This window comes from Struthio camelus, chromosome 17, assembly GCF_040807025.1.
Source record: "Struthio camelus isolate bStrCam1 chromosome 17, bStrCam1.hap1, whole genome shotgun sequence".
Lineage (NCBI taxonomy): Eukaryota > Metazoa > Chordata > Aves > Struthioniformes > Struthionidae > Struthio > Struthio camelus.
In genome coordinates this window covers 5,074,615-5,343,253 of record NC_090958.1, presented here as the reverse complement: position 1 = coordinate 5,343,253, position 268,639 = coordinate 5,074,615, and the positions used below count along the sequence as shown (strand labels likewise).

The window sequence follows — 268,639 nt, the reverse complement described above, 5'->3', positions numbered from 1 at the left end:
CCCACAGGCGCACGGCGCTGGGAAGGGGGCGGCAGCCCCATGGAGCAACAAGGAGCTGCTGGGGACCCGCACGCGGGTCCTTTCCCGCGGGCAGAGCCGGGGCGCTGGCCCCCCCGGGAGGCCGAGCAAGGGCTTTTATGTCACGAGTGGGAGGATGCTGGGGGATCAGCCACAAAACCATCTGAAAAAGCTCCAAAACCTCGATGAGAGCGAGCGCTGCCAGGAATAAATCTCTGTCCCTTACTCCAGACCTCGCACGATTTGGTACCTCTACCCTATTGCGCACCGTCATCCTTTTCCAGGTCCAGGCCTTTTCCCTGATCCAGTTTCTCCCCAGACTGGTGCAGCTCCATAGTTTTTAGGCATCTTCCTACCTGCCCCGGGTTTCCTAGACGCCGTCCCTGAGCAACGGCATGAGAACGGCCCCGAGCCCGCGCGTCCCGGATTCGCCCAGCGGCGCGCCAGAATTTCCTGGTTTGCTCCCAATTCCTCCCTTGCGGCAGCCAGCATCCCCCGGCCGAGACAGCCCAGCTCGCGGAAAGCTTCCCTCCTCCGGGACCCTTCCCAAATTAGTCTTTCTAACCTAATTAGTTCCCAAATTAGGCTTTTTAACCTTTTTAACCTGGGGTTAAAGGTCTCTGGCTTCGAAAGCAGGACGAATACCAGTAGGGCTGCGGTGTGGGACGGCCACGAGCTCGGAGCCGGCGTCGCCCCCGCGGGAATAACCACCGGCTCGACGGTCCGAAGGGAAAGGGGCGTCCCGTCGCTCCCAAACCCAGCCGGGCGCCCCGGCCGGAGGCGGCGGGACGGAGCCCGGCTCGGCCGCTTCGCCAGCGAAAAAAGCAACGCTATTGCCGACGCTTCAGGGGGACTTTTTCCAAGGAAGAGCAGCAGCTTAATTAAAGCTTCCAAATCAACGCAGCGAAGTCATGAGACAACAGCAGAGCCCCTCCTGGAGGGCGGCCAAGCTCTAACTCGCTTCTGGTAATTTGGGGGGGGGGGGTCATCCGGGGGGAACCGGCCTGTGCTAATCCGCCCATTAAACTGTATCTCACATGTCTTCAGGAACTGGCAGGTTCTCAAGGGCTCGGACAAAGGGCGGCGCAAGGCGACGGCCCCCCCGCCGATGACACCGAAACGCGGATGGAGAAGCAACCGGGGCACAACGGAAAGCGCAGCAAAGCTTTTAAAAGCCGCCGCGCCTGCAGAAGGGGCCGTAGCGATCTCGGCGATCCCTGCCGACGCGCGGCCGCTGAGCTTTCGGCACCGCTTCCTTCCGGTCACGGCCCGACAAGCAACTAAATGAGAATCCAGCTCGGGGGAGGCTGCGAAGCGCCCGCGACGGGGGAGCAGGCAGCTTGCAAAACACCCGCTCGGGCTCTGGTTTGGTTTTTTTGGCTTGCAAGGTTTTGCAAGTAGCCCTTCATGACCACGCTCAGCGCCCCTTTAGGTGCCCAGCCAGCCTTGCACGCAAGCAAGGACAAACCCAGTTTGTCGGGGGGCCCCCAAAACCCCACAGCAAGTCCGCTCTGCCGCCAGCAAACCCATCGCAGCCCCGGTGTTGCCCGGGAGAGCTGGAAAACTCTGCCACCTCCGGCATCGAAACCCGAGCCTGCAAATCCCCAGGGCTGGGACTTTCAGGCCGGGAGACAGGGCAGGACCGATGCCTTAGAGCGGTCGTGAGCTCCCAAAGCCCTTTCCTAAATCGCCGCTTTTCAGCCTTGCCCCCTTTGCAAGCCACCAACTTGTTGCTCCCCCCGGGCTGGCGCGGCTGCCCCAAAAAGCCAGCGCGGCTCCCGGGAAGCGATGCCGCGGCGAACGCCCACCGCCGGGCACGTGATTTTACGCAGCCGTTCACCGAGCACGCGGCGGCCGCTTTCAGAGCGCAACAGCCGGCGCCAGGCGCTGCATGCAAACTCCTTTAGGTGTCAGCCCCTATCGAGCGGCTCGTCCCTGCCTGCAGCGTGAAACCCGTCAAGCGCTCATCATCGGCTCCAAAAAAAACCCACATACACGTAGATACGGTTTCAATAGACGGTGAAAAACCACTGACAGACACCCGAGAGAAAAGGCACGTCATCCCTTTCAGCCCCATCAAAGCCCGCCGGCGGCGGCAGGAGTTTACGCTTTGACGGGTGTTTTCCGTGCAAACCTCGACGGGGCGTCGGGAGCGCGGGAGGGCTCCCGCAGACCCCGCCGCGGCCCCGCGCCGGCCACCGCGCGCCTTCAGCTCCGAGGCGCCGACCGGCCGCGCGGCAAACCTCGCAGGGCACAAGGCGCCGCGCAGAGCTTCCCATCCAAAAATGGATGAATCCCTCCGGGGAACCGGGTATTTGTCACGCAGCCTCCCAGTACCACCCGCCAAACCCCCGTTCCCACCCTGCAGAGGGGAAACTGAGCCTTCCTCCAACCGCAGCGGGCCGAGCGGCGGCCCCGCGGCCGTCCCCGCGCCACGCTGCCCGCCGACCCCCCGAAGGGCGCGGGAACCCCCGCCGCCGCCTTCGCTCCTGCGTCGCCGCCGCTTGGCTGCAGCCCGGAAGCAGGCTCAAGCCTCCCCGTGAAATAAAAGATGGGAAGAGGGTAATGAAATCTACCCAGTCGGCTGGCACTTGTTGTCGCTTGTGAATGCTGTTGTTATTATTAATAATTAAAAAAAAAAAAAATTAAAAGAGGCGATTTAGCAGAAACGGGAGGTTGGCCTCTGCAGCCAACTGACTCAGGTTACGTTTTGTTCACCGCGTTGCTCGTCTCTAACGCTCTCCAATGTCAATGCAAGAATTTCTTTTAAAGGAAGGGAAAAGCGGGGGGGAAAAAAATCCCGCGTCGGCATTTCAGTTTGCTTTCTGCAAAGGATTAAAGATTGCTGCCGCCCGGCCTTAAGTGCACAGCCTCCATCAGGATTCAGCCCGGAAGATTTATGGCCTTTTGACTGGCTTAATTGCACAATACTCTGTATTAAATCAGACTACGGCAAAGCTAAAGCGCTTCCTCTGCGCCTCGGCAGCGCTTTGCCCGCCGGTGCCGGCCACCGAAGCACCGCGCCGGGCGCAAGGAGGGGTGGCACCATCAGCACCACTAAGGGGTTTTTTTTTTTTAGGATGGGACAGCATTTGGGCCGTCCGGAGTAAGCAGGATTCACGTGCAGTAAGAAATAGGGGGAAAACCCTACAGATTCGCTCCTGCGGTTTTTTTCGCTGACTTCCCGGGGGCAGCAACAGGCAACCGGACGGCCCCTCGAGAGGCTGCAGCGTCCCGGGGCCAGGGGAGATCAAACAGCTCGCAGGCACCAGCTCCCTTTCAGCATCGCGAGGGCTCCCGGCAAACGCACAGGGAAACCCAGTAGATTAGTTCAACCTGCTGGAGCTGGTTGCATGGAAGGCATTTCTTTGTTATAAGCCCAGAGTTGAGAAAGCTCTATGCAATATTAGCTTGATATTTTAAAAAAAAAAAAAAGGAGAGAGTATCTACCAGGATAAATCTACATTTATCCTCCTCATTACTGTAAGAGGCAACAAAAACCTCTTTGCCTGGCCAGAGAGAAAGCAGGTTTTTCATATCAAAGCCTTGACAGTTAAATATTTATGCAAGTGCCTGTCCCCACTTCCCCAGGACGGCTGGATTTTAAGGTGCAAAACCTTACTGATCTATTATTCTCTTTTTGTAGCACAAAGCCTAACTTTTTATTACGGCTGCAAATTAGAAAGCTCAGAAATTCTTTGAAGGAAACTCGCACCAAATCAAAAGTTTTCCTCCCAGAAACTCGGGCTGCGCGCGGAGACGGCCCCGCAGCGGGGGCGGCAGAAGCGGCTGCCGGGGGGCGGCGCAGGCTGCTTTGGTGGCTCGGCGGCGCGATGGAAGGAGCACGGAGAGCTAATTGCCAGGATCCTGAAGTCGGTCCTGGTTTTCATCAAGTCCGTCTGTTTTCCTTGTTACGTTTCTTTGAGGCATATGAACGCACCACGGCAGATAAGCACCGCTTTGTGCTGTACGGCCACCAGCTCCGGTCAAACGAACGGTGCAGAAACGATGCTAAGGTCGATGCTCCTCTTGCTGGAGCCACTTTCCCACCAGTTTAGCTGCGGGGCATTTTGCATTTGCACTGAGAGGAGCAGGTTTCCCCATCACTAAACACAACCCCAACCTACCAGGGCAGCTCCAGAAAGACTTCCCCCCCACCACCATCAGAGGGATGGGATGAAGATCATATAGCTCTCTCCCTTGGTATAAGATCCCACTGCCACGCTTGCAACACTCAACCAAGAAAAGCACGCATCCAAAGCGGGCAAACGCTTGCCTGCAGCAGCCCAAACGCACCGTGGATTAACACGAGCAGAGTAACGTGCTCCTTGGCCCGGGCACCCAGACGCACTTCTGGGCTCGCTGGGAGGCAAGCCATAGAAAAACTACAGCACCTGAGGGAAGCGCTCAGGCTTCATTTGGCTAATCAGAGCATCTCAGAAGACCATCAGATCTGGACCTTCCCGTTCCCGGTCCTCCCTCAGGGACGCAGTCCGCTACCTGACGGCGCGAGGGCAACGAGAGCCCTCTGCTACCTGCCGCCACGGCGGCGTTAATTCTTATCTAAATTCATAATCACGCTCCCGGCTTTTGAAGTGGTGAGCGGATGCACAACTTCTCATTAAAGGACACAGGGAAAAGTTTCTCTTCCAAGCATGTTAGAGCTCCTGCTCCTCCTGATGCAATACCACAGCAGTAATTAACATTAATGACACACCGAAGGAGAACCGCGTCCCCGAACAGTGGGATAATTGCAGCAGAGAGCCAGTTTGTTACGGAGGTTACACATCACTGTCAAGACGCTGTGTGCAAACTGTACTTTGATAAAGCTGGAGACAATCCAGAACTGGTGCAAGACTCCACCGTCCTGACTCACCACCAAAGGCACAAAGATCGATCAGAAAGGTTATCTGAAAACAGAGATGGATGCTGCTCATTTTGTTTGCCCAGGTCCCACCTTTTAATGCTCTCCCTGTTGCAGAAGCACCGAGCAGGTCTCTGCGTTAGCAGACAGCATACAGGACAAATAATACAACGCTTAAAATACTGCATATGGGTTATTTGCACATTTTAATAGTGTCCTGCTGCATACACCTGCTCTGCAAACATCAATCTATTGCTGATCCACAATGCCAGGAGACCACCTGCATTTCCAAAACCGAGTACGTTCAAAGAGACAGCAGACACTAGAGTTAACTTGTCAATCTAACCCACGCAGAATAAGAAATAATTGATCTATTACATAGAATGGTTGATTGGAATTGATAATGGGGAAAACTTTGTTCTTATAAAGGTTGCAGAGCATTAGAATAAATGGCCTATCACTGAATAACATTTAAGAGCAGCTCAGATGATAATTCTGAGGGACAGGCTAACCACAGACTGCTCAGCATGGAGGGGACAGTGGGGACCACCTCCAGTCCTATGTTTCTGCAAGTCGGATTCATTCATTCCTTCACCTCTTTGCCCATCACTTGGGGCATCCCACAGGGATGCATTTCATCCCATCCTTTCCGCTAGTTGCGTCCCATCTGGTCAGATGGGATGGACTCAGGCACCAGTTACAGGTAGGTCTCCTGCTGCCACGCTATATATGACCAGTGCTGCCTCCCCAAGATGGTCCCGCTGCCTAGCGCTCAACCCAAGCACAGCTGTGATGCTGTTGAACAGGGAAATGCCTTCAGAAAAGGTTGCTCACAGCACAGCTTTCTTTGGCTGAAAATACTCAAACCCCACATGAGTGATCTGACCCTTGAGTGAGGGCTCCTTGGAGACTTTAGGAATGAGCAGCACCTGACACCAGTGACTGCTGCCACCACTGGCCATCAGCTAGAAGAGCCCATCCTTTCTGATCGACCAGTTCTTCACTGCTCAGAGGGACCTTGTTTACAACAGATTGAGGGCTTTGGAAATCCTAAGTGCAATCAAAGGCTGCGGCCAAACAATACTAGAAATGCCCTCTTCTAAGTGATTTCTCTGTTATGCGGTACGGAGAAAACAGACACCCATAACAGAGGGCATCTCAGCTTTCTTAGGGCTGGAGAGTACTTGCACGCTACAGAAATGAACTCAGGGCAACAACGGATTTAAAGTTGGAAAGAACACAAGGAAAAAGGAAAACTAAAAAGGGATACGTGCTCTATCACCCGTTCAGATGTATATCTTCATCCGTGCAGGATCTCCTTATCCTTGTTTTGAAAAAAAAAATGGCATCAAGAAACAACCTGAACGTCAACAAGCCTAAGGGCAAGGAAGGTGATCATTGCAAGGCTTTGGATAAGCATCTTTCCCATCAGAATACCTAACCCTATCCAAATTCACATCTTGAATGCAATTGCAGAGATATAGGGCAGGGCGATCTCCTTGAAAACATTGCATAATCCACGAGGAGTGTGCATGAATGGTTCACAATTAACACGAGAAAATACGTAAAGCTGCTGCAATGGGCCAGAGAGAGAGACAGCTCCACAGCCAAGGTCCGGTTCTGTCCGATCTCACGCTCCCCTGGGAAGGAAACTGGTGCACTTACACCAGTGGACAGGTCACCTCGGCCATCCCAACCCCTTCTGCAGCGTGACGTGCTCATGTCTCCACCGTGCACGGCAGCACAGTGAGCTTGGCAGGGGGACAGTAACCCATGAGCAAAGCTGCCTTGCACTAGAGCAGCTCCCCCCAGCACAAACCCAACCGCAGAGACACCCCTAACACATCATATCCACAGCAGCTGCTTTGCCTTAGCTCTATCAAGAGAGCTCAGCCTCTCCTCCCATGCTCAGCTGTGTTAGATCATGCTGTTTTAATTTAGCATTGATACGACATGATCCTCCTGCAGTGGTTGCTTGCTGGAGGCTATCTGAAGGCCATGGAGTTCATTAATTTGGCTAGCTACTAGTTTGGGGGGAAAGGCACCACAACTGGGAAGTGTTGAGGCTTTGGGCTCACCTCCTCTTTGCGTGGGAGCTGGCGTGTTGAGGAGCGTGGCACCCATTGGACCAGCTGCCCCACCACAGCTCTGGACACCGAAACAAGGAGATCTCCTCTAGTCAGCTATTTTGCATGTACCCTTTCAAGGGTTAATGTATGCACTCTTAAGCTTGCTTTTAACTGGCTTGACTTTTGCTCCCCAGGTAATGTATTTTTAAGACCTTCCATTCAGAGTTTGTTATTTTGACTTCTTGCTGATGAATAATCATTAACTATCCATGAAAGATTTAAATGGCCCATGGAATTCATGAGGTATTAAATGGGCATTATATTATCAGCCACTCTAAATGTTTTGTTTCCGTTTCAAGACCATTCATGAGATGTTTATGGGTTGTGGATTTATGGAAGCCAGGGGATCTTTTTAGGAGTAATGTTCCATACCCCAGAGTTACGGTCAACAGCTGGAGGCTCCGTGCAGGAAAATCTGAGGCTGTAAGCTCCAAAAATTTAACCCCTGCTGCAGAAGATTTAGGTGTATGGCAACACAAACACAGGTGTAAGGGAACAGTGAATTACACTGTAGAAATAATCTCCTAAAGACAGAATGCAAAAAAACTCGCGCTATCATCAAGAGTAAAGCAGTACGTGGTGGCCTTCTCCTGAGAGGACACAATTGCTGCTGCTGCTCTCCCAAAAATACTGTGTTGTTTTACCTCTGTCCCTGAACTGAGTTAGCAAACCTGCTACTGCAGACCCGTAACACCGGGACAGCTTCCCTCCCTGAGCAGCAAGATATAAGGAATATCCATCTCCTAGCTCAAGGAGAGAGGTCCGAGGCCAGGTCCTTCTCTTTGCTCTCTACCTGCTCTTGCCGACTGCTACAGGCAACTCCTTGGAAATGTTTCTACCCGCCGAAGCTGGACTGATGATGCACTTTGATAAGGAGAAAAGAGATGCCTTCCGAAAACCAACTCCTAGCCGAAGCATGGACTTCTGAGCAAGGAGATAAAGCTCCTACCACCGGGGATGACTTGGGTGGCTTTAGTCAGAGCTGGATTCAGCTGCAGTCATTAAGTATCCACTCCAAGATGATCCTCCAATTCTTCTCTACAGTCAGGGGCCTCTCCGGCTCCCCTGAGCACAGTTCATCCCCTCCCGAGATAAAGCGACGAGATAAATTACCCTGAGACATACCAGTCTCATTCTTGGGACTGAGGCCCACCCCAGGGTTTGAGGCCCCACCAGAGGGCAGACCACAAAGGGGTAGAATGGAGGTAAAGTTACATTAATAAGTAAATTTAACCTTAATTCAACTGAATGCATTTTGCTTTGGGTTTGTTCATGGGCAAATTTTCATTAGGATGCGCATTCCCAGTGCAGGCACGTTCAGCACGGGTGCAAGGTGCGCTTGCAGGGGGCGGCTGCCAAGATGAGGACCTCCAAGCCCTCCCGCTGCATGGGAGGCGTTGCCACCGCTCTGAGCGATCCCAGGGCACATGCGCCAACAAGGGCCCCGTTTCCCCAGCAGCACCCTCAGCCCTGCAGGTCCTCCCCAGGGAATCTCCTAACACATCTGCTCAGTTACAGCTTAACAAACCCATTTCAGGAATTCATTTGGATCTCTTGAGTCCTCCCTGTCTGCAGAAAGCACTCTCTGGCTATGCAACAATTTTCCACCTCAACAAGGGAGCGAACAGGAAGGCTCACCTGCACAGCAGATTGCTTTACACCAGGATCACACGCTGATGCAACTCCCGCTCGCAGACGTCTACCCAGGAAGAAGGGCAGCTTTGCTGAGCTTAAATTGCTTCCAAAGCAACTCTGAGCTAGAAAAAGCCATTCCTACTCCAGACTACAGATGGGATTTGATGACCAGGACAGAGGCATCTCAGGCCATTGGAGATGCCCCGCGTGGTGGTGGGCTGGGCACCTCCTGCACCCCACCTCCAGCCCTGTGGAGGTCCTTGCGTGCCCCATAGCACCCAAATGGCACGAGTCACAACTTCCACCTCTGCTCACGCAGGAAATTATATCGCCAACATTATGCCAGCTTAACTCAACACCTAACCCTCTGCCTGGGAAACTCGCCTGTACAGGGAGACCTTTGTGCTCCTCGTCTCTCAGGTCTTGCCTGTTCAGGCCATCAGCTCGCCAGGGTAAGCGTAGCACCTCTTTCTATGTCAGGACATCATACTGCTAATAGAAAACCATGATCAGAAGCAATCCAAGAGCCTATGGGCTATGGGCATGGCTAAAACCAGAAGGGGGTAATAGGAGTAGGCCTCAAGTCATTTTTCAGGGATAAACACGGTTTCAACTGTCTTGATGTTTTAGGTTAGGAGTAAAACTCCCTCCTGTAAGGAGCTCCCTTGTGAAGCAGAGTACAGCGCAGAAATTGGACGTTGCAGAAGTGCTGAAATTAAAAAGAAAACCTAGAATACACGTGCATTACATGGACACAACCATAAAATAAGGACTAGCTGATACAGCAGCCCAGCTGGAGAGCAAGAGAATGGCCCTGCATTCACTACAGCACCCTGGCAAACTCAGTAAAACTACTCTTAAGACTCACCCCAGAAGTTGTACTAAAACGGCCATGTGACATGCTACGCTTAAAGTAACGGCAGCAGGAGCTGGGCTACAACGAATTTAGAAGCCGCGTTTTCTCCGAGCCAGGCAAAGCACCAGCCACCGAATCCAGGCTGGGCCAGCGCTACAACTGCAGCCTGCTGCTGCTCGAGAGCAGAGGGGAAAAAGAGAGAAGAAAAAGCTGCCTCTTTAATGCACTAATTACTTTCCTGAAACTCTAATGGGATTAGAAGGCAGGATTTAGTGGCTGCCTCCTGAAAATCATTAAGTGCCATTACAGTAAATTAACCTGCACAGTTTTGCGCGCAGCTTTGGGGAGCCCGGGTCCTTCCGAGTCCCTGTCTCTCTGCATCAACGCGATGAACCCCCAGTAGGACGCTAGCGCAACAGAGTGCTACTAATATTTGTTGTCTCTTTCCTCTATTAATTTTGTTTAATAAACTCCCTGGGCTGCGGGGATTTGCCTCAAGCCAGTGACTGCCAAAGCAGGCTGGTGGCATGCTAATTGTAAATTAAAGTTGCATGATCCAAGGTGGCACAGCACCAACGGGAAGCAGAAACCAGAGCAGCAAGGCAAAGGGATTAAGGCCTTTCTGCTGCTAAGACAAGAAAAGGAAAGGTGGATGGAGGAAGCGGTGCCGTCCTGGCCTCCTGGCACATCCACGAAATCAAGTTCATGATGAACTTGCTGGAAAAGTCATTTACGACTTCAAGGATGATTCACAAGGTGCAAGAAAACACGCTCTTCGCCTACTCGTTTCTCTTGGCTTGTGCAAAAAAAGTCAAGCCACCCTGCTCCTCCAACCGGCTCATGGTCTGGACCGGGACGGCTGGGAATCAGGGACTGAAGGCTTTCCTGGAGTGTGGTCCAGACACAAGCTCAAGCCTCGCTCCAGCCTCACACCCTCCAGGGCAGAGTGATGCAAGGATGACAGGGCCGGGGAATCGACGGACCTGGGGTAACCAAAGGCAGCAGCTGGGTGGACACAGGCCACTCTGCTCCCACATTTGCCAATGGTGATGTATAATATCCTAACAGGCAACGTTATCTAGGGCTAGACCTTGCATCAGATCCCGAAATCCAAATAAAACCACTACAGAACGCAAAGCATCCTCTAAAGCTTTGCTCCTGAAACGCTTACTGGAGACAAACCAAAGTAAACGCAATTTTAGGGGCCTGAACACCAAGAGGGAAGGTCCACCTTGCACCAGAGGCAGAGCCAAGCTGCAATCAAACCGTTCCCAAAAGTTAAGAGCTCTTACAGGCAAAATCTATCATTCCTCCATCTAGGGGAGAAAGATGATTACCCTCGTTTTCTTGCCGTAACTGCTGCCGCCCGGCTGCGGGGACGCAGCGAGGGCACAAAGGTGAAACAAGTAACACGGCGTGGAGGCAGCGCCGCCGCAGACCCAGAATAAACCTGTCGCCTCTGATTACCTCTAATCTCCCCGTGCCAGAGCAAGGGCAAACACGGAGCTGGCAGGCAGCAGCGCCATTTAACGGGCTTGCAAAGGCAGAAACGGCAAGGACGGGCTCGAACAGCGTCGGCCCACGAGCAGAGGGAAGGGCGAGCTCGCCGGAGCCCAGAGCGCGCTGCAAACCGCCGTCGCCGCAGGGGCCGAAACGCTTCCCCTTGGCACGGCTCGATGGGAAGAGGTGGCACGTCTGGACCTGGCGCCCGGGCAGCGCTGCCGCGGGCCCCTGCGCTGGGCTCTCCTCCGAGCGCCGGAGGGCTCCCGGCCGGGGGCTTCGGGGGCCGGGCCGGGCACAGACGGAGAGGGAGCTGCGGATGCGGGTCCAGCCTGCTCCGGGCCGCTGCCGACAGGACCCCTGGGCCCGGCGCGCAGCTGCCTCGGCGCCCAAGAAGGGCTGGTTTAACCCTTCCCGGCCGCGCGCCGGCGGGGCTGAGCCGCGGCGGGCGGCAGCCTTGCGCTGCGCAGCAGCAGCCTCTGCCGGCGCGGCAGCCGCAGAGCCGGCCCGGCCGAAGCGACGGCGCACAGGTGCCCGTCCTCCCCGCGGGCCCCTGCGTCTCTGCCAAGGGCGCTGGCGCAGCAGCCCCCTCCTGAGCCTGCTGCTGGGTTCGACCGCCCTCGTGCAGGGCGGCCCGGCTGGGGTAGCCTGCGCGGGCCCAGGCGTCCGGGGCTGCGCCCCTCCGTGGTGTGCGGGCACCTTGCACTAATTACCGTTTTGGTTTAATCGCTCCCTGTCCCTGAAGCGTTTCCAGCATAACAAGTTAGCAGGGAAAGAGGCCAAAGAGCCTTCTGCACATAACGTCAGGGAAGGGAGACGTGTTCGGGGAGGTCTTTAGGAAGGGGCACGCAAAGCACGCGGGGCTCGGCGTTTCGGCTGAAAAACGGTTCTTCCCATCTTCCGCACGCTCACGCCAACCGCCAGCCCTCCTGGCAGGGCTGCGCACCTCCTTCCCCGCACCGCAGCCGCAAAACGAGCCGCCCGCAGCGTCCCGGCGCCCCGGGCGCCGAGACCCTGCGGGACGCGGCGGCTTCGCACAGCTGCGATCCCAGGCTCGCTCCGGCCCACAACTTCAGCCCCCAGTCCTGCCCCTCAGGGCAGAGCCCCCCTAGGCTCGCCCCCGGGTGCCGTAACCGGCCCCGCAGACCACACCACTGACGCTTTGTGCGTTGTTCAGGCTGCAAAGGGGCTGGAGGGCACACAGCAGGCCCAAGGTCCTCCAACAGGGACCTTCTCAAAGGGGCTGGAGGGCACACAGCAGGCCCAAGGTCCTCCAACAGGGACCTTCTCAAAGGGGCTGGAGGGCGCACAGCAGGCCCAAGGTCCTCCAACAGGGACCTTCTGAACATCCTCCACCCAGGGACCTCCGTGCTCCTGCGAGCTTGCAAGGAGCTAGCGTCAGCTGGGGAAACCGAGGCAAGGAGAAAGCAATGGAGTAGCACGCAGAGCAGCCGAGGATGCGGTCCCAGCATCCTCAGTGTTTTAGGAGCCGAGGCACTTTTGCAAAAGATCTCCCTGCCCCGCGGGGGGCACCCACTTACTTGGGGGTGTGCGCCTCGTCCACGCGGTGGCCCAGCTGGAACTCGTGCGACTTGCTGCGGTGCAGCGCCGTGAAGCCGGGCAGGAGGTGGATGAGCTTGCGAGACGACGGGGGTGGCGTGCCCGGCGGCTTCAGCTTGTTCCGCCGTCTCACCGGCGGCGTGCCCGGCGGCGTCATGGTGGTGACGATGTTGGGCGTCCGCGGCGGGGTGTGAAGCGCGTGCCGCTGCCGCGGGGACGGCGGCAGGGAGCGGTGGCCCGACTCCACCGGCGGGCACAGCCCCGGGTGGCCCTCCACGGTGAGCCGGTCCACGTGGGTGTAGATGGGGCCATGGGCTGAGCCCGCGTGGCAGTAGTGCTGCACGCACTTGGCCGGCACCTTGGGGCTCGGCGCGAGGTGCGTCCTGAGCCACGGCACGGGCTCGGGCTGGCCCGCGGGGTTGTTCTCCTTCCCCGTTTCCGGTGTTGGCCACTGGATGGTCCAGTCCTGCTTGGAGAGGCTGCCTCCTGCAACGAGACACACGGACACGGCCATGCAGCGAGGTGCGAGGTCTCGGCCACCACGGCGCCCACCAGCTCCTCAGTGCTCCAAACGCAGCAGCGTGAGGCAGCCTGCGGCCAGGACTGCTCTACTCTCGCCCCAGCACCATGCTGAGCTTAAGGCAGGGCTCCGAGTAGAAGATGTCCAGCCGGCATACTGACCCAGCCAGGCTGCGACCAGCACCGCGCAATGGCTCAGGACCCTTTCAGCCTCTGAAGGCCCTGCATGCCTGCAGGCACAAAGCAAGTCACTCCAACAACCCAACCACCTAGGTGAGACCTATCACCTCTGACTCAACCATACAGGTGAGACCTACCTCCAGCACCCAACCCCCCCAGGTGAGACTCGTCACCTCCAACCCAGCCACTCAGGTGAGACCTGTCACCTCCAACCCAACCACCTAGGTGAGACCTGTCACCTCCAACCCAACCATACAGGTGAGACCCGTCACCTCCGACCCAACCATACAGGTGAGACCCACCACCTCCAACCCAGCCCCCTGCCCCAGTCTTGCCTTTCCCCCCCTTCCACAGGTTGCAGAAAAAGGTGGAAAACAAAGGACAAGAGCAGCCACGCTTAATTATTAGTCCCCACCAGCGTGGAGATGAGTAAAGGCCTGTCTGTGCTGACTTCAGAGCACCGAAGTGATGGAGAGGACTCAAGATCTCGTCACCTACTTCTTTTGATCACCGCTTCTCATAAAACCTGCATAAAAATGTAATCTCTTTATTTTAAAAAGACTCCTTCCCCCCAGCCCTGCTTGATAATTAATTGCCTGTCCTGTTATCTATTCACCCTTTTCAAGGGAAACGTTTTACCTCAAGCTCTTGAGAGGAAACAAATTATATATATAAGGCAGCTTCGGAAATGAAAGGTTTCAGACTTGATTGAAAAAGCTCCGGGTTGGGGAAAGGGGGGAGAGGAGTTTTCTTGAATTGTCCTCCTAAAGCAGAAGGAAATAAAGTCCCACCCGAGGGGCAGGCGGCCCTGGGAAAGGGCCGAGGGGCGAGCGCGGAGCTCGGCGGGGGCGGCCCGGGGGGGTCCGCAGGCGTACGGAGCTTGGCGGGCGCCTCCTCGAGCGGCTGGGACAAGCGGCGAGCAAAGCAGGGCAACGTCTCGGGGAAGAGCGGTGCGGGTAAGGGCGCCGGAACGGCTTGGATCAAGGATGCTATAGAGAAACAGATTGCTGTCTAATTTGACTTAAATAAAGAAAAAAAAAACCCCATGAGCGCCCTCGCTTTGCAAACAGGGAGAGGAGAAGGGCTCGGGGGGCGAGCCGGGGTGGCCCGCCGCGCCGCGACATAAATAAACCCTCCTGCAGGCTCTCGCCCCCCTCCATTCACCAACGCACGCCCAGGGATTTGCACGAATCGGCATGCATGGTATGCAAAGTAGCGTGCCCCCTCATTGGCTGGCCCGCGCGCATAGATTTGCATAACTTAAAACCGCCGGGATGCTGCGGGCCGCAGGCCAGCGCTCGCCCGCGGCTGCTCCTTCCCGCCGGCGGGAATTACTGCCGGCTAGCGGAGCCGGCGAGCCGAAGCCGGCCGGGGCGCCGCGAGGCCCCGCGGCCGCGGTCCCCCCTCCTCTCCGTTTACACACGCGTTCAGCCGCTGCTTATTTTGAGGGCTGGCTGTGTCGTAACACGACTGATGCACTCGCGAGCAAAAATAACCGGCGATTCGGCCGGCGGGTGCGTCAGGGCTAAAAATACCGCGGAGAAGCTCGGGAAGCGCGTTTCCAACCCCGTCGCTTATCCGCGGGCGCTGCGGGTAGCGGGCCCTCGAGGAGACGTGGTCGAACGCGTTTTCAAGCAAAAATAACACCCGTCGCCAAGCCCTAATCTCTGCGACACGCTCCGTTTCGCCAGCAGGCTGCCTCGAGCGGAGCCCGGGAAAGCGGGCCACGACGAAAGCAGCCTCCCGTTGCCCCGGCTTCCCGGCTGCTCCCTTCTCCCGGCGCCGCGGCCGGAGCGACGCTCCCGGGGCGGCCCCTCGCACCCACCGCGGCCTCAGGCAGGCGGCGGCAGCTCTGCCAGCCTGAAGGGGCCGACGGAGCCCAAAAGCGCTTCAGAGCGGGGGAAAAAAAAAAAAACCCCAAAGTTTTTAGGAACTGGCTGGCCGAGGAAGCGAGGCAACGCTGTTTGACGCAACAGGCGGTACAAGGCGGAGGCAGGCTTTTAGGCGACTCAAGGCGAGCAGGAGAGGGAGGCGAGCCGCGCGAGAGGGCTGCATCCGGGAGATGCCCCGACGGGGAAGAGTTCAAGGCGGGGGGACGTAACGCCGTTGCCCTCCCTCCAGCCCAACTCGCACGTGGTCCGCGGCAAGCTCGCGGAGACGCGCGCGCCTTGGAGGACAGCGACTGCTCGCACCCTTAACACGCCAGATGCAAAAACTGGGGGGGGGGGGAAATAGCACCGCGGAGAGACGGCAAAACGCCACCAGCAAAGCTGCGCTCGTCCCCTTCCAGGGGGCACCTGCCCGGGCCCGGGCAAACCTCCTCCCGCTCCCACCCAGCGGAGAGGGGCTCGTCGCTGCGGGAAAAAGGCTCCATCGAGATGGATAAACGTGACCAGCCCTGCGCACGCTCGTCGCATCCTGCAGCATCTTATTCCGGCCCAACTGGCTGCCCTGGCCCTTCTGGGGTCTCCTTTTAGGGCTGGCCATTAATAAAACCTCAAAGCCCTTCTAGGGAGGGAGAGGGCTAAAGGAAGGAAAAAATAAAGAGAGCACCAGCCGACCGCAAGGAATGACAGAAGGGAAGAGGGAGGGTATTTGCAAGGACAAAAATTTAAGGCATAGCTATTTTAAAGTTGCCGGAAGAGCCTGGGGTTTGGTTCACCAGGCACAAGCAGCGGCTCTCGGGTAGGCGGGATCCCCCCCGGCACGGAGACGCCGCGCGGCTCCGGCGATGCCCCGGGGGTTTGCAGACAGCAACCTCTGCTCCAAGCAGCTCAGACACGACTCCACCGCCAGCGCGCTGCCCCTTCGGTTGCAACGTTTCGCCCCTCAGGTAGCTACGGGCAGCGAGCGCCCTCCGGAGCCGGAGCCTGCAAAGCCCAAGGAGCAGCTTTCAAGCCTGCCCCCGACCAGGGCACTCTGTGCCACTGCTTCATTTTATTTTATTTTTATTTTTTACATCTGCTCTTTTTTTTTTTTTTTTTCCTGCCTTTTGAAGCCCTCGCGAAGGCGCAGCTTTCCCGCCGGCGAGCGAGGGGTTTCGGCGGCGCGGGAACCGGCGCCCTCCCGCCGGCCCGCGGCCTCCTCTCGCCCTGCCTGACCCCGGCGCCAGCTCGAAGCCGCCGCAGCCCTCCGGAGACCGGCAGGCACTCATAAATATGCAGCGACGGATCGGGGTTTTTTTTCTTTCCCCCTCCCCTCGGACAGTTAATAACCTCCGTGCATAACCCGCTAGTCACACGCCATCAACTCCTCCATCCACACTGGCACTACGCGCCTCTTGCTTAATATTAAATTAAACCTGTTTGGAGTTCAAAAGCGATGCCTTGCCTGCTAATGAAATACTGCTTCCAAGTATAAGGTTTCACAGCTGCCGCGGTGGAAAATTCAATACAGACTTGTTAACACAATAAAGCAGGGTTTTAATATAGGGTTTGCGCTACGTTTGATAAAGTAACGTGCTTTTGGTTTGGGAGCTTTCCAGGGTAAGCCCAGCGTCTGCTGTCTCACGAGTATTAGACCTCAAGGACGTAGCCTGCATCTCCCCCTGTCCGCCGGACTAAGATAAGTCACTATTTTTAAAAGAAAAACAAGAAAGGAAGAAAGAGGGGGGAAAAAAAGGAAGAAAGAAAAGGCATCACCATCCCAAACGTTGCTCCTCTGGGAACAGGGACAGGCAAACGGCGAGGTGCCCGCGCTCCCGCGAAGGACCTCTCGCCCTCCGGCGGGTCCGACACGTGCCGCGGTCCCGGCCCGACGCCCCAAAGTCGGGCTTGTTCCCCGTCATCACACCCCGGTAAAATTCATTGTACTTTCAGCAAAAACCCAGCAACCTGCTTTCTCCCTCCCTCCTCCGCCAGCCCCCATTCCCACGGAGAACCGGCCTGGGAAATTAGATGTCTCTAATTAATGACTCAATACATAGAGATTGATGGGAAAGGTTAATACTGTACCTCATTCCAGCTTTATTCATACTAACCTTGGCTTCCAGAAATCAGGCACTATCGCACTTGTGAATAAATTGCATGATGTTTTAAAGAGGCAGCAACCTGTTCATTAACCGTGTTAAAACAGACCAGGAGCATCTCCGTTTTAAAAAAAAAAAAAAGAAAAAAGACAAAAACCACATACAATACTGTATCTCCTGCCCTGAGGTACATCTGAATTTCTTTCCAGGAGGGGTATCTCCTTGGAGCAAACCCGCTGCACCTTTTCCTGCCGGAGACCTGCCACGGGGAAGGCAAGACCTGGCCCCTGGAAAGCGGGTGGTGGGAAAAGCCGGGAGGACTAAAGGACCGGGCGCTTTCCCGCGCGCGCCGAGGAGCCCTGCCATGGCATGTCTTCTCCAGCGCTGCAGGAGCCCTGAAGCCCCCCTGCACCGAAGAGGGCGTCTGCCGAAGGGGGGCTACGCCCCACAGGTCAGCACGACCAGCCATGTCAAGGTAAGAGACGACAGCCCATGTTTAAGACTTCCCAGCTGGTGGCCCGTCCCCGGGTCGCAGGCGGTTTCTTAGGGCCAGCGCATCAGCGGCCGCTGGACCATGCCCGGTCCGGGGGCTGCGCCGGGAAGCACCCGCTTGCAGCGCCAGCACCAAGGACGAGCTCGAAAAGAAGCAAGATGGACGCGTTTGCCCCGAAAGGGATCGGCGCGGGCAGGAGACTTCCCTGGGACCTCTCGGAAATCGAGGGAAACACCCTAGATTTCCAGTCCTAACGGCGCTCTGGGCCCCCCCAACGCTGCCCAGCTCCGAAGCCAGGTCGCCCCGGGTAGACGCGTCCCCCACGCACAAAACGCTGGGCTGCTGCGTCCTAGCGGGCCGCCCCGCGGACGGGCTGCGACCAGAGCAACGGCAACCCGGCCAGCCGGCAGCCTCCGAAGACGCCCCCCGCGCAGCTCCGCCGAGCGCCGACCTCCGCGTCCGCCCGCGCTCCCGCTGGACCGGCGGCGGGGCGCCCGGGGGGGGCCGCGCCGCCCGGCTCCCCGGCCGCCTGCACCCAAGCGGGGCGCGCGGGAAGCGGGGAGGCCCCCGCCGCGTCCCTCCGTAGCCGGCCACCCCGAGGAGGGACGGGGGCAGCCTCCGCCGACTGCCCTGCCGCCCAGCCGGTCCGCCGCTGCCTTCCCGAAACGTGGGCACGCTCTGCCTCCGGCGCCTCCGCCGGCCCCATCGCGGGGTCCCGCCGGCAGGGAGCGGGACGCGGGATGCCCGGGCGCTGGCGACGGCCGTAAAGCGGCGTTTGTTTGCAAGGGGCTTTACAAGTCGGAGGCGTCTGAAGAAGGAGCGGGCCGCGGCGGGCGCTTGCTCCAACAGCGGCGAGCGTTAGCCAAAACGCCAAAAGGGAAAGAGGGCAGGAAGCCAGGCGGGAGCCGGATTTAGGGAGCTAAACAGAAGGCGGAGGCTGGCGCTCGGCCGGGCCGCAGCCTTTCCCGCCGGCCCCGGGCACCGACGCCAGCGAGCGGTGGCGGGGGCCCTCCGCCGCCGTCCAGAAACGCTGCGCGGCCCCCGGCCGGCGAGCCCCGAGCAGCGGGGAGGAGGGCCGGGCGCCCGCCGGCAACGCCGCAGCCGCCTGGCCGCTCCCCTAAAGGTGCCTCTGGGCAGCAGGAAAAAAAAAATCCATATTTTATATATATATATATATATATACACACATATATATATATATATATATAAAAAAATCACATCCTTGCTGCAAGCCGCATCCCCTCCGCTCGCCAAAGCTCAGCCTGCGGCGGGTCCCCGCCGCCGCCGCCGCCGCGCGGAGCTCTGCTGCCACCGCCCGGGGGCCGCCGACCGAGGCGCGCGCCTGCCGCGCCGCCGGCCCGGGGCGACGCGGGTGCGAGCCGGGTCGCCGGGACGCAGTGGGGCGTTTTCCTCCGGCGTCCGCGCCGGACCCCTGGGCGGGCTCGCAGCGTCTCAGCCGGCCGCGGGCAATACTGCGAACGGGGAGAGGCCGCAGGGCGCCGGCCTCTCCGCAGAGCACTCGCAAACTCGCCGCGCCGCCGGCTCGCCGCGGTCGTACCGCTGCCCCGCGACAGCGCGAGGTCCCCCGGGGAAACGCCGCTTCTCTGCCCAGCGGCATGAGCCGCTTTTGCCTCCAACCTGGCAGGGAGCCGCAGCAGCGGCGGCTCCCGAAACCGCCTTTCCCGGGGCTTTTATTCGCCCCGGGCCCTTTCTCGGCCTCCGAGCGCCGCAGCCGGGCCGCTGCCGGCGGCGGGGGCCGCTCTGCCCTCGTGCCCGGAGCTCGGGCGAGCGGGGCCGCACCTGACTTGTGCACGCTGCGCAGGCAGGACAGGGAGGCGTTCAGCCGGGCGCACTCCTCGCTGTTGGCCCCGAACTTCTCCACCGTCTCGCGGACCTGGTCGTCGGTCATGTCGAGCAGCTCCTCCAGGCTCAGCTGCCCCGGGCTGATCTCCTAAGGCAGGGCCGATAGGAGAGGCGTGAGAAAAGGGGGGGCAGAGGGGGGATAATCGGCCAAAATCCCCGCGGCGGAGCGTCGGCCCAGACTCAGTCTGACAAGCCGCAGCGCCCCGCTGCCGCCCTCCGCTGCGTCACGCCTGCCGAAGCGATCCCGTCCCCTGCCCCGGTCCCCCCCCCCCCCCCCCCGCGCCATCACCGTCCCCTCGAGCCTGCCTCAGCGGTCCCAAACCCAAGCGCGCGGCTCAAAACAGGCCCTCCGGCGCCAAAAACCAGCCCCCTCCCCGGCCCCAGCCTGCTCTCGCTCTGGAGGCTCCCGCGGGCGCTCTCGGCCGGCGGCGACAACGCCCCGGCTCGACGCCCGCCCGGAACGGGGCCCGCCGGCGCCTTACCTCCATCACCTCCTTGCGCACGTCGACGATGCGGAACCAGTGCCGGAGCTGGGGGAAGCCCTCCAGCTTGGCGTTGCGCTCCTGCAACGCCACCTTCCTCTTGCACGACAGCTGCCGGCTGAAGTACTTCACCAGCTTGCTCTGCAAGAGAAGGCGAAAGCCCCGCGGGAGCGGCGGGCAGGGGGGCGTGCAGCCCCCCCCCCCCCCCCAATGCCGGCCGCCTTCGCTAAAGCGGTTCCCACCGTTTTTGGCAGCCCAGGACCCCTCCGGCGCCTGCCCGGCTTTCCCGAGCCGTCGTTTCCCCGCTGCGGCACCCTCTCTCCCCGCCAAGCGCCGGCCCGCCGGGGCTCGCCCAGGGGACGGGCTCACGGCCGGGACCCCCGCCGGCGGCAGGCGGCCCGGGAGAGGAGCCAGCGGGCTCACGCGGCCTTCTCGCCCGCGTGTCCCGGGGCACGGTCTCCCCTCTAACACATCCAAGACCGGGGTGCGGAGACCCCCCCCCCCAACCCGCCCCGCTCAGCGCAGCGGCCGCCTCGCTCAGGACCCAGGCTGCGAACGGGACGTTTGCTCCCCGCTCCCTTCCCCCGGGGAAGGAGCCCCCCCGGGCGGGAGCAGCCCGATGCGGACCCCTTCCCGGGGCGGGAGGCTCTCGCCCCCGCCGAGCCCCCCGGCCAGGGCCCGCCGCCGCGCGAGGGGCCTCGTCCCCGCTGCCGGCCGCGGAGATTCCCGCCGCCGCGAGCGCTAGATGGTGCTCCGCCACCGGCGGCCCTGCAGCCCCCAGCACAGACGAGCCGACAGCAAAAACACGCGACGGCCCCAAAAATAGAGGGAGCCCCATGCCCAGACCCCCCCCCCCGCCGCCATCCCCGCAGCGGCTCGGCGCTTCCAGGGCGAGAAACCCCGGCGGCAGCTCCCGCGGCGGCAGCGGGCCCCGGGGCGCCCAGCACCTCGGGGCTCAGCACCCCGGCACCGCTCCTCGCTGCTCCCGGCCGGCCCGCATCTCTACGGGCTCTTTTTCTTTTCCTTTCTTTTTTTTTTTTTCCTTTTTTTTCTTTTTTTTCAAGCAAACCGCTTCCCTGGGGTTTGGGGCTCAGGCGCCACCAGAGAGCCCCGAGCAGAGGCGCCAGCAGCGCGGTTTTGCCAGGCCGGGCAGCCGGGTGAGTCCAGCCGCGGCGGCGCTGCCCCGGCCGCCGCGGCACCGAGGGTCTCCCCCCGCTCCTACACGCGCCCCGCCGCCCCCGCGGCGTTCGCAACCCGCTCTCACCGAGCGGCCGCTCGGCTCCCCTCGCCGGCGAGGGAGGCTTTGCGGGGGCCCCCGGCGCGCCCCCCAACGCGGCCGGCGGGGACGGAGGCAGACCGCGGCCGCAGCCTTCGTCGCACGCGCTCTGAGCGCCAGCCGGTCCCAGGAGCCCCCCACCACCCCAGCTGAGCCCCCCACCAGCCTTTAGCTCCTGCTTATTTATAGGTAAATCACCGGGGCAGCCGGGTGAAAGCAGAATTAGCACCCAAACCCCTCCAGCTGCGGCTGGCGGGGGCCAAGGGAGATGAGCCCGGAGCACGCGGCCGGACGCCTGGGCCCCGCATCCCTCCCGCGAGCCAGAGGAGACTCGCTGCGTAGACGCTTCGCGGCCTTCGCGCTTATCCCGAGAACCGCGTCAACCCTTCAGGACGCGAGCCGCCCGCCTTCCCCGGCCGGGCTCCGCGCGGCCGCGGCGGCCGAGCTCGCCGAGGTGGCGCTTTCGGAGCGCTCTGCCCGCCAGGGCGCCTCCGAGGCGGCTCTGGGCTGCCGCGCCGACCCTGGCTCCCCGCGCCGTGTATTTCGAGGGCCGCTAAGCGCTCCCCGGGGGTCTCTCCAGCCGGCTCCAGACCTCACGGCCCGGCTCCAACTCGCTGCCGCTCTTGCACCCGGGCCGAGCGGCGACGCTGCAGGGACGCCGGCAGGCGGGACCAGGGGCGTTGTCGCCGGACCGCTCGCCGCCGTGGGTCAGAGCGGCTCTGCAGATGCTCCGTCCCGGCCGTTTGCTCCCGTCCTTCAGGAGACAGATCGGCCCAAGTCCGGCTTCCCCCGCGTCGCTGCCCGGCAGGACGGCGGCAGGCCGGGCTGCGGCCCCGGCGGCCGCCTCGCCGCCGCTCGGCACGGCCGCCAGCAGGACCGCGGAGCCTCCTTTCCCCGCGGCCGCGCAGCGAAGCGGGCCCCGGTCCCTGCCCAGAAGCCCCCCGGGGAGGAGCTTCGGCACGGCACGGCGTTAGCGGCTCCCTGCGCGGCCGCAGCACGTGAGACGCGGCGACTTGCGTGGACCCGAAGACGGTTTTAAAAAAAAAAAAAAAGGGAAGAAGAATCGAGGCACTGCTATTAATCCCCCAAAATCGGGCTTTTGCACATCAGGATTAAGCAAAAAAAGGCAACGTTGGATGGCTCCCCGCCGCGGCCGGGCTGAGACCCGATGTCACGACGCGGCCCCGGCACTGCCTGGGGGAGCGCGCAGCGGCCGCCGGGGGGTCCCGCCAGCCAGGCGGCTCGTGCCGCCCGCCGCGAAGGCTGCTGCCTCCTCCGCCTCGCCGGCCGCCCCGCGCGACCTCGGAGCCCCCCGCCGCCCGCCCCGGTGCTGCTGCAGCCAGGCGGGACGCGAAGAACCGCGGGGCCGGGCGGCAGCAGTGGCGGCTGGCTCCGGTGGGACCCCAGGTCACCACCGTCACCGTGGAGTCGGGCCGGCTCTACGCCGTTGGGCCCGGCACCAGAAAAATGCCCCTAGATACCTGCTTTTTGGCCTCGTCGCTGCAAACCGCCTTAGGAAAACGCGCTCAGCAGGAAAAGCCGAGCAGCCACGTGGCGCTGGAAGTCCGGTCGGCCGGCCCCATCCCGCGAGCCTCGCGCCAGCCGGGAGCGACACACGGCGAACGCGAGCCGTGGTGGCGGGTGCAGCCGGGGACGGGGCCGCGGCGCGGTCCGGCACCCCGGGGACCGCTCTGCGCTGCCCGGCGCCCAACGACCCGGAGCAGCATCTCACCCGCGCCGCCGGCCGCCCCCCTGCTCTGAGCGTCCCCGTTGAAGGGCGCACCCGCGTACTCGTGCAGCCGTCACCGCGCGCGGCGTGAACTTCCTGCTGCAGAGCCGCGACGGTCCAGGTGCTGCCTGGAGCCGGCCTGTTCCCCCCTGCCTTCCTCGTCCCCGCGGGCACTTGGGCGCGGGTGGAGGCAGCAGCAGCAACCAGCAGCTCCGCGGCACCTCCGAGCCCCCCTTCGCTCTCCTGGAGTCTCCCAGTTACCCCAAAATTGCTGTCGAGCCACTCGCCCCCCGGGCTGAGCTCGCAGCCCCCTTGCCCTGCTTCGTCCCCGTCGTCCCCGCCGTCCCCGAGACTTGGCGTGGGACAGACCGCGGAGCACGGGGCGCCGCACCACGCTCCTGCCCCGGGTTTCTCCGCCTGCTCCGTCCGATGCCTCCCGTTTACCCCTGGCGTTAGGCAGGAGAGGGGCAAAAACACGTGAGAGCCCCGCTGCCCGGCTCGCAGAGGCAGCGACGGGAGCAGGATCGGTGCACAGCAACCGGCGGCCCCGGCTGCCCTGCTTGCGCCCCTGCAAGCCGAGGATGGGCTGCAGGCGCCAGCATGGACCAGTCCGACAGCGGCCCAGGGTGCAAAACTGCCCCACGGAGGGGAGGTTGCAGGAGCCCAGCCACCGGCGCGGTCCCGATTCCCGCAGCCCGGCATCCCCGTGCCCGGCCAGGCCTGCTGCCTCCCCCCCCCCCCATTTAATGCCAAATCCCTCTTGCGGGGGTCTCAGCACGCTCCAGGGCAAACGCCTGCACACTGGGACATGACAGCCCAGTCCAGCCGCCCCTTCTGGCACCCAGCGCTGACACTTGGCAGCTTTTACTTATGCACGTTTCAGCCAGCTATAAAACTCTACCGATATAGGAAATAAATGGGATTCCCGCGCACCAGGCCCCAGCGAGGGGCTGGCCGGGTCTGCGCCCCACGTGCTGCCAGGCCGGAGGGCTTCAGGCCTCAGAAACCCTCTTAAAATCCCCATGCCCACCTCCCCGGCATTAAAAGGAGCCGCCGCCGCAGAGGCATGCGTGATTTTTCCCGGCCGCGGCTCCTGCCCGCAGCCCTCGGCGGCTCCCGGCAGCAGCCCCGCAGCCCTCGCCCCCCGAGCAGCCGGCAGCCCCGAGGCCCAGCTGGAGGCCGCGGCTCGGCGAAGCCTCCCCTTCCCGCAGGGGCTCTGCCCAGCGCCGCGGCAGGCTGCGAGGGTCGGGAGAGGCGCTGCACCATGAGGATGCCGGCCTGCCCTCAGCCAGGGGCCAGAGCCTGGCCAAGGGGATGGAGCCTGGTGGAAGGGATGCAGCACGGGTGGCGGGAGGCAGCCCGGCCCGGGGGATGCAGCTCAGCGGAAGGGAAGCAGCCTGGCCGAGGGGATGCAGCCCGGCCCAGGGGATGCTCCTGGCTGAGGGGGTGCAGCCCGGCCCAGGGGATGCTCCTGGCCAAGGGGATGCTCCTGGCTGAGGGGGTGCAGCCCGGCCCAGGGGATGCTCCCGGCTGAGGGGGTGCAGCCCGGCCCAGGGGATGCTCCCGGCTGAGGGGGTGCAGCCCGGCCCAGGGGATGCTCCCGGCTGAGGGGGTGCAGCCCGGCCCAGGGGATGCTCCCGGCTGAGGGGGTGCAGCCCGGCCCAGGGGATGCTCCCGGCTGAGGGGGTGCAGCCCGGCCCAGGGGATGCTCCCGGCTGAGGGGGTGCAGCCCGGCCCAGGGGATGCTCCCGGCTGAGGGGATGCCGCCTGGCCCAGGGGATGCTTCTGGCCCAGGGGTTGCAGCCCGGCCCAGGGGATGCTCCTGGCTGAGGGAAGCTCCTGGCTGAGGGGATGCTCCTGGCTGAGGGGATGCTCCTGGCCCAGGGGATGCAGCCTGGCCCAGGGGATGCTCCTGGCTGAGGGGACGCAGCCCGGCCCAGGGGATGCTCCCGGCTGAGGGGATGCTCCTGGCCGAGGGGATGCAGCCTACTGGAGAGGTTGGAGCCTGGCTGCAGGGATGCAGCCCAGCTGTGGGGATGCTCCCGGCCAAGCGGATGCAGCCTGCCAGAGAAGCTGGAGCCTGATCACGGGGATGCTCCAGGCCGAGGGGCACGCAGCCCGGCCACGGGGATGCAGCTCGGAGGAAGGGAAGGAGTTGGGCCGAGGGGCTGCAGCCTGGCCGAGAGGATGCTGCCGGCCGAGGGGATGCTGCCGGCCGAGGGGCTGCAGCCTGGCCGAGGGGATGCTGCCAGCCGAGGGGATTCAGCCTGGCCGAGGGGATGCTGCCGGCCGAGGGGATGCTGCCGGCCGAGGGGAAGCAGCCTGGCCCAGGGGATGCTGCCGGCCGAGGGGATTCAGCCTGGCCGAGGGGATGCTGCCGGCTGAGGGGATGCAGCCGGCCGAGGGGATTCAGCCTGGCCGAGGGGCTGCAGCCGGCCGAGGGGCTGCAGCCGGCCGAGGGGATGCTGCCGGCCGGGGGGATGCTGCCGGCCGAGGGGCTGCAGCCTGGCCGAGGGGATGCTGCCGGCCGGGGGGATGCTGCCGGCCGAGGGGCTGCAGCCTGGCCGAGGGGATGCTGCCGGCCGAGGGGATGCTGCCGGCCGAGGGGCTGCAGCCGGCCGAGGGGATGCTGCCGGCCGAGGGGATGCTGCCGGCCGAGGGGATGCTGCCGGCCGAGGGGCTGCAGCCTGGCCGAGGGGATGCTGCCGGCCGAGGGGATGCTGCCGGCCGAGGGGCTGCAGCCTGCCAGCAAGGCTGGAGGCCGGCCGCGGGGATGCTCCCGGTCCTCCTGGCAGACAGCAACATTCAGCGTGTGCCAGACCCAGCTCGGGGGCCACCTGCAGAGCGCGCAGGCTCACTGGGGCGCACTGCAGCGCCGCGAGGGAGCCGGCCGGGGAGCCCCGGCGGGCCCGGGGCTGCGGGCCCCTACCTCCAGGGTGCGGATCTCCTTCTGCGTGAGGTCGTTGGAGGCGGCGCACTTGGTGCGGAGCCCCTCCAGGTTGGAGATGCTGATGTCGATCATGTTCTGGACGAGCTCGCACTGCTGCAGGGCTTTCTGCAAACTCAGCTGCTGCTCCTCGCTTTTCGTCATGTTTTCCTCATCCATCGCTCGCCGCGGCCGCGCCGCCCCCCCCCCACCCCCCCCGCGGCCGCCGCCGCCGCCCGGATGCGGGCTGCGCGCCCCCGCGCCGCCTCAGCCCCGCGCCGCCGCCGCCGCCGCCGCCGCCGCCCGCAGCATCCCCGCGGGGCGCGGCGCGGCGCGGCGCGGCGCGGCCCGGCCCGGCCCGGCCCGGCGCGCTGCCCACCGAGCCGTCAGCGCGGCGCCGCGGCCGCCTCCCCCCGGGCGCGGCGGGGCGGGGGCGGGGGCGGCGCGCTCAGGCACCGCCGGGGCCGCGCTCGCTGCGCGCCCCCCCCCTCGCTGCGCGCCCCCCCCCCCCCCGCGCTCCGCGCACCGGCATCCCGGTCCCACCCCCCTCCCCGCGCACCGGCATCCCCCGCCCCCGCCGCCTCCTCCCCTCCGTTGCGCACCGGCGGCCGCGGGGGTGCCCGGCCGGGGGAGGGGGATGGTGAGCATCGCTGCGAGGCTGCAGTGGCTGAGGGGCACCGGTGGCTCGGGGGGGGGCTGCAGTGGGGCCCTGCTGCAACGGGGGGGGGGGGATGCTGCAACGAGGGGACCCTGCTGCAAAGGGGGGCCTGCTGCAACTGGAGACTGTGCTGCAACAGGGGGGCCTGCTGCAACAGGGGGGCCTGCTGCAACGGGGGGCTGCTGCAATGGGGGGCTGCTGCAATGGGGGACCCTGCTGCAACGGGGGACCCTGCTGCAACGGGGAGGCCTGCTGTAACGGGGGCCCTGCTGCAACTGGAGACTGTGCTGCAATGGGAGCCCTGCTGCAATGGGGTCCTGCTGCAACGAGGGGTCTGCTACAACTGAGGGCCCTGCTGTAAGGGGAGACTGTGCTGCAACAGGGGATGCTGCTACAAATGGGGGCCCTGCTACAACTGGGGGCCCTGCTGCAAGGGGGGACCATGGTGCAACGGGAGGCTGTGCTGCAACGAGGGACCATGCTGCAACAGGGGCCCTGCTGCAGCCCCCAGGGCAGAGGCAGCCAGGCCAGGCTGCGTGCATGTCGCTGCAGGGCAAGGGAAGGGGGGACAGCTAGGGGGGCACAGGGAAGATGCACCCCCAAAGGCCTAAGGAGGCTGCAGTGGGGCTGCAGGAGGGAGCCCTTTGCAGAGGGAACCGGCCGGGCTGCATGCACGTCACTGCAGGGCACACGCTCGGCCCCCTTGGAAGGCGCCGTTGCCCCCCGCTGCCCTCCCGCCCCACAAAGCCTCCTGGGGTGTTTTGGGGGACCTGCGGCCTGCGTTTGCCAGTGGGCAAGGCCGCTGTACCCCAAGCACGGTACCGGGGCCCGGGAGAGCTCGAGCCGCATTTAACTTCCCGCCACTCTCCCAGGGCAAAGCCACGCGGAGAGGCCGCACGCCGCGCCGGGCCCCACGTCCCCGTCTTTGGGAGCTCGCTCTCCCCGCGCCCCTTCACACCGGTTTGTTTTGCGTGCCTGTCCCGCACCTTGCCTCCCTCCCGGTTTGCTCCTGGGGAAGCCGATGCTGCTAAGGGACAGGCCAAATCCTGCTGCGCTTTCCCGACACCAAGGGTTGCACCGAGCGGCACGAGCAGGGGAGACGGAAAAGCTGCAACGGGGACAGGGATGCCAAGGAGAGACCCTGCTGTGGCAACAGGATTTGGCCTGCAACCGAGCAAAAAAGCAACAACAACAAAAAAGCCAAATAAAAATAAAGATGCCAAACGTCGTCTTCAAGGCTTGCTGCAGCGTGCCTCCCCCACGCTCACTCCCCCTCCTCTCCCGCGAGCTCCTGCCTCAGAGCCGCCGCTCCGGCTGCCGCGAGCGGCCCGGAAAGCCCACGGCCGCGGTTTGGGGAGCGAGCGGCGGAGGACACCGGAGCCGACGTCCCCGCCGCCGTGCAGAGAGCCATGTGCCTTAAAAGTGCCTTCTGCAGCAGCCCCCGCCGGTGCGGCTCTCCTACTGCACACGCAGAAGCGCACAGCGCAATCGCCTGTGCGTAAATGGGCAGCACACCCCAGGACTGCCTCTGCGCCAAATACACGCAGAAGGGGCGAAGGGCGAGAGCCACCCTCGTCCAGGCGCGGGAGAGGAGCGCCGGGGACAAAACGTGCTCGCGGGGGCAGCCGGGCTGGCGGCGCGCCCCGGCCACGCGGCTCCTCGCGCTCGCAGCCTTCCCCGAGGCGACAGCTTTGCCCTGCGCTGGCTGCCCCTTTGCAGGACGCTGTGCGGGCGCTGCCCAGGGGATACGGCCCAGAAGGTTTGCAACGTGCTGCTCATCGCTTTCTTTAAGCAGGAGTTTTAATTTACAGGCTTGGCCCATCGCCCCAGCGTCGCGGACCGTCTCCATCCCTCCCTCCCGCTCGCAAGCCGTTCACTTGCGCTCAAGGATCCTCTTCCAAGTGCATGTGTGCAGGTTTGTGGGGGGGAATTAAAGGGGTTTTAAAGAAATTACTGGGATTTTAGCTTCCCAGCCAGGCGTGTGCTGTCCTGCCTGGAGGGCACATCCCACTGGAAGCACCAACACCTGGTCAATTCGGTCACAACTGGTCATTTTTGGCGCTGCACTACAGGATCAATGTTTTCGGCAATGGCTCAAAGGGAAGAGCGTAAATCCCCACTCGGGCACTCGACCTCCGGGAGCACTTTGTCCCTCCCGGCTCCTTGCGAGCCGCGCACCCGAAGACAGCACGGCACAGCCGGAAGAGAAAGACAAGCCCCTGCAGAAAGCGCAATGCACTTAAAGCAACGCAATTGCACCCAAATGCACCTAAGCGGGACGGGCTAAGCTCCAGGCCACGTCCATGGAAATCAAGTGAAAGGAGCCTCCCGCGCGGCCAAACCGAGCTCTTCGGCCCTTTGCCGACGCGGGGTGGATGGTTACGTGCGGGATTCAGCCCGGCCTGGCCGTGAGCCCGGTCTGGATGGAGGCAGACCTGGCTCACGCAGGGACAGAGCGCCCCGAGTCGTCCTGCCCGTCGCGGGTGAGCACGATTTCGCTGGGTACAGCTCCAGATCTGGCTCGGATTGCTTAGGAATACAGCAGCATAAGCTGCCACCAGTCCTTCGCAAGGAGATGCTGCTGCATCTCTCCAGCCCGCAGCGCTATTATTCCTGTTAGCGGAGGCGTCACGTCCTTTCGCGGGTTTTAAGCGAAGAATAAACGCGCACCTGCTCCAACCAGAGCGATTTCTTGGGGAGAGGTGCAGACCTTTCCTTGAGCGCCTAGAGCAGATCACAGCTGCCTTCCCGGCCGGGCAAACGGCAGTGCAAAAGTCACGGGAATATGCTTGAAATCGCTGGCCACGTTGCCCGCTGCGCCCCTGCCCGGCCCCCGAGCAGAGCGCCCGGGGCCGCGCGGCGCCCCAGGAAGAAGGACATTTCCGTTCGCGCCCGCGATCGCCCGGAGACGCTCGTCTAGAGCGTTTACCTCGTTGCCAAAGCGTTTGGATCGGACTGGGACTGACTAGCGAGCCGCTTGGAAACCGCTGGGCAGAAACCTCCCTCGGCCACAGAGCTCGTCTCGGGAAAGAAATCCTGCTTTGCTGTCGTGAGGTTGAGCATCCCGTTGCAGCCGGGCTGCGCTCTCGATGTCGGTCGTAATTTCACACGTATCTGCATGGGCGCAGGTGCGTGCGTGTGTGCGTGTGTGTATATATGTATATGTGTATGTGTATCCCATACCTGTGTGCGTTGTAGCTGTGTTTTAGCAGGGGTGGATGGCTGGGATCGCCCCCTCGCAGCTCACGGGGCAGCACTGCATCCCCCAGGGCAAAGGACCGGGCCGGGTTTCTTTTTGGGTGCAAACTAGCCCAGTCCCCGGGCCTGCGATAGCCCCAAACCGACTCACCGCGGGGGGAAGCCGACCTCCCGCTCGGCTGCTCTTTAGCCCCGGGATAACGAGGAACGGCCCTCCGGAAAGGCCGGCAGAGAACGGCGTCCTGTCGACTGCTGCGGCAGGCACTTTTTGAAGGCCGTAACAGGCAGATATTTAAATATCGCCTGCGTTTGAAATGCAATGCAATTTCTGTCATTAGCTGGAGCACAGGGAAATAGGAGAGAGAGAAAAAAAAAAAAAGACACACTGGAAATTTTCTCTCCTGCTGGCTTCTGTGGTTAATCAAGTCTTTCAATAACCAAAACGGAGATAACAGGGCAAGGCACTCTTTGTACTCAGCGCGTTTGCAACAACAGATTATTTTTTGCCTAAAACATCTAAGCCACCAGCACAGTCATTTCTACGGTCGTCGCTCCCGGGCGGCTTACGCGGGAGGCAAGGACGGGACGGTCCCGCGCTGCCCACGGCCGCGAGGAGGCACGAGGCAGCGCGCCGGGAGCCCCAGCCCAGCATCTGGCCGCTAGCGAGGAGGCGATCCCCCCGGCCTGTCCGCGGCGCAAAGACAGCCGAGATAACCCCCCCCCCCAAAAAAAAAAAACAACGCAAGCAAAACGGGTGCTGGGCGCTGAAAAACGACCCCGAGAAGCAGCCGCGGGGCAAGACGTGCCGAGGCTTAGGGCGCGCGCCGACCCTGCCGCTCTCCAACCGCCGAGCAAGCTCAGCGGGCCGCTCCGCGCCGAGGCCTCGCCGGGGCGGGCGCACAAGGATTCGGGACAGCCCCCATCGCCTGCAGCCCCCCCCCGCTCGTCAAGAGCAGCCTGCAAAGCGGCCACGGTCCCCCCAAGCCCCCTGCGACATCGCTTCGCTGGCTGACCGAGGATGGACGGACAGATGGCCGGCCGGCCGGATAGCATCGCCGGCGCGGTGCGGCGCGGCTCGGCTCGCCCGTCGCCGCTGCGCCCGCCGCTCGCCGCCTGCGAGAACAGGCCGCGAGCGCCACGAGAAAACACCCTCGTTTCACTATTGTACGGGCAGTCTCGGGCGGCTTGAATTATTCATTTCCTTCGTTATCAGCGTCTGGCTTTCGTAACGGGGCTGGACGCGCGCGGCGTTACTCAGCAACGTCAGCTGCTTCGTTTCTTCGGCAGACGTCGTCCACGGCGCGACGGGCTCCCATAGAGCGCGCGCCGCCGGCGCCGCTCTCCCTGCGGCCCCCGTCCCGGGCGCCCGTGCCATCCGCCGCCCACCCTCGAAACCTGGGGGCCCTTCCGTTTGTTTCGAGGGCCGGACGAGCGAGGAGGCTGCTGCTCCGCTCCGCCGGCCCCGGCTGATTCCCCGCCGCCAAAGAGCCTCCCCGCGGTTTCCCGCGGGATGTACCGCCACCGGTTCCCCGGGATTCCCCCGTCCTCTTGCCCAGGGACGCGCCTGACACCGGGGGGCCGCGGACAAGCGTCCGGCGGGGCCGGAAACTCGTGTCGCTGTTTGCAAAGTACGATGTGAACTGCTGGCCCCCTCGCAAGAGGCACGCTAGGCAAGAAAGCCACCGTTAGACACCGGTTGACAATTCAGCCCGTCACAACAACGCACAGTAGTTGGGGGGGGGGGGGGACATCAATTTTAACAACATTAAGCAGCAAAAAAAAAATCTTCACGCCAGCCTAGACAGCGGTCAACAAATAGCTGAAAGCGCCCATGAGAAATCCGGCCACGGATCTGAGCGCGCACGTACATCCGCTCTGGCATTCAAGATTTATTAATAACGGCGGGAGCGGAGGGGAGGAACTCCTGGAAAATTTGGTTTTGAAGAAGAAGAAGCCGCCCCAGGCAAAGCCAGAAGCGAGGAGGGGAGAAGAGCGGCTCCAGAATTGCTAAATACATGCAAAGTTCAAAAGCGTCACGTGCGCCAGGTCCCCCTGCGAGCCGGTGCCTAGGTGCGTGGCGAAAGGTCCCCGCGGCTCTTCGCCCTGCTGTCCGAAGGGCCATCTGGCCCGGCCGTCACGTGCCCAGAGGAACAGATGAGGCTTGCTGAGCTCAGCTTCGAGCTGTTGCTTTTCCTTATGTGGCTGCAAAAAATAAATAAAAAAAAAAAAAGCAGCTCACACGGTGTGTGTTATCTTGCCTTCGCTCCGTCCCAGCTCGGCCACGCTGCGCGTGGGCACCTAGTGCCCCCAGCCCAAACGAGCCGCAGCGCCAAGCCGTTTTTCTCTGGATTATTTAGCATTCAGGTGTTTCGAGTGGATTGGAAAACTGGATTTCTTAATAGCTGTCAACAGCCAACCTGAGAGGAACACTCAGGGATGTAGGGGCCACGTGCCCCCGGGCTCGCGCAGGGGACCACGTCTTCTAACCCCTCTCAAAGCCGGGCATCATCTTCCCCCGTCCCTCTCCCAGGAGCAGCCAGGATCTCACTGCTTCCTCTTCATCCCTCTTCATCCTCTCTGTGCCAGCGTGGCTAACGTTCACAGGTGGCAGCTAGGCTGCGGTCTACATGGTGAGCACCTACTGCAGATCTCTTCTTTAGAAAACCAGTCAGCAGAGGAAGATGCTGGGTTATCGTCACGATCCGTCCCCGGAAGCCCCCATGGATCCTATTCCCCGCTTCCTTCTGCGCCTGTTGTTTTTCTTTAACCATTGATTCTAAATATTCGCATCTAAAAGGATCTATGGGCCTGCGGTTTCATTTGCGTTTTGTTAAGGACCGGAGCAAATTCTGCTTTCTCCAGGTGCGAGGCACCGCTCCGCAGACACCGGACGCGTCGGTCCAGCGCTGGTACCCGCTCGCATGCCCAGGCGCCGGTTCTGCCCCGGTCTGGCAGAAGGGCTCCGCCGCCTCCCCGCTCCGCTCTTCCGCCTCGCCCGGGGCTGTTTCCCTTTGCGCGGCCCGATTCCTCGCCCCGTGCAGGTGCCCGGGGCTACATCCCTCAGGGAGGACTGTGGCAGAGCAGCCATTCATCCCGGGCTCGCATGGTGTTCATCTTCCGCCTCAAGCTCGTTCTCAGTGAGGAACAGCCGCAAGTATTCCGCTCAAGGTTTTCCTGCTATTTTTGTGGCTGAAGGATGATGTTACGTGTTTTCATGCTGTTGGCCCAGCGTGACATTTGGCAGTTCCTGCTCAGCTCTCCCAAAGCCCTCCGAGAGCTGATCCAGCCCCGGCAGCCGCTCCGCTCCAGCTCCCAGCTCTCCCGGTTTCCCTCTGGTGGGTTTGGGGGTTCGGGAGCGCTTCATGTTTTTTCTTCCCTTGCTGGCAAGAGGATCTCCATAGTATTTTTGGCCTTTCGATTTACTTCACATCTCTACATCCCTGCTTCGGCGGCGGATCGCTCTCCGTTATCCCTCGGCGCTGGTGCTATGCGAGCCAGAGTCTTTCACTGCAGTCCTGTCTGATTCTCCAGCCATCTCCTCTAACCTGAACCAACGCCTGAGCATCCTGCCACCCATTAGCTTCGACTATTTTTCCCGTGAAGCGACTTCTCTAAGGAGGTCCTAGATGTTTGCCAAAGGCACTTCTAAAACAGCAAGGACCCCCTCCTCGTTTGGAGACGACTCCGGTGAGAAAACGCAGCTATTCCTCCAGGAATAGCTGGGAGCCACGCAACCCCACGCAGAAACAGCCCCGTTACTCAGCCGAGGAGTTTGGCAGCACGAGAAGCAGAAGATGGGCCTGGTTTTTCAAGTTGAAAATCAACCAGAAAACGAGACCTCCGAATCTTCAGGCTGCTGCCGCGCACCAGAAAGCAGCGGGTACGGCCACGCACGCTCTCGTCTCGCAGCCGCCTCTTGAGCCCGCCGCTCGCGCCGTGCAACGCGTCGGGCGCCGTCTCCGAAGCGCTGCCCCAGGCTCCCGCCCTGCAGCTCTCGGGCAACCGCGCCGCTCGCTAGCTCTCCCCTCGGCCCGCAGCCCCGCAGGCGTCGGGCGAAGCCCCTCAGTGCGCGCCCAAAAGTGCTCCCAAGAGCACGGGCACGCCTCGGCTTTGGCGGCCACCAGCACCCTGCTCTCCCCGACGGCCCGGGCGCCGCTTCGCCTTGGCATCGGCCAGCGCCGGGCTTTCCCCGAAAGGCTTCGCTCTCGCCAAAAGCGCGGGCGCCGCTTTGCTTTGAGCATCGCTGGTGCCCGGCCGGGGCTCGGCGGCGGCAGAGCAGCGGGGCGGGCTGGACGGGGCGGGCTGGACGGGGCGGGCTCGGCGGCGGTGGCGGGGCGGGCTGGACGGGGTGGGCTCGGCGGCGGCGGCGGTGGAGCGGCGGGGCGGGGCGGGCTCGGCGGCCGGGCGGGCTGGATGGGGCGGGCTGGACGGGGCGGGCTCGGCGGCGGCGGCGGGGCGGGCTGGACGGGGCGGGCTGGACGGGGCGGGCTCGGCGGCGGCGGCGGAGCGGCGGGGCGGGGCGGGCTCGGCGGCCGGGCGGGCTGGACGGGGCGGGCTGGACGGGGCGGGCTCGGCGGCGGCGGCGGAGCGGCGGGGCGGGGCGGGCTCGGCGGCCGGGCGGGCTGGACGGGGCGGCGCAGCGCTGCGGCTCCCGCCCCCGCCGGCGGCCCGGCCCCGCCGCCCCGCGCGCTCTCGCGAGGCCGCCGAGGCGCCTCCCCCGACGGCAGCATGGAGCGGGCGGGCGGCGGCGGCCGCGCCAGGAACCTGCCCTGGTAGGATCGGCTCGGACCGGGCCGGGGCGGCCCCGCGGCGCCCCTCACCTCGGGTCGGGTCGGGTCGGGGGCCGCCCCTCACCCCCGGCTCTGTGTTTAGGGTGGAGAAGTACCGCCCGCAGGCGCTGGCCGAGCTGGTGTCCCACCGAGACATCCTGAGCACCAGTAAGTAGCGGGCCCCGGGCCTCATCCTGCGCCTCCGCAGGGAGCCGGCGAGCGGGGCCGCGGCTGGCGTCCAGGCGTGCTGTGCCCGCTCCTCAGCCCGGCGCCCGCTCCCCCCCGCCGCCCTCCTGCCCCCTCCCCAGTCCAGAGGTTCGTCAGCGAGGACCGCCTGCCGCACCTGCTCCTGTACGGGCCTCCCGGGACCGGCAAGACCTCCGCCATCCTCGCCTGCGCCAGGCAGCTCTACAAGGAGCGCGAATTCAACTCCATGGTTTTAGAGGCAAGTCGGACGGACCCTCCGGCTTCGTCGCCTGCCGCCCGGTCCGAGGAACGGGCTGCGGGGCGAGGGCTGGGGCGGGCAGGGCTGTGCCTGCGGTTGGGCGGTCACCTGCTGTTTCTCGCGCCGGGCACCGAGACTGGCATGGAAATTGCTCCCGCCAAATGCCCGGAATGGGATTTTCCAAGGGGATCTTCCTCTCCCGTGCTGGGCCAAGGCGCTCCCAGCCTGGGCTGGGAGGGAGAGCATTGATGGGCGCCCCAGCTCAGGCGGGAACGGCAGCTGCCGCAGGGAGGGAGGAGAGCCACGGCCGCCACTGCTCTTCCCACCTTCTGTCCCTCTCTAGCTGAATGCCTCGGATGACAGAGGGATCGATATAGTCCGAGGGCCCATCCTGAGCTTCGCCAGCACCAGGACCATCTTTAAGTAAGTGGCAGGGCTGTATTTCCCTTCCTTTTCCCCCTCTGTCCGCAGCCCGGCCGGGCGCTGGGCTCAGGGGAGGTGGTTTTGCCAAGGAAGGAGGTGGCTTCTGGGGTGGGCTTTGTGGCCGAGCAGCCTGCGAAGGAGCTGGGAGTGCCCAGCACGCCACGAGGATGAGGGCGATAAGGCTGCTGGTCAGGAGGGCTCTGATGGTGCTGCTGAGATGCTCGGACGGGCGGAGGGAGCCTCAGCCTTAAACAGCATGTTCCCGGTGGGGCCGGGCTGGGGATAGGTGTCTCTCAGCTCCTTTCTCCAGCATCCAGCTTGACTCGACCCCAGCAGCTTCTAAAAGGCAGGCGAGACCGAAGCCACCTCCTTTCTCTCTCTTTTAGGAAAGGCTTCAAGCTGGTGATCCTGGATGAAGCAGATGCCATGACACAGGATGCCCAGAATGCCCTAAGGCGAGGTGAGGGGCCTGGGGGGCTCGGTCGGGACAGTGGTGTGACCCCACGCTGTTGGCACCCCTCGAGCCTTTTCCAGCCAGGAAAAGGACACGGCTGGCAGCCCCCTCCCACAAGGCACGTGCTCTAGGGCCTCCGTCGTGGATGGCTACGGACCTCGGCAGATGCAGCACCTCTCCTACCTTCTCCTTGCAGTGATCGAGAAGTTCACCGAGAACACCCGGTTTTGCCTCATCTGCAACTACCTCTCCAAGATCATCCCTGCCCTGCAGTCCCGCTGCACGCGCTTCCGGTTCGGGCCCCTCACCCCGGAGCTCATGGTGCCCCGGCTGCAGCACGTCATCGAGGAGGAGAGGTGAGCGAAGGGCACAGGGACGGCGCGGGATGCCGGGGTGGGGGCTCCGCAGTGGTCCCCCTTCCCTCCCGCTCCCCCTGCCTGGGAGGGAACAGCAGCTTCGTTGCTTTTTCCAGGGTTATTTCAAGCAAGTTCTTCCAGCTCTTCCATCAGCAGCGTTGGCTCCCAAGGGCAGGGCTCTGCCCAGCTAATGAAGGCTCTCCGGGGCCGGTCCTGCCCGTGTTTCACCCAGGCCGTGCCAGGAGCCCCGCAGGTGCAAGGAGATCAGCCTGGCCCCGCAGCAGGGGGGCTGCTAACCATCCTTAGGGACAGAGGGGCCAGGGTGGGCCCAGCTGTCCTCTGCTTTACAAGCCAGAGGGGCGGGCAGGCAGAGATTAGGCAGATACACATGTTCTGAGCAAAATTAACCCAATGGCTAGTTATTAATTTTTGCTTTAGGACAAAAAAAAAAAAACCTTCAGTGTCGCAGTGATCTTGTATTTAACTGTCTCCTCAGACTTCAGCTGCATTTGAAATCCAGTGCTGCTGGGCAATTTGTTGTAACGGTGCAAAAAGTACTTAACACTGCAAAAAGTTGCAGTGTTGCTGTTGGCCTTTCTGAAGCCGAATATCCACTTCTTGCCCTCACCTGCCCAGCTGTTTGCGTGAAATAGCCACCGAGGCGGCTGCAAACTTACAAACCAGCTTCACAGCCAACAGCACCAGCCACTGCCCGCGCTGGTGCTGGGCTCTGAGCTCCCGGCCTCGTCCCTGGGCTCCGCGGGAGCGTTACGGAGACCGGGGCCGTGCCACAAAGCTGCCATGGTGGCGTGCTGGGTGTCACCTTGGGCTAGTATCTGGAGAGCCGGCCGTCCTTCGGCTCTCTCTCGCCCTGTGCGGCAGCCCCAGTTCTCCTGGTCTTCCAGGGTGGATGTGACGGAAGATGGGATGAAAGCTTTGGTGACCCTCTCGAGCGGCGATATGCGCAGAGCCCTGAATATCTTACAGGTACGGCCCGTGGCTGCACCTCACGCTGTCCGCAGCAGACACGAGCGTTAGTTGCCTCGCGTAACCCAGGAGCCAGTTGTCCCTGCTGCCTGGAGGGAGTCGCAGAGGAAGGGCTGGCCCCCAGGGAGCCCCTTCCCTCTGCAGCCCTCCTCACCCTTCCTCTTCCCCAGAGCACCGCCATGGCCTTCGGGAGGGTGACGGAGGAGAACGTTTACACCTGCACCGGCCACCCCCTCAAGTCTGACATTGCCAACATCCTTGACTGGATGCTGAACCAGGACTTTTCCGCTGCCTATCGGAGTATCCTTTTCTCTCAGCCTTGCACAGCCCACAGCCGACCAGGGTTGCCTTGAAGCCCGAGCGAGGGCGGTGGAGATGCTTGCTCAAAACAGAGTTCCTGCTAATTCCCCTCCATCCTTGAGTGTAATCCCCGTTGTTGTAAACCCTCCTCTTTTCCAGGGCTTCCCGTCCCGTTACGTCCTGCCCTGGCTGGGGCAGGGCTGGGCCGCGCGTGCCGTGCTGCTCGCTGGGGAGGGTCTCGCTCCCCACCCGCGCTCTCCTGGGGGTGGCTCGCGTCCTGCAGGTCACAGGGAAAGCGCTGCAAGGAAACCCCTTCACTCACTGCCGTCTCAGAAATCACGGAGCTGAAGACGCTGAAGGGCTTGGCCCTGCACGACATCCTCACCGAGATTCACCTGTTTGTGCACCGAGGTGTGAAGCCCGCGCGCTCGGCCCCTCTGCCGGGGGACAGGCATCCCTGCAGCCTGCGCTCGCTCACGCTCGTCTCCTTCTCTCCGCAGTCGATTTCCCACCTTCGGTCCGTATCCAGCTGCTGACCAAAATGGCAGACATCGAGTAAGCGTCCACTCGACCCCCCCGCGGCGCTCCTCGGCCGACGCTGCCGCTCAGGAGGGCTGCCAGCGCTCCCAGCCCGCGGGCTTACCGCTAACGCGCCGTGCCTGGTCTTCACGGCAGGCAGGGGCTGTCGGGAGCCTCCCCTGCACGCCGGCCGCTGCTTCGTGCCCCCGCTGGCGCCTGCCCAGTGCTGCTCTGAGTTTGTCCTGTCCCAGCCAGAGCTGTCACTCCATCAGGACGCTGCTGTAAGTGCTTAAACCTGCCCTTTCCTCCTGCTCCAGGTACCGGCTGGCTGCGGGGACAAGCGAAAAGATTCAGCTGAGCTCCCTCATTGCGGCTTTCCAAGTCACCAGAGACCTGATTGTGGCCGAAGCCTGAGTCCTGCTGGGGTGGGCGCCATCTGCCCCCAGCGGAGGGGTGAAGCGTCCTTGTCTGCAATCCGGGGCGGAAGAGAAGCTCGAGGGGACCATCAGCCCCCCGTGCCCTGACCTGCCTCGATGCTCGGGGCAAACTGCCGGAGCAGAGAACGTAGCTTCTTGTTTCCTTTTTTTGCCAGCCGCCTGCCCGCAGCTGGGGGGGGGGCGAGATGGGCCGCGGTGCTGATCAGCTTCACCGGGAAATGCAGACACCTCTAAAGCCGAGCAGGTTGCATTCGTCTTTTTTCTGCCATACAGGGAACAAGGGCTGAAGGGAGGCAGCTGAGGCTCCCCCCGGGCCCGTCCGTAACGAATAACGCGTCCCATTGCCAAGGCACCGGCGTCCTTCGGCCGGTGGCAAGAGCACGCTCCACGCGCCAACCCGCTGACCCTGCAGAGCTCAGCGGAGCTTCACTGAGCCGTTGGGTGCTGCGGCCGGGCTCGGAGGCGGCTGCCGCCGCCCTCCTCCTCCTCGGCGGCGGCGGCGAGTTAGCCTTACAGCCGCAAAGGGCAAAGTCCAGCCGCCGTCACCTGTATGCAAAACTGCTGGTGCCCCAGCCTGCCGCGTAGCGAGCCGAGCACAGACGCGGCTGGCGCCATCCGCCGCTGCTGCCGCCGCTGAGCAGCGCAGCCACACGCGGCAAGGCGAGCGGGGACAAAGGGGTCTCGCTGTTACGTAGTGACAACGAGGCCCCTTGTCTTTGCAGTTTCCCCTCTTCAGTGGGACGGGCCCCAAGAGGTTCCCGCAGAGGGGCAGCACAGGACAGCGATGGCAAGCTCTGCTGCTGAGGGCCCCCCCCCCCCTTTTTTTCTTTGCCTCGTCCCTCGCGGGACAGCCACGGCACGCGGGAACACGCCTGCAGGTCAGCTCTTCCCCTCTTGCTGCTGTTGAGCTTTTGTCCAGCTGCTTAAACACGTTTGGGCTCTGCAGTAACGTTTCCCTCAGCAGCTCTTGGGTTCAGCTTTCCGCAGGGGACGGCATCCCAGGGAGCTGGTTATAGCAGAGGGCCTCCCCATCAGTCGCGGTCGGCCAGGGCTTCGCGCGGGGCCTCTAGCGCGCAGAGGGACCGCGAGCGCGCGCGGTCACTTGGGACGCCAGCTGAGCTGGACCGGGACGGGTGCGCCGGGCCGTGTCACGCGCAACGCGGCAGGGTGCGAGGCGACCGCGCTGCGGGAGACCCGCTCGAGCGCGCCGCGTCCTGCCTCCCTCTGCCAGGGCCGCGCGCGAGGACCGATGCTCCCCAGCACCCGCCGCGGAGCGTTGGACCGCTCCGTTAGCCATCGCTCAGCACCCGCGCCGCCCCAGGCAGGGACACGCGGCAGGTCACGCCGCGCACCTATCCCAGCGGGGAGAGCCGGCCAGCCCCGGAGCTAAAAAACCGAGGGGGATGCCCTACCGCCTGCGAGGAGCCAGCGTCCTCCCGGCGGGACGAGGCAGAGGAGGCTTCGTGCTTCAGCACAACAGCCTCCGCGATTTGCTAGGGCCGGTTATTTAAAGCGAGCCACTTCTGTTACCAAAACAGCCCCTTGCAGGTGGCCCTGGGCGCGCTGGAGCCTCCCCTGCCGCATATCCCCATCGCCTGCAAGCGGCGCCCGGAGCGCCTTTATGAGCGAAGAGGAAGGAAGTGAGGAACGGTCTTTTATTGTCATCGCTGTCCTCTACTCCGCAGAGACCTGGCTCAGGTTTGTCCAGCTCCCACCCAGACCTTGGGAACGGCAGAGCCGGCACCCCTCCGGGACCGAAGGTACGAGCTGGGTCCCCGCGAGGGTCCGTTTTGGTGGGGGCAGTTGTAGCCCCGTATTCCTACTAACAACAAATGCTCTGCTCAAACTGCGCCTGCTAATCTTCAACCCGCCACATTGCCCTGGAAGCAAAAGCACCAGACCCAAAACTTGCAGGCAGTGGGGGGAGACCTGTGTCCCCTGGGGGGCCACCAGAGCTGTCCCCGGGCTGTAGGCTGCCCCTCGCCCTCTGCATGCATTCTTGTTGGGTTCTAGTAGTAGTACAGCAAAAATAACCTCCGCGTTCACAGACATAGCCCCAAAACCAGGGGAATAACACTCCTGGTGCTGTGGCTCACAGATCTGCCAGACGTCATCGCTGCAGTGCCTCCTCTGATCCAGGCCCAGCTCTCCCAAGAGACAGAGGCCTCTCGCCTCCGCGTCCCTGGTTTCCACGCTGCCTTAAAAGGTCCTGTAGGTGAGGAACTCCTTGAGCTTCCTGGGAATGGGGAGCGCCAGGACCTGGTATGTCGTTAGGAAAGTGCGCAGAGCTTTGCGACACAAGTGCTTTAGTGATGAGAGGACCCTGGGAGCGGTCCAGAACTGGACGTGGCCATCTCTGGTCCTGCGACGAGAGACCAGAGCAGGCCGTGAGCTTGCCAGTCCCCGAGCAGACGCCCGCCCCAGCATAGCGCAAAGAGCAAGCTACAATTGCCCCAAATATCCTGAGCCTGCAGCAACCACGCACACCCGCTCCCCAACCTGGAAAACCAGCTGCAGCCAGCCTGCGCTCCCCAGGCTCGTTTCAGAGGGAAGCCCTTTCTCGGTCGCGCGCAGCGGACCCAGAGTTCGCTGGGCAGAGCCAGAGCGGCAGCAGGAGAGAGCAGCCACGTGTTTCTCTGCTCCTTCCCCCCTGCCAGGCGCCGTTCGACATGCCCCCTGCTCCCTCCAGCAGACATACGCACCCCGTGGCAATGAAGCCGCCGTGTGGAAAGTACATGCAACACAAGCCGTTGGTCATAGGAGCAAACGCAACTGGAGATCTCAGCTCCAAAGCCCAGATCCTCAGGAGCCTAAAGAGGAAGGAAGGGGACACGACGCTAGGCCTGAACCCGCAGGGTGCCTCAAGCTAGAACAACGCCCTCGGGTTCGCCTGAACGCATACAGCTCTGGAGCAGGCTTTTACCCGTTTGTTAAGCCTCACAGAGGTCTCGCGACACCATAGCAAGGCATGCCATGTGCCCAGCAACACCCCGAGAGCCCTTGCTACTGCCTGCCACAGTCGAGCCGCAGCGCCCCACGCAGCCTGTCCTTTCCCCCGTGCCATCAGGGCTCTCAACGCGTTGGTGGGGAGGTGGCATGCACGGTCTGCTCCCCCCCGGCACGCCCGGAGGTGCTTTCTGGTGCGTCCTCTCGGGACCCCCTCCCAAGACCCCAAAGGGGGCTGGCTACCTTACCTGTCGTCCGCCACCGTGGCCAGGTACAAGCCCTCGGGGGAGAAGCACACCGACCGCAGGGAGCTGGTGTGGACGTCGCTGCTGTAGTCCAGCGCCGAGTGCAAGGGGACGTGGCTGAGGAGAGGACAAGCTCACCGAGTCAGCCCCAGGCCGCCGCAGGCCCCACGCGCTGGGGCTGGCGCGGGAGCCGGCGAGTCGCCCTCGGGACAGGGGAGAGGCGCAGGCCTTGCCCAGCGAGGCGGGAAGGCCGCTCTCGGCCGCAGCAAACCGCCGGCCACAGCACAGGCGGGTCCCCCGCAGCCCCCCAGCTCCGTACCGCAGCGTCCTCAGCTGCTCCCCCGTGTAGGGGTCCCACATGATGACGCAGGCATCGTAGGAAGCGGTGACAAGGAGCGCCGAGTCCGGCGAGAAGTCGCACGACACCACACTGCTCTGGTGCCCCTCCAGCCTCCGGATGAGCGCGTACGACCGCATGCTCCACAGCAGCGCCTGCGGGGCACGGCGCGACGGCTGAGCTAAGCTCCGCGCAGACAGCAGCACCGGGGCCCTGCTCCTGCCAGCTCTGGTCCGAGCTGCCAGCTCAGTCGCGCGGACCTGGGACAGCCCGACAGAGAAGACTAAGCCACGGTGGCTGCTTGAAGCAGCTCCGTGAAAAAGAAAAGACCTGGGTACCTCTCCAAGCGTCTCCTCCATGCTGCTGCTGAGCGGGAAACGGCTCCTCCCAGCACCCCTGTGCCCAGCCCAATCTCCTCCCCCAGGACGTGGGCAGAGCCCACCGGAGGCACGGTGGGGTGGATGGTGGGGCACTGGCCAGCCCCAGGAGCTAAGGAGCGAGAGTGGCTCTCGCCTTCTCCTCCAACCGCTGCCCCCTGCAAGAGCCCACCTGCTCTCGCCCCCCTCACCCCACAGAAAAGAGGCCTCCGGGCCCGAGCGCCATTTGTGTCCCTGGGGTGCAAGCTGGGGTCTGGCTGGGACGGAGGGTAGCCGTGGGGACGGGAGGGCCAGGCGAGCAAGCGTGGGACACGGGAGGACCGAAGGGAGCGCTGCATTCGGTGGGACGTGGGACCGGCTCCCATCCTCCGGGACTCACCGACTTCTCGCCGGCAGCGGAGCAGAGCATGCTGCAGTCCGGGGAGATGGAGCAGCAATAGACCCACTGCACGTGGCCCACCAGCACCTGTACCTGCCGCCCTGGGGACAGCAGACACGCGAGTCACCAGAGGGGAGCGCGAGAGACAGAGCTGGGCCCGGCCCCTGCCTGCCCTCCCCACCCCTTTGGCAAGGGGAAAGGTGTGTTGGGCTGCGTATTTCCCTGGGTGAGGATCCCAAACCCTCTCGCTTCTTTGCGGCCCCCTCCTGCATCTCGGGTCCCGTTTGGCAGAGGGTGGTTCTGCTCTGGGTTGCGGGACTCGCCCCGAAGATCCTCCCGCGCCGTCTCCACCCCTCTCAGCAGAGCCCAGCATCAAACGCTGGTGACCCGACACCGGGGGATACCAACTGGCTCCTACCATCTCTGCTCAGGTCCCAGACACGCAAGGTCTTGTCCCGCGAGGCAGAAACCAGGATGAGGCTTCCATTGGGAGCAAAGCTCAAGTCTCTGACAACGTCCTGGTGCCCCAAGAGGCTGAAGAGCAGGTGTCCTGCAGAGAGGGGCCACGCTCAGGACCGTCTCGCCACGGGGAGCGAGGCAGCGCCCCTCACGCGTGGGTTGTCCCCCTTGGGACAGGGCAGTGACCCCCACTCACCGCTGGGAAATATTCTGGGGAAGGGAAGGGTGGAGAAAGGATTTCCTTCCAAAAGGGAGCAAGGGCAGATACCACCGGGACAGAGGGACGGTCCGAACTCATCACGGGCTGCAGGTCCCAACGCTGCTCACCTGTCTGCACCTCCCAGACTTTGATCTGCCCATCGTTGAGCCCCGTGGCCAGGATCAGACAGGCCAGCCCCACGGCGCAGGTGCCATCCAGGTCCCCGGAGTCAGCTGCAGGCCAGGAGCTGAAGGCCAGGCCCCACACGATCTGGCCACACTCCAGCGTCTTCTCCTTGGCCCCCCCTCGGCTCCTCGCCTCCGCTTTGCTGCCATGGCTCTTGCGGTCCAAGGTTTTGCAGCTACCGCGAGAAGGGAGGATTGCGCACTGGGCCGTGGGCAGCCGAGGCCGTCCCCCGCGCTCCTCCTGCCCCATCAGGAGGCAACGCTCTGGTGGAAGGAGCTTGCAAGCCTTGCCGCCCAGGGAAAAGCCTGGCAGCTTGACCCAGGAGTCAGCCCGCGGCTTAGCGCGTCCGCCCCCGCCGCCCCGCTACTTACAGCTCGGCCTCCTCCAGGGGCCAGGGGATCAGCTTGACGATGCAGTGACCTTGCGACCAGGCAAACCAGGTGCCGTCGGGCGAGAAGGCCACGCTCCACGTCTCGCAGCTCGACTTCCAGTCGTACTGCCGCGGCCGGCCCGGCTTGAGCTCCGCCAGCAGGACAGGCTCCTCTGGGCAGCGGGACAGCGCAGTTACTGCCGAGCCGGGCACAGCCTCGCCTACAAAAGCCCCGTTCCTGCAGGGCGCCTGATCCTGCCGCTCGGGCCCTCCCCACACCGCCGGCGCTGCCTGCCCTGCAGCTCCGGGCCCGGGGCCCCGCGCGGGCTCGGACGTGCCGCCGGCGGGGAGACCCCGGCGCCCCCCGGCCCCGGCCAGGCCGCGCTCCCGGCCCCGAGCCGGCTGCCGGCCGCTGCCCCCGGCCGCACGGTTTATTCCCTAGCGCCGCTCCGGCCGGCCGAGCGCCGGGCCCGCAGCGCGCCCGCGGGCCGCCCCGCCGCACCTGCGCTCCCCTTCATGGCTCCGCGCCGCTCCGCTCCGCGCCGCCGCCGCCGTCGGGGCCCGGCCGCGGGCTCCGCCCGGCCGCTGGGCTGGTCGCGGGCGCCCCGGGCCGGCGGCCGCGCAGGCCGCTGCCGCTGCCCGGCCCCGGGGCCGCCCCGCCGCCGCCGCCGCCGCCTCTCCCGCCTGCGCGGCGCCGCCTCCGCGCGGGGCGGGCCGGGGGGGAGCCGCCGCCGCCGCCTCCTCCTCCTCCTCCTCCTTCTCCTCCTCCTCCGCCGCCGCCGCCGCTCAGCCCAAGGGTGGCGGCGGGCGAGAGCCGCCCCGGGAGCGGAGCAGGTCGGACGGCGAACGGGGACCTGCCAAGGCCGCGGCCCGGCTGGCGCCCGGCGGCCCCTCGCGGGGGGCGGCTCGGCCCTGGCCTGCGCCCGGCGCGGTGACACCCACCCGGCAGGGACCGACCCGGGGACCCGCGCGGTGACACCCGCCCCGGCAGGGACCGACCCGGGGACCCGTGCGGTGACACCCGCCCCGGCAGGGACCGACCCGGGGACCCGCGCGGTGACACCCGCCCCGGCAGGGACCGACCCCGGGGACCCGCGCGGTGACACCCACCCGGCAGGGACACCCCGGGGAGCCAGCACCCGCGCGGTGACACCCACCCGGCAGGGACACCCCGGGGAGCCAGCACCCGCGCGGTGACACCCACCCGGCAGGGACACCCCGGGGAGCCAGCACCCGCGCGGTGACACCCGCCCCAGCAACACCCAGCAGCTGCCGTGAGTCACTGCCGGAGGCACCTGCAAACCTCTCGGCTGCCCGCCCCCGCATCCCCCCGCGTCCGCCCGCACCCCTGCGGCTGTCCGCGCAGATCCCCCGCACACCGTTACTAGACGCAGGGCATCGCAGCCCCCGGCGGATTTAAGCCAAGACGGAGACAGGGGCGCGGGCCGGAGGGGTGGGACGCTGGCGGCAGAGCAGCGCGCCCCCCGGCCGGCAGCCTCCGTAAGGGGCTCTCGGCCGAGCCCAGCTCCTGTCCCGCGGGGCAGGGCCGAGGCGATCTTACTCACAGGAGCAAAACCTAGTCCTGGAAAGCCGCCCCCAAACATCCCCCCCCGCCCCGGAGCGAAGGCCAGCGCAGGGACGGGTTTCCCGCGGGGGGCCCAGGCGCGCCCCCCCCGCAGCCCGGCCGGCAGCGAGGAGCGTGGGAAGCCGGGCAGCATCGGCGCTGCCAAGGCGACGGGCAGCATCGCGCCGCTGCCATGGGCACCCGCGGGTCCCCCGCCGCTGCTCTGCCTCTGGGGGCACAAGGCCCCCGTGGTCGCCGGCTGCCCTGGCCCGCGGAGGGGCGCCCAGTGCCATAGCCGGGTGCCCCGGCCCAGGCATGGCCGTGCAAGGCGGGTGCTGCCTCCCCAGATGGTGCCTCCAGCCGGGGGACTGAACCTGCTCCTGTCACGCCGTGCCACGCCACGCCACGCACCCGGAAATGCTCTCCGGGGCCAAACCCAGCGAGAACAGGCTCACGCTCGGCTGGGCGGTTTGTGTCAGCAAAACGGTTTTGCTCCCCCGAGAGCGGAGGGAGCTCTGCGAGGGGCTGGACCCCCCCCCCCCATCCTGCCCCAGGGTTTTCCGGAGGGTTTTGCACTGTGCTGCCCAGGCGGTTTCCAGCCCGCCGCGTGGGTGCACAAAGATGCACGTGGTGTCCCGGGACAGCGGTGACAGAGACACTTTGGGGAGGTGTCTACTGTGTCCCCCTGCTCGGAGGGACGCTGTCACCCAGGTAATGCTGGTGGGGGCAGCTGCCTTGCCAAGCCCTGAGGCTGGGGGTGCCGCAGCGGATGCCCTGCTCCGGCCTCACCTGCTCCGCTGCCCCGGCGAGGGCAGCTCTGCCAGCCCGCGCTTCCCGAGCCCTGCTCGTCCGGGCCACCTCCGCTCCCGCCAGCCTCCCTCGGCACCTACCCTCGGGACCGGCTCTGCCCCCGAGGCTGGTGGGGACCACCCACCAGGCACCCAAAAGTGCCCCCTGACTCCAAGCAGCTCCGTTCACAGGCCCTCGTCCCCCCAGTTTCACTGGGGACCCCACATGGCACGGTGGCGAGAGCCCCCGAGCTGAGGCTGTTCCCACGCTCCCAGGGACCCCACTCCGTGTTGTGCTGGGGGGGGGCTCAGCCTGGCTGCGGGGCGAGGATCCAGCACTGCTCTTGGTGCCGAGACCTTAGGGACATGGGGCGACCGCCTGCACCCCCCCGGGGCCGGTACCGGGGCAGCCAGGCGCTGCTGGGGTCCCGGGCGGACCCCCTGCCTGCCCCAGCTCCGCACCCCCTCGGGATCTGCACCCACAGCGGGATGCTCCGGGGCGGCAGGCACCGGCCGAGCAGCGGGGTGGACCTGTCCCCCCGCAGCCACCCCCGGGGGCCGGGAGCGAAGCCCTCCCTGCGGTGCCCTGGGGACAGGGCACAGATCCCCCCAACGGGGAGCAGGAGGGCAGGGGGGCTCCGCGGCGAGCTGGCGGCAGGCGGGCAGGCAGTGCTGCCAGCTCCGCGGTGGGCGCCGAGCCAGCCCGCCGCCCAGGGGCCCGCGCGCTCCCGCTCGCCCGGCTCTCGCGCCCGCTGCCGCCCAGGTGGGAAGCGGAGGAGCGAGAAAAACAGGCGCGAAGAGGACAAAAGCGGCAGCAGACGGCAAAGCTGCGGGGCGGAGGGTCACGCGCAGCCCCCCCCCATGGCCTCCTAGGCGCCCGCCGCCGAGTTTGCCCGCAGCCGGCATGGCGAAGACCACCTCCCTGCACTGCCGAGTGGTGGAGGGGAAGGACCTGCCAGCCAAGGACGTGTGAGTGGGGCTGGGGTCTCCCTCTAGCCCCCCCGTTCCCCTGCTATGGGTTGTGGCGGCGGTGGGAGCCCTGGGTGCTCGGCTGCCTGCTTGCACCCGGGCTGGCGGTGCCTGGGTGTCCCCATCCCGGGGCTCGGGAGGCGGCTGGGTCGGGGTCTGCCACTGCCCAGGCTGGGGGGGGGTCTGCCAGCACCCCTGACCCCCCCCGGGGGGGGATCCTGGGGGGCACCTCTCCCCCAGGGCACGGCCCCCTCCCTGTCCCCGGTGGCTTTGCACCGGGTGGGGGGGGGGTTCGTCCGTACCTGCTGGGCATCGGCGCCCCGCGCGCGCCCTCGCCGCTCCCGGGGGGGCCGCGGGGCCCCATCCGGCTTGGCCGGCTGCTCTGCTTCCTCCTACCCGGCGACACGGTTCAGCGGCGCTGGCAGCGCCGGATGTGCCAGCCTGGCGCCGCGGGGCCACGCCGGGGCCGGGCAGCGCGTCCCGCCGCGGTGCGGCCGCCCGGCCGCTCCCTGCCTCAGTTTCCCCGCCTGGAGCAGCGGCGGCACGGCCCCGGAGGCGGCCGAAGGCAGGGCCGGCACCGACCGGCGGGCTCCGGGCACCCTCGCGGGGCGGCTCCGCGCACGGCGCTCTCGTTAGGGCTCTCGTTAGGGCGCGGGGCGCGCGAAGGGAGCCGTGAAGCACGGCGGGGCATTGCGGGGCTTTGTTGGCACGTGCGAGCAGCTCGCGGCCGGGCCGTTTCGGTTTGTTACCGCTGGGACCCGTCACCTGCCAAGGGGATGCGAGATTTAATTTGTTAATAAAGCCGTTAGCGCGTATGCAAATCGCCCTGCCGCGTGGCAAACACAGCTCTGAGCCTGCCCTCTTGGCCCGGCCCGGAAGGCAGCGTCGGCGGGGACGTTCCCGTCCGCCCCGTGTCCGCCCCGTGGGACGGGTGCCCCGGCGCCCGCCGGCGCCCGCCCGTCCTGTGCCGGCGGGAGGAACGGGTGCGCGGCCGCCCCGGGGGCTGGCTGCGGGCGGGGGCAAGAGCCCCCATCCGGCCCTCGGCCTCTGCGTCCCGCACAAATAGCCCCGCTTCCCCTCGTCCGACGGCTTCGCCCCGGGGGTTAAGCGCAGGGAAGGGCCCTGGGCCAGGCGCGAAGCCTCCCTCGTGTCACGGTGACACCGGTGACACCGCCGGAGCCGTGGTACCCTGACACCGCAAAGGGGGTTGCTACAGAAACTCGGGCTCGGCTGTGCCGCTGGCCAGGCACGGGTACGCGCGGGGAACGGGGCCGGAGCCGGGCTGGGGACGCGGGGGGACACGTGGCGGTGGCTCGGCCGAGGGAGCCCGACCCGCCGTCCCCCTCGGTGAGACGGGCTGCGGTGCAGCTCAAAGCGCACCGGGTAGAGGCCGGGTGCGGCCGGGTCGGCCCCCGCTGCGGCCAGCTGAGACCGTGCAGCTCGGTTCGCCTCCCGCGGGAGAGCCCAGAGCCGCTTCGCCTCCGGAGCTCCCGCGGGGCGGGCTGACCCTGCCCGTCTGCTTCCCGCGGCCAGGTCTGGCTCCAGCGATCCCTACTGCGTGCTCAAGGTGGACAACGAGGTGGTGGCCAGGTACGCGGGGCCGGGAGCGGCCGGGCTCGGCGGCGGGGGGACGCAGCAGCCCCTGGAGCTGCACCCGTGGCCTCAGTTTCCCCAGGCACAGCCGGCCCGTTCATGCCCGCTCCGGGGCGCTGGGTCCGGCTGGGCGCTGGGTCCCCGCCGGCTCCTCCGCGCGGGCTCCTCGCCGCCAGGCACCCCAAACCTTGGCGTCCTGTGGTTCTCCTTAAATACTGCGCCGGGCGACGTGCCCGCGGAGCAAAGTTACCCGCCGTGCACCCGGGGCGGCAGCGTGCGGGCAGCGGCATCCCGGAGCTGGGCACGCCGCCGGCGCCGCCCCGGGCGGGCGCAGCAGCACCCACGGGCGGCGCTGGCCCTGCGCCACGGGCACGGCCCCCCGCGCCGCCCCAGCCTCTCCCCGTCGGGAGGTAAACACACAGGGTTGGGACGGGGGGGGACGACACCCAGCACGGTGCCGGCACCCTGCCCCTCACCACCCCAATGCGCCCGGCACCCTGGCTGGAAGCCGGCAGGGGGGCACCCGGCACGTGGCGGCGGCGGCATCGGCTGCACCCGCTTCGCACCGACCTCGGCGGCTCGCGCCCGCTGCCGGCAGGACGGCCACGGTGTGGAAGAGCCTGAACCCGTTCTGGGGCGAGGAGTACACGCTGCGCCTGCCCCCAGGCTTCCAGCGCCTCGCCGTCTACGTGCTCGACGAGGACACCATCGGGTAAGGGGGCGGCCGGGAGCGGATGGCCGGGCACCGCTCTGCCAGGGCCTGTGCCCGCTGCTGGGCTGCGCCGGCGCCGATCGGTCCCCCCCGGCGGGCGATGCTGGCCATCCGCCTCCCGGGGCGCAGGCCGGGCCTGGCCGCCCCCTGGGGTCGCCGTGCCCGGGGTGGACGCCGCCGTGGCGGGCGCGGGTGGCTCAGTGCCCCATCGCCTCCCTGCCCTGGCAGGCACGACGACGTGATCGGCAAAATCTCGCTCAGCCGGGAGCAGATCTCGTCCGAGCCGCGGGGTGAGTGGGGCGGCAGCGCCTGGGGTGGGGGGGCTTCGCCCATTCCCATGCCGTCGGGTGCCCACCGGGTGCCGGTCACGTGCTGTCGCCCTTGGCAGGCATCGACAGCTGGCTCAGCCTGGCGCCCGTCGACCCGGACGAGGAGGTGCAGGGCGAGATCCGCGTGGAGCTGCGGGTGCCGGAGCAGGGTGGCCCCAGGGTGCTGCAGTGCCGCCTCGTCGAGGCCAGGTAGCGGGCGAGCTTGCCCGGGTGCTGGAGGGTGGGTTCCCGCCGGGGCCGCAAGCGCGGGCGGCGGGAGGAGAGGAGGTGGCAGGGACGGCAGCGTGGCCAGGCTCACCCTCCCCTCGCCCTGCTCGGGAAAAGCAGCTCTGCTTCGAAGCACATGTCACGACGCCGTGGGGTCTCAGCTGTGGCGCGACAACTGCTCCGCTGTCTCAGTGCCAGCTCAGGGGTCAGGGCCCCGGGGCGGAAGAAGGTGGCAGCTCAGGGACAGGGGACAAGGGGCAGAGCCGGGTGCCCGCGGGGCTGCGGGGCTGGCAGCGGGCAGGGGTGCGCGTGTGCTGGCGTGTGTGTGCGCGTGTGCCCTGTGCGCGTGTGCCCTGTGCGCACGCCCGCCAGCCGCCAGGACCGTGGGAGAGGAGCAGGCGGCAGAGGCAGCATCCCGCTGCCATGGCAACCGCAGCGGGTACCAAGGCAACGGGATGGCCTTGGGGACGCGAGGGAGGGGGGCACCGGCTACCCTGCCAGGCCTCGGGGACGGCGAGGGGGGGGTGGGGGCAGGACTGCCGGGCAACGGGGACCTGTTTTGGCCAGAGGACCCTCTGCCTGGCAGGGGGCGGAATGGGGAGGGAGGGCATCAGGGCTGGGGCGTAGGACATGGGACATGGGGCTCGGTCCCAGCCCCTGGGGCCTGGCACCCCCAGACCATCGGCAGCACCCATGGTACTTCTGTGTGCCTAGACGGTGCCGGGCACCTCTGAGCCGCGGGCACGGTGCGGGCTGGCGAGGTACCCTGGCACGGGGTGCCAGCCAGCCTCAGGCCGTCACGGACAGCAGCGTCCCCGACGCTGACCCCCCACCTCCCTGCACAGGGACCTGGCCCCGCGGGACCCCTCGGGCACCTCGGACCCCTTTGCCCGGGTGTCATGCTGCGGGCGCACCTTGGAGACTGCCGTGAGTCGGGGTGCCGTGGGCGCAGCGCCCCCTGGGGCTGTGCCACCCTGGGCCGGGAGCCCGGGCGGTGAGGGGGGGCCCGCGGGTGCCTTGTCCCTCGCCAGCCACCACCTCTGTCCCCCCACTAGGTCATTAAGAAAACTCGTTTCCCGCACTGGGACGAGGTGCTGGAGTTCGAGCTGCCGGACGGGGAGCTGGGGGAGGCCGTGCTGAGCGTGGAGGTGTGGGACTGGGACATCGTGGGCAAGAACGACTTCCTGGGACGGGTGAGGACCCCGCAGGCCACCGGGCACGGCATGGGCATCGGGGACGGTGCGGGATGCCCGGGGGTCCCGCTGAGCCTGCCGTGCGCAGGCCTGTGCATGCACATCCCTGTGCGTGCGCATCTCTGCGCACATCCCACATGTGTATCCCCACGTGCGCGTCCCCGTGCGTGTGCCTGTGTCCATCCTCGTGGTCCCCAAGGTGCCCAGGGTGCCCAGGGGTGCCCCGCTGAGCCGGCTGGGATTGGCAGGGCCGGGCAGCACCGCGGCCGGACCGCTGCGGTCCTCCCGGGTACGTCCCCCGCGGAGGGGTGCCCGCCGGCCTGGGTGCCCCGGGGTGCCCAGTGGGGTCGAGCCGCTGGCACGCCGGGTCCCCGCTGATGTCCCGGCCGTCCGGCGCCACAGGTCGAGTTCCCCCTGGATGCCATCTGCAAGGCCCCCGCCGAGGGCTGGTTCCCGCTCCTGCCCTTCCCCAGCGCCGCGGAGGACGCCGGGTGAGCCGGGCAGCGCGGTCCCGGGAACGCCGGGTGCAAGCAGCTCCGCGGGCGGCCAAGGGAGCGGGGCTGGGGGGCTCTGCTGTCACTGGTCCCGGCGAGGAAGGGGGCGGGGGAATGGGGGTGGGGGGCCTGGAGGTGTGGGGGACACCGACGGGGCGCAGGGTCCAGCTGAGGCTCCTCTTCTCCCGCTCTCTTTGCAGGGGCCGGCTGGGGTCTCTGCGGCTCAAGGTGCAGCTGGTGGAGGACAGGGTCCTGCCTGCCACCTACTACCAGCCCCTCATCGAGCTCCTCGTGGAGCCCATCCTCCAGCCTGGCGAGGTGGGTGCCAGCCCTGCTGGGAGTGGGTGCCATGGGGGACCCTATGTCCGGGTGTCCCCTGTGGCTTACAGCAGCTCTGAGCCCCTCTCGCCATGCCCACCCAGCCTGAAGATGTCACACCACTGGCCATCCTGGAGGAGATCAGCTCAGTGGAGAGCCGGCAGGACGTGGCCACCAAGCTGGTGAAGATCTTCCTGGCGCAGGGGCTGGCCGTGCCCTTTCTGGACTACCTCATTGTCCGTGAGCTGGCCAGGACCAGTAAGTGCCAGTGCCAAGGGCATCGCTGATGCGAGATTGGCCGAGGGCATCACTGAGGGCATGGGGTGGTGGCATAGCCGTGAGGGACCTGTGTGCTGCATGGCCTCTGCTCTCTTCCAGCGGACCCCAACACCCTCTTCCGCTCCAACTCTTTGGCTTCCAAGTCCATGGAGCAGTTCATGAAGGTGAGCATGAGAGGGGCATGCAGCCCTGTCAGCAGGGAGGGACTGGGAAGGCGCAGCTAGGTGCCACTTCCATCACCACCATGGCTCTGTCCCCACCATCTCAGGCAGGGGGAGATCTTCCCCCCCTAAATGCCCAAGTGCTGCTGGCCCTGCTGCACCGCCAGGCACAAACTGGTGCCATCAGGTTGGAGAAAGGCTGGTGGCATCTCCAGGGGCCCTGGAGAGCCTTTCCCATCTCCCCGAGGCACGCAGCACTGGTCCTCCCCACACACCCCTTGGGCTGCCCCTCGCAGGTGGTGGGGATGCCCTATCTCCACGAGGTCCTGAAGCCCATCGTGAACCGCATCTTCGAGGAGAAGAAGTACGTGGAGCTGGACCCCTGTAAGATGGAGCTGAGCCATAGCAGGTGGGAGTGGGGTGCTGTGGGGATGTGGACAGCCAGCAAGCAGCTGGCTTTGAGGGCTCAGGGCCTCCTCGGTGGCTTTGGGCACCAGTTCCCGGGCACTGGGGCTGTTAAGCACTCGCGTCCCCATAGGAGGATCTCATTCAAGGGGTCCCTGTCGGAGGCCCAGGTGCGGGAGAGCAGCCTGGAGCTCCTGAAGGGCTACCTGGGGGACATAATCGAGGCCATCGCGGGCTCCGTGGACAAGTGTCCCCTCGTCATGCGAGTGGCCTTCAAGCAGGTCCGCTGGCGGGTGGAAGAGCGCTTCCCCTCGGCGGAGCACAAGGTGGATGCGGGGCTGAGGGCTGGCAAACCCGGGGCGCTCAGGGTGTCCCCAAGCCTCCAAAGGCCCCAGCCCGTGCAGGGCTGTCACCGCGGGCAGGGCTCTGAGCTCCTCTCCCCTCCCAGGAGGTGAGCTACATCTCCATCAGCGGGTTTCTCTTCCTCCGCTTCTTCGCCCCCGCCATCCTCACCCCGAAGCTCTTCAACCTCCGCGAGCAGCACGCCGACCCACGCACCAGCCGCACGCTGCTCCTGCTGGCCAAGGCATGGGGACCAGGGAGGGACGGGGACCCCAAGGAGGGACAGGAACCCCAAGGAGGGAAGGAGATGCCAGAAAGGGACAGATCCCCAGGGAGGGATGGTGACCCCACGGATGGATGGGGACCCCGGGGAGGGGAGGAAACCCCTGGGAAGAAAGGGGATGCCAGAAGGGGTTAGGGATGCTGGAAAGTGATGGGGACACTCAGGGGGATGGGGACGCCAAGGAGGGACAGGGACCCTGGGGAGGGGAGGAAACCCCTAGGAGGAGAGGGGATGCCAGAAGGGGTTAGGGATGCTGGAAAGTGATGGGGACACTCAGGGGGATGGGGACGCCAAGGAGGGACAGGGACCCCGGGGAGGGGAGGAAACCCCTAGGAGGAGAGGGGATGCCAGAAAGGGATAGGGATGCTGGAAAGTGATGGGGACACTCAGGGGGATGGGGACACCAAGGAGGGACAGGGACCCCGGAGAGGGATGGGGATGACAGGGAGGGAAAGGGTCCCTGGGGAGGGATGGGGACCCCGAGGAGGTCCCAACCCCGGTCCCCTTGCCCCACCAGGCCGTGCAGAGCATCGGCAACCTGGGGCTGCAGCTGGGGCAGGGCAAGGAGCAGTGGATGGCCCCGCTGCACTCCTTCCTCCTGCCCCGCGTCGCCCGCGTCAAGGCCTTCCTGGACAGCCTCGCGGCGGTGCAGAGCGACGGCGGTGAGCGGGCGGGGGGCACGGCCCGGCGGGCGGGCGAGCGGGCGGGCGGCGGGCGGTGGACGCGGGCTGATGCCGCTGCCTCCCTGCCCCTGCAGCGGGCGAGGGGCCGCTGCCGCCTGCCGCCCCCGTCAAGGAGGGCTACCTGCACACGCGCGACGCCCCGGGGCTCCCGCTGCTGCCCCGCTTCGCCTTCAAGAAGCGGTACTTCTGGCTCAGCGCCGAGGCCCTCTCCTACTCCAAGTCGCCCGAGTGGCAGGTAGGCACGGCCCCGGCGGCCGGGTGCTGCCCGGCCCGGGGCCCCCAGCGAGGCGCAGGGATCTGGCACCCGCAGGCGTGCTGCTCCATCCCGGTGCGGCGGATCCGGGCGGCGGAGCGCGTGGACGAGAGCGCCTTCCAGCACCCGCACACCATGCAGGTCGTGGCGCAGGACGGCGCCGGGCAGCTCCGCACCACCTACATCCAGTGCAAGGTGGGCGCCGCGGCTGCCGGCGGCTCCCGGGGACCCCCGGGCCCTGGCATTTGGGGGGGGGGAGACGAGCCTGGCCCCAAGTCCAGGCATCCCCAGGGGCTGGCTGTACTGGGGGCACTGGGGGTGCCCTGCCCTGGCTGCACTGGGGTCAGTGAGGGTATCTGGACCCTGCCTGTACTGGGAACACTGGGGTAGCCAGCCCTGGCTGCACTGGGGTCAGTAGGAGTATCTAGGCCATTGCTCTACTGGCAACACTGGGGTATCTGGCCTTGGTTGTACTGGGGGTCCCTGGGCTGCCTTGTCCTGGTTGTACTGGGGTCACTGGGCTGCTGAGCCCTGGCTGTACTGGGAAGACTGGGAGTGCCCAGCCTTAGCTGTACTGGGGTCAGTGAGGGTATCTGGGCCCTGGCTGTACTGGGAACACTGGGAGTGCCCAGCCTTAGCTGTACTGCGGTCACTGGGCTACACATGCTCGGCTGTACTGGGAATACTGGGGTACCCAGACTCGGCTGTACTGGGAACACTGGGATGCCAGGCCCAGCTCTACCAGGACCGCTGGGGTAGCCAGCCGTGGCTGCATTGGGGTCACTGGGGCACCCAGACTCGGCCGTACTGGGAACACTGGGATGCCCCGGCCGGGCCGTACTGGGACCGCTGGGGTAGGCAGCCCAGGCCGGGGCCTTCGCCCACCCTCCTCTCCCTCGGCGCGGCAGAGCGGCCACGAGCTGCAGCAGTGGCTGGGGGCCATCCGGGCCGCCAGCGCCGCCAACGAGCACCCGCTGCCCACCTGCCACCCCGGCGCCTTCCGCGGCGCCCGCTGGACCTGCTGCCTGCAGCCCGCGCGCTCCGGTACGGCGAGGGCCGGGGGGGGCCGGGGGGGCGGCGGGGGCCGGGGGACAGGAGGGGCGGCGGGGCAGCCCGGCGGCCCCCCGACGCCGCGTCCCTCCAGCGCCCGGGTGCAGCCGGACGCACTCGGCCGCGCCGCTGGGCGACTGGAGCGACCCGCTGGACCCGGCGGCGGCAGCGCAGCGGCTCTTCGGGCACCTGCGGCGGGCGGCGGCGCCCCCAGGTAGGGGCAGCCCACGCCGGAGCACGCACACGCGTGGGCGCGCGCCCGGAGCCGGGCGGGGCCGGGCCCGTGGCCTGCAGCGGGGGCCGCCAGAGGCGCACGCGCACACCCGCACCCACCCGGCTGCAGACACGGACACGCGCGGACGCGCACGGCCGGCCGCGTGGCGGGGCCCGGGGAGGGGGGGGGAGGGCAGGTGGGGAGCCGGGCGGGGGCGGGGCGCCGTGGGCCTGGGGCGACAAGGGGCGCGGGGCGGGGCGGGGGGCAGCGGGAACGGCGGGGGCGGGGGCGAGGGGGGCCGGCACGGGGGCGGCGGGGCTGTGGGCGGGGGCAGGGGGCGGGGCAGGAGTGGGGGCGGGGTGTGACGGGGCGGGGGCAGGGGGGCGAGGCGCGGCAGGGGGCGTGGTGTGGCAAGGGCAAGGGGCGGGGCCCTGCAGGGGCAGGGGGCGGGGCAGGAGCTGGGGGCGTGGTTTAGCAGGGGCAGGGGGCGGGGCATGGCGGGGGCATGGCGGGGGCAGAGGGCGTGGTTTAGCAGGGGCAGGGGGAGTGGCATGGCGGGGGCGGGGCGCGGCAGGGGGCGTGTCCAACCCGCCCCCCTGAGCCCCGGCCCGCGGTGCCGCAGCGGCGGGGCCCGGCGCGGGGCCGCCGAGGCCGGGGCGGGCCGGGCGCCTGCAGGCCGTCGTCCGGGAGCTGGAGCTCGCCCACGAGGCCTTCGCCGCCCGCGAGGCCGCCGAGGCGCCGCCCCCGCCGCGCTAGCCCCGCCCCCGCCGCCGGTCGCGCCCACATAAACCCGCTGGAGCCGAGCCCGCCTGGTGGAGCGGCTGCGGGGCCGCGGCCGTTGGGGGCCCCGGCCCCGGCCCCGGCCCCGGCCCCGGCCCCGGCCCCGGCCCCGGCCCCGGCCCCGGCCCCGGCCCCGGCCCCGGCCCCGGCCCCGGCCCCGGCCCCGGCCCCGGCCCCGGCCCCGGCCCCGGCCCCGGCCGGACGTGTCCGAGCCGTTCGGGATTCCCGGCGGGGCCCGTGTGTGGCCCCAGCACGCCCGTCCAGACTACAACTCCCAGCGTGCCTAGCGCCGCCAGCGCCGCGCGAGGCCGGGCGGTACCCGCAATGCATGCTGGGCGTTGTAGTCCCGCACTCGCTCCAACCCACCCACCTCCCCCCCCCTTCGCTTGATGGGGCCCCTCTGCCTTCAGGGACCCCCTCCCCGGGGTGCCCTTGGCTGGCGGACGGCAACGAGCCCCGCACACGCGTGTGGCAATCCACGCACAGCCCCGTCCCGCAGCCCCTTCGCGGGCACCACCTCCGCCCGGCCGGTGGCGTTGCAGGAGGGACCGGGCGCTGAGCTGGCGCTGGGCTGCTATTCTGCTCTCTAGACATACAGATATATATATATATATATATATATAATATACTGTACAGAGCGTCCATGGGGGAGCTACGGGCGGGCGGCACAGGTGGGCGCGCTGCTGCTCACACACATGGAGACGCAGGGGAAGGTCCCGTCCCGGAGCCCACGTTGGCATCGCTCGGGTGGCAGGAGAAGGGGGTCGGGAGGCGCATGGGCTGCGCGGGGTGGCCCGGGGCCGAGCCCCCCCGGCACGGCTGCGGCGCGGGCGGCGAAGCGGCGCGGGAGGCCGGCGGCGGTGGAGGGGGGGACACCCGCCTCCGTCAGTCCTTCAGGTTGGCCTCGGAGACGCCCTGGGCCAGCAGCTCGGCCAGGACGTTGTCCAGGTAGTTGGGGTCGGGGTAGCCGTGGCCGGTGAGGTTGGAGCCGAACTCCGTCTTGTGGTGGATCTCGTTCCACACCACCGTGTCCGACTCGCCCGTCGTGTTGGAGGTGCCGACGGTGAAGACGAGCCGCCGGTCCCAGGCCACGATCAGCAGCTTCAGCACCTGCGGCGGGGGGCACGGCCGTCGCGCGCCCGCCGGCCCTGCAGCACCCGGCGCCTCGGCGGTGCCGGGGGGGCTCCGGTCCGCCCGCTCCCCTGGGCGCCTCCTCGGCGGCTGCCCCCCGCCCCGCTGCCCGGCCCTGGCTCTGCCGGCCGCCTTTCCCACCCGTCCCGCTCACCTTCCTGCCCTTCTCGTTGTCGGGCAGGTAGCAGTGCCGCGGGAAACCTCGCGCCGTGAACTTCCTCCCGGGGTTGGGGTGCTCGGGGCCCTGGGCGGCAGGGCGAGGGTGAGCAGGGCGCGCCGACGCCACCCGAGACGTCGGCGGCCCCGCCGCGCGGCACCTCACCTGGATCCCCGTGGGGATGTCGTAGACGATCCGGATGGTTTTGGAGTCGGGGTAGCCCGGCAGGGAGTGCGGGATGAGGTGAAACTCCATCTTCCCCGGGGGCTGCGTGCCCGTCTTCTCCCCGTAGATGGCCTTACAGGTGGGGCACTGCAAGCTGCCATCCTGCGGGGGCACAGCACCCCGGGCGGGCGTCAGGACCCCCGCCCGCTGCCCCCTGCACCACCTCCGTGTCCCCCCCGCCGGGGGCGATGCCCCGCCAGGGACCCCCACCCGCTGCCCCAGCACCCGCCCACGCATCCCCCCCACCGGGGGCGATGCCCGGCTGGGACCCCCACCCACTGCCCCAGCACCCACTCCCACGTCCCCCCCGCCGGGGGCGAGGCCCCTCCAGGGACCCCCACCCGCTGCCCCCTGCACCCACCCCCATGTCCCCCCCGCCGGGGATGATGCCCGGCCGGGACCCCCACCCACTGCCCCAGCACCCACTCCCACGCCCCCCCCGCCGGGGGCGATGCCCCTCCAGGGACCCCCACCCACTGCCCCAGCACCCACTCCCACGTCCCCCCCACCAGGGGCGATGCCCCTCCAGGGACCCCCACCCGCTGCCCCTGCACCCACCCCCGCGTCCCCCTCTCCGGGGGCAACGCCCCTCCAGGGACCCCCACCCACTGCCCCAGCACCCACTCCCACATCCCCCCTGCCAGGGGCGATGCCCCTCCAGAGACCCCCACCCACTGCCCCTGCACCCACTCCCACGTCCCCCCCGCCGGGGATGATGCCCGGCCAGGACCCCCACCCACTGCCACAGCACCCACTCCCACGCCCCCCCCGCCGGGGGCGATGCCCCTCCAGGGACCCCCACCCGCTGCCCCCTGCACCCACTCCCACGTCCCCCCCGCCGGGGGCGATGCCCGGCCGGGACCCCCACCCGCTGCCCCAGCACCCACTCCCACGTCCCCCCCGCCGGGGATGATGCCCGGCCGGGACCCCCACCCGCTGCCCCAGCACCCACTCCCACGTCCCCCCCACCAGGGGTGATGCACCATGCAGGGACCCCCACCCACTGCCCCAGCACCCCCTCCCATGTCCCACCCGACCAGGGGCGATGCCCAGCCGGGACCCCCACCCACTGCCCCAGCACCCACTCCCACATCCCCCCCGCCGGCGGCGATGCCCGGGCCGCCGGGTGCCCTCCGCCCACGGGGGCTGCGGCTGCGCAGGGGCCAGCCGGGCCCGGCGGGTGCCCGGGCGGCGCGGGGCTCACCTTGTTGCCGTTGCTGTACATGGCCACGAGGCAGAGCAGGTGGTACATGTGCCCGCAGCTGCCCAGCCTGCCCACCAGCTCCGCCTTGACGCCCCTGGGGCTCAGGGCGCCCTCGTAGCCCGAGGCGGCGACCAGCCGCTCCATGCAGATGGTGCAGTCCTGGCGGGCGCAGCCAGCGGCGTCAGCCCCCGGCTGCCCCGCGCCCCAGCCTTTGCCCACCGCCGCGTTTAGCAACGCCCGGGGTGTCACCCGGGGGTGCCCGGCGCGCGGTGCTGGGTGCTCACCTCGTCCGGGGGGTTCTTCACCTTCTGGATGTACCGACGCACCACGTCCTCCGGGTTCTTGCCTGTCCGGGGGGGGGGGGGGGGGAAAGGCCGGTCGGATCCTGCCCGCGCTGCCCGCTTGGGGGGGGGGGTAGGTCTGTCCCATGTCCCGCTCCCGTCCCTCCACCCCGGGATGGGGACAATGATGCGGGGAGGGGGACACCGGGGAAGCAGCCCTGGGGGCAGCTCTCCATCACACCCGTCCCCCAAAGGTGTCCTGGTGCCATTCACCCCAGGCCGTGACCCCCAGCCCCCTCGGCACGTCCCGCGGGGTCCCGCACCCTCGGGCGGCAGCAGCAGCGCCCGTGCCTCAGTTTCCCCTCTGGCAGGGCCAAGACCTCGGCGGCTCCTTACTCTTTTTGAGGTGCTTCTTCTTGGTCTTCCTGCAGACGCCGTTGACGCCGGGCACGGGCTTGATGTCGCTCTTGCTGACGGGCGGCGGGTGCAGGATGGGCTTGGGGGCGCGGGTCAGGCAGACGGGCAGCCCCGCCGCGCACATCAGGATGCCCGTCATCCCTGCGCCGGCGGGAGACGCGCTGTCTGGCCGCTCAGCCGGCCCTGCCTCCGGCCCCCCGCCCGCGGCCCGCGCCCCTGCCCCTGCTGCCCACCCCGCTCCCGGCTCCCGGCTCCCGGCACCCGGCACCCAGCACGCGGCACCCTTACCTGCCAGGGCGGGATGCACGGGGCCCGTGCCGTTGAGGTTCTTCACCGGGAGGGCAGGCACCCTGCGCGGGGACAGGAGGGGACAGCAGGCTCAGCCGGGGCTGGCTCCGGCCCCCGCCGCGCGTGGCACGGCCCCGGGGCACGGCCCCGCGGGTGCTGCGCCCCCCCCGCCGCGCGTTGCCCGGGACCACCGCGTCCCTTCTCCGGGGGTTGTCACCCAGTGGGACGTGTCCGTCCCCGTGTGACCCTCCTGGAAGGGATGCTCCACCTCACGCGTCCCCCACGGAGGCACCTTCCCGGCTCAGCCGTGGCCTTGGCCAACAGCCGTGGCACCCCCGGGTGCCCTGACGGGACCCCCCACCCTTCGAGCATCCTCCTTAGCCCACCTGCAGCCGGTTGGACACCCCAGCTCGCCGCCCCAAGGGCACCTCAGCCCCAGGGGGGCAGTGGGGCACCGTCTCCGGGCTGGACGCCGCGATGGAGCGGTAGCTGTGGCCTGGCTGCAGCAGCCTCAGTGGCACCGGTGGCCTTGGGGACAGGCCCTGCTGCCAGGGCGTTCGCGGTGCCGGGAGGCCGGAGGAGGCCTGCGCTCCTCGCCCCTCTGTGCGCGACGGCAGCGCCCGAGACGGCCTGGAAGGGCGAGCGCATCCGGGTGTGCGACTGTGTGCACCCAGACTGCGCGCATCTGGGTGTGCGTGGCCGCGCGTGCGGCTGTGTGTGCATGGTGTGCATGCAGCGGGGTGTGTGTGCATCCGCGTGTGTGACCGCGTGCATGCATCTGTGTGTGTGTGGCCACGCACGCAATGGTTTGTGTGCATCCGAGTGTGCGACTGTGTGTGTGCATCTGTGTGTGTGTCTGGCTGCGTGTGCATGGCCTACACGTAGCAGTGTGTGTGCATCTGGGTGTGCGACCGTGTGTGTATGTCCATATGTGTGTGCGTGGCTGTGTGTGCATGGTCTGCATGCAGCGGGGTGTGTGCATCCGCGTGTGTGACCGTGCGCATGCCTCTGTGCGTGTGTGCGGCTGTGTGTGCATGGCCTGCATGCAGCGGGGTGTGTGCATCCGCGTGTGTGACCGTGTGCATGCCTGTGTGTGTGTGCGGCTGTGTGTGCATGGCCTGCATGCAGCGGGGTGTGTGCATCCGCGTGTGTGACCGTGCGCATGCCTGTGTGTGTGTGCGGCTGTGTGTGCATGGTCTGCATGCAGCGGGGTGTGTGCATCCGCGTGTGTGACCGTGTGCATGCCTGTGTGTGTGCGTGGCTGTGTGTGCATGGCCTGCATGCAGCGGGGTGTGTGCATCCGCGTGTGTGACCGTGCGCATGCCTGTGTGTGTGTGCGGCTGTGTGTGCATGGCCTGCATGCAGCGGGGTGTGTGCATCCGCGTGTGTGACCGTGCGCACGCCTCTGTGTGTGTGCGGCTGTGTGTGCATGGCCTGCATGCAGCGGGGTGTGTGCATCCGCGTGTGTGACCGTGCGCATGCCTGTGTGTGTGTGCGGCTGTGTGTGCATGGCCTGCATGCAGCGGGGTGTGTGCATCCGCGTGTGTGACCGTGGGCATGCCTGTGTGTGTGTGCGGCTGTGTGTGCATGGCCTGCATGCAGCGGGGTGTGTGCATCCGCGTGTGTGACCGTGCGCATGCCTGTGTGTGTGTGCGGCTGTGTGTGCATGGCCTGCATGCAGCGGGGTGTGTGCATCCGCGTGTGTGACCGTGCGCATGCCTGTGTGTGTGTGCGGCTGTGTGTGCATGGCCTGCATGCAGCAGGGTGTGTGCATCCGCGTGTGTGACCGTGTGCATGCCTGTGTGTGTGTGCGGCTGTGTGTGCATGGCCTGCATGCAGCGGGGTGTGTGCATCCGCGTGTGTGACCGTGCGCATGCCTGTGTGTGTGTGCGGCTGTGTGTGCATGGTCTGCATGCAGCGGGGTGTGTGCATCCGCGTGTGTGACCGTGTGCATGCCTGTGTGTGTGCGTGGCTGTGTGTGCATGGCCTGCATGCAGCGGGGTGTGTGCATCCGCGTGTGTGACCGTGCGCATGCCTGTGTGTGTGTGCGGCTGTGTGTGCATGGCCTGCATGCAGCGGGGTGTGTGCATCCGCGTGTGTGACCGTGCGCACGCCTCTGTGTGTGTGCGGCTGTGTGTGCATGGCCTGCATGCAGCGGGGTGTGTGCATCCGCGTGTGTGACCGTGCGCATGCCTGTGTGTGTGTGCGGCTGTGTGTGCATGGCCTGCATGCAGCGGGGTGTGTGCATCCGCGTGTGTGACCGTGGGCATGCCTGTGTGTGTGTGCGGCTGTGTGTGCATGGCCTGCATGCAGCGGGGTGTGTGCATCCGCGTGTGTGACCGTGCGCATGCCTGTGTGTGTGTGCGGCTGTGTGTGCATGGCCTGCATGCAGCGGGGTGTGTGCATCCGCGTGTGTGACCGTGCGCATGCCTGTGTGTGTGTGCGGCTGTGTGTGCATGGCCTGCATGCAGCGGGGTGTGTGCATCCGCGTGTGTGACCGTGCGCATGCCTGTGTGTGTGTGCGGCTGTGTGTGCATGGCCTGCATGCAGCAGGGTGTGTGCATCCGCGTGTGTGACCGTGCGCATGCCTGTGTGTGTGTGCGGCTGTGTGTGCATGGCCTGCATGCAGCGGGGTGTGTGCATCCGCGTGTGTGACCGTGCGCATGCCTGTGTGTGTGTGCGGCTGTGTGTGCATGGCCTGCATGCAGCGGGGTGTGTGCATCCGCGTGTGTGACCGTGCGCATGCCTGTGTGTGTGTGCGGCTGTGTGTGCATGGCCTGCATGCAGCAGGGTGTGTGCATCCGCGTGTGTGACCGTGCGCACGCCTCTGTGTGTGTGCGGCTGTGTGTGCATGGCCTGCATGCAGCGGGGTGTGTGCATCCGCGTGTGTGACCGTGCGCATGCCTGTGTGTGTGTGCGGCTGTGTGTGCATGGCCTGCATGCAGCGGGGTGTGTGCATCCGCGTGTGTGACCGTGCGCATGCCTGTGTGTGTGCGGCCACACACGCAGCGGCGTGTGTACATCCGGGTGTGCGACGGCGTGTGCACACCTGCATGCACGTGGCTTCATGCGCGTGGCTGTGTCTGTGCCGGCGAGGGCGGCCGGGCGCGGGGCTCTGGCTGTGCAGGCTGCCTGTGTGTGCGGGCCTGCGGCTGTGCGCACAGGCGAACCTGCAGCGGGCTGCACGGGAGCGCCTGTGCGCTGCTGCCTGCATGGGCCGCGGCCGGCGCCCGCGTTCAGTCTCCGCTCTGCCCTCCCCAGGCCCCCGGCACGGGGGCGGCCACGGCCACCCGGCTCCGCACCGACTCGAGGCAGCGGGCGCAGGGCCGGCGGCCGCCCAGCGCGCGCTGCCCGAGCCTTGGGCGAGGGGACGCGGTGGGGACAGCGTGCGGAGGAGGCGCCCGGGCGCCCGCTTCCTCCCTGCCGCCCCGCGGAGCCTCTCGCAGGCGGGCGACCGCCGTGACGAGTTTGTCAGGGCTCAGCCCCAGCTAAGCCGGTTTGGGGGGGGGGGTTCCCGCTCCCCAAGCCGGCGGGGTGGCCGTGCCCCCTCCTACCTGGCCATGCGGGCCGGCGCGGCGACGGGCGCCTCGGCGGCGCCCGGAAGCGAAAGCAGCGCGTCACCGCGGGAAGGAAACGGGCGCTTTCCCGCACGCGGCCCCGAAAGCGGCGGCGCCGCGCTCGCGCGCTGCCCGCTCCGCGCCGCTCCGCGCCGCCCCGGCTCACCCGGCGGGCACGGCGGCGCGGCGGCCCGGCCGGTTGAGGTTGTTGAGGGCGGGCAGCGGGGCGCCGGGCGCGCTCTGGCTCCGGGAGAAGGCGCCGGCGGGCGGGCGACCCGCCTCGGCCCTGGCGGCGCCGACCGCCGGGCCGGCCCGCCGCGCGCCCGCCGCCGGGCCGGCGGGCGGCTTGCGGCGCTGCGAGGCCAGGATGGCGTTGGAGGCCGCCCGGGTGCTGTTGACCAGCAGGCACTGCTGGCAGGAGCAGGGCTGGCCCGTGCTGGCGCCCACGGGCCACGACTGCGACTTGGGGATGGAGCCGGCGGTGAGCGGGTAGGCCAGGTCCATGCGGCGGCGCAGGCGGCGCCTGCGCTGCGTCTGCCGGTTCGTCTGCGCCATGCTGCTGAAGGAGATCAGGTAGCCGAAGCCCAGCGAGGACAGGTCGAGCCAGGGGTGCTGCTTCTCGTAGGCGTTCTGGATGGTGATGCAGATGTCCATGTCGTAGGGCGTCCACGAGCTGCCGTCCGTCTCCCACTCCCACACGATGCCCTTGCCCGGCGCCGAGGACGGGTCGTAGAAGCTCCTGCGCACGGGGCGCGCGGTGCCTGCGGAGGGCGGCGGGCTGAGCGGCCGCCCCGCCGCCCGCACCTCCGCTCTGCCTCCCTCCCCGCGACGCCCGCGCCCGGCTGCCGCCCGCCGCCGCAGCACGAGCAGGGCCGAAGGCCATCGCCCCGGGGGATGCTGGCACCCGGCCACGGTCCCCGCGTCCCCCCGCCGCCCCCGAGCCCGGCTCCGGCGCCGCTCGGCATCACGCTGCGAAGCCGTGCGAGCCCCGCACGCCGCCCTGCCCCGAGCGCCCTTTCCGCCCGCTTTGCTCCAGGCTCGCCGCGCGCGCTCCCCGGCCGGCCGGCGAAGCCTTTCCCGGCCGGCAGGTGGTTCCCGCCAGCCGGTGCGCGGATGGAGCGGCGCTGGGACGTCCGGGCCGCGGCTCGGCGTCGCGGGACCGAGCCGTTGTCCTCGGCTTGGCGGCCCCGCTCCCGAGCAGCCCCGCTGCCACCGCGGGGGCCTCTCAGGGCTCCCCACGCACAGCCGGAGCAAAGACGTCGTCCTGCCTCACCGCTGCTCGGACCGAACCCGTCGCCGGGGGGGACACGGCCCCGCGCAGGGCCGGCCCGCCCGGGCTCCCGCCGTGCCGTCTGGCGTGCCTCAAACAGCCTGCTGTGTGGTTTTTTTTCCCCCCTCCCTCCCTCTCCAGCACCGTTTACCCAGCCCTATTAACGATTTTAATAACGGTCATTAATCATCTGCCGTTGCAGGCAGCAGAGCCCGGCCCCAGCGCCGGCTCGTGCTGAGGCAGCTCTGCTCGCTGCCCCGCGGGAGACTCGGCTCGAACCCGGCGACGGGAACTCACGAAAAACTGCCCGCTCACATCCAAATCCCACATCCCGCTCACATCCCTATCCTGAGCCCTGCCTTCTGCTCGGGTCCTGCATCCCGTTGTCCACTCGCGTCCTGCATCCCGCTTGCATCTGCACCCTGCATCCCATTGCCCGCTTGCACCTGCGTCCCGCATCCTGCTCTCCACTCACATCCCCGTCCCACATCCTGCTGTCCACTGACATCCCCTCCCACATCTCACTGCCCACTCGCATCCCCCTCCCGCATCCTGCTCGCATCCGCATCCCCGTCCCGCATCTCGTTGTCCACTCGCATTCCCATCCCGCATCCTGCTGTCCACTCGCATCCCCCTCCCGCATCTCGCTGTCCACTCGCATCCCCCTCCCGCATCTCGCTGTCCACTCGCATCCCCCTCCCGCATCTCGCTGTCCACTCGCATCCCCCTCCCGCATCTCGCTGTCCACTCGCATCCCCATCCCGCATCTCGCTGTCCACTCGCATCCCCCTCCCGCATCCTGCTGTCCACTCGCATCCCCCTCCCGCATCCTGCTGTCCACTCGCATCCCCCTCCCGCATCCTGCTGTCCACTCGCATCCCCCTCCCGCATCTCGCTGTCCACTCGCATCCCCCTCCAGCATCCTGCTGTCCACTCGCATCCCCCTCCCGCATCCTGCTGTCCACTCCCATCCCCCTCCTGCATCCTGCTGTCCACTCGCATCCCCCTCCCGCATCCTGCTGTCCACTCGCATCCCCCTCCCGCATCCTGCTGTCCACTCGCATCCCCCTCCTGCATCCTGCTGTCCACTCGCATCCCCCTCCCGCATCTCGCTGTCCACTCGCATCCCCCTCCCGCATCCTGCTGTCCACTCCCATCCCCCTCCTGCATCCTGCTGTCCACTCGCATCCCCCTCCCGCATCCTGCTGTCCACTCCCATCCCCCTCCTGCATCCTGCTGTCCACTCGCATCCCCCTCCCGCATCCTGCTGTCCACTCGCATCCCCCTCCCGCATCTCGCTGTCCACTCGCATCCCCCTCCTGCATCCTGCTGTCCACTCCCATCCCCCTCCTGCATCCTGCTGTCCACTCGCATCCCCCTCCCGCATCCTGCTGTCCACTCGCATCCCCCTCCCGCATCCTGCTGTCCACTCGCATCCCCCTCCCGCATCTCGCTGTCCACTCCCATCCCCCTCCTGCATCCTGCTGTCCACTCCCATCCCCCTCCCGCATCTCGCTGTCCACTCCCATCCCCCTCCTGCATTCTGCTGTCCACTCGCATCCCCCTCCTGCATCCTGCTGTCCACTCACATCCCCCTCCCGCATCCTGCTGTCCACTCCCATCCCCCTCCTGCATCCTGCTGTCCACTCCCATCCCCCTCCCGCATCCTGCTGTCCACTCCCATCCCCCTCCTGCATCCTGCTGTCCACTCACATCCCCCTCCCGCATCCTGCTGTCCACTCGCATCCCCCTCCCGCATCCTGCTGTCCACTCGCATCCCCCTCCCGCATCCTGCTGTCCACTCGCATCCCCCTCCTGCATCCTGCTGTCCACTCGCATCCCCCTCCTGCATCCTGCTGTCCACTCGCATCCCCCTCCCGCATCCTGCTGTCCACTCGCATCCCCCTCCTGCATCCTGCTGTCCACTCGCATCCCCCTCCCGCATCCTGCTGTCCACTCCCATCCCCCTCCCGCATCCTGCTGTCCACTCGCATCCCCCTCCTGCATCCTGCTGTCCACTCGCATCCCCCTCCCGCATCCTGCTGTCCACTCGCATCCCCCTCCTGCATCCTGCTGTCCACTCGCATCCCCCTCCCGCATCCTGCTGTCCACTCGCATCCCCCTCCCGCATCCTGCTGTCCACTCCCATCCCCCTCCTGCATCCTGCTGTCCACTCGCATCCCCCTCCTGCATCCTGCTGTCCACTCCCATCCCCCTCCTGCATCCTGCTGTCCACTCCCATCCCCCTCCTGCATCCTGCTGTCCACTCGCATCCCCCTCCCGCATCCTGCTGTCCACTCGCATCCCCCTCCTGCATCTCGCTGTCCACTCGCATCCCCCTCCTGCATCCTGCTGTCCACTCGCATCCCCCTCCCACATCCTGCTGTCCACTCGCATCCCCCTCCTGCATCCTGCTGTCCACTCGCATCCCCCTCCTGCATCTCGCTGTCCACTCCACATCCCCGTCCCGCATCCTGCTGTCCACTCGCATCCCCCTCCTGCATCTCGCTGTCCACTCGCATCCCCCTCCCGCATCCTGCTGTCCACTCCCATCCCCCTCCCGCATCCTGCTGTCCACTCGCATCCCCCTCCTGCATCTCGCTGTCCACTCCACATCCCCGTCCCGCATCCTGCTCGCGTCCGCATCCCGCTGCCCGCTAGCCGCTCACACCTGCCTCCTGCATCCCGCATCCCGCATCCCGCGTCACGCACCCCACTTGCATCTGCGTCCCGCTCCCAGCTCGCTTCCGCACCCGGCATCCCGCTCGCATCCATGACCCGGGCGCATCCCCTGCCCCATCCAGCCTGGGGAGCCGGAGCAGACGGAGCCGAGGGGAGGAAGCGGCAGCGTGGGCACGCGCAGCCCTTGCACCCGCCGGCACTGCGGGGCCCCAGCCCCTGCCTCATCCCCCTGGAGCCGGAGGCCGCCCGGAGCCGCAGCAGCACCCGCACCGGCGCCGCCGGGGCCGTGGGGAGCGGAGCCGCGTTCCCGCAGCTGGGAACGGGGTCACCTCGTTTCGCGCTGTCGCTTTTTGCCTTGCTTTTCGCTCTCCGGAGGTACGGAGCGGGCCGAGCCCCCCCGGCGCCCAGCCCCGGCCCTCGCATCACCCCGGCCTCCCCTGGGGCAAGAACAGGCCCTTTCAGCACCCTCAACACACGACCCCGGGCACCAAGGGAGCCCCGAGGGACCCTGGGGCGAGCGTCCCCCGTCGCGGCCTCCGAAAGCGTCAGCGCAGCCTCGGCCAGGGCCAGCGCGCCCGGCTAAATCCGAGGCCGGAGACGGCGGACGGAGGCGGCGGCGGAGCAGGCAGAGGCGACGATGCTGAAGACGAGCCAGCGGGAGGGAGGGAGGGAGCGACGGGGACCTCGCGCCCCGCTGGTCCCCAGGCGAGCAGGACGAGCTGGCAGCCAGCGGGCACGTCCCCCGGGCGCCGCCGGATCAAAGACCCCCGGGGGCAGCCGCTGCGCTCCGGCGGCCGGGCAGGGACCTCCACGCACCCACGCTGGCCGCGGGGAGCCGGGGCCGAGCCAGAGGTGCCGGCAGCCGGGCTGGCGGCCATCCCCGGGGCGTCCCGGCAAGCCCTGAGTCAGCTCGGCCTTGGGTGCCCGGCGGGCACGGGTGCCGAGCCGGGGCCGGCCGGAGGCGAAGGGCACCGCGGACCCCGGGGCAGAGCGACGGAAGGGACGACGGACACCCAGGTCGACGCCGGGACGCTCGGGCTGACGGACGCACGGACGGAGGGGAGACGCGCTGGGACGGACGGACGCACCGGAGGGACAGAGGAGCACAACGCGCCCGGGGACGGAGGGGACGGCCGGCGCCGGCCCCTTACCCGTGTCCTGCCGGAACTGGTGCATGGCCTGCAGGTCGATGACGTAGGGGGCCAGCTGCACGTCGGCCTGGCCCAGCAGCACGCTGCCCCGCGCGTCCTCCTTCAGCGCGTTCTCGATGTGGTGGCACACGGCGGCCGAGTAGGGCCTCCAGCGCCCGTGCTCGTTCAGCCACTCCCAGACCACGACGCGCGCCACGTTTTGGGGCGGGAAGCCCAGGCCGGCGGAGGCCAGCAGGGCCCCCGAGCCCTGCCGGGCCATGGCGGGGCGACGGCGGCTCAGCACCGCGCCATCCGGCCCGCCCGCGCCGCGCGTCCTTCTTCGTCCGCCGGAGGCGAAATACCCTGGGTTGGGTTTTTTTTTTAGGGTTTCCCCCTCCTCGCTCCCTTTCGCTGCTGCAGGGAAATCACTGCGGGGCTCTGCGCTGGCCGGAGCGGCCAGACGGACGCCGGCGGCTCCCGAGCCGCCCGTCGCCGCTCCCGCGGGGCCGCCGCTCGGGGCCGGCGCGATCCATCACCCGGCGGCGAGCGCCCGCCGCTTCCTCTGCCGCCGCCAGCGCGGGGCTCAGGGCGCCGGGCCCCGCGGCGGCATCCAGCTCCGGGTGATGCTGCGGAGAGACGGTCCCCGCGTCCCCCAGCCGGGCTGGCACAGGCTGGCGGGGCACCGCCGGTGTCCCCAACGCCGGCGTCCCCGAGGCTGGCGCGCCTGCGGGGGGGGGTCCCCCTCCTCCTCGGGCTCCTCGCGTCCCGCCGCTCAGCCTATGTCATCGGTCGCTCCGGGGCTGTCCCCGGAGCGGGACACGTCACGGGGCAGCAAGGGCTGGCAGGGAGGGGGGAGGTAACGTCACCTGCAAAACAGGGGCACAGCGCTGGTCGGCCACCTCGGAGACGGCCCCGCGCCCCCTGCCCTCGCCGGCTGGGCACCGCCGTCCCCCCCGGCAGGGTCAGACGGCAGAGCCGGGGCGGGGGGACCGGGGACGCGCCGCGGCTGCGCTTCTGCTCGGGGGCTGCGGGGGCCCGGGCAGCCCCGTCCCCAGCCGGCGCCGCGCCGCCCGGCGAGCCGCTCCAGCCGCCGCTGATTGATGATCTGCACTGCAGGCATCGGGCTGGGGGTGAGCCCGGGCCGCCCGCTCCCCCTGCCCGCGGCGCCGGCCGAGCCCCCGGAGCCCGCTCGGGAGCGGGGGGCAGCCGGGAGGGCCTGGGCCGCACCACCGCCCTGCCCAAACACGCAGGCAGGCGCAGAGCCGCACGCGGCCACGCCGACGCGCCCCGACACCCGCGCGCACCCGCGGGCGCCCCGCGGACGCCCCCCCCCAGCACGCCGACCCGCAACACGGGGCGACACGCGCCGCCCGCTGCGCCCGCCCGCGCGCACCCCCTCCCAGCACCCGCTGGGACCCCCAGCCCCGCGGGGACCCTCGCCCCCAAAACCTGGTGCAGCGGGGCCCGGGGTGCCAGCGGGGACAACAGCGGGGTGCCCCGGTGCCAGCCCCCCCCCCCACCACCATCACCACCACCATCACCACCCGGGGCCCGGCTGCTCGGGGTGGGGGGGATGGAGAGGCCGGACCCAGCCCCCCCGGTGCCCCCCCGCTGCACGATATCCCCGGTGCACGGTGCCCCCCCCCCGGTGCACGGTGCCCCCCCCGATGCGCACCCCGCGCCCCCCTCCCCCGCCAGTGCCCGGCGCGCCCCGCCGCCGCCGGTGCCCGGTGCCCCCCCCCCGCCGCGGCCGCCGCCCCCGCCCGCGCCGCTACCTGCGGCGGCCGCAGCCGCAGCGGGACCCGCAGCCGCCCCGGGAGCAGCGGCAGCAGCGGCGGCAGCGGCGGCGGCGGCAGCGCAGGGCCAGGGCGGCGGCGGCGGCGCTCCGCCACCGCCAGGCAGCCACGGGCACCGGCAGCGGCGGCGGCGCGCACGGCCGGGCGCGGGCACCCGCCGCGGGAGCGCGCGCCGGCCCGCGGGGTTCACGCGCGTGCAGGCACACGCGCCAGGCGCGCGGTGCCCCGGGGCCCCCCACGCCCCCCGCCGGCTCGCCCGTGGGCCCTGTCCGTGGAGGGGGCAGGTGTGGGAGCGACACGGGGCGGATTTGGGGACTGGGGGGGGGGGCTGCTGCTGTGGTTGTGCCTGCGGGAGGGGGACAGATTTGGGGACAGATTGAGGGGTTTAGGCTCCGGCCGTGCCTGCGCAGGGGCACGTTTGGGGACACACGTGAGGCCGGAGGGTCTGCTGCACCCCGGCTCCCGGCCCGTCTCCCGCCCCGACGCCGCCGGCCGCCGGGGCCACCACCACCTCCCCAGGCACGGCGACGGGGGGCCTCTCGGCTGCGCCCGGCCGGGTGGCCGTGGGCTGGGCAGGGACAGGCCACCCTGACCTCGCAGTGCCACCTGGTGGCCTCGGCCACACCGCGTGGCGCCCCGGCCTGGCACCCGACGCAGGGTGCCGGGGAGAGGGATGCCTCCCCCGGCTGGGAGGAACAGCACGGCCAGCACAGCACACACGTAACGAGCTGAGGGGTCTCAGCCTGCCTCCCCAGACCCCTGGCAGGGCAGAGGCGGGGGAGCCCCTGTCCGCCCCGGGCAAACCCCGGTGGCAGAGCTGGGCCTGGGGCGGTGGCAGGGATGGAGCCGGCCTGGGACGCGTGTCCCCCCGCTCCCCTTCTGCAGGAGCGCGTGGGACACCACCCCGGGGAGACCACCCCCCTGCCACGGCGAGGGCTGCGCAGCCCCTGCGTTAGCCGCCCGAGAGCCCGCACCGGGCAGGGCCCAACCAGCAGGTCTGCAGCCCCGGCCTGCGTTCGGGAGCTCGCTTTGCCTGACACCCGCGGGGTGCTTCGTGGGACCTGTGGCTGCCACCGCCCTGCTCGGGTGCTGCGGGGCCGTGTCCCGTGGGTGAGCCACGCCTGGCTCTCAGGGACGGCCCGGGGTCCCCGCCGCCGTGGAGCGCGACCACCCCACGCTGCGGAGCCCTGATGGCGCTCGTGGCTGTGGTGCAGGTTTGGGGGACCGCGACGGGGACCTCCCCGTGGTTTTGTGGCTTCCGAGTTTGTCCAGAGCGCCGGGACCCAACCCGACCCCACCGCCCCATGTCGCGGGCGGGAGGTGCCCCTGGGGCACGGCTGTGCCTTGCCGTGCCCCAGTAGCAGGGCTCGAGGCGCACATGGAGGACACATGGGCTCATCCACCCCTCCATGTCCCGTGCGGGCCCCTGCATTTTTTTCGGTAAGAACAAGGACAGGGTTGTCCAGCCCAGCGCAGGTGACGGGGCTGAAGGACGTGATGGTGAGGAACCAGCACCCTCTGACTCCCACCCGCAGCTCGCTGGCTGCAAAACGGGGCCTGAGCCCTCCAGTCAGCTCCGCGTTCGGGGCACCGGGAAAATCCGCCTTCTGCCGGCAGGGGCCTGAGGGCACCGATGGCCACCGGTGGCCCTGAGCAGCCCCACCTGGCACCCCTGGTCACCCGGCCCCCGGCTCATCCCACCCTGGGGAGCAGCTGGTCCTCGCTGCCCCCTGATGTGGAGAGCTGGGGCTGGGACATGGAGCTGGGTTGGGGACACAGCATGGGGACATGGAGCTGGGGCTGGGACATGGAGCTGGGTTGGGGACACAGCATAGGGACATGGAGCTGGGTTGGGGACACAGCATGGGGACATGGAGCTGGGGCTGGGACATGGAGCTGGGTTGGGGACACAGCATAGGGACATGGAGCTGGGGTGGGACATGGAGCTGGGTTGGGGACACAGCATAGGGACATGGAGCTGGGGTGGGACATGGCATGGGGACATGGAGCCAGGGCAGGGACATGGAGCTGGGTTGGGGACACAGCATGGGACATGGAGCTGGGTTGGGGACACAGCATGAGAACATGCAGCCAGGATAGGAACACGGAGTTGGGTTGGGGTCATGGCATGGGGGCATAGAGTTGGGAGAGGGACATGGAGCCAGGACAGGGACATGGAGCCAGGGGTGGGATATGGAGCCAGGACAGGGACATGGAGCTGGATTCAGGACATGGCATGGGGACACAGAGCCAAGGCAGGGACACAGAGTTGGGACAGGGACATGGCATGGGGACATGGACTTGGGACAGGGACATGGAGATGGAACAAAGCCACGGTGTGGTGACATGGAGCCAGAGCAGGGACACGGAGCCAGGACGGGGAGCTGGGACAGGGCACAGCACGGGGCCGGGGAGCCGGGACGGGGACATGGAGCTGGAACAAGGCCACAGCGTGGGGACACGGAGCTGGACTCAAACCACTGCTGCGGAGCTCTGGAGGGGTCCAAGCCCCCGAGCCGGGGGTGGGCGCTGGGGTGGGGGGACACAGGACCAGGACGGCGTCCCTGGGCCGTGCGTGGGGCACAGCCCTGCGCAGCCCGAGGCAGGAGGGGACCGTGACCCCCCTCGGCCTTGTTTAGTCTGAGGAGGAGCTCGGGTGACCTTCAGCTCCTCCAAAGGCTGCCGCGAGCCGGCGGCGGATAAACACCGCTTCCCGGCCGCTCCGGCAAGGCCGTGCCGCCCCGGCCGGAGCCAGCCCGCCCCGCGGGGGGACGAGGAGCCGGCGGCTCCGGGGGCCGGCTCCATCCGCCCCTGTCCTCCGCCGCCGCGTCCAGCGGGTGTTTGGGGGATGCACTCCCGCTCTCACCACGGGGCGACCCCGGGGGATGCTGGTGGCCCCCGGGGACCGGCAGAGCTCGGCCCAGGGGGGGGTTGGCAGAGGTGCCCGAGCCGCCGAGGAACGCCAGCCCTGCCGCCAGGCCGCTCCGTGCCTCGGTTTCCCTCTAGGGACAGGGAAGCCACCTCGCTTTGGACCAAGGTGTCCCCGAGAGCTGGCGATGCCAGGGCACAGGGGAGATGGGGGCACGTGTCCCCCACCCTGCGGTGGCCCCGGCAGGCTTGGCTTTGCTGCCTGCTCTGGGGCCCCCCGGGTGGGTGGCAGGGCTGTCACCATCACACCGGTGTCACCACTTCCCGGGCCGTGCCTGGCAGGGGGAGCCCGTCCCGGGGACCTCTCCCACCCTGGGGAGGGCACCTCCTCCCGTGCGGGGGGCCGGCCGGCGCTCTGCCCTTCCCCGCGGGGCGCCGGGGGGCAGGAAGGAGGCGGCGGTGAGGAGCCCGGCACGTCCCGGCGCCTTGGCCCCGGGCCCGGGCAGCCTTGGCAGCGCTCGGCTCCCTGGCACACGGCCGGGCCCCGCCGTCGCCGGCCGCCGCCTGGCCCGGCGCCAGGCCGCCGCGGGCGCGCGGGGGAGCCCCCGGGGCCGGCCACGGGCCCGCGCACCCGCGCCGGGGCACGCGGGCACCTCCGGGCGCCTTTGTCTCTCGGATCGCGTTTCCTCCGCGGCCGGCTGCGCGGGCAGAGCCGAGGGGACGGGGAGCCAGCCGGCGCGGTGACACCCTGGCCGTGCTGTCGGCGGAGGGGACGCCGGGTGGCACCCCCCCAACCGCCCCGCGGAGAGCCGCCGGTGCGGTCCTGCGCCGCGCTCCCGCTGCGCCGCGCTTGTTCCCGGATGCCCGGGCGGCCTCCGCTCCTGCTGGCAGGGGCCGAAGCGCTCGGCTGTGGCCGCGCTCCCTCCGGCGGGCTCCGCGGCCGGGCCGCACAGCTCGGCCCGCCGCGAAAGCGAGCGCCACGAAACAGGGAGAAAAGAGGCTCTTTGAAGAGGGCCTCGGAGGCAGAGCGAGGAGGGGGCCGCGCCGCCGTGCCCCCCGAGGTGCCACGTGCCGGGCCCGCGGCCGAGGCTGGCACGGCGGCGCGAGGCCGGGCACGGGCGCTGGCGGTCCCCGGCCACCCTGGGAACAGCGTCCCCATTCTCCCGGCCCCCGCGGGCGCAGGGGCGGCTGGCACCCGCTCGGCCCCGGGCCCGGCGCCAGGCCCCCTCCCCGCGGCAGCACAGTGCTGGGATTGTGGGGACGCGGGGATGGGGGTCGGAGCGGCAGGGCACGGCCGTCCCTGCACCCATGGAGGGGCCCTGCGTCACCCCCCTCCCCAGGCTGCGCCATGGCAGCCCGGGGCAGCACCCGTGGGTGCCCTGCGCGCCCAGGCTGAGCCACCCCCCCGGCACGTGTCACCAAACTCCCAAAGGGACAGACCCACGGGGACATGATGGGGATGGGGCATCATGACGGGGATGGCACAGAGCTTGGGACACCCGCAGCCCTGCACAGTCGCCCCCGCCACACTGACACCCCTGTACAGACCTCCCTGCACACGCACGCACCCCACAGCAACCCCCACCCCACCCCACAGCAACACCCGCCCGCCGCCCGCCCAGCCCGGCACGCGCAGACCGCACGTGTCCACCCCACCCCAACGCGCGTGCACCCCGTGCCCAGCAACCACGCGCACAGCCGTCTCACACACGCACAGCCCCCTGCACGCACCCCCCCACCCGCGCAGACCCCCCGCACAGCCGCAGACCCGTGCTGATGCCCCCTTCCCGCGCCGCTCCGGAGACCACACACATCCCCATGCACACGCGCTCGCCTCCTTAACCCCCCAAGCACAGAGACCACACACACACACACACACACACACACACACACACACACACACGCGCACAAACACCCGGATGCAAACACGCAGCCGGATGCACAGCTGGACAGACACAAACAGGCAGCTATATACAAACACAGGCCAATGTACACACACGCTCCCACCTGTATACAAACACACAGCCGGGGACACCCGAACCCCCGCACAGCCCTGCACCGCCGCCGGCGATGCTCACTGCTGCACGCGGGCGGACCCCGCGCGCACCTGGACGCGCACAGGCACACGCACGCACACACACACACACACACACAGGCGGACACAGGGTCACACACACCCCCCCATGGTGGGGGACACACTCATGCTGGCCCTAATTCTGCCCCAGATCTGCCCCTTCCGCTCCGGATTAGCCACCCACCCCCACCCCGGGGCCCCCGACCAGATTCCCCCACACCCCACATCTCCCCCGGACTGCGCCCCCACTGGGTCCCCCCTCAGACCAGTTCCCCCCCCGACCAGTCCCCCCGCACCGGCCCCCCCGGGGCTCCCCTCGCACCGGATCCCTCTCGGTGCCCCCCGCACCGGCCCCTCGCCGGGTTCCCCCTCGCACCGGATCCCTCTCGGTGCCCCCCGCACCGGCCCCCCCCCGGGGCTCCCCTCGCACCGGATCCCTCTCGGGGCCCCCCGCACCGGCCCCCCCCCCGGGGCTCCCCTCGCACCGGATCCCTCTCGGGGCCCCCCGCACCGGCCCCCCCCCGGGGCGCCCCTCGCACCGGATCCCTCTCGGTGCCCCCCGCACCGGCCCCCCCCCCGGGGCTCCCCTTGCACCGGATCCCTCTCGGTGCCCCCCGCACCGGCCCCCCCCCCGGGGCTCCCCTCGCACCGGATCCCTCTCGGTGCCCCCCGCACCGGCCCCCCCCCCGGGGCTCCCCTTGCACCGGATCCCTCTCGGTGCCCCCCGCACCGGCCCCCCCCCCGGGGCTCCCCTCGCACCGGATCCCTCTCGGTGCCCCCCGCACCGGCCCCCCCCGGGGCGCCCCTCGCACCGGATCCCTCTCGGTGCCCCCCGCACCGGCCCCCCCCGGGGCTCCCCTCGCACCGGATCCCTCTCGGTGCCCCCCGCACCGGCCCCCCCCCCGGGGCTCCCCTCGCACCGGATCCCTCTCGGTGCCCCCCGCACCGGCCCCCCCCCCGGGGCTCCCCTCGCACCGGATCCCTCTCGGTGCCCCCCGCACCGGCCCCCCCCGGGGCGCCCCTCGCACCGGATCCCTCTCGGTGCCCCCCGCACCGGCCCCCCCCGGGGCTCCCCTCGCACCGGATCCCTCTCGGTGCCCCCCGCACCGGCCCCCCCCCCCGGGGCTCCCCTCGCACCGGATCCCTCTCGGGGCCCCCCGCACCGGCCCCCCCCGGGGCTCCCCTCGCACCGGATCCCTCTCGGTGCCCCCCGCACCGGCCCCCCCCGGGGCTCCCCTCGCACCGGATCCCTCTCGGTGCCCCCCGCACCGGCCCCCCCCGGGGCTCCCCTCGCACCGGATCCCTCTTGGTGCCCCCCGCACCGGCCCCCCCCGGGGCTCCCCTCGCACCGGATCCCTCTCGGGGCCCCCCGCACCGGCCCCCCCCGGGGCTCCCCTCGCACCGGATCCCTCTCGGTGCCCCCCGCACCGGCCCCCCCCCGGGTTCCCCCTCGTACCGGATCCCTCTCGGGGCCCCCCGCACCGGCCCCCCCCCCGGGGCTCCCCTCGCACCGGATCTCCCCGGGGGCTCTCCTCGGGTCGGATCCCCCCGGATCCCCCCTCGGTGCCCCCGGCCCAGCCCCTCCGGCCCACATCCCCCCGAGCCGGGCCCCCCCGGTGCCCCCGCAGCAGCAGCCCCGCGGCCCCGCCCGCCGCCAGCGGGACCCCCGGGCCGGTGGGGCGGAAGGCGGGGGGGGGGGCGGAGGATCCCCTCCTCCTTCCTCCTCCTCCTCCTCCGCCGCCGCCGCCGCTGCCGCCCCGCTCGGCGCGGCGGTGCCCGGGCAGCGCGGCGCAGCGAGCCGGGCCGAGCCGGGCCGGGCCGAGCCGAGCCGAGCCGAGCCGGGCCGAGTCGAGCCGGGCCGAGCCGGGCCGGGCCGAGCCGGGCCGAGCCGAGCCGGTCCGAGCCGAGCCGAGCCGAGCCGAGCCGAGCCGGTCCGAGCCGAGCCGAGCCGAGCCGAGCCGAGCCGAGCCGGGCCGAGCCGGGCCGAGCCGGGCCGAGCCGAGCCGGGCCGAGCCGGTCCGAGCCGAGCCGGGCCGAGCCGGGCCGAGCCGGGCCGGGCCGAGCCGGGCCGAGCCGAGCCGGTCCGAGCCGAGCCGAGCCGAGCCGAGCCGAGCCGGTCCGAGCCGAGCCGAGCCGAGCCGAGCCGAGCCGAGCCGAGCCGTGCGGGCATGGCGGGCGGCGCCGGGGGCGCCTGGCCCCGCCGGCTGCTGGCGCTGGGGCTCTGCTGCCTGCTGCCGCCGCCCGGCTCCGGCACCTGGAGGCCGGCCGCGCCGCAGCCCGCCGCCCGCAGGTACGCACCGGCCCCGGGCTACGGCACGGAGCACCGGGGGACAGCGGGGACAGCGGGCGTGGGGCCGGAGCGGGGCACCGGGTACCGGGCACGGCGGGGCTGCTTGGCTCGGGGCCGCTGGAGCCAGCGGGGCTCTGCGGCTGCCGGGGCTGGCGCGGCTGGGGGGCTGCTGGGACTTACTGGGGCCAGTGGGACTTGCTGGGGCTAGCAAGGCTGCTGGGGTTATCAGGACTACTAGGGCGAGCAGGGCGCCTGGACTTACGGGGGCCAGCGGGGCCACTGGGGCTAGCGGGGGGTCCCGTCACTTGCCAGGGCTGTTGGGGCTACCTGGGCTTACTGGGTCTACTGGGGCTCCTCGCGGCTCCAGCTGGGCTGCGGGAGTAGCAGCCCCATCCCCAAGATGCTGCCCATGCCCAGGAAGCGGAGCAGCGGGGGGAGCCCTGTGTCCCCAGTGCCCGCGGCCCCTTGTCCCTGCGGTCCCCATCCCAGCGGAGCAGCAGGCGGGGTGGTGAGGGGGATTGTTTACAGGAAATCTTTGGCTCGGGCCATGTCTCCGGCACCGGATTGCCGGGACCTCCCGGTTCCGCTCGGGTCGGCGAGGCGACGGGCAGAAGCTGCCTCATTTCCCCTTCCCTTCCCGGCCAAACCCAGGAAGCCCCCAGCACCTTGGCACCACCCTGGTCTGCCCCCCACCGGGGCACCCCCAGCCCACAGCTCAGCCCCCCCATGGCGCCCGCCACCCCGCCGGTGGCATCCGGGATGCCCGCAAGTCCCCTCCTCGGCCCGCTTGCCGCCCCAACGCATCGCTGGGGTCCCACGTGCTCAAGCAGGGGGCACGAAGCCAAGAGGATGCTTTGGGGGCGGAGTGTTGGATTCGGAGCAAATCCAGGCCCTGAGTCCCAGGTGCAGAGCCCAGGCACGCTCGGTGCACAAGTGTTGGCCCGGGACAGGGGCGGGGTGGGTCAGGCCGGGCCATGCGAGCGCTTGCACGCCTGGCCCGGCCGCGTTCCCCGGGAGGGCATTTCCGCAGCGCGGGAGCGCGCCCCTTGCTCTGCGCCAGTGCCAAGCCCGTGTCGAGATGGGGAGATTAAACGGGCCAGGGCCCGTTCGGCGGGCCCGGAGGCACCCGGCGCTGGCACGGCTGCACCCTGCCCTCTCCCGAGGCTGCGCGGCTGCATCCCAGCTGCCCCCCGGGGCACCGTCCCTGGCCCGTGCCGTCCCCGCGCAGCGCCAGCATCATCTGGGAGCTGGAGATGTGTTGACCCACCGGGAGGGGACGCTGCCAAAGCTGGCACCGGGGTTGGGCTCCCGGGGCCGGGGCTGCAGTCCGGGGGGGGGGGCGCTTTGCCATGGCTGGTGGGAATCGGCAGCACCCTGCCCCCCGCTGGTCCCCCCCCCCCGCGGGGCTCTGCTCGGCATCACGGGGGCAATGGGGGAGATGGGGTTTGCCCTCGGTTTCCCCACGGGCGGCTCCGGCAGGCAGGCGGCGTGCGCAGGGCGCAGGGCGCGCGGTGCCAGTCGTGGGCGCTGCTGGGCGCGTTGCTTTCACGTGGCCCCCAAAGCTCCGCGGTGCCACCTGGCAGAGGGGGACAGCAGGGCGCCTTCGGCTCCGCTCCCCGCGGCCGCCCCGGGGACGCAGCCTGCCTGCCTGCGGCCCCCCCCTTCTCGGCCGCCTTCCCCTATGCCCACCCCGCCGCTGCCGGGCTGCCACCCCCTCTGCCCCCCCTAGGGCCGCGGGGGCTCAGCGCCCGCCCAGCACCGCCAGCCGCCTGCTTTCCTCCCCCTGCCCGGGGGTGCGGGGCTCGCCGCCCAGCCGGCCCCAAAAGCCTCGTGCCTCCGCTGCCGGCACGGCCCAGACGATGTCCCCCCCGCCGCGGCCTGGCACCTTGGTGAGAGGCTTTGCAGCACTGCCGAGATCCCTGCCTGCCAGGAGGCCCCAAAATCTCCTGCTTTTGACCCAAACTGTGTAGCCTCTGAGTTCAGAGCCACTGCGTGCCCATAGGGAGAGCATCCCCCCTGCCTGCATCCCACCCTGGGGGGCACCCCGTGGGGCAGGGGACCCCGGGGCAGGCAGGTGGGGGCGGCTGGGCAGGCAGAGGCCTCCGGGGACGTGCCAGCCTCTGCCCGGCCCTGGGAGGAGCTGGGGGCACAGATTTTACTGCCGGGGGGGGGGGACTTTCCACCGCGGGCACAGCCAGGCACGGGGCAAGGCAGCTCCCAGCCTCGGGGATGGGTGAAACGAGTCCTGCGTGGCACGGGGACACCCGCAGCTTTGTGGCTCTCATCACCCCCGGGGATGGGTGGGGGGCAGCCGCAGCAGGCAGGGAGGCCCCCCAAGAAAGGAGTCTTTGTGCAGGGTGGGCCGGGGGTGCGGGGTGCCGGGGCGGGGGGGCACGGGCCCCGCTCCAGCCGGGCCGGCGAGTGGGCGCCAGCCCCGAGGTGCCCAGGAATGTGGCAGGAATGTGGGGCCCCGGCTCCCCCCTTGCCCGCGCAGCACCATGGGGTGTGGGAGACCCCCCCTCCGCCCTCACCACCCCCGGGGGCAGATCTGCCTCCGAGAGCTCGGAGCGGGCATCTCCCGCGGGTCTCAGCTGGGCAGGAAGGGTCCGATCCTGCCCCAGGCCCCTCAGGTGCCAGCAAGCCCGTGCAGGAGACACGTCGGGGCAGGTGGACACTTGAGGGGAGAGCCGTGGTGGTGGGACCCCCGGGGTGCCCAGTGGGGGTAGCTGTCCCTGGCACCCGTGGACCCTCTCCAAGGGCTGAGGGTGCCCCCGCTTCCTCCTCCAGCAAGTGGTGCTCCTACACGGTGACGCGGACGGTGTCGTGCCACGTGCAGAACGGCACCTTCCTCCAGCGGGTGTTTCAGAGCTGCCGGTGGCCCCTGGCCTGCAGCGGCGGCAGGTGAGAGCACCAGGCATCGGGCGTGCGCGTCCTGCCGGGACCCCCGGGAAGGGCCCGCCGGGGCGCGAGGAGCTCCAGCCCCTCTGATGCCCCGCGGGTGCCAGGGAGTTGGGCAGCGGGTAGTGCCAGCGGGACACGTGTGACAGCGGGTGCCCCACTCTGTGCCAGCAGCTACCACACCATCGTCCGGCCCATGTACCGCGTGGCCTACAAGACGCTCACGGCGCTGGAGTGGAAGTGCTGCCCCGGCCACACCGGCGCCAACTGCGAGGAAGGTAGGACCCGGCGGGGCCACGGGAAGGGTGCTGCATCCGGCGCGGGCAGCGCTGCCTCCTGGTGCCCTCTGCGGCTGGGCTGGGGGTGGCCTCGTCTGGTAACCTCCGAAGTGCATGTCTCCCCTGGCCACCAGCATCACCAGGCAGCACAGGACAGGGACACCTGCGGGTGCTGGGGGCTGTGCATTCATGGATGCATGGATGGACCCCTGTGTGGACAGATGGATGGAGGAATGATGCTCGTGGATGTGTATGCAGGACATGGCAGGGGCACCAGTGGGTGCGAGGGACATGCACCCATGGATGGACAGATGGACTCATGGGTGGATGGATGAATGATGCTCATGGGGGTGCATGCAGGACATGGCAGGGGTACCTGCAGATGCTGGGGGACGTGCACCCATGGATGGGTGGATGGATGGATGATGCGCATAGGTGTGCATGCAGCGCAGGACGAGGACACCTGTGGGTGCTGGGAGCTGGGCATCCATGGATGGATGGACCCACGTCTGGATGGATGGATGGATGATGCTCATGGATATGCATGCAGCATGTGGCAGGGGCACCAGCGGGTGCTGGGGGCTGTGCACCCGTGGACGGGTGGGGGCACAAACAGACGGAAGGACCTGCACGCAGACAGATGGCTGGATGATGTTCCTGGGTGTGCATGGATGGGTAGATGAGCAGGTGGCTGGATGAAAGGACGGATGGACAGACATGGACGGCTGTGCCTGTGGACAGATGACCACGTGGGTGGGTAGATGGGTGGATGTTCCCGTGCAAGTGGATAGGTGGGCGAGCGAAAGGGTAGAGGGAGGGCCGTTGCTGCGCGCGGATGGATGGACGTGTGAGTGCGGATGAACGGCTGTGCCCGCGCGTGCAGAGGCAGCTGGCACGGTGCCCCGGCCAGGGCGCAGCTGGCTGCGCCATGGGTGGGGGGAGCCCGGGCCCGAACGGAGGGACATTCCCAGCAGATGGTCCTGCCGTGCGGGGACACATCCGGAGACTGCGGGGACAGCAGGGGGGTGCAGAGGGGTGGGGGCACCCTGGGACTTGGTCACTTTGAGGTGGCAGCTGGCATATGTCCCAGAGGCCCCAGAGCTGGCTGGGTTGCAGCAGCGTGGGGGAGGCTCTTCCTCCTCCTCCTCCTCCTCCTCCTCCTCCTCCTCCTCCTTTGTGTGTGCTTTCCCTCTCTCCTCCTCCTCCTCCCCTCGCTGTGTGCTGGCGCTGCGCCCCACATCTGGGCCTGCTTAGGGCCACGCTGGCTGTCCCCTCCAGCGGCGGTGGTGGCAGTGCCTGGGTGTGGTGGCCAAGCGGGGGACGCGGTGCCAGCAGTCTCTGTGCCCAACACCCCTTTCTTGCCATTCTGGGCACCCCTGTGGGTACGGGGCGCCAGGACCCCATGGCGGGTGGTGGCAGTGCCCCCCGCGACCATGTCCCTGTCACGTACCCCCACCTCTAACTTGAGCTGGGAGGTCTCACTGGGTGGTGGGTTGGGGGGATGTGGCTTAGGGCCATGGACGGTTTGGGGGATCTGGCTAGCAGTCATGGGTGGGTTTGGGGGATCTGGCCCAAGGTCATGGCGGGGGTTGGGGCGGATCTGGCTCATGGTCTTAGGTAACTTTGGGGGGGATCTGGCTCACAGACATGGGTGGTCTGGGGAGGGATTTAGCTCAGGGTCATTGGTAGGTTTGGGGGGGATCTGGCTCATGGCCATGGGCAGGTTTGGGGGGGATCCAGCTCAGGGTTTTGGGTAAGTTTGCAGGGATCTGGCTCATGGTCATGGGTAGGTTTGGGGGGTTCTGGCTTGGGATCTTGGTTAGGTTTAGGGGGATCTGGCTCAGGGTCATGGATAGTTTGGGGGAGGATCTGGCTCATGGCCATGTGTTGGTCTGTGGGGGTCTGGCTCGGGGTCATGGACGGTTTGGGGGGCATCTGGCTCATGGCCATGGGTTGGTCTGTGGGGGTCTGGCTTGGGGTCATGGACGGTTTGGGGGGGATCTGGCTCATGGCCATGGGTTGGTCTGTGGGGGTCTGGCTCGGGGTCATGGCTGATTTGGGGGGGATCTGGCTCATGGCCATGGGTTGGTCTGTGGGGGTCTGGCTCGGGGTCATGGACGGTTTGGGGGGGATCTGGCTCATGGCCATGGGTTGGTCTGTGGGGGTCTGGCTTGGGGTCATGGACGGTTTGGGGGGGATCTGGCTCATGGCCATGGGTTGGTCTGTGGGGGTCTGGCTCGGGGTCATGGCTGGTTTGGGGGGGATCTGGCTCATGGCCATGGGTTGGTTTGTGGGGGTCTGGCTTGGGGTCATGGCTGGTTTGGGGGGGATCTGGCTCATGGCCATGGGTTGGTCTGTGGGGGTCTGGCTCGGGGTCATGGACGGTTTGGGGGGCATCTGGCTCATGGCCATGGGTTGGTCTGTGGGGGTCTGGCTTGGGGTCATGGACGGTTTGGGGGGGATCTGGCTCATGGCCATGGGTTGGTCTGTGGGGGTCTGGCTCGGGGTCATGGACGGTTTGGGGGGCATCTGGCTCATGGCCATGGGTTGGTCTGTGGGGGTCTGGCTTGGGGTCATGGCTGGTTTGGGGGGGATCTGGCTCATGGCCATGGGTTGGTCTGTGGGGGTCTGGCTCGGGGTCATGGACGGTTTGGGGGGGATCTGGCTCAGGGCCACGAGTGGGTTTCAGGCTGTGAGGCCCACTTGTAGCCAAGATGGGGCAGAAGCAGTGGAAGGACCCGCTGCAAATCCCCCGACCCCTTTAGGGGTGGCGGGCGGCAGATTTTCCCTGCACCCCGTGGCCCTGCCGGGCGTCTCCGTGTGGGTGGCTCTGCCCCGGGGGTGGGCGCGAGCCAGCCCCCGCCGCTGGCTCACCCCCCACCCCGGCAGACTCTCACGCCTACCTCGCGCTGCGGGACGCCGCGCCGCCCAGCACAGCCCCGCGCCGGACCCCGCTGCGCCCCACGGCCTTCTCAGGTGGGTGCCCGCCGCCCTCCGCTCGGGCCGCCCGTCCGTCCGTCCGTCCGTCCGTCGCGGCATCTCGCGAGCTCGGCGGCACCGGGGGGCACCCCGGGCTGCCGCGGGGCCGCGGCCGACGAGGGGCGGCTGCCCCGGGGCTGGGCGCTCGGCGGCCCCACCGCCCCGCTTCTCCGCTCCGCTCCGCAGGGTGCTTGAACTGCAGCCGCCTCGGGGAGCTGACGGCCCGTCTGTCCGCCCTCGAGGCCCAGGTGAGCGCGCCGGGCGCCCCGCGGGCTGCCGCCCCTCCAGGGGGTCCGGCGAGGGCGCAGCCTCGGCGTCCCCCAACGCCCCCCTCCCTCTCGTTGCCAGGTGGCCCGGCTTTCGGTGGCCGAAGGCCGGCGGGCCGCGGCCGCCCAGGGCCGCCCCGGCAGCGGCCAGCTCTGGGGGCGGCCGGCCGCCCGCGGCAGCCCCGGCCAGGAAGGTAAGCGAGGGCGGCGGGGCAGCGCCCGGCCTTCCCGGGGACGGCCGGGTGGGCCGGAGCCGGCCCCGCCGCCGGCCGGGGCGCCCGCCCCACGCTTCGCGCTCCTCCGCAGGGCGAGCCGGCCCGCGCGGGCCCCCCGGCCCCGACGGAGACGCGGCAGGCCGGGACCCGGCGGGGCCGCCAGGTGAGATGTCCCTTCCCGCCACCGGGCACCCGCCGACCTTCGCGCTCCTCTTCCTCCCTGCAGGGCCCCCGGGTCCCCCCGGAGCGCCTGGCCGTGACGGAGCCAGAGGTCCCCCCGGAGAGAAGGGGGCTCCCGGCCCCCCCGGCCCCCCCGGACCCCCTGCCCCCATGGGGCCGGCCATAGCCCGGATGCCCGACCCAAGTAAGGAGGGGTCCCCTCCGCGGGGGTGACGCCGGGGACAGGACTGGGGGTTGGGGCTGTGTCACCCCCCCCCGCCATGGAAAGGCCCCCGGCTGGGCCGGCTCCCGGGGTGCTGGTAGCGCCGGGGTGGGGGAACCGGGACGGGGTGTCCGCGGCGCCCCAGGGACGGGGCGGCGGGGGCTTTTCGCGCGCCCCGGCAGAGGCTGCGCCGGCGCTGCGGATTCTCCGCTGTCTAATACAAGGGTTGTGCCCTCACTTTGCCCCTCTGCTGCGGCTCCGCGAGGGTTTATTCCCCTCCTGTTGTCATGAGGCCCATGGGGACTGCCAGCCCGCGGTCTCCTCTGCCGAACGTGGCTCAGGAGGAGCCAGCAGGAGGGAGGCGACGGCACGCTGGCGGGTGCCCAGGCCGTTCCCTAATCCTTGCCCAAGCGTCCGGCACGTCCCTTCGGCCGGGGAGAAAGGGGTGGGAGCGCAACCCAGGCTCGGGGCGGCTTGGCCGCATCCTGGGTGGTCGGCGAAGGCGCCCGGCTTGGCCGGGGGCGTCCCTGGCCGCCACGGGGCTCGGCCCCTGCCCGCCGACGCGGCCCGACGCTCTCCCGCAGGGGACCCGCTGCTCTCCAACACCTTCACCGAAGCGGCGGGGGGAATCGTGGGCCCTGCCGGACCCCCCGGGCCTGTGGGCCCCATGGGTGAGTTTCTTCCCTACCGGACCTCTGGCTGGCGAGGGGGCGAAAGCCCTGGGGAAGGGGCACGCTAGGCTGCATCCCGGCCTCATCCTGCCCCGCACAGCGCCGGCATCGCCCGCCAGCGGCCCGAGCTGAGCTGCGCCCCGTCTCCTTGCAGGTCCCGCCGGCCCCCCCGGCCCCATCGGGCTGCCCGGCCCCCCGGGACCCCACGTAAGTGCTGGGAGCGGTGGGGCAGAGCCGAGCCCCGGGGCGCTGGGGGGGCCGTGCCCAGCACCCCGGGGCTCTGCGCCACCCCGGCGCGCGTCCCCGCGGCTGAGGCTGCGCCTATGTCGTCGCGCAGGGTAAAGCCGGAGCGCCCGGAGCCGCCGGCCCCCGCGGGGAGAAGGGAGACAGGGTGAGTCGCGTGGCAGCGCGAAGCTGGGCTGCGGGTGCCCGGCTCCCCCTGCCCGCGTCCTGGCCCCCGCAGGCACGCCAGGCGCCCTGCAAGCTGTGCGCGATGAGTTTGGGAGGGCTCGGCCCGCGGGGTGAGACGAGCAGGGCGGAGGGTGGCACCCTGCGCTGTGCCCTGGGCACGGCACGCGAGGTGACTGCGGGCAGCGGGACCCTGGGTGGCCGCTACCCCCCCCCTCGCCCTGCTCCCGTGCCCCGCGGGCCCGTTTCCCCTCTCCGCGGGTGGCACCAGGAGCTGATTGCATGGTCCTGGGGGTGGGGGGGGTCCCGGACCGCCACCTCCACCCCGCTGCGAGCCCCGTGGGCCCCCATCGGCCCCACCGAGCGCCGCGGCACGGCCGCTCACGGGCTTCCTCCTCCTTCCGCACCAGGGCCCCCAAGGATACCCGGGCAGCCGCGGCCAGGACGGGGCGCAGGTACGTTGCTGGGCTGAGCCCCGGGCTGGAGCCCCCAGCCGGGGGCTGCCGGGGGGGCCCGTGCCCGTCCCCTTCGCCCCCCTCCTCTGCCAGTCCTTCTCCTTTCTGTGTTTCAGGGCGAGCCGGGCCCCAGGGGCGAGCCGGGCGAGAAGGGCACTTGGGTAAGTGCCGGCAGCGGGGTGGCATCCGCCCCAGCCTGCCGACGGCCCCGGGGACCGGCTCGGGGGCCGATGCCTGCTGACGCCGGGTGCCAGGGGGCCTCCAGCGGGGTGCCACCGCGCGCACCCGGGATGCAGGATGCGGCAGGGATCCCCCCGGCCCCTTTCCCAGGGGACAGAGGGACCTGCCACCGGCCGTGTCCTTCCTTACTAACCATGGGCACGCTCGCCGCGCCGGCTGTGCCCGCCGGCCCTGCATGCAGCCACCGAGCGCGTGCCATCGGCCCCTGAGCCCCTGGCGCGTGGGGGTGTCGGGGCACCGCATGCTGTCCTGCGCCCGCCCCGGCCGGGGACGGCACGGCTCCTCCGTGGGCAACATCCCCTCCGCATGGGCATGTGCTGCCTGCACCCATCTCGGGATCCTGACGATGGCATGGGGGTCCCCAGCTGTGTCCAGCACCCGCGTCTTGTCCCTGGTACCCCAACGATGGCATGGGCATCCCAGCCGTGTCCGGCACCCGTGTCTCTTCCCTGGGACACCAACGATGGGCCTGGTACCCGCCTGTCACCCCGGGACCCTGATGATGGCATGGGGGTCCTGCTGTGCCCAGCACCTGCGTCTCATCCCTGGGACCCGAACAGGGGCATGGGAGTCCCCAGCTGTTCCCAGCACGTGTCTCACCCCTGGGACCGTGACAATGGCATGGGGGTCCCTGCTGTACCCAGCACCTGTGTCTTGTCTCCAGGACCCCGATGGTGGCATGGGGGTCCCCACTGTGCCTGGTACCCACGTCGCATCCCCGGGACCCTGATGGTGGCATGGGGGTCCCCGCTGTGCCTGGTACCCACGTCGCATCCCCGGGACCCCGATGGTGGCATGGGGGTCCCCGCTGTGCCTGGTACCCATGTCACATCCCCGGGACCCCGATGGTGGCATGGGGGTCCCCGCTGTGCCTGGTACCCATGTCACATCCCCGGGACCCCGATGGTGGCATGGGGGTCCCCGCTGTGCCTGGTACCCCTGTTGCATCCCCGGGACCCCGATGGTGGCATGGGGGTCCCTGCAGTGCCTGGTACCCACGTCGCATTCCTGGGACCCTGATGGCACGGCCGGTCGCAGCTGCCCCCACCAGGGTGTCTGTGCCCACAGGCAGGATGGAGGTGGCACTGCCAGCCTGGCCCTGCCTGGCACCCGCTGTCCCCTCCAGCTGCGTGCGGGACCATGGGGTGCGGAGCCGGGCTGGCCCCGGGGGAGGGACCCCCAGGACAGGTGCTGGGGGAACAGGATTGGGCTCAGAGCCCTTGGGGCAGGGGACGAGGTGCCTCCGGCCGCGCTGTCCCCAGGGGCACCCCGGCATCGTGCTGCGGTGAGTCGGGGGGGCCGGCTCCGAACAAGCCCCCCTGCGGCATGGGTGCAGGGTCCGGCCGCGTGCCCGGGGAGGGCTCAGCGGCCGGGTGGGCTCGAAGCCACGGCGGGGGGTGGGGGGGCCTTGCACTGCAGGGGCAGGACCCCCATGCCCCGAAGCACCCATGGGTGGCTGCTCCGCACCCCCTCAACGGCCCCTTCTGTCTCTTCCTCCGCAGGGGGAGGGTTTACACCAGCTCCGCGAGGCGCTGAAGATTTTAGCGGAGAGGGTTTTAATCTTGGAAACAATGATTGGGCTCTACGGTGAGTAGGGGCAGCAGAGGAGCGAGCCCGCACCGGGGTCCCCGCTGCCGGCTGCTCCCGGGCGGGCAGTCGCCGCCGTCCCCCTGCCCCGTCCCCGGCAGCAGGTCGCAGGTGGAGCGCGCCAGGCCCTGATGACATCGCATCGGCGCGCTGATGTCACGGGGCTGCGGGGAGGCGTCCCTCAGCCCTGTGCTCCCCTCCCCTTCTCCGTGGGGGGGAACCGGCACAACGGAGCGTCTCCCCCCTCCGCAGCATATGACATCATCACACGTGTGACATCATCACACGTGTTAGGACATCACATCACGGCACTGGGACCCGCTCGTAGGGCGAGGATACCTTCTGGTGGCAGAGGGCCTCCGGGCACCCCGGGGTCCCTCCCCTGCACCGCCGGGTGCAGAGATGCCCGTGACAGTCTCCGTGTTGGGGACAAGCTGGTAGCACCAGGGCAGGTTGGGGACACGTCCCCCCCGCGTGTCTGGCACTGCACAGGGGTCAGCGTATGATGGGGCAGGAGAGCGGGGGGAGCCCCAGCGCCCACTGGGGCTGCAAGGTGCTGGGCACCCATTGAGCTCCCGTGTCCCCACGAGCCCAGGCGGGGACGGCCACGTCCTGTGCCCGCTGCCCTGGGTTGGGGCACCACCAAGGAGCCACCGCCGGGGACATCGGGGCAGCTTCAGCTGCCCCAGGGTCAGAGCAAGGGAGCCCCTGGCACCCCTGGGATCAGGGGAGCCCCCTGCACCCCCCTGGGACCACGGGAGCACCTAGCACTCCTGGCACCAGGGGACCCGCAGCACCTGCTGGCACCAGGGGATTCCTGGCACCCCCCTGCCTGGGAGCACCCCGGCGAGCCCCCGGCACCCTCCCAGCACCCACCTGGGAGACCTGGCACCCCCCGACCCACGCACCAGCACCCCTCTCAGCCCCTGAGGGCTGCTGCTGCTGTGCCCGCTGCCGGCCCGGCTGCGCCCGTGCTGTGCCGCCCGCGCCCGCTGCTGCGCCTGCGGGGCGAACGCGCTCTCTGCTCTGCTCTCTCACTCTCCACCAGGCCAGTAGCTTCCAAACCCTCCTGCGGCAGCAGGCCCGGCTGGAGATCCTGGCTAGAAGGGTCACCTTGCTGGAAGCCATCATCTGGCCAGGTAACAGCGCCGCTTTCCGTCTCCCCTCCTCGCATGAGCTGGGCTCGCCGCGTCCCCCTGGGAGCTTGGGCTGCCTGGCGCAAGGGAGGCCGGAGCCCCTCGGACCACGTCCCTGGAGCTCACCGGGAGTAAGGGAGCCTCCAGAGCCCCTCTCGGAGCAAGTGAGACCATGGAGACCTTCAATCCAAGAGGCCAAGTGAGACCCTGGAGCTTCCCAAGGACTAAGGGAGGCCCTGGAGCTCCTCTCAAAACAAGGGTGACCCTGGAGACCTCCTGGATCAAGGGAGACCTTGGAGCTCCCCAAGGACTAAAGGAGGCCCTGGAGCTCCTCTTGAACGAAGGAAGACCAGGGGGACCCTCTCAGATCAAGGGAGACCTTGGAGCCCCTTGGACCAAGGGAGCCCTTGGAGAATCTCTTGAACCAAGTGAGACCATGGAGACCTCTTGGATCGAGGGAGACCCTGGAGCTCCCCGAGGACCAAGGGAACCTCTGGAGCCCCTCTCAAACCAAAGGGGACCAGGGGGACCCTCTTGGATTGAAGGAGACCCCAGAGACTCCCCTGGGACCAGGGGAGCCCCCGGTGCCCGGCCCCGCTCGGTGCCAGGGTGCCAGCTGTGTGCTGGCGGGTGCCCCCCTCTGCCTTTCTCTTCTCTCCGCCTCCACTTTCCAGCTCTGCTTTTTTGCGGGGAGGGGGCTCTTTTCTTTCCGCATGCCAGGCGGGGGGTGCCAGCCGGGTGCCAGGCAGGGGTGCCAGGCAGGGGTGCCAGCTGGGCATGGCAGCTACCATGAGCCGGGTCCCAAAACGACTCTCCTTGTCCCCCCCGCCACCCACCTGCTGGGCCGGTCACCCCGGAGCGAAGCCCACCGCGGGCGCGGGGCTCTGGTGCCAGGCGGGCTGGTGGCCGTCCCGTGTCCCTGTGAGCGGGGCTGTGCCTGGCCTGGGGGCAGCTCACCCGCCGGGGGGCCGGGGACATCGCCGGCGGGGGCACCGCGGGGCGCCTGGCACGCGCCCGCAGCGCCGTGGGGGACAAAGCCAGCCCCGGCGTCGTGTGCCCCCTGCCCTGCTCCGTGCGTGGGGACTCGCTCGTCCCCAGCGCGGTGCCAGGCTGACACGGAGGGCGGCCGGGCTCCTGGTGCTCAGCACCCGCGAGGCGATGAGGAGAAACCCCGGCGAGCTCGGCGGCCCCCATCCAGCCCCCTGGACCACGGGCCTGGCCCGCGGTGGCAGGCGATGGGCCGGGGGGGGACCAGAGACCCGGGGCGATGGGCACAGGGGGACCAGAGACCCGGGGCGATGGGCACAGCTGCCCTGGCATCCCATCTCACCCCAGCACGGCCCAAAAACCTCACGATGGGGAGGGGGTCCAGCCGACCCCCTGGCCCGGCCGTCGTGGCTGCGCGGCCGGTGGCGGGGGGGGGCGGGGGGGTGCGACAGAGCCCGTTCCCGGGGTGCCAGGGGGTCCCGCGGGGGGTCAGGGCTTGCACCTGCGCCGGACCGCCGCCTCACGCCTCTCTCCTCTCTCCTCCGCAGAACCGGAGCCTGGCTCGGGCAGCGGCCCCGGGGGTCCTGCGGCGCCCGGCTCCCCCCGCCACAAGCGCAGCCGCCCGCCCACCTACCGCATCGTGGCCCGCGAGCCCCCCGCTGGCGCCCAGTGACGGCCCCCAGCGACGGCCCCCAGCGACGGCGGGCCCGTACCGGCAGGGAGGCGTCGGGCTCCGGCGGGCGCCCTGCAGCCCGCCCCGTCTCGTCCTGCGCCCCGCCGCCCGGCAGGGCGTTTTGGTGCTAGCCGGCGGGACGCTGCCGCCCCGCGGTCCCCCTCCCCGGCCCGTGTCCCCGTGCCCCCCGCTGCCCCCCCGCGCGCTTCAGCCCAGCCGCTTTGGGAACGACCCGCGTCGCCAGGTCATTAAACGCCTCCCTGAAGCCCGTGTCCGGCGCAGTCCGTGCGCGTGTCCCCCCCCGGGGGCCGGCCCCCCCCCGGGAAGAGCTGAACACCGGGCACCCCCCGGCTGAGAGCCCCCGGTACCAGCCTCAAAACCCCCCCGGTACCGGCCTCAAAACCCCCCCGGTACCGGCCTCACAGACCCCCCTGGTACCGGCCTCGCCGCCCCCCGGGTACCAGCCTCACAGTCCCCCCCGGTACCGGCCTCACTGCCCCCCCCAGTACCGGCCTCGCCGCCCCCCCTGGTACCAGCCTCACAGACCCCCCTGGTACCGGCCTCGCCACCCCCCCCCGTACCGGCCTCGCAGCCCCCCCGGTACCGGCCTCACAGACCCCCCCCAGTACCGGCCTCACTGCCCCCCCCCCAGTACCGGCCTCGCCGCCCCCCCCCGGTACCAGCCTCACAGACCCCCCTGGTACCGGCCTCGCTGCCCCCCCAGTACCTGCCGGTGCAGCCACATGGCCACAGCCGCCGGGGGCAGGGGGTGGCCGCGGCCCCCATCGGGGCGCCCGCCCCGGTACCGGCACCCCGGGGTGCCCCCGGCTCCCGCCACACTCGTGGGGGAGGCAATGGGTGGGGGTTGCGTGCCCCAGGGGCAGGCGGGGGGGAAGGGGGGTCGGGGGGCCCCACGGGGGGGCATCCTGCCCACGCGTGGCCCCAGGCCTAGCCTGAGCCGGGCCCCCTTCCCCACTGCGTGACGTTGTGCCTGATCTGTGGCCTCAAAGGATGACGTCACGCCGTGCGACAGGTGACCTCACGCGCAATGCCACGCGGCAGCTGCTCCGCCTGTGGCAGCTGCGCCGTGACATCCCCCCGCCACCCCCCAACACCGCGCGTGACGCCGCGCGATGACGCCACGCCGCGGCCTCGCTTGCTGGCGCCCGCTACGTGACGTCAGGCGGTGGTGACGCCTGGCCGCCGCGTGACGTCAGGCGGCGGCGCCGGCAGCGCCGCGGCCCCGCGCTGCGCCCCGCGGCCGAGGCGCCTCTTGCGCGACGCTCCCCAGCCGCGGCGGGCCGAACCACTGCTCCGGCCGGGAGGGGGGGCGCGCGGGGCAGCGCGAGGACAGCGGCGTCCCCAGCGGCGCCCGCCGGCCCGGAGGCCGGTACCGGCTTTCGGCCACACCGAGACAGAGCCCGGATCCCGGCGGCGGGGCAGCTGCCCCTCGCCGCGGCGGCCGCCGGGCCGCTCCCCCCCTCCCCGCGCGGGCGCCTTGGTGCGGCCCGCGGTGGGAGGGGCGGCGCCTGCGCGGCGCGGGGCGGCGGCGGCTGCAGCAGCCGGACGTTGGGAGCGCCGAGGAGGAAGGCGAGAAAATGGCGTCGACGGGTGAGCGGAACCGGGCCGGGCCGCGGGGCCTCCCCCTTCCCCCGCCCCGCCGCGAGCCCGAGCCGCGCCGTTCCCGGGCCGCCGCCGCCTCCGCGCCGGGGCGGCCCCGCCGGGCAGCGGCGCGTGTCCGGGCCCGCCGGCTCCCGCCGCCGCTTCGGTGCCGTTGAGGCGCGTTTGAGCGCTCGGCGCGCCGGGGACACAATGGCGGCGCCGGCGCGGTCCCGCCCGGCGGAGCTGGGGGCCGCCGCGGCCTGAGCCGCGCGCTCGGGCCCGGGGGTCGCGGCGGGCGGGGCGAGCCCGGCCTTGAGTTCAACCCCGCGGCCGAGGCCTGGCCGGGCTCGCCCCGCGCCGCCGGCCCCTTCGGTTCGGTTCGGTTGGCCGCGGCCGGGCCGAGCTTCCCCCCAGCAGCCCGTGGCGCGCAGGGGTCCTCGCTGCTGTCAGTGGTGACTCATCAGAAAGCCGTAACTCTCCGGGGCTTCGCTCTGATGGGAATACTTTGATTTTTTTTTTTTGGTCAGTTTATTTTAAAAAAAAAAAAAAAGCTTATGATAGCGTATTGCTAGAGCTTCCACCCTAGAAAAAGCGCAGTAAGATGCTTTGGCTCACGCCCTTCCAAAAAATCGCTCTCTTTATTGAAGGTTTCCCCCATGCCTTCGTTTTTTTGGGTTTTTTTTTCCCTAAGGGCTATTCAAGGCTGTTTGTTGGTGCCACTGTGATTCCTTTGAAGGAAATCAGTGAAGCGTTGTGGAGGAAAACATAACTTTCACGTGAGGGCCGCAAATGGGTGTAAATAGGTCAGCATTCAGACTTATCAACGGTGGCGGCATCATGTTTAATGTAGAGTTAAAGCCCGATGCAGAAGATTGGATCGTCCCACAGGAGAAAATGTCATATACCAAGGAGTGTAAAGGAGAATGACTAATATCGCTTTGGAGAGCAGGGGAAAAAAGTTACTAAAGAAACATGTGCCGTAGCATTGTCAAAATGGGGTTTAAAAATACAGCTGTCTTTCCGCTTAATAAATGGAAATGTTCATTTGTGGGAGCTACTATTTTAAGGCTGCGCTATTGTGCTCCTGAGCCTCGTGAAATATAAGTATGAGGATTAATTTCCCATTGGAAATAAGGGCTCGGAGATATTTTTAAAAAATTAACCATAATATTTTTTTTGAACGCTTTGCACCAATCTGTGTTCTAGCAAATTGGAAGAGAAGAAGACAAATTGCAAATTAAACTTACTCACCTGGATTTAAATCTAGCTAAGGGAGGAATGGAGTATCTCGGTATGCCTGCGTGAAGGCTGTAAAAGGGGATATGAGTGTGCGAAGGAGGCTTTGACTGGCGACTGTGTGCATAGCTGAAGATCCAAGCCCGGGGTGGTGGTAGGTTGCCGGTGGTCAGTGGGCCAGGGGTGAAGGCTGGGGAGATGGGTGCCCGGCAGTCAGCCCTGCTGGAGGGGATGAAGCTGGAGCTATAGATGTGAACAGCCTGAAGGATGACAGCAGCCCAGAGTGGAGCAGGAAATGGGAATTCAATGAGAGCTAGGGAGGTTTTGACGGATGGGGGAGCGAAGAGGAGGTGAGGTTGGGAAAAGAGGGGGGAGTGAGGACGTTGTACAGCAAGATGCAGGAAAGAATGGAGGAGCGCTGAGAGATAGGAGGAGGCAGTGAGAGATGGAAGAAGCTCAACTGGATGAGGGGGAATTGGTGATGGTATTTAATGCTCCACATTTTGCGGAGCTGGTAGTCACGCGTAGACTGAAAAAAGAGGCAAGGCCCTGAGTTTAGCAAGCTGGACTTTTAAAATCTTAAACCTGACAACATATAAGGAAAGCGGGAGTAGTGCTGAAACAGTCTAACAACGTATGTGGCGCATTTCAGGATTTTGGAAGCCTTTGAGTAGCAGCTGAGCATCTTTTTATTGTGTTTTGACCAGTGTGCAGTGGTTTACATCTGTCAAAAACTACTACCAAAGTTATGGCATCTCCTTTCTTAATACGTTTCCATCAACACATGCCCTAGAGCCTGAGCTCCAGCCTCAATAGAGAGAAGTGAAAGGGAGGAAAAGCCGTATGTTCACGCAGAAGGGTTAGGAAGAAGAGTGGAAAGCTGTATTATGGACGAGTCTGTGGCCTCAAGAAACGGGAACCTTTGGTGCATGAAGGTGTATGACAGCAGAAAACTATTCAAAATGTTTTCTCGTGCTTTGTCAACTTCAGTTGCAAACAGCTGGAGTCATAATGGGATTAAGGCACTCTCTATAATCTGAGGATAACTGATGTCTGTAGAGTCTTCAGCCAGATTCCTTAAATTCATGCGCTTCAGGTTTTTACCAAAGATTAGCTTACCCTAAGTACTATGGCAGCAGAAACACCTAAACCTCTTTCTGTTTGGCTCTGTATAAGAAAAGGTATAATAGCATTTTGTTTCTGTCTGCTTCCAGTTCAGTCAAGTGCAGTGGCCCAAGTGGCAAATTGGAAGTCGGAACTCTTTCCTGATCTCCCTACTCTGCTGATGGGCCTCTTCTGATTCTGGAAGAGTTTGAATTTGTCTGGGAAGGTTTGGGCTAAGCGATGAACTCGTCGCTACCGTTTGCTCTAGACGTTTGGGAGGAAACTGAAATGCTTTGCAATATGAGGGAAAGCGTACATTTAGGAGCTGTAATCATTTCAAATATAGCCTTGTAATTGCCATGCTGGATGCATTTTCCATCCCTTGCAGCTAACTGGTTAAGTGTAGATTTTTTTGCTTGCGTTTTCTGAATTTCAGTTTTCCTCTGAATCAGGCTGTTGCCATAGATCAGGGCTTTGGGGAAGGAATTATTGCCAGCTGCCTGTCTTGAACTTTGATATGGGGAGAGTGTTAGAACTTTCCAGCAATTTGTTTTTGTCCTTGAAAGTTAAATAGAAAGAGAGAAGTATTGTAGTTTCCACGGATCCAAAGAGCTTGCAACCTGGCCTTTTGAAACGGAGAGTTTTGTAAGTGTCAGCCCCAGTGTTTCTTTTGTTCCAAAACAAAACAGTCTACTGCCAGTCGGGTTGGGTGTTATCCAAGGTAGTAGTTAAGTTAAAGTAGGGTCATTTGAGATCAAAGTTGCTGCTGCAAATAGCAGTAACAATGCAGGGAAGAGAGGTTTTGTTGCCTTCAAAAAGACTGCAAAAGTGCATTTACCTTAGGTCTTTTGAAACTATGATTTCCAGTGGTTTATAGCAGTTCTTTCTCCTTTCAAGCTGCCAGAGGAAATTCCAGCTGCTGTGCTCTTGCACTGTTAATTTTGTTAACTATCTTTGTCAACCTTTCTTTTTTGTTTTTCCTTGTAGATTATAGTACCTATAGCCAAGCTGCAGCCCAGCAGGGGTAAGTAGCATTATAGTCTTATCCTCTGTGTTCTAAAATGGTATAATATAAATATGTAATAGTTGTGGTTTAGTCTTAACTCAAATATATGTGCAAGTCCTGTGATTTTCCTTTAAATTTTAGATTTTGTGTTGCCTTGGCATTTCAGAAATCATTTGGATACTTGAAAATTCTCTTATGTGATGCATATATTACAGAAGTCAGGAATATGGGGCTGAATTATAAATGTATTTAAATTCATTTTACAGCTACAGCGCGTATGCACCTCAGCCAGCTCAAGGATATGCACAGACCACCCAGGTAAAACACGGAACAGTTTTGTAATTGCTACGGAATCACGTGTCTTCCAGTAAACTACGTAGGGCTCTGCCAGCCATGAAAAACATTGAACTTCAATGTCAAAATCCATCATTAAGAAGTTGTCTTGTAGCTTCCCACGCGATCTGAACTGCTTTCTTAAAGTGAAAGCAACCTAAAAATCAAGGAGTTTCAGCAATCCCCTTTTTTCTTAGTATCTCCTAGCCTAAGATTGTAACTGAGAGAATCCTAAAAACCTTATGCTTGGTGTACATTGGACACCAACCTGCTGGTGGGTATTTTACTCAGCAGTGTAGGAGAGAAACCTTAAAAAAAAAAAAAAAAAAAAAGGTGGGGGGAAAATGCCATTTGTGAAGTAGCAGCAGTTGGACAAAGTAGGAGGAGAGAATAGATTTTTCATTGAGGTATTATTGCTAAACTATTAATGTTTTCAGTTGACTAGATGGCAAAATGACGATGATCTTTAAGAGATTAAGCAAATGAAGTTTTTTTTTAATCCTTAGGGTCCGAGTTGTTAAAAACACATTTGTATACACATTCCAAGTGTGTCTTTTGAAGGTAAACTTTTCTCCTTAAAAAGTAGTGTTGGTTAATTTTCCCCAGCATCACTGGAGAGCTTCTTTTTCAAGGGGAAGAACCTGCCTTCCAAGAGTACGTCTGCGTTACGGAAACAGAAATGACTGCGTTATGGTATTGCAGCGTTACTGAGCAGCTTTAAAGTGGTTAATGCTAGTAGTGGTGATAGCTTAGCTGTAGTGCTGTGGAGCTGAGCGTGGTCTGACTTCACCGTGCCTGGTCAGACTGCCTATGCCACGCTGCATGCTGCTGGTACCTGAGCTAGCTAGTCTGAAGCAGGTGAGGTTGTGTAAATACATGAGCTTTTGCTCCTGCTGCAGCGTAAGAATGTCCTTTGTAAAATACCACTGTTACAGGAGGAGCATAGGTTCAGTCTTGGTGTTTGGGTCGTCTGAAATGATGACCACAATAACTTCTATTTTGAATAAATATATTGAGACAGAACAATTCCAAGAACTACTTCTGAATGTAGAGGTTACAGCAGAAAAGTAAGTGAAAACTGTCTGGCAACCGTAGAAAAACAGACATTGTCAACATCCTTTTAGTGTGAGACTAACACAGCTCACACTCAGCTGTAGGCAAATAGCCATGGGAGGTTTGCAGCGTTTCCTGCCTCTTGATGTGGTGAACTTTGACAGCTGGGGAGAAATTCGAGTCTGGTCAAAGCTTTTCTGCTCTTGGTTAAGATCTGTGATTTGAGTTCAGTGAGACTGGCTAAGATATAGGCTTAGACCCAAAAAGGGATATAAGTTCCTAGCTCTCACTGAAATCAGTAAATAGCCTTGAGAATCTAGACATTAAGACTTGTCCTCATGCTGCTTCTTAAGCTGTAACTAGAGTTTTTTCTTAAACCAAACTGTTGACCACGTAGATGCATTTGAAGTTGGCTGGTGCCTGAAGTTTGAGCCAGCTGGCCTGTGGCACAGGGCTGAGGGTAGTTAGCTCTTAAGCTGGTGAAACTGCCGCACCAGCAGCTCAGTACTAATCCAGTCACCCTGGGCTGCTGCTCAAACTACTGTGGCTGAAGAGTTGCCTTGCAGCGCTGTCTCTGGGACTGAGCAAGACGAGGTACAGAAGCAGTTCTTTAGTGATTGTCTATACTTGGAAGTGAACTTCAGGTAAGGTGTGAATTGAGAGCTGCTCTCTTGCCGAATGCTTCCCTGCAAAGACACTGAAATAGAAGTAGCCCTAGCTGGAACAGTTTTGGGAATGGTAAACCCTAGCGTGCTTATGCTAATCCTAGCCTCAGGTGTCGAAATAGTCTCCTCTTTCTAAGACTGTTGAAAAGTGGGCATAAAGAATATTCCTAATTGAAAGCTTAGGTAGGTTCCTCTTAGATAACGCTGAAGCAATTTCGTGTTGAAGTGGGGAGTTTATTTTACTTGCTGCAGTTCTGCCCTCATAGCAGAGCCACTGCCGGTGTTGGAGATTACTCAGGGAAGTATCTGATGTTCCTGTGTGCCTAGGTCATTACAAGCCAGATGTTTTCATGTATTGCTTTGCGTAGAGCAGAGGTGTTTTGTGCAAATTTAAGACGCTATCCCTCCAGTCATGGCACTGAAAAAATGCATTTGTAACTTCGTTACAGATCTGAATTGAAATTTGCAGTAGCACCCAAACTTTCACAGTAGCCTTGGCCTGATTCAGATTGCTTTTCAATACTTCAGGTAACACAGATCCCCCAGTCTGTGTACATCACCAGAACAGTGTGTGTATATCTGTGCAATGCATGTAAGTCACTCCTGTTCATGAATTAAATTCATATTGTCTTTGGAGCAGACTTATGGGCAACAGAGTTATGGAACTTACGGGCAGCCCACTGACGTCAGCTACACACAGCCTCAAACGACTGCAACGTATGGGCAGACCGCGTATGCAACTTCTTACGGGCAGCCTCCAACCGGTAAGAGCTGCTACACCTGCCAGACTGTGTTTATATTGGGGAAAGAGTTGAGCTGAAGACTTTAGCTTATCTGTGTTGGGGAACTCTGGCCTAAACTGTACTGGATTACTCTGGGCCGTTTTGATGTGGAAAGGATTTACTCCCTTGAGGGAAGGGCAGTTTAAAAAGATGCTAAGATGTGGGTGGGCTGAGTGCCAGGAGTAAACAAACGTACCCATTTAATTTTTCAGGGAACCTTTGGGGTGCTGGTTTATGCTGTGGAAGTAAGCATGGCTACAGAATGTGCTTGACTTAAAAAGAGTAAAGCAAACACGCTGCACAGCAGCGCTCCTTGGGAATGTGTACTCTGGCTGCTTTTGAATCTGTGCAGGCAACCTTTTTCCTGAACGCTTCAGTTACCTGAAAATCAAACCAGTGAAAGCGACTGTATGCCTGTTCTGATAGTGTACCCTCTACTTTTTATCTTGTGCTTCCCACAATAGAAGGGACCAGTACAGGTTTGACTATCCTGCTCACTCTTGCATGGAAAATGCTGTCTCATCCTGTCTAAACTTGTGATGTTAACCCTTTAGGTGTCATTTGTTCTTAGCACTAAAAACATACAACATCACAATGCGCGCACACACACAGTCGTAGTAGGAATTTGCTAGGACGTAATGCCGTTTGCAAGTTCCACACCTCTAAAGTGAGCATCTTTGAAAAGCTCCTCTGAGTGGCGTTCTCTATGGATAAAGCTTCCTAAGCGATAACGACAGCCATACCAAGAGGTTTCAGGTGAATGCAATCCCATTGTCGTATCATTTCCTAAAGGGTAAACAGCATGATTGGTCATGTCCAGATGTTCTGACCACCACCTTTGCATGTTCCATGTTATGTCTTTGGGTCTTTGGGTTTCTAGTGCAGACGCATACCTCACATGTTCATAAGTGCTGTGTAAACTATTCCAACGTGTGCTCTTTAAACTGGAGTTTTATACGTGAAAATGTCTCAATGTTGAAAAGAAACTAGTGAGACATCATTCAATTCTGATATATTTGGGCTTGACTATTCAGGAGTCTTTAAAAAGAATACACATTTTCCTCCAAGCAATGCTCTGAATGCCATTTTCTGCAGAGACATCCTTTATTATGAAAGACATAAATGTCTACTACAGCAGGAGCTTTCTTAAATATTTCCCAAAGATGTGAATACCAGCACAGACAGTCAGTGTGCCTATGGGGTATCTAGCCACAGAAAGCATTGGAGAATGCTTCACAAGGAAAATGCAGAGGGAAAAAATTACCCTATAGGATATCCAGTTACACAGCACTTTAATATTAAACATCTTTATGGATGAGGGAAGCTTCTGCCTGGTAGGTAGCTCGTGTCCTCCAGAATGAAAACCAAGGAGCCTTTAGCCAGTGTCACCGTGGACTGTCTACAGGTGTTTTTTTTTTTTTTTTCTTTCTCTTTAACAGTATGTAGGCGGAACATATAGACCAGTAGTAGAACAGATTTGTAGACTTCCAAAATTTCTTTCTTAAAAATGTTTGAGTCCTTTAGCCCTTACTGACTCTGGTCCTGCAAGGCTCACAGGAAGTTACAGCGGTTATGTTTTCGCTTGTCCCTCCGGTTCTAGGGTGTACTTGCTGGAGGGATAATAAATTAGGCATCTTGCCTGTACAGCTTCATTTTTAGGCAAAAAGCGTCACTTTTTTTCATCAAAAAAGAAAACTTAGAAGTGGTCAAACAGAAGATCATATCAGGCCTGCAAATATTATTTGCCTCAGACCATGTAGCGTTTGTTTGTGGCAGAACGATTTATGTTATCCTCAAGGCAGAGAGCCAGGTGGTATTTATCCCTCCTGTACCTGCCTCTCCCTGAAGAGTCAGAGCTGTGCAAATGAAACAGTGCTAAAAGCCTGTCTTTCTATCACTCTAGCTCTTCCAAGTACTCATTTTGGCTTTTCAGACTAAACAAAGCCCGTGGTGTTGCCTGGGGCATACATCTCTGCCCAAAGAGACTTAGAATTTTACACTGAATTTCAATTTATTTTTCCTAGGGATTGACTTTTTGTAGCAGAGGAACGTCTGGAATTGCTTAAAAGCAGAGTGCCTTTTTGTCTTAACAGTCCTATTTTTTTGCAAGATGCGGCATTTTTGTCAGGGAAATCCAAATCCTAGGCAGATACACCCTTCCCAGACTCTGCAAGAATGGCAGAGCCGGTTCCTCCGCATCACCTCGTTGCTTCAGATGAGGGCTGTTTTAACCTGCCTGGGACCTCTTTCAGTCTGAAGCGGTCCGCCATCTCAGACTTGCGCTGACTTTCCTCTTGGGCTGCCTTAGGTGAGAGTTAACGCAGAGGTTACAGTTCTTCCCTCCCGTGGCTGTAGGAAAAGATGTCTTGGAGTCATCTTGTTGCTTTGATGTGATGGAGAGGGGGTTTAGGGTCCTGAGCCTGTAGGCTTGTTTGCAACTCCTCAGACAGAAAGTGGATTAGAGGATTAATCAGCGCCATCAAATCTGTGGTCATGGTTTGCTCTTTAATCACTGCAGCGTCTAAGCATGAATTACGAGAGTAAATAAGAGTTACGTCTGTTACGATTATTGGATTTCTAAAAATGTCATTTGGGGGCCAGTACATAATTTCAAATATCCAAGTATGAATCCACTTTAAATAGCTAAGTGGGAATTATTTTCTACAAGTAACCAGCCCCCACTTCTCTTTTTACCTGTGCAGTTTAGGATTTTATATATATATGTTTTGAATTTTTTATATATTCAGAATTTGAAATGAACATAGCTATAGATGTTTAGGCTACTGCAATAATCTGTTATATGGAAACAGAGCAGAGGGAGGGTGGCTTCTTTCTCCTTCCCTGGATTCTCACTGGTAGAAAATCTGCGTGCCAAACAGGTGTCAGCTTTCTTTGGGCACGTAGACCCCGTGGGTAGCTTTGAATACTGCTTGCATCAGAGAGACTCCTCCAGAAACTGCTGCTAGCTGACATGAAGGCTGCTTATTTCAGAATAAATCTCTTTGAATCCAGTATTATTTTTAGTCGAGGTTCTCTGAGGACCAAATTCTGCAAGCTTCCCCTCCGTGTGAAGAATTCGTAGACTTGGATAAAGGTTTTGCTTGCAGGCTCGGATACTTTGAGAGGAAAGTGAGCCAGGTAACTTCTTAAAGCAGGTTATCAAAGTTCTTCTGTTACTTTTTTCTTACAGTATCTGTTCTGCAGTTTCTCTGTATGTCTTACTAAATGGTGGAGGGAGGACAGAGAAGGGATATAATGTTAATGTCCCCCTCAGAAATACAGCTCTTGAGGATTGTCTGTGTATCTAAACTAAGTTGTTGAAATGAGAATTTAGACCAGGGGGATTTTAAATCACTGCCCTTTCTGCTTGTACGGAAACCTCCTGTTAGGCGTGTTTTCGCATGAGAAATGCTCCAGCTAGAGCTGAAGCATTCAAATTCAGGATAGTCTTGTTTCCCCTTTTATTCTGATGACTGTGCAGAGCTAGATCTTAGCAAACCTGCTCACTCATTTGATTTGAGGGGGGAATGTCGCCACTCGCTGTCCCAAAAGGGTCAGACTTGGGAAGACCTCTTTGTGCCTCCTACCTGTGACAAGACTCGCCCAGGGTGAGATTGGGACTCAGGGGCTCTGGTTTCTGTGACTCTTACTTTAGAGCTAACCTTATTGCAAACCGTAGACATTTTTAGTAAGTGTTCAGGCTTCAGCCAGTTAAAATAAAGATTCCCTTAACTTTTGGCATTGCTTAATCTCGGTGGAAATGCCATGGGTGGCTCACGTTAAGCATTTGGGCTGTTTACGTTTGTCTGAGGTTCAAAAAATCAGGCTCGTTTTATCCTCTTCAGCATCGTTTCATTCACCCTTTTCAGTAACTCTCGCAAAAAGGACTTTGCTTTTCAGAGATCCTCTCAGCAAAAAGGAATGACTGAATGACTTTGAGAAGTGATTTGCTGCTGGTCCACGCAGTTATTTCCTGGTGGGAGACGAGTTTACTCTCTTGCTTTAGTGTTTCCAGGCTGGCAGAAGTGTGATGGGGAAGTTAGCCTACTGGCATTCATTGGGAGAGCGGTTTGGTAGGCTAAGTGTAGAAGAAACGAGGCTTGTGGGAGCAGGCAATACCTTTTAGGCCAGCTGATGGCGGTTGAAAAAAAAAAAAACAAAAAAAAAACCAGACAAACTACTGTCCGCTTGGTCCTTCATCAGGACCCTGAGAGTAACTGGAAAACTCAAGAATAACGCTCAGGATAGAAAACAAGCTTGTTTTTCATTAACTTCTGTGCTATGTGGACTTCCTCTTCTCGCTTCTGTTCCTCTTTACTTGCTAGCTCAAGCAGTTAGGAAGGGGCCTGATTTTGTAGCCGGTTACCTGCAAAGCGCAGCAAGTTGGGAAAGTGCTTTGTGAGGGCATGGTTGAAGAAGGGGAAGGAGCTGCGGGTTCATAAGCCTTATTCTGCTGGAAGTACAGTTCTCTTTGCAAATTGGGGAATTGAAATAAAAAGCTACAGCACAATTTGTCTGAAATGCTATATAATTAGAAGGAAGCATACATCGCAAATGTCTTATGTTTAATAAAAATAACAAGTGAAGGAGAAGCTGTTACCTTAATTGATGCAGTTAAGGACACATCAGTAAGACCAGTCAGATGCTCTTTGGCAATCAAAGTTTTGTATTTTTAGTAAGCCAGCTTCTGCTAACAAAATTTTTAATTGGTAAGGTTTTTCATGCAAGTCTTTTGTTTTGTAATTTGAAAACCTGCTTGCAAGGTCCTTAACTGGAGGAGGGGGAAAAAAAACATGTTAATACCTGATTTTCATCTTTATGTCAAGCCAAACGGGTTAGCTAAATTATCTCGTGGCAGCTGTTGGAAAGACTAGTGTAAATGGAGGTCGTTTGGGATCTCAGATATCTCGGACAATTGTTTAGAAACTTATTTATGTGAACTCTAAGCTTTTACCTAAAGCAAGCTGTGAAATTCTAAGTGAGACAGAGGTATATAAAACATCAGGAGCTACCGTGTATTTCTTTTTTGAGCTCTTTTAAGTTAGAGCAAAAGCAACGCGGTTTTCTTTTGTTTCTAGAATTACTGATCCAAAGCAATACTTTATAAATGGCTCCAGAAGACCTGTTAAGTCAGGCTTGTGCCATTTTGCGCTTTCATTTTTCAAAAACGCTGAAAGGATAGGATTGAACTTTTTTCAGTCAATTGCATTTATTTTACCTTAAAGCTGACAGGAGCTTTGTCTCTTCTTCTGGTTTTCAGAAGACTCTGCATGCCTTGGCTTGTCCTGTGTGCACTTTAGTACATTAGCTGTGAGTTTCAGTAGCTGTAAACAAGCAGTCTGTGGATGCTGATTAAAAGGTGGCTTTCCGTAAGATCCTGGAACGTGTTTTTTGGCTCCCCTGGGCTCAGCTGGCGATGACAGCGTTAGGGATGTAGGCTGAGGTTTCCCTTTGCAGGGGTTATCTGAGGAAGACAGAAGGGGTAGCACGGATTAGTGTGTCATTTTGAGGTCACCTGTAGTATTCCTGAAATGGTAAAATTTGTGCTGTTTCTGAGGTCTCGATAAACCATGAACAGAAGTAAAATAGTCTGAAACGTTGGAGGGAGGTTGGCGAGCTAATCTGATGTGGCTGTCGTTTGTTCTAGGTTATACTACCCCGACTGCCCCCCCTGCATATAGTCAGCCCGTGCAGGGGTATGGCACAGCCGCCTACGATACTAACACCGCTACGGTTACCACCACCCAGGCTTCTTATGCAGCACCGTCCGCTTATGGCACCCAGCCAGCCTACCCAGCCTACGGGCAGCAGCCAGCCACATCTGCACCTGCAAGGTAACATCTGTTTTGTGTCTTCCTCCTAAGGCCGTGTTTGCTCTGCTGTTGGAGAGAGCCCTTTGGGTGAGCCCGAGAACACCACTGGGGGAACCGAAGCCCACTGTTTTTGCACGTGCCTTTTCTGTCTGTTGTGTTTGAGCTTTGCTCTTGCTGCATCTGATCCCACCACCGTTTCAAGGCCTGGGGAAGCTGTGTAGGTAGCTCCTGCTTGGGCGTAGTGAGTCAGCCCTGTTATCATGAGATGGGAAGAGCGACTAACCAGCAGAAATGGGCTCTTGACTCGTGATATAAAACAAAAGGTTGACCAGGGTCTGATCTGATCTCTGAGTCATGGGGTTACCTAGGATAACGTTACGTACTGTGATTTGAGTAGATGCATGCGCTGAAGACAATCTGCATTTTAAATTGCTTGCGTCCGGACGCTGTCGATAGCATGTTTAGTGTAATTGTTTGCTCAGTACAGGAAAGTTTTAGAATACATAATGGAACCTTATTTAGTAGCAAGTAAAAGCTGCTTTATTCATTTACCTGATGTTTGCAGTAGCTGTTCTGATTAGGAAAGGTAGAGCTTAACGCAGCTCTGTCCCTATCTTTTAGATAACACTAGAAATATTAATTCTGATGTCATTTAAAATGAGTAATTTTCCAGCCTGTATAACAAAAGTAGTTTAGTTGCTTTTACTTGGCTCTGAGAAACACCATGAGATTATAAACAGGAAGGGACAAATAGGAAAGAAGACGACACGTGAATTATGTGCAAGAACTCTTTTCAGACCTTGAGAGTTTGTACTGAACGTTGCTTTCCATTCACCGGATAACGTATATGGGGCCATATCTCGTTGCACTGGATTTTAAGCCAAACAATGCTGCCTTGAACTAACAAAGTTTCTGGCTGCTTTTGAGCTAATGGTTTACGAGTGTTGTGCAAAACCAGCTAGAGTGGAGCGACAGCGTTGCTGATTGGCTTTCCTGGCCGTTTCACATCCTTGATTCATTCTAGAGCCAAAGTCTAAATCCCTTGCCTTAGGTTTCACAGTGCAGCTGGTAAATAGAAGCTTTAGTGCCCTTTAAGTGCTCTGTTAATGATGATGCCCAGGCCTTTCCTGGTGGCAGGGGAGTGTATAAATTGCCAATCAGCAGATGGCAAAATGTTTAGTATTTCACTAGTGTATATTAGCTGCTGTCAGAATGACTGACACTGATTTGATGCTAGTTTGTAACACTTCCAGAAGAAATAGGGAGCACCTTGCTATAGTGTGTGTGTGTGGCGGGGGGATCTGAGTGCCTTAGTTGCTGCTGCAGAAGGGGGTTTGTACCAGCGTTTCCTCATTGCTGAATATTGCTTTTTAGACCCCAGGATGGCAGCAAACCAGCAGAGACTAGCCAGCCGCAATCAAGTACGACAGGCTACAGCCAGCCCAGCCTAGGGTACGGACAGAGTAACTACAGTTATCCTCAGGTGCCTGCCAGTTACCCTATGCAGCCAGTCACTGCGCCTCCATCCTATCCTCCTACCAGGTAATTCTTTCGGAAAGCTAAGCCTGGTGCAGCTGATATTGGAACTTTTGGCTTAGCTTGGGCAAAACGTTTTTGTTTTTTTTTTTTTAAGGGATTTTATATGAACAAATTTAAAGGAAGGTTTGATGTTCTGAGGGAAGGGAGGTGTGATTCCTGTTGGGATATTTCTTCTCGTAAGGAAGATGAGATTGTGAGGGAATAGATGTCTATGCATGCATATTTGCACTAGCAAGGCAGAAATGACAGATGCTTTAAAGAAATTTCCTGGATACGGAGTGTGAAAGTGACCTTTGCCACCTCCTTACATGTGGTTTTGACAAGGGGCTCGCCTCTTGCCTTCAGATATCCTTAATTACCACTCTTTGGTATGGTGTTGATGCTGACTTCTAGAATGCTTGTTTTGAAATTCTCAGAGCCTGAAGTACGTGAAGTGGAACTGCTTTATTATCCATCAACTGAGACTGTTTCAGTGCTAAGGCAGAAGTGAAGCCTGTTACCTGCACTGCTGCTGATATTCACCCTGGCACTTTTGCCTCTTTCTAGAGTTATACGTGAATTGTGAACGGTCGCATAGACTGCTAAAAGCAAAATCAGTCAGGTCTATTTTTTCTCCTGCTATCAGACTAGCTTCCACAGGCTGACTTCACCTTTTTAAGTGGTTTTCAATAGTACATACGGCTTAAAATTGCATTACTCTCTAGTGAGACACTTCTGCAGTCTAATGCACATGTTTGAGTGAATTGGCTTATCTTTATGTTTTTAATGCTTTTATCTTTCAGCTATTCCTCTACACAGCCAAGCAGTTATGATCAGAGCACTTATTCCCAGCAGAGCACCTATGGGCAACAGAGCACCTATGGACAACAGACTAGCTATGGCCAGCAAAGCAGCTACGCGCAGCAGCCACCGCCGACTAGTTACCCGCCCCAGACTGGATCCTACAGCCAGGCCCCAAGCCAGTATAGCCAGCAGAGCAGCAGTTATGGCCAACAGAGTGAGTGTGCTTCGAGCCGTGTGATTATCAACGAAAGGGTTGGTTTCTGTGGCCCTTGCACGTGAGATGTGCTGCGTGCAGAAAGAGGCTTTGCGTTTGTCTTTTGGGTCTAGGGGGTCTCGGCTTGCGGCTGCATTGAAGGGAGGGTATACTGTAGCTGGTTTAGTCCTTCTCACTGCAAACTGGCTTGCCTGGCTCAGGAGCAAATTGTGACGCTTGCCTCGGGGTAGTGAAGGTGAACGGGTGGTTGAAACGCACAGAAATACAAAATACTGGTATGGCCTGGCGTGGGCAAGACTTGGTTGGTATAAGCAACTGTGTATTGCCAGGTGACAATTCTGGAGAGTTTAGACTGGTAGTGTCTAACTTAAAACTTGGTTCCACAAATGAAAAGTGGTGCTTCTTTCTTTGGACAACGCTATCGCTATAGGAACTGTAGCAGACAGTTGTCTGGGGATACTAATTCTGTTCTGATGCTGAAGGCAGGGAGAAAAGGCTTAATAGGGGACAGGCAGCTTAGACCTGTTCCTGTCTGCAGTTCCCTAATGTATCTGTTACAAATTTCCCCAGGTTCGTTCCGTCAGGACCATCCTAGCAGTATGAATGTATACGGACAGGAATCCGGAGGCTTTTCAGGCCCAGGAGAGAACCGGAACATGAGCGGCCCTGATAACCGGGGCAGGGGAAGAGGGGGATATGATCGCGGAGGCATGAGCAGAGGTGGGCGGGGAGGAGGACGCGGTGGAATGGGGTAAGAGCAAATCTTTTCTCCTTTTACCTAATTCTGTTTTACCCATAGGATTTGAAATGGAAAGAGGGGACTGAAAGGTTGACATTCCCAGCTGTACTTCCATGGAGCACATCTCTAGAGCAGCATTGCTTCTAATCCATGGAAATGTTATCCTAGGGGAAATAAGAGCAGGATCTGTTTTTTTGTTTGTTTGTTTGTTTGTTTTTCCTGCAGCTGGTTGGGCAGGGGGAAATTACGGGTATTGCTAAACCTGGAACTTTCAGCTCCCTTCATGGTCGTGCAGAGGTGAAATCCTCTGCAGGGTTTAACAGTAACTTTTGGATCGAACACACACAAACCTTCCGCCAGGTCCAGGAGTTACTTCCTGTGCCTCACTAATGGGGATCTTGACAGTTCAGGTATGTACAAGGCGGAAGCCTCGTGTCAGCCTCGTGTTACACTGTCAGCCTCTTTACCTTAGAAGTAGCATGCAGAGGTACTGTCGTAAGTGTATGTGTGGGGCAGATTGCTGCTGTTGAAGCCATGGCTTTGAGTGGCCAGAGTACTTAGAGCTTGGTTGGAGCGTGCAGGAAGGCCCCGAGAACACGCAGAGATCTGACTTGACTTCCAGGACTGCTCCCCCTTGGAGCTTTCAGGTGGTCTAAATCAGTTTGGCCATTTTAACTGATGGCAAAATCTGGTTTAGTAAACCTATGTCTTCAGGTCAGCAGTTTGTCTCCCTGTCTGTGGTGTCTGTTTTAATAAAGGTGAGGAAGGTGGACTAATACCAAAGGCTAATAAGAGAAGGAAGGTGTAGCTTTGTGTGTGTTCCATCCCTTCACAATGTAGTTCAGAGCTATGCAGAGTGTCCATAGATGCACACTGGAAATGTGGCGTGGGATGCCGGCCCTTGTATTTGGCAGGGCAGCCAGAATTGCAGCTTCTTGTGGATGGACAACTTACTAAGCTGTTCTACAACCTGGTGGCAACCAGAGTTTGGGCAAGTTACAGTACCATTCTGCATAGCTCTGTCAAAATGAATTCAAGTGGCATGAAATCTTTATCGGAGAAAAGCAACTCTCCAGTACATGGAAATAGAAGAAAAAGATTTATTCATGTTGGAATACATTTGGCTTGAATTGGCACGAGTGGAACAGAATTCCATGGTTCTGTATAAAGATTTCAACCATGATATATTTATCTCTAACGGTTTAAAGTAGATGTAGACACTTGAAATATCTATCATCACATCTTAAAATTTCTAGTCCCTTCAGAGCTTCTCACTGCAAAAGTTTACCATCTATCTCTAATCACACCTGTAATCCGAGATTAAATTACATATGTAGTGATTTCCACTTGACTAGACCATTAAAAAGGGCCCCCTGCTTTATGGGCATAGATTTTTCTGCTGTCCGTAGAAAAGGTGGCCCTTCCATGAACACCAAGGGCAGGTAGGGGAACTCGGCCCTTCTTATCATGCTGTGGTGATGGATTTCAGTGTCTCCAGCAGGTAAGGAGCTCGATGTTATTAACATGCCCTTTTTCATTGACTCAATTATTTTATATTTTCATTGGCTGTTAAACATGGAAACTTTTTAACATGCTTTGTCGCATTTATATGCTACAGGTTACAAAGTGAGAGCCTTGTATACACTTCAATACTTAAAAAGTACCCGTACTCAGTACTCAGCCGGCAGCATAATGAAAAGTGGGACTAGACACGGTGTCCATATGGAGAGGAAAAATATACATAGAATATTTTTAACCAAATGTATTCATTGTATAAATGGAATCCTTCTGTAACTTTGGTAACTGCATACTTGTTTTTTGGTAATAAAAGCAGAGGAGGTATACTACTTTAGAATTGTGTAACATTAAAAAGTGTAAAAGTATGTGTTTAAAAAGAGAGACATTACATATATGGTGTGTACTTTAACAAAAGGAGGCAAAGCTGCATGCAACAGCTTGAAACTGTGTATTGACAACTTTTTTTTCCAGTATTAGAGGTGCAATACTTGCTAGAAAATAGGTGGTGCTCTCCCTCCTCTGCTTGTCTCCTTCAAAACAACTTCTGTCTTTCCAAAAAGAAAAAGAAACATCGAAATCCTTTTCAGGTGGCGTTTTCCTAATCAGCCAGCACTTGAAAGCAGTCATAAACTGAAAGCTTTAGCCGAGGCTTTTGGGGAAAGCTGCGGCTGTGAGTTTGCATTGGCATGTGCCGAAATCTTCCATTCTGGTCTGTGTCCACAAAGCTGCACCCCAGGCCTTCGAGCCCTCGCTGTATTCTGTAAGTTCTCCTTCCACAGAGACTTGTTAAATTCAGTAGTGACCTGAATGTATGGCTTTATACCGAGGTTTTAGTGGAACTGTCATCTGAACTGTGTTGTAGGTATCGCGTATGGTTGTCTCCTGCCTTTTTAACTGTTAATGTTAGGGACCTGCGGGCTCGCTTTGCTCTCCTGCTGCGAGAGGCTGAGGGTGCACCTTTATGGACACACAGAGGGGAGGGAGTTGACCAGTGAACGACACGAGGACTTCTTTTAAATAAAAGCACAATTTGTAACGCTCGAAAACATTTTTTGCCAAGTATTGCACTGATAATACCAATACAAGTAATGAAAGGGTACCAACAGCAAAAGTGGTGTCTAAAACCAGACAAGCGAGGTTGTGTATGTAAAGGAAATTTGAGCGAGCTGCCCTGAAGAAAGGCATAGTGACAAGATGAGAGAGAGAGAGACAGATGCATTGTTTGGAGATGTTTAGCCAGTGCCCTTCTTCCCAGTGAGCCGCAGAGGCTCAGAGCGGTACTGGCTTTGTAAAGGGAAAGGCCTTCATTTCTTCGTTTATCCCCCCAGCAGCGCTGGAGAGCGAGGTGGCTTCAATAAGCCTGGTGGTAAGTTTTTGAGCATTACAATGGATAGTGTTAAAAAAAAAAAAAATTGCAGACAGTTTTTAGAAAAAGTGTAATTTTTATTAGTTTGATAAGTGGTTAAAATGACATGTGCAACAAGACTGTAATGGGTACTGCCGGCGATGCCTAGGGGTATGCGGTTACAGGACACAGGGTAACTTGGAAGAATTGAAACCACTTCTGTAATTTGGGGAAAATAAATGGTTTGGATTTAATAAATTTTTTTTAAAGTAACTTTTTTTTTTTTTTAATAAACTTAAAACTGATTGGCCTGGTAAAACATTAAAAAGCGTAATAATGGTTAATGGTTTTGAAAGGCTGCTAAAAATAGCAAACTGATCACCAAGTAAAAGGTGCATTGCTGACATTTCTGCAATGCAGGTCAATTTGAGTTTAACCAATGCCATCAAATGGTGGTTATAAGTAGATAGCATTGTGTGTGTCAGTTCTTCAGCCTGCAAGACGTGCACTAACACAGCTTTTTATGATTCTCTCCTGACTGGCAGGACACATGGAAGAAGGACCAGACCTTGATTTAGGTAATTGCAAACAACTGCTCAGCCTCTCTCCTGCGACTGTGAGATTAAGACCTTCTGTGCTCCGTCTCTGCTCCAGACAAGGGCTGTTGCCCATAGAGGACATAGCCCTACTACTTGCCCTGCTGGAGAAGGAGCACAAGGATGCTCAGCCATTTATAGTCTCTTTATGGCTCTTTCCTTTATTCTTGTATTCCTGATTCATCAGAACACCTGGGCTGGTGGAAAACTGTCAGTGTTTGTGAGATGTTTACCCCTCTCCATGGGAAAAGGGGGGGCCTTTTTGAGTAGCTGAGTGGTAGCTATTTGGTACAGCAAAAAGCAAACTTCAGGCTGCGTTAGACCGGAGCTTGTCTGGTAGTCTCCTGCCTTGTCCTGCCGCCTCCTGGCCTGTAAGCATATTAGCTCTTTCCTTCCTGTTGTGCAGATGTGTTTGGTAGTTGTGCACCAGTCTGCATCAGTCTTCCGGGATCAGCATATTTCTCTGCTGACAAAAGGGATGGTTAGTGCAGCAAGGAAGGGCTGAATGTCTCTGCAGGAGCACAAAGGATGCAGAGCTTAACACGCATCGTGTCTTTTGCTCAAAGAAGTTTTTCCTTGTGCCTCATCTTAGATATCTCCCGTTACAACCAAGTGGCTTAACCACGTACTTTACATTGCGCTGCGTGGGTATCTACCTGGCTGCTGCACAGGAGCAAACCAAAACAGCCAGTGGGAGACAGGCCAGCTCACGCGTGCTAAAGCCAAGGTCTTTCCAGGGATTTGGCCATAGCGTCCAGTGCAGTTCTCCCTCCCCACATTTAGGAGGCGTTGCAGAATCACTGCTCCAAATGCCTGGATGTTCATGCTACTTTGTAAATGCGCTCATTGAAAGAGAGGCAGCAGCCTGTATAGGGGGTGACCTGATACAAGTACACCGCTATGTTGAATTCCCTTCTTTTCTCTCACTGTAGTGACACTGTGAATTATCTCCTAGGCCCACCTATGGATCCAGATGAGGACTCAGACCACAGTTCAGTTTATGTGCAGGGACTCAATGATAATGTGACCCTGGAGGATCTGGCAGACTTCTTCAAACAGTGTGGTGTTGTGAAGGTGAGAAAGAACGTGTGCATGCAGGTCAGTGCCAGCATGTCTCCAACTGATAGAGGGTGGTGGAAAGGGATTGCCCACCTCCGTCCTACTAGCGTTTTGATCATTTCCCTTTAGCCCTTTTTATCCAGGGTTTGGACAGGTCTGCTGGTGGAGCAGTAAGATTGCCACAGCCTAGAGTTAACCTGTAGTTCAGGCTTTCCGGAAGGACCTTTGCAGGATTTGTCATTCGACTTCCCGGATAGACCTGCAGAAGCACCGACGCTCACATCCTCGAAGTGGAGGCTCAAGTGTGCCCCTGTGGATCTGCTGCTGGCAGGCTAAAGGGATCGGGGTGGCTGGAGAGAGGTGGAGGAGCATGAGAGAAGGGTTTCTTCACTGTTCATTCAGTTCTTGCATAGCCCCTTTCTTACACTGCCATGTGTGTACAGGACAGGCTTGTGTGCCAGGCAATTGTTTTTTGGGCCAGCTCGGTTATCTAGGAAGTGGCTGCTTCAGGTGGTGAGCCAGAAGGCCCTTTCTTCTACCATGGAGTTGCCAGAATGAGGCGAGCTTAGGATGCCTGCTGTCTCAAGTTGAGTAGCGGAACAGAGGAGAGTCGTCACTCAGCTCACGGGGGAGATGTGATTTGAGATGCTCTTTTGATTTCCTGCTAGATGAACAAAAGGACTGGGCAGCCTATGATACACCTCTACATTGACAAAGAAACTGGCAAACCAAAAGGAGATGCCACAGTGTCCTATGATGACCCATCTACTGCCAAAACAGCTGTAGAATGGTTTGATGGTGAGTACGTGGAGTGTGTTCTGTGGTGGAATCACTTTGTTCAAGATTTCCTAGCTAAATTCTTGGCTGATAGAAGTGGGCGTTTCTGTCCTCAGTGTATGTAGGGTAATAGTCGTTTGGAGCTGGCTGTAGATTATCATGCAGGCTTTTGCCTAAAAAGTTTCTGATTTTAACTGGAACACAAGCATGCTGCTTTGGATCATGGTTATCCACAGTAGCTCAGGTTCCTGTCCCCCGTTACTCTCCTGTAACTAGAATTTATTGTAGTCCCGCAGGTGGAATTTTTCCCTTCTGTCTTTGACGCTTGGGTGAAATTCTCTGTGCAATTAATGACTCTGCACTTGAATCCCCTGGAGAAAGATGCGTGTGGTATCTGGGTCCAGTAAATAGTGGAACCTCACAGCACAAAATGAGGCTCTTGTCCTTGTATTCATTCTAGGAAAGGATTTTCAGGGGAGCAAGATCAAAGTTACTCTCACACGGAAGAAGGGCCCGATGAACAGCATGAGAGGCGGGATGCCCCCACGCGAGCAGCGGGGAATGCCTCCCCCGCTCCGCGGAGGTAAGTTGTCCAATTCCCCAGGCCCCAAAAGGGCAAAGACAAAGGTGTAACATCTGCTGAGCTACACCCTGTCTTTCAACCGTTGCTGGAATTAATGAAGTCTTCCTTTCAGGTCCGGGGGGTCCTGGTGGTCCAGGGGGTCCCGGTGGTCCGAGTGGTCCCATGGGCCGAATGGGAGGCAGAGGTGGAGACAGGGGTGGCTTCTCCTCGAGAGGACCACGGGGATCCAGAGGAAACCCCTCCGGTGGGAGCGTCCAGCACCGAGCTGGGGACTGGCAGTGTCCCAATCCGTAAGTACCGGGTTGCTCTCCCTACATGGAAACTCCCATCTCTGCTCGGGCAGATACCCAGCGCTGTCCCATGCTGCCTTTGACTCTTGCAAGTGTTGCAGCAGGTACATGTGAATGCGCTACTTGTGTAGCCGCTCCATTGTGGTGAGAACAGTCATTTTTAGCTCAGACCACAAAGTCACAGGTCCTTTTATCCACGTTGCAGCGTAACCCAGCAGATGTCAGTCTGCAGACAGCCCTGCCACCACACGGCACGCCAAGTAATTCAGGCCAAGGGGTTCACCCCAGGTCCTGCTGACCAGCTTTCGTGTCTCCTGTTCTGTGCCAGGACACTGTGCTCTCCCGTTAATGCCCAAGCAGCACTTCTGAGTGATGTTACTTAACTCGGAATGTGTTTGCAGTCTTTGCTTAACTGGTGGTTTTGTCTAGGGGATGTGGAAACCAGAACTTCGCCTGGAGAACAGAGTGTAATCAGTGCAAGGCTCCTAAACCAGAAGGCTTTCTGCCGCCCCCTTTTCCCCCTCCAGGTATGTGTGTGGCAGTGTTCCCAGCTGTGAAGGGCTTGTGCTGTAGCCACTGATGTTACCAAGATAGCCATAAGGACAGCGAGCCGCCCCAAGCATGGTTTTGGGCTCTCTACGCACAAGTTCAAGGGAGTGGCTGTTTCCAACCCTGGGAGTTACCGGGGAAACATCCCTCTTTGAGCTGCAAGATGAAGACTGGAAGTGCTGTGCTCCGCCCTCTCTCCCCCACGCTTTCCAGCGCTTGTCTTGAACTGCTGAGCCTCTTCCTTGGGGCTGTTTTCAGTGCTCCAGTTCCCCAAAGCAACACTGTCACCTCATTGCTCCCAGGTAATGACCCCTTTGTCAGCACTGTTTCTCCTGCTGTGGAGGAGAAGCTTGGTGAGACTTTGGAGCTGCTGCATGTTGGCTTCAGTCACCTCTGGCTACATCCAGCTCAGCCAGCGGCTTGGTCCGTTTGATTCTGCAGTCCCTGGGCACGACGGCTCTCATGTGCAAGCTGACAATGAGCAGGGTGGATCTCCTGCCTTGCAACCTTATTTGCCTTCAGAGTTTTCCACCAGCTCTTGGGCCACAGATTACCCGTGAAGGGACAGGAGTTTGAAAGGCTGGGGAAGTGTCCAGAGTAGGTAGGCTCTTGTTCTCAGGTTGTTCTTTCCTGTGAATTCTTTTCCTCTCTCCCAGGTGGAGACCGTGGTAGAGGTGGCCCCGGGGGGATGAGAGGCGGAAGAGGAGGTGGCCTCATGGACCGTGGGGGACCTGGTGGCATGTTCAGAGGTGGCCGAGGTGGAGACAGAGGTGGATTCAGAGGAGGCCGGGGTATGGATCGAGGTGGATATGGAGGAGGAGGACGGCGAGGCGGAGGACCTGGGGGCCCACCTGGACCGCTCATGGAACAGATGGGAGGCGGAGGCAGAGGTGGAAGGCGCGGAGGACCAGGAAAAATGGACAAGTATGTACGGGAGTGAGTGGAGAATGGGTTGCAAAAGCTGAGGGCTGCCCTCTGGGCAAACCACCTGGGAAAAGGGGCAAATTGAAGCGTGAATAAGGGCGAAAGGGAGGTTTGGCACCTTAATGGGAGCATCTCGATGGACTGGGAAAACTCTGTTGGACAGGGTGACCCTAAACCCAGCAACATCCACAGAAAGTGCTGCATGGAAGCACTGGTGATGGGGGTGGCTCCCGGGCCTCTCATTTCCGCGGTTGGCCGTGCTAGTTTTAGATCCCTCTTCAATGCAGACGAGGAGCGTGCCTTCCCTCCGACTCCGTGGGGAGAGCCGCTCGGAGAGGGCACGCTCCTTGGGAGCTGCGACTGACCCGGCCTCTCCGCTTGCAGGGGTGAGCACCGCCAGGAGCGCAGAGACCGGCCCTACTAGAGGCAGACCCGCAGAGCTGCATTTACTACCAGATTTATTTTTTAAACCAGAAAATGTTTTAAATTTATAATTCCATATTTATAATGTTGGCCACAACATTATGATTATTCCTTGTCTGTACTTTAGTATTTTTCACCATTTGTGGAGAAACATTAAAACCAAGTTCAATGGTAGTGTGCTGAGTTATTTTTTTCCTTTTAAAAATGGTTGTTTAACTAAAACTAAACCAATGCGAAACCATTGTTGTGAGCATGCTCGTATCATCGTGTGCAAACCCCAGGGCGGCAACTAACTGTAACAATGTTAATGGTTGTGATGTTTTTTTAAAATAAAATTCCAAATGTTTATAAACGTACCACTTCTGGCCTCTCTTGAGAACCTTCTGCCCGGAGCACCAGCCCTGCGCCGGCAGCCGGGCTCTCGCTGCTGGCCTCCTGCAGGGATTGTCGCAGCCAGGGAGCCTGGATGTGTAAGCTGCCGTAACAGAGGAGGCTGCGGAGGAGCAAAGCGAGGCGCCGTGACCTAACAGCCCGTATCGTCTGTCCTGCGCGTTGAGGGTGAAAATGACTGTGGGGTTTCGATGATCTGTTGGACTGGAATTGCATCCTGGCTGTAAATCGCACCGCGGGCTGGTCGGGCCCTTGGCTTGGGTATCTCCAGTGTCTGTCACCTTACTATCCGAGCGTTGGGGTAATATTCGTGAGATGTAGCCAACAGGCCCTGGAGCTTGAGCTTGAACAGTCACCGTCTTCTGAAGGGAAGGTGGGCAGTGCTTGAAGGCTGGGGCTGGGTTATCGCAGGGAAACAGCAGGGAGCTGCCAGCAGGCTCATCCCTGGGCCTCAAACAGCAGGACCTGGGGTTTGGTGCTGTGTGTGCAAAGTGTGAGTCTCTGCCAGGCACAGTGCAGTGCTCAAATAAGGGTGTTGGTTATGCACCAAGCCGTTGCCAGGATGCAGCGCTCTGCTGAGCGACGCTTGCGCTCCGCAGGCTTCCCAGTTCCCAGGGGAGAGGAGAGGAGGTTTCACGGGGAAAATGCAGCCAGGGCTGCGCAGAGGTTGCCATGGTGGAAAGTCTACGGGCTCTCGGCTTCCCTGAGCTGTCGTGCTCCGCTTGTGAAACGCGGACGGCAACCTGCCACCCTTGGCTGGGTTAGAGCTTGGAGAAGGGAGGGGGGCTGGAAATTGAGGTGCCGATCTCTGAGCCGGAGCTCGGTCTGGCTTTGGGGGCGAGGAGGGGATTGCCGGGAAGGAGGCATGGAAAACTCGGTGCCCTCAAACCGATGCTGCAGGGTACAGCCTCGTTCCTAGGAGAGCCACGAATGTGAGTTTTGGGTTGGACTGCAGATGTTGGAGGTTTCTCGTGGGGGCTGGAGTCAGGGAGGTGGTTCGGTGAGAAATACTGCTATTTTGTACATGGACCTGGGGCGGTCAGGCTGCAGAGCCGTGCCGTGCTCACTCGGGACCCTGCTGCTGAAACCGCCAGGGCTTCGCCGCCGTGCCCGAGAGACCCCCGCGACGCGAGCGAGGAAGGAGCTGGGCCAAGCTTGGGCGTGTGCCCAGCTCCTCTGTCGCCCCAAAGCAAGAGGGTAAAGGCAGCGTTTCGGGAGACAACCTTGGTTCTCCAGTTCTGTCCCTGTCGTGCCAGGGACTATTCGCTGCTTTCGTGTCTTCGCTTTGCAGCCTGCCCCGTCGCCGCAGCCCACCCTCGCGTGGGTGGGACGAGCAGGGCTGCCGGGGGGAAGTTGCTGATGATTTGGGTGACAGTGGGAACCTGCCACCGTGTGTTGCCTGATGGAGGACAACAGCGTGTGCTGCGTGGTGCCAGTGTCACACCGTGATGAGGCCAGTGTCCTGATGGGAGGGTGAAGCCAGGGCTGTGCCGGGGCGCAACCCCGAACGGGGCCTGTCCTCGCCTGCCCTGGCCCGCAGCCGGCCTGGCTTCCCAAGCAGGTGCTTTTTGGGCCGATGACCCAGCATGGGGACCAGGCGCTCTGCGGCTCTTCCGCTGGAGGTTAATAATTGAAGAGCTCCCGCTCGCGGTGAGAGCGTTTCCAGGAAAGGGCCAGGAGAGAGCAGAAGCCAGGCCGGGGCCTCGCCGCTTCTCCCTCCCTGGGGGAGCAGAGCTGCGGGGACAGGGCAGAGCCGGGGCTGGGGCGGGCCGCGGGCTGGGAGTCCCCGAGCGGAGCTGGAGCCCCCTCTCCTTCGGGGTGCAGTTGGCCCTGGCGCGAGCAAACAGCTTGTCCTGCCTCAGTTTCCCCCTCTTGAAGGGACCTGCTGCACCCGTCCTCTCCGCCCAAGCTCAGCGGCCTGGGAGCTTGGGAATGAGGCCGAATCCTGCTCCCGTGCTGAGCATCCTCCTGCAGCCCAGTCCCCTGCCGGAGCCGCTTGCCCCGGAGGAGGGTGCTGGGGTGGGGGCACGGTCCCCGTGCACCCCAGGGCCAGGAGCCTCTGTGTGCCTGGCACGGCGCCACGGCTGCCACCCGCCCCCCAGGCCCCCACCCAAGTGCTGCTGAGTGGGTCTGGGGGTGCCAGGCGGGGGCAAGGGCACGGCATGGGGCGGCACGGGGAGACCGAGACCAGGGGGTGATGGGGGTGGCTGTGCCTGCCGGGGCACACTGCCCCAGGCCAGCCCCAGTCACCCCAGTCCGGCCCCAGTCCGGTCCTGCTTGCCCCAGTCCAGCCCCAGGTGCCCCAGTCCGGTCCTGCTTGCCCCAGTCCGGCCCCAGTCACCCCAGTCTGGCCCCAAGCTGGCCACGCGGGTGCCCCAGCTCCCCGCAGCCCTGCACAGGCTCTGCAGAGCCCTAACCGTAGCGCTGCCCTGGGGTGCATGCGAGTGCGTGTGCGTGTGCGCGGCGCGCGTGTGCGTGGGTCTGAGCTGTGAGTGCGGGTGCGCGGCTGTGAGCTGTGTCCGGCCGTGCCCCCGCCCCGCTGCTCCCATCTGCCGGGCTTTTCCCGGCCCTTCTTGGGCCGCCTCCAACTTCCCGGCCGGGGAGCGGCCGGCCGGGAGGCGGCGGCGGCGGCTCCGGGCGGCGCCGATGGCGGATGGCGGCGGGCGCGGGGCCGGGCGGGCGCGGGCCCCGGCGGCGGCGGCGGCGGCGGCGGCGGCGGCGGCAGCGGGGCCCCCCCGGCGGTAGCGGCCCGGGGGCGCGGGGAGCCGCGGCGGCGCTGGCGGCCCGGCCCGGCCCGAGGCCCGGCGGAGCGGTGAGTGCGGGCGGGGGCTGCGCGTCCGTGGGTCCCTGCGCGCGTCCGTGGGTCCCTGCGCGCGTCCGTCGCTCTGTGTGTCGCCCACCCAACGCGGCATCTGCCTCGCAGGTGCTGACCCCGCTCCCTCGCCTCCCCCCACCCCCTTCCGCCAGGCAGCAAAACAACTTCCTCTGCCCCCCCCTCCGACGGAGACCCCCCCCCGGGACAGAGACCCCCCCCCACGGACGGAGCCTCTGGCAGAGAGCCCCCCCCGGGGCATAGTTCCCCCCCCCCGGGACAGAGACCCCTCCTGGCAGGGAGACCCCCCACCCGGGCATAACCCCCCCAACAGAGAACCCCCCCCCCAGGCATAGCCGCCCCCAACAGGGAGACCTCCCCCCCGGGCATAGACCCCCTAAGACAGAGACCCCCCAAGACAGAGACCCCCCCCAGCAGAGGCCCCCACCACAAGAGCCCCCCCCAACCCTGTGGCAGCCCCCCCCAGGGCAGACACCCTCCCAGGATAGAGGGGACCCCCTTGCCAGAGCCCCCCAGGGTGCAGGGACACCCCTGGACGAGGCCCCCCCCGGACAGAGGGTCCCAGCAGCGCAGGACTGGTTGGGGGCCAGCAGCCAGGCTCGCCGCGGGGACAGGGGCTCCCTGGCTTCTGCCAGCACCCCCCGGCCAGGAGGGTCTGTGGCTGGTGACCCCCCCCAGGTGCAGAGCCCCCATCACCCTGCCCTGTCCCCAGCCCCCGGCGCCCGCCTCAGCCCCCAGCCCGGGCAGCCGCGCGGGGGCTTGTGGGGGTGCGGGGCTCGTAGCCCGGCCGCCCCGTCGGGCGCCTGTGCGGGGCAGAGTCTAGGGCCGCGGCGAGCCGAGGGCTGCGCACGGGGCCAGGAGTCTCCCCGTCCCCGTGCAGGCAGGTGCCTCGACTCCTCCAAGTGACACCCCGCAGGGTGACAGAGGTCGGGTGACTTCGGGGTGGGCTCTCTTTCTCCCTGCTGCCAGGGGGACGATGAGTGACAAGTGAGTCGTTAACCCGAGGTGGGTCAGAGCTGGCAGGTCTGTCTGGAAGAAGGTTGTAGGGGTGGGGGTGGATCTCCTGGCCACTGATAAGGTGGGGGAAAGTGAGGCACAGAGGGGCTGGAGTGCCTGCCCCAGGGTCACCCAGCACAGCAGAAACTCTGCTTTGCACCAGATCCCCTGCAGGCAAAGACCCCTTGGAGGGCTGGTGGGAGCAGGCTGGGTGGTGATGTGGTGGGGGGTTCAGCCTGTCCTTGTCTATCTGTAATGGGTCCGTGACCTTCTCCCCCAAGCGAGGCGCATGACAGAGGGCAGCTCACCATGGCTGACCAGAGCAACATCCAGTCTGCCGCCTCGAAGAGCATCCGCCCGTTCCGCTCCAGCGAGGAGTACCTCTACGCCATGAAGGAGGACCTCGCCGAGTGGTTCAACACCCTCTATGACCTGGACATCCAGGTCGACAACTTCATGGAGACCCTGGAGACGGGCTACGACCTCTGCCAACATGCCAACAACGTCAACCGCATCGCCCTGGAGTTCCAGCAGCAGCACCCCGAGGCAGCGGCCCATATGCGTGTCCCCCAGAACGAGGTCATCTTCCAGGCCAAGAACGTGGTACCTGGATCCTTCATTGCCAGGGATAATGTCTCCAACTTCATCCAGTGGTGCCGGCAGGACCTTGGCATCCAGGATGTCCTGATGTTTGAAACCAATGACTTGGTGCTGAAGAAAAATGAGAAGAACTTTGTCCTGTGCTTGCTGGAAGTGGCCAGGAGGGGCTCTAAGTTTGGGATGCTTGCCCCTATGCTGATCCAGATGGAGGAGGAGATCGAGGAGGAGATGAGGGACCAAATTGCCTATGGGGTTCTGGACATGCAACAGGAGAGCCGTGACCTGCACCCTGAGTCTCCAGTCTACCCCAGTAGGGCACAGCGCATCTCCTTGTGTGACCTGAAGAACCTGGATGAGCTGGTGAGATACTCTTCTGTTTATGCTTTAAGCATGTGGGCTTAAGCATGCTTTAAGCCCAACAGGGCTCTCTGTGGCCCATGAGAGGGCCTCTTTGTCCGCCCAGCAGGTCTCTCTGTGGCCCATGAGAGGGCCTCTCTGCCTGCCCAACAGGGCTCTCTGTGCCCAAGAGAAGGCCTCTCTGTCCGCCCAACAGGGCTCTCTGTGGCCCATGAGAGGGCCTCTCTGTCCGCCCAACAGGGCTCTCTGTGGCCCATGAGAGGGCCTCTCTGTCCGCCCAACAGGGCTCTCTGTGCCCAAGAGAAGGCCTCTCTGTCCGCCCAAGAGGGCTCTCTGGCCCATGAGAGGGCCTCTCTGTCCGCCCAACAGGGCTCTCTGTGGCCCATGAGAGGGCCTCTCTGTCCGCCCAACAGGGCTCTCTGTGGCCCATGAGAGGGCCTCTCTGTCCGCCCAACAGGGCTCTCTGTGCCCAAGAGAAGGCCTCTCTGTCTGCCCAAGAGGGCTCTCTGGCCCATGAGAGGGCCTCTCTGTCCGCCCAACAGGGCTCTCTGTGGCCCATGAGAGGGCCTCTCTGTCCGCCCAACAGGGCTCTCTGTGCCCAAGAGAAGGCCTCTCTGTCCGCCCAACAGGGCTCTCTGGCCCATGAGAGGGCCTCTCTGTCCGCCCAACAGGGCTCTCTGTGGCCCATGAGAGGGCCTCTCTGTCCGCCCAACAGGGCTCTCTGTGCCCAAGAGAAGGCCTCTCTGTCCGCCCAAGAGGGCTCTCTGGCCCATGAGAGGGCCTCTCTGTCCGCCCAACAGGGCTCTCTGTGGCCCATGGGAGGGCCTCTCTGTCCGCCCAACAGGGCTCTCTGTGCTTTAGGAAGCTGCCTTGTGTTGTGTGATGGGTTATTTTGGAGGCGAAGGCCATAATCACAGAGGGATGTGGGACATGGGTGTTGCCACCACTGCTGCCCACTTTCCTTCCTTGTCCCGCCTCGCCTCCAGGAGTGATGATGGTGATTTTGAGCTGCGTCTGAAATGTGCCCCGTGTGTTTGTGAGCCGAATTGCTCCGTGGCCGGATGGGTCTGGCCCATCCGGAGCTGCCGGCCCTTTGTTGGTCTGGGGGATGCTGTGGGGGATAGTGGCCTCAGCACCTGGGCGTGTTGGGCGAGTGGGAACCCGACGGCTTTCTCACTTGGGGTTTAACCCGCCAGGTAGAAATCAGTTTTGTGAGCATCCTCAGGCACCTCTGGGGTGCAGAGGCTCGTGGGAATCGGGCTGTGGGAAGGGCGGAGGTGTTTTTCCAGGAAAGCCTTTGGCGATGAGGCAGATGGAGTCAGCAGCGCGGCCGGGCGCAGATTGCTTACTCAGGCTCCGCTGGGCTCCGGCACGCTCTCCCGCCGCCCTCCGCGGCCCGTTTCCCTGGGAGCACCGAGCCGACGCTCCCCGGCGTGGGGCGTCCTTCCCCCAGCCCTGCCCCGACCCCCCGGCAGCGGGACGCCCGCCCGCCCGCCCGCCCGGCGCTGGGCTCTCCCGCCGGGCGAAGGGGCCCGGCTCCAGCTACGGGAGTCCTCGGCGAGCTTCGGGAGCAGGTGGAGAGCGGCGCTCAGGGCCCGATGCGGTGCTTGCCGGCTGCCCGTCCCGAGCCGGCAGGCCGGGCTGCAGCCCGCGGGGCAAACCGCCGCCTGTATTTTTAGCTCCCTCCCGGCTGGCCCTGCTCCAGGTGTCGGGGGCGCAGCCCCTGCTGCGATTTGGGCCACCGGGCGGGCAGAAAGGGGGGTTTCCAGGCGGGCCAGCACGCGGCGAGCTGGTGCCGGGGGTTATTCCCGCTCTGCAGCGGCGCCGCGGAGGGTCGGGGGGGGGGTTAACGCCTGCGGGGGGGGGATGCGGGGTCCGGCCCCGCCGCAGTCCCGTGTGCTGGCCGTGTGCGCGAGGCAGCTGGATTAATACGGCAGCATCGAATAAGAGCGCTCCTGGGGGGGGGGGGAGCTCTGCCCTCCCCTGACTCCCTAATCTCAAAGCCTTTTTTTAATTTAAACCCTTTCCCTGATTCCTCGTTAAGTCTCGGGCCGGCAGCGGGAAGGGCTGCCGCCGGCCGCGGTGGCATGGCCGGGGGGGGTGGGTGGGGACAGGACAGGGACACCCCATCGGGGTCCCCCCCCGCCACCGCCGCCTCCGACGGGGGGCACCCGTCCCGCAGCCGGGCGGGCTGGGCCAAAGCGGGGCAAAGCTGCGGCTCCTCACCTGCCCCCGGGGCCGCTCCGCTGCCCACCCGCCGGCTCCGCCGAGGCCTGGCCTCCCGCGGATGCATTTTTCGTGGCGGCGTAATGCCTCGCTTTGGGCTTTTATGGACATGGCTGGAGCCGGGGAGGAGCCTGCAGGAGCCGGCCGCCCTTCGTGGCCGCCGAGGGAGCCCGTCGGGCCCCGCTGGCTCGCCTTGGCCCCGCGCCGGCGCCAGCAGCCCGGGGGGACGTAGCGCTGCAGGGGGCGATGGGCGCCGCGGCGCTTGCCCCGGCGCCCCCCTCCGGCCCGCGCCTCCCTCTCCCGGGGGGCCAGCAGCGGCCCGGGGAGACGTCGCCCCGGTGCCGGGGAGGGGAAGGCGATCGGCCGCCCGGCCCGGAGGGAAACCCCCAGCCCGGGGCAGCCCCGGCAGCCGGGCGAGGAGGCGCGGCTCCTCCCGGGGGCTTCGGGCGCCTCCTGGCCGGGCTGCCGCCGGCGGGGGCGGCAGCGCCGTCGGGGCCCGGCCCGGCCCGGCGGGCGCGGAAGGCGGGGGGGCAGGAGGGAGGGATTGCCCCCCGCCGCAGGCGCAACGGGGCGGCGGCGCCGCGCCCGCCCGGGGTGACGGACGGGGCAGGGGGCGGCCCTGTCCCGGGATCCCCCCGGCCTCGGCGCTGCAGACGGAGCGTGCGTAATCCGTGACGTCATCCGCAGTCATTTTTTTTTTTAATTATTATTTTTATTTTTTCCTTCTCCTCCCTTTCCGTGGGTGCTGCGAGGTGAAGCGGCCCCAAATATAGCAGGCGGCTTGGGCGGGGGGGAGGGCGGCAGCAGGGGTGTGGATGGGGGGGATTGAGAGGAGAGGGGGGAAAGGAGAGGAGGAAGAGGAGGAGGAGGAAGGCCGGGGGCTCAGCCCTGGAGGTCTCCCCCGCGGAGATCCCCTGCTGCGGCTCCGGGATTTCCTCTCCCGTCACTGCGGCCTCGCTCCCTCCAGCCCCTTGCAACAGCCCTGGGGCAGCTTTGGGGCCCCGTTTCGGGAAGTGCCGGGCACTGGCTGTGCCGCAGGGTCTTGGCGCAGGAGGGGGCCTGGCTGCGAGAAGGCGGAGATAGTGGCGGGTGAACCGAGCTGTGGCTGTTCTCAGCCTGCGAGGGTGGCAGCTGGCTGCCAAGGGGCTGTGGGGGACCCCTGTGAAAACTTGTCCCAGGGGTGTCTCTGGGAGCTGAAAGGAGGGTTTGGGGGTTGAGCAGCTCCAACGGGGGGGGTGTTTAAACATGGCTGATATTTCCTTCTCCTCCTCCTCCCCTTTTTTTTTGTTTGTTTTTTGTTTTTAGTAGCTGGTTTCAAACCAAAAATGCAGCCCTGAGGCAAACCAGCTTCGCTTTCCTGCAGCACAACTTGCTGCCACTTCAGGGGGGAGCCAGGTGCAATGGGAACCCCCTGGGTTCCTCCCCCCAAATTTGGGGGCATCCAGGGTCTGGCTGCAGGTCGGGGCAGCCCCCAAACGCCTGCGGGTCCCCCGGGCTCTCCAACACCGGAGCTGGCGGTCCGGCACCTGGAGGAGAGGGGGATGGATAACGCGGCCCAAAACGTGCTTCGGCACGCGCGAAAAAATAAATGCCACTTAAAAAAGCTGCGGCGGTGCCGGAGGGCTGGGCTGCTCCGGCTGCTCTCCCGGGCCCAGGAGCCGAGGAAGTCAGAGCGGTGGGAAGAGCCGCTCGAGCTGCGGCTCGCCTTAGCCGCGAGTTAATTGCGAGGCCTGACGAAGCACGGGGAGGAAGGCTCTCCCCGAGCGTCGCCGCGTGGGACCGCTGCGCTCGGCTGTGGGTTCATGGCTCGTCTTTGTGAGCGAGTGCCTGGCGGCCGCTGCCAAGCCCAGAGCAGGAGGCTCCCCCCAGCCTTGGCACGAGCGGCCCCCGGGCTGGAGGGGAAAATCCTCACTCCACCGAGCCACCCCGTCGGTCCCCACAGCTTGCAAACGCGTCGGGGGGCCCCCGGGGCTCCGTCCGCCATCCTGGCCCACGCTGCCGCCTTGGCCGCTTTCCGCCCCGCGCCCAGCCGGGCCGCCTCGTGACATGTCCGTGCAGGAGCGAAGCGCTGAGCCGGCACGATCGGAGCCTTTCATCCGAAGCGAGCTTTATTGGCGGCGCTGGGTTTGGCTCCTGCGCCCGCGGCAGGGAGCGAGGGCGGACGGGGGCGCGGGAAACCCGGGGGCTCCCGTTCCCACGGCGGCTTCGCGGGCGCCGGAGGGGGTCTTGCGGCCCCTGTGGCTGAGCCCCCGCATCCCAGCCCCTTGCCCAGCGCCGGCGGCCCCTGGGGCCAGGTGCTGGCTGGCATCTCGGCCCCGCGGCGCCGCTGATCCCGGCCTCTCTCTTCTCTCTCCTCGCAGGTGCGAGAAATCCTGGGCTGCTGCACCTGCCCGTCCCAGTTCCCCATGGTCAAAGTCTCAGAGGGTAAATACAAAGTGGGAGACTCCAACGCGCTGATCTTTGTTCGAGTAAGAGCCACCGCCGCCAACCCTGTCCTTCTCGCCCGGTGCCCCCTCCCCACTGCCCGTGCCCCGGCAGCGGGACCCTTCGCCCTCCTCCTTGCCCTGCTCGTCGCGGGGGGCCGGGATCAGCGCTGGCAACATTTCGGCAGTAGGAAAATCTCGCTCCTGAACCCGACGCCGGGTCCAGGCAGGCGGCCGGTCGCAGGCAGCTCTTGCCGTTTCCTCGGTGCGCGGGGATCCTGCAGCCCTGCGCGACTCAGGGAGCCGCTGCTCGCGAGGAGCCCCCCCCAGGCGCCCGCATCCGTTCGGCGGCTCCGGCTCCCCGGCCGGCCCCTGCTCCCAGGCTGAGCCGGGGCCGAGGGTCGGCGTGAGCGTCCTCGGCACGCGGGCGTCCCTGGGAGGGGACGGGGGTGCTGAGCGCTCTTCCCTCTCCTGCACCCGGGTCGTGGCTGCCGGGCTGTCCCGCTGGGAGAGGGGCGACGTGCCGGGGACCGCAGCGGGGCACGAGAGGGTTGGCACCTCCGTGCCTGAACCTGGCTGCTTCCCTCTTCCCGGCGGGAAGCCCGGGAGGGACGTGCCGTGGCAACGGGTGGCATCAAATGCAGGGGACTGAGCTTGTAACCCTAGGGCTGACGGAGGGATCCCTCAATAATCCACCCCCCGGAGGGCGTCTGCTTTCGCTCTGTGCCCCCGCGTGGCATCTTCTCTCCCTAACTCCATCTCTGCGGACGTTTTTTTGCCTGGTTGCTCCCGACCCGCTGGCCGTGTCCGTTCCCCCCCCCCCCGGCTCTCCCCACCCCTTACCGGCTCCTTCGGGAAGAGCTGACTCCCCATCGCCGTGCTACTTCGGGCCGCCGAACCTCGGCCTCATCCGATCCGGATGCCTAAGCATCCCGGTGGTGGATGCCAATGTGTAGCCGAGGGTCCCACCGGAGGCGCTGAGCCCTGGGGCGGAGGCGTCCGCCCGGGCCCGAAGCCGAGCTCTCGCCCGGGGTCCCCGCTCGGAGGGGGACACCCGGGCCGTGACGGGCGCGTTGCTCCCCGCAGGTGCTGCGGAGCCACGTGATGGTGCGCGTCGGCGGCGGCTGGGACACGCTGGAGCACTACCTGGACAAGCACGACCCGTGCCGCTGCGCCTCGCTCTGTGAGTCGGGGTGCGGGAACGGGAGTCCGTCCCCGTCCCCCCGGCGCCGGGGACGCGGCGCGGGGTGGCGTTCGGGCGTCCCCACCGGCCGCCCCCCCCGCCGACGCCGCGCTCTCTCTGCTTCCAGCCCACCGCCTGGGCCAGCCGCGCGCCCCGGCCTTTCCCCCGCAGAAGGGGCCCCCTCCCAGCAACGCCTCGCCGGCCCCCCGCGCGCCCAGCCCCAGCGCCCCGCGCCGCCCCGAGCGGCCCCCGGAGCCGGCGGCCCACGCCAGGACCGAGCGGGCCGCCCGCCTGCCCAAGGCGGCCGGGGAGGCAGGCGGCCCCAAACCACTGCCCGGCGCCAGCCCGGCCAGGAGCGCCGCAGGGCCGGCTGGGACGCCCAGGTAGGGCTGGGGGGCGCCCCGCGCTCTGCACCCATGGGTGCTGCTGGGATTGGGGGGGGGGGTCTGCCCCCTGGGTGTGGGTCTCCCAGCCCGGTGCCGTCCCCCTTGCTGGTGGCTGGGAAGTGGCTCAGTGGGAGAAGGGGGTGTGTGGGGTGCCCACAGCCGGACGGGGCGGGGGGATACTGGGGGGACCCGCCTGCCCGCCCCCTCGGAGGCCGCAGTGCGCCTGCGCCGCCCCCGCCGCTCCCCGCTGTGCCTGCGGCGCAAGCGCACCGCGCGCATTGCCCCGGCGGGAGGGGCGGGGTCTCTTCTGGCCCCGCCCCACGCCCTGCCCTGAGTGACAGGAGGGGGCGGGGCGGAGCTGGCCGCCCCCTGGCGGCCGCGGGGAGAACAGCGGGGAGCGGGAGCGGGTGTGCAGGGGGCCCGGGGTGTGCAGGGGGTCCGGGGTATGCAGGGGGAGCGGGGTGTGCAGGGGGCCCGGGGTGTGCAGGGGGCCCGGGGTGTGCAGGGGGAGCGGGGTGTGCAGGGGGAGTGGGGGGGGGTGCAGAGGGATTGGGGTGTGCGCAGGGAGTGGGGTGTGCAGGGGGAGCGGGGTGTGCAGGGAGTGGGGTGTGCAGGGGGAGCAGGGTGTGCAGGGGGAGCAGGGTGTGCAGAGGGATTGGGGTGTGCAGGGGGAGTGGGGTGTGCAGGGGGAGCAGGGTGTGCAGAGGGATTGGGGTGTGCAGGGGGAGCGGGGTGTGCAGGGGGAGTGGGGTGTGCAGAGGGATTGGGGTGTGCGCAGGGAGTGGGGTGTGCAGGGGGAGTGGGGTGTGCAGAGGGATTGGGGTGTGCGCAGGGAGTGGGGTGTGCAGGGGGAGTGGGGTGTGCAGAGGGATTGGGGTGTGCGCAGGGAGTGGGGTGTGCAGGGGGAGTGGGGTGTGCAGAGGGATTGGGGTGTGCGCAGGGAGTGGGGTGTGCAGGGGGAGTGGGGTGTGCAGAGGGATTGGGGTGTGCGCAGGGAGTGGGGTGTGCAGGGGGAGTGGGGGGTGCAGAGGGATTGGGGTGTGCAGGGGGAGTGGGGTGTGCAGGGGGAGTGGGGTGTGCAGGGAGTGGGGTGTGCAGGGGGAGTGGGGGGGTGCAGAGGGATTGGGGTGTGCGCAGGGAGCGGGGTGTGCAGGGGGAGTGGGGGGGTGCAGAGGGATTGGGGTGTGCGCAGGGAGCGGGGTGTGCAGGGGGAGTGGGGTGTGCAGAGGGATTGGGGTGTGCGCAGGGAGTGGGGTGTGCAGGGGGAGTGGGGTGTGCGGGGGGGGAGTGGGGTGTGCAGGGGGCCCGGGGTGTGCGGGGTGTGCGGGGGGGGCCCGGGGGGTGCCCGGCAGCGGGGTGTGCGGGGGGCGCGGGGTGTGCGGGGGGGGGCCCGGGGGGTGCCCGGCAGCGGGGTGTGCGGGGGGGCCGCGGGGGGGGCCCGGGGGGGGGGTGCCCGGCAGCGGGGTGTGCGGGGGGCGCGGGGTGTGCGGGGGGGGCCCGGGAGGGGGTGCCCGGCAGCGGGGTGTGCGGGGGGGGCCCGGGGGGGGGGGTGCCCGGCAGCGGGGTGTGCAGGGGCCGGGTCGTGCCGCGCTGCCCCAGCCCGGCAATACGCGCCGCAAGCTCAGCTCCCCTCTGCCCGTGCGCCGTCGGGCGGCTCCGACCCCCTCCCCGGCTCTCCCCTCCTGCAGGCCCCGCGACCCGGCGCCCGGCCGAGCCCGGCGCTGCTCGGGCGACAGCGACTCGTCGGCCTCGTCGGCGCAGAGCCAGCGGGAGCCGGGGCCGCCGCGGCGGCGGGAGCCGGGCCGCCCGGGGGCCGCGCTGCCCCCGCGCCGGCAGCCGCCCAGCCGCAGCCAGTCCCGCGACCGCGCCGCCGCGCCGGGGCCCGCCGGCGCCCGCCGAGCCGAGCCGGAGGAGCGGGGCCGCTCGCCGTCGGCCAGGGCGGCCGCGACGCGCTCCCGCAGCCAGGGCCGGCCCGGCGGGGAACCGCTGCTGCTCATCCGCCGCGGCCGCGACGGGCAGCACTCGTGGGCCAGGGCCGGCGGCTCGGCCGGCAGCCGCGCCGGCAGCCCGGCCCGCCGCTCCGGGGCGGCCCGCAGCCCCGCGCCCGCCCCGCGCCGCGCCTCGCTGCCGGCCGAGCGCGGGGGGCCGCCGCCGCCGCGCCGCCCCGGCCCGGCCCGGCCCGACCCGCTGCAGCAGGAGCTGGAGGAGCTGGCGCGGCGCCTGCGGGCCCCGCTCTGCCTCGAGCCCGGCCAGGAGCAGCTGCTTTTCCGGCGCCTCGAGGAGGAGTTTTTGGCCAACACGCAGCAGCTGGAGCTGGACGGCGACGCCGCCGAGCCCCCGCCGCCCCTGCGCCCGCCGCCCGCCGGCCCGGACCCAGCGCCCGCCGACTCGGCCTATTGCTCCTCCAGCTCCTCCTCGTCCTCCCTCAGCTTCTTCAGCAAACACGGTCTCGCCGCCGACGGGGAGGGCCGCCGCTGCGGCGCCGCGCACCCCCCGCCGGGCCCCGAGCCCCCCGACGGCACCGCTTGGGACCGCCGCCGGCAGCCCCTCTCCAGCTCCTCGGACGAGAGCAGCTGTTGCCCGGGCCTGAGCGACGCGCGGGACGGCCTCGACGCTGCCTGGCCCGGCTCCGACACGGACTCGACGCCGCCGGCGCTGCCCGAGCCCGCGGAGGACGAGCTGACGGAGACGGAGGAGGGTCCCGCGGACGGCGCGGCGGACGCCTCCCCGGGGCAGGCGACCCCCGCCGAGCGCGTGCCTTGGCGCCGCGGGCTGCCGCTGCGCCCCAGGGCCAAGCCGCGGCTGGACACGCAGCCCGACAAGAAGCCCTCCCGCATCCCCACGCCGCGCAGCTACAAGGCGGCGGCGCGGCCCCCCGCCGACGGCCTCTGCCCCGCCGACGGCCGCCCCGCGGACCACAAGCCCTGGCGGGCGTTGCACAGCGTCCTCGCCTCCTTCCTGGAGCCCGCCTGGGCCCCGCGCGAGCCCCCCGCGCCCGACGGGGACGCCTGGCCCTGAGCCGCGAGGCCCCTTGCTCGGGGGGCGCCAGGCGAGATGCGGGAGCGGCCCGGAGCCTCCCGTCCCTTCCCGTTGCTGCCCCCGGAGCCCCGTGTCCCCACGGAGCGAGGGGTGCTGGGGACACTGCAGCGGTGCCATCCGGGGAGAGCGTCCCCATGGGGGAGGATGAAGGTCAGAGACGCCGACCGCCGGAGTGGCAGGTGGCCGTGGCGGTGGCGGGAGTTCGGGCGCCTCCGTTTAAAGACCACAGTTGGTATTTGCGGTGGTCGCTCGGCACGGTTGGGGCGCCGGGCACGCACCCATGTGGTGGGTCCCGGCTGTGGAGCGGGGACGTGTGGGCCACATGAAGGACCACCACCCCGTGGGTCCCCAGCCACGCATAAAGGTCCCTGGGGCGATGGGGGCCCACATGCAACCTGGTCCCCACCGGGAGCGTCACCAAGTGGTGGGGGGGCACTGGCAGCCCCAGGAGCAGGGTAGGGAGAGCAACCTGCTCTCTTCCTCTTCTCTTCTCCTTTCTCTTCTCAACCTCTCTTCTTTCTCTTCTCAACTTCTTTTCTCAAGATCTCTCTTCGCTTCTTTCTCAACTTCTGTTTTCTTTTCTCAACTTCCCTCTTTCTTTTCTCCTTCTCCTCTTCTCTCCTCTCCATCCTTCACATCGGAGGTGACTCGGGGATGTACGGCTTGTTGTCATGATCTTTATTTCGGGGACGGGTGGGGGTGTCACTTGTTCCTCTCCAGCACCCCGTAACTCCAGCCCCTCGCGCTAACCCCGGCCAGCTGTACCTGTGTCCGTAGCGTGCCTATTTATGTATCTCTCTAATAGACGAGTGGCTGTGCGTAGAGACCCCCGTGCGGGCAGCTGTGGCTGCTGAACCACCCCGCGAGTTTCCCAAAGGCAGCCAGTAAAAGCGACTGACCCCGAACGTCACCACGTTGCCGTTGTCTCTCTAAGCGTGGGGGGATGCAGAAACCTGGCCCAAGGGGGCTGCAGGACCTGCCAGCAAGAGACCCTCCTGCATTCCCGGGGCAGGGTCCTCTTCATAGCCGGAGGGACCCCAAAACTAACAGCGGAGCAGGAGGCCACCCCAGGGCAGCCTGGGGCCAGAAGCGCCCCACGGGCGCGAGTGCCTGCGAGCCGGGAGCTGGGCAGGCAGCTGGTGAGGCAGGTCCATGGCCAGGTCACACCGGTGCTGGTGGTGACAGAGGCCCTGAGCCCATCCGGCTCCCTGCAGGGCTGTGGGCTCACTGGGAGGCTCAGAAGACCTGTGGGGCGACGGCCGCTTTCTGTGCCCTTGGGGCTCCTAAAACAGCGTCCCCAGGCTGCCCCTCGCGGGGTGCGTGCTCTGTGCCCATGCCGAAACGGGGCTGCTGAAGCCCCGAAAGCCCCAGGGATGACGCCGAGGAGCCGTCCCGTGCCCCGGTCTCGCTTCCTGCTGCTTCGCAAGCCCGCGGTGAGTGGCACCGAGCCTGGGAGGGGACAGCTCGGACTCCCCCCCATGCAGACAGCAGCTCCATGGGCAGACGTCACCTTTATTCCATGTCCTTTTAAAACAAGTGAACATACAATATATTTATATTATATATATTAAGGTATTCACTGGCGGGAGCTGAAAACTTACACTGAACACTTCTATTCAGGGATGATCAATGGCTTTATTTCAGGGTGGGGGGAACAATTAGTGTCACCAGTGGGGAAGGTGGCACATCCTCTCTGACACCGAGTGACAGCGGGGCAGGGAGGAAGCTGCGGCACCCGGGAGGAAGGCGGCCACCCCAGCTCCCGTGGCTGATGGGTGCCCGACGGGTGCCCTGTGGTGGGGGGGAGCTCCCCAGCCCAGGGCAGCCGCGTCCACGTGAGCCAGCGTCTGGGGACCCTCTCCGGAAAGCCCTTTTTGTAGCACACGTAGCGACAGGCTCAAATTCAACAACCTCGAGCCCTTCGGGCTCCTTTGGAGACGGCTCCCATTTAGGGGGGGACCCGCTCCGAAGGGATGGCGGCTGCCTGATAGGGCAAACGCGGAGCTGGGGCTCCCTGGGGCCGGCACCGAAGCGCGGGGAAGAAGCCAAAGGCGCGTGCAGCCGCCGCAGGAGTTCACCGAGCCCTGAGGCACAGGGAGCAGCAGCCCCACAGCGGGACCGGGAGGCCCTGCAGGGCTCCCGTTGCTGCTCCCCCCGGTCTCCATCCAGGACCCCCCTCCACAGCCCCTGAGGCCAGGGCTGGCTCCGCCGCGGCCCCGGAGGGGACAGGAGCCCAGGCTCTCGCTAGACAAGTGATGAATCCTTCACCAGCCACCACGCGCGTTCAGGCGTGAGACCCACCACCAGGGAGAGGCAGGTTTTTGCAGGGCTGGGCCAGGGAGAGAGGTGCGCGTGGGTACAACGGCATCAAGGGGCTGGGGGCCCGAGAAAGCAGAGAGGAGAGGGGAACGAGCAGTCCCACTGTCTCCTCCGTGCCTTGCGTGCGCTGGCGTCACAGCTCAGCACAAAAGTGCTCGCTTGGACCTCGAGGGTGAAAACAGGGCTCCTGCAGGGGCAACGTGAGAAAGGAGGACACTGCATTACTGACACAGGGATTTCTACACGGATGCATGGACCAGCTGGGAAGCCCCTGCCTTCCTCCGCCCTCCCAAGGTGGGAGCACTGGCTCCGTTTCCAGCCCTCAGGCAACGCCAGCTCGAGGGTGAGGTCCAGGGGGAGATCTTGCTCATGTTTGTTCCTTGGAAGGAGAAAGAGGAAACATGCACGCAGGTCCTGCCCCGCTTCCTCGGGCAGCGAGGAGGACGGGGTGCAGCGGCACATCAGTTCTTCAGGATGGTTTCGTAGGCCTGGTAGACGTACGGGGCCACCTCCGGCGCTCGGCATTTCAGAGACAGCTGCGCAGAGAGAGGAGACATGGCCCCATGGCACCGCGCACGGCCCCGCCGGGGGCAACAGCCCCACCGGAGCCTCCAGCCCCGGGGAAGAGCCAGGTGAGCCCAAAAGCAGGAACCGAACCCCCTAAACGCCACTGTTTCCCCCTCCCGCCCAGCTGAGGGGCAGAGATGGTTGCATGCAGCACGGGCAGGAGCGGGGGGAGGCAGGCACAGGCACACACGCAGGCGCAGGCTTCATCCGCTGTGGGTTTGATTCATATCCTGCAATTTGCTTGCCTTTGGGGGAAGCAAAGCATATCTCCGCTTAAACTGGTACAACCCCCTGGGGAGTTATTTGCTCAACAAAGAGATTAAAATGTAACGACTCTTGGGTTTGAACTCAATTATTGTTCCTAAACCTGCAAGCCAAGAGGAAAAGGCTGCAGCATACCAGTGCTGAGGGCTGAATTTGGCTGCCAGGAGAAAGATCAGGCTCTGGGATAAGGATTTTCTGACGTTGTTCTCAGCCTAGGTGAAGCTGTATTTTGGAAGGGGCGGTGAAAAGGCCCTGACCCTCCTAAAAAGTCAGGTCCTGCAAAGCTCAGCTCTTGGCTCCGTCATACATCCCTGGCTCCAGGCCAGCCCTGCCAGGGTAGCCGCAGGGAGAGGCAAGACGGGCTAAAAGAAAAAAAAAAAAAACAAAAAACAAAGCACTGTGAGGGCAGCCGGCAGGCAGGTAAAAACGCCGGGGAAGAAAGAATCAGGCAGCAGCCAGACACAGCCCAAAAACGAGGTGTAAAAACAAGTCCGCTAACCTCCAACTCCTGCAACATCGGGGCAGGCCAGCGGCGGGCAGGCAGGCATGCAGCAGCGGATACGAAGACACATAGAGAGATGAGTCAACGCGCAACAGCTCATGGCAACCAGACCAAACAAAAGGCCCGTGAGGAACGGTGGTTCCCGCAGGGACGGGCCGAGCTGGGCCTGGGGAGGGAGCACGAGCGCCAAGGCGGCGGGGCCGGGCACAGGGTGCCCATCCGGGGACCAGCCTCTGCTTGGAGGCTGTTTTTCCTTGCAGCTGCAGCGGGGCTGCCCGGCGCCGCGGGCAGAGCCAGGTGCGCCGAGGCGTGAGGTTTGAGGTCGGGGTTTTTTCTTTAAAGATTCGTCATTTGGCTGGAACTTCTCACCCACACAAGCACTTCCTTTAGCTGTGTCACCGAAACTGATGGTTGCTACCCCTCGGCGTGGTAACGCGCCGGCCGCCCTGTCGCCACAAGGACAGTCGAACGGAGATCACCGGGAGTGTTCCTGCAGCGCCAGCCCAGCTGACGGAGCCCCCGTCTTCCCCTCGCCACCCGAGAGGGCGGCCAGGACCGGCAAGGGGAGGGCGCTCACGCTGACCCCTTCGCCAGCAGAAAGGGTGGGTGTTTACCTTTGTCATGTGTTCGTCGACACCAAAACGCATGGCCGGCAGCACCACTGGCTGCTCCCACACCCGGGTCCCACCACCGCGGAGATCTGCTGAAGGCCTGGCCACCCTCACCCAAGCTCCCAAGCAGAGAGAGGGGAAGGTGAGGGCAGGGTGGGGAGCAGCCTGGGCCCGGAGCTGGGCAGGGGAGAGGACGTACCGTGAAGCTGGGATTGCTGGGCTGGATCCGCAGCTCTGCCAGCACCCAGATCCCATTGGTCAACTTCAGAGACTGGTAGAGCATGTCTTGGCCCTCCACGTTCCTCTTGGCAATGGTGAAGATGTTGCTGCCTTGAAGCTTGCTGCTAACGGCATCTGTGCGGGCAGAGAAACGGCTGCCGTTCAGACCGCGACGGCGCAGACCCCGGACGCCGCACAGTGAGATCTGGCCCTCGCTAGCAGGAGGCAGGGGACAGCCTGGGCCCGTCCTGGGCACACCTCAACTTCCAGGCCTTGAGGGCAAAGAGGAGCAAGAATTCAAGTGCTGGATGTGAGCAAACTCCTCTTTTCTACCTGCTAACGCCAAACTCTGCTCGCTCTCTGCTGCGCACAGCCCTGGACCCTCATGTCCTAAGCCCTGAGCTAGACACCAGCCCTCTTGCTACCTGCCACGCACCCAGGGAACTGGGACTTGCTTCTGCTCCACCACCTCCTCCCCATCCCGTCTGGCTGCCCTGGGACAGAGCACATTAAAACCTGCTGTGCCCAGGTGATTATGGGAAAGGCTCATTTCGACCAGGGTCCCCGGTCGCTCCCTCTTCCCCAGGAGGGCGCTCCCAGGGTGCAGCGCTCTGTTGGGTTCGGGGACATCGAGCCGCGTGCCGAGCTGCTCCGCCTTCCTCCGCAAAGGGCAGCTCGCTGCGTTGCCAGCGGGACTGAACGGACTTGGCTCGCACTGGGCTCTCCCGCTCCGGGGTTCGTACGGCACGGCTTGCCACCAAACCCCGAGAGACGACAACACGCATCAGGCCCTTCCAGGCGAGGACAGCACATGCCATGAGGGTGACCAGGAGGGCAGGGGAGGCCGAAGGGAGCTACTTTCCTTTCCCAGCAGTTTGTCTACTCCTCACCTTGCTGTTGGATAAAAGGCGCTTAACAGCCTGTATGCTGGCATGCAGGGCACCCGGATGACATGGACTCACTGTGGGAGCGAGAAGGCACTGCAGGGCCTAGTCCTGGCTCTGCACAGACACCCCCAGCAGCAAGGCTGTGAAAAGGGCGCCCACGGGGTCCCGTGGGACCGTGCGATCAGTGCAGAGGAGAGGAGGGCCTTGCCCTTGCTGACACCATTGACATGGAAGCAAAGGAAGGGAGAGGAGGATCCACACCCACACGAAGACAACAGCAGGGCCTCCCCACACCACGCTCAGCGTGACAGCCTGCCTGGCAGAGCCCAGCATCACCAGCTGAGCTAATAAAGTAACCGCTGCCCAAGCACAAGGCACCAAACCACCTCTCATCCGGAGGAAAACCCCAGGCTCAAGCTGGCGTGATCATCTCTGCAGGCTTGGGGCATGCACGTGGAGCACTGACGCTTAAGAGGTTTCAGCTCCCCGCGGTCTTAGCTGGGATAAGTCAGATAAGCACAACACCCCTAGGCACCAAAGGCGGCCCAAAGCGCACAGCCAGCCGGGAGCTGACCCTTCCCGAGGGTCTGAACCCACCTGCATTGAGAGAACAGTCCTTGATCTGGAACTGGGCCTCGTTCTCATTGGGAATGTCCTTCCAAGTGGCCAGGAACATCTGCCGCTCTGCAGGAAGGAAACAAAGTGACAGAGTGAGAGCCAAAGCACCAGGCACCACCTCCAAGCGCAGTGCAGATGCAGAGACCACACCGCGATTTCGCCAGCTGCTGAACGGATCTCACTGCAGCCAGGAGAGGGAAGCGTTTGCTCTCCCTGCCACGCTGCCATCCCCTCCAGCAGCCACTATGCTCTTCCAGGATCAGCCTCACTCAGCAGCAGGAAAGCTACCCGCTTTTCCTGGGTTAGTGAGCTGAATGGGCTTGAGGAAGTGGCTGGGGAGAGTCAGAGAAAGCAAAACAAGCAGTAGAGTGAAATGAGAGGGCTTGGTGGCAGCGAGCTTTTAGAAGGTGGCACAGGCCATCTCAGGTGACCACAGCTTTGCATGCTGGCACTGACCTGCCTGCACTGCCCCAACCTGCTCCAGGCTCCCAGCAGGATCACGCTCTCCCAGGGCTCCCAGCTCTGGGCTGTTAAGGCAGCTGGGAGGTTTTCAGGGCCTGAGATGGCGCCTAGTGACGAGTGGCAGAAGTGCAGGACCTTGCAGGAATGACAGCCACCCGCAGGGCCGGCTCCCACGCTCCGACTCACCCATCTTCCCGTCCTCCACGAAGAGGATGTGCAGCGGATACAGTGTGCTGAAGTAGAACACGTCAATGTTGTTTTTCACTGCGACCTAGGACAGAAAGACACCGAGACTTCAACAGTTCCTTCCGTCTAGAGCAGGCGGGTGATTCCCAGGCAAGCATCCTGTCCCCCCATATGACACTGATGCCCTTCGAGCTGGGTGTCATTGCAAAGAGCATTGGAGGCAGGACACCAGCAATCGCCGACTCCTGTGCCTAAAGAGAGCTGGAGGGGCCTGAGAGAAGCCAGCGCACACGCCCTGCACACCAGAACGCTCTCACGTGGTGGCAACGCCACACTCCCGGATGCACAAGGGGAAATTGGGGAGTTGCCAGGGAACCGGTGGCAGGGCTGCACCCCGTTAGCCAGTTCGCCTTCTCTCTTGAAACTACAGCTGCCGCAGCTCTGTCTCCACCCGTCACCCCACCACCGCCTCCTCCCGCTCTGGCACACCGCGAGCAGACGCTCGTCTGAGACTTGGCTCTGCCGCACGTCAATAAGGATCTTCCGCCATGGACAGAGCACTTTGCGTGGGAGTAAGATATCAAATCAAAGCTAGGCGCTCTGACAGGAAAGCAAAGATGATGAGCTTAGCGTTTCCTCTTGCTGGCTTCCTGCTGTCACAAATCCTTCCAGCTCCACTTCATCTGCTTCCCTCTCAGCTCGGAGAAGGGCGCAAACGCAGCCCTACGATGCCCCTCTCGCCCAGCCTGCACCGACTCAAACCTCCCCAGCTGGTTTCTGGGCATGGGAGGAAACACCCCGGGGCAATCCCTACCTGGAGGTTGTTCAGGGGGTCCATCTTCATGACAGAGCCGACTGTGTTCAGGGGAAGGGAGATCTCCACCGACTGGTTGGGGGCGAGAGGCGCGTGGACCTGGAGAGGAGCTGCTGGGGCTAGACCAAAGCTGTGAGGACACCCAACAAGAGACAGCGGGTCAGGGCATTGGGCAGCGGGGAAGAAAACCCGTTTTCTTGCCACACAGACGTCCTCCAGCCACGAGAAAGCCCAGGACCTGACTGGCTCCTGCCCTGGGGCAGCCCCAAAGTGCAACTCCTTTGCCCTGTGCAGACTCGTGTAGGTGTAGGTGTAAGACTTTGCCTTAGGATCCTTGGGCCTGGTTCCTCGCCTGTGCTCCTCTGAGCGAAAAGGAGGCATCAGGCAGTTTGGCAGAAAGCCAAATTACAGGACAGCCCCCGAGTTGGCTGGTGAGCAGTACCCAGATCCCCCCAGGGGAATGGCCTCTTCAGTCAACTTCTTAGAGGCTCCGGTTTGATGATCATCACCACCACAGCCATCAGCAAGAGAAGTATCATCACGTGAGGCTCTTCTCAGCCCTACATGCTGGCAGCTGCCACCAGTTCACAGCTCCTTCTTCCCACCCCTCTGCGCATGCCACAGCTCCACGGCTGAACATGGAAGCTGTCATGCAGCACCTTCACCAGCTGCTGCTGCCCCACTGCAAGCACCGATGCTCTGCTGTCCTCCCCGATAAACACTGTGCGTACTGCGCTGCCCACAGCGTACAAAGTCAGGCTCTCCAGGCACTGAACCCCGTACTCTTTCCTAGCAGCCCTTCTTGAAATAGCAGCTGACCCTGCTGGGTGCTCCCAGGCTTTGTCATGGCCATCCTGAGGCCACCATGCCCCTACAGTGGCCGAAGCCCTGCAAATAGCTTGGCAGATCCCAGAGCCAAGCAGGGGCCAGTTTTGCACCGGGACAACGCTGCCAGGCACAACGCAGGAGGGACCTTACCTGTTGCGGTTGAACTGGATGGCAAAGTCAGACATGACCTGCAGGGCTTTATTTGTTAGCACGAGGTCCATGGAGATAGAGCCCACCTGGCGGCTGAATGTGCCAGAGATCTCCAGCCCCTTGGCCTTCATGGCAGGGAGCCAGACCTGCAGTAAGGATACAAGAAATCCACGTGATTTTTACCCGATCTGAAACACAAAGCGAACCCTGCCAGACAAGCTGCAGAGGAGCTGAACAGAGCAACATGTTCACACGACTCCAGTGCTCACAAGAGCTTCCAGCAGACTGCCAGGGCCGGTAGGGTATTTGTAAACCCAGGAGCATTTCGCTGCTACAGACACCCTGGGATTTCAGAACAAGCACCACAAGGATACTGGCCCTCCACCAACTGCTCCAGGCAGAGCAGACAGGACACAGGTAGACGGCAGAGGATCTATCACTCCCATTCCACCAAGATCTCTGCCTTGGGCAGCGACGTCCCAAGCCCACCAGCAGCTCTTGCTCCAGGGCACGCGCAAGGCCCCGAAAGGCACGGCAGGCGAGAGGCGCTGTATGGCGGACGCCTTCCCATCCGCACTGCCTCTGGAAGTCAGAGCGGTCCTGAAGAAACTCGCTCCTCCAGGAACAGCCCCTAGACGGGGACTGCAAAAAAACAGGGCTAGCAGAGATCTGACCTGACAAATCCCTGCTCTCAGCTGTGTTATAGCTTGAGTAGCATGCAGGTGAACACGCACGCACCCTGCCAGATCTGGGCAAGATCTGCCAGCGTAGCCAGCGCTCCAACATCGATCATCGCCCTTGCTGGTCTTGCCTACCAGGCTAGGTACAGCAGGCTCGTTTTCCACCTCCTCCCAGGAAAGCCCTGCTGCGTGGGGAGCTGGGGCTCTCGACCCTCCTTAACGCCCCAGCTCCGACCTTCAGCAGCAGATTAAAGCCGGCAGCTCGGGTTTGGCTCCCCCACCCTGCTCACCGTTTTAGGTGCCACGTAGGATCCTGACAGAGTACCCACTCCCCCGGTGAGGTCAAAGAGGTCTCCCAGGCCACTGCTGAGGGGTGCCCCCAGGTTCGCAGGCACTGCGGTGCTGGGTGCTGCGAAGCCGCTGCCGCCGCCCATCTGCAGGAGACAAGGGAGCGAGTTACGGGGGTCCCGCGGAGGGGAGGCGAGCAAAGAGGAGGAGGCAGAGCGGGACAGACGGGGAAGGGCACACTCACGGCAGGGCTGCCTCCCACATCGCTCCTCAGCTGCAAGAGACAAGAAACGGAGACGTCACTGCGAGCCGAGGCAGGGACCCAGCGCGCCAAGGGGAAGGGGTCCCACAAAAAGCTCTCCCCAGGGTGCTTTCTAAACAGGCCAGCACCAGCAAGCAAGGGTCTGGGCTCACTAGGGGTGCTCAGGGCTGTCCAGCAGATCCTGCCGCTCCTCATCACAGGGAGATCTCTTAGTTCAGCATCTGTGTCGCTTTGTTTTCACTAGCATTTAACAAGCTAAGCTTCAGGCACAGACACCGAGAGCCAGAGACAGAGAAAGGTAGGAACCAACAAGCTGTAGGGAGGTCACTGGGTCCCGGTAGTGTACTGCAGCTCTCTGCCTCTCCCACGGCATCTGGGACCGTTGGGCCTTCATGCGCTAGAAGTGGTTTGGGGGGATCAGCTGTCCCCTGCGGGAAGCAGAGGAGTCCCTGGGGCACTGGGGGCATAAGGTGCCTGTCCCAGGCTGGCCAGAGATGCTGCTTGGGACTCAGCCCTAGGCCTGGCAGGAGGCTCAGACCGTGAAGGGGACTCAGGGCAGAGGGAGGGCCGGCATGGGCACCATGGCCAGGGACGCTCTAGAGAGCTAAGAAAAGGCTGATCCATACCCCTTCCGACTCGTCCCCCATCTCCAAGCAGAAGCAGGCAAGGCGGAGAGAAGAGCCAGCCACATGCAGAGACACAAGCCGGGACAGAAGAGACAAAGAAACCAGGGAGACAAGAGAAGGGGAGGAGGGAAGAGACGTTAGTCAAGCGGTCCCACCAGCCGATCCGTCCACCGGTGGTTCGCATGGCGGCCCTGCTGCTCTGGAGCCGGCATAGCCCAGGCAGGTCCTTGGAGACAGTACGTGGGACGAGACTGCGCTAGCTCGCGCAGCACAGCTCGCAGCGGTGCCTCACCATGCACAGGAATGGGGATCTCCTTTCGTCCACGTGCTCGCAACCAACCCAGTCCCTGCTCTGCAAGCCCGGTGAAGAGCCAGGACAGCACGCGGGGGAGCTGTGACCCAGCAGAGGCAGCAATTGTCTCCCCATGGGGGATCCCTGCTTGCTTTTGTGAGAGGCGGAGGGACTCCAAACTCTCCTCTCCTTCGGGGAGCTGGTACCATCACTGACACCAGCCTCTGCGCCTGCATGGCGCTGCCCAGGCTGAGGATTGGGTTTCCGCTCCTTCTCACCCATGACCACAGGCCTAGATCTGGGACAAGCCGCTCTATATTCGAGGCCGAGGCCTAGGGCTGTCATCCTAGGCAGGCAGGTGCCCTGCAGCCCTCCAGCACCAGGACGGCTGTCTTTCTGCCAGATGGTTACCTGGGGCCACAGCTCCAGGGCGGCGCGGGAGCCTGCCGTGCTGTGCAAAGCCAGCCCCCGCTCCAGCACCATCGGGCTGGGGAGCTGAGCCTGCGGGCTGGGGGGCTGCCTCTCACTGCCGCTGCATTTCCAGGACAACAAGCTGCCAGCTCCGGCTCTCCTGGCGCAGGAGAGGCCCATTAAACCCTCCCTGCGGGCTGGGAGCAGGCGTATCTCAGCCCAGCCCTACAGCACATCCCAATTTCAGGCAGGTGTATGGATTGGGGTTCAGAGGGGAAACCCAGAAACAGGAGCATCTCCACACTGCGGGCACAGAGAACGGGAGCGTCGACACTAGAGCAGCAGAGACCTCCTTTGCAGGAATGAGAGAAAAAGGCACTCTGGAGCGCTAACCCCTGCCCTGCTCCAGCCACCTCTCTCAGGATGAGACAACTGAGGTCACAGAGTGCCCCTTTCTCTTCACTAGCTGTAAAAGGAAAGGACTAGCTCAGGTGTCTCTGCGGGGACAAGCCAGTCTCAGCCCCAGTTACTGCAAATGGGAGCCTACATCAAACCCGGCATGACGTCGTTAGGGCAGCCTGGGTTCGGGCCCAGCCAGGCAACAGCATCAGGGCAGGAGCATGCAGAGCTGCGACGTACCAGGCTGTCCAAGCCGCCTCCGAGAAGGTCCACAGCACCCATCTGCACGGAGGTGGCAGCCATGGGAGGCCCGCTCACCGGGGGGCCCAGGTCTAGGTTCAGCAGGTCACCCAGAAGGTCTCCCTGAGTGGGGATGACGGCCGGCTGCTCCGGCGCCTGGACCCCCGAGGGGGCTGTGTCAGGGCTCTCTGCGCTCTCGCTCCTAGAGGGAAGGACAGGGAAGAGGAGAGTGAAACGCACGATACTGAAAAGCTCTGGCTGAGCCAACAGGCCGTGCTGGAGACAGGACGGATGCAATTTGCCCAACTGTGCTTTGCAATGAACGCTCACAAAAATGTCCTGTCCCAGCAGGGATCCCAACACTTCAAAACCCTCTCACTGAGATTCACCTTCCACTTAGATCCGAGCTCACTCTGTCAGGCTTATAAGGATGGCATTTAATCCATACCAGCCCAGCTGCTACAGGGGAACTTTCCTTGGGGAGACAGTGACCCACAAAGGAGAGCTCCCTCCAAGGAGCCTTGCTGGCAGGCTGTAATATCCGAGCACAGGTGACATCGCAATTGAGACATGATGCCCCCTATGACAGGAGCTGGGAGAGCATTTGTGATATTCACCAGAGCTCAATTTGATGCAGGAAAAAGGCTCTGTGCTTCTGCAGAACTACGCGTGCACATACATAACGCTGGTAGTAACCTGCTCTCACCGAGAGGCCCAGCAAGGAGAGGCAGTCTCTCTGGGCCGAGTAAGGCCCTGAGCTTCCATGCAGACTCAACGCAGGGTGGAAAGCGCCTGCGGAGGAGGGGGGCAGGCAGAGAGATACTCACGAGCCCGTTCGCGGAGGCAAGCTCTTGTGCACGACCCCTCTGCTGCCCTCCACAAAGGCGCTGGGAGGCTTGTGGTAGACGGAGGCCAGCGTCCCGATATAACAGATGAGCTCATCCAGCAGCGTCGGCTCTATCAGATCTGTCTCCTCGGAGATGAGGGGCTTCTCTGCCAGCACGACTTCCTTGGCAGCCACCGGGTCAGTGGAGAGCAGGCGCCAGTAGATGTAGCCACGGTCTCGCAGGTCCGGGTTGTCCGAGTCCTGGGGGAAGCACGGCGGTTAGTGTTGAAGCAAGCGGGCAAGGGAAGCTGCAGCTACTATGGAACAATTCAGAGTGCCCTGGGGCCACAAATATTTTGTCCCTGCCTAAATCTTGCTAGAGCATTAGTGGGAATGTGGAGAGGGAAGTTACAGCCTACGTTGCACCTCTGCTCTACAGAGGCAGCGCGGGTACCTGCGTTGTTACACTGGTGTTAGCAGGGAAGCAGCACACAACGACGCCTCGTGGCAGTTGAACTGCCAGCATTTCCACAATTAAGCTAATGCTATCACCTGCCTCCCACCACGGGCGCCGTGTGTTACCACGACATTCCCATCACTTTGGAAACGATGGCAAAGCCCCATGAGAAGCTCTCCGCACGAGCAGGAGTGGGTTACACACCTGAGTAGCCAGGCTTAGCACCTGCTGCACCAGCTCCTGCGTCTCCGTGGGCTTCTTCAGAAACAGCTTCACAATAGCTGTCAGCAGCTGTAGCTGAACCTGTGGGCAGAAAAGCAAGGTTAGGGAGAAATGGACCATCTTGCACGGCTTTGGTGTCAAAAACAAAAACAAAATCACCATGAGTTTTCCCTGTACACACTGCTGGGACATAATTCCAACCGCCTTTCAAGAGATCTGATATGCAATGACTTGTTAAGCAGGAGTGACAACTCTCAGAGCATCTCAGGTAATTCCTAGCCAGGTCTGAAGGCCATTTCAAGTCGATTACTGCACTCTCAGCCTGTCGGAGGGGCAGGTGGACAGAGAGGTCACTGGGCAAGATCTTGGGCCTGAGTTACGCAGGCCCACAGAGGTGAAGGTCAGAGCATCCTTTGAGTTACAGGAAGACAAGCAACAACAATTCACCTCCAACTGTCCCTTTAGACCTGAGGCAGCACGGACAAGATCAGCAGCTTTGCTCTTCCATCTTCATAGACCTTTCTCTGTTCACTTGGCTGTGACCTAATTTCATGGTGTTTTATATAGTGGTTTGTGGGAAATTTCCCTAGGTGACACCACCAGAATTTCCAAATGAAAACCCAACAAAGCCACTTGTCCCACCTCAAAGAGGCAGCAACTGAGGTACAGCAGAAGCTACCTCCCCAGGTTGGATCTTCAACCAACTTGGAAGTGGTCCTGACAACCCGAGTTCCCTTCCTTCATCTACTGTGATGGAGAAGAGGCAGGGAGGAGGTGAGGCTCCCACTCCCCAGCTGCACGCTCCAGCCCCGCACAGATAGGGGCCTGACCAGGCACAGCAATCTCCCTCTGAGCTACAATCGGCCTCAGCTGCCCCAGCAAAAGGGGCAGCTACACTTCCCTCTGCCAGCCCTGTGTCTGCTGGGGGCTTCCAGTGGAAGCCACCTGCTCAGGAAGTGCAAGCTGAACTCCGTATCAGCTCATTTCAGCCACGTGACTCGATTTTCCAGCCCCCAAAGGCTGCTCCCGTCCTGGCACAGAGGAACGGACCAAGTGACCAATTGGTCCCTTCTAACTTTTAAGAAGGGAAGATGCTTGAGATACCACCAAAGTGGTATTTCATGGGGCACATGAGTATGGTCTACATGCAGAACCAATGGAGGACATCGCTGTTCGAGAACCTGCAAGAAACCACTTTCCTGAACCTGTTAGAGCAAATTGCTTTCTTCAAATTGCATTAGCACAAGCTTTTTCATAGTTTTACTCCTCAACAAGACCTTGGGGACACAAACACATTCTCAGCTATCACTTGACCAAAGGAGAGGTGGCTAAGTCACTGCCTTGGCCAAGGTGACTGGAGAATAGCTTTGAGGGACCAAACCCCTGATTCAGCCAGAGTGCAGCGCGGCTCCCTCCAGCCAGTCCTGCCAATGGATCAGGCCTCCCCTCACCTGGAGGAGCCACAGCTCCAGGGGTTTGTCCCCCCACCGACGGTGGAGCTGCACCCTCCATCCCACCATACCTGGGTGCTCTCATCATGGAATCCCTCCAGGAAGCTCTCCAGGAGCTCGTCTGCGTTGTCGATCCGCTCAGCGTACTCCCCCACAATCCAGATCATGGCAGCCCGGGCCTCAGGCTCGTCCAGGGAATCCAGGTTCTCACACAGGGTGGCAATCACGCTCTCGTACCTTCAAGAACAGGATACGCGTTCACCAAGCAGATGGAAGGAGCCGAGTCCCAACTTGGGACTCACTCCAACTCCAAGATATGTCTGATAGCCTGTGAACCAGGGCATCACCGAGGGTACCAGCACTCCCAGCTTGCTTGTGCTGCTCTCAGTGAGGGATCCTACGGCCGGCCAGCCTCGGGCAGCTCTCTCTCCCCAGCGCTGCAGCACTTTGAGAGGCCGCCCGCGCCGAGCCCTAGTCGGCTCCTGAGCACGCGCCCCTGCTCACCAGCCTCTCTGCAGAATTAACTTCTCAGCCCGACTCATCTGGTCTGCATCCTCTCTCCAGCTCTATAGCAGCCCCGAGTTGCTGGAGATTAACATCGACTTCCTGTTCATTGCTAATTCTGTTCATTAGTAATTATTATTGCTATTAGTTCACTACTTCCTGGACATGGAGTTGCCCATTAGTTATGGATCAGTCTGAATTCTCCCCTCTTCTCCTGCTATCCACGCACGTTAGACAGGAGGATTTCAGAGCTACTGTAATCAAAAACCAGTTTAACTTCTTCCTCAGAGGCCACGTGAGACATTCTACCCCCGTCTCAGGCAGCTCCACAGTCCTTGCACTGATCTCTGTGCTCGCTAACACCAGAATCACTGAATTATGAGCCATAGATGGTTAATGCCAATGTCAGGCCTCAAAGTCTCTAGCAGCTTCCGTCTCTTTGGGTCTCTAGCTCTGGGTCTGCCATCACAACTCAGGACATCGTCTAGGCTGCGGAAGGCTTTCCTGCCCCCCAGGTCACATTTCCTGCTTGAGGTCACATTAACTCAGTAGCACAACTCAAATTGGCAAAACAAAAAAAACCCAAAAAAACCAAAAGCCACCTTCACTGAAGCGAGGTGAGGTGGGTATGGCTTTTGCACATGTGCTCTCTCTGCCCTGCGACGATGTGAGCAGGTAGGAAAAGACGCATAATTTATTTCCTACGTACCCCAATGCCAATTCTGGGCTCTCGGCAGCTTAAACATGGGCTACCACACCAGGAGGGAGCAACAGCCCAACCCTCCCCCCAGATGCTGGATCTCTCTAGGGTCCCATTAACACAGAGGGGTAACGACGAGCTGCTGGTCTAGCACAGGGAACGTTCGCCCTGTGTCCTGAGCCACGTACTTGTTGGGGTACTTGCGGAAGATGTCCTTGATGACGACAATGGCCTCCTGCACCACGTAGTTGACTTTGGTCTGGATGAGGTCGAGCAGGGTGCTGACGCAACGCTCGGCTGATTGCTGTTGGAGGAACTTGGTCAGGTGGTGGCGATGCTCTTGCATACCTCCCTCAGAAACCTCTGCCGCCCTCCTCATATCCCTTCTTCGCTGCATTTTCCCCCTCCCGTACTTCCCCCAAACTTAACGCAAAACAGAATGGAGGATGCACAAGTGTGGCCTCCCATTCCCACTCCTCAGATCTGGGTCTAGGTCACTTCATCCCTCCTGCACACTCCAGGTGCCTCCACTATCCCCCAGCGTAGCTCACTCCCTGCTCCCACACACTTTCTGAAAGTGGAGACTCCTAAACCTCGCTTTAGCTTGGATCTTTGCAGCCACACTCCGCAGGGTTAACAGAAACAAAAAAGCAGAGCTAAGGAGAATGCCATGGCAATAAATCCTGCTGGAAGAGGCTGGCTTCACTGTAGAACAGAGGGATTGGTCTAGCGGCAGTGAGTTGGGCCAGCTCAGCTCCCCAGTGGGAGTCACAAAGACCGTGTTAGCTCCAGCGTGTCTCCTCCTCCATCTCTCCAACGGCTGCCTGGCTGTTGTTAAGGTGTTTTTCTCACGTGATTTTGGATGCTCTGCATTAACCCAATGTAAAATCAGCTGGCTCAAACCCACTTGATCTTGTCTCTAAGCACACCTTTTCACCAGCCATGCAGAGCCATGACAAAGCACAGCCAGGAATTTCAGAAAGGTTTTTAATAATCCCCTCCTCCAAATTACCTCTGAGCGGATGCCACCCCCCCTCACCCCCTTTGATAAGGGATTAACTCGCTCCCAGGACTCCTGCAGTCTCTGAACACAACGCCTGTATAATCTGCTTCATTAACACAGTAAGTACACATTTGTCAGTCCAGTCTGTTGCAAGCAGCTAGGTCTGCAACTGATCATGGCATGCACAGGGATCCTAAAAAAGCTCCCACGGCAAACGGCAAGGAGATGAAACTCCCCCCGTACCCCTTACACTGCACTGTAATACCCCTCACGAAACAACAGTGGTTTATATCTTCAGACCCACCAAGACTCCAGCCAGGCCCCCCCAATTCATTCACATGGGCTGGAGAGCAACCGCGATGGGCGCAGTCTTGGCTTAGCTGGGGCTGCCATCAGCAGCAATACAGCCAGCGCTCGAGGACAGCATGCAGAGGTTGCCTGCTGCTCTCCACAGCCAGCTCAGGCCTTTCTCAAGCTAACCCTGAGCTCTGCAACCAACTCTGCTCCCCTTCAGGCCAGCCAATACATCCCATCCCTCACCTCGACCTTGATGGCACAGCGGCCGATGGCTCGAACCGCCTTCCTTACAAAGTCTACGTCCACCTCTGTGGCGTACTCCTTCAGCTCTGCAAGTACCTGCCAGAGAAGACAAGATGGTGAGAGCACTGCTCCTAGAAAAGTCTCCGATCTATGGATGAAAAGGGAAACACAGCAACGTGCTCCTCAAAAGCCCAGCTCACAGCACCACGGGCCAGCCACCGTAGCAAACTGGGTGATAGGGCTACTCCCTGTAATGTTCTGCAAAGCTGCAGGCTATGTTCAGATCAAGAATTTAATTCAGAATCTATAAGCACCAGTTCAGATCTTACTTGATAATCTGGGCAGGAGTTACCCCCCAGAGACCTCTCCCTCACCACTGCCTACTGCATCTCATGCCTGGGAGGGCTCACAGCACTGAGCAGGGGATGAGCAGCGAGAAAGCACACGTGAATAGGGCATAAGAACAAGGAGAACTTCTGCACTGGCCATACAAGGAGGGAAATCTGGGTTGCTCTAGTCATTCCCAGAGCTGGGCACCGGTGAAGAGGCAAGAGGCAGAAACAGCATTTGTGCTGCCTCCAGAAACACTGCTGGGAAAGGACCTGTCCTGTGACACAACACTGGCTTCTTCCTTATCAACAAAGGACCCAAGGTCACTTGGCCCAGGTCAGTGTCACGTCCAGGAGAGCTGGCCTAGCTAAAGGCACTGAGCTCACCAGCCAGGTCTTTCCGTCAGTTCTGGCACCAAGGTTTTACCAGGAAAACACCCTCCCTTCCTGGGATCAGTCCGCCCTGCGTGCCCTCCTTTGTGCCCACCCAGCCAGTCGGCATAGCACGCAGATCTCTGACCTGGGCAATGTTGGCCTGGGAAGCCAAGCGGATCATGATGTCCAGTTTCTCCAGTTTGACGTAGATGGGGTCGTTGTACTTCACAAAGAACACCTTCATCTCATGCTTTAGGATTTCAGGCCTGGAGGACAACAAGGGGCAACGATCAAGGGATACACATAAGCTCCTTCACTTTGACCGCAGAAACCAACAGCAAAAAGGCTCCGGAAGCCATGGATTTCTCCAAAGCTTTCAGGACACTGATACCAACATCAAATGATTCCTCTTGTGGCAAAACTGTCTGCAAAGTCTGACCACTGCTCCCACATCCAGTGTCTTATTCTAGGCACAATCAGCTGGCAAAGCCGAGCAGAAAGCAAACTCTCCTCTCCAGAAAGCTGCAGGCCAGTCGCACAGCGCTGAACGTGCAGGAGATGGAGAGGGATCCAGATGCCTGACCCCTGCAGCCCACGTGCCCCAAGTCCCTGCAATCTGATTACTCCATTAGCCAGCTACGAGCATGAATCGTTCCCCGGCAGAGGCTGGAGCCAGGCTGATGAAGGCCTGAGCACACGGCAGAGGAGGCACACTGGGGAAGCATCGAGCCTGAGAGCGAGCAGCGCAGGGGAGCTCCCACAGCGGCAGGCCAGGAGGACAAGGTTCCTTGGTTGCAAGCACAAAAAGGTTTCTGGGGCTTGTTCAACGCCAAGCAATCCGAGATGCCGTCATTATTCCCCCAGGAACCAGGAACCTTGGCTCCCCTTCACTGATGCACAGGGAACAGAGCACAACCTTGCCGCAAACAAAGAACAGATGCGAGACAACAGGCGATGATTGTCTTGCCAAGGTCGTAAGGGACTTCTTGGGGCTGTGGGGATGCGAACCCAGATTCCCCAGGGCTAGGCTAGGCCTTTCTCACCAAAGCATCCTCTTTCTAAGCTCAGAAGAGGACAGGCTTCGTCCAACTCCAAGGAGCCAACCTGTCTTTCACGTTCCCGCTCGCAGGGACACTAATTGCTTTCCACTTCTCCCAGAAGTTGCTGCTATTTTTAATAGACAACAACCGTGATAACTGGTGGGACAGAAGATCATCTGACTGTGGCTTTCACTGTGGAGCAGGGCTCTCCAGCTGGCTACGTCTGTTCTGTGCACATATGTAGGTCCTCACGCACCTCCTGGACACCGGCAATTTTAGATCAGCAAAGGGACAAAAGGACCTTTCAGTACTTGCCCGTTTGAAAAGGACGACTGCACAGAAACAAGACTTTTTCATAAAATGCCTCACTAGACATGCAATGATGAAACCAAAGTCTCGGCTACTCACCGTTCCACCCTTTGCTCCCTGCCCATTCTCTCTCCTGAACCTCTAGGCCCAGCCCTTAAGTTTTAATAGTAAAGAGACAAAACCCTTGTGAAGGACTGAGTCAACCAAGCCCTAACACCACAGAGGTCACCAGAAGGGTTGCGGCAACAGGAAGCAGCACCCACACTAGAGAAAGAGAGAAAGTCACAGCTGGGCTGCCCTTCCTCTCACGTCGCGGCTCTCACCTCTTCTGCACGATGAGGTTAATGTTGCGGAGAGCCACGTACTGCAGCTCTGGCTCTGCGGAGAGCAGGGTGACCAGCGGCGGGGCCAGCTTCTTCAACAGCGTGCCATAATAATCCAGGTCCTTTGACAGCATCTCCATGAACTTCATCAGCACCTTCACTGCCGAGAGCACCACTGCGGAGTTGGCATGGGACAGCCGGGGCGTCACCCGCTCACAAATGCTGGAAAAGTTAGGGGAGACATGAAGGGAAAACAGACGATCAAAGCCAGTTTTCCTATTTAAGGTAAAATATTGCTGCTAATACCAGTCGAGAACGGGGCACTGGTAGAGTTTACAGCAGGGCAGATGCCCACCACCTAATAGCTTCCCAAGAGATGTTTAACTGGCTATTAAACACCCCTGATGATGGTTATTTCCCAGCCTCCCCAAAACCTAATTCCAACAGTTCTCTTTCAGAGCTCCCTAGTGTCTGGCCTGTTCTCCCGTGCTGCATGATTAAGACCACATTTTAAGGCAGCTAGAAAACCGTGCTCCTTGCAAGGGGACAGCAGTCCCTAGGTGGCTATGCCAGCTCACAGTGCCCAAAGCATGCTACCCAGCAGATGCCTGCCCTTCCTCCCGCAGCAGCAAGCCAAAGGTCAGAAGCAGTGTAGAAGGAAGCATAAAGATACTTCTTAGAGGAGAAGGGAGAACGTCAGGACCTGGCGATAGTAGCAAGTGGCCCTTTCAGGCAGTGCTCATCTGTTCCCCTCCCTTTTCAAACTCTGCTCCAGCCAGCCCTGGTCCTGGATTCCCTGCACGTGGAAGCACCAATCCCAACAGTATCCAGAGCCTCCCTCACCTCTGGGCTTCCCGGTCATCCTTGGGCATGTAGTTTGCCAGACAGTCCAGGATGAAGATCTGGCCCCACTCAGTGCATTCGTTCAAGGCCGTGAGCAGCTTATTGATGGACTGGGGGTTGAGGTCCAGGAGGTTACTGCTTGGGTGAGACTCTGCTATTTCTGAGAGCGCTGCGACTGCATTGGCCACTACCTGCCAGAGGGGACCGGACACGTGTTATGTGACAAAAAAAGAGAGGTTCAACATCCTGGAGGAAAGCTGGTGCAAGTGGACATGCCGCATCCTTGATATCAGAACCCCACTCAGATACACTCTCATCTCAGCGACATCTGGGCACCAGTTTCTCCTTCCCACCAGCTGATCTGTGGTAGCATGCTGCACAGAGATGAGCAATTACCACCCGCGCGGTCCCATCACCCACACTACATCGCCTCCAATGCGGAGCACATGTTCAGCAGGAGGCATCCTTGGCCCCGTGCCCGGCGCGAAGGAACCCCCTCTCACCCCCCGCTCCCAGAGCAGCTCTGCAGAGACCCATCGCTCTCCGCTGCAGCTCCCAGGCTCATCTGCTACACTTGCCCAGCAGGGCGACAAGATCTGAAGAGCAGCAAAGGCAGGGAGAAGAAGAGAAACCCTGCACAAAGCAGCCTTTTAAAATCCCCTCACAGGCTTGGAGGGGAAAGCAGCCCACTGGTTCTCCAGAACAAGAACAGATCTGCAGGACTCTGAAAACGAGGCTCAGCTGCCACAGACTGTGAGGCTGGACAAGGACATCCCAACGGGAAGAGCAGGCAGGAGACCTGGGCAGAGCCTAGTCCTAATGCCAGCCACACCACAGCAAACGCAACCCGAGAGACATTCTCATACTGGGCAGCTCCAGGGGTAAAGCGCTCTGCCCAAAGCTTATCCTTTCCACTGCCAACAGAAGCAGACCGGTGACAGGGAGAAGAGTAAGATAAACTGATTTCTGATAGCACGATTGTGCTCTAACCAGCTCCAAACAACCAGGGATAAAGAGCTCCAAGAAGTTCAAGGGGGAGAAAAAAGAAAAAAAAAAAACAAAAACCACACACACACACTTTAGGTCAATCTGACATGTCCTGCGCTTGGAAAATCTGTCGGGGTATCTGGGAACGACGGGGGACAATAACGGTGCTCAAAGTGGGGAGATGCTGTCCATTTCAACAGTGGTAGGCTAGGGCTAACATTTCTGAGGAAACGCAATCGCCTCCAGCTGCCGCCTAGTGCAGATCTGACCGTACCGCTGCTCCCCAGCTTCGAGCAGGGCTCAAATCTCTGCTGCGGGCTCCCAAGCACTGACGTGAGCTCATGAGGGAGGTGTCCATACTCGCAGGCCGGGCAAGCTTTTCCACACCTGCATGCACACAAAATGCTGCTGGATTTTGGTGCTGGCTGGTGAGAAGGAGCCAGGTTTGCCTCTGCCTAGCAAGCTCAGGAGGGCTTCAGAGGAAGCTAAGGCAGCATTTTGATTCCTCCAGTTTCATAATGGAGTCATCACACAACTCTGTGACCGTGACTCATCTCCTAGAGAGCAGCTCTACAGGAAGCCACTGATAAACAGCAGCAGCCATTGGGCTGGATTTTGACAACTCTTGCTCAACTCTTTGCATAGGCAAATCCAAAGACCTTTTTCGCCTCCTGTTTCAGCACAGGGGTCCTCGTGGCCACTCTGGACGGTGAGAACAGCAGTGGGTTCCTGTCATTACCTGCTACTTCTCCTGGGTGTTGCTGTCTTCCTGGCCGCTCACTTGTGCGGGATGCAGGAACTGCTTCGCCTGCCTGATGCCAGGCCACTGCCATCACCCTACTGCCTTCCCCCCAGCAACTCCAGGCTCCCTGCGCTCACAAAGTGAGAGGCCAAGGAACGTCCCTGTACCCAGGCTGACTGCTGCAGTCTCGTCGCTTTGCCCCCCAGCGCAGGAAGCAGGACATGCAGCATGCCCAGCTATCAGAGCCAGGCATCAGCTTCCCTCTGCTACTGGCCCCTGCTCTGGCTAATGCAGCACAGCCAACAGGAACAGACAGCAAAGGGATCAAAACCATTACATTTAGCAGCAGCTGGGAGAGGGGAGTTACAGCACAAGGAACACAACTCGCAGCCCTCAGCAACAGCTCTCACTAAATATTGTCCATTAAGCACCAAAAGACAGTGAAGAACTGAAAGACAGGCAAGGGAAAGGGAGTCAGTATGCAGAGATGAATGGATGAGGAAGGGCATTTATTGCCATTGGGATGAGAAGAGAGGATGAGTAAGGCAAGAAGTAATCACCATGGGGTTGGAGTCCGAGATGAGGTCCTTAAGGGTATCTAGGAAGCCTTGGTCCTCCACCAGCTGGGCATTGATATCGTGGAGCTTTGCCACACAGACGGCCGCCGTCTTGCGCACGTAAGGATCCTCGTCTTTCAGACACTTCCGCAGGGGCTCACAGAGATACTCTGTTATCTTGTCCACTCGGATGCAGCCCATGGTCCGCACAGCCAGAGCCCGGATCAGAGGGTTTGGATCCTCACAGTCCTACAGCGATTAGAAAGGAAGGTCAGCTATCCAAGGCCACTTGTCCTTGAATCACAGGCTTCAGTGGTGGCTTCAGGACCTAAATTCTAATTTGGGTACCTGAAGCCTAGCAATTTTAACGCTCATCTCTCAGGAACAAGAAGTCCAAGAGTGCCTCAACACCAGAGAGAGGTTAGATCTGTTCTTCTGAAATCTAGAGTGCAGAGTTTTAACACAACCATTTCTCACTCCAAATACACCTCCAGGAATCAGATGTCTTCATCACTTACACCAAGAATTCAAATTCATGTGCCAAGCTGCAAAACCACCACCCGACCTGAGAAATGCACCTAGAGGGTTTATTGTTTTTTTTTCCTTAAAAAGTCAAAATTCCCCCTAAAGCCCACCAAACTTTTTAATACAATGATTTGGCCACATCTTGGCTCCTAACAAACATGCTCTTCAGTATCTAATTCCCACAGGAAGATCAAAAGGGTCTTCCTGGCTGCGAAGACTTTAGTGGGTAAGTTCAGGTGACCGAAAGTCATGGAGGCTCACAGGAGTTGCCCGCAACAGAAGCTACCACTGACAGAGCAAGCGGCACAGTACTACTGCCAATAAAAGACTTTTCTTCTAACTACTGGCCAAATTTGTTCTCTTATCTAGCGCTAAGGGAGCCTCTACTACAGAGCAAGGAGACTTGGAAGCCTGCCCACACTCACTTCTTTGCAGCTGGGTAAGTGGCAGTTTAGCGCGGTGGCCTGCAGTGAAAATCCAGGGGAAGGCAGAGGGCAACAGAGGGCAAATTCAGGGCAAGGATTTCTCCAGATGAAGGAGACCTTGCTGGGTCAGAATTAAGTTCTTTGAAGGAGAATGAGAGGACTCTAGGGCTAAGGAAAGGAGATCCCCAACTCTCTTTTCTCCTAGAAGGGAAGCTCCGAATCCTTGAAGGCGATGGCAGCTGAGTGGTTTTAGAAATGACGGACGTGGCAGGCTGACCTGATCCCGTTAAGGACATGCAGCTCTTGGACATGCAGCTTTCCCCTCTCACCTTCACAAACGTGTTGACTGCCATGATAGCCATATCTGGCTGGCTCTTGGCATAGTTCATCAGGTACAGATAGACCAGCTTCTTCAGCTCTAGGTTGTCCGTCTGCATGCAGTTCACCACATCCGGGAAGAGAGCACTGAAATACAAAGTGTCGCCATGAATACAGCCATGCTGCTGAGCCAGGGAAAGGAGACACTACCACCTACATGATCACCTTCCACTTCTGTACCCTTGGGGGGGCTCAACATGTTCCTAGAGCCAGGAGGCCCTGGGTCCTCCCATAACCTGAGCCTACTATGCGGTTACTTTATAGATTTGGCTAAATAAGCCCTGCCATCACTGGCTTTTTCTTCACGGATCTGTATCAACTCAAAACAGTCCCTAACGGACAGCATTTGGGCTCTCCCAGACCATTCCCACATAGCTCTGCTGTATCCCAGCTCCAGGTGCGAGTTTCCACTTGGCTTCAGAGAAGGTGTGACACTAACCAGCCATCAGTGGACGGTGCGAAAGCCTCCAGTGCCTGCACTGCTGCAGGAGCACATGAGAGATGAGATACTCCGTCCTTGCCTTCTGCATGTTCTCTCCTTACACAGGGGCCCACCAAAATGGCCCCACGCTTTTGTGGATATTAAATCTGGCCTGCTGCAAACTGCTGAGCAGTCACACCACCTCCTACAGTCTCACAGAATTTAATACTAAGGGCCCAGTATAACAAATAGCCACACTTCCCAAGGCCAGCTTTGCAGCAGGGATGATGCTCTGGAAGGCCAGAAGGGAGCTGTGGAGCCGTAATGCCTCCTGTACACAGTTTTGGTCTTCACCTGTCTAAACCTGACCCCACTGAGAGAGAAACAGCAACTCTAAGGCTGCAAATGCCAGGTAAGTTATTTTGCAGTGGAAGATAAAGACAGATCAGTCAGACTATTAAACCATCTCAGGACAAGCAGTCACAGTCAGAGGGTTAACCCAGAAGTTATCCCACTCCAACAGATGTCCTTTTTTCCCCTTGAGAGCTGCTGCTTTGCCACTGCAAAACCAGCCATTACTTACAGGTCAGCTCCAGGGGAGCCGTAAGCCTGAGCTGCGGGACAGGCTCTCTGCAGACAGAGCCAGTGCTTGCCTTTGCTCTCACCCCAGCCTGAAGTTTCCCCCTTTGGGACCCCAAAGCAGTGCTTTACCTACCTCCACAAGTGCCCTGGGAGCAGGGGATGGGATACACCTCTTATCTGCATCAATTTTCCAAGTATAGGGCCCAGATCACAATTTTGCTCTGGCTACCCTCAAATGCACCATTAAAAGCAAAACGGTCGTGCTCTGTGTGATCAGAAGCAGTGTGAGGGAAGGGAAGGTGAGGGAGGGAGGGGGCCATCTGCAGCTTGGCCAGAACAATAAAGGAGAAGAGAAAAGAGAAGCCACCTAATTTTCTGGACTGCACTCTCTGCAAAAGGATTATTGACACTGAGACACAGACATCAATCCTCCAACAAAAAGGCTCTGAGAGCTTTTTGCTTGTTTTTATCGCAAGGTAACACTCACAGGAAGCAACCATAATCCCAAACAAACTTGTCTGGCAGTCGGGTCAATCCTCTTTTAGCCAGATTACTACCAGAGCCAGGCGAGCACCAACCTGCCAGGCTGCTGCTCACGCACAAAATGTTTTTGTTGCACAGCAGCAGGCACAGCAGTGGCCATGAGCTCGCTCAATCCTGGCCCAAGACCAGAGCCAGCACACAGACCGCTGGGAGGCAACGTGGCCCCATCCTCCACAAAACAGGAGCTGCAAACTGGGGGCTCTGGGGGGCTCCACTTGCTCCCTGTCCAGCTTTGCTGCTTGGCTCACCAGAGCACGTTGCACGTGCCAGGAAAAGCCGTTACATGAGCCGCTGCACTCTACTTGCTTGGCGTGTGTCCGGAGCGGTGCCCTGGCAAGCTGTCAACACATCTGCACAGCTTGGCTTGGCCTGGGCACTCCCAACACAGCAGCAGCACGGACAGCTCCGCAACACACCTGACATCTTTGCCAACCGTCATCGACGCTATCACCTTCTTCACAGCTTCTTTCTTCTTCTCCTTCTTGTCGCTGTTCAATTCTGCTTTCAGCTCAAATATCTCCCCTGGAGGAAAGAGGGAAGTTTGGTGTTAGCTCCTCGACAGCTGGGTGGCTTCGGCACAGGACGGAGCAGCTGCTCCACGTCATGACTGGCCCGCTGGGTGCTGGTTGCAGCTCCCACCACCTGCGTGTGGGGCTCCTGCTTCACCACCCCGGGTGCCGCAGGGTGGCCATGTCCAGCTGGCGCAAACAGCTGGGCGACTGCTGACACAGTCAGGGCTCACGTGTCCTGCCAACGGGGCCACCCTGGACCGATGCAGGCAGGTCCACGCTCCTGGGACACGCCACCAAGCACACGGAACGAGAGCCCGACCCGGGAGCAGCCCCTGAGCAGGGCTCTCCCCTCCCACAGCTGCGGCAGCTGGCGTCAGGAGGCAGAAGGGGGAATTTAACTTTACAAACTTCCCTCAAGCTTCCCTCTGGAGCTTGGCTCTTATCCGCAGAAATGAAAAAAACAGCACCTCCAGAGAGCTGAGAATGTGCTGACGCTTCCCCGTGGCTTCGGCCGGCTCTCAGCCCCACGAGGACCTCAGAGGTCTTTACGGGCAGGGATTTCAGCAGCAGAGGCATCACCTAATCCTCCAAAGGGAGGGAAAGACAGCCAAGAAGTCCCAGGAGACCCAGAACATCACCCTAGCAGAGCTCTGTACAACAGAGAGCAGCAAGGACAGACGCACCCTACCTCTTCCAACAGGATTTAACTTCTCATCAGCAAGGAGACATTACAACGGAAGGTTCCTGCTACCAGATGGGCCCTCAGGGCAACGCGCCAGGTAAACGACACTCCAGGAGTAACAAGCGTGAGCGCCCCATGCCCCAGGCGGGGACAGAGGGTTTCTTTTGTGAGTAGTTTTGGCTCTACAGCCTACTTGAACCCTCCTGCTCTCAGGTGATTACCGCAGCAGATCCAACCACTTGCTCTGCTCGCGGCTGTCGGGCTTGCTCCCTGACCTGCAGCAATCCAGCACAGCCTGGATTTCCATAGGCCCCTGCAGCAGCAAAAGCCAACGGATTTTGCAAACAGTTCCTCTAAAGAGGAGAAGCAACGGCCACTTCCAAATCCCCTTCTCGTGCGGCAGCAGCTCCCCAGGCCAGCCCCTTGCCGGAGCAGTGCCACCAGTGCGCTCCAGATCCAGCCCAAGGGGACCGGCTGTCTGTCCTTGCAGAGCCACGCGGGAGCTCTGACTGAAGGATGGCAAATATAGCCAGAAAGTCACTGTGTTTCAGGTATCCAGCCCAAACTGCCCACCTCACATGCTGGCTCTGGATGCTGGGGACTCCAGCAGGACAGGCTGCACAGAAACCCTGGCTTAGCCAGGCTAGAAAGCAGCGACCGAGTAACCGCACGCAGGGAAGGGCTCCAGGTAAGCGCTACATGCTCTGCTGTACCCCTGCAGCTGTGATCCTAGCAAATTTAAGCCACACTCCTATTTCACCCAAGCTCCCTGCCTCTCCTGAAAGGCTTTATTTACTCCTGGATTGAAGGGCAAGACACCACACGTCTTTCCTCATTTACGTCAATTCAATTCCTTGGTCTGGAAACCACTTAGGCTGAACATCCAGAGCATCTCTGTCTCATGCCTCTCTGCAGCGACAGCTTCAGGCCTGGACGGGGCTCCCTTCCCCACATCACTCTGCCCAAGGGAGCTAAGGAGGGGGCCACGTCCACAGCCAGGCTGCCAGCTGCGCCAGTTGGCGTCCCTAAGCCGTTAAAGCTGATAAGGGAGCCGTTAAAAGGCTTGTCTGGGTTCACGCCCCGGCCAGAGAGTCTGGGTGACAAGGCGCCTTAACCACACGGCCACCCGAGCAAAGCGCACCGTGGCGTGGGTGGGCGGAGAGCCGGCTGCCAACCGCCGCCGCGCGCCCAGCGAGCTGGGCTCGAGGCAGGGAGAGATCGAGACGGGCGTCTGCCCTGGCATCACCGTGCCATGCAAGCAGGGATGACCCTCAACATCTCAATGCTTTTAATGAGCACCTTCTTGCACCTTTATATTTAAGGAAAGGGTTGTGCTGCCTCTGAGCCTCCTGCCCCCTGCACCAGCTGGAAGGAGAGAGCACGGAGAGCAACACGAGGACAAGCAACGCAACCCGGGCAGTTACCTTTCTTTGTGGTGGTGAAGTACTTCGAGTCCGTCATTGTGGTCTCCAGCTAGCAGCACGTCTCTGGGAGGAGAGGCAGACAACAGAGGTTTAGAACTGGATAATTTCCTTGCCCTTCTGCCGAGGTCGCTGTAGCGGAGAAAGCTCCAGGAAGAAAAACAAGGGTGGAGGGGGAGGGGAAACCAAACTTGAACTCTCATGGGAAAAGCCACAGGGAGACAAGCACAAGGTCTGCGTTGCAGGGTGCTCGCAGCCTTCCCAGGAGCGGGCAGGTGACCTCATTAAAACACACAGCTCCATCCCCAAAAGCTGGGGTAAGCAACAGAGCGTGGTTTTCTCAGCACCGCTCCTGCACCTCCTCGATGGAGGACCCCCAAATCATTGCCACCCCACTTACTTTTAGCTCAAGAGGCAGGTATCACAAGGCCCTTAAGGATAGCAACCCAAGCTGCCTGCGTTCATCCGGGGAAAGAAGCAACTTAGCCCCCAGCTCCGTCAAAGGAGCCCTTCTCCCGACGAGAGGGCTAGTGCGGTAGAGGCACGCTGGCGCACCACCGATGAGCAGGGAATCAGCTGTTTTGCCAATGGGGACGTGCAGGAGGAGGAGATTAGTCACTCGCGCACCAGCATTCACCCTGTTCAGCCAAGATGCCAGGCTTGCTTCTTGCAACCCCACCGCTTGCTTTGCAAGCCTCATCTTCTGCAGGTTTACTCTGGATCCTCGCAGAGCTGGGAAGCATGCGTGCCTGCTGCCAAGGCCTGGCGACTACCCTTCACAGTCATGTCTCCTAGCCTGAGGAACACTTTTCTAGTGAAAATTCACACTGAGCCCTCCTCTGCATCTGACATCCTACACGGGAAACGGTTCTTGGAAGAAAAGAGGAACACAGCCAAATCTGACAATCAGCCCAATGCCAGGGAAGCTGCTGCTATGAACCTTAAGGATATCACAGCTAAGAGTACAAATCTTCCAGCACCCAGTTAAACATATCGGCAAAACCAAAATGAGCCTTTTTCTCAAGTGATCAATTCTCAAGGACTGTTCCTTTAAACTGAAAGGACACAAGACTCCCATCCAGCGCTTTAGGCTATATTATATAACCCAGACAGTTTAGGGCAGATTTACAGCCTGGCGTGCTGAGGGAGTCTGATGTGCGTGCAGTCGATAGCCCTTTTAAAGGTCAGTTGGGAGGCTGCAGATTCATCTTTTACGGTTATTTCACCCATCTTTCCTTCAACAACAGGAAAAAAAAAAAAAAAAAAACTAGAGAAGCATCCTTGAAACCTGAAAAGGGCCTTGCTGTTTTGGAGGAGCCGAAACCCAGAAAGCAAAGCCAAACAATATGTTTAAGAAAGAACTTGCAAATACCATGGATTTCAAACATAACTAAGCAGCTTGGAGAAACCGCAGTGGAGAAACCCTAATGCAGCAAGCTGTTGTTAGCCCAAGAGAAGCGGCCAGAGATCCTGGGTTGTCCAGGTTCCCTTTGCAACCTGGAGGAGCCAGAGCCAGGCATCAGGGATAAAAAGAAAAATCAGGATAAAATCTGACATAGCCCACAGGACAACTCCATGAGCCCACTGACTTTAAAGTGCACGTGGGGGCAGGAGATGACAGCGGTTGTGACACTTCTCCCTGCTCTAGGCAACCTAAGGCAGGATCAGAGCTGTTTTCCCCAGGTTTATTATCCAACGGGAATTCTCAGGCAAAGATCAGCAGCCACCAAGCTTTGCTGCAGCAGCTTTCTCTACCTCGCTGCAGATCTCGTCTTCCTGCAAGGAAGGGAACAAGGAGGATTTACTGCAATCCCTCCGATTTTCCTGTACAAGGTTTACACACTGGTTTGCAGTCAGTTAGCTCTACCTGGAGCACAGAAGAGTCTGTAAAGCAAACTTGAAAGCTATCTGGGAAGGTTTGCAGCTGGCCTGGCTGCACGCATTGAGACACCTGCTTTCTCATAGCCATACCCAAACCCCACCAATTCCAAACACAGAGACGGCCGCTGACCATCGCAACTCCTTTAAGCCCTGCAGTGCCAACAACGGATGCTGACAAACTACTACTTCCGCTCTTCAGCCTGAAGTCACCGTTGAAACCACAGCCTGAGCTCCCTGCACCAATAACAAACTTAAATCCCCACGGCGGCAGGACCCAACTCGAAGAAATGCAGCCCCTGAAGCTGAGCACGCACGGGGGAGCGAGCAGCGCCTGGGCACGCGTTGGCTCTGCTGCTGTGATGAGACACCAAGCCTTGCAAGCAGGCCACAGGCGGGATCGCAGCGACGCGCTCTGCACCCGGCAGCGCTCAGGTACACGTGAAGGACGAGCGTTGGAGCCCAAGGCAGGGCTGCTTCGCAGAGCTGGGACGCGATGGCCCCAACGACGGTGATTTCACTGGAGCTCGACCCTTAGAGAAGGGTCCGAAGCTGCTGCTGGGCGCAAGCTTTAAGAAGGGCAAGCGAGAGGGTTCAGCAAAGGCGTTCCTGCAGGCCACGGAGCAAGCCTCTTCTCGCAAGCACTCGGGTCTCCGTCCACTTTGAACTGGACAAAGTGGGAAGGGCCACCTGGTCTCACTCTCCCAAGCTATACTCCTACACTAAACGATCCAGATTTCTGGCAAACCGCAGGAGCAGGGGGAGCATCAGCTATGGAGCCAGACGTGATCATCTCATCCGGACAGACCTGATTCCTGAAGGTCACTATGGAGCATCATAAACACTCAGTCCTTGCGAAACGCCCTGCATCCAGCGAAGGAAAACGTGAGGCGGAAGCTCATTTGAAAGCAGAAAAACAGAAGGAGAGGTGAGCGCTTGGCGCACAGTCAGGAGCAGGCGTTCGTGTCCCCCCCCAGCCCGCTCCCGCGATTCTCACTGTGCTCCCTTCCCCAGGAAAAATCTCTCAGCGGTCACAGATCACCTGCAGATGGGCTGAGCCGCGAAGCAGCTCCCCACAACCACACCGTGCAGAAGAGATGCCGGCTGGGGACAGCACCTAGAAAAGGGCTGGAATTGTGATTTTTCCCTCTCTCTGACGCATCTCACCTTCTGCCACCTAAAGATCAACCAGTCTGCCAGGAAAAATAACTCCTTACAGTTAAAAGCTACCTCAAAGGAACCCCCCCGAGAAGTGGCGGCAGCAAGCACTCCGCCACTTGGAAAGCGGCTCGGGCCCGGGACGTGCCGTTGCGGCCTCCGCGCTGAGCACAGGCGACGGCTCCGGCACTGCGCCGCTGCCTCAGATCCGCAGCACCCGCATACAAACTTCGCGGCGACAAAACAGCAAATGCAAAGGCAAGCGACCCTGCGGCCACTAAAGTTTTACCTGATTTTCTCCCCAAAAGGGTACCAAGCAAGTGATGTCTTGCAAACCAGATTCAAGGTGCTTGCAACTAAGAATCCAATAACCAAAGGGGCCCCGCTTGCACCAGCTTCGGATCAGAGCACTCAGAGCTTGCGGACCTATTGTTAGGACACTGTGGAAAGGTTTTGAGGACTAGTCTTCATAACAGCACAAAACTGCACGCTCACTGCCGACATTTCTTCTACCTGCCCTGGGCTGCCTGGGGCCAAAGCCCATTTGCAAGGGAGCCATCGGCAGCCCTGGCACCTCTGTCAGGACAGGTCTAGCGTCCCGGGCCATGAGGGCTCCTAAAAGAGACAAATTCTGCCCTGCTACCTAACCGTGGGACAGCGTATTCCTCCCAAACCTGTGTTTCCAGGTACCTTCTTCCCTCGCCTAGGAGCAAATACTGATGTTTCAGTGCCAGGGAAGAGCACAGAACGGCGTTTAGGAAGCCGACGAGAAGCCCCGAGCAGCTCCACAGACGTACGCATGGTCTGGTCCAGCACACCAGGTGCTTGAACAGCACAGGAAGTTTTTCCCTACCTGGAAGACAGTCTCTCCTGACAGAAGAGAGCCAAGGAGGAGGCTCCCCAAGGCCGGCAGGTGCCAAGCTCTTACCTCCTACTGGCCTCCGACAGACACTCAGTGAGCCGCTGCCACGAGAGCGGCCTCAAGGAAGGGACGGCCGCGTCGTGGCTCTGGGAGAGCCGTCCTGCAGCAGCGCAGTCGACCGTGTGCTCGCAGAGCCGTAACGTATCACGTTTCAGCTGTTCCCTTCCTCCCAGAGGAAGGCTAAGACCTGCGGCCCTGACATATGAGAAGGCTTAATGAATCGTCCTCAGTGAATAAGAAACTGCCCCTGTGATGGACTAACAGTTTCTGAAGCTTCCTTTGAAACGGTTGGGTCTCCCTGCTCACAAAGCGATCCTTCAAACCACCAGCTAGAGAAACCACCGCAGCACTGTGCTTCCCTCTGAGACGGACACTGCCAGCAGGTCAAACAAGTTTTCCCTGGTGCAACTAGTTTCCTCTTACAGAGGGAAAGAAAAAAAACATCATTTGCATCCCAAAGATACTTTTGCTTCCCCTGCTACACTCTCATAGTGTTAGTCAACGGCAGAAACACTCAAAGCAGAGGACTGGACAGTGGAATCGGCACGTTTAAACCCGTTCCCCTGAAACACCTGGGAAAAGCTAAGCCTTGGTTACCTGCTGCAGCATCAGGTTGTACCGATTTGTCCAAAACTTTCTCCTAGCCTGGGAACAGAACTCATACACGGTCGTCTCACTAGGAAGCGGGACTTCATGTTTTTAGGCTAATTCCTGGGCAAGCCTTGCTTGTAGGCAGACATTGCCTCACATGCAAGGAAGGAAAATAACATCACAGCCAGGGAAGGATACTTCTTCTCTGTAAAGAATAAGCTGTGGATGGGAGGAGGGAAATTAAAAGCTTAAGACTTCCAGAAGCAGAAACTTCAGGCCAGGAACAAGAACAAGTAAGATCTGGTATCACAACAAGTCATTTTTCAAACAGAAAAATGAGAGGCAGCAACCCGAATTCTGTGTGAACTGCGCAATTCCTCCACTCTCAGAGCAGAGACAGGACACCCAAGCGTCAATACTGCTCATACTCCTCCCCTGCCAACAAGCAAGTCTGTTGACTTCACACAGAGAAACCCATTGCCTGAAGGGGAATAAGGGGGCAAGCGGTGCTGCCCGTCTTTTAGAGGAGCAAGTGACATAAGCAAGACAAAAAGCATTTTACCCATGAGCAAAACGAACTGCATTTCTGATTGTTACAGTGAGATAAGGGGCTCGTTGGAGCTCCGCTGCTCTTCCTACAGACTGCAAATGCAGCTCCCTGTGGCTCAGTCTGGGAGTTCACTGGCTAACTGCAAGTTGTGATATCTGCTGCTCCTGAAGTGCATCTTCAAAATGATCTACTGAGACCAATCTCATGAGAAGGGCTGGAAAGGAAAGAAAAAAGCAAAGGCAGAGAGATGTAGCCATGCTAACACTGCCTAAGTGTACGTCCCTGGGGGATTTGGAGATATCTGTTAGCATCTGAAGCAGAGAGACAAGCAAAGAAGAACCGGTAACAACGAAAGCACAAGCCAGCAGGAAAACAGCTAATCTAGAAAACAAACAGGAGACTAAAACCAAGAAAGACGCTCAGCTCAAGGTTATTGGGGGAAGACAACTCCTAAGAGCCAGCAACACGGCCACTCCCTCGCTGCTGCCCCACTCATAGCTACGAAAAAGCACAGGAAGGCAGAAGAGGATGGATCAGTGAAACCTCTGCCTTGCCAGGAACCCACCAAGCCAGAATTAAAGAAAACTAAAGCCAACTAAAAAAACCTCCCAGAATAACCGAGGCAAAAACTGAAGCTGTGGAGACTAGATGCAATTCAGTCCTTCTTCCTTGCCCTGATGCGAATCAGCTTCAAGCCAACGTGAAACGCCAAGCAGATGCGAGGCAGGGAGCGCCCTTCGGAGCTCGGAGCAGCGCAGCTCATCACCCCAGCCGAGCAAGGAGTCGTGTCTTCCACCTAGGGCAAACACACCATGATGCCCAGATGCAGAGCCTTGCAGAGGAAGACAAAATGCAAGCACAGAAAAGAAAAATAAATGGCTGAGGAGAAGATACCAAGCAGTGAGAGCTGTGCTGAAAGCCCCAGCAACTTTGCTGGAGTAAACAAAGGAAAAATTGGGTTGTGTGGTGTAGTCTGTCCTCTGGACCTGGTGGGTTGCAGCAGGCACAGCTTGCATCCCCGGAGCTAAGCTCTGAAGCTACCCACACCGGAGGAGTGAGCTCTGCTCACCACAGCTGGCACAAAGCGGCAAAGGCTCATGCAGGTCTCTTGGATGCTCTGGAGGGTAGAAAGTATTTTTCCTAAGCCAGGACTGGCACGATTTGAGCCGGACCTTGCCCTTCTGCTCACGCTTGTCCCTGCGGCATGCTGAAACGCAGGCTCTCAGCTTGTCACGTCCCCGTATTGAGCTCAGCTCTCCGCTTTCCACGTACTCATGTTTCCCTGCGCTCCAGAAGAGCCAGGATCTCCCCGCTCGGGCTACGCACGGCTGCCGCGTGCTGTTAAACAGCCTCCCCAACACAGCTGTGCTTCCAGGGCAGATCTCAGGCCTCCCGCACACGCATTGCTGAACATGTGAGGGTCTGCGAGACCCTGTAGCTCACAGCAGGAAAGGTGTAAAAAGCTCAGGAGCTCCCCCGCTCAGGCCTTTCACTCAGAAAAGCCGGTGAAAGCATCACGAATCATCCTATTCTTTCTATTGTAAGACCAGAGCTCTGCGGCAGACCGACTGGGAACGGTGCTGGGCGCACATGATGCTCTTTGAACTCAGCAGATTGACTGCCAGCACGTTCCTTCTCTTGCCACTCTGGTTACTAAACAACTCGTGCACTTTTCCAAATTTCTCTTATGAGGAAAGGATCTCTTTCCCAGCGAACAAGCAGCTTAAGGTGCCCTGCTTTAATAAGTAATGGCTAGCAGCCTTGCCAAACTTACTGGCCGATGTAGACGGTAACGCAGAGATGGTATTTCCAGAGGCTGCGCGTTTACCGGCCGGCGTTCCCAAACTCGAGTCAATTCATCAGCAATTGTGAAAGCTGAATTCATTTGCTGAGCTACTGCTTAAGCAGAGATCCCAAAGCGAGATCCCATCTGGCCTCTGATAAACGCAGACGACAAAAAGGCTGTGACAGTAAGTGCCCGTAGCCAGATCAAATGAATTGCAATTGATAGCGGCTACAACACCCAACAACTGGGAACAAAGAGATGCCCCCAGTGCAGGAGCACTGCAGGCACTCAGCAAAGAAACCCCTCGCAGTCTCAGTCGTGGCCCGCGCCCGCATGAACGGGGCGCATGGTGGCGAAGCCACAGCAGCACTTTGGGCTGTTTGTCCCGTTTCTCTCCTGACAACGCAGCCCAGTGTCAGCCGAGAGCCCTCAGCAAGCCCCAAAATACAAGCTGAGCCCCGCCGAGACACTGAGGACCTTGTTTCAGAGGTGTCAAGATACACAGACAAGGTCTTCATTTTTCAACTTCAGACGGACTGAGGGTTTTCTTGAACGGTACACAGAGAGGATTTTCTTCCCGTGGGAAAGCAAGGCACAGCAGGGTTTTGAGCCTGAACAGCTCCCGCAGCAGTAATTGCCGAGCGATCGGCTCTGGAAGGAAACGTGCCTCCCCGCAGCACGGCTCACAGGGCTCGCGCCTACAGCTGGAGGCACCTCGCGCACCAAATTGCAGCCACTAAGAGTCTATTAACGATCCCAGCGCCGTTACTTCACCTCCCGCACTCCAGCATTACAAGGCAGGACAACAAAATCCCAGGAGGCGTCTGCGTCCCGTGTGCTGCCTACAGCCTTGACGCCACCTGGCAAGGTGAAGCGGCCACCTCAAACTCAGCAAGAGGGGAAAAAAAATATGAGGTGGATATCTGGGGGCTGAAATAGAAACAGGATTATTTTTTTCCACCATTCTCTAAAGAAGTTTTGTTAAAATGCAACTCACCGCCTCAAACTCCCTGCCCCAAAGAAAGGGCTGAAAACTGCTCTTAGCTACGAGACTAGACCGTTCCTCATGGGATGTTATTAAAGATTCCTGAAAAGAAAGTTCATCACTCACGGAGTTTGACACCAATTTCTCGGAATTCGCATGACATTTCACCGCGCTTTGGCAGATGCCATTACACGGGCAGCGGCCAGGCCGGGGCGGATTCTGCGTGAAGCTGAGGAAGCAGCTCCCTGAGCAAGGCTGGGAAAAACAGGAGTTTATAGGACCAAGCGCATCAGATACTACTTTCAGATCCCAAAGCTGTCTCTGCCCCAGCCCCCAGGACCCTTCCCAATTCCAGCAGCTTCCCGGTAGAGTTTCGCAGAACGGCAAGTATTCGTTCCTCCACCCAAAAGCAGTGCTCGTGAAGGAAGCGGGGATGAGTTTCCTCCTATTTCACCAGTTTTCTTGCAAATAAGCTGCGTGCCTCTCAGCAGAAGCGCCGGGGCAGCGCTAGGTACGGGTCACGTCAGCCGTGCTGGGATCTGCTGCCGCCACCGGGCTCCCCAAAACATCCCCAGACAGCAGGGCAGCGATTCGAGGAACGAACGCGAGTTTTCTACACCCCCAGCCCCAAAAGTTGCCCGTCCGCAGCCTGCTGCGACCTCCCCACGGAGGGGACCGGGAGAGCGCGGCCGATGGCCTCTCCCCCGGCAGCACCTGCAAAAACTGAGCCCAGAATAACAATTATTTCACCCTGAGACCAGCCACCCGAGACCCCCCGCAAGAAGTGGGGGACAAGACCCAGGGGGCTGGGGGGGGGGGAGTTTGAAGGGGGCCTGGCCCCGGGGAGAAGGGGGGGGAGTTTGAAGGGGGCCCAGCCCCAGGGGGGAGTATGAAGGGGGCCTGGCCCCGGGGATGGGGAGGGGGGGGAGTTTGAAGGGGGCCCGGCCCCGGGGAGGGGGGGGAGGGTTGAAGGGGGCCCGGCCCCGGGGGGGGGGGAGTTTGAAGGGAGCCTGGCCCGGGGGGGGGGGGGGGGGGAGTTTGAAGGGGGCCCGGCCCCGGGGGGGGGGGAGTATGAAGGGGGCCCGGCCCCGGGGGCGGGGGGGAGGTTGAAGGGGGCCCGGCCCCGGGGGCGGGGGGGAGGTTGAAGGGGGCCCGGCCCCGGGGGCGGGGGGGAGGGTTGAAGGGGGCCGGACCCCGCGGGGCGGGGGCGGGCTTGAAGGGGGCCCGGCCCCGGGGGGGGGGGAGTATGAAGGGGGCCCGGCCCCGGGGGCGGGGGGGAGGTTGAAGGGGGCCCGGCCCCGGGGGCGGGGGGGAGGTTGAAGGGGGCCCGGCCCCGGGGGCGGGGGGGAGGGTTGAAGGGGGCCGGACCCCGCGGGGCGGGGGCGGGCTTGAAGGGGGCCGGACTCCTGGGGGGGGGGCTTGAAGGGGGCCGGACCCCGGGGGAGGGAGGTTGAAGGGGGGCCGGACCCCGGGGGGGGGGGCTTGAAGGGGGGCCGGACCCCGGGGGGGGGGGCTTGAAGGGGGGCCGGACCCCGGGGGGGGGGAGGTTGAAGGGGGCCGGACCCCGGGGGGGGGGGAGGTTGAAGGGGGCCGGACCCCGGGGGGGGGGGAGGTTGAAGGGGGGCCGGACCCCGGGGGGGGGGAGGTTGAAGGGGGCCGGACCCCGGGGGGGGGGAGGTTGAAGGGGGCCGGACCCCGGGGGGGGGGAGGTTGAAGGGGGCCGGACCCCGGGGGGGGGAGGTTGAAGGGGGGCCGGACCCCGGGGGGGGGGGCTTGAAGGGGGCCGGACCCCGGGGGGGGAGGTTGAAGGGGGCCGGACCCCGGGGGGGGGGCTGAAGGGGGGATCGAGGGCGGCCGGCCCGCGGCAGGAGGCCCAGCGGGGGAAGCGAGCGGAGCAGGGCCGGGGGCAGCGGCTGCCACCGCTCCCGCTCCCGCTCCCGGGCAGCGGCCCCCGCGGGCAGCCGGTCCGCGCGACGGCGGCGACCCTGACCCAGCGCCCCCGGCCCGGCCCGGCCCGGCCGTACCTCCCGCCGCGCTCCCGCCGCCGCCCGCTGCCACCGGCCCAGCGGAAGTGAGGGCGGAGCGGGCCAGCGCTTCCGGGGCGCGGGGCGGGGCCGGGAGTGGGGGCGGGGCCGGGGAGCCGGGGGCGGGGCCGGGGAGCCGGGGGCGGGGCCGGGGAGCTGGGGGCGGGGCCTCGGACGGGCCGCGGGGTGGAGGGGGCGCGCGAGGCTGGCGCGCGCTGAGCCCGCACGGGGCCGGGGGGGGGGGACACGGGGACACACGGACACGGATACGGACACGGCGGCTCCGGGCGTCCCTCCCCGAGCTCCCTCCCCGCCGGGCCCGGGGGACCATCGGCCCCAAGCGCCGCCTGCCGGGGGTGACACGGGGACGGCCTGCGGGGACCCTGGTGGGCGCCCGGCGTGGGGATCCCACGGGTGATCCCCCCCCCGGGACACCGCGGTCACCCACCTCCCGTCGGCCAGGCCCTGAGCTGGTGGCACTCGGCGCCGCCCGGCCGTCCGTGCCGCAGGGGTCCTCATGCCACCCCACGTCACTGTCACCTGTGCCGGTGACGAGGAGGCCACCGAGTTTTTCCCAGAAAACCCCCGAAACGGGGCTCGAGGACGTCGAAAGCAGCTCGGGAGCCTCCGGATCCCCCCAGCTGGGGGGAACTTCACGCCCGGGGCCTCCCCGCACGGGGCCCGTGGCTGCCGGGCCTCCTTGCTGGCTCCCCAGGCGGTCCCTGCGTGGCGTGACGCGACCTGGCGTGACGTGACATGACGTGACATGACGCGGCGGGCCAAGCCGGAGCAGCAGCACCATTTCGGCCGCGCAAATGCCGGGGCTGCGCGAGCCAGGAGCGCCGCAGCCGCTCTCACCCCGCTGCCCGGCGGCCCTGGCCCAGGCGCCCCGCGGTCGAACCAGCTCCGCGCAGGCCAAACCGTCGGCCGAGAAGCGGAAAAACCACCGTGAAACGGAGGAACGTTTCGCAGCCCGGCAGAGACCCAGCAAACTCGCTTCACCCAAGCCGCAGCCAGCCCGGCCCGCTGCAGCAGCGACACAGCAAAGCAGCCACGAACGCTCACAGCTGCCTCCCGAAATAGTTTATTTGGAAAAACAAATAATCAAGTGGGCGATGCTGCTCTGCGCCCTTGCGAGAGGGCTGCAGGTGCCCGCTCCTGGGTGAAGCGAGTTCGCTGGGTCTCTGCCGGGCTACTAAGCATCAAGCTGTGCAAGAGCCAGGTTTTGGAAGGAGACAAATTGCAGGAAGCGTCTCTGCCAGCAGCCAGCGGCGCTCTGCTGCCGCAAGGCCGCCTTTCCAGGGGAAAACGCAATGCAGGGAACAGCTTGGAAGCCCCCGAGAGGCTGCCGGGCGGGAGCAGGGCCAGCAGGGAGCGGGGATGTGCTGCCGCCACAGAAATTCCCGCTTCCCGCAGCGCTGACGGCCCCGGCCGCCCGGGTGACTTTGAAAGGACGCCGGGGAGCTCCTCGGCGGCAGTAATCGAGACGTGTTCGCTGCTGTCACTGCAGCTCCGTGGCAGTTTCATGTCCCAGGAACGTGACACCTTCGGTCACTTTTGGGGGGGTTGCCGAGCACCTGGGGGGGAAGGTGGGGAGAGCACGGGGCTGGAGCCCCCGGTTCGGGCTGGGACCGGGGGCCGCAAGGGAACCCACGGCGACGTTCAAGCAGAGCTTTGGGGAAGGGTTTCGCTGCAGCGGCGCCCGGGAGAGCCGCACGCGGTGCCGCCGCGGCCTGCTGAGTCAGCGGGCAGCCGCCGGCCTCTGCGGCGGCTCGTAGCCCTGCCGAGCCGCACCGGGGGGCTTCGGCGAGAGCAGCCCGCGCTCAGCGCCGCTGGCAGCTGCGGAGTGACTCATCGGGCACAGAGCTTTTCTGCCCTATGAAGTAATAAATTCATCCGATATTTGAAGGCAGAAGCAGCTGTAGCTATTTGGCCGGTTAGAAGCGCTTTGGTTTCCCTAGGCAGGAGGTGACCGATGCGCGGCGTCCGGGACCCGCCGCCCCAAGCCGCCCCGGGGACACGTCCTCGCTGCATCTCACCCAAGGCTTTGAGGGGGAGAGCGGCCCCGTCAGCCGGTTCTTGCCCACGCGCGGCGCCGGCCAGCCCGCCGCTGCGGCATCTCTGCCCCCCCAGCGCCGCCCGGCGCTGATTTCAGTCCCCGCTTCCGCCGCAGCCTCACGTTTCAGGGCAATGCGCTGCTGCAGGGCTGCTGGAAAAAAAAAAAAAGTGCTGAGCAGCAAAACGTCCGCGCGGGGCTGCTGGGGTGGGAGGCAGCGGCGCTGGGGAGACCCGCGGGAAGGAGCCCCTGGCCGGGCCGTTGCCGCTGCGCCGCCGGGGCCGGGCAGGGCGGCTGCGGGCGGGGAGGAGGCGGTGGGAACGATCCCCCCCCCCTCCACGTAGGGGAATTCACAAGGATCACAAATACAGATTTCCTCCTCTGTGCAGAGCCGCCCCCTCCCCAGCAGGGCTCGGACCCTGCCGAAATCCCCCCCCCGCCGGGAAGGGGCTCTGCACACCCGCTGCCCGCTGCTCCCCGCCTGCCGCCCCCACAGCCGGCACCGGCGGTTCCCGTCGCAAACGGGCAGCGGGGAGCCGAGGGGAAAGAGACCCCCCTTCGGCAGGCGCCGCGGAGGGCTCCCACGTGGGCCGTGGGTGCCTGTTGGGCGTGGGTTGTATGTGCCTGTTGGGTGTGGGGTGTAGGTGCCTGTTGGGTGTGGGGTGTAGGTGCCTGTTGGGCATGAGTTGTAGGTGCCTGTTGGGTATGGACTGTAGGTGCCTGTTGGGTGTGGGGTGTAGGTGCCTGTTGGGCATGAGTTGTAGGTGCCTGTTGGGTATGGACTGTAGGTGCCTGTTGGGTGTGGGGTGTAGGTGCCTGTTGGGTGTGGGTTGTAGGTATGCATCGGGTGTGGTCTGTACATACCTGTTGGGTGTGGACTGTAGGTGCCTGTTGGGTGTGGGCTGTGCATGCCTGTTGGTTGTAGGCAGTAGGTGTGTGTTGGGTGTGGGTTGTATGTACCTGCAGAGTGTGGGTTGTAGGGTGTGTTGGGTGTGGGTTGTGGGGTGTGTTGGGAGTGGGCTGTAGGGGTGTGTTGCGTGTGGGTTATAGGGGTGTGTTGGGGTGGGCTGTAGGGGTGTGTTGGGTGTGGGTTGTGGGGTGTGTTGGGAGTGGGCTGTAGGGGTGTGTTGGGTGTGGGTTATAGGGGTGTGTTGGGGTGGGCTGTAGGGGTGTGTTGGGTGTGGGTTGTGGGGTGTGTTGGGAGTGGGCTGTAGGGGTGTGCTGGGTGTGGGTTGTGGGGTGTGTTGGGAGTGGGCTGTAGGGGTGTGTTGGGTGTGGGTTATAGGGGTGTGTTGGGGTGGGCTGTAGGGGTGTGTTGGGTGTGGGTTGTGGGGTGTGTTGGGAGTGGGCTGTAGGGGTGTGTTGGGTGTGGGGTGTGGGGTGTGTTGGGAGTGGGCTGTAGGGGTGTGTTGGGTGTGGGTTGTGGGGTGTGTTGGGGTGGGCTGTAGGGGTGTGTTGGGTGTGGGTTGTGGGGTGTGTTGGGGTGGGCTGTAGGGGTGTGCTGGGTGTGGGATGTACGTACCTGCTCAGCGTGGGCTGTACCTGAGTGCTGATTGGCTGAGTTTACCTGTGCGTTGGGTGGGGCCGTGCGCTCCCTGCTCCCCGGCAAGGGTGGGGGGGGCACCGCGGCCCCATGTCTCCCCGGTGGCCCTTGTCATCTCCCCATGTGCCCTTGACACCTATTGGCCACCAGCTCGAGCACCCTGGGAAGCTGATGGGGCTCAGGACCCATCCTGCAGCAGGGGGGCAGGGGGGAGGCTGGGTCTCCCCCACCCGCTCTGCCAGCATCCTCTGCCCCTCTCCCTGCCCTGGGGTTTCACCGCCAGGACACTCTGCCCTCGCTGGGCTCCTTCGCGGGGTGGCGAGGTTGCAAGGATCAGCTCTGCGCTCGCCATGCGCTGCCTTTGGCAGGGGCAGAGCCAACCCAACTGCCCCCACAATGTCGGGGGCCGGTGACAGGCCTTGCCCGAAGCCCCCGCGTGGGGAACAGCATCAGCCCAAAGCTGGGGTGCCCCACGGCGCTGGTTCTTGGGGGTGAAGTGTGCAGGATGGACGGATGAGCAGACGGACAGGCAGACAACACCCAAAGACAGGGACTGACAGAGGGGCCTGGGGGGTGATGCCACCCTGCTTCCCCCCACACGCTGCCAGTCTCACCTGGCAGCCCCTCCATGCCATGGAGCAGGGCCAGCTACATGTGGCGTGCAGGTGCAGTGAGTTTGCAAGTCGTCAGCCTGGTGCGTGGCCCTGCCGCTGGGCTGCCAGCCGGCTGCCAGGCTGGTCCCGGGGAGCACCCTGAGCTGGGACATGGCCCCGTTCGCCTGCTCCCTCCTGCCTGCTCCCCAGCTCTGGTCACTGCAGCCTGAGAGCAGCCAGCAGCTCTGGGGGCTAGGCAGGAATGCCCCCAGTCCTGCTGTGGGGCAGAGGGTCCGGGGACCGCAGAGAGCATCCCTTGCAGAGGTGGGAAGGTCCCAGCCTCTTGTCCTTGAGAGGGACATCTCTGCTCTCCACCCCCCCCCCCCCGCCGGGAGTCCCACTTTGTCCCCCCCGGAGTACCTCCATTCTCCCTTCCTCCAAGGGCAGTTCCCCGTGGTCCTTTCCCTGGGAGGAGAGACCCACACCTTCTCCCTCTGCCTCTCTTGGGCATCTCCGCTGTCCCCCGGGGCTCCCTGCTGTGTCCGCGGGGGTCCCTTCCGCCACGGAGGCGTCCCTGCTGCCTTCCCGGGGGCCCCGATCTCTGCCACCAGGGATCCTACTCGCTTCCCAGGGTCACCCCGCTCTCCCCAGGGGTCCCAATCCCCTGCCCTGGGGTTCCCACTCTGCTCCGGGTGATCCCCATCCCCTCGCGGGGGTCCCGCTCTCCCCCGCGGCGTCCCACTTTCCTCCGCAGGGTCTCGCTCTCCCACGCGGGGGTCCCGCTCCCTCGGCGGGGCCGGGCCGTGGGGACTCCCCGGGCCCGCGGGGCGGGGGCGGGAGCGGGGGCGGTGCGGGGGCGGTGGCGGTGGCGGGGCGGCGCCGGGCCCTATAAAGGGGCGGCGGCGGCGGCGGTGCCGCAGTGAGGTGGCCGCGATGAGCCTGCTGCTGGAGACGCTGCTGGGCCCCCCGGCGCCGCCGGGCCGCGCCGCCCCGCGCTCCGCCGCCTCCAGCGGCTTCCACTCGTGGCCGGCACCGGCGCCGGGCCGGGCGCGGGGCGGCGGCGGCAGCGCGGCCGCCTCCTCCACCGAGAGCCTCGACTCGCTGAACGGCGAGCCGCGGGCGCGCAACGAGAAGGAGCTGCTGCAAGTGCTCAACGACCGCTTCGCCGGCTACATCGAGCGGGTGCGGGCGCTGGAGCAGCGCAACCGGGCGCTGGCGGCCGAGGCGGCGGCGCTGCGGCAGCAGCAGGCGGGCCGCGCCGCCATGGGCGAGCTGTACACGCGGGAGCTGCGCGACCTGCGCGCCGCCGTGCTGCGCCTGGGCGCCGAGCAGGGCCAGCTGCGCCTGGAGCGGGCGCGCCTGGCGCAGGAGGCGGCGGCGCTGCGGGCGCGCCTCGAAGAGGAGGCGCGGCAGCGCGGCGCGCTGGAGGCGGCGGCCCGCGGGCTGGCGCAGCGCTCCGCGCAGGAGGAGCGGGCCCGGGGGCCGCTGGCCGAGCGCGCCCGCGCCCTGCGCGAGGAGGCGGCGCTGCTGCGGCGGCAGCACGAGGCCGAGCTGGGCGAGCTGCTGCGCGGGGCCCGCCTCGAGCCGCCGCCCCCCGCCGCCGCCGCCGGCCCCGGCCTCAGCGCGGCGCTCCGCGACCTGCGCGCTCAGCTGGAGGGCACGGCGGCGCGCAGCACGCTGCAGGCCGAGGACTGGTTCCGAGGTGAGCTCTCCTCCTATCCCCCCGCTCCCTTCCCCGGGCGCGGACCCCGCTCCGCGGGTGCGCAGCCCCGCCGCGGGCACCCCTGCCCCGCCCCTCTGCGCGCAGGGACCCCGGGGTCGGCGCTTCGGGAGGGCGTCACGGTAACCCCACCGCGGACGTGTGCGCGGACCTCCCCCCGCCTCCCGCGTAGCGCTCTCCATCAGGGCGTTACGGTAATCCCACCCGTCGCCCCCAGCACCCTGGCTATTTGCAGGGCGGACACCCCTCTCCCCTCCTCGCCCCGCACTGCTTTTTGGGGAGGGCAGCATGGCCACTGCGCCCCGCGGGTCTTTGGGGTGCCGCGATAACGCTGCGCACCGGTCTCTTTTCCCTGGAATTTGGCCAGGTCGGGAGTATTTGCGGTGCGCTGCAGGGAGGGGATGATAGCGCAGTGTTGGGGGGGGGGTGCCGCATCCTTCCGGGGGGGCGGGGAGCGTCCTTGCTGCGCTACTGGGCGGGGCACTACGGCACTGAGCCGAGCGGTTCAGCACCCTTGAGAGGGCGGGAGGCGGTCAGCACCCTGGAGAGAGGCCGGAGGGGGCTCAGCACCTCAGGGAGCCCCTGCTTCAGCACCCTGGAGAGAGGCCGGGGGCTTCAGCACCCTGGAGAGCGCCCGCATCAGCACCCATGGGCGCGCCGGGCGTGGTCAACACCTCGAGTTCCTGGCTCAGCACCCTTGGGAGTGCGGGGAAGGGTCATCACCCATCGGAGTCCTCTGGGGGGGGGGAACCTAGCACCCATGGGGGTGCTGCACGGGTGCAGCAGCTTGGAGAGCAGAGGGCTCAGTACTTGTGGGTGCTGGGTGGCCTCAGCACCCTGCTCTGGGACCAGCATCCCCGCAGGGCTGAGGCTGCTGGTGCCCAGCAGCCATCCTGCAGGGTGCTAGGAGCAGCAGGCACCGGCCTCTGTCCCTTGGGGTGCCTCAGGGCACTGTGGAAAGCCCCTGAGTGACACACACCCTGCAGTTGGCTGCGGCAAGAGACACAGGTTTGGTGGGCAGCAGAGCCCTCTGTGCCCTCCAGCCACCCGCTCAAGGACGGTGTGGCTGCTCAGGGCCCGAATGTGGCCGGAGGGATGCCTGGGGCTGCCATTCCTACCACTCCCAGAGCTGGAGTGAGAAGGCAGGTCTGTAGGTCATTGAGTTTGTGGCAGGAGCTCAAGAGGAGGCCCTGAGACAGTAGGTTTGCATGGGAAAAAAAATCCAGGATGGAAAAAAAAAACCCAAAGCTGCCTAGTCTGTCCTACCCAGGCACTGTCATCACCCCAGCACAGACGGAGTGAGGGCTGGCTGAGCCAACCTCCCAGGAAGCCCCTGCCAGGGCTTAGTGCTGCAGAGGGTGTGCACACAGAAGATTTGCAGGCTCAGGGGTTTTTGGGGGGTCAGGAGCCACCTCAGTTGCCCCAGAAGGGGAGAATGAAGCCTCCCTCCCTTGCTTGCTGCAGCTTTCCCTTTGCCCTGTTGCAGTGAGGCTGGACAAGCTCTCCGAAGTTGCCAAGGTGAACACGGATGCCATCCGCTCGGCCCAGGAGGAGATCAGCGAGTACCGTCGCCAGCTCCAGTCCAAGACCACTGAGCTTGATGCCCTCAAAGGGACCCAGGAATCATTGGAGAAGCAGAGGCAGGACTCAGAGGAGCGCCATCATGCAGACGTCCTGTCCTACCAGGTAATGCAGTGCCGGGGATGAGGTGCCAGACCTGTAGCTTCATAGGGAGGGATCATCTAGCTGCTAGGGAGGGTGGTACTGGTATTGGCCCCAGAGATAATGGCCAGCTGCAAATACTTGGCAGTTGTGTCTACTGCAGTCCTTTCCCAGCTCCTGGTGACAGGGTACCCAGAGCTTGAGGTTGCATCCAGAGTGATGTCCCCATTGCCATGGTGGGGTTGTCCCCATGCATCTGGCTCTGAGCTGCCTCAATGCTGCTCACAAACGCCATTGCTGCCTGCTCAGGGTGCAAACTGTGTCTCAGAAATGGGAACTACAGCATGGAGGTCTTGCTGTGGGTACCACAAGCCTGTGATGGCAGTGGACTGAAACGCGATGCTCTGTCCCCGTCAGCCTCAGCCTGGGGGGTGGTGGCTGGGGTGGCCACTAGACTCGTCCAGAACCTAGAAATGTAGCTGCAGTGGGGAGCTGGCACTCCCATGGGGAGTGCTGCTCACCTCCAAGATGGCGCAGGGCTCCTGCCGGGCAGCAAGGAGCCAGGACCCCAGGCAAACTGAGGAATGCGTATAAAAACTGAAAAACATGTATAAATAGCTGATGGGAGGGTATCAAGAGGACAGGACCCGACTCGTCTCAGTAGGCAATGGGCACAGAATGAACACAAGAAACCATGTCTTGACTGTGAGGGTGGCTGAGCATGGGAACATGTTGTGGAGGCTCCATCCTTGGAGATATTCAACACCCAACTGGACGCAGTCCTGCCCCAGCTCGAGCAGGAGGTTGGACCGGCGGCTCCCCAGAGTCCCTGCTGATCCCAATTGCTCTATGAGTCTGGGAAACAGCTGCTGACCCTGCCTCCTCCTCTCCTGCAGCTGCTGGGATAGTTGGATGTGGACCCCTCAGTGGGGATACCCCAGGGTTGGGTGAGTGGAGTTGCACCTCCAGGGAGCAAGGGACTGTGCAGAGAGGCTCTGGGCTACCAGGCTCCTGGGGAACAGTGTGTGGAAGGGCAGGCCCTGTGCGCTCTGCTTGGGACCTGTGTATCACCGGTTGCTCCGTCTGCTGCAGGAGACCATTCAGCAGCTTGACAGCGAGCTGAGAAACAGCAAGTGGGAGATGGCAGCGCAACTCCGAGAGTACCAGGATCTGCTCAACGTCAAAATGGCCTTGGACATTGAAATTGCTGCCTATAGGTATAGAGTTGGCAAGGGGAAGGTGGGGACTCTCCGCCAGGATGACTCTCTCAGGGTCATCTTGGTCTCTTTCCCAGAAATGGCCTTGTCTGACCCTTGCTAACACCTGGGGCCCTACTTGGTGACAAAGAGAATCTTGAGTCCTCAAAGACCACAGTGGGCAAGGGCCACCTGGGGGGCCCAGCCCTATGCATGGGTGCAGAGGGAAGGGCGAGGAAGCCTTTGCTGTGCAGGGGGAGGCAATACTACCCACAGGAGCATGGCAATGAGGGAGATGAAAGTGCAGGATGTGCTGGACAGCTCCTGCTGGGGCCCTTGGTCATGGAAGGAGGTGAGAGCTGGGGTGAGAGGCATTCACTGACTTCCCTACTCTGTTGTCCTCCTGGCAGAAAACTCTTGGAAGGGGAGGAATATCGGATCGAGTCTGGCTTTGGGATGCTCTCCTTCCCAGAGGTGGCCCCCAAGGCTCCCAGTATCACCACCAACATCAAGGTGAAGAGTGAGGAGAAAGTCAAGGTGGTGGAAAAATCTGAGAAGGAGACTGTGATTGTGGAGGAGCAGACAGAGGAAATTCAGGTGACTGAGGAGGTCACAGAAGAGGAAGAGGCTGAGAAGGAGGCTGAAGAGGAGAAGGAAGAGGGGAAAGCTGAAGCAGAGGGTGAAGAAGAGGCCAAGTCTCCTGCAAAAGAGGAGGCTAAGTCCCCAGCTGTGAAGTCCCCAGAGAAACCTGCATCCCCCACAAAGGAGGAGGCCAAGAGCCCGGCTGTCAAATCCCCAGAGAAACCTGCATCCCCCACAAAGGAGGAGGCTAAGTCCCCAGCTGTGAAGTCCCCAGAGAAACCTGCATCCCCCACAAAGGAGGAGGCTAAGTCCCCAGCTGTGAAGTCCCCAGAGAAACCTGCATCCCCCACAAAGGAGGAGGCCAAGAGCCCGGCTGTCAAATCCCCAGAGAAACCTGCATCCCCCTCCAAGGAGGAGGCCAAGAGCCCGGCTGTCAAATCCCCAGAGAAACCTGCATCCCCCTCCAAGGAGGAGGCTAAGTCCCCAGCTGTGAAGTCCCCAGAGAAACCTGCATCCCCCACAAAGGAGGAGGCCAAGAGCCCGGCTGTCAAATCCCCAGAGAAACCTGCACCCCCCTCCAAGGAGGAGGCTAAGTCCCCAGCTGTGAAGTCCCCAGAGAAACCTGCATCCCCCACAAAGGAGGAGGCCAAGAGCCCGGCTGTCAAATCCCCAGAGAAACCTGCATCCCCCACAAAGGAGGAGGCCAAGAGCCCGGCTGTCAAATCCCCAGAGAAACCTGCATCCCCCTCCAAGGAGGAGGCTAAGTCCCCAGCTGTGAAGTCCCCAGAGAAACCTGCATCCCCCACAAAGGAGGAGGCCAAGAGCCCGGCTGTCAAATCCCCAGAGAAACCTGCATCCCCCACAAAGGAGGAGGCCAAGAGCCCGGCTGTCAAATCCCCAGAGAAACCTGCATCCCCCTCCAAGGAGGAGGCTAAGTCCCCAGCTGTGAAGTCCCCAGAGAAACCTGCATCCCCCACAAAGGAGGAGGCCAAGAGCCCGGCTGTCAAATCCCCAGAGAAACCTGCATCCCCCTCCAAGGAGGAGGCCAAGAGCCCGGCTGTCAAATCCCCAGAGAAACCTGCATCCCCCACAAAGGAGGAGGCTAAGTCCCCAGCTGTGAAGTCCCCAGAGAAACCTGCATCCCCCACAAAGGAGGAGGCCAAGAGCCCGGCTGTCAAATCCCCAGAGAAACCTGCACCCCCCTCCAAGGAGGAGGCTAAGTCCCCAGCTGTGAAGTCCTCTGAAAAGGTCAAATCTCCTGCAAAGGAGGAGGCGAAGTCTCCCGAGAAGGAAGCAGCCCCAGCCAAGGAGCCCATTCCCTCCCCTCCGAAGGAGCCAAAAGCCCCCGTGAAAGAAGAGCAGCCCAAGGAAGAGAAGGCTCCCTCCAAGACCCAAGCTGAGGAAGGCAGGAAAGAGGAGGCCCCCAAGGCTGTCCCAGCCAAGGCGGAGGAGAAGCCCAAAGAGAAGATGGCTGGTGTGCCGGGGAAGGAGCCCACTAAGCCCACGGAGGAAGGGAAGGCTGAGAAGGAGACTCAGCCAAAGCCTCAGCAGGAGCCTGGCAAAGTGGCCGAGAAGCCGAAGGCCGAGGAGAAGAAGGAGGAACCAAAGAAAGAGAAAGCAGAGCCCAAAAAGGAGCCAGAGGAGAAACCCAAAGTTGAAGCTAAACCCAAAGATGAGCCCAAAGCCAGTAAAGAGCCTGCCAAGGCTGAGAAAGTGGCCAGCGCAGATGCCAAGGAGGGCAAAGCCCCAGAGCCAGTGCCTGCCCCGGGCAAGAAGAGCGAGAAGTGAGCAGATCCCTGGCTCCACGGGTGCCGGGAGCGGCTTCACTGCCCTCCAAGGGCCGAAGGCAGGTTGGGGCATCGCCCGCCAGGCCCGGCATTAGCAATATGTTTGTGCGAGAGACATAGCTCCTAGCTGCCCTCCTCCAGGGGTACGTTACGATCGCTTCTGTAGCTGAATGTGATACACGCAGAGCGCCACATTTAACACTTGAATTATAATGACAGGACCGGCCCTGACGGGACCCGACTGCCCTTCTCCAATAAGTGCATTTATTTAACGTATGTGCAATCGACGGACAGGCACGCTGTGCAGCTCTAGCTGCTTGGGCTGCGTGCTAAAGGCTAGCAGAACCCTAATAGCGTTTCCCCATCTGGGGGAAACTGTCCTTTCTGCGTGGTGACGCAGGCTGGGGCTGGCTTGGGTGGACCGGGTTAGGCACGGTGCGGAAACACTTACTAAAACACAATGTGCACGAGGAGACTCGAGTCCACTCTCAGTTGCTTATGTGCAATAACCAAATAAAGTGCTTACAGAAATAACCTGGGCTCTCATTGTGCTGGTCACTGGGGTGGGAGGCAATGGCAAAGGGCGGCTGGGCACCGTAAGATCTGTTTGAGCAGAAGGCCTGGACCATAAGCAGGAAAGGCCGTCTCATGGCACAGCAGCCCTGAGGAGGAGCAAAGCTGTGCCACGGAGGCTCGTAACCCCTCCCAGCCTGGCTGCACTGTTGGGGCATAGCTCAGCTCAGGACTGTGCGTCGCCTGCCACAGCGTGCCATGCAGCCCCCCCAGGCTGGGAATGACTAACATAGGCAGCCCTGTCCCTGCCACCCCAGAGCAGGGGCGCGCAAGGTGTGACAGCGGCTCTCCATAAGTAAACAGCACTGAGAACTGAACCTGACTGCCTCTCGGGGAAGGTGGCCAAACCCCAGGCCCTGCCTGTGGTCCAGGGAGTGGGAGAGAGCCTGGCAAAGCCAGGCAAGAGCCCCAGCTCACAGACCAGTGGCTCGTCTGCATGCTTCCCCATGGGGGCTGAGAACAAGGCCAGCCCCCCATGGGCTTGTAGTGGCTTTTTCTTCCTTCTCGATTTAAAATGGGGCTCCCCTGCACTGGTTTAACCTGAGTGCTGCAGCGCAGCCCTGCACTGCAGCACTTGCAGTGGCCAAGCACCCTCTGGGAGGGTGAGAGGGTCTGCGCACCTGCAGTGGGAATGCTGGCTTTGGCTCAAACCTGGCGAGCCAAAAGGGACAATGACCCTGGGCAGGTGCACAAAGCCACCGTGGCTCAGACAAGAACCACGGCACCATGTACTGAAGCAGGGATCCCCAGGAAGGGCCCCAAGGAGGCTCTGAGACCCCACCCAGCACCCTTCAAGCCCCTGATGCAGTGAGCAGGGACTCACCCTCACCCTGGCAGGAAGGTGCTTGGCCCTCCATGCCAGCAGGAGCTGGGCCAAGCTCCCGCTGGAGGCCAGAGCGACCCCCTGGCACAGCAGAGAGAGCCCGGGATCCCTAGGCAGAGCCAGGACAGGGGAACCAAGCCTTCCCTCCCTGTTTTGAGCTCTTTCTGCCAAAGAAGCTGGCAGGCAACCAGCAGAGACAAGGACAGGCACTGGCTGCAGTGCGGGCTCAGGGCTATTTTTAGCCTCTCAGCTCAGAGTTATGGAGGAACCACAGTGGTGAGGGAGGTGCAAAGGGCTGGCAGGGCCTGAGGGACACAGCAAACCTGTCCAAGCCAAGAGCCACAGGGACAGGGCTGGGGACAGAGCACTGCAGCATCGCACGCATCCCCCCTTCTTGGTGCTGGGGCACACCACAGCCAGCCCCCCTCAGCAAGAGTGGATCAGCGCAGGGATCTTCCCCTGCCCTACAGCAAAGGTTTCCAGCCCAGGGACAAGCAGGTCCACACAGTGGGGACAGTGATGTCACCCCAGTGACAGTCACATGCAACAAAGTGTGTCATGTCCTTGGGAGAGCTGCCTCCAGCCCTCACAGGTACCCTCATTGTGGCCCAGGCCAGCTGCACACACGACAGGCACACGCTTTTTTCCTTCAGTCCAGCATTTAATCCCTTTGGATACAAAACCCCAAGCAAACCTTGGAAAAGCAACTGAAATGGCAAGATAGGGCTGCTCCTCCTTCCCACGGCCAGGATGAGGCCCAGGCCCAAAGCAGTACCCAGGCAGGAGAGCTCAAGGGAGTCAGCGATGACTGAAGAAACCCTGTGGGTAGTTAAACTTGAACGGCTTCATACGAGTGGGCCCCCTGGAAGAGGAGATGGAAGGGAGCAGATCACCCATCAGCACCTTTCTCATTTTGAGCAACACTTGACTGGCAGCAGGATGGAGCTGCGGCACTGGGTTAGGCAGGGCTGAGCTCCAGGGACTCTTGCCAGTACCCTCACCCCCCATCCAGCTCCCTGCTGCCTGCAGGGAGGGCTGGGAGCAGCGCCCTGCTCTCAGGTGTCCCCTGCTCTCACCTGACAAGGCGCAGACACATCTTCTCCTGGGGGAACTCTTTGGGCCCCTCCACGCTGGTGTCGTGTGACTCTGTCTCCAGGTAGACGTCAAGCACCATGCAGAGGCGCTGCAGCTGGTTGGTGAGGAGCTGATAGCCAGGTTTGGGTCCCCACAGCTCCTTGTAGCTCACATTGACTTCACTCTCCATGGCCTGGCAGAGGGATCAGCAGAGTGCAGGTCTGGCCCTGCTCTTCCCTCCCAGGACTGGCTGCTGGATCCACCCTGCAGGGTCCGCATGACCCCTGGCCCCCGCGGCTGCTCTCCCAAGCTGCCTGGCCACTACCTCGTCCCAGCGGCTGCCTTACCACGGCCGCAAAACTGCTAGAAACAAAACCCAGTGGCTCTCCCACCCTGGCGGCTCACCCGAATGTTGTCATCATTGCTGCTGGTCCGCTCCCCTTTCCAGTTGAGGCATAGGCTGAAGATGGGCGGCAGCGTGGAGTAGCCGGGGTTGAGCACCACGGCGGCCTGCAACTTGGCTGAGCAGGGAGGAAACATCACGTGCAGCCCATGGCGCCTCCACCCTCAATTGGGGGTCCCGTTAAGACACCCAGCAAGGCAGGGACAGGCCGTGAAGGCAGCATGGAGGAGGGTTGGAGGCAATCTTCACAAATCTGAAGCTAGACTTCACTGGGCACTGGTTCCCTGCCATGTCCTGCATCCCTTGGGCATGGCCACCAGCACTCACAAGCCGGCACCCTCTCTGGTGTCCAAGCAGGCTTGGCCCATGCTGGGAGCAGCAAAAGCTGCCCTGGGGGTAACACAGGCAACTACTGGGAACGAGGAACTGCCGGGGCAAGGAAAGGTGCCTACCTGTTCCCCGTTCAATCAGGGCCATGTAATAGAGGTGGGTGTCCTCAGCCAGGCCAGCCTCCAGCACATCCCTGGTGTAGGGCAGCTCCTGCGAGGAGTGGCAGCAGGAGGAGTGAGTGGCCACCAGCACTGAGCCCCAGCGCAGAGCGGGAGGGAAAGGACCTCGTGCGCAGCACCCACCGCGTAGTCCTCGTAGGGGATAGCAGCCCACTTCACCAGGCGTGAGACGATCTTGGAAGGGAAGAGGTGCTGGCACTCGCTGGACACTGGCACGACACCGTGCTCTGAAATGGAGGACAGGGCCGCCAGGGCCGCCTGAGCAGGTGAGGGCTGGGGCCAAGTGCTCCCGTCCTGCTGCCAGGGACGACGTATGACACGTTGGTGGGGACAGTCTAGGTGGCAGCAAAACTGGGACCTGGGGACAGTGTTGTCCCTCTGACATCAGCACTGGGTGCCCAGATGGCAGCAGAGCCAGTTGCGATTGTTGTCCCACCAGAGCACGCAGCCTCAGTGGCACATGCCCAGTTCGCTTGCGCACAACACTTCTGATGACAACTCAACTGCCACTGAGGTTCGAATCAATCCCTGGCAGCAAGCTTGCGGGCTGAGCCAGGGCAGCCCAAAAAGGCTGCTGGGCAGTAAGAGAGGACACAGCCTAGCCCCTGTGCTGCCCTCCAACCCCTGCTCCCACTGCCAGTGCTGAGGGGACGGGGACAGCTGGGACTGCTGATGGTGGCACTGCAGTGATGCTCAGTTGGGCTTGCCCAGGGACATTTCAGTGGTATTTGGACACAGGCTGGAAGCGCAGGGCCAGGTGGAGGGACCAGGAACACCCCTGTGCCTGCACATGAGAAGTGAAGGGGACAGAGGGATCCGTGACATCCCTCAGAAGGGGCCTCAGTCACGTCTTCTGTGCGACAGGCGACTCAAAGGTGACCTGCTACCGCACAGCCCATCCCTGGGCCAAGGGCAGGGAGCCAGACACTCACCCAGTGACGCAAACTGCTTGTGGAGAGCCAGGCGCGACTGCAGCCTCGTCCGCAGCAGCTTCACTGTCATCTCCATGTGGCTTGCGCTCAGCGAGTTGTCTGCGGTGACCACGTGCTGCAGGCAAGAGGGGCTGTCACCCAGTGGGCCCTTTGCTGGGGACCCTGCAGCACCCAGTGCAGCACCGGGGACCTCCCTCCCACCCGGGGAACAGGCACATGCTCACGTTGCCACCCTTAACGAGCTGCTTAGTGCCAGTAAACGTGACAGGGTTCAGACCATCGCACATGGGAGGTAAAATACATTAGCGTGACCCCATTGCGCTGGTTCATCCCAATTAACTAACCAGTCTGACCCGATCAAGGATGCTTGTGGGCTCCCACTGTTTGGGAGCAGCCAGTGTCAGCTGCTGGGGTGTAGCAAGGGGACACATTTGTCCCCAATGCCTCAAGAAACCCAGGCCAGCCCCTGCAGTGGGTGGAAGGTGAGAGCAAAGAAGGGAAGGGGAGGGCATGCAACTTGCCTGAGGCTGGTCCTTGGGGAAGTGCAGGCCGCCCAGCTTCTGCACCCACACGTAGGGATGCCCCAGCTCAGTCACATAATCGCTCAAGGTCAGGATGCTGCAGGAACAGAGAGGAAGGGTTATCCCACCAGTGACCTCAGTGATGCTGGGGCAACTCTCCCCTAATCCTCTGGCAGTCCAGATGGCCACCTAATAGCCACCCAACGCGCCCTGCCGTCCTGGAAAGGAGCAGCTGAGAGCCTGGCTCAGGGCTCCACCAGCTCCGAGTCCTCAGAGCTGCCCCGCAGAGGGATGAGCTGGGCCCAGAAACAGGGCAGCTGTGCCAACGGCCTGGCCAAGGCTACATGGACAAAGCCAGCGCCTACGCACCCCACTTTATCGAACTGGAACTGGTTGGCTGGGTTCGGTGTTTTCTTCCCGTGGTCTCCCGGGTACAGGCAGCTCAGGAGGGAATCTGGGGACAGCAGGTCTCTGGCAGGAGAAGGAGGGAAGAAGTTAATCATTCATTAGCCTCCACATCTCTCTAGAGCAACCACAGACTCCAAGTTTGGAAAAAACAGATTACAAGCTCCACAAATAGGCTGGAAAGAGATCCATCTCCTTCCTGGGTGTAAAGATGTTAGAAATCACAAGGCATCATGTTCCCGGGGAGATGCTCACAGTCTTCAGTGCAATTAAGTTCAGTGCATTAACTCTGAGGCTTACTGATGATAGTCCGGGTATGCGGAAAACAAATCCAGCATATGCAGGGTATGGCCTGATTGCTGTTTACCACCCCACAAGCTAAAGCAGTGGCAGAGGGTCTCACCAGGCTGCCCCTTCAGCACAGGATTCATGCCAGCAGGGCAGATGGACACCTACCTGCCCCAGCGGTTTCGGGTGCCTCCAGCAAAGAGAAGCCCAAAGGGAAGGGGAGGCCTCACGTGGCTGCACTGGGGGCCCCATGCCAGCCTCGCTCCTCAGGCACTTGTGTCTACCCTGGGGCAGAGCCCTGGCAAGCTCCTGGCTCGTCTGAGCATGCCGGGCAGGCTCTGGTGCTGCTGTTTCAGCCAGCCCTCACACAAATCGGGCTCAAGTGGCCTTGTGGGGAGCTTGCGGGGAGGCAGATGCACCCCCCCCCCCACTCTTGAGACAAGGTGAGCTGCTGAGGAGCTGGCAAAGGCTGCGCGAGGGAGGAAGGGAGGTGTTTCAGCTGCGAGATGGGATTAACATGCCAAGTAGGAGAGGCTGCTCCCAGCTCCTGACTGGGGAGTAAACCTTGGCCTGGCACCATGCCCTGAAGAGGCTCCCAGCTTCTTCCCCGCCTCCTCTGCCCACTCAGGGACAGGCCAAGACAGCGCTTGGAAACTGCAGCTCTGCACAATGGCCTCAAAGATGCCCCAAGACATCAAAATATCTTTTGCTGGGAGTAGGCACCTGTGAAGGGCCTCACCAGGTGCAGAGCATTTGCAGGGCCTGACTGTGCCTCTCCCTGCTCTGCTCCCAGCTGAGCTCGATGCCCTCTGAATCCTGTGCCACAGGACCCCTTGGCACCATGTTGCTCTGCCAACGGGTTACCTGAAAGCCCTGGCATCCTGCTGGGCTCTGATGACAAGCTCTGAGCTCAGCACAAGAACCGCGACCGAGCATGGGCTCCACGCCCACAGGGCTCTCCTCACCCGGCGCTGATGGGGGTCGTCAGCTCAACAGCGGTGGTCACCTTGGCTTTCACAGTCATGACATTGAGGTTCATCAGGTAGTAGAAGGTCAGGTGAAGCACGTTCTCATCTGTGCCAAGAGAAGGAGGCAACAGGGCTTTTCCCTGCAGCTCCGAGCGCTTGAGGCTCAGAGCACCCTGGGGAGGGGTATGGGAGCTCTTTTGCTGCCCCTGCAGTAAAGTGGGGCCAAGAGGCAATAGAAAGAGACACCTCTAACGCTGCCCCATCAGCAGCTACCAGGCACCAGTGTGCCCTCCCTGCACCCTCTGCTCTTGCTGGGTCACTCCCCAACCTGCCAACCAGTCCTGCACCTTTGGATGCTCTCTGCCAGGGGCAGCTGGCACTCACTCACCTTTGCATTTCAGGTCAACGGTGACGGAAAGCGGGTGGCGCTTGAGCATCTCCTTGCGCTTGTCGTCCAGCTGCACACCCAGCGTGGGCCTGCGCCGTTTCTAGGGAGAGCCGAGCGGAACCGTCAGCTCCCATGGGCTCAGCATGGGCGCTGCTCAGGGCAGAGATGCTGGTGTCCTGCCAGCCCAGCCCTGGATGCAAGACCCAATGCAAAGGCGAGACAGTTCCTGAACCCGTCGCCTTCAAAAACAGCTTGTCATAAGGCTCATATTTCATTTTTTTGGGGGGCTTTGGTTTTGGTGCCTTGGTGCCCACACACAGAGGGCGAATGAACCCCAAAGGCAGCAAGGGAAGAGCCCTTCCCAGACCCACTCGGGCCCATCTCCCCCAGCACCTCACCGCTAGTGGGCATGAATTTCGCCTGCCTGTGTGGCACTCAGAGAGGACTCGAGGGGCTAGTGCCATCCCTTACCGTAGTCTGCTCCTCCTCTGCGTCCGAATCGCTCTCATCATCTGCACAAAGAGAGGGCCATAAGCGAGTGCCCCAAGCAGGGGCCCCATGGTCCGGCTCAGCACTGTGGGGAGGTGGGTCTCCCACCCGCAGCAGGGCCACCAAGCCTGGCTCCATCCAGGACCGCAGCTCCCCACCTCAGGGGAGGCAGCATCCCCTCCAAAGCAAGGCCCTAGTGGGATGCAGACACGCAGATGTGACCCACTGCTCAGGGACGTCCCCCTGCTACAGCACCTGACTCACCCTGCGAGTCCTCGGGCGGCTTGTACAGGGCTTTGGCTTCTTCGACGCTCCCTTCGATGGCCACAACAAGCTTCTTATCTATAAAAGAAACAAAATCTTGTCTATAAAAGAAATAAAAACAAAACCGTGAACCATTCTTCTGTGTGGGAAAGGCAGTAACAGAAGCTACGGGGAGCACCGTCAGTTGCTACAAGAGGCACAAGGTTGGAGGCTGCACTTCAGCAGCTCATTCGATTACTGCTGAGCACCCAAATTTAACCTTTCTGCTGCCCAGCTGGCTGCACTGCTGCCACGGGAGACTGCGTCAGTGGCAGAAGCAAGTTAGTTCCCTGTAAGAGGCAAGCAACAGGCCCTTGTGAGATACAGCCCTTCCGTTATGGTTTTTACTAAGCCTGCCAACAGGAAGCAGCTTGCCGTTGTGCTGCGAGGCTCGTGTTCTGTGAGACACAGCCCCGCAGCAGAGGGAGCTGGAGTGAACAGGCAGCGGAGGCGGCCTGGAGGACTCAGCCAAGGCACTGCAGGGCAGGCCAGGGTCAGAGCCAAAAACGCTGCTTTTTGGGGGACCATCTCAAGAAGCCAGAAAGGCCAAATCTGAAGGGGTCTGGAGAGCACAGACGGAACAAGGAGCTGCATCTGGGTAGCAGCTGCCCGTTCGCAGGGACTTAGGCCTAGGCATACTCATTTCTGCAGCCGTGTGGTTCCTTCAACTCCTCTGAGGCTCTGCTGCTGCTCCCAGTGTGGCAGGTGAGCAGGCGGGATGGCTGCGCACCCACCGCACCATGGCCCCCTCTGCACAGGGAGGGATCCTGAGCTTATGGGGCAACAGGGAGTCCCAGTGGGAAATCCCTCCTGAAAGTGCTTCTTGCAGGCTTCAGACCTGCAAAATCATCCTGGGGATAGTCTTGCAAGTGAGCTGCCCGGAAGGCCCAGGAGAGGGATGCAAAGGGGGCCAGGGCCAGCAGAAACCACCATGCTGCCATGCTGAGAAGCTGGGAGCTGCCAGAAAGCACCCTGCTGTTCGCTGCCTCCGATCTCACCCGCTCTCAGAGGCGTTAGCCCTGCTCTGCCAGGAGCAGCCGACCAGGAGAGGAAGGTTCGCAAGCCAGAGGAACATGAGACCTCCACCGTGGCCAGGCCACATCTCCTGAAACGTGGTTCTGGGCTTTGCTCTGCTGCAAGGAAGGTGGAGAAGCCAAGTGCCTCTGCGAGGGCAGGCAGAATCACCACCTGTGCCAACTCTGCACTCACTGCCACTGAGGGGAGCGCTATGTAGCACCCACTCTGTGGGGTGCCAGTCCTTGGAAGGCAGCGTCACCACTGCACATATGTCACTGCTGGCCTCGAGGACTGCTGGGACCCAGGGCAGGGGCAGGCAGCGAGTTTTCCAAGCAGTTCTCTGCCTGACAGCGGGGCAGACAGGACAAAACAGACCTCTGAGACCTTCCAAAAAGCAGAGTTTTCAGCATGTGGCAACGAGATCCCCTCCGTGCGCCCACCCTGCCTTGCTGCAGCCTCCTGCAGCACCGTGGAGGGCCACGCGCCTGCCTCGTTCTCAACAGTGCTCACCGCAGGCCTGCCCATAGGCGCTGGCTTGGACGAAGAGGACGTAGAGCGGCGGCGGCAGGTGTCGAGCCGTCTCGTATTGCTTGTGTGCCTGGTCGAAGGGCATGAAGAGATACTCTTGGACGGGCAGAGAGGCCTGGAGGGACAGCAAGGAGAACACATGCAGCCAGGATCAGGGTTGCCCTCCTCATCCACTCGTTCAGGCACCCCCAAGGTGGTATGTGGCAGGCTGGAAACCAGCGCAGGACCAGCCATGCGGCGTTTTAACACAGGCCACAGCCACAGCGAGCCCCCCAAGGGGAGGATTTGCTGCTCTCCTCTGCTGGAAAACTTCTGAATCCAAGGCTAACCCAATTCCTTCTCCTGCTCTGCCCTCCACAGCAGCCACGAGGGGCTGGAGCTGCATATTGGCCTCCAGTGAAAGGCCCATTTAACCAACCCTCAAGCTGCGGCTCTGCAGGAACTGCCGCATAGACAAGGAGACTGCGAAGGAAAGGCAGAGCACAGGGAGCAGCTTGGACGCTTCTGAAGGAGCCGCAGCCTGCACACTCAGCCAGGCTTTGACACCTCCAGCCTGGGCAGCTGCCTCAAGAGCGACAGGATGGGCAAGCATGCGAGGCTTGCACAGCAGCAAGGAGAGCGCCCCATGGCAACTCCAGCACAACTCTGGCTAGTACCCACCGGCTGGCCACCCTTTGTGAAGAGCTCGACCATTACCTGCATAATGCTGTTGAGCCGAGGCTGGAGACTGCTCAGATATTCCTTCTTCACCTCAATCTCCTTCAGGATCTTCTCCTTGTTGGCCAGACACTCCTTGTACTTCTCTGCCAACCTGGGGATGGGAGATCAGTTATTGCTGCATATCACGGTCACGGAGCAAGCGCTGCTGCTGGCTAGGGCCTTCCTCTGCCCCAGGCCCCAGCTCTCCAGACTCAAAATGTCACTGCAGGTACCAGGAGAGCTTAGACACTGACACAGAGGGAGCTCTCCCAAGGCCAATGGCAAATAGAGACAGAGAGGAACTTATTAGAGCAGGAAAATAAATGGGAAGAGCAACTCAAAGGTCAGCCCATCGTTATGCTCTGAGAAGCGACAGCAGCCAGGTCTCTCCTCAGCAGATCTGCTCTCACATTGGCCTCTGCTGCCAGCAGGAGCCCTTTGGACTCCTGCTGACCCCACTGAGCTCCTCAAGAGCCTTTTACACCTTATATCACCATCACATTCGCTTAATTCACGTCATGCCAACTGCTTCTGCTAGTCAACCTCGCGAGAGGAAAGGTTTGAGGCACTGGCAAGAGTCTCCCTGTCACTGTGTCTCCGTGTCCCTTCACGGTTATAGAGCCGTGAAGACCCAAGGTCAGGTCAGCACACCCCTGCAGCCTCCTACACAAAGTGGTGTAGAAGCCTGACCTTCAGCCACCAACACAACAGTCACAAGCAGACTCCAACAACCCCAAAACCATCAGAAAGTACCCACACTGTCACCCCCACCCCCCCTCATGGGGGTTCAAGAAAAGCCGTTCCCTCCGCCATGATAGCAAGTGCCAACTGCAAGGTGACGTCCCCAGACGCAGTGGGACAAGAACTGGGAATGATGAAGCCTCTCAGTAACTAAATACACAGCCATGGGATAAGCTCCATTCAGCTGTGCTTTATCCTTTTCAGAGTTTGCAAGGAATAATCATTTTCTAAGAGAACCCTAAAAACATGCAGCACAAATAGCTGCCTTCCAGCAGGCAAAATGAGCCAGGTTCAGTATGAAGGAGCCTGGGACAGGCTCTGACAGACAAATCACGAGCTGTACAGAGCCATGCAATGTCCACTGCCGCACATTTCACTGGGCTGCTGCATTTAATTGCAGTGTCTGTTTGCAGGCTTAGGTCGATCTTTCCGGAAGGCCAGCCCTAGCTGCCTAAAAAAGCTGCTGGCTGCTATAAAATCAGGAAGACTGCGTCATGTTTGCTGCTCACATGGGGCAAGAGCTGCTGGAGCAGCCGAGCCACCTGGCCCTCCTGCGCAGGCAGCTCCCCGATGTGGCGAACATCGGGAGTGCAGGCGCCCCAAACCGCAACAGTGTGAGGCCAGGCCTCCAAGCTGGGCTTGGGCTCACGTGCCAGCTTGCCAAGTCTGCCCCTCGTGCCACGGCACTGTGGCCCACATGGGGATTGCTCTGCCTGGCAAGTCACATCTCGCCGAAGCGGCTGATAGACTGAACTACATGCCTGCCCATCCTGAAATAGCACAGTCCTGAGGGGTGGCAGCCCCATTCCCTGCTGCCAGAGCCTCCGAGCTCAGAGCAGATACGGACTGCTCGCACCAGAAACGCCAAGCAGTGATGTCCGTTTTGTCCCTCTGCTGTTCACTGCTTCAGTGAATGTCTGCGGGTGGATGGACCTAAACAGCCAAAACAACTGTGCTGTATGGGGCAGCCCTTGCGCTCCGGTGTTTGGTCAAACAGCCGTTTTCACAGGCTGGCTGCGACCCTTCATACTCCCGTCCTGCCCCAGTGCTGGCTCAGAGCGTCTCACTCTGGTTTGGAGCTTGTTCTGCTCCTCAGGAATCACCTGGCAGCCTCCGAAAGGCATACAACCAAAAATGCACTGATCTATCAAACAGAATCAAGCCTGCTGCCAAATCCAACTCTCCACAGGGAGTAAATCTCCACGATGAGGGCTCAGTTGCACAATAAGTCTCTCACTTGTTCTATTCTGAATATTTTGGGAAGGTGTTAACACCTTTATGCTCGCATTTGCTCCCACAGGAGCTGCAGAGCTCACTCCGGGGGTGCTGGCAGGGAACGCTGCCCTGCAGTATGGCAGAGGTGAGCTGGGCTGGCCCCGAGCCGGTGCGGCGCCCACCCACCGCTTGCGCTGCTCCAGCTCCCAGTCGAGGCGGGCGAGAGTCTGCTGGTGGGGCTCAGACAGGGTGATCGCTGGCCTGCTGATTTCAGGTGGAGCCTCCCTGTAGAACTCCTCCAGGCTCACCAGCTCAATCTCTTCGTGTTTCGACCTGTGGGGATGCAAAAATGGGATCAGGGCTGAACTCAACCGCACTCACAGCAGAGCGGTCAGTGCCAACGTCCTGGGTCCTGGCTTTACGCTGCCATGCAAACCACCACAACTGCAGCGAGTAAAATCACAATGTGCCACAGCAGAGAAGGGAAATGGATACAAACAGGTTGCTCCTGTCATGGAGAGGTCTTCCCTGCTCTCCTCCAGTAACAGCCTGAGACAATGCGACAAGAAATCCTGATCCCTTGAAGCCTCCCCCGCTTTAGGACCCGGTCGCTCCTCCCCGGTCAGGCTCACTTGAACTCCAGGCACTTGGTGATCTCTTTTTGCAGGTGCATCACCTCGTAGAGCAGGTTCTGGAGCTGCAAGTGATATGCATCCACCTTCTGCTTTGCCTGAAAGACAAACGCAGCTGGTGACCCTCATGGCACGAGGCAGAGCTGCACGCGCACTTGGTGATACATGACCATGAGGCTGCTCTCCTTGGCAAGCGGCACCAGGAAGCACCTCAGAGCGAGTCAGGAAGGGAGCTTTATTAGAGTCATTCCAGCCTCCTCCTTACCTCGTGTGTTTGATCTCTTCCCTTCTTTAGCCGGATGTGAGCCAAGCGGTTGAGTTTCTTGAGGGTCATGAAGTGGACACAGCTCTGAATGCGCCGCTCATCTATCTCCAAAGCCTGAATGGCAGGAGAGGGGTGTTGGAAGCGGAAGACAAGAGCAGTGCATGCGGCCACTTTGCCGCGCGCATCGGGACATCCCTTGTAGCAGGGCTGTGATGTGCCTCGAAGAGAGGAACCTCGGCCTGGGCAATGGGTGCTCGGTCAAAGACCAAACCCCTCAGCTACAGCTTACTTTATTTAACAGAGACTGTCCCATTTTCCTAATTCTCCCCAGAATGCCGTGTGGCTCCTGCTCCTCTTGGGTCAGGAAGAAACATCACAGGAAAGCACATGCAGAAAAAGCACTGCAGCTCCTCCTTACGTTGTCCTTAATGCCTCTGCTCTTCAGCTCCTGGATTTCTGCCATGAGTCTCTGCAGCTCCTGGCAGGTCTCTTTGTAGAGCTCGTAGTCTTTGATGGGGTCACGCAGATCCACCTCACCCTCCTCACTGTAGTACCGAGCATCCTGCAAGGGGTAAAAACACCTCCTAAAGTGCCCTGGACATAAACCACCAGATCTTGAGCACTGCCTCAGCCCAGTCATCCCACACTCGAGGGGGCTTGCGCAGCGGAGAGTGACTCGTTTAACCACCCGGGGCACAAATGCCTGGAAAGTTTAGGCCTCTTATATCATCACTGTAAATTAAGACCAGTATCTGTCCTGCACCAGCGCAGATTGTTATCAAGGCTGCACACCTACTTCTTCAACCTTAAATTCCACTTTGACTAAAACTAAGTTATTCTGATCTTTGTGGGAGTGTTTTAAGGCAACCTGCAAATCCCTGAAACACCTGACAGCCTCAGACTTGCCTGTTATGTCCCAAAAGGCAACATTTGACTCCATGGGAATTGCGTTTCCTCCAGGAGGAGAAAACCCGCTCAGAAACTGAGAGTGGGAGTCTTGCAGGTGTTCAGATTTGGCTGGTTCTGACCCCACTCAAGCTGCCTGAGTGGGGGAATGAGGCCAATAAAAGGAAGTTTTGGTATCAGCTTCTCATAATGCAGCAGGACAGGAGCACCTTGCGAAAGCAGGCAGCTCCTCCCCGCATGGGGCGCCAGGAGAGGCTGCGGGGCACCCCACCTGGTCAGCGTCGGCCTTGCCCCGCTTGCCCTCCTGTGGGCCCCCATCGGTGCGGATAACTTTGGGCTTCCTCTTCTTGCTGGAATCTGATGACATGGTGCTGCCGGGAGCTGCCTGGCAGGGCTGGGGGACAAAGAACCAAGTGAGCATGTGAAGAGGGACAGAGGCACCCAGAATGGGGCCCCCCAGGCTCCTGTCTGCCAGGCCCATCTCAAACTCTGACAATCTCCGATAAATTAGGCCCTCCCCCTGCCCCACGACAGGCTAGGCACCAGGCTCTGCCCTCTTCCAGCTCTACAACCCACCGCGCCCTGGTGTCTGCCCCCCACCAGACCCCCAACCTGCTGAGCTCCAGGGTCTGCCCTCTACCCCAACTCTCCTGGCCCACTGCCATCCCCCAACCCACCAGGCACAAGGGCCTCCCCCCTGCCAACTCTTCCAGACACCCAACCCACTGATCCCCACAGCCTCTCACCCCCAACTGCAGTTCTCCTTGGCTTTCCCAGCCCTCAACCTACCGAGCCCTGGCTCCCTCACAGCCTCCAACTCAGCAGGCCCCGTGGCCTCCCGCCCACCCCAGCTCTCCCGGTCCCCTGTTCCCCACCCCGCTGGGCCTCGGGCTCCCCCCTGCCGCAGCTCTCCTGGGCCCCTGCTGGACCCCGAAATCACGGAGCCTCGCAGCTTCCTCCCTGCCCCAACCCAGCCCCCAACTCACGGAGGACTGCCCACCAGGCCCTAGGTCCCCCTCGGTCTCCAGCGCACTGGGTCCCCCAGGACCTCCCCCGCCGGGCCTCAGCGCCTCCCCCCCAACTGACCGGGCCCAGGCCCGGCTCGCCAACACTCCCCCGCCCCAGCTGCCCCCGGCGAAGCCCCCTCCCGCCGCAGACCCGCTCGGCCGCGGCCCCCCGCGCTCACCGGTCAGCCCCTCTCAGCGCCGCCCGGATGTGACGTCACGGAGCAGACGAGCGCGGCGCAGAGCGGCAGCCGCCAGAGGCGCCCTCTAGCGGGCAAGGCCCGCCGGGAGGAGCGCGGGCCGAGGGGGGCGGGGCCCGGCCGAGGGGCGGGTCTGGCCCAAAGGGGCGGGGCTTATAGTCGCCCCACCTCCAGCCCCGGAGGTCGGTGCCCCTTGGAGGCACCAGCGGATTTGAGGCGGGGAGCTGAGGGGGCTCATTAGGGGCCTCTTGGTGCAGGGGAGCCCCTTAGACATGGGGGTCCTCTTGGTGTGTGTGGGGGGCACCCATGGGCATGGGGGCTCCTTGGGGTAGGGGTCCCATTGGCTTTGGGAGTCCCTATGGGCATGAGGGGGGCCCTGATGTATGGGGGACACCCACAGGCATGGGTGGGGGTCCCCCTTGGCATTGGGGGGCACCCCTTGGTGTATAGGGGTCCACTGGTGGGTGAGGGCACCCTTGGGCATGGGGGGGCCCTTGGAGTGAGGGTCCCCCTTGGCACTGGGGGACACAAATGGGCATGGGGGGGCCTTGTGAATGGGGGGCACCCATGGGCATCAGGGCGCTCCCTGGGGTGGGGGGAGGCCCATTAGCAATGACGGACACCCAAGTGCATGGGAGGGGCCTTTGTGCAGGGGGACACCCTTGGGCATGGTGACTCCCATTGGCTTTGGGGGGCACCCATGGGCATAGGGGGGGTTTGATGTATGGGGGCATCCATGGCCACTGGGAGGCTCCTTGGGGTGGGGGGCACATTGGCATTGGGGGACACCCACAGACATGGGAGGGGGGCCCTGGTGTAGGAAGGGCACCCATCGGCATGGGGGGCACCTACGGGCATGAAGGTGCACCTTGTTGAGGTTGAGGACCACAGGGTGGGGGGTCCCCAGTGGTGCAGGGGACACCTGTGCGCATGGGAGCGGCCCCGGTGGGACTCGTCACTGCTGACCCCCCTGGGACGCACCCCGGCCCCCCACTCGCAGACAGGGCCACCCATGGGCACATCGAATGTTTAATGGGTGCAGCCCCCGGGGCCCGGCCATGGCCCGGGGCTCATTAGTGCTAATTAACACTGTCCTCCAAAGAACTTGGGGCTCCCAGCAGCAGCGGGAGCAGAGGACTGGCAGTGCATGGCCACTGCTGTCACCTCCTGACACCACTGTCACCTCCTGGGGTCGCAGAGATGGGTGCTCCCACCCCAGGGACAGCGGTGGGTGCCAGGGACACCCTGCAGGGGGGAGACCCCAGAGTGGGAGCACCCATGGGGTGTCCCCGGCTCCTGTCCTGCATGCGGTGTCCCCAGGGCCCGTCCCCATGGCGGATCCCCAGCTCCTGTCCCCTGTGGGGTGTCCCTGGCTCCCGTCCCCCATGGGGGGTGTCCCCAGCTCCTGACCCTGAGGTGTGTCCCTGGCTCTGTCCCTGCAAGGGGTCCCCAATGGGTGCTCCGGGGACGAGGGGAGCTGGGTGCCACGCGGGACCCTGGCCCTGCCCCAGTGAGCCTTGGGGGACGATCAGGACAAGGGGGACAGGAGGTGACATGGTGCCGAGCCCCCAGAGGAAAGCAGGGGCGCCCCCAGCTCCCATCCCCATGGGCTACCCCAAGTAGGTGCTCAGGGCAGGTAGGGGATCTGGGTGCCCTGCGGGGACCCCGGCGTGCCCCAGGGGCACGGAAGGCGACACGGTGCTGAGGTGCCGGCTCACTGCAGGGGCGAGATGCGCAGGGGGATCATGATGCGCGACTCCATGCTGCGGATCAGCGGCACTGCAAAGCCAGTGGCGGCGGGGGGACGTCACCGCGGGTGACCCCTGACACTGAGCACCCATGGGTGCCCCTGCCGCCACGCTCACCCGTGTAGTAGACGTTCTCATCCCAGCCACTCTTGCGCCATGCCGCGTTCCTCGTCTCCTCGCGTGACTGCAGGTCCCGGTATGCTGCAGGGAGCGAGGTTGGGGGGGGCAACAACACAGAGCATCTCACACTGGCGCAGAAGCACCCAGCACCCACGGGTGCCCCTGGGTGCCCACTTACCCCAGAGGTGGTGCACAACGTAGAGCTCGCCGATCTGGGAGAAAAAGCCACCCACGGCCTCCTGGTTCTCCTGCCGGTACTTAATGGCCCGAGCCCTGGCCGGGGTGGGGGGAAAGAACTGCTGTGGGGTGCCAGAAGCCTTCCTCTTCCTCCTCCTCCTCCTCCTCTGTCCACAGCCCCAGGGACTGTGCAGGGAACGAGGGAGTGGAGGACGGCCCCCAAGGACGGGACCAGCTGGGAAACTGAGGCAGTGCCTGGGGCAGGGGGGAAACTGAGGCAGAGACCAGGCTGTCTCCTTACCAGTTATTGCCCCACTCGATCATGGTCCCCGGCTGGAAAGGGAGAAGCAAACCAGCAACGTTTGAGCGGGTGGCTCCCTGCACCCCTGCCCCCGGCACCGCGTGGGGCCACTCGCCTTGAGTTTGTAGGTCCTCAGCTCGTAGACGTGGGGCCCAGGCCGGGGCAGGGGCTCGTTCCAGAAGCTGAACTCGAGCAGCAGCTGGTTGCGACGGGCCAGCAGCAGCTTGCTACGCTCGCGCCGGAAGGCCTCGTACTCCTGCGGGGAGCCCGGATGGCCATGGGGATGCCCAGGGACACGCCAGTGTCCCCCCCACCCCGGCACGGTGCCGCCCTGAGTGCTACCTGGTTCTGCTTCAGCTTGTTCATGCACTCGGTGAGTGCCGGGTACCCGCCGGAGAAGCGCCAGAGGTGCACTGCAAGGACAAGGCACCTATGGGGTGCCACCGAGCCCAGGGACCCGCCAGCACTCGCTCCCGGGCGGCCGGGTGATACCAGGACAGAGCCGTGCATAGCTCCCAGCAGCACCCTCTCAAAGCTCTGTTTTGCCACTTTCCCCCCCAAAATTGTACCCTCCCTTGCCCACACGGCCCTTCCCTGAGGGCGGGAGGCCGCCGAGGCCCCAGTGCTGCTGTGCCCCCGCTGCAGGGATGCTGCCGCACTGACCTGCCTGGTCCTGCTCGCCATACCACGTGTTCCAGCTGCCCACCAGCGTGCAGGGGTAGTCGGCGTCCGCGTGCAGCTTGGGCAGCGCCTCCTCCCTGCGGGGACATGGGGGATTGCAGGGGACCCTTGTGCCCCAGGGGACGCCCAGGAGATGGCAGGCGGCAGCCAGGGGCTGCATCCCAACGCAACCTGGCCTCACCCCTGCGGGAAGCTCCCTGCACCCATTTCACAGGAAGGAAAACTGAGGCCCAGAATAAGAAACCTGCCGGGGGCTCCTGAAGCAGCTCGGTGTGAGCTCCCCCAGCCCTGCACCAGCCTCAGTAGCCCCCTGGGTGCTCCCTGCAGGGACGCTGGGTGACCCTGACCCGCACGGGAGGCTCACGTCAGGCTGTTGTAGGTGTCCAGACACTCGGGCTTCACGTTGTGAACTGTGGGAGAGAGGGCGAGAGGGTGAGAGCAGGAGCTGAGGCCCGGGGAGGAGCTGCCCCAAGTGGAGAGCAGCCACTGAGCTGGGGACAGAAATGGGGCAAACGGCCAAATAACGGGGTGCGGAGGTGCCGCGGAGCTGTGCCGAGGTGCCCCTGGCCCTGCCTGCCCCCGGCGCCTCTCACACTGGATCTTGTAGAGGTTGCTGGTCTCCTTCTTGGCCAGGAGGTTGGAGTGAGCATCCTTGCGGGGATCCACCTTGTGCACGAAGAGTGAGCGCAGCCAGCTGCCCTCGGTCGTCCCCGCGTAGCCCCTGCGAGACGCCGGTGTCACCCTGGGGGGCGACATCGGTTACGATAAGAACGAGGAGGGAGTTTTGCTTGCAGTTCTGCCTTCCTGAGTCTGCAGGCAGCCAGCAGCATCCGCTCACAGACAGCACTGGCTGGCTCACAGGGCTTTGTGGGAGGCTGGTTTCATTCGTTTTGTGTTGCAAAGAGGGAAACTGAGGCGCGAAAATGCCTTGTCCAGAGCCTTGCAGGAGAGCTGCGCTCGGAACCAGGGAGCAGCTCCCCCAGCGCTGGATTTTGGGTTTTTTTGGCCTGTCTGAGGCTGCTGGTGGCATGTTGCCGTCGGAGCCAGGACGCGCGTGTGCCACTAGCACACGTGTCACTGGGGCCCTGTGAAGGAGGAGGCTCCCTGGCACCCGCTTTCGTCCCGCTCCGGCATGGGCAGCCCACCAGGCACTCAGGGCACGGGCAACCCACGGGGAAGAGCCTCCCCAGGGCGAGGGACACTCGTGGCAGCGTGGCTGGGTGTCACACGAGGGCAGAGGCTCCTGGGTATCACGCGAGGGCGTAGGCCCCTGCGCCACACCGGGGGCACCGGCGGTGGCACCCGCCGGGCTGCCTGCAGGCTCGGGGAGGCAGCGCTGGGGGGGGCCACGGTGGGGCGGTGGCACGCAGGGGAGGCTTGCCCTGCGCCAGCCTCCTCGGGGATGCCGTGTCATCGGCCGGACCTTGGCCCGCTGCACGGCAGCTGGTAACACATTAACCACGGGGTGGGGGGGGGGGGCAGGGTAAACAACCCCCCTCTGCAGCACGGGGTGCTGCCAGGCCGGCCGTGGCTGCGTGTGTCCTGGCGCAGGGACACAGGGACATGTCCTGGGGCGGGGAGCCAGCGTGGGGCAGCCCCGTGTGAGGGGGGCCTGGGGACGGAGGGGATGGGGACGTGAGGCGGGGGTGGCAGGGGTGGAGGGCAGGGATGGGGGGACAAGGGGACCGGGGGGATGGCGGGCCAGAGGGATGGGGGATGGAGGGACAAGGGGACGGGGGGACAGAGGGATGGGGGAAAGGGGGACCAAGGGGACAGAGGGACAAGGGGAGGAGGGCACAAGGGATGGGGGACTGAGGGAAGGGGGAAGAAGGGGACAGAGACCAGGGCTGAGGGGGCAAGGCTGGACCCCGGTGCCCGGGACTGAGGGCAGAGGCGGGTCCCCGGGGTCGGGGCGGGTCCCGGTGCCGGGTCCCGGCGCCGCCTCTCACCGCGCTGCGCCGCCGCCGCCGCCCGCCCGCAGCCACCGCGCCGCGCTCCTGGCCACCCGCACCGCCGCCATCATCCCGCGCAACGGGGCCACGCGCGGCGGCCACCCACCCCTCCCTCGGCACAGGGGCGTGGCTACGCGCCGGCCACACACCCTCTCCAGCGGCGACTCTGATTGGCTGTCGTACTGGGCCGGGCTTTGCCACGCCCACCCCAATGCTGTCGTGGCTACGCCCCAGGGCCGGCCCTATTGGCTGCCGGGGGCGGGGGGGTCCCAGAGCGCGGCCAGGGGCACGAGCTGGGCAGAGGCCGTTCACCTCGGTCACATGGCAACACCCAATCAGAGGAGCTAGGCGAAGATGGCGGCGCCTCATTGGCTGCGACGCCCTGCTCTGCTGCAGCCTGATCAACCAGGGCACCTCGTGGGGGCGACGTTGCTCATTGGTCCCTGCCTCGGGGGGGCGGACCCCCTCACAGACCACACCCGGGGGGCAACCAGACGGGGATGGGATGCACCAGCCTGGGGGTGGGGACCCCAGCGACCCAGGCGTCCGGGGCGCTGCTCCCTCAGGGATCGAGGTGTCTGGGGCCCTGCTCACCTCAGGGACCCAGCCTGGAATGAGCCTGTACGAGCCCGTAGAGCCTGGCACAGGCCTGTATGAGCCCATAGAGCGTGGAATGGGCCCCTGCAAGCCCTTAGGGCCTGACACAGACCCTCATGAGCCCGTAGAGGTCAGTCACAGGCCTGTACGAGCCTGTAGACTCTGCCATGACGCCGTACAGGTCTACAAGAGACTGGCACGAGCCTGTAGGAGCCTGTAGAGGCCAGCACGGGCCCATACGAGCTTGTAGAGACTGGCACCAACCCTTAGAGGGCCATAGAGCCTGACATGGGCCCATACAAGCCCCTAGAGGCCAGTTAAATGACCGTGTGAGCCTGTACAGTCCAGCACGGACCAGTACAAGCTCATAGAGGCCGCTATGGACCCCTATGAGCCTATAGAAGTTGGCATGGGTACATATGAGCCTGTAGAGGCCAGCATGGGGCCATACAAGCCCGTAGAGGACAGCACAGGTGCGAATCGGATGGTAGAGGCCTGTATGCGCCTGTACGAGCCTAGCCCCTAGAGGCCAGGCCAGGCCAGGCCCAAACATGGCTGAGGAGCCTGGCACAGGCATGTAGAAGCCCATAGAGGCTGACACGTGCCTGTATGAGCGCGCAGAGGCAGGGATGGGTGCGTACGAGCCTTTGGAGCCTGGCAAGCCTGTAGAGCGAGCCTGTACGAGTGTGTTGAGGCCAGCAGCACGGGCCAGTATGAGCCCATAGAAGGTGACGGGGCCCATACGAGCCCATAGAGGCTGGCATTTATGCGTATAACCCTGTAGCAGCTGCCATGGGCCTGTGCAAGCCCGTAGAGACCGACACGGGCCCAAACATGTCCGCAAAGGCCAGAACGGGCCTGTACAAACTCATACAGGCTGGCACAAACCTGTACAAGCCCCTAGAGCTTGGAATAGAACCCTGTGTGGGCCCGTACGAGCCCATAGAGCTCAAGGTGGGCCTGCACGAGCCCATAGCACCCACTGCGGGCCCATAGGAGCTTGGCACAGACCCATATAAGCCCACAGAGATCGATTTGAGCCCGTACGAGCCCATAGATGCTGGCATAGGCCCATACAAGCTCGTAGAGGCTGGCACAAACCCATACAAGCCCGTAGAGCTCAAGATGGGCCTGAACAAGCCCATAGATGCCAGCACAGGCCCATGCAAGCCCATAGAGGCCAGCATGAGCCCGTAGAGCCTGACATGGGCCCATAGGAGCTTGGGAAAGGTCAATTCCAGCCCACAGAGCTTGGTATGGGCCCATACGAGCCCGGAGAGCTGCACCCAGGCCCGTAGGAGCCCGCAGAGGCCGGCACAGGCTCGTATAGTTGTAGACTATAGGCTGTAGAGTCTGGCGCAGGCCCGAACAAGCTTGGCACAGGCCCGTACAAGCCCGCAGAGGCCAGCATGGGTCTGAACAAGCTTGGCACAGGCCTGCACAAGCTTGTAGAGGCTGGTGCAGACCTATACAAGCCCGTAGAGACCAGTCACAGGCTGGTACGAGCCTGTAGAGCCTGGCACAGGCCCATGCAAGCCTGTAGAGGAAGGCATGGACATGTATGATCCTACAGAGGCTGGAATGGGTTTCAACGAGTCTGTAGAGGCTAACACGGGGACCGTAGAAGCCTGTAGAGGCTGCTTGTACAAGCCCGTAGAGTCTGGCAGGGGCCCACACAAGCATGTTGAGGCCAGCACGGGCCAGTGCAAGCCCATAGAAGGTGGCACGGGCCCATATGAGCCTGTAGACGCTGGCATTCATGTGTGCAAGCTCATAGAGACCCACACGGGCCCACTCGCACCTGTAGAGGCCAGCACAGGGCTGTATAAGCTAGTAGAAGCTGTCATGGGCCTGTACAAGCCTGTAGAGCCTGGCAGGGGCCTGTACAAGTGCATTGAGGCCAGCACGGGCCAGTGCAAGCCTGTAGAAGGCATCAAGGGCCTATATGAGCCCGCAGAGGCCAGCACGGGCCCATACAAGCCCTTAGGCCCTGACATGGGCCCGTACGAGCTTGGCAAAGGCCTGTACCAGAGTATTAGAGCTCGGTGCGGGCCCGTATGAGCCTGTAGAGGGCGGCGTGGGGCCGAATGAGCTTGGCACAGGATCGTACAAGTGTGTAGAGTTTGGTGTGGGCCTGTACGAATCCGTAGAACCCTGTGCAGGCCTACATGAGGCCACAGAGGCTGGCAAAGGCCCAAACAAGCCTGTAGAGGCCTATGCAGGCTTGGACAATGTTGGCACAGGCCCGTACAGGCCCGTAGAGGCCTTTGTGAGCCTGTAGAGCCTGACACAGGCCTGTACAAGCTGGTAGAGGCTAGTACGGGTCCATACAAGCCAGTAGACCTACGTGCAGGACCGTACCAGCCTGTACATGACAGCACGGGCCCATACAAGCCCGTAGAGGCCAGTACGGGACCATACGAGCCCGTAGGGCTTGACACGGGCACGTAGCAGCTCAGGAACGGTCTGTATGAGCCCATAGATCTTGGTGCAGGACCATATGAGCCTGTAGAGCCCCATGCAGGCCTGTATGAGCCCATAGAGCTCAAGATGGACCCATAAAAGCCCATAGATGCTGGCATGGGCCCATACAAGCTCATAGAGGCCAGCACGAACCCGTACAAGCCGGTAGAAGTCGTGATGGGCCCGTACAAGCACATAAATGGCAGCAAGGGCTGGTATGAGCCCATAGAGCCTGACGTGGGCCCGTAGGAGCTTGGGAAAGGTCTGTTTAGGTTCTTGCTGGCCTCTATGGGCTCGTAAGGGCCCAAACAGAGTTCTAGGAGCTTGTACGAGCCCTTGCCAACCTTTTATGGGCCTGTGCCAGCCTCTGTGGGTTTGTCGAGGCTCCTGTTGGCCTCTATGGCATCGTAGGGGCCCACACCAAGCTCTAGGGGCTTGTATGAGCACTTGCCAACCCCATACAGGCCCGTGTCGGCCTCTGGGGGCTTTTCTGACCTCCTGCCAGCCTCCACAGGCTCGTACGGGTCCAAACAGAGCTCTAGGGGCTTCTACGAGCCCTTGCTGAACTTGTACAGACCTGTGTCAGACTCTGAAGGCTTGTGTGGGCCCGTGCCGGTCTCTAGGGGCTCATACGGGCCGCGTCAAGGTCTATGGGTTTGCAGAAGCCCTTTCCGAGCTTTTACAGGCCCGTCCCAGCCTCTACGGGCTCGTATGGGCCCATACCGCATTCTACGGGCCGGTACGAGCCCTTGCCGAGCTTGTCCGGGCCCGTGCCGGCCTCTACAGGCTCGTTCGGGTCTGCACTGAGCTCTACATTCTTTTATGAGCCTTTATTGCCCTTGTTTGGGCCCGTGGCGGCCTCTGCTGGCTTGTCCAGGCCCCTGGCGGCCTTTACGGGCTTCTCCAAGCCCCTGCTGGCCTCTATGGGCTCCTCCGGGTCCACACTGAGCTCTATGGGCTTGTACAAGCCCGCACCGAGGTCATACGGGCCCCTGCCAGCCTCTGCAAGCTTGTACGGGCCAGCATCGAGCTCTATGGGCTTGTACAAGCCCACACCAAGGTTGTACGGACTCCTGCTGGACTCTGCGGTCTTGTTTAGGTCCTTGCCGGCCTCTGGGGGCTCGTACGGGTCCAAACAGAGCTCTAGGGGCTTGTACGAGCCCTTGCCAACACTGTATGAGGCCGTGCTGGCCTCTGTGGGTTTGTCCGGGCTCCTGTTGGCCTCTAGGGGCTCGTATGGGCCTGCATCAAGGTCTATGGGTTTGCAGAAGCCCTTTCTGAGCTTTTACAGGCCCGTCCCGGCCTCTACGGGCTCGTATGGGCCCATACCGCATTCTACGGGCTTGTACAAGCCCTTGCCGAGCTTGTCCGGGCCCGTGCCGGCCTCTACAGGCTTGTTCAGGTCTGCACTGAGCTCTATGGGCTTATATGAGCCCACACTGAGGTCGTACAGGTCCATGCCGGCCTCTGCGGGCTTGTGTGGGCTCCTGCTGGCCTCTACGGGCCTGCACTGAGCTCTACATTCTTGTAAGGGCCCTTATTGACCTTGTGTGGGCCCGTGCTGGCCTCTGCGGGTTTGCCCGGGCTCCTGTTGGCCTCTGTGGGCTCGTTCGGGCCCACACCAAGCTCTACAGGCTTGTATGAGCACTTGCCAATCTCATATGGACCTGTGCTGGCCTCTGGGGGCTTTTCTGACCTCCTGCCAGCCTCCACAGGCTCGTACGGGTCCAAACAGAGCTCTAGGGGCTTCTACGAGCCCTTGCTGAACTTGTACAGACCCGTGTCAGACTCTGAAGGCTTGTGTGGGCCCGTGCCAGCCTCTAGGGGCTCGTACAGGCCCACATCGAGGTCTATGGGTTTGTAGAAGCCCTTTCCGAGCTTGTACGGGCCTGTCCCGGCCTCTTCGTGCTTCTACAGGCCTGTAACGAGCTCTACGGGCTTCTATGAGCCCTTGCCGAGCTTGTCCGGGCCCGTGCCGGACTGTGCCAGCTTGTGTGGGCCCCTTCTAGCCTCTACCAGATCGTACAGGACAGCATCGAGCACTATGGGCTTATACGAGCCCTTGCTGACCCTGTATGGGCCCGTACTGGCCTCTGCAGGCTTGTCTGGGCCCCTGCCCGCCTCTACGGGCTCGTATGGACCCACACCAAGCTCTAGGGGCTTGTACGAGTCCTTGCCGACCCCATACGGGCCCGTGCCGGCCTCTGAGGTTTTATCCAGGCCCCTGCTGGCCTCTACGGGCTTGTATGGACCTGAACAGAGCTCTACAGACTCATACAGGCCTGTACCAAGGTCATACCGGTCCGTGACGGCCTCTGCAGGCTTGTCTGGGCCCCTGCTGGCCTTTACGGGCTCATATGGGCCCGCATCAATGTCATACGGGCCCGTGCCGGCCTCTACAGGCTTGTACAGGCACGCGCCAAGGTCGTACGGGCCTGTGCCTGCCTCTGTGGGCTAGTACGGGCCCCTGCTGGCCTCTATGGGCTTGTACGGGCCCACACCGAGCTTTACGGGCCTGTATGGGCCCATTTCAAGTTGGTACAGGCCCATGCTGGACTCTACAGACTTGTACAGGCCCCCACTGAGTTCTATGGGCTTGTATGAGCCCTTGCTGACCCCGTACGTACATGGGCCCGTACATGCCAGCCTCTGTGGGCTTGTCCGGGCCCCTGCCAGCCTTTGTGGACTCGTACGAGCCCAAACTGAGCTCTACAGGCTTGTTCGAGCCCTTGCCGAGTGTGTACAGACCCATGTCAGACTCTGCCAGGGCTTGTCTGGGCCCGTGCCAGCCTCTGCGGGCTTCTCCGGTCCCCTGCCTGTTTCTATGGGCTCGTATGGGCCCACACAGGCCCATAGAGCTCAGTGCGGGCCCATACGAGACCATAGAGGCCAGTAGGGGCCCTGGGAAGCCCACAGAGGCCAGCACGGGCCTGTACAACCTTGATGTGGGCTCATACAGGCCTGTAGAGCTCGGTGCGGGCCCGTACACGCCTGTAGAGGCTGGCAGGGGCCCAGACAAGCCTGCAGAGGCCAGAACAAGCCCTACGACCTCAGTACAGGCCCGGACAAGCCCGTAGAGCTCGGTGCAGGCCTGTAGGAGCCTATAGAGGCCAGTATGGGCCCAGTCAAGCTCAGCGAAGGTTGTACAAGCCTGTAGAGCTCAGTGCGGGCCTGTACGAGCCTGCAGAGGCTGGTGTGGGCCCGTATGAGCTGAGCAAAGGCCCATACAAGCCTGTAGAGCTTGGTTCGGACCCATATGAGGTCATAGAACCTGGAGTGGGCTCATACAGACCTGTAGAGCTTGGCACGGGTCCGGACAAGCCCGCAGAGGCCGGCATGGGCCCATACAAGCCCATAGAGGCTGACATGGGCCTGGACGAGCTTGGCACAGGCCCGGACAAGGCTGCTGAGTCTGACACAGACCCGTACGAGCCCATAGAGCTCGGTGATGGTTCATAGGAGCCCATAGGTGCCGGCAGGGGTTGGGACAAGGCTCGTAGAGCTTGCTGTGGGCCCGCAACAAGCCCATAGAGGCCCCTGCCGGGACAGGCCTGTACGAGCTTGACCAGGGCCTGGAGAAGGCCATGGAGTCCAGTATGGACCCGTATGAGCCTGTAAGTGCCGGTGTGAGCTTGTTCGAGCTCGGAAAGGGCTCGTGCAGGCCCCTAGAGCTTGGTGCGGGTCCGTATGAGCCTGTAGAGGCCGGTACGGGTCAGGACAAGGCCTGTAGAGCTTGGTGCGAGTCAGTATGAGCCCACAGAGGCTGGCAGGGGCCTGTACAAGCTTGGCAAGGGCACGTACAAGCCCATAGAGCTCGGTGCAGGCCCGCAAAAGCCCACAGAGCTCAGCATGGGCCCATACAATATAATCCAGGCAGAGGCAGGCATGGGTGTGTATGAGCCTGTACAGGCCAGTACGGATGTGTACAAGTCCATAGAGGCCGGTACAGACCTGCAAGAGCCTGCAGAGGCGGGCACGGCTATAAGCGATCCTGTAGAGGCCGTGCATGGGCCCATACAAGCCCAAAGAGACTGGCTCAGGTGCGTATGGGCCCATAGAGCCCAGCACGGGTGCCTATGAGCCCGTAGCAGCCAACGCTGGCACATAAAACCCCATAGAGGCCAGTGCAAGCCCCTACAAGCCTGTAGAGACCAGCACGGGTGCATATGAGTCCGTAAAGGCCGGTACAGACCCCCTGCAAGCCCATAAAGGTCAGCACAGGTGCATAAAAGCCCACAGAGACTAGCCTGAGCCCGTAGAGACTGGCATGAGCCCATATGAGCCCATACAGGCCAGCATGCACACCTACAAACCTTTAGAGGCTGGCATGGATGCGTATGAACCTGTAGAGCCTGACAAGGGCCTATATAAGCCCGTAGAGTCTGGTAGGGACCCCTACAAGCCCCCGCTATGGGTGCATACGAGCCTGTAGAGGACAGCATGGGCACAAATGGGCTTGTAGAGGCTGGTTTAAGCCCCTATGAGCCTGTAAAGACCAGCACAGGCACATACAAGCCTGTAGAGGCTGGAATGGGCCTGCACAAGGCCAGGGAGCCCGGCACAGGTGCCTATGAGAACACAGAGGCTGGCACGGGTGCCTACGAGCCCATAGAGGCCAGAACAAGCCGACACAAGCCAGTATCAGCCAGCATAGGCTCATACAAGGCTGTAGAGGCCGTCACGGGCGTGTATGATCCCACAGAGGCTGGAATGGGTTTGTATGAGCCCATAGAGATGGCACGGGCCCATACAAGCCCATGGAAGCCAGCACAGGTGCGTATGAGCCCGTAGACGCCAGCAAGGATGTGTACACGCCTGTAGAGGCCAGCATGAGCACATATGACCCGTGGAGGTCGGCATGGGCGCATACAAGCCCACAGAGGCCGGGGCACGCCTGTGTACGATCCCATAGAGGTTGGCACAGTCCCGTACAAGCCCATAGAGGCCAGCACAGGCTTGTACAAGCCCATAGAGGCCAGTACGGACCTGTATAAGCCCACAGATGCAGGCACGGCCGCAGACAATCCTGTAGAGGCCCTGCACGGGCCCGTATGAGCCTGCAGAAGCTGGTTTTGGAGCGTACGAGTTTGCAGGGCCCAGCACGGGCCAGTACAAGGCTATAGAGGACAGCATGTGTGCATAAAAGCCCATAGAGTCTGGCACAAACCCATATAAGCCTGTAGAGGCTGGTACAGATATTTACAAGCCCATAGAGGCCAGAATGGACCTGAATGAGTCTGCAGAGGTCAGCACATACCGGTGCATATGATCGTGTAGAGGCCCTGCACGGGCCTGTATATGCCTGTAGAAGTTGGCACGGATGCATATGAGGCCATATAAGGCTGTAGAGGCATGCATGGGCATGTACGAGCCTGTAGAGACCGGCACAAACCCCCGTGAGCCCGTAGAAGCTGGTACGGACATATACGAGTCTGTGGAAGCCAGTACGGACCTGTCTGACCCTGTAGAGGCGGACATGGGTGCACACGAGCCCCTAGAGACCAGTAGGCATCCGTATGCTCTAGAGGACCCTGCTTGAGCAGGGAGGTTGGACTAGATGATCTCCAGAGGTCCCTTCCAACCTAAACGATTCTGTGATTCTGTGATTCTGTACGAGCCTGTAGAGGCCGGTACGGACACGTACGAGCCCGTAGAGGTGGGTACAGCTATGTTCGATCCCATAGAGGCCCTGCACGGGTACTTACAAGCCTGTAGAGCTCAGGACGGGTGCATACGAGCCCATAGAGGACGGCACAAGTGAAAATGGGCCCATAGAGGCTGGCTTAAGCTCCTACGAGCCTGTAGAGACCAGCATGGGCCCATATAAGCCTGTAGAGATGAGCACAGGCCTGTACAAGACCATGGAGCCTGGCATGGGCAGGTAGGAGACCACAGAGGCCAGAACAAGCCCATACAAGCCCATAGAGCTTAGCAATGGCCCGTGCAAGACAGCAGAGGCCAGCACAGGCCCGTATGAGATCACAGCCATGCCGAGCTCGTTCAAGCCTATAAGCCCAGCGTGGGTGCGTAGGAGCCTGGAGAGTTCGACAGGGGCCCATATGAGACCGTAGAAGCCAGCACAAGCCCATGAGCTGATAAAGGTCGGCATGGGCCCATACGAGCCCATAGATCCTGGCACAGGCTCACACGAGCTCATAGAGGCCAGTATTGGCATGTACGATACATCTGGGTCCCCCCTCACCACAGGGACCCAGGCGTCCGGGCCCCATTCCTACAGGGACCGTGATGTCTGGGGCCCTGCTCACCTAAGGGACTCATAGCTCCCTCTGGCCCCATAATCCCCTCCTGCCCCATAGCCCCCTCCTGCCCCATTGCTATCTTCATCTGCCCTCTGTGTCCCCACATGTCCCCCCTGTTCCCGCATATTCCTCATGTACCCCCATATCCCCTGTGTCCTGCCTTGTCCCCTGGCTCCCCACTTGTCCCCCTTCTCCCTCCGTGTCCCCCGCGTCCCTCCCCACCCCCAGCTTGCAGGGCACCGTGGCCGCTCACCGAGCTGCGGCTCCCTCCCGGACGCCTGGGTCCCCGCGAGCGGCCCCGCTGCCCGGAGCCGTGGGGAGGGATCGGCGGCTCCCGGTGACCGCTCCCAGAGCGGATCCCTGTGCAGCATTCTGGGGCACGTCTCGGGGCAGATCCCGGGGTAGGATCCCAGTGCTGGATCCCGGGACAGGATCCTGCTGCTGGATCCCAGGACAGGATCCCAATGCAGATCCCAGGGAAGAGTCCTGGTGCAGGATCACAGTGCAGGTCCCAGGACAGGATCCCAGGGTAGGTCTCATGGCAGGATGCCAGTGCAGGATCCTGGGGCAGATCCTGGTGCAGGATCCCAGGTGAGGTCACGGGGCAAATCCCAAGGCAGGATCCCAGTACAGGTCCCAGGACGTATCCCAGGGCAGGATGCCAGCGCAGGTCCCAGTGCAAGTATTGCTGAAAGAATCCAGGGCAAGATCTCGGGGCAGGTCCTGGGGCAGATCCCGGGGCAGGATCCTCGAGCAAATCTCAGGGCAGTTCCCGGGGCAAATCCTACTGTAGGATCCTGAGCGAGGATCCCAGGGAAGGTCCTGAGGCAAGATCCCAGGGCAGTATCCCGGGGCAGATGCTAGGGCAGATCACTGATGCCGGATCCTGGGACAGGTACCAGGGCAGGATTCCACAGCAGGATCCCAGTGCAGGTCTTGCTATAGGATCCCAGGGTAGTTCCCAGGGCAGAATCCTAGGACAGGTCCCTGGGCAGATCCTGGGGCAGGATCCCAGGACAGGTCTTGTGCAGGATCCAGATGCAGGGTCCCCGTGCAGATCCTGGTACAGGATCCCGGGGCAGATCCCGGGGCTGGATCCCAGTGCCAGTCCCAGGGTAGAATGCCGGGGCATGTCCTGGGGCAGGATCCCACAGCAGGATCCCAGTAGAGGATCCTGGGGCAGGGGGCGCACGCAGATCCCGGGGCAGGATCCCGGGGCGGGAATCACCGCACGGTCCTAGAGCCCGTTGCACATCCCCCCCCCCCCCCCAAAAAAAAAAAAAACCGCCCTCCACCTCGTACGCATGCGCACAGAGGCCGCGCCGACGTTGGGGCTCGACCTGCGCCGGGGAGCGCCTGGTCCCCCTCGACGCCAGGGGGCGCCCGCGCAGCGCCCATCGGCCGCCCTGCCTCTCAACCCAACCTGCGGGGCAGATGCGCGGGGCTCTAGTAAGCCCGCCTCTTCCCTGTGAGTGGCGGCAGCCCCGTCCAATCACAGCAGCCGCTGCTCCGTCCCTCGCAAGCAAAGACCATGGCGGGGCGCGCGCAAGTTTCCTATTGGCGGCTGCTCCAGCGCGACCCGTGGCTACGGGGCGGGACAACCCTGCGCGCGGGGCCAATGGCGGAGCGCCGCGGCTAGGGTGCGCCGCGGGCAGCAGGCTCCGCCGCGGCCCGGCCCGGCGCTGCGCGGCCCCCGGGCGCCCCCGGGCCCACCCGCCCGCCCGCCGCCGCCGCCATGGCCCTGCCCTTGCCCCGGCCCCTGCCCCGGCGCCGCGGCCCGCAGCGCTGAGCGGCCGCGCCCTGCCTGTCCCGGCCGCCGTCATGGCCGGGGCCATCGCCTCCCGCATGAGCTTCAGCTCGCTGAAGAGGAAGCAGCCCAAGACCTTCACGGTGCGCATCGTCACCATGGACGCCGAGATGGAGTTCAGCTGCGAGGTACCGGCCCCCCCCCCCCCCCCCCCCCGCCGCCGCCCCCTGTGCCCGCGGCGCCCCCCCCCCCCCGGGGCCATGGCGACACCCCCCGGGGAGGGGGGGGACCGCCGCCGGGCAGGGCTGGCGTTGCCCGTTTGGGGATTTTCCTCCCCCTCGTTAGCCCCCCTCTCGCCCCCGCGCCACCTCTCGCCGCTCCTTTTTGGGGGCCGTCGCCTCCGGGAGGGCCCTGCCGCCCGCTCCGGGCCCGCGGTCCGCGCCGTCGGGGCCGAGGGGTTTGCGGGCCCCGCTGGAGCCTCCGCTCCCTCCCGTCGCCTCCAGCGCGGAGCCGCGGCCCCGGCGGCAGCGGTTCCACCCCCGGGGCGGCCCGGGCTGCGGGGCCGCAGGAGACCCTGCGAAAGCCGGAGGCTGCGGCTCGCTGCTGGGAGCGGGCTGCCAGCCCGCCGCCTCTCCCGCCGCGCCGGCGGCTGCCGTCTGGGCTTTCCCCGCACGCAGGGAGCAGAAGCAGGCGCAAACCCAGCGGCGGGCTGTCACTAAGAGTGGGGAAGCTGCTGCTCAGTGCCCCGCGCCGCTGCCTTACCCTGGCCTAAAGGGAAGGTGAGCCCCTGCGTCTGCGTGCTTTCGTGCTTTCCGTACGTTATAGCCTAGCTGAGAGCAGGCACGAAAAGTGTAAGTCCACAAAGATAACTTTTTGGAGAGGTATGAGAGAAGGAAAATAGACCATTTGTATCTCGGATTTACTTTACTGTTGTAACTAAGCTGCTTGCTGATCAGCAGGCCTCATGAGGAGACTAGAGCTTGAGTTATATTGGGTGCCAAGGCTTAAATCTATAGGGATTCAACTTAAAACACTCAGGAAAACAAAATTTTCAAATGCTATATGACTTGCCCGTTCCATCCGCTGGATGAAATGTGTTTGCAAAGGCACAAGATCATGTTCTGATCTTCACTTCTCATCTGTTTATCTTTTTCTTTGATACCTTCTTTTTCTGGCCCTTGATAATTCCTTGGCACTCTTCCCTTGGGGGCTGATATCAGCTCCTAAGAGCCTAATTTGTAATCACTGTTTTTACATGATCAGCTGGGCTTCTAAGTTGGGCGCTTAATGACTGAAAGCCAACTCTACCCAGATTAAAACATAAACTAGTTTAAAAAGAAAGGTTCTTCATCTGATCCAAATTTTGCTGCAATTCCAGTGCCCATAAACCGAAAAGGTATTTGCCCTTGTAAGCTTTCTTGCTGATGAAATGTGTTGTCAGCTCTGCGGAGCTTCCTCCCATTCCCAGAGATTAAGGATTTGTTTTCACCCACAGTGGCGTGAGGTTCCCACCATCACTCTGCCAGGAGAGGTGAAGCGTCCTGGCTTGCCTCGTGCCTCCTTTCCTGAGGCTGCCAATGATAAAGAAAAGGACGTACTTCTTTTTTAATAGTATGGCCACTTGTCCTTTCATGTTGGGCTTCAGGTATTTCTGACAGGGGAACGCAGCGCGCTCGGGTTGGGTTCAAATGTGCAACTCGTGCATCTGAAGAAAAGCCTGTCAGGGAGGTTCCTGCCCAAAAAGCTTGTTACTGCCGATGGGCTTCTCTGTGCACAGGAAGGACTGAGAGTCTGTGGGAGGGATGCTGCTCTGCTCCCCTGGTGAAGGACGCAGTGGGACTTTGGCTGTCATCCCTCAGCGCAGAGGAGCGCTCGACCTGGGGAAAATTGGAGCAAAGCGGGGAGGTCACGGGGCTGTTTCGCGCTGTGTCTGGTGCAGGTGAGGTGGGAGTTCTAGTCGAGCTGCGTGTCTACTCGCTTGGTCTGCAGCCACCCTGTCCAAACGTGCCGAGGAGGAGTCGGGGATCGCCGATGAGCCATCCTCTCCCAGCGAGCCTGGCTGGGCGGAAGACAGAGGGGATCGCTGCTGCTTCCAGGCTGTTCCTCCATGTGCTTGTCCCCATCCTTGCTGCCGCTCTCCAGTCATCTCCTGGCCCCACAGCGGGATGAAGCCAGCAGGCAACAAGGGGCTGGCAGTTCCTCCCCAAGGCTGCAGGTCCCTTGGAACAGGAGCTGTGCCTCTGGTTCACCTCCAGCCGCAGGACCCATAATAAACACGGCAACCCTCCTGGTGCTGGGGCTGCCATGCCTCGGTGGGGAGAGGCTCTGCTACAGGCAGAGCTGGCCAATTTGTGTCACCCTTCCTCGCTGGTGTCTCGTGTCCCTGATCCCCTCCACCTCCTAGGATCTTTGTCCTTCCTCTGAACAGCGGAGGCAGCCGCTGCTGTGACTGCCCTTCCGCTCCTGCCTTTCTGTGCAGCGTTAGTATGACTGTTTGTTTTTTTAAATATATATTTTGTTCCACAGCTTTCTACTGTGTGTTTTCATCAGTTGGGCTTCCCAGCCCTGTGATATTGTTAACAACTTGAGGACATGCCAGTGGAGGCCCAGGCCATTAAGGGTGCCCAGGGCTTGGTGGAAACAGTTGAGCCAGTGTGGCTGAAGAAGCAGTAATCAATAACTGGCTCCCTCACGGCGGGAAGTACAACGGGTGGCTTAAGCTCACCCACTCTGCTCAGCACGTTTTTTTTAATGTGCTCATTTTTAAATCTGTTCTGTAGGAATCCCCAGCTGTGCATTTCAGGAGATTAAACCTGCTTTGCATCTGTCTGTTCTGCAAATAATGTCCCTAAATTGAGTCTAAATCCGCAGTAATGCGCAGAAATGAGATCTTAATCTTTGTAATGCTGTGATGGAACTTAATAATCACAGCTGGGGTTTCACTTTAAAGATTCATAATTTGTTTGGGGAAATCTTGAAGGTGCGAGGTTGGTGTCTTCTTCTTTGTTGCTTCCATTACAGCTGCCTGAGCGCAGCAACTAATTAATTGATAGCATCTCGAGGAGTGATACACATTTGCATGGCTCTTAATACTGCTCTGTTAAACCAGTCCCCAGCAGCTCCACCTTTCCAAGGACACCTGCAAATGGCTCATGCAGTCCGTCGGCTCCCTGTGCTCGGAGGGGAGGGCAGTGCAGGCGAAAACTTCCCAAAAGGAGTTGGGAGTTGATACTCTGCGATGAACACAGCGACACACTGGGTGCTGCCCAAGGAACAATTCAGGAAGTTGTTTTAAGCGGCAGTAGCGTACATCAGAGCTTGCCGGAGCATGGTACTGGAACCGCGAGGGGTTTGATACTGCTGCAGGGTGCCGTTGTCAATGGTTTCCTCTTCAGCTGCTGCTTTCTGGTGGAACCTTGTGCCATCGCTCGTGGCCCCAACCAAAACAAGTTGGTGAGCCCCACACTTGCACAATTCGAGGTGGCAATCTAGTTTTGCTGGCGCCCCTTCCAGACAAGGTGGTCTGCTCTCCGTCATCTCTGGCATAGCTTAACCTCATGGTATTCTGGGTCTGGATCTTCCAAAGCTTTTTTGCATGCTCTTCCTCTACCAGGATCTGATTTCCATAGGAGCTGCTGTGGTCAAGTTTTCTCCTCGTGTGTGTTGAGGGTGGTGTTTTTTTTTTTTTTTTTTTTCCTAAAACCCAAGCTGCCTGCTAGATGGGAGAGCTCCAGTCTCGTTCTCGTGTGTCTCTGCCCCTTTCTTGCTGTGACAGCTGCAGCTGGGCTTGTAGCTCTCCATCTTTGGGGCTACAGCACCTTTCCTGAAGGCTGTTTCTCTGTAACCCCCTCCATAGTACTGATGACAAATGGAAGTTTCTGAGTGAGAGCTGGTGCAGGAAATTGGGGTGGTTTTGACTTCAGTCTGGTCCCTGCCCCAAAATTAAAAGGCAAAGGTTAGTAAATGGCAAATAAGACAGCTGCCCTCGGCTTTGCAAATACTTGGGGAGGTTGTGTAGGTTGTGTAGAGGTTATTCCATCCCTAGTTAAAAGTTTCACAGCTTCTCACTGATGTTAGTAATAACGGTGACCTCTTTTGAGGCTGCTGAGCTTGTGCAAGCCAGCAGAAGGCTGAACTGGAAAAGGCAAGTCTGTGGGCAGTTAACAACTGTTTGAAAAAGCTGCGAGAAGTAATCCCTCTTGGCTACAAAGCGATCTTCAGTGAGTCGTCGAGATACCAGCTGGCAAGGCAGCATTTAGGTTCCTCATGTGCCCATCTGCCCTGATCTCATCTCATTGCTCTGTAAACGCTCAGAGTTTGTGTCATTTGGTTGCTACTGATGGTGTTTTCTTTCTTTTTTTTAAACATGGGAAGTGGCATGTTTTCTCATTTGACTTCCTATTTGGAGGGGGTTTACACTTGTGACTGTATCATTTGGGAATTAATTCTTCAGAGCTGTCCTGCTCTTGGCAGTTCAGTTCTGCATTCCCTTTTCACATTGTGTCCAAGTTGCACGAGAACGCAGATCCTCTCTGACTTCTTCCTGACTGCACACTGCATCAGAAGTGCTCTCCAGATCCCGCGTGTCCCCTTGCAGCCTCTCCTAAGCTTGTTAAACTCCAGGCTGTCCGATTGCCTCCAGACAGTAAAGGTTCACAGATGCTGTCAGTCCTTGACTCTGTGATTAATCCTGAGGAAGCGTCTCCATGCAACAGGGAAGGAGGGATGATGTTTGAGACGGGAATGTGTCTTTCTCTTTTGGTATTTACTCTACTTTTGATGCCCTTTAATACATTTTTTTTGTACAGACAGTGTCTTTCAGCTAGGTGGGTTTCCAAGCTGGAAGTGCTAGAGCAGGGAAGTGGCCCTGGGAGTGATCTGCTGGAGTCTCGGAGGCGACACTTTCGGGGAAAATCAGGCAGCCCTTAGGACTGGCAGACGAGCACCTGAGAGTGCACAAGGTTTTAGCTTTGAGTCATTCAACAATAAGCTTGCAAATTTTTGGGGCAAGGCTAAACTTCTTTTCCATGTTGCCCGGCGTCGTAAACTCCAGCTGGCACAACTTCCCTGGCGGTGAGCTCCTGACCCGCGATGGATCATCAGGGCAGGTCGTGCCTGCCATGAAGCCCCCTGCATCCACCCTCCTGCACCTGCACAGCCACGTGGCCCGGCTCCGTGCGGAGCGCCCGCAGCGCTCCTCCGCAGAGAGGTGTGTGCCGTAGCCTCTATGGCAGCAGAGCAGAGATGCCCTGGTGGGACCTGAGCACCTCTTTAGCCTCATCCTGAGAAGACGAGAGGTCCCTGGAGGAGCAAGGTCCTCCTCGGCACTTCTTGGAGCTTCTTCCCCTGCGTCACGTTGCTGCGTGACTGCTTAAATTGCACAGCCTGAATGTAAGCGCTGGGAATGATGCTCTGGGCTGTCGCTGGCTCCCTTCCCTCCGCTGCTCGCTTCGGTGCTGGCCCCAGCTGCCACGGCCCATCCTCCCTTGTACCCACCGCGCTCCGTCTCGGGCGGCCACCAAGAAACGCGCTCGGCTGCATCATCTGCCTTGTTACGCCCAGCTGAGTTTCTGGCCTCCTTCGTGGTTAACAGAAATAAATTTTAATTAAAAGCTCGTTATCGAGTTGTCGTGGAGCATTAGTAAATAAAAATAACTTTTACAGTACTCTCTTGTGACTCAGTAAGTGACAGTTGAAAGCATTTGACATCTGTTTATTTAAGAAAATTGAAGGATAGTGAATATTGGATTCCCTGTTTGCTCTCGATGGGCTTTAATCCAAATAAATGGGGATCTGTCACGCTGCTGCTACTCTTCAGAAGGGTAAATATGGTCTGCGGTCTTGGGTTTGTCTCACTTTGAGCTGTAAACTGCTGTCTGAGCATCTCCTGATGGGATGAGGAGCAGATATTGCCTCCCTGTTTGGCTTTTTCTACCCCAGGCACTTATTGGAAGTGTGTGCTGCTCAGCTCCTGGTCTCTTGGCCCTGCCACCTCCTTTCTGCCATCTCCCTCCATGTTTCTGTGCAAAGATGCTGTATCATCATGTTAAGGCTTGCATCTTCCGTAAGGCTCCTAAAAGGAACTATGTAAGGATTTAGCACAGCTTCCTGGGACTCTGTTCCCCCTTTTCTGTTCGGTCTTTTGGACCTTAATGTCATCTGGACAGCACCTGTGTGCTTTTTTTTTTTTTTTTCCCCCCCCATACCTAGCATTGAATTAGTGTTTAAATTGGTCTGGTCAGCTGAAGAGCCATTTTCAGCACTCCTTAAAATACTTGTTTGGGTGCTTGACTGCACCCATTTTTTTCTTATAGGTATCCCCTGTTTCTTCAAGGCCATGCTTTAGAGAGGACGGTTGTACCCTCTCCTGTCCTGGTGCCTGTTTTTTGTAGTGCTTGGCCTGCCTCTGCGTCACCCTCAGCACCTGCAGGTGGTCGGATAACCTGCTACTCGCTTTGGGTGCTGGCGTATAGATCATCTTTACCCAGGAAGCAGTTGCATTTCCCGACAGGACGGTGCAGTGCTGAAATAAATTGCCTGGCTGTGTTGGAAATGATTCTTGGTCCAGGTTAATAAATAACACAAACCCTGTTAATAGCTGCCAAATCTGACATCTCTGCTGGAGAAAAAAATGATGTCAATAAGCCAGGCTGGAAGGACTCTATTCCGGCAAGCGGCTGCTGCGGTGGAAGTGCTCAGTGTTTACTTAAAGCCCACACTGCTGGTGAATTGTAAGCTCGCTGCGCTTAGTAAAGAGCATAAATTCCTGCACCACAAAACAGCCCCCAGTGGCCTTTCCCCTGTTTATAAAGCAGCGCATCCGTACGGTCCTCCCGGGCTTGCAGGATACCTCAAACAGCCTGTGCTAAGACCAAGCTAACGGGAGAAGGCAAAACCATGCCACCAGCAGCTGAACGTGGATCTGGGAGTGCTGCAGGCGGCCCGGCTCCCTTGGGCCGGGGGGGGGCAGCAAAATCACTGCGGCTCTGTGTCGGATTAAGGGTTTTTTTCACGTCGCTTTTTCTTGGGAGACTGAGCTTTATTATAGCATCGTGCCGGTCGCTCTGGCAGGTGGCTGAGAGGGGATTTTCCATGGTGAGCCTTTTTGTTGTCTTTTCGAGAGCTCATAACTGCTTGCAAAATCGGCTTTGTGCGTCAGGTGTCGCTTTTGCACCGGCTTGGGGACCGCTGGTGCAGGCGAGGGCTGGGAGGTGGCAGCACCAGGCTGCTTTCTGGCTCTTCCCTGCACAGCCTCAGGTTGGGTGCAGAGCCAGAGCAACAGTATAAAATCTAATACACAAGCAATTGGTTAAAATATTTCCGTGCCCAAATTGAAATCGGGGGGCAAATGCACGATGCTTGTGCTTTAGTGCTCGCTGCTGGTCTTTTAGACTGATTGCAAACTTGCTTTTAGGGAGGAAATTGTTGAATTGTGTTAGCGCAGTGTGAGGAATGAGCGTATAGGGTTGGAGAGCTGTAGGAAATCACCCTGGGGTGAATTTGCTTGTAGCCTCCAGGTGGCGGGAACCCCACCAGGGAGGCCCTTGCCGGGTCTGCACGGTAAGCCCGACTGGAAACACTGATTCCTGCGTTTGCTTCCCCACTGCTGTCCCAGGTGGGCAGCCACATGCATGCCGGCACCGGCCAGGCCACTCAAGCCGCAGGCTGAAATCTTAGCTTTCAAAAAAAGAGAGAAAAAAAGCCGACAATGCTTTATGCAAAGCAGTTTAATCCTAGTTGAGAAACAGCCCTTTGGTGGCAGCCTATTTTTAAGTCCCTACGGGAATGGTACAAATGCCTCTGCAATGGCTGTCGTGCTCTGGTTTAAACCTGTGAATTAACTCCTCTCCTGGAATAACAGCTGGGAAGGGATCCGTGGTCTGCAACATCCCGTGCCAAGCTGGAGATCGTCATGGGGACCGGAGAACAGCTAAACGTGGGAAATAAGGGGGTTATAATTGCAGCGCTGCCAAACTTGCTGCTCCTGGTGCTTTTGACCTCGAGGCGCTGCCTGCATGTGATGTGAATCTCAGAGGCTGGGGGCAGCCGTCCAGGAGGGGTTGCTTTCTGGAGAGGCAGTACTGTTCAGCAACCGACAGCTTGTGTATTTCTGCCCTGAGGAACACAAATGGCCCCGTCAGATCCTCTGCTGAATTTTGATGGCTTGTCAGAAGAAACAAGCTTCTTGCTTCTAACCTGAGATGCTGTAGATACGGACCCTTAGGGGCACATGAAAGTAGGTGGAAGGATATGAAATGCACTCAGTTTGGATATTTTCTTATTTCTACCAAATGTCTTTTTCACATTTTCAAAGCCAGGCAAATTTGAAGGGTGCAAATGTGTGGCGAGGTAAAAACGGGTGGATTTGGATGAACAGAAAAGAAACTCTGAAATCCCTCTTTACAGCTCTGCCTCTTCTTTCTTCTCTTGCAGGTGAAGTGGAAAGGGAAGGACTTGTTTGATTTAGTGTGCAGGACGCTGGGACTCCGGGAAACCTGGTTCTTCGGCCTTCAGTACACCATCAAGGACACAGTGGCTTGGCTCAAAATGGACAAGAAGGTTGGAACTTACCTTCCCCTTGCGAGGTCGTGTGTGGTGAGGAGAGAGGGTATATTTTCCTCTCTTTTGGCGTACCTGTGGTTGCATTAGGTGTGCTGTGCAAGCGAACTGGGAAAAGTGCGTCTAAACCTCATAACCACTGCATTTATAAGTTGAAACAAGAAGAATTGGCTGGGATTTGCCCCTAATCCCTCCTAAGCCTGTGAGGCTGCTCACCTGGATTTCCTTAGGGTATTTTGGGAGGCAGCCGTGCTGGGATGCTGGACCTTGAGTTGACTGTAACGTAAATGAGGCCTGATAGTTTCTTTTAGATAATCTCTCATACGCTCCCAAATGACAAATCCTTCAAAAACTTGCTTTCTAGGGTGCTGTGCAAGTAGCAGGAAAGTGAGGTTATGCTGTGGCTTCTTCTTGCTTGGTGTTTGTTGTGGTCCAAGATGCACAAAGAGCTCAGGAGGAGGAAGAAGAGAGGAGAGAAAAGGCAAGGGAAATGCAGGAGGGAATCCTCTCTGAGCGGATGAACGCTCAGCTGGAGAAGTGCTGGATGTGGTGCTGCTTGCACCCAAATGTCATTGCGCTAAAGAAAGAAAAGCCAGTAATTGCGACTGGCAGGGAAGTCTTGGTGAACCCCTCATGTCATGCCAAGGTTTTAGACTAACACGAATCCAAGCTGGACGTTGCCAGCGCTAAAAGAAAGATAGCAAGAAGCAATGCTACTATCCAGCAATGCAGGGAGCGACCCAGGAGCCTGCCGGTGTCAAAGCAGGACTGAGCATTGCTGCGAGAGGAGCAGAACAGGTAGCGTGTGCACGGCAGATCAGGATCAGCCGTGGCTTAGCGCAAGCAGTCTCATTCCTCATGCTCTTTGTTCCTGCCTCATTTGCTTTTTGCAAAGTTTTGAATGTCAGAAATCTGCCTTTTTTCTTCTCTCTCTCTCTCTCTTTTTTTTTTTCTGTTGCTTTTTTAAACTGGTTTCTGGGCTACTTAGCTTGGTTCGTACGTTCTAGGTGCCGAAAATGTTTGACACAAGTAGATCAGAACAGGAGAGCTGTGTCTCGGCTCCAAGAGACAGCAGCGCCATCGAGGCTGGAAGCAGTGGCTGAAGGGCTTTTGTGTCCCCCAGGTGCTGGACCATGACGTTCCCACTGAGGAGCCCGTCACCTTTCACTTCCTGGCCAAGTTTTATCCTGAAAATGCAGAGGAGGAGCTGGTCCAGGAGATCACCCAGCACTTATTCTTCCTGCAGGTAGGAGCGTGGTAAATACACCTTATTCCCAGCTCCAGGGAGCAAGGAGCTGAGATAGGCAGAAGAGCAGGAGAGTTGCAGGGTCTGAGCAAGTCGGTGGGCAAAGTGTGAACCCTCACCGTTACATTCGCCCCCGCTCTGAAAGGAGCAGTCTTCAACTGTAACAAAAATTTTTTAAAATAGGTCAAAGATGGTTTGTCTGATGGAGCAACAACAGAGGCCCAGATTTGCAGACTTAGTAAACTGGTGGTTTGAAATGTTGGCATGTTGTAGCTAAGGGAAATGGCTCTGTCGGGTGTGGGCACGAATGACGTAGCCTCGGATCCCTCTTCCATGCGGTGCGGTGTCATTTGCACGGAGAGATAGCGCTTGCCTTTACACTCGAGAGCGCTGCTAGGTGAAACATGGCAATACCACCCTAAAGTACACAGCGCAATCAACCTGTTTGCGTTCAGTGAGGTTCACTTCTTCACCATACAGTCCCCAAATATTTGGAGTTGAAGAAAATCGTGGAAGCATGACCGGGTCAGAAGCTGATGGCAAAAGCTGAGTAGGAGGGAAAACCCAAGGGTCCCACCTGCCCCACCACCACATGTACTGGAACGTTAAGTGCCTGGCAGGTGTGGGGACTGACTCTTGAGGCTTGCTCTAAGCACACTCCCGTCTTCTGTCCTCGGGAATCAGCTCAGCTGCTAAATTAAGCCCTGTTAGCAGAGGCACTCTCTGGTTGAGGCAAACGCCCACTTGCGGAGACACTTTCCTACAAATAGGCGTGTGAACTTGGAAAAGAAGCTGCAGGCAGCCCGGGGACAGGCAGCGGAGACCTAGTCAAGGTCCCAGGTTGTGACGGGAGGTATTGAGCTGTGTCTCAGCTGTTTCCAGTGAAGTGTGGGGCTTTTCATCTGATGGTTCTAAAAATAATGGATGCTTATACACTTCAGTTTGTTACACTGAAGTGAAGGTGACCTGGGTTTGAAAGCTCTTGGAAATACAACTTTGGTGTGCCTCCCCTTTCCCTTCCCCCTTAAAATGGATATAAAACTAACCCTGCCATCCCACTAATGCTCCTCATTGTTGCAAAGTTGGTCTTTGGTCTTCAGAGCTGAAGAGCTTCTAAGTGCAAAATATTTCTGTTAAACTTCCCAGCTCTGTTCTGTGCTCTAGTGCTTCCTGATGGGTATTTCTAAATGTCCGATTTACCATGGGCTCTGTCAAGGATGCGGAAAAATGCTACTGGCATGTTTGATGAGAAAAATCGGAGAGGAAAAGCAGTGAAAGCTGTGTTTTTATAAATGCAGACCATGACTTTTCTGCTAGGATTTCTGATAATATGAGAGGAGGCTGCGCTCTCATAACGCGTGTGGGAAACAGGAGCGTGTATATGCCTGCAAGGGCTCCTATTTATCTTAATGCAGAAGAAGATCATCTGTGATGAAGTTGTAACAAACTTTGAGAACACAAGGCACGCCATAAATTGAAATTGGTGTTACTGTATCTCTGCGACAATCCGTTTAAGCCTCCCATGGAAACGGAGTGCCTGTTTTTTGTTTTTTGTTTTTTTTTTAATCTGTATTTGGGGAAAATTAAGTGTGTGAAACAAAAAATATCAAAGCATGACATGTTTAATTTTTTTATGCGGAGAAGCCAGGCAATGTAAAGCGGCGGTTCACGGGAGCTGTGCGTTGGCTCCCCTGGAAGCGCCCCGCGAGGTGACCCACAGCTCTGCTTGCCCTCGGGGGAATCAGAGGGTACCTGCCAGTGCACACCAACTCCTAACAAGTCCTGCGTTTCCCCCAAAAAAACCTCTGTGTGCTCAGAAAACGAGCTACCAACCTTTTTTTTGTTTGTTTGTTTAATGCAGCGCTTTAGATGTCATTTCAACACATAGCTTATGAAGAGGTTTTTATCTCTATATTTACATGCGAGATTTTTTTTCCGCCTTGCCTTTAGTGATGGGATGTAGGTTCTGCTGTTTTCCACTTATAAATTTAGCTCTTCTTGCAAACCTGTCTGAAAAAGGCAGCCTGCAAAAGCCTGCACTCTTCCCTTCAGAGATTTTCCAGGCCTGAATTGTAACTGCTGTTAGGAAAACCATTAGCTGGCTGGTTTATAGTCTTAGTTAAAACAAACTACAGCCATCTGCTGTGACAGTTGTGCTTTGCGCAGCCCTACTGAACCCGTTATGTGTCTTTTGTTGTTCTGTGCAGGTAAAGAAGCAGATTTTGGATGAGAAGATCTACTGCCCTCCCGAGGCTTCGGTGCTGCTGGCCTCCTACGCTGTCCAAGCCAAGGTAGGCACGGAGGAGCCGGAGGGGTTTTCCAGCCACCCGCAGCCACTGGGCAGTGGGTAGCTTTGCTCCTGAGAAGGTGCTTTGTGATATGTCCGCTTGCCAAGTGAGCAGCAGGCAGGGAAAATTGTTAAAAATTTGGAAGTGGCAGAACGACGCTAGCAGTGTTACCTTTTCTGCGCCGGTGATTCCTGTCTGCCTTCTGACTTTGGGCAGGTTTTTGCAGTCTCTTTACAGAAAACTCTTAACAAATGCTCAGTTTAGGGGCCTCAGCCTACTGAAGTGTGGTTTAGCCCTGGAGCACAGGAGCCTCTATAGCCCATGATTTTTTAGATCTCCTCCCTGCTCTCACCCTTGCAGCCAGAGGCAGACCAGCCAGGGGACTAACGCCTGCACTGCTTCCCCAGGATACTTCTTGTCTTTGTGATAACTGCTTTATTTTACGCGCGGCAGTTTGCCGCAATGATGTTACTGCAGTCTTGGAGGACTCTCTCTGTCCTCTCCCTGCACCTTAGGTGGTTGAGCATTGGCGTTTGGCCTCACCAGACAGGTGAAAAGCTCTTTGATCATTAAGTCTTCTCCTTCCTCGACTGAATGCTACGGCTCCAGACCCAGGGTCAGGCTTTTTGCTGGGGACCTATTTAAAAGAATGCTATTTTCGAGTCCGAAGCATGCAGCCTCGGACAGCTTGCAGTAGGTCGGCTACTGGGATAGTGGGAGCACCCTGAAGGGTGAGGTAGGGATGTTCTTGTAGCAGGTGGGAGAGGAGGTTTAGCTCGGAGCTGTTTCTCGCCATGCCTGCGTAACTTGCACTGAATTAAGAGCTTTTGTACCTGAGCCCTGGAGGTGCAGGAGAAGGAGTTTGGTTCTGTTGCCTGAAGTGGTGAAAATGAGCCTTTTCTGTGAATCCAGTCCTCGCTGTTTCACACTTGCTTTTTCTCACTTGCTTGATAATGTTTCTCATAACCCTTCGGTCTGTGCCCAATTTTGTCCAAGGGCTGTGTGGCACATAACAATATTGTCTGATGATGCATGTTTGAGTTTACTAGAAAGAGATGTTTTCTCCTCATATCAATGAAAACATATTTTGTGAGAGAGACTCATGAGCCAAGGAGAAATGAGCAGTTTCTAAAAATATTTCTGTTTGCATCAAACATTTATCGCTTGTATTAGAGCACATGAGCAAACGCTCACTTAGCTTTCTCTCCTGTGACCTGGTGAACTGAAGATCCATAGGGGAGGACTTTTCGTGTTGCCAAAACGAGTGAATCCTTAGGTAAATACTGAGCCCTGTTAACTCATGACAGCTCCTGTTCACCTGGTCAGGAACGGGCCATAGTTTGGTACGAGATTGTTCTGCTGTCAGGTTGCCTCGTCCTTGAGATCAGCTGCTCACCCTGGACTCAGGGACACCCTTGATTTGCTCCGTGTTTGCTTGTCCTGGGAGGGGGGTGGCTGGAATCGGAGCGATTTTCCTAATCCACAAATTTTGATTCTGGGAGGGGAATGCCTTTGCTTGTCCTAGCTAATGCACCTTGGCATCTGTCTGCTTCAAGCACAGCTTTTCCTTGCAGCCCCTCTCAACTAAGCAGGGTTTAGGCTGGTTTCCCCATTGATTTTTCCAGCAAAGGAGAAAGCTGAAGGCAAATCCCCGGTCTGGAGCTAGGAAGAGAGGTTACAGCAGGTTGTCTCTTTCTGGTGAGACAGGATAGCGACGTCCTTTCTGGAGTCCGGGTGTCCTTTGGGGACAAGGAGGTGGCCAGTAAGCGCAGCACTTTCATTGACGACACGCTGCTTTCTGTCGTTAAGGGCATAATGGCCAGACATAGCAATGCGGTTGCACCCAGTGTAGCCGTTTGACTGACAGCCAGGCTGGTTTGTACTGCCGTTACCCACCTACCTGAAATAACAAAGTAAGCCTGTGGGACGCAAAAATAAAAGCTTGTTTCTAGCGCTGTGTTTGTCTGGGGAATTGCTGTGTGTTTTCCCCTCTAGCCTTGCACTCAAACCACCCACACTGCTGTCAAGTGTTGGAGGGGTTTCAGCTTTTAAATAGCGAGGAGAGGCATAGACTCTAGTGAAAATAGTTTCCTGCAGAAAAATGATAACGTTCAAGAGGTTTTTCCTTTTCTTGCCCCTTAAATGCAAATCACTGCCGTGGAGCAGGCCTTTTCAAATCCTGTAGCATTTCAGCATCCAGAAAGAAGACTTTTGTTTGTTTTTGTTTTTTTTTCCAAAACAGCTAATACTTTGCATTAATAGTTTGGAACTGAATATGCCCATATTTATGCAGGGCTACATAAGCCAGGTGTATGAATGATGTGAAGCCAACTTCCACATGTAAACAAAAATATTAATCCCGCAGCTCAATTAACAAGAGCTAAATTTCCCTGACAGTTTTGGAATAATGATTTAATTGAAAAGGGCGCTGAAGATATATTTGCCGAATCACTTGAGCCAACATATACGGCAATACTTGGGCCATTTGATTTTTTCTCTCTCTCTTTTTTTTCTCCCCACTTGTGAATAATTAATATTCTCATCCAGCCTCTCTCTCAGTACAAATATTCCTCTGGGACGCAGCAATATTTTCACGACACGAAAATCGCGCAATCCGCACTTAGCCTTGGATCTTCACAGCAGATCACAACAAAAAATAATCACATTAATCCTATTTGCTGTTCTTTTTATCACCCCAAAGTGATTTGTTTTCTGCCTGTCCAAGGTTATTGGAGTTTTGTCGCCTTTGCCAGCGCTGTCTTTTCATTGCTGCTCCCTTTTGCCATGGGTTCAGGTTCCGCATCCCTGCAACGAGCACCTGCAGACCTTGGGAGAGAGATGCTTGCCCACTGCCAAGCACCCTCCTAAATGAAATCCGCAGCACTTTTGTTATATGAATTGAAAGCTGAGTTGGTGCTGATTGCCGCGTGCTTCCTTTGCATCTGTGCTGGCTCCACATCAATATTTGCTCCTTTAATCCCTGCTTGTCTGGTATGAAACATCGCTTGCTGTGCTGCTCAGAGGATATATTTATGGGCTGGCAATGCTGAGTGCTGGCTTTAGCGAGTGACATCATGGTCCTGACATAAAAAGGAGATGAATTTGGAAAGGTTCCTGACTTACTATGAGGTCTCTGCTTAAAAATTGTGAAGATTTTGCACTTTCTGAGCTGAGGTCCTTTGGACAAGCAAGGAAGAAAGGCTGTTTCCCCTGCAAAACGAGCACCACATCTTGTTAATTGGGCAGTGCCACTTTGGAAGTCTCGTTTGCTAGATTAACGAAAATCGCAGCGTTTACTGTGCATGCCTTGCGTCCATCATCCTCTTAAACTTGCTAGGTTATTTACGGTGCCAGTTTCCGGTCTGTTCCTCCCCTCCCGCCGTGTGCGGGAGGTAAATTTGGTTTCACACAAAGGGACGCTCGGCTTTTGAATCTACTAATAAGCCATTTTATTTCTCAGTCATTTTACACAATGCTTAAAAAGATTTAAATCTAAACAAGCGTTAGGAATTATTGGGTGCACTTACGAGGTCAGAAGTGCACCCAGCCAATCCCTTGGGATTGATTTGTAAGCAATTTTTCTCCCTCTGGCTCATATTGTGAATGCAAGGTCAGCGCAGTGTCTGTGCTTCTTTTCAGTACGGCGACTATGACCCCAATGTGCACAAGCGAGGCTTCCTGGCACAGGAGGAGCTGCTGCCAAAGCGGGTAAGGGGTTCGGCTGAGCGCGAAGGTGAATTTCCAGGCTTGGTGGCAGTTTGGGTTGCAAAGCCCATCATGGAGAGGGGGGTCTGTGGTTCTGCCTCCCTTCACAAGGAAGGCAGTCCAAAAAGATGCGTGGAAGGAGGAGAATTCAACCGCTTCGTGCAGTATTTTAAGAAAAATACAAGCAAGGGTTTTCTTTTCAATGGGTTTCCCAGTTGTGTCCTGCAAGATACCAGGGTGACGGGGGCACTGGGGAATGAAAGAGCCAGGCTCAGCGCACCCATTGGAGTGGAGACGGTCACCCACCAGCTGACAGGACGCTCGGGAGGGGGACATTTGAGGGCTTCTGTCTTGTTTACTGGGGAAGGAGCCTGTGAGAGTGGCAGTGTGACCGGATCTCTGTCTCCTTCCATGTCACAGGTGATAAACCTGTACCAGATGACTCCGGAGATGTGGGAGGAGCGAATAACGGCCTGGTATGCTGAGCACCGCGGCAGAGCGAGGTGAGCATGTGCCAGCAGCACCCGCGGCTCTGCAACGTTCCCCTTGCCCCAAGAGTCTCAGCAGCTTCTGCGGGCAATGGATGTGCTCTACGAACCGCTTCCTGGGGGTCGCATTGGACAGAGCTGAGATGCTAATTCTTTATCCAGTGAAAACGTGGCTTGTGCTGTCTGAAATGGGAAGCTGCTTTGGCAACTTTTTTCCCTTTTCCTAGCCAAGCAGCATGGCAGGTGTAAAGCCAGGCTGGTCCTGTTCCAATATCGTTATTTCAGCTATGAGAGTTGCCCCAAGACTAGTTAAACTGTGCAAAATTTCACCTGGATTGGATTATATCAAACTCATGTTTAAGCCTGTAGAATTCAACTTTTTCCCCTGCAGAAATACACTATCCCCTACAACCGCGTCCCTGTGGGATTACAGGGCACCTGTGTGGCATTTTATGGGCAGGGTTAATCCTGGCAAACCGGTAGCAGACCCAAGAGGGGAAAAGCTCTTTCTCTGATTGCTCTGAACGTGCCCTGCTGCTCACTGCTCACCAGTGGGATCCCAGAGAGAATTTAGGGCTGTTTTTAAGCAGGGACCCCCAGCTAGAAACTTTTTTATGTTTAAGGGGTTGGGAGATGGACCAAACAGGGCCTAAAATGCTGCATCGCGCCAGGCAGGCATTAACAGCTATTAAGATGCCAGCAGGCTGCAGATCGGGATTGCTGCTGGTCTTTATTGATCCTGCCAGCAAAGACAGGCTTGACCTACACTGTAGAGACAGTCAGGGTTTGAAAGCATCATGTGCGCTTGGGATCAGAAAGAGCAGCCCTCTCTCTCTGATGCTGGCAAACATCTCTAACTCTGCCTTTTTTTTTCCTGTCTGACAGAGATGAAGCTGAAATGGAATATTTGAAGATAGCTCAGGACTTGGAGATGTATGGAGTGAACTATTTTGCAATTAGGGTGAGTGCAGGTGGTGGGTCATATTTTCAAGGTGTGCTGAGCTTCTTGTGTTAGTCTTCATCCTCTGTGTCGCTATAAGATTGGGCGGGAGGAGCCTGGGAGAGCCCGTAGACACGAGAGGTGGCCATGGCGCGTTGTGAGAGTCGCTTCCGCAGTGTGATCTGCCTCTAGTTGCTTGGGAGGCAGAAGTGCCTTTAACATGTGGTGCTGCTGGGTTGCTGCTCAGGGCTGGGGGAGGCTCACAGTGGCTCAGTTAATGTCACATCCTCTCTAAGTTGAATAAAAGGGTTTTCTGCCCTTTTCTTTTCCTCTGTAGAATAAAAAGGGTACTGAACTGCTGCTTGGAGTCGATGCCTTAGGTCTTCACATTTACGACCCAGACAACAGGCTGACCCCCAAAATCTCCTTCCCGTGGAACGAGATCCGAAATATTTCCTACAGCGATAAAGAGGTATGGCTATGTCTGCCCTCTTCCGTAGGACCACCATTACAATTAAGTATGATTTCTCTTAGCTCCTCTTTCTACTGTGCTTGCTCTCACCAGCTTAGTTAAGCTCAATCTCTCCAACAGAAACCTTAATTTTAAGGCTTTCTGAAATTTTCCAGAAGTGGGCGTGCAAGAGGTCAACCATGAGCTATTCTGTTTATTGCTAGAGTATGTACAAACCCTCTCTTTAACTGATTCAAAAGCAGAATTGCTGTTGATGCGCTTAGCCTAAATGTCAAAGTTCAGAAGGCAAGATCCCTGTTTTAGTCCATATAAGTTCTTGTATTGTTAAATATAGTAAAACATATTTCTGGTGAGAGGTGCTCTTGCATCTTGCCGTATCATTATATCGTTTTGAGCTTTCAGACTGCCAGGCAGGGTGTGAGAGCTGGAATTTTTTTTTTTAGGAGGTTGAGTAATTTGAGCCCACTATTGGATAGACTTCTGTTAAACCCAAAACGTAAATACAGATCTCCTTCTGAACTGTTGGCCACCAAACCAAGTTGAGAACAGCAGGGAAATGGGCTGTGGAAGTGCAGCCCATGCATTCGTTTTTCAGTCTGTGAGAACTGCACAGAGAAAACTAGCTGCCTTCATGATAAGGAAGAAAATCAGCTTTTTTGGTTAAATTGTTGTCCAAGCTAAGCATGGTATTGATCAGGGTGAAAGCTAAAGGTTTCTCAGCTGCTGCATTTATTGTAGGTCCTGGAAGTTTTGTAAGGAATAAGCCCATGATGGAGTTGTTGCTCGTTTTCCTCCTTGTAACTAAAACGCTCTATAACTTAGCAAAACGGCCCAGCAGCTAACCATTTCCAAAGTCTTTTTTTGGCCCACAATAGGTCAATGCAGCAAAAGCTGCCTGATCCCACTTTGCCTGCAAAGCTTGAAGATTGAAGCCTCTGCTGCCAGGCCTTGTCGCAAGACGGCAGCAGATCTTTCTCTGGGGGAAAGACTTGCCGTCTTCTATCAGGTCGATAATCTGTGTGCTAAGATGTCCACAAGTAGAGCTGATGTGATAGTAAACAGGCTTAATAGCCGGGCATGAGAGCTACACTGACACAACATTGGTGTTTAATCTGCCGTAACAGAGATTGACCATTACATGGAGCTGAAACTCCTCTTTGGCGTAGTCTCGTTGCTGCGAGCAGTGACTCGCGCAGGTTGTGCTGGGGCCGAAGTCCAGGGACGTTCGTACACATCTGCCTGAGCAAAAGCCTGGAAAAACTGGCTCTTAAACTGACAAAACAAAACACTGACGGGGCACGTTCTGTCGAGCCCTTTTCAGGCAGTGCAACATATTGACAAATAGGCCTGGTTTAATGGATACAGACTGCCTGCTGCAGCGCCATCTCTTCAGCCGGTTATTTTTATAGTTTGTGGGGGAGTGATGGAGGATGTGCCTGCCTTCCAAAAAACGCAGTGTTGCAGAGCATTCAATCTCCTGAAGTATCCTCTTGTTGGTACCAAGTCATCTGTCTCTCCAGGGGCCATATTGCCAAAACTCTCGAATATGGCGCTGCCATCAAATCCTCTTGAAAGAATCGTTACGCGAAAGTACTCTGACGAGGGTGAACCCAGGCTGAAGCTGCTCAGTTGGCTCGTGAAGTGTAAATACAAGTCAGAGCGATGGCAATAATGTTTTAGGTTGAAGAGCAGTCTGGTAACACCTCTGAGTTTCTGGAGAACAAAACGCACGGAAAAATCCTGCCGGGGAACCCTGGCAAGTAGAGATGTTCATGGGATGGGTGTCTGCTCCTCTTTCTACATTCCTTATTCAACCTTCCTCCTGTCCATTGGGTCGCTGAGCTGATTCCTCTAATGTCCTCCAGGCATGTGTCACAGTTTTCTGCAGCATGTTCTCAGTTTCCTACCGCTCCCAGGAGAGCAGCATCTTGTCTTGGTTTGGGAGGCAGGTGAGCTGCGCCTGCCCAGTGCCGGGTGCTCTGCAGAGGTCCCCAGCTGTTGGGCATCACATGGCACTAGCATTTTTTGGACCAACGGAACAGTTGTCTCCTGGTTGCTTTCAGTACCTGTTCTCTTGCGCGGCCGAAAGCCGTGGGGACAGCTCTTGGCCCCGCTTGTCCGACACAGCTGACTTCCTCTGACCTAAAGCTTTCTGGAAGACTTTCATAGCTGTGTTTTGATTAAATGCCTGGCTCCCCAATAACTCTCTCCCCTTTTATTTTTTTTCCTTTTCAGTTTACGATTAAGCCGTTGGACAAAAAGATCGATGTTTTTAAATTCAATTCGTCAAAGCTGCGCGTGAATAAGCTGGTAAGTCTGCGGACAGAGTGATTATTATTGCCTGCAGCAGTGGTTTCTGTAGGCGATGCAAGACAATGTTGTTCTGGGGCTTTTCCTTTGTGCGGTCGGAAGGAGCGTGCTGGCCAGGAGGGACCACAGATGGGATTTGGTGTAGCAGTTACTGCTACAAGCACTTAGCTGCTAGAAGAGAAGGGGGAAGATACGGCCGAGCTCCTGCACAGAGCCTCTCCTCACTCCTCTGTTTCTGTCCTCCCTTCCTGAGCCTCGGGTCACATCTAACCTGCACGGCCAAAGTGCTTAGTAAGTACAACATACTTCTCACCCCACTCTCTGCTCCAAATTCCCTTTCTTCTCCTACTGATCTTTTCCCGTGCCGCCCTGGGACGTAGCTCTCTTTGTCTCTCTGCACCATTGTCAAAGGCGTGGTGCTGGGCTTGTCCTGGGCTGCTTCTCGCTTGGGACACCCCTTGTGCGAGAATGGAGGCGGGTTGTGTTTAGCAGTTTCTGCTCAGCGTTGGAGCTAGAAACCAACTGTTAGCTAATATTCTCACTAAGGAGCTGGAGGTTTCGGCTGCCTTTACAGCCTCGATCCAGATTGCGTGGGAGCCACGTGCTGCCACCAAGCAGCACCAGGGGTCTTCAGAAGGGAGAAGGGGGACGTTCCTCATGCGTATCAGAGGCAGGGGACTTTCAGCCCTGTGCGCTGCCCTGTGCCTCGCACTCCATGAGGGAGCGGGGCTCCTTCGCAAAGGCAGAGCCTGTCTTCGGGTCTCGTTCTTCCCAAGCTCCCCAGGTTCATGGTGCTGTAACGTCTGAGACTCTGGAGGAGATTGATCATGATCTGTGGGATAGAAGACATGTGAATCAGGCCCTTAGAAAAGAGTCAGAGTTAAGAAACTCATCTTTTATTATGAAAAAATAATTTCAGCTTTTACTCCCCTGCGCACACCCCACTCTTTGTTAACCTCCCATTAGCATTGCCACTTCTCTTACCCTTCTCCTCGAGTGCTAGAGGGAACCACCCCGGGGCTCAAAACCCTTCAGCAGAGGTATCTGAAGGCCTCCAAGGAGGGTTTTGATCAACCTTGTGTTCCTGTGTGGTCCTGCCCAAGATCGAAAGTGTTTTTCTTTTCTTTATTTTTTACCACAATGCTTTAGGTGCAAGTTCATCACAAACCTTTAAAAAAAAAAAAAAAGGTGGTGGGGGGGGTGATGAGAACTGGGGAAGTGGCCAAAGCTGTGGAAGTCTTTGTGCTACCAGCACATGGAGCAGAAAAATGTTCTCTATAAAGAGTCAGTAGCCAAGGAAACGGTGTTTGGTGTGGGAGTTAGGCTGTGCCACAGCTCTGGGCTCCTTACGTGGGTGCCAGAGCGGGTGGAGTTTGAAATTGGTGGATGAACGTGCCTACGAGCACGGAGCCAGAGCAGTGTTAGATTTTTGTGTCGGGACAAACTGCCTCACTGTCACCATGTTACAGCAGTTTCTCTTCACCCTTGCCCGGAGCAGATTCTCCAGCTGTGTATTGGGAACCACGATCTCTTCATGAGGAGGAGAAAGGCAGACTCACTGGAGGTGCAGCAGATGAAGGCGCAGGCCAGGGAGGAGAAAGCCAGGAAGCAGGTGAGAGACATCTCGTGTAACCCAGCTGTGAGCCAAAATGAGAAAGGCAAATATGCTCAGGAAGTTAGAGCCTGCAGAGCAACATCCACTGCATGGAGCAGCTTTGAGGGAAGGTCCAGCTAAACACCTCATTTTAGTGGTCTGCTCCCTTCTTGCCAGTCATTCTTGACTTGGTTCCACAGGCTGACAGCAGCCTGACTGCTGGGGTCCAGCCCCCACGCTCGAAGCAAAGTTGGGAGGCAAAGACTACGCGGTGCGTTCCATAAGCATGTGCGCATCCTTCCCAGCCTTGTTTTATGCCTGGGCTCTGTTGCTGGAAAGTCGTTGAGGCGTGAGGTAGCTGGTTGTAATTAAAGCAGGGTGGTGAGGGGGGAGGTGTGCTTTGCTGTAGTTCTCTGCCGCATTTTCTAATCACCTGGGGATGAAGCACAGGCCAGCGTTCCAGGGCCTGCAGCCTGCACGCTGATCGGTGCTGCCCTCCTTTGGCTCCTGTGGGTCAGCCCAGATGGCTCTTCAGAGGCAGCAGTGTGTAACTGTTGAGCACGTCTCAGCAAACTGTGTTGCAGGAATCTTTGTTTCCTACTCCTAGACCTTTTCTGCTCACTGAAACCCACACAGCTAATCTGAGCACTGCTGCACAGAATATAAATGTCCATTGCACAGTAAAGCCGCTAGGTAGCAGCAGCAGACACCAAAGTGGAGAGTTGCACCAGGAGGTTCTTGCGCTCAAAGGGCTGTTAAGTTATCCTGCTTCCCTTGGATTTGGGCATGTCCACAGAGGTGCCTGCGTGGTGCTAAGGGCGGGACTGGGACGCTCAGCTGGGCTGGAGATGTGACATGGCTTGTCCTGAAGCAGTTTTCCTTCCTGTAGCTTCTGGGGTGTCCAGGGAGGACGGGGCACGGGTCCCTGCAAGGGAAGCCTCCCTGGCTTTGCTGGCAAAGCGTCGTTTGCCCCCAGCAGGGACTCCTCTGGTCAGCGGGGAGTTGGCCTTAGTGGAACGAGAGGTCCTCCTTGGAAGGAGCGACATGATTCCCAGGTGCTGGTGGCATTAAGGTCAAGTGTTACAGACTTGTGGATTTCTTTGATGCAATTGAATAACGCAAGCACGACCTGAGATCTTACCCATAGCTGGCTCTTGGGGCTGCTGGGAGAGGTGAGGAAGGTGACTGGGCACTGAGAGTGAGCAGGTGTTTATCATGTCCCCCGAGCTCTCAAATTCTAGTGCTTGTCCTGAATGGGAGGTGTCAGGCTCCTTGTTAGGCTGGCAGCCCTCTCCCGAGTTGACTACCACATTCTTGTATGCCTTCTCCATCCTCCCCAGGGTCTGCAGTGGTTAAATGATTTCCAAACAGCCCTCTTGTATCAGGAGCCCACACAACTTGTGTTCGTGGCCGTCCTGTGGGTGATGCAGATCGTGGTGATAACAGACAAGGAGAACCTTTCACAGAGGACAGAGCTGCTAGAGCAGTGGGTGCTTCCAGAGTGCAGTCGATGTCCAAGGAGCAGAGCAATGTGTCTTGCCATATTTATTTGTGAGCCTCTTTGGGGAAGAGATGGCAGGTTTCTGGCATGCTCTGTCTTGGGAAGAGCTTGCGCTGGCCCTTAAGCCTGATCTGGGTGTCTGTTCAACTTGCTTAAGTAGCTCCAGATGTAGCTGGAGCTCCTGGGATCGAGCTTGCTTGAGTTTGCCTGGTGAATCAGCATGGGAGGAAGCTATGTGGGGACTCGATGCCCCGCCAGCAAGTCGCCTGCAGGCAGCTTGTGCGGCAGCACCGCGGATGAACAGCAAATCCGGGATGTGTCAGGAATGCCACTCTGCAAGGCAGCAGGACGCTTACTGTCATGTGATCTTGGTGCGATCAAATCTCCTCCATTTACCGAAGTCCTCTTGCTGTTGAGCAGAGATCAACGTGGAGGATGCGGGGCAGTCCTGTGCTCTGACCCCCACGTAGTGACTTTTTCTCATCTTGCGAAAAGCTTTCCTAACATGCGTCGTTTCTCACTTTCCCTGACCCCATTTTCCCAGATGGAGCGGCAACGCCTGGCCCGAGAGAAGCAAATGAGGGAAGAGGCTGAGCGGACGAGGGATGAGCTGGAGAGAAGACTGATGCAGTTAAAGGAGGAGGCAACAATGGCCAACGAGGCTCTGGTAGGTCTCCAGGAGGTGGTTTGCCGCAGTGTGGCAGCTGATCCTGGCTTTTTCCAAAGCGGAGGCATGCTGTGAATGTCCTCGGGCTATGCTCCCGTCGCTGCCAGTGGACAGTAGGCAGGAGGCTGGGCAGAGCTGGTTTCATCCCACTGGCCTGTTGTGGCAGGAGAACGATTTGGGGCAGAGCCTGGGCACAGCCGGGTCTTGGCTGGGGACCGCTCTGCAAAAGGCTGCGGCTTTCACAAAATAGGGGGGACTTCCTGGGCTGCAGCGGCTGTGCAGAGCAAGCAGCTCGGGGCCCCGTTCTGGAGGCTGTGAGCGCATTCAGGGTACTGTTCAGTGCGCTCTTAACTGTTTAATGTGTGGTAATTCGCAGATGAGGTCCGAAGAGACAGCAGACTTGCTGGCTGAGAAGGCCCAGATCACAGAGGAGGAGGCCAAGCTTCTGGCTCAGAAAGCAGCCGAGGCCGAGCAGGAGATGCAGCGGATCAAAGCCACGGCAATCCGGACGGAGGAGGAGAAACGGCTGATGGAGCAGAAGGTGCTGGAGGCAGAGATGTTGGCACTGAAAATGGCCGAGGAGTCTGAGCGGAGGTCAGCGGGTAAACCTTGCAGCTGCCTCTGCGCTTTGCTTTCCAACCCTCTCCTGACTTAGCCGAAACAGCGGCTCATGCCTCAAGTTAGTCCATGCAGCAGTTTGCAGCGAGCCTGTGGCCTCCCGTGCCCATGCCATGGCAAGTGGCCCCAAGGCTTGGCCAGTTCCTTTCTGCTCTGCCATTGGTGCTTCTCGCGCCCCAGCAGTGGCAGCCGAAGCCAGCTCTACTTTTGGGTGCTTTGTGTGAGCACCCACTGCATTCACCAGCATGTGTGACAACGTTAATAATGCTTGGGTTTGGTTTTTCTCTGGATGTTAGATCTACATTCATTATTCTCCCTTTGTCCTCATGTTTCCCTCTCAGCTTTTAAGTTCTTTTAAGTTCTCCTACGCACCTGTGAGGTCTCTGTTTCAGGCCAGCCTTGAGGGTTCCCTCACTTCCACAATCCTTATTTCTTGTTAAAACTGGTTTCCCTCTTGCTGCCAGAACCAGGTCCCACGGTGCATTTGACAGTGAGCAAATTAAAGATCGCATTTGTTTCCTTCCAACCAATTACTCCTTTCCATGTGCACGTGCTCAATTTCAGCCCTGGAGGAATGCTTGCCCTCTCTCCTCTTCCCTGCTGTGATCTCTGACTTGTGAAATCTCTGCTCAGATTTCAACCCAGCAGAGAAGCTTCCTCTGTCTGTTGGCTTTCTGTTGGGAGGAATTCTTGGGAGTTCTTGAGCTTCAAGGGGAAATGTTAGTGTTAGAGTTGCCCTACGTGTTGGATTTTTGTACTGTTGACTTAAAATATCCCGCATGTCAGGAGTTCCAGCGTTTCCCTTGCTCAAACAATCCCTTAGTTTAGGTCTCGTTGCAGGACAGATCTCAACCTGTCCTGCATCTAGACTGTAATACTACTTCTCTGTCTTCTCATTCCTCAGCTTTGGTCTGATATTCACCATGCTTGCTGTTTCCTTCGCAGGGCAAAGGAGGCTGATCAGCTAAAGCAAGACCTCCAGGAGGCTCGAGAGTCTGAGCGGAGAGCGAAGCAGAAGCTCCTGGAGATCACCAGCAAGTCCTCGTACACGGTAAGAGCGATCTGTGTCATCATCCCTTTTCCAGCTAATAAGTGTGACTTCTTCTGTAGCCTGGAGGAGTCTCCTGTCTTTGTGGTTCCCTCCCAGCAGGGCAGGGGGTATCAACTGGCTTAGCAAGTGTTCAAAACTATTTTGCAGCGTTTGCCTTTCTCATCCGGGCACCCTGCCCAGCAGATCACTTTGCTCTCTTTCCTCCCATCTGCCCTGCCTCATCGTGCAAAAGCAAGAGAGCTGCCAATGGAATTAAAAGGCAATGAATTTTAAACTAAATTTAACAAATATGCCAAAGCCATACTTTGTTAGCTGATGGAGTTTCCCAGCTCAGTGAGAGCCTTTAAAATAGAGTTAAATACTTGTGAAATGAGTGTCCTTGTTCCTGGTCGATAGGATAAACATTGTTCAGAACCTGTAAATTCATTCTTCATCTATGCACCAGAAAAGAACTTCCTTGCATGGAGATAATTCCACAGTTGCCCATGAGGAGGGTTTCACACCTTCATCTGAAGCATCTCTCTCTGCTTGCTGCCAGGGACCGAACACCAGAGTAAATGACCGTTGCTCCAAGTCTGTCTGGCAGCTCTTTTCCTCAACTTTTCTAATGGTGCTGTGGGGCCTGCAGAAGCCCCCCGGGGCTCCCCTTCCGGCAGCTCCCACCTGATGGCTGTGCTGCCTCTCTGTCCCACGGGGTGATGGGGGAAGAGCTCAAAGTCTTCGGGAATAAACTCAACTGATGTACATGGGAGTTATCGATCCAGCCAGGACTGAAGTTTTAATTTGTACCTGCAGGCTCCTTCCCCCTCTCCTCCCGAAAGCTATAGGGAGCAGCTTGAAGAGGGTTTGAGATGAAGTTATTTTTCATTCCCATTCTCTGAAGCTCCCTGCAAAAATGTTCAGAAGCTTCTAAGAAACTGCGGTGACGAGAAAAGTTTCAGCGTAGGGACCCTCAGTCAGGTCCAGCTGCCCTGGTGATTTGTTAACCCTTTAATTCTCTAAACTTGCACATGGATGGAGCGGCCTCGTTAGAAACCTTCCAGGTCCAGGCTCCCTCCTGCTGCCGTGTCTGTCCGCAGTCAAAGCGGCAGAGCTGTGATTGCTCAGCTCTGCTGTGTAAATCCCCGGGGCTGTCCGTGCTCGTCAGGGTATTCCTGCCTGTGGCGTTACAGGCTAATTACAGGGAATGTTTACAGCATTGCCTAAAATCCTTAAAATAAATAAATAAATAAAAATAAAAAAAACTACCCCACCAGCTGCATCTCTCGGAGGCAGTCTGTGCTGCTTGCAGACTCGTTGCACTGCGTCCTCTCCCTTCCTGCGAGAGCATTGGCCTCCTGGACACAGCTGCCAGGGCCGGTCAGGGAGGGAAAATGCTTTTTTCTCCCCAGTTAAGTGGCACAGTCCCCTCCTGTACCTCTTGTAGGCCAGGGAGGAGCACCATATCCCACAGCCTTGGCGGCAGTTATTTTCCGAGCTTGGCAGGCTGCGGAGGTGGCCGTTGTGTCAATTCTCTCCTTCTGCACATGTTTGGTCGCAGGCGAGCGGCGTGCTCTGAAACGCCGTTCTGGCGCAGCGCTTCAGCCAGCCAGCGTCGGGAGAGCATGTGTCCGGTATCGGGCAAGCATGCGTTTGCCGCATGCGAGGGACCCAGCGGGGAAGGGAATGAGCCAGAGCAGCCTGTGAGGGATGGAGGTGTTTGGAAAGCTGCCGCTGGGAGCATGGTGTCCCTCCAGCGAATGGCAGCTCTGCCAAGCTGTGCCGTACCCCAGCTCCTCTCCTCCTTAATGAGGGTTTAACTCTGAGCTTGCTCTTTCCTGTTATCCCAGTGCTGGAGTTGCTCGGTCCCCCGGCACTGAGAGCCAGCTGGAGCATCCCGCCTGGAGAGCAGGAGCGAGAGGAAGGGAGGAGTGGGGGGATGAGCTGCAGAAAAGGCAAGAAATAGTTTAAAAATAATTATTTTTTGGTAACTTTCCTGTCCCTTATACCAGCTCTTTAAAGCTCATTAAGCGCAAGCTGCTTCTGCACTGATGTTCCTGCAGCTGATGCAGGAGCAGGAAAGGGAACGTGAATCCGTGTCTCGGGAGCAGCCGCAATCCCTTCTGCCCCTCTTGCCCCAGTGATCCACCCCAGCCTGTCGTCACTGTCGTAGTCACCACCTGATGCATCTCATTTCAGTGTCCTCCTTGTAGCCTTCACTGCCTGTCAGCTACTGCTTGTGGCAAGTCTGAAGGCTGTCACCTCGTCTTTGGTTTACTTGAAATAATCGGTTGTCAGGCTTGCCCAAATTCCCCATGCAGCAAAGTAATGGCACCGGCAATCACAGACGTTCTCCCCGTGGGGAAGCCTCGTGGCGTGCCTTGCTCGGTGCTTCCTTCACATCTTGCGGCTTGTTTGCGCTCTGAAGGGGCGGCTGCTGCCGGCACAGTGCTCGCCTCTGCTCCTTGCTGGGAATCACTTTAATGCGGCACTGGAGCGATGCAGTTTGTGCCGGGTGAGGAAATGCAGAAGGGAAAAGAACCATGTCCCTTTAGGGAGCTGCACCTTGAATAAAGATGACGGTGTCATGTGCAAGATTTGCAGGGTTATGGCAAATGTCAGGGGAATGCTTTGCTCTGGAGTCCTAAGTCTATGCCTTTCCTTGCTCTTTCCTTGCTCTTTCCTTGCTCTTTCCTTCACCAATTTTCTCCTATTTCTTGCTGCTTCATGAAAGCAGTGCTGAGCAAAGGGGAGTACATGATTGTAGTAACCCTGACAAATTGCCATGAGGTCTTAATGGTTGCAGCACCTGCAATTCCTGCTCCAGTGATGATGCTGTTGGTTTTTTTTATTTTTAACACAACTCCATAGACTCGTGCTGAAAAATTGTTAAAGGATGTTTTAAGGCCAGCAGGATGGTAGTGGATATTTCGCTCGCCTGCACAGCAGAGAGCACAGGACCTCCCATAATGTCTCTGCGAACACCCGTGTGTCTGATGCAGCAAAGGGGCTTGAATGCCAATGCGATGCGGGTATGTAAATCAGTTAAAGTGCTTGGGCAGATCCGTCCCCTTTCCTCGGAGACGGGGATTTCAGTCCTCGGCTGCCCTTTTCCCAGCACCTGCAGAATTAATGCGGCCACGCTCTTTGCTGGCAATGGTTGAAAATGGGATAAGAAATGGTGTTTTCCTTGTAGTTTAAGTCTACCTGAGCTGTAACCTGCAGCATTTTAGCTTTGGCTCTGCAGGGAAAGGAGATGTCATCCTGCTCGAGCGTGCTCAGCTGGGCTACTTGCAAATTTGAGGTGGGTGGCGCGGGAGGTTATTGCACAGAGCAAATCTAGCAGAGCTGGGTGTCCTTTTGAGAGCTGGACAGTGTTTTGCATAACCAAAATATGGGCTCAGCATGCCTGTAGCCGTTTCGACTCAAACCCACAGCTCGCGACCTCCTCTAACGTACTGCAAGAGCAGAAGTGATGATTTAAGTCCAGAAGCTCTTCCTCTGCTGGTAACGAGCCCATTTATTAGAGCAGCAACAGAATTTATGACTGAGAGCAGGGTCTTTTTTTTAGGTAAAGAGAAAAGCCGAGGGCCTGGCAGCGGGTGAGATATCGCAGCTCTTTGTAGGAGGACGAATGTCCCCAGTCTGTGTTCAGCTACTATTTAAGCGATTCCCTGTGTTATCTCTGCATTTGTGGTTGAATCTAGCAGCGGTTCCCAAACGCTTGGAACTGCAAATCACTGCTAAGTGAAAAGTGTATCGCGCATCTCTGTGTGCCTTATCGAAATTGCAGTCAAAGTTAAGCCCTTGGGATTACGCTGTCCTTTGATTACACTTTCCGGAGCACTGGAGTGCAGGACACAACTGTCACACCTTGACCCCGTTCATAGCGCTCTCTTCTTAAATGTAATTTAATCTCTTAAAGAGCTGCCAGATGCCTTCCAAAAAGCGGCTTCTGACCAGCACTGCTTTAACAAGGGGTAATAACCCCTGGACTTGACAAAATTTCTCCAGTAGATTTTGAAGGCAGGTGGTTTAGTCGCCACTTTACCACCGCAAAGAGCGGGGGCCCAGAGGGGCAATAGCTGAGGGTTGAGGAGCAAATGGAGAAGGGAGTGGGGGGATCTGCAGGCCCTCTCTGGTGCTGGAGACACGGGACTTGTTTGCTGCTCTGCTCCTACAGTCCAGGAGGTACTTGCCGGCTTTTGGATTAAAAGATCACAAGCTGAAAAATAACTGCTTAATCTATCCAGCGGGAAGTTTGAGCCTGCGTACATGCTTCAAAAAGATGATTGTGGGCCCTGGTGCCTCAGGAATATACATGCTCCTTCCCTTCCCCAGTGCAAATAATGAAATCCTTCCAGTTTAGTACAACATAAATACACCCAGCTCCAAAAAAACTATGTTATTACCTATACGAGCAACAGGTTATGCTTGTTAAAGCATTAGGAAGCAGCTCCTTGCACTGCAGCCTTTGGCGTTTTTCCGATTTCACCCTTCTGTTACAGACCATTTATCGATAGAAACACGTGCACGGCCAAAAGTGGTTAATTTGCCCTCTCTCTTTAGCAGCCCATGAACTCCAGTACAACAGCACTGCCCACCGACCTTCCAAGCTTCAACCTCATCAGCGAGAGCCTCTCCTTTGACTTCAAGGATACAGACATGAAGAGGCTTTCGATGGAAATTGAGAAGGAGAAGTACGTGGCAGGCTTTCTGTCTGTTGGGTTTTGGTACTGACCTGGCTCGCTTGCAGTAAATGGTACCGTAGCAGGGCTGAATGCAACTTTTATGCTCCAGATAAGCATTGATTTGAGGTGAAAGAGGCAAAAATCTGTTAACAGCAGTTCGACTGCTGGTGTGTTGGGCTGTCCCAGGCTGGCATCTGTGCATTTGCAGTATGTCCAGGCCGAGTAAAGATAGCTGGATGCTGTGCAAAAGTCCTGTGTTAGGGCTTAACCCCTTTTTCTTTGAGGCTGAGACATGTTTACTTATAAAAAAAAGTGTACACAGGCAGGCTTGGAGGTGATTATTGGCTTTGATCTGCGTTTTCCTGCAAGTGTTAGCACAGCCCCTGAAACTCTAAATTTAGCACAAATCAAAGCAGACCGGATTTTAAGCTCTTTAGCAATAACACACTTTGTCCATTGGGGAGCAGAACAAAGCTAGAAGGGATTTGCCGTAATGCTGTGGTCAAAACTCCCTGGGGCTTGAAGGAAACTCCCCCGGATCCCACAGGACGGGTTTTTGTGCCTCTGCTTGTGACCCTCTCCTGCGTCTGACATAACAGAGTACTGGTTTAGAGATGAATGTTAAAAGCTCCTCCAAAAGCCAGAAAGGAAAAACACCGAAGCTGTGAATAGCAGGAAGTTTCCTGATTGTTTTCTGTACCCAGGCTGCTAACTAGGGCATCCCACTTTTCTAAGCAGGAAGATCTCGGCTCAGCCGAATGATAAAAGCGATAACGTGTTTTCGCTGACTTCTGTGGGAGAGCTCTCGCTCCTCAGGTGCTGACATGAACTTCATTACAAATTTCCACCCTCTGAAAGGGTCCTTGTTAGCGTGCTGGCACTTTCGCTTAAATCTTCATATTTAATTGCAAATACTGACTGGCAGGGTGGGATTTATTTTTTTGCCAGTAGATGCTTCATCACTGAAGGCAGTTAAGGCCAGGAGTCCTGAGAGCAGCTGATTTTTTTTGGAGCCCTCTCTTCCAGGGATGCTGTATATCTTAAAGATGCCTGATATTTTGGAGGCAGTGCTCGCTCCCACGCCTTTCACAATCTAAATCCCTCTAAAACATGCAAAGTCTGTACGTTGGGTTCATTGCTCGCCCTCGCAAAGTGGCCTGAAAGAGTTCATGCCTTTTTTTTGTGAGCAGGGTTTGAGGGAGATTGAGCAGCAGAGTAGAGCAACGCCACTTAAATCAGAGTCTTGCAGACGGAAGCTGCATAGTATTAGCCCAAGTCGTGGTGCAGGTTCAGTTGAAAATGGGAAGACTTATAAATATCATCTGGCGGCCCTCAACTGGCTATATTTTTATAGTAACGTGACTTACGGTCTGGTTCTTGGGTCAGCTGTCTGGGTCCTTTTTTCAATAATGAACAAATCGCTCTCAGACCATTGCTCAGGGTAGCTTAAGGTGTACGCTATAAACTAGTGTTGTTGGCTCCACACTCTAGAAATGATGAAGATTGTGGGGGTGGGTTCTGTTACAATTCCGTTATCGGCTGCCGTGCTATTAGGTAGCCGTGTGCAGATGGCTGGTGCTAACCTCAGGCCTGTTTTGTGTATGCGCTAGGGTCGAGTACATGGAGAAAAGCAAACATCTGCAGGAGCAACTGAACGAGTTGAAGACAGAGATCGAGGCGCTGAAGCTGAAGGAGAGAGAGACGGCGCTGGATATATTGCACAATGAGAACACCAGCCGAGGCAACAGCAAGCACAACACTATTAAAAAGGTATCTGAGGGCTCCAGTTTATATCTCACCCGATGAAATCCTTTAAAAGCCACGATAAAATTGCCCTTCCCTTTGGTTTAGCTTTTGCACAAAGCATTATAATAAAAATGTTTGACTTAGGCTTTCTTCCCGGGCTGCTTAGCTCTGAACCGGGGCACGGAGAATTTCAGCTGCTGCTGGGTCCCGTTTTGGGTTTGCCACAACCCAGCATTGGCTCTTCAGTGCTGGGTGAAGGGATGCAAAGGCCTAGAGGTTTGAACTTTAGCAAAAGCTGGGCAGAGATGCCATGAGGAGAGGTTTGCTGCACTAGTGACCCCAGGAGCAGGAAAAGCCCTAACTCCTTATTCCAACCGTGCCATAAACGTGTTACGAGGGAGCAGACTTGAGCTTGACTGGTGCATAGTGAGGGGGAGAGCATTCCTGATTTATGGGCAGAAGGAGCCTCCTCTACTCTTTCAGTCTGTTCTTGAGTAACCTGTCGTGAAGCTGCAAATCCTAACGGTGAGACCTCTCCCAGGCGCAGCTGGATGAGGTGTCTCTTCCCTTCGCTTTGGCCCCTGCAGCCGCTTGCCTCTCTAAATGTGCTTGCAATTAATGCTGGGCCAGAAAGCTAGGGTGATGGGCTCTGCTAGCACAGGTGTCATGCACATGCAAGGTCTGAACAAAACCCCTTCTTTATTTTTGCATCCAGTCCTTTTTCTTTTGCTTGGTAGCTCTGCTGTTCTCCCAGCAGAGCTCTTTGTTCTAAGGGGCCGGTGATAAGTCTCTGACTTGCAGCGGTGGGATGTAACGGTCATCTCCTGCCACCTGAAAAGGCTTTTGCCCAGACTTCCTCCCAGTAACTGTTCTCGTGAAAGACACAGAAATCTGTAGCTGGATAGCGCGCTTGGCAGGGATGCAGCTTGTGGTGATGGAAAGAGGTTTTAAAAAAATAAATCCTCACCTTTGCACTGGTCCCAGCAGAGAGGTACATCTGACAGGGTTGGAAAGTACCTGTTTGTGCTGACTTTCCTGGTTGAGAGTTTATGATCGTTGACTTGGGGCATGGAAATGCAGTGAGCAGATCTCGCTTCCAGGTCTGCCCCGCGCTAGCCCGGAGCTGTCCGAGTCCCCGCGTCTCCCGCAGGAGGTCTATAAAAATCTTCACAGCCTCTTTTGTCATCTTAAAATCTGAGAACATTTCCTCTCCCCTTGGGTTTTGTCTCCACGCGCAGCATCTGCGGTTGAAAGAGGAAATGCTAAATTTTTGCTTTTGCCGGGAGCTTTTGAGAGGTGGTGGTCCCGTTTGCCGCACTCAAAGGTGGCGAGGCAGTCTGGCAGGCACCTGTCAAGTGATCGTCCCCATAATTGGGACTGCGCGGCCGGTCTTTGCTCCCCTGGCGCTGGCGCCTTGTCCTGTCCTGCGCTCTTGCAGGGTGCTGAGGCTCGCGCATCTCTGCCTCAGGAGCTAAGACTTTTGCATAATAGCGGAGCACAGGAGAATACAATTGCGGACTGCTTTTGTTCCTGCCGTCGGGAGGACTTTGGTCGGTCTGGTTGTGCTGGAAAGGGCAATTTAAGATGCTGCAAATGGAAAAGCTGGTGGTGGTTTAGCAGTGCTCAACTCATGCCAAACCTCTGCTCCACCTGGGAAAGCACCGATCGTTTCGGCATTCTGCCCGAGCCCTACAGATTGCACAAATGACCTGCCGTTACTTATATCACAGAGGACTTTTTTGTTTTGTTCATTTTATTTTGCCCGTTTAGCCTCAAGCCCAGGGCAGAAGACCTATCTGCATTTGAGACTGCCGAGCAGGTTACGCCAAGGTACCCTGTGCGCGGTGGTGGGATCGCTGGCTGCGGCGCTAACCCGTGCACGTGCTTGCCCTTGGCCTGCGCTGCGCTTGCCAGCCCCGCGCCGCTCCTCCCATGCCATGGCCTTGCGTTTCGCCGGCGCCAGACCCAGCTCCCCGGCACTCAGCACCCTGCCCGACTCTCACTCCATTGCTGGTGTTCACAGGTCCTTTGCTTTTGCACCTCATCCTCTGCACTGGGGAGTGTTGTCTTCGGCGGGAGCTGAGCCGGCAGGCATGGATGCTTAAATAATGAAACATGCCTGGTTTTGCTCCGCTGCCAGTGGCTGGAAAGCTAGCGGCTGTACCAGGCGGCCTTTGGAGATTTCTTTAACGAAGTAAAGCAGAGCCTTCCCCCTTGTTGGCTGCAGAAGGAAAGTCAGGATTTAGAAAAGCAAAAGCGATGGCATCAAGCCTCCATCTCTCGCTGCTGCTGCTAAAACTGCCGTAATCTAGAAATCGGCACTTCTGTCTCAGAGCAGGGCAGCGTGTGGGTGTAAGACCAGCCTTTGCTCGTGGGTGAAGTAGCAGACGGCTGAGGATAGCCAGCGTCCGCAGGGGTTTCTGAGGAGAGACTGCAGCTGGGGTGGTCTGGGGAGCAGGTGCTGGGTGTTTCCCACGGCCACAGGTGCCCGTCCCCAGCTCTGGGTTCTCCACTCGTGCCCACAGCCCTGAAGAGCTGTGGCCATTGGAAGCGGAGAAGGTTTCCCCCATGTCCCTGGGCGCTGAATTAGTCCCTATTCCTGGGCTCGCAGGCACCAGCCCCTTTTTAAATGACTCAAATCACTGCACTTCAGCCAGGTCCTTGCGGGAGACGGTTTCCCAATTTGAGTGTTGGCTGAGGAAGTGCCTGCTCGAACGCTCCGGCGGCGCCGGCCTTGGAAAGCGGTAGCGTCTGTGTGCGGGAAGGGGAGCAGACAGACGCGACGCAGCTGGACTCGTCAGCTTGGCAGGGACACGTTCGCGAAGCTCTTTCCAAAGTTGCCTTCATCCCAAGGGTAGCTTGTGCTGGGCTTCGCTGCGAAGCTCTGCTCCTTTCCCTGAGTCGCCTGGTGGTTTCGGCTCTGTTAACACCATGTCTGTCCTTTCCAGAAACTGCTTTTCCTCAAAGGTTTTGGCCTTGTTTCATGTGTCCAGGTGCATGCGGAGAAGTGACTTGCGTGCCTCTAGGGAAGATGGGGTTGGGGAAGGGTTGGGTTTTTGGTTTTGGTTTTGTTTGTTTGGGGGGGTTTTTTTGCTCTCGATTGCAGCCACATGGCGAGCGCTGCTGGGTGACCGCAGGGCTTTGGTGCCTGCCTTTGAAGACACCTGCTAAGTTTTTCAGTTTTAATTACATTTTTAACGTGCTAACCCTTTTTTTATGGATTGCCTCCTCCAGCAGCCTTGCCGACGCGGGCTGGCTCAGCGCCTCTGGACGGCTCAGCTTCAGCAGGGTTTGCCTCTCACCCTGCAGTAAAATAGGAAAAAAAGCCCATTTTGTCCTCATGTCCTCTGGTGGAAACCTTCTCTTGAGATGGGCTGCTGCTCACAGATGTGAACGCAAGCAGGCCTTTCATTCCCCTTGCTTTCTTCTCGCCCCGTCATGCTTATTAACTGGGATTTAAGCCCTTTGAAGGATCCCGGCACAGAGCAAACCTCCTGTTCCCAGACAGGCAGCTTCGTCCTTGCCCAGTGCCCTGCTCCTTCGCTAAATGCGCCCCATCTTTCCAGCTAGGCTTTCGCTCGGCTGCCGCAGCCCGAGGGGCTGCCGTTGGGTTTGAGTCGGCTGCGAGGACGCGGCACGTCACAGGCTCCCTCGGGCCTCGCTCCGCCGACCAGCGCTATCGCTGCCCGCGATAACTGGTGCAGGCATCCGGGGTGGGTGAGTCGTTGCTTGCAGCGCCGTTCCCAGCTAATCCCATCCTTTTGTGGTGTAGCAGTGCCCTGGAAAGCCAGTGAATGCAGATGTTGTCCGTCGTTGAGGCATCTGGGAAATGCAGCAGGAGTTTGGTGGGCTACTGCAAACTTGAGTTATTTTTCAGCAATTGGCCAGTCTGGACTTCTAACATCGTTGGGCCACAAATAACGATGCTCTATCGCCTTCCTGCGCGCCACCAAGCGAGGTGGCCGAGCCCTCTGGACGTGCTGGAGGCTTTCGAGGGGATGGGTGTTGCGGCAGCTGGTTTCTGTCTGCATTTCCTGGCTCCTCGGTCCATCTTACCTTGCTAGGGCTCCCCTCAAGGACTTGAGCAGCTCTGGCTGGGTCTCCTTGCGCTCACCGATCTCCCGGAGCCTCCCGGGCTTGGCTTCTCCACGTCTGGGACCCGCAGACTCCCTGCGTGGAGCAGATCTTTCACTCCAGCCGGGCGACAGAGCGACGCGGCCGCTGTGGAGGACGAGGAGGAGGATGTCGTGCTGCCTCTGGGCCTCGTCCTGGAGAGGATTTGACCAGCCCAAGAAGTACTTTGCTCCGGGCAAAGCGACAGGAAGGGCTTGACGGAGCCAAGTGGTGCAGAGCAGGCTCAGCTGCACCGAGGTTGGGTCCCGTCCCTGCTGGCTTGCTGGCTGAGCCGGTGGCTTTGGGCCAGCCAGCGCCTTCCCGAGTGCTCCCAATGCCAGGAGGCAGCACCCTGCCTGGTCTCGCCTGTGCGTATCCGTGTCCGGAGGCCATATCCCTGCCGGGGCATTTTATTTCTCACCAGCTGCTCGCTTGCAGGCGAGGTGTTGCCTTCTCCATCCCGCTTCGCCTTGGAGCCAGGCAGCCAAACTCCCCGACGTCTCAAGCAGGGCCAAGTGGCCTCTTTTCCTTGTTTACAAGGAGCGAAATGAAAGCGGCAGACGGCAGGGCTATCAGCTATTTTTGCGCCGGCCTTTGAAAGAGCGTTTCCTTCCGACGCGGCGTCGGCTTCTCTCTTCTAAACATCCTCATCAAAGCGTTGGAGGCTGCGAAGCGAGAGAGCGTGGGAGGGAGCGAGACCGGGGGCGGTGGGCAGGAGATGCGGGAGGTTGGCGCTGGAGAAAATAAACGTTGGCGGAAACGTCCAGCCGCAGCGTGGAGCGGGCAGGGGCTGGAGAAGGCCGTTAGGGTGCGCGGGGTGGCAATGCAGAGGCTTTCGTGGCTGCAGTGCCCCATTTAGGGCCCGGCGGGGCCAGGAGCTCTCCCCGCGGCACGGGAGCAGGGTGCCTCCTCCGTGAGCCTGCTTCAGCCCAAACCCAGAAATGCCCCAGAAATGAGATTTTTTTTCAAAATCCCTCAGCTGGCAGAGTGCAACACTGGCACGGATGTGGCTGCTTTTGATTAAAAGCTCCCCGGCTACTGGGGAGGGAGCAGAAACCCTCCCGGGGAGCGAGGGGCAGCCAGCACCGTCCGGGGGACCAGACGGACACGATTCCCGTCTCTTTTGCCGAGGTCTCCCGGGTACCGAGGCGGGCCAGGGGGCTTGGGGGCTCCCATCGCGCTTTTCCCTTGTTTGTGTTGCCGCCCCAGCAGCAGCGCTGTGCCTGCGCTTACTGGGTTAGCTGCTCTAGAACGGCTTTGGCTGTGAGGCTTGGGGTGGGTTTTTGTTTTGGGTTTTTTTTTTCCCTCCCCTAAAATCAAATCCAGCAGCCCTGGGTGAAAGCAAAGCCTCGAGGAAACCCCCAGCTCCGCAGCAGTGCTGTTCCCTCCGCCGCTGCATTTGCTTTGCCGGCGCTGGAGTGCGGCGTGGACCCCCCTCCACGGGAGGGAGATCACCGTCATCCTGCTTGCAAATCCCCTTTTTTCTCTCTGCGCCAGCAAAAACATAATTCTCTCCGAAGCACCCTGCCTTGCCTGCTCAGTGCTGTATTATATATATATGTGTGTGCATATATATATTTATTTAAGGGGCCAGTGGCTTTGGCATGCAGCAGTGGCCACTGGGTTTTATATGCAAGATTCGCTGGGCTCCGTCACCGGCAGGGGTTTTTGCTGGAAGAGCCGAAGCTGAGGCTGCAGGTTGGGCTGGCAGCAGGCTGGAAAAGGGGGGGGGAAAGAGAGGGGAAAGCGCTGGTTGGGTGCATGGAGCCTGCGGCCTCATCCCGTGCCCCCATCCAGCCCTGTCTCGGGGCTTGGCGACGCGCCAGCGAAGGCTGTTCGAGCCTTGCAGAAACTTCCCCTGCCGCATGGATTTTCCGGAAGGGAATCGGAGCTGTGCAGGAATTCCCCAGGAGAGGATGCCGGGGCGAGCCGGGGGGAGGACCGGCCTGGCAGCTCCGTCGCGGGGCTTGAACCTACCGCGAGCCGGGGATTCCTGCTGCAGCCAAAGGCCGGTCCCCAGCGGACGGCGCCGCTTAAGCCAGCGAAACGGAGCTTCCCGATTAGCGCCGGCGCGCGGGGATCGGGCGGCTGGTTGGAAGGTGGCGCTTGGCCCGCGATGCTCCTCTCGGGGGCTGTCTTTCCGTATTGTGATTTCTTTTTGGGGCCAAGGGCGTTAGGAAACGGCGTTGTGGCTCCTGCCTGGGGTACTGCTTTTAGTGCAGCTTCTCCAGCGCCGTGAAAAGGTTTTTACAGGCCAGGGTTTCCCGGCCTGCAGAGCTTTACGGCCGCCGTCCTGCAGAAACGAGGGAGCCCGAAGGTAAAGCGAAGCGGCTCCTACTCCAGGACGGAGGTTTTACCTTCAGGCCAGGTAAAATCCGAGGAGCCTCCAGCATCCCCGCCGCCGGGGCAGGGAAGAGAGCACGGCTGGTGTTAGGGGTCTCTCTGCCCGCCGGGGATTTGGTGCTGAGCTCCCCTCCCGACCCTGCTCCGAATCGGTCCGGGCGAGCTCGGCTCCTTGGACGTCTCCCGGCCCCTAACGTCAGTTCTGCCGCGATGCTGCTCGCGGTCGTCGTGCTGCTTTAACCCGTGAGCCCGGGCAGCCCTGGGTGCTTCTCCCCCGCCGGCCGGGTTTGTGCGGGCCGTGCTCAACGGAGCCGGGAGCGCGGGGCCGCCTGTGCCCGCGTGCCCCAAGGCGAGGGCTGGGAGGGGTGGCGGGTGCTCGGCCGCGGCGAGGGGGCCGTGTCCGGGAACGGCGGCTCTGCAGGCGGCCCCGGGGCATGTTGGCGGGTCGGGTGCTGCGCGCCGGCGCCTCGCTCCGCCGGGCCGTGCTCCCTGCCGCCGGCGGGTGCCGCGTCCCCCCGCTCAGCCGCCCCTCTGCTCTCTTGCAGCTCACCCTGCAGAGCACCCAGTCCCGCGTGGCCTTCTTCGAGGAGCTCTAGGACGCGCCCGGCCACCCGCGCCGCCGCCGCCGAGGAGGTGCCCGCGCGCCCCGGCTGCCCACGGACTCAGCGGGACCGGCTGCAGCTCCGAGCCCATCCATCCTCCTGCCTGCCCCGTGCACCCCTGGTTTTTTTTACTCCTGTCCCTGCCTTTTTCTGATTTTTTTTTCCTTGCGTAGTTTTTTGCCCTCCAGGCTTTGCCGGCTGCGGCAGGACAGGACCGGGCCCATGGTGCCTCCCCCGGGCGAGAGGAGGAGGAAGGCGGACGGGGCTCCCCGGCAGTCGGGGCATGCTTGACCAGCCGCATCTTCCTCCTTGCAGCGGTGTCTTCCTCCTCCTCCTCCTCCTCCTCCTCCTCGCTCTGCGAGCGGGGACAGCGAAAGGGAGAGGAGCTTGTGCCAACCCAATGCAATTTTTTTGCCCTGCAAACTGTGACAAAGCCGGGGGACTTGGGGCCGTGGTCCAGGTGGCGGCCGGTGCTGGGGGGAAATGCCCTCGGCAGCTCCCGAATCCAGGGCGGAGGGGCGCCCGGGGCTCTCCGACGCGTCCCAGCGACCCTGTTTTATTTAAACCCTTGCTGCCTTGTATCGACGCCCCGCGTAAAACGTGTGTCTGCGGCTCAGGTGGATTCGGAGCCTTTTTCTATTCCCGGGGATTGTTATATTCAAGAAAAAGCGATTTTCGCCTTGGTTTTAATAAAAATTCAAAGCACTACTAGGGGTGGCTGAAATGTGGTTGGTTTTTTTGCTTTTCTTCTGGTGGGAGAGGTTAAAAAACCCGAGAGAAGCGGCTGGCTGCTGTCATGCTGCAGCAAGGCCCAGGGTGGCTTTCCCGAGACGCGGGGCACCCCGGGGTGCTGGGCTAACGGGTGCTGCACCCCGAGCCACCCTGGGGCAGGAGGCGACACTGGACATTGCCGGTGTCACCCAAAGTGAGACCAAATATCCTGGGGGTGCCCAAGCCAGGCAGGGTGGGAGCACCCAGGGGCACTGGAGCCAGGCAGGGTGGGAGCACCCAGGGGTGCTTGAGCCAGGCAGGGTGGGAGCACCCAGGGGCACTGGAGCCAGGCAGGGTGGGAGCCCCCAGGGTACCAGAGCCAGGCAGGGTGGGAGCACCCAGGGGTGCCTGAGCCAGGCAGGGTGGGAGCCCCCAGGGGTGCCTGAGCCGGGCAGGGTGGGAGCACCCAGGGGCACTGGAGCCAGGCAGGGTGGGAGCCCCCAGGGTACCAGAGCCAGGCAGGGTGGGAGCAGCCGGCTGTGCCCGAGCGGGGCAGGGTGGGAGCATGTTTCTCTTTCGGCACTAACTGCCTTGCAGAAGTGGCAGGATTGGGTTTTTTCCAGTGTTTTGTTGTGTTTAAGCAGGGCTGGGGAGGGGGGCGCCAGGGGAGCCGGGGTTTTGCTTTCATGCTCGCAGGGCCGCCCGTGCGGAAAGTGGGAGATTTCGGGGCTGCTCCATAAAAAACGGCAGCGGGAGCAGGGGGGAGGCGGGGGGTGACCTGATTTCCCGGGATCAAACGCGGCACCGGAGCGGCAGCCGCCGCCGCTATGAATAATGCAGCGGCGCCCAGGGCCCACGGAGGAGGAAGAGCCGCAATTTGGGGGAGTTTAGCCGGGAAACGGGGCCAAGAAGCCCTTTGCGGCTCCGTAGGGAAAGGCCGTAGGAGCAGCTATGATGGCTCCGACGCGGGGGGTCCCGCTCGTCCCTGCCGACGCGGGCTAGGCCAGCGTCGCCCGCGCCCCGAGCCCTGCGAAGGGGGTGACCGGGGTGCAAGGGCGACTTCCTGAGCCTGCCGGCGGCACGGGCCACCCTGCCTGGCAGGATGGGGCCAGGCGTCGGCGCTGAGCATGGTGTGACCCCAGGCTGGGGCCGCTGGGACCCTGAGGGTGGCCTGGCCGCACTCGGTGCCAGGCGCTGCCGGCTGCGCTGCTGGCGCTGGCCCAGCTTCTCCTGCTCGGTGTTCTCGCAGCCCGGCACGCTCCCAGCATTGCACACGCACAGCATTGCACACGCACAGCGTTGCACACTCCCAGCGTTGCACACGCACAGCATTGCACACTCCCAGCATTGCACACTCCCAGCGTTGCACACGCACAGCATTGCACACTCCCAGCGTTGCACACGCACAGCACTGCACACGCACAGCATTGCACACTCCCAGCGTTGCACACGCACAGCATTGCACACGCACAGCATTGCACACTCCCAGCGTTGCACACTCCCAGCGTTGCACACGCACAGCATTGCACGTGCACAGCATTGTACACTCCCAGCGTTGCACACGCACAGCATTGCACACTCCCAGCGTTGCACACTCCCAGCGTTGCACATGCACAGCATTGCACACTTGCAATGCTGCACACTCCCAGCATCGCACACTGGCAGCCCTGCGCATGCACACCATTGCACACTTGCCACCCCGACACGCACACTGTTGCGCACTTGCAGGCCTGCCCGCTCCCAGCCTTGCACACTCACAGCACTGCATGCTCCTGGTGTCGCACACTGGCAGCCCCGCACGCCCACGGTATCGCGCGCTCCCAGCCCGGCGCGTGCGCCCGCGCGCTCCCGGCCCGCTGGAGCTCCGGGCCGATGGCGGCCCCGTGTCTTGCTCTCCCAGCAGTGCCAAACCGGCGCAATTCCAATGTTTTCCCGAGGGAATTTCTATTTTTTTCCCCATTTTTCATGCACTCAATTCCGTGGCCAGCCGGGCGACCCCGGAGCGGTGGTGTGAGGGGGTGTCCCCGTGTCCCTGGGGATGACAGGGCCCCATGTGCTGGGTGTCCCGGTGTCCCTGTGTGCCAGGTGTCCCCATGTCCCCAGGGGGTCACAAGGCCTTGTGTGCCAGGTGTCTCTGGGTGGTCACATGTCCCCATGTGCCAGGTGTCCCCATGTGCTGGATGTCCCCATGTCCCCAGGGGGTTGCAGGCCCCATGTGCTGAGTGTCCCCATGTCCCTGGGGGTGGCAGGGCCCCGTGTGCCAGGTGTCCCCAGGGGGTCGCCGGGTGCCCTCATGTGCTGGGTACCCCCAGAGGTCATGGGGCCATGTGCCAGGTGTCCCCAGGGGGGGTCGCGTGTCCCCGTGTACCAGGTGTCCCTGGGGGCTGCATGTCCCCATATGCCGGGTGTCCCCCTGTCCCCACAGCCACCCCCATGCTCCCACTTGATATTCTCGCCGTGCTGCTGGCTCGCATAGTTAACGCTGCCAGCTCCAGCGCCGGGGCCCCGTGCCCGGCCCCGCTGCCACCCCCCCCGCGCCCAGCATTTCGGGGCACGGTGTCACCGGGGGACACGGTCACACGGGCACGTCCCGCAGTGTCTGCACGCGTGCCGTGGGAAGGAGCGTGCGTGCACGGGCGATGGCGTTCGCACGAGGGCAGTGCATTTGCACAGGGTAGCGGCATTTGCACGAGGATGACGCATTTGCGCAGTAGATGCGCGCGTGCTAAAGGTATGTGCGCCCACGGGCCGCTGTTTTATATTTGGCAGGAGCGCCACCAAAAAAGGCACCGGGCGGCAGTGGGGGTGCGCGGCACGCCGGGGCGGTGGCATCGGCTGGCCACCCGGCGCGCGCCGCCATCCCCGGCCTTTCTCTGCCTCGCTCCCTCCCACGCTCCGGCCCGTTCACTGCCTTTTATTCCTCTCTGCCCCTTGCCTTCGAGGAGGAAAAGGGAGGAAAAGGCTCAGCTTAAAACGGGAGAAGGAGGCTAGAGAGGAGCAGCGGCGAGAGCGGGACAAGGTGTTGCTCTGGCGGCAGAGACCTGGCGAGCTCGGTGCATCTCCCCCGCCGCCCCGCGCGCCCTTGACTGGCGGCTGCTGTTGAAAGCCCAAAGCGAGCCGAGGGCTGCGGGCTTCCCAGCTGCGGCAGCAACGCGAGGGAGACCATACGGACACCGTAACAGAGAAAGCCCGTGGCCCTGCCATGAGCGCTGACCTCTCGGGGCCAGCGGGCAGGAACTCGGGGACGGGAACCCGCGGATGGGAACCCAGGGATGGGAACCCGGGGACGGGAACCCATGGATGGGAACCCGGGGACAGGAACCCGGGGACGGGAACCCAGGGATGGGAACCCGGGGATGGGAACCCGGGGACGGGAACCCAGGGATGGGAACCCGGGGACGGGAACCCGGGGACGGGAACCCAGGGATGGGAACCCGGGGACGGGAACCCGGGGACGGGAACCCATGGATGGGAACCCGGGGACGGGAACCCGGGGACGGGAACCCAGGGATGGGAACCCGGGGACGGGAACCCGCGGATGGGAACCCGGGGATGGGAACCCGCGGGCAGGAACCCGGGGACGGGAACCCATGGATGGGAACCCGGGGACGGGAACCCGGGGACGGGAACCCAGGGATGGGAACCCGGGGACGGGAACCCGCGGATGGGAACCCAGGGACGGGAACCCAGGGATGGGAACCCAGGGACGGGAACCCGGGGACGGGAACCCATGGATGGGAACCCGGGGACGGGAACCCGGGGACGGGAACCCAGGGATGGGAACCCGGGGACGGGAACCCGCGGATGGGAACCCGGGGATGGGAACCCGCGGGCAGGAACCCGGGGACGGGAACCCATGGATGGGAACCCGGGGACGGGAACCCGGGGACGGGAACCCAGGGATGGGAACCCGGGGACGGGAACCCGCGGATGGGAACCCAGGGATGGGAACCCGCGGGCAGGAACCCGGGGACGGGAACCCATGGATGGGAACCCGGGGACGGGAACCCGGGGACGGGAACCCAGGGATGGGAACCCGGGGACGGGAACCCGCGGATGGGAACCCAGGGACGGGAACCCGCGGATGGGAACCCAGGGACGGGAACCTGCGGATGGGAACCCGGGGACGGGAACCCAGGGATGGGAACCCGGGGACGGGAACCTGCGGATGGGAACCCAGGGACGGGAACCCGCGGATGGGAACCCGGGGACGGGAACCCAGGGATGGGAACCCGGGGACGGGAACCCAGGGACGGGAACCCGGGGACGGGAACCCAGGGATGGGAACCCGGGGACGGGAACCCAGGGACGGGAACCTGCGGATGGGAACCCGGGGACGGGAACCCGGGGACGGGAACCCAGGGATGGGAACCCGGGGACGGGAACCCGGGGACGGGAACCTGCGGGCGGGAACCCGGGGACGGGAACCCGCGGATGGGAACCCAGGGATGGGAACCCGCGGATGGGAACCCGGGGACGGGAACCCATGGATGGGAACCCGGGGATGGGAACCCAGGGATGGGAACCCGGGGACGGGAACCCGCGGGCGGGAACCCGGGGACGGGAACCCGCGGATGGGAACCCAGGGACGGGAACCCGCGGGCGGGAACCCGGGGATGGGAACCCAGGGATGGGAACCCGGGGACGGGAACCCAGGGATGGGAACCCGGGGATGGGAACCCGGGGACGGGAACCCATGGATGGGAACCCGGGGATGGGAACCTGCGGATGGGAACCCAGGGACGGGAACCCGCGGGCGGCTCGCCGGGCTCCTCCGCCAAGCGCTTGCCGTGTTCTGCAGGGAGGGCACCAACCCCGGCCCCTCTAAAAGCCAAAGGAGGGAAGGAAGGAAACCGGGGCAGTGGCTCCCTTCTCGCCCCCCGCTCTGGCCGCAGCGCATCCAGCCCTGGGCGCGCGGCGGCGCACGCTCTGCCCGGCCCCACGGCCTTTCTCGGGATGTGGCGCTGCCTGCCGCTGGGGAGCCCCACGGCAGCCCTGCCCGGCCCCGCGGCGGGCGCACGCAGCGGGTTGCAGGGCCATGGGGTAGGTGCAGGACCATGCAACAGGGTGCAGGACCATGCAATGGGGTGCAAGTTCGATGCAGGACTGTGTGGTGGGGTGCAGGACCATGTAGTGAGGTTCAAAACCATGTAGTGGGGTACAGGACCATGCAGTGGGGTGTAGGACCACACTGTGGGTGCAGGATGGCATGGTGGGGTGCACCCCACGATGGGGTGTGGGGCCACGTGATTCAGTGCGGGCCCACGCAGCAGTGTGCAGGATCGTGTGGTTTGGCAGTGCATCTTGAGGCGGGGTGCAGGACCGCGCAGGGGGATGCGGGACCCTGTGGCCGAGTGCAAGGCCATGTGGTGGGGTGCAGGATTGCACGGTTTGGTGCAGGACCTTGTGATGGGGTGCCGGACTGTCTGGCAGGGTGCTGGACTGTGCAGTGGGGTGCAGGACCATGCAGTGGGGTGCAGGACTGTATGGCAGGCTGCAGTACCATGTGGTGGGGTGCAGGACCATGCAGTGGGGTGCAGGACCATGCAGTGGGGTGCAGGACTGTATGGCAGGCTGCAGGACCATGCGGTGGGGTGCAGGACCATGCAGTGGGGTGCAGGACTGCATGGCAGGCTACAGGACCATGCAGTGGGGTGCAGGACTGTATGGCAGGCTGCAGGACCATGCGGTGGGGTGCAGGACCATGCAGTGGGGTGCAGGACTGCATGGCAGGCTACAGGACCATGCAGTGGGGTGCAGGACTGTATGGCAGGCTGCAGGACCATGCGGTGGGGTGCAGGACCATGCAGTGGGGTGCAGGACTGCATGGCAGGCTACAGGACCATGCAGTGGGGTGCAGGACTGTATGGCAGGCTGCAGGACCATGCAGTGGGGTGCAGGACCATGCAGTGGGGTACAAGACCATGTGGTGGGTGCAGGACTGCATGATGGACTTGGGAGTGGACGCTGCCCGGGAGCTGCTGCCCTGGGGGTGCAGGGCTCTCAGGGGGACAGAGAGGAGCGAGCAGGCGGTGGTGTCTAGCCCACGCCAGCCTTGATGGACACGAGACTCGGGGGGGTGGAGACCCTTGCCGCCACTGTCCCAGAGACGGCCCATGGCCCGCCGACGTGGGGCCGGGGCTGGCATTCCCCCATCGCTGGGGCCGCGGGACACCCGATCCTTTCTCTAGCACCGGAGCCGGCACACGCTGAGCGCCGCGGGGCTGCCAGCGAGGTCCTCGGGGACACCAACGCGACGGTGGCGGCTTCTTTGGGGACGTCGACCTGGCTTTTGGGAGCCCTGGCGTGACCTGCACCGGGAATGCACTTCAGCAACGGCAAACTCCCGGCGTAATTAAAAATAATTGAATTGCACGCAGGCTGCTCTGCAGGAAGCGGCTGGCGATTGCAGCCACAGCCCCAGGAGGCCCCATCCCGCCACGGCGCTGGCTGCACGGGGCTGGTGTCCGCCGCCGGGGGCCATCGCCGTGGCACCAGGGGTTGGCAGCAAGAAAGAATCAAATGCATCAGAAAAAAAAATATATATAATGCTCTTATCAGAACGTGCCTGATGTTGAACTTGCCTCCAGTGCCCTGCAGAGCTTGGTGCCAGTGAGGAAATGTAAAATGATGTGACCCTTGATGACGGCCGCTCATGTCCCCCTCTGTCCATTCGGGATCATGGAGGTGATATCGCAGAGGACCATCCCCATCCGATCCCCATCCCTGATGGGTTCCCCCATCCGATCCTCATCCCTGCAGGATTTCCCCATCCGATTCCCATCGCTGACAGGTTTCCCCCATCCGATCCCCATCCCTGATGGGTTCCCCCATCCGATCCTCATCCCTGCAGGATTTCCCCATCCGATTCCCATCGCTGACAGGTTTCCCCCATCCGATCCCCATCCCTGATGGGTTTCCCCATCCGATCCTCATCCCTGCGGGATTTCCCCATCCGATTCCCATCGCTGACAGGTTTCCCCCATCCGATCCCCATCCCTGTGGGATTTCCCCATCCGATCCCTGTCCCTGCAGGGTTTCCCTGTTTGATCCCCATCCTTTGCTATTGGAAAGCGTTTGTGGACCAGACTAGGCGGCTTCCGCTTGCTCTCTCCTCTGCAGGGAGAACTGGGAATTTGACTATGGAAACGTGGAAGACACGCGTCTTGCAAATCTGTAGTCAAATTAAGTTGGCAAGATAAGATAAGGGCAGGGAAGAAATAAAGCAGGATGAGTTCCTGCTCAGCAGAGGGACAGCAGGGAATTAGAAGGGCATTTACAGCTCTGCCAGGGGAGCATGAAAATGAGCTGGAGAAAGCAGGCTCATTAATAAATAAGGAGGTGAAGATTAAATTAGAGATAAATCAGAACCGTCTCTGTGCCAGCATGTTTTTTATGGTTTTATGTATTTTTTTTCAATCTTCCTTAAACAAAAAAGAAATAAAGACGTTGATGTTTGAGTGACTAAGGAGTCAGGCAAAGCTGGTAAAAAGAGGTGTTGAGGGAGGCAAGGCAGCCGTCCCGCCACCCGGATGCAGATAATGCACAAGGCGCTGGGTCTCCTGCCTCCCGCTCGTTACCAGGGTCGGCTAATTAACGTGCTGACCCACCGGTGGCCAATGTCAGGGGGACGGCGCTTTCGGGGGGAGACGGGAGAGACGAGGAGGAAAGTGGAGAGAGGTGACATTTACCTGCTGGCCAGGCTGGCCGAAAGCCCCGATGAAACACCAAAATAATTATGGAGAGAAAAATCTGCGTGTGTGCCGACGGCGAGAGAGGCCGGAGCGGCGGAGAGCGCGGCGGGTTTATAAATCCGCCAGCTATTGCGAGCTTCTTAGGCTGAAATTACTGACGGCAAGGGGGAGGCCAAAGGCTCCGTCCATCTGTCCGTCCGTCGGGGTCCCGCGGCCGGGAGCGCGGTGAGAAACTGAGATTGGAGGGACTCGCTGCGCGTGAGGGCGGACAGGCTCCTGCGCTGGGAGGAGGCGCCGGGCCCCCTTTGCTAACTAGACCCAAGGAAAAAAACCAACGACCTGGATTTAAAATGTAATTAAGCCACTGTCTAAATCTCGTTTAGAGAGAACGTCGCTTCGGCCGCGGCCACGTCCCGTTCCCGCGCGGGGAGCGCGGTGCGGGAGAGGGCTGCGGGGACGGAGGCAGCGCGGCCGTGCCGGGGCGGGGGAACCGCCGCAAAGCTGCCGGCGTTTCATTTCTGCAGGATTTCGTTGGTGATTTGCTTTTGACTTTAGGAACTAATGAGTTTTCAGCCCGGCGCCTCGGATGGGCAAAGGGTGAATTGATGGGAGGGGAACTCCATTAATGCCTAGGGGAAGAGCGATCAGCGAGGAGAAAAGGAGGAGATCTTTCAATCATAAGGCTCATTTTCCTTCCTTCTTCTTTCTTTCTTGTTCTTTGCTGGTTTCTCCTGGTCGGCAACGGCGGCAGGTTTCCCGTGCCAGGCACACTGGGGTGAGGTGGGAAACCCCAAATTAGCGTCGCTCTCCTCAGGGACAGGCCCTCCTCTGAGCTCAGCCGCGCTATTAGACAGCAGAGAATCCATGCAGCGCAGGCCGGCAGGCGCTCGTGCCGCGAGCTGCCCGGAGACGGGCGGCTGGAGCCCCGGCGGCGCCCGACGCCACGGTGAGGGGCTGCCGCTGCCCCGGTGAGGCTGCCAATCCGCCTGGTAAATAACTGCAAAGGAGCAGAGCGCCCAGCGGGGACCTGCTGACTTTTCCAAGTGGCTCCGGCAGGGGACGGGCGTCGAGGTGCCCCCGGGGCCACCGGCACCCTTGTCCCCCCCACCCCGGCTGGGATCCTGCTGTCACCCGCTTCTGGAGGCACCCGAACCTTTATTGCACCCGGCCTGTCCGGCAGGAGAAAAAAGGGCCTTAAAGAGGAAAGCAGGACTGGGGAGGAGAGAGGCCCCGAATCCGGCCCGGGATTGACCCCAGCGGCGCCCGCGAGGCCGCCGGCCACCCAGGGCGATGCCCCGGGAAGCGCCCCGAGCCGCCCCTAACCCATGCCACAGTGAGAACTAAGTTGGAAAAACGTAATCAGAGCTTGGGAGGAGGAAGGGGCTAATTGGCAAAGGGGCTGGGGCTGGGGGGGGGGGGGGGCTTCGCTCCCAGCTCGGCTTTGCTCCCGGGGGCTTTTCCTGCACCCGATTTTCCCGCGGGGGCAGGTGGGCAGCGGCCGGCAAGGGTCCTGCCGCGTCCCGTCGCCCCGGGGTCTGGCCACGAGGGGTTTGCAAACCCCGCGTGCAGAAATGAATGGCGGGCCTAGGGAAACGGGGTGCCAAAGCGCCCGCTTTGGTCGCTGGCTGAGCCGGGACAGGAGCGGAGGGCGGCCGCCGGCGCCTCTCCCGTTCCCGGCGCGGGATGGGGGCCCGGCCGGGCCGGACGGCACGGGCAGAGCATCGCTTGCGCCCCGGCGGGCGGCGGGGCGAGGGGTCCCGCAGCCCCCTGGCCTGCGCTGCCGCTGCCTCCGGCTCCTTTCTCCTTTCCGGTTTTTCGCCGCTGGGATGTTCATTCGCTCGGCAGTGGGGGGAGCATGTGTGTACGGTACGTGCGGGCGGCGCGAGGCAGGCGCCGCTGCACAGAGGCGAGGGAAAAGCCGGGCGAGCAAGTCTGGAGCGCGAGTCCTGCCCGGGAAACTTAGCGCAAAGCCGACGCGGCGGCCGGCGAGGAGGAGGAGGAGGAGGAGGAAGGAGAAGCAGGGCCCCCCCCGCCTTGCCCGGCCGCCGGCCCTCGCCACGCCGGGAGGACGGGGCGGCGCGGCGGCGCGCCGGGGGCTCCGAGCGTCGCCGGCGGCGGCGGTGCCGGAGGGACGCGGGCGCTCCGGCTGCCGGCCCGGCCGCAGCGGCATGGCGAGCCCCGGCGCCCCGACGGCCGCCGCGCGGGCTTAGGCGGAGGCGCCGGGCCGTGCCGCGGCCGTGCCTGCCGCCGCTCGGGCGCCCCGGCGCGTCCCGCCACGCGGCGCCCGCGCCCCGACGACCTGCCCCGAAGCCTCGCCGCCGCCGCGGAGCAAGAGGAGGAGGAGGAGGAGGGAGAGCGAGCGGCAGCGCAGCCCCCCCCGGCCGGCGGGTGGGGGGCGCGGGAAGCGGCGCGGGAAGCGGCGCCGTGAACTTCCGCAAGCAGTGCCCTGGCCCGGCCGGGGCGCCTCGTCGGAAATTTGGGATTAAAGCCGGGAGCGGGGGGGCGGTTTGGGAAGCGCTGAAGATGCCTTTCCACCCGGTGACGGCGGCGTTGATGTACCGGGGGATCTACACCATCCCCAACATCCTCGCCGAGCAGCACCCCGTGGAGATCCCCGAGGACGAGCTGGAGGGTGAGCGGGGGGCGGCCGGCGGGGGCTCGGCACCGGGACGGCGGCTGCAGGGGGCGGAGGGGTGCACACGGGCCGAGGGGTGCCCCTCTCGGCTGCGCGCAGGTGGCGGGGGTGAGCGTTTTGGGGGGGGGGGTGTGCCCGCCACCAGCAGCAGGGCGCGCATCTTGGGTGCGCGCAAGCGACAGGGTGCGCGGGTCAGGGTGCGCGTGCAGGTGGCGGGGTGCGCGCAGGTGGGGGGTGCGTGTTTTTTGGGGGGGGTGTGCATGCAAGGGACTGGGTGCGTGTTGCGGGGGGGGGTGCGCACTGGCTGGGGGGCGTGCGCTTTTTGGAGGGGGGGGTGCACGCAGGCAGAGGGGGGTGCACGGTTTTGGGGGGTGCATGCAGCCGGGGGGGGGGGTTGCCCGCAAGCAGCAGGGTGCACATTTCAGAGGGGGTGCACGCAGGAGGAGGGGTGCATGGTTTTTTTTTTCGGGGGGGGTGTCCCGTATGCAGCTGCCCCGGGAGCTGGCAGCGCTGGGGAGGGGAAACTGCCGGCGAGCGGGCTGGGGGGGGGCGGGGGGCAGGAGTGACCGAAGGGATGAATGAAGGCAGGAAGGAGCGGGCGGCGCCGAGCCGCTCCCGGGGCCTCGGCGGCCGCGGCGGGCGCGGGGGGGCGGCGGGGCCGGCGGGGGCAGCGCGCCTGGCACGATATGACACAGCAGGAGCCGGCGGCGGCCACCCGGGGCCCCCCGCGGCGTGGCGGTCCCCGCGCGACCCCGCCGCCGCCGCCGCCCTGTGCCAGCGGCGCCCGCGGCCGCGCCCGGCGGCAGGCGACAGGCGACAGCGCCGGCCCGAGGGTGCGTGTCCCTGCCCCGGGGGGTCCCGGGCCGGCGCCAAGGGCAGGCCAAGGGCGCGGGCTCGTCGCTGGCTCGGGAGAGCGCGGGCCGGGCGGGCCGCCGCCGCCGGCACCCCCGGGGGGGCCGCGCTGCACCCAGCCGCCGCGGGGTCCCCGTCGGGGCTCGGCCGCTGCCGCGGGGTCGCCGGCCGGGCCGGGCGCGGGGGCACGTGCGCGGCCTCGCTGCAGTGCGGGGCCGCGCGTGCACCCGGGCAGCCCCCGCGGGCAGCCTGGCTGCGGCGGGCGCGCGCCTGCACGTGTGCGGCCTTGCTGCTGCGGGTGTGCGCGCACATGCGTGCACGTGCGTGGCCTCGCTGCAGCGGGTGTGCGTGTGCGCGCTCACGCATGTACGGCCTCACTGCAACGTGGGTGTGCATGCACGTTCCCATGTACGGCCTCAGTGCAGGGCGGGGGGTGCGTGTGTGTGTGTGCGCGTGTGCGTGCGCGCATGTACGGCCTCACTGCAGTGTGTGTATGCACATTGCCATATACAGCCTCAGTGCAGAGTGTGTGTGCACACATGTACAGCCTCACTGCAGTGTGTGTGCGCACATACAGCTTCAGTGCAGTGTGTGTGCATGCACGTTCCCATGTACAGCCTCAGTGCAGCGTGTGTGTGTGTGCGCGCACACATGTGGATACGTACGGCGTCAGTGCAGAGCTGATGCACAGTCCTGCTGCAGAGTGTGTGTGTGTTTGTGTACACACAAGTACAGCATCACTGCAGCGTGTGTGTGTGCGCACACACGCATGTGCACATGTAAAGCGTCAGCGCAGAGCCGATGCACAGCCCCACTGCAGAGAGTGTGTGTGTGTACACACACAAGTACAGCATCACTGCAGTGTGTGTGTGTGCACACGCGCACGTGGACACGTACAGCATCAGCACAGAGCCGGCGCACAGCCCCGCTGCAGTGTGTGTGTGTGTGTGTGTGTGTACACACACAAGTACAGCATCACTGCAGCGTGTGTGTTGGTACAGCCTCGCTGCAGCCGGTGGGGGGGGGTGCTCACAGCCTCCCCGCAGCGTGTGCGTGGTCACCCACGTGTGCCCAGCCACCCTGCAGCGTGGCGCACAGCCTCACCGCGCGCTGTGCGTGTGGTCGCATGTGTGCGCGCGCACAGCCGCTCCGGGACTGCCAGAGCTGCCCGCCGCCGCCGCCGCCGCCGCCGCCGCCTCTCGGACCTTGAGGCTCCTCGCTCTCGTCTTCCTGGCGCTGCAGGCCGAACCCCACTCCTCCCCCCCCGCAAAATCAACCCCCCTTGCAGCTTGTGTTTGCACCCTGCTGTTTGCAGCCAGGCAGCTCGGGGTGAGGCGAACGTGTCAGTGCTCAGCGCCTGCGGTGGGCACCGCGGCCGGGGCGAGCGCGGCGGGTCACGCAGCTGGCGCAGCTGGCTGGGTGGGCACCGGCGGCACCGCTAACCCGCCTGTCACCTCCCTGGCCCCGTCACACGGCCCGTTCTCACCCGAGGCCTTCCCTGCCCGCCGCTGCCCCGGCGCAGAAGCCGCCCGGGGAAGGTGTCGCCTTGGCCCCGCGTGGGGCTGGTGGCTCGCGCAGGCAGCGCTTGCACCCGCCCAGGCACCCAGCAGCACCCGCAGAGTGTGTGTGTGTGTGTGTGTGTGTGTGTGTGCGCGTGTGTGTGCGTGTGCGCGCGCGCACGTGCTGGATTGCCTGCACGGCATCCCATTGGGCACATGCGTCGCTCTTGCACACGCAGGTGCTACAAGCACATGTGAGCGTACACACACACACACACACACACACACACACACACGCACGCACACACACACACACACACACACACACACACACACACACACGCACGCACACACACAGAGCGCATCAGACCGCCCTGTGCTCGCAGCGCAGTGCATGTGTGCACAGAGCCCATCGTGCGCAACCCACCACACGCACGCGGCCCAGCACACGCGTGTGCACACAGCTCATTGCGCACGTGTGCACACAGCCCGTCACACATGCACACAGCCTGTTGTGCACAGCCCCTGCACACACACACAGCCCCTCACACACGTGTGCACGCAGCCCCGTGCACACATGAGCACACAGCCCATCACCCGCACGTGCACATAACCCGTTGCACACGCATGCACGCAGCCCCTCGCACACGTATGCACACAGCCCATCACCTGCATGTGCATGTAGCCCCTTGCACATATATGCTTGCAGCCCCTCGCACACACGTGCACACCACCCCTCGCACACGTGTGCATGCAGCCCTGTGCACACAGCCTGTCACCTGCACGTAACCCATTGCACACGCATGCACGCAGCCCCTCGCACACCCGTGCACACTACCCCTCGCACGCCCGTGCACACTACCCCTCGCACGCGTGTGCCCGCAGCCGCAGGCATCAACTAGCCCAACAGCCCGGGGCGGCGAGAGCGGCGTGCAGCCCGGCGCTGCCGGCGGCGGGGGCCGGCGGCGGGCTCAGCCCCTCTCCTCCCCGCAGAGATCCGCGAAGCCTTCAAGGTGTTCGACCGCGACGGCAACGGCTTCATCTCCAAGCAGGAGCTGGGCACGGCCATGCGCTCGCTGGGCTACATGCCCAACGAGGTGGAGCTGGAGGTCATCATCCAGCGCCTCGACATGGACGGTAGGGCCCCGCGCCGCCGCCGCCGGCCCCTCGCGCCCTCCGGGGCCCCGGCCGCCGCCCCCTCCCTCCCACCTCATCCATCATCATCGTCGTCGTCGTCGTCGTCGTCGTCGCCCGCTCGGCTCCCCCGGGTGTCACCCGGCGCTCCCGCCACCCGAAACAGGTCGTTCATTCATCCCGCGGGCTGGCGCTGGCGGTGGTGGTGGTGGGGGGGGGTCCCCAGCGCTGCCGTCCCCTCCTCTTCCTCGCGGCCCCGAGCCCGCCGGGGCCCCGCGTGTCGCCCGCCGGGGGCCGCCCCGCCGGGGGCCGCCGCGGGCAGGGGTCGGGGCCGGGGGGTGACGGCCGCCTGCCGCAGGTGACGGCCAGGTGGACTTCGAGGAGTTCGTGACGCTGCTGGGGCCCAAGCTGTCCACCTCGGGCATCCCGGCGAAGTTTCACGGCACGGACTTCGACACCGTCTTCTGGAAGGTAGGAACCCCCCCCCCCCGGCCCGGCCCGCGCCCGCGCCCCGGCCGGCGCCCGGGCTCGGCGCGGGAGCGAGCGTCCCTTCCCCTCCGACAATGGGGCGGGGGGGAATCCAGCCAAAACCAGGGCACCCTAGGGTGCTGGGGGCGGCACGGGCGGCCCCGCGGCGGCGGCAGCCCCGGCGGCGTCCCCGGCGCGAGGCCGCCGTCCCCTGCCGCTTCCGCAGTGTGACATGCAGAAGCTGACGGTGGACGAGCTGAAGCGGCTGCTCTACGAGACCTTCTGCGAGCACCTCTCCATGAAGGACATCGAGAACATCATCATGACGGAGGAGGAGAGCCACCTGGGCACGGCCCAGGAGTGTCCCGTCGACGTGGAGAGTGAGTGGCCCCTTCCCCGCCGGCCGCCCGGCCGCCGGCCGCCCCGGGCCGCCCCAGGAGCCCGGCGGCGGCGGCGGCGTGGTGACGGGCTGCCGCGTCGCCCCGCGCGGCGCTCCCGCAGCCTGCTCCAGCCAGCAGATCCGGCAGACGTGCGTGCGCAAGAGCCTCATCTGCGCCTTCGCCATCGCCTTCATCATCAGCGTCATGCTCATCGCCGCCAACCAGGTGCTGCGCAGCGGCATGAAGTAGCGCGCCCGCCCCGGGCCCGCCGCCGCCGGGCGGCCGCCCCGGCACAAACACTGTCATATATATATATAAATAAATATATATATATATATATATATTTAAACTCTACACACCCCGGAGGGGAGAAGAACCGGCAGCGGACGGAGCGGGCGCGCGGGGCGGCTCGGAGCAGCCCCCGCCGGCGCGCCTGGACTCACCTGGCTGTTTGCAAACCGTGAAAACGCGGGAAAGAAACCAAGAAACACGATTAAAAAAAAAACACTTAAAAAAGAAAAAACCCGCAGAAAAAGACAAGAAAACAAAAACGAAACAACGTGCATGCACCGTGCATGGAGCCCGCGCCCCGTCGGCCCCCCCGCGCCGGGCGGCGAAGCAGCGCCGCGCTAGCGCCCGCGTCCTCTCCCTGCCGATGATGCACGCGGGATCGGCGCCGGAAGCAATAACACGCCCGAGAGGCGCTGCCTCTTTTGGGACGGCAGCGTGTGCATGGACTTCGCTCCCAAGGGCTGGATTTGACCTCTGGCCGCCGCCGCCGCCTGCCCCCCGCGTGCCGGCCCCGCGCGGCGGCCGGCGTCGCGGCCCCCCGCCCCGTGCTGCGCCTCGGTTTTCCCCACCTGCGAACTGGGGCTGAGGATGCTGCCCTCCGCTTGACGCACTTCGAGAGGAGCCGCTGGGAAGAGGCGGCGCTGGCCCCCGCGGCAGCGCTGCCAGCCCGGCCGCCCGAAACGCCCCCGCCCCCCTGAGCCCGTATGTAGCATCCACTGAGCCCCGGATCGGTTCCGATTTGGGTTTGTTTCTCATTCCTTGGGTTTTGGTTTTGTTTTTTTCCCCCTTCCCGTTTGGTTGTTTCCGATGCAAAATAAAACTGGGATTTCTAAACTGCTCGGGACTCCTTGGGCTCTTGGTGCTGCGGGAAAAACCCTGGGACGGTGCAAATGAAGGGAGCTGGGATGAAGGGAGCTGGGATGAAGGGTGCTGGGATGAAGGGTGCTGGGATGAAGGGAGCTGGGATGAAGCGTGTGGGGATGAAGGGTGCTGGGATGAAGGGAGCTGGGATGAAGGGAGCCGGGATGAAGGGTGCCGGGATGAAGGGTGCCGGGATGAAGGGTGCTGGGATGAAGGGATCCGGGATGAAGGGTGCTGGGATGAAGGGAGCCGGGATGAAGGGTGCTGGGATGAAGGGTGCTGGGATGAAGGGTGCTGGGATGAAGGGAGCCGGGATGAAGGGTGCTGGGATGAAGGGTGCTGGGATGAAGGGAGCTGGGATGAAGGGTGCTAGGATGAAGGGTGCTGGGATGAAGGGAGCCGGGATGAAGGGTGCTGGGATGAAGGGTGCTGGGATGAAGGGAGCTGGGCTGAAGGGTGCTGGGATGAAGGGATCCGGGATGAAGGGATCCGGGATGAAGGGAGCCGGGATGAAGGGTGCTGGGATGAAGGGTGCTGGGATGAAGGGTGCTGGGATGAAGGGAGCTGGGATGGAGGGAGCTGGGATGAAGGGATCCGGGATGAAGGGTGCTGGGATGAAGGGTGCTGGGATGAAGGGAGCCGGGATGAAGGGAGCTGGGATGAAGGGAGCCGGGATGAAGGGTGCTGGGATGAAGGGTGCTGGGATGAAGGGAGCCGGGATGAAGGGATCCGGGATGAAGGGAGCTGGGATGAAGGGTGCTGGGATGAAGGGTGCTGGGATGAAGGGTGCCGGGATGAAGGGTGCTGGGATGAAGGGTGCTGGGATGAAGGGAGCCGGGATGAAGGGTGCCGGGATGAAGGGTGCTGGGATGAAGGGTGCTGGGATGAAGGGTGCTGGGATGAAGGGTGCTGGGATGAAGGGAGCCGGGATGAAGGGTGCTGGGATGAAGGGTGCTGGGATGAAGGGTGCTGGGACGAAGGGAGCCGGGACGCAGGGAACCAGGATGAAGGGAACCGGGATGCAGGGAGCCGGGATGAAGGGTGCCGGGATGAAGGGTGCTGGGATGAAGGGAGCCGGGATGAAGGGAGCCGGGATGAAGGGTGCCAGGATGAAGGGAGCCGGGATGAAGGGTGCCGGGATGAAGGGTGCCGGGATGAAGGGAGCCGGGATGAAGGGAGCCGGGATGAAGGGTGCCAGGATGAAGGGTGCTGGGATGAAGGGAGCTGGGATGAAGGGAGCTGGGATGAAGGGTGCTGGGATGAAGGGTGCTGGGATGAAGGGAGCTGGGATGAAGGGTGCTGGGATGAAGGGTGCTGGGATGAAGGGTGCTGGGATGAAGGGAGCTGGGATGGAGGGAGCTGGGATGAAGGGATCCAGGATGAAGGGTGCTGGGATGAAGGGTGTTGGGATGAAGGGTGCTGGGATGAAGGGAGCTGGGATGAAGGGTGCCGGGATGAAGGGAGCTGGGATGGAGGGAGCTGGGATGAAGGGATCCAGGATGAAGGGTGCTGGGATGAAGGGTGCCGGGATGAAGGGAGCCGGGATGAAGGGAGCTGGGATGAAGGGAGCCGGGATGAAGGGTGCTGGGATGAAGGGTGCTGGGATGAAGGGAGCCGGGATGAAGGGATCCGGGATGAAGGGAGCTGGGATGAAGGGTGCTGGGATGAAGGGTGCTGGGATGAAGGGTGCCGGGATGAAGGGAGCCGGGATGAAGGGTGCTGGGATGAAGGGAGCCGGGATGAAGGGTGCTGGGACGAAGGGAGCCGGGATGAAGGGTGCTGGGATGAAGGGTGCCAGGATGAAGGGTGCTGGGACGAAGGGAGCCGGGATGAAGGGAGCCGGGATGAAGGGTGCCGGGATGAAGGGTGCTGGGATGAAGGGAGCCGGGATGAAGGGAGCCGGGATGAAGGGTGCTGGGATGAAGGGTGCTGGGATGAAGGGATCCGGGACGCAGGGAACCAGGATGTAGGGAACCGGGATGCAGGGAGCCGGGATGCAGGGAACCGGGATGAAGGGAGCCGGGCAGGCGTAGTGGGGCCCCAAGGGTGCTTTGGCCCGGTTGCTCCGTCCCGCCGGGTCCGGCCCTTCCGCGCCCTCGCCCCGCGCCGCCGCGGCCGCCCAGCTCCTCCGCCTTCGCCGCCGTGCTCGCTGGCCGCAGCACCTGCTCGCCTGTTGGCGCCGATCGCCTCTCCGCTTCCAGGAGCGGCTGAGCCCTAGGCTGCCTATAAAGCCCGGGGCAATTCCCGGTGGGGGGGGACATGGTTTCACCAGAGCAGCACATTCCCGGAGGTGGGAGATCGCCGCGGGGGGAGGCAAGGTTGGCTGGGGCCGGCGGCAGGAGCGGCGG

At 61.4% G+C, this 268,639-nt stretch overlaps 14 protein-coding genes and 1 non-coding gene across 50 annotated transcripts in view; 8 read left to right on the top strand and 7 right to left on the bottom strand.

Moving 5' to 3' along the window:
- The window catches only part of KSR2 (kinase suppressor of ras 2), a 98,094-nt gene extending 71,901 nt beyond the window's left edge, over positions 1-26,193 (bottom strand). For both annotated transcript variants that reach the window (XM_068911145.1, XM_068911146.1), the window contains exons 1-4: positions 26,001-26,193; positions 20,067-20,207; positions 19,522-19,672; positions 12,544-13,048 (exon numbers count right to left, since the gene is read on the bottom strand). In XM_068911145.1, coding sequence (XP_068767246.1) covers positions 12,544-13,048; positions 19,522-19,672; positions 20,067-20,207; positions 26,001-26,177 — 974 coding nt within the window. In that variant the 5' untranslated portion in view covers positions 26,178-26,193. The remainder of the gene's footprint in view (positions 1-12,543; positions 13,049-19,521; positions 19,673-20,066; positions 20,208-26,000) is intronic.
- An 8,326-nt stretch (positions 26,194-34,519) lies between these two features.
- Positions 34,520-38,783, top strand: RFC5 (replication factor C subunit 5). Its single transcript, XM_068911246.1, has 11 exons — positions 34,520-34,625; positions 34,726-34,790; positions 34,931-35,067; positions 35,411-35,490; positions 35,877-35,950; positions 36,141-36,300; positions 37,206-37,287; positions 37,458-37,587; positions 37,921-37,998; positions 38,088-38,142; positions 38,424-38,783. The coding sequence occupies exons 1-11, from the start codon at positions 34,582-34,584 to the stop codon at positions 38,518-38,520; spliced, it is 1,002 nt and encodes a 333-aa protein (XP_068767347.1). The 5' UTR covers positions 34,520-34,581; the 3' UTR covers positions 38,521-38,783.
- Positions 38,784-40,180: 1,397 nt separating this feature from the next.
- Positions 40,181-44,645, bottom strand: WSB2 (WD repeat and SOCS box containing 2). 6 transcript variants are annotated; one of them, XM_068911240.1, is made up of 9 exons: positions 44,544-44,645; positions 44,043-44,214; positions 43,614-43,846; positions 43,246-43,377; positions 42,828-42,928; positions 42,054-42,331; positions 41,738-41,851; positions 41,246-41,353; positions 40,181-40,905 (listed from the first exon to the last, which is right to left on the bottom strand). In XM_068911240.1, exons 1-9 carry the CDS (start codon positions 44,557-44,559, stop codon positions 40,743-40,745), a joined length of 1,317 nt encoding a protein of 438 aa, XP_068767341.1. In that variant the 5' UTR covers positions 44,560-44,645; the 3' UTR covers positions 40,181-40,742. The 6 variants fall into 6 exon arrangements, with proteins under 6 accessions (XP_068767341.1, XP_068767344.1, XP_068767340.1 ...); XM_068911243.1 differs by having other exon boundaries at positions 42,054-42,226; XM_068911239.1 differs by having other exon boundaries at positions 44,043-44,262; positions 44,544-44,574.
- Positions 44,646-47,133: 2,488 nt separating this feature from the next.
- On the top strand, positions 47,134-56,634 carry RASAL1 (RAS protein activator like 1). The gene is made up of 20 exons (XM_068911500.1): positions 47,134-47,362; positions 48,896-48,952; positions 49,554-49,667; positions 49,896-49,957; positions 50,056-50,185; positions 51,049-51,130; positions 51,259-51,396; positions 51,799-51,887; positions 52,091-52,208; positions 52,313-52,466; positions 52,587-52,651; positions 52,945-53,057; positions 53,187-53,379; positions 53,502-53,639; positions 54,196-54,340; positions 54,436-54,596; positions 54,672-54,809; positions 55,523-55,658; positions 55,759-55,878; positions 56,501-56,634. Exons 1-20 carry the CDS (start codon positions 47,298-47,300, stop codon positions 56,632-56,634), a joined length of 2,352 nt encoding a protein of 783 aa, XP_068767601.1. The 5' UTR covers positions 47,134-47,297.
- Positions 56,635-57,259: 625 nt separating this feature from the next.
- On the bottom strand, positions 57,260-69,871 carry DTX1 (deltex E3 ubiquitin ligase 1). 2 transcript variants are annotated; one of them, XM_068911237.1, is made up of 9 exons: positions 69,022-69,871; positions 64,085-64,679; positions 60,362-60,423; positions 60,053-60,214; positions 59,660-59,721; positions 59,376-59,534; positions 58,112-58,273; positions 57,944-58,033; positions 57,260-57,768 (listed from the first exon to the last, which is right to left on the bottom strand). In XM_068911237.1, the coding sequence occupies exons 1-9, from the start codon at positions 69,278-69,280 to the stop codon at positions 57,544-57,546; spliced, it is 1,776 nt and encodes a 591-aa protein (XP_068767338.1). In that variant the 5' UTR covers positions 69,281-69,871; the 3' UTR covers positions 57,260-57,543. The 2 variants fall into 2 exon arrangements, with proteins under 2 accessions (XP_068767338.1, XP_068767339.1); XM_068911238.1 differs by lacking the exon at positions 59,376-59,534.
- An 8,025-nt stretch (positions 69,872-77,896) lies between these two features.
- Positions 77,897-91,465, top strand: EMID1 (EMI domain containing 1). 5 transcript variants are annotated; one of them, XR_011135123.1, is made up of 15 exons: positions 77,897-78,028; positions 80,816-80,929; positions 81,098-81,204; positions 84,094-84,180; positions 84,370-84,431; positions 84,532-84,643; positions 84,756-85,028; positions 85,631-85,717; positions 85,872-85,924; positions 86,055-86,108; positions 86,536-86,580; positions 86,697-86,741; positions 88,323-88,407; positions 89,456-89,546; positions 91,079-91,465. XR_011135123.1 is itself a non-coding variant. In XM_068911286.1 (14 exons), the coding sequence occupies exons 1-14, from the start codon at positions 77,907-77,909 to the stop codon at positions 91,201-91,203; spliced, it is 1,368 nt and encodes a 455-aa protein (XP_068767387.1). In that variant the 5' UTR covers positions 77,897-77,906; the 3' UTR covers positions 91,204-91,458. The 5 variants fall into 5 exon arrangements, 4 of the variants coding, with proteins under 4 accessions (XP_068767387.1, XP_068767389.1, XP_068767386.1 ...); XM_068911286.1 differs by lacking the exon at positions 89,456-89,546 and having other exon boundaries at positions 81,101-81,204; positions 91,079-91,458; XM_068911288.1 differs by lacking the exon at positions 89,456-89,546 and having other exon boundaries at positions 84,891-85,028; positions 91,079-91,458.
- A 1,237-nt stretch (positions 91,466-92,702) lies between these two features.
- EWSR1 (EWS RNA binding protein 1) lies at positions 92,703-116,492 on the top strand. Of its 6 annotated transcripts, none has more exons than XM_068911174.1 (18): positions 92,703-92,814; positions 96,133-96,169; positions 96,418-96,469; positions 98,843-98,966; positions 99,449-99,463; positions 104,632-104,818; positions 106,172-106,339; positions 107,119-107,333; positions 107,904-108,084; positions 110,922-110,956; positions 111,481-111,513; positions 112,487-112,605; positions 113,259-113,388; positions 113,828-113,950; positions 114,063-114,240; positions 114,670-114,767; positions 115,446-115,713; positions 116,098-116,492. In XM_068911174.1, the coding sequence occupies exons 1-18, from the start codon at positions 92,802-92,804 to the stop codon at positions 116,135-116,137; spliced, it is 2,016 nt and encodes a 671-aa protein (XP_068767275.1). In that variant the 5' UTR covers positions 92,703-92,801; the 3' UTR covers positions 116,138-116,492. The 6 variants fall into 6 exon arrangements, with proteins under 6 accessions (XP_068767275.1, XP_068767274.1, XP_068767277.1 ...); XM_068911173.1 differs by having other exon boundaries at positions 110,919-110,956; XM_068911176.1 differs by lacking the exon at positions 99,449-99,463.
- Positions 116,493-116,597: 105 nt separating this feature from the next.
- On the top strand, positions 116,598-131,479 carry GAS2L1 (growth arrest specific 2 like 1). The gene is made up of 6 exons (XM_068911499.1): positions 116,598-117,458; positions 120,637-121,315; positions 125,899-126,006; positions 127,048-127,144; positions 127,272-127,527; positions 128,991-131,479. The coding sequence occupies exons 1-6, from the start codon at positions 117,418-117,420 to the stop codon at positions 130,546-130,548; spliced, it is 2,739 nt and encodes a 912-aa protein (XP_068767600.1). The 5' UTR covers positions 116,598-117,417; the 3' UTR covers positions 130,549-131,479.
- Positions 131,480-132,063: 584 nt separating this feature from the next.
- On the bottom strand, positions 132,064-170,847 carry AP1B1 (adaptor related protein complex 1 subunit beta 1). Of its 14 annotated transcripts, none has more exons than XM_068911159.1 (24): positions 168,786-168,849; positions 166,888-167,016; positions 158,895-158,957; positions 156,693-156,798; positions 154,682-154,817; positions 153,406-153,651; positions 151,117-151,307; positions 150,274-150,495; positions 148,747-148,867; positions 147,898-147,993; positions 146,543-146,658; positions 145,222-145,387; positions 143,682-143,780; positions 143,022-143,281; positions 142,195-142,396; positions 140,853-140,873; positions 140,209-140,238; positions 139,967-140,110; positions 138,997-139,142; positions 138,019-138,148; positions 137,205-137,289; positions 136,536-136,622; positions 135,032-135,186; positions 132,064-133,424 (listed from the first exon to the last, which is right to left on the bottom strand). In XM_068911159.1, exons 3-24 carry the CDS (start codon positions 158,929-158,931, stop codon positions 133,350-133,352), a joined length of 2,871 nt encoding a protein of 956 aa, XP_068767260.1. In that variant the 5' UTR covers positions 158,932-158,957; positions 166,888-167,016; positions 168,786-168,849; the 3' UTR covers positions 132,064-133,349. The 14 variants fall into 14 exon arrangements, with proteins under 14 accessions (XP_068767260.1, XP_068767262.1, XP_068767263.1 ...); XM_068911161.1 differs by lacking the exon at positions 166,888-167,016 and adding an exon at positions 166,774-166,863 and having other exon boundaries at positions 168,786-168,832; XM_068911162.1 differs by lacking the exons at positions 166,888-167,016; positions 168,786-168,849 and adding an exon at positions 170,825-170,847.
- Positions 138,473-138,577, bottom strand: LOC138061453 (small nucleolar RNA SNORD125). The gene has a single exon (XR_011135224.1). It is a non-coding gene; the product is annotated as a small nucleolar RNA SNORD125 (small nucleolar RNA).
- A 3,063-nt stretch (positions 170,848-173,910) lies between the features above and the next one.
- On the top strand, positions 173,911-180,458 carry NEFH (neurofilament heavy chain). Its single transcript, XM_068911203.1, has 4 exons — positions 173,911-174,679; positions 176,184-176,383; positions 177,452-177,576; positions 177,966-180,458. The coding sequence occupies exons 1-4, from the start codon at positions 173,911-173,913 to the stop codon at positions 179,923-179,925; spliced, it is 3,054 nt and encodes a 1,017-aa protein (XP_068767304.1). The 3' UTR covers positions 179,926-180,458.
- A 1,502-nt stretch (positions 180,459-181,960) lies between these two features.
- THOC5 (THO complex subunit 5) lies at positions 181,961-195,996 on the bottom strand. The gene is made up of 20 exons (XM_068911815.1): positions 194,790-195,996; positions 193,875-193,997; positions 193,116-193,259; positions 192,698-192,811; positions 192,433-192,530; positions 191,987-192,133; positions 189,842-189,956; positions 189,128-189,260; positions 187,562-187,639; positions 187,280-187,320; positions 186,809-186,908; positions 186,418-186,526; positions 185,129-185,230; positions 184,760-184,856; positions 184,239-184,353; positions 183,430-183,533; positions 183,250-183,337; positions 182,800-182,915; positions 182,397-182,587; positions 181,961-182,182 (listed from the first exon to the last, which is right to left on the bottom strand). Exons 2-20 carry the CDS (start codon positions 193,968-193,970, stop codon positions 182,119-182,121), a joined length of 2,052 nt encoding a protein of 683 aa, XP_068767916.1. The 5' UTR covers positions 193,971-193,997; positions 194,790-195,996; the 3' UTR covers positions 181,961-182,118.
- Positions 195,821-199,900, bottom strand: NIPSNAP1 (nipsnap homolog 1). 2 transcript variants are annotated; one of them, XR_011135211.1, is made up of 11 exons: positions 199,784-199,883; positions 198,428-198,576; positions 198,199-198,244; positions 197,817-197,911; positions 197,496-197,566; positions 197,269-197,409; positions 197,154-197,185; positions 196,854-196,948; positions 196,673-196,756; positions 196,084-196,586; positions 195,821-196,014 (listed from the first exon to the last, which is right to left on the bottom strand). XR_011135211.1 is itself a non-coding variant. In XM_068911816.1 (10 exons), the coding sequence occupies exons 1-10, from the start codon at positions 199,855-199,857 to the stop codon at positions 196,522-196,524; spliced, it is 852 nt and encodes a 283-aa protein (XP_068767917.1). In that variant the 5' UTR covers positions 199,858-199,900; the 3' UTR covers positions 195,821-196,521. The 2 variants fall into 2 exon arrangements, 1 of the variants encoding a protein (XP_068767917.1); XM_068911816.1 differs by having other exon boundaries at positions 195,821-196,586; positions 199,784-199,900.
- A 10,907-nt stretch (positions 199,901-210,807) lies between these two features.
- On the top strand, positions 210,808-250,477 carry NF2 (NF2, moesin-ezrin-radixin like (MERLIN) tumor suppressor). Of its 5 annotated transcripts, none has more exons than XM_068910921.1 (17): positions 210,809-211,041; positions 219,287-219,412; positions 220,536-220,658; positions 222,866-222,949; positions 226,586-226,654; positions 227,072-227,154; positions 228,025-228,100; positions 228,417-228,551; positions 230,787-230,861; positions 232,360-232,473; positions 234,501-234,623; positions 235,000-235,217; positions 236,187-236,292; positions 240,841-240,971; positions 242,573-242,732; positions 244,479-244,538; positions 249,710-250,477. In XM_068910921.1, the coding sequence occupies exons 1-16, from the start codon at positions 210,928-210,930 to the stop codon at positions 244,512-244,514; spliced, it is 1,773 nt and encodes a 590-aa protein (XP_068767022.1). In that variant the 5' UTR covers positions 210,809-210,927; the 3' UTR covers positions 244,515-244,538; positions 249,710-250,477. The 5 variants fall into 5 exon arrangements, with proteins under 5 accessions (XP_068767021.1, XP_068767020.1, XP_068767022.1 ...); XM_068910922.1 differs by lacking the exon at positions 249,710-250,477 and adding an exon at positions 246,006-246,017; XM_068910923.1 differs by having other exon boundaries at positions 210,843-211,041; positions 240,844-240,971.
- A 9,995-nt stretch (positions 250,478-260,472) lies between these two features.
- Positions 260,473-266,250, top strand: CABP7 (calcium binding protein 7). Of its 2 annotated transcripts, none has more exons than XM_068911373.1 (5): positions 260,473-260,803; positions 264,151-264,294; positions 264,650-264,762; positions 264,998-265,139; positions 265,261-266,250. In XM_068911373.1, exons 1-5 carry the CDS (start codon positions 260,695-260,697, stop codon positions 265,386-265,388), a joined length of 636 nt encoding a protein of 211 aa, XP_068767474.1. In that variant the 5' UTR covers positions 260,473-260,694; the 3' UTR covers positions 265,389-266,250. The 2 variants fall into 2 exon arrangements, with proteins under 2 accessions (XP_068767474.1, XP_068767473.1); XM_068911372.1 differs by having other exon boundaries at positions 264,986-265,139.
- Positions 266,251-268,639: the final 2,389 nt, after the last annotated feature.

What these genes read in the sequence shown, in the direction of transcription:
- EMID1 (XM_068911285.1), top strand. Translation starts at nt 77,907, where the DNA reads ATGGCGGGCGGCGCCGGGGGCGCCTGGCCCCGCCGGCTGCTGGCGCTG. An exon ending in GCGGCCAGGACGGGGCGCAG is followed by an intron (nt 86,581 to 86,696) that starts GTACGTTGCTGG and finishes TCTGTGTTTCAG; the next exon opens with GGCGAGCCGGGCCCCAGGGG. An exon ending in AACAATGATTGGGCTCTACG is followed by an intron (nt 88,408 to 91,078) that starts GTGAGTAGGGGC and finishes TCTCCTCCGCAG; the next exon opens with AACCGGAGCCTGGCTCGGGC.
- WSB2 (XM_068911239.1), bottom strand. An exon ending in CCCCTGGAGGAGGCCGAGCT is followed by an intron (nt 43,847 to 44,042) that starts GTAAGTAGCGGG and finishes TTCTCGCGGTAG; the next exon opens with CTGCAAAACCTTGGACCGCA. An exon ending in GAGCAGCTGAGGACGCTGCG is followed by an intron (nt 41,852 to 42,053) that starts GTACGGAGCTGG and finishes TCCTCTCCTCAG; the next exon opens with CCACGTCCCCTTGCACTCGG.
- NF2 (XM_068910919.1), top strand. Translation starts at nt 210,928, where the DNA reads ATGGCCGGGGCCATCGCCTCCCGCATGAGCTTCAGCTCGCTGAAGAGG. An exon ending in GAGCACCGCGGCAGAGCGAG is followed by an intron (nt 227,155 to 228,024) that starts GTGAGCATGTGC and finishes CCTGTCTGACAG; the next exon opens with AGATGAAGCTGAAATGGAAT. An exon ending in ATGGAAATTGAGAAGGAGAA is followed by an intron (nt 240,972 to 242,572) that starts GTACGTGGCAGG and finishes TGTATGCGCTAG; the next exon opens with GGTCGAGTACATGGAGAAAA.
- NIPSNAP1 (XM_068911816.1), bottom strand. Translation starts at nt 199,857, where the DNA reads ATGATGGCGGCGGTGCGGGTGGCCAGGAGCGCGGCGCGGTGGCTGCGG. An exon ending in GGCGGCGGCGGCGCAGCGCG is followed by an intron (nt 198,577 to 199,783) that starts GTGAGAGGCGGC and finishes GTCGCCCCCCAG; the next exon opens with GGTGACACCGGCGTCTCGCA. An exon ending in ACAAGCTGAAGCAGAACCAG is followed by an intron (nt 197,410 to 197,495) that starts GTAGCACTCAGG and finishes GGCTCCCCGCAG; the next exon opens with GAGTACGAGGCCTTCCGGCG.
- RFC5 (XM_068911246.1), top strand. Translation starts at nt 34,582, where the DNA reads ATGGAGCGGGCGGGCGGCGGCGGCCGCGCCAGGAACCTGCCCTG. An exon ending in CCAGAATGCCCTAAGGCGAG is followed by an intron (nt 35,951 to 36,140) that starts GTGAGGGGCCTG and finishes TTCTCCTTGCAG; the next exon opens with TGATCGAGAAGTTCACCGAG. An exon ending in CACGTCATCGAGGAGGAGAG is followed by an intron (nt 36,301 to 37,205) that starts GTGAGCGAAGGG and finishes CTGGTCTTCCAG; the next exon opens with GGTGGATGTGACGGAAGATG.
- AP1B1 (XM_068911162.1), bottom strand. Translation starts at nt 158,931, where the DNA reads ATGACGGACTCGAAGTACTTCACCACCACAAAGAAAG. An exon ending in AACCTCATCGTGCAGAAGAG is followed by an intron (nt 148,868 to 150,273) that starts GTGAGAGCCGCG and finishes GTTGTCCTCCAG; the next exon opens with GCCTGAAATCCTAAAGCATG. An exon ending in ATCCAGTTCAACCGCAACAG is followed by an intron (nt 138,149 to 138,996) that starts GTAAGGTCCCTC and finishes GTGTCCTCACAG; the next exon opens with CTTTGGTCTAGCCCCAGCAG.
- EWSR1 (XM_068911173.1), top strand. An exon ending in GCCACATCTGCACCTGCAAG is followed by an intron (nt 104,819 to 106,171) that starts GTAACATCTGTT and finishes ATTGCTTTTTAG; the next exon opens with ACCCCAGGATGGCAGCAAAC. An exon ending in AGGACCAGACCTTGATTTAG is followed by an intron (nt 111,514 to 112,486) that starts GTAATTGCAAAC and finishes ATTATCTCCTAG; the next exon opens with GCCCACCTATGGATCCAGAT.
- RASAL1 (XM_068911500.1), top strand. Translation starts at nt 47,298, where the DNA reads ATGGCGAAGACCACCTCCCTGCACTGCCGAGTGGTGGAGGGGAAGGAC. An exon ending in GACCTGCCAGCCAAGGACGT is followed by an intron (nt 47,363 to 48,895) that starts GTGAGTGGGGCT and finishes TCCCGCGGCCAG; the next exon opens with GTCTGGCTCCAGCGATCCCT. An exon ending in GACAACGAGGTGGTGGCCAG is followed by an intron (nt 48,953 to 49,553) that starts GTACGCGGGGCC and finishes CGCTGCCGGCAG; the next exon opens with GACGGCCACGGTGTGGAAGA.
- GAS2L1 (XM_068911499.1), top strand. Translation starts at nt 117,418, where the DNA reads ATGCTGCAGGGTACAGCCTCGTTCCTAGGAGAGCCACGAAT. An exon ending in TTCCTAGGAGAGCCACGAAT is followed by an intron (nt 117,459 to 120,636) that starts GTGAGTTTTGGG and finishes TTCTCCCCCAAG; the next exon opens with CGAGGCGCATGACAGAGGGC. An exon ending in ACGCGCTGATCTTTGTTCGA is followed by an intron (nt 126,007 to 127,047) that starts GTAAGAGCCACC and finishes TGCTCCCCGCAG; the next exon opens with GTGCTGCGGAGCCACGTGAT.
- THOC5 (XM_068911815.1), bottom strand. Translation starts at nt 193,970, where the DNA reads ATGTCATCAGATTCCAGCAAGAAGAGGAAGCCCAAAGTTATCCGCACC. An exon ending in TTCCAGTTCGATAAAGTGGG is followed by an intron (nt 184,857 to 185,128) that starts GTGCGTAGGCGC and finishes CTGTTCCTGCAG; the next exon opens with CATCCTGACCTTGAGCGATT. An exon ending in ATGTGTCTGCGCCTTGTCAG is followed by an intron (nt 182,183 to 182,396) that starts GTGAGAGCAGGG and finishes CTCCTCTTCCAG; the next exon opens with GGGGCCCACTCGTATGAAGC.
- CABP7 (XM_068911372.1), top strand. Translation starts at nt 260,695, where the DNA reads ATGCCTTTCCACCCGGTGACGGCGGCGTTGATGTACCGGGGGATCTAC. An exon ending in CCCCGAGGACGAGCTGGAGG is followed by an intron (nt 260,804 to 264,150) that starts GTGAGCGGGGGG and finishes TCCTCCCCGCAG; the next exon opens with AGATCCGCGAAGCCTTCAAG. An exon ending in CCAGCGCCTCGACATGGACG is followed by an intron (nt 264,295 to 264,649) that starts GTAGGGCCCCGC and finishes CGCCTGCCGCAG; the next exon opens with GTGACGGCCAGGTGGACTTC.
- DTX1 (XM_068911237.1), bottom strand. Translation starts at nt 69,280, where the DNA reads ATGGCCCGGCAGGGCTCGGGGGCCCTGCTGGCCTCCGCCGGCCTGGGC. An exon ending in CGTGCATCCCGCCCTGGCAG is followed by an intron (nt 60,215 to 60,361) that starts GTAAGGGTGCCG and finishes CCGCCGGCGCAG; the next exon opens with GGATGACGGGCATCCTGATG. An exon ending in ACAACGAGAAGGGCAGGAAG is followed by an intron (nt 57,769 to 57,943) that starts GTGAGCGGGACG and finishes CCCCCGCCGCAG; the next exon opens with GTGCTGAAGCTGCTGATCGT.
- NEFH (XM_068911203.1), top strand. Translation starts at nt 173,911, where the DNA reads ATGAGCCTGCTGCTGGAGACGCTGCTGGGCCCCCCGGCGCCGCCGGGC. An exon ending in GGCCGAGGACTGGTTCCGAG is followed by an intron (nt 174,680 to 176,183) that starts GTGAGCTCTCCT and finishes GCCCTGTTGCAG; the next exon opens with TGAGGCTGGACAAGCTCTCC. An exon ending in ATTGAAATTGCTGCCTATAG is followed by an intron (nt 177,577 to 177,965) that starts GTATAGAGTTGG and finishes TCCTCCTGGCAG; the next exon opens with AAAACTCTTGGAAGGGGAGG.